We start from the raw sequence: 288,358 nt of genomic DNA, 5'->3' as shown, positions 1-288,358 counted from the left end.
TTTGGAATTGATTTTGAGTGGTACCTCACTCATCTATGCTAACCCCTTTTTAGGCCCTCCCTCGGGGGGGGGAAGGGTCTGGCGGGCCTTTTGCAGCAGAGAAAAAGTCTGTCGTTTGTGATACTGGTATAAGGATGCCAATGGGCATCCCATGGTGGTAAAATTAAGTGGTATCTCTCTCATCTAACCTGGGTCGATTTTTTAGCACGTTTCGGGGTCCCCCCGGTCTAGACGCAGCAGGGGGTACCCGGCAGACTCCCATTTTCATTGACTTCAAGTGACTCCCAAAACACTTAAATAGTCAGATATTGGTACCTAGCTCATCTAACCAAATGTCTCTGGGCTGCCTGTCTATAAGCTTTTCACGGTGCACAATCAAAAAGTACGCGAGATTTAATGAAATCATGTTTGTAAAATTATCTTCATAATTAAACCAAATCCTATCTATTTACACAAATTATTATCAATTTTGATGGTAACAGTATAATAAATATAATATATAAATAATTAATAATGTTAATAATAATGCACCCTACTAGCTAGTGAGGCCTAGATAGAGTGTGTAGAGGAGAAAGGAGCCGACCTAGACTTAGTTTGTTTTATTTGTGCATTTAATGTTCATTTTATGAAAGCATTAGAAGTTACACCGATAAAAGAGTATTAGTAGGCCTTGATAGGCCTAACTAGAGTCCTACTAGCTAGCTAGGTCCCTAGCTATATATATATCTTTTTTTTTACACCGCCAGCAAGCATTTGACAACCTGTCCACTGCATAAAGCAAAGTTTTGAGATAATCAACAAAACGTGTTATTGTTTTAGCTCTTCTCGTGTGTAGATAATTAATATGATTTTGATTTTCACACCTTTAGTAGTATATATAACTTATATGTACTCTTTATTGTGTAGAAAGTTTCTTTTTAATTATATCACTATAATATTAGGTATATCAGTTTTACTCTTCTTTTTTTGTCAATTATATAGAAAGAAAATCACAAAAGAGTAACTCAACTACATTTGTTGACATGAAAGAATAATTAACATAAATATTTTTTTTAAACATTTATATTAATTAATAATTATTAAGACTATAGGTAATATAATACTAAGTTCTATGTTGACTTTTTTAAATAAGTCATGTTCCTAGGCCAATTAATTCTACGTCAGTTTGCTCATGGAATGCATTTTTTCATTTGATTAGAGCAATTTGAAAAAGAATATTAAATGTTATTTAAATAATGATAATTATCATTATTTTTGGCTGGCACCGTATCTTTATGTATTGCTACCAATCAGATTCTCCACTTTTCCGTCACATTGTAGTGCGTACAAAGACTACTAAACATAAGTTAATTATTATGTGAAGCATATGAAATATGTTGCTTTTCGTGATTCTTGTATTTTTCGCGCCGCGGCTTTAGCCAGCAATGTCCCAAGAGGACATACTCATTAAGAAGCTTTATCATCGCGGTAGCTATAAAGGCCGACAGTTTTGGGGAATTTGTAAACTCGACTATAATTTATAGATCCCAGCCTCTGGACCCAAAAAACGTCTGGGAAAAGAGAGTCTATGAGGGTTCACGGTTGAACGATTTTGGATTCTCGTCCTTTGATTGGTTGACGCGAACCAACATACTTCTCACTTGTGTACCACCGTGAAGTCACGTTGTCTCTAGAGGCATGGAATAAACTCCATGCTAGAGGGTATCAAAGAACTTATAAGTTCTTTGAGGGTATTCAGTTGCATGCCTACATGTTGAGGTCACACACACAGCACATTAAAGTTCAAAATTTACCATTTTTAAATACCATTTTTTAATTAGTAGATTAATATTTATTGGCAAATATAACATTGTTGAAAGGTACACATGTCTTCTTTCAAATGCTGTTGAAAATTAGCAGAAATATCAATTATTCAATGAAATACAACCAGATTACTAACACCCACCAAGATGGGCATGGTGTGATTTATAATTAAATAGCTATGTTAGATTTTGTGTTTTTTTGCACGATTCCATGGTAACAAAAACATATTTTTTATAAATTATTAATATATCTGAAGAAAGAACAATTATTAATTTTAAAATGTCGAGCGGCGTTTTTGTAAGAAATATTTCTTGTTTATTTTAGTTTATTTTAATATTATTTGTGGAACTTGCTCTTGTCTTATTTCATTCATTATTTAACGGATTTTAAAACATGTATAAAAGAGATATATTAATTGAAATTTAATTCTAAATCTAATAATTGTATTTATGACTATTTTTGTAAGTGATGTGACGTCATGTTTGCATAGCAAAATATACCTTATGAGTTTTCACTGTTTTAAACATACAAGCGATAGGTACCCGTCATTTCAATTTCTAATTTGACCTGTATGCGGTAGTCCAATTTGAGTAAACTTTTGATATATGTTTTTTGAGACCTTATTTTATTGTAATACATAAAAAAAAAACTTTTCTTGCATTTTTTGAGGGGTTAGGCCCTATATTTTCATATTTTGACCCGACTAATAGGCTTAAATATGACAACAGGTTTAGTCTGTTTTTTGAAGAAATGCAATGACAAAATTCAATATTTATATTTTTTACGATTTATTCATATAATACACATATAATATACATATTCATATGTTCATGTACAAAATTCCTCTCCTTGGCCATTATGAGGTTACAAAAAAGGTTTTAAAAATGTATCTCAAAGAAAGGTTAATATTACCTTGGAAGTTGTTATAAGGGTAAAACCAAAAATGTCGTACGCATAGTCAAGCATTATTGCTTATTCACAAGAGGACAGAAAGTACGTGAGTCGATTTATGCCATATCTAGGGTCTTTTTGTCACCACGTTTTACTCATTAAAGTACCAAAAAACTTTTTGTCCGGAAATGTTTAATCTTCATTGGTTGTGTACAGTGAATTTTTTATCAGCATAGATTCTGGGTTTGAACTTCAAAATCGTATAACTTACTTCGTATATTACACCTACAATATGTTTTTAAATATTTGGAAATGCTTTGCAGCAATTTGCATAAATTAATATCAGTATGGTTTACCATTATCAAATTGGATTATTCCAGACAAATTTTGCTAGCCTTGACTTACACTATAAGTTCCATTTACACATTCTGGGTCAATTATAATTCACTGATCTACCCTTGTGGTAGCAGACAGGTGTAAATACGTCAAACACATTTCACATGCAATAAAATGTCTGCACTCCCAGTTATAAAACTAGGCCTATAATATAATCGATTATTAGCAAACGCTATATTAACATTACCACTGGTAACTTAAAATAGACAAATTTAGGATTATGATTATTTCAACCGCTCACAATATTAATGATAATGTTGCCTGATTGTTTCTTTTCTTTTGATTAAGGTTTCACACTTATTAAAAAGTAAGTATAGAAAGATCTTGTTTCCTAATTCATCTAAATTCTTTAAAGAAGTTAATTCACATTATTTGTTGTTTTATTTTGTCTTTCTTTGTTTTTGTTTAAGGCAGTAGACCTACTTAATAGGTTAATTTGAAATATATCAACAGGGCTTAAAATGTTTGGATTTGTTTCAATTATATAATTATATTATGTGTATAACATTTAATTTATGAACCTGAGTTACGTTTAAGCTATTAAAAAGTACACCACCACTATTAATAATTTAAAGAATAGCTTTGTAATTGTGATTTATTATAATAATTTATCGCACAGTGGTGGCGCTCTTTGAATCAATAAAACATCAATCTGAATTCTAAATGCGGATTGGGTATACAAATCACGCTTGGAGAGGATGATTAGGTATAAGTGTACCTAATTGTTCAACCTAACCCATGGCTGCATAAATAAATGTTATCCCACAGACGTCCCACGGAATATTAATATGGAGGAAGTGGAACAGTTGAACACACCTACAATAATTTAAACATTGAACGTTACCATTATTATTTCCAGACAATTCAAACAGCTGCACTCTGATGAAACGTGGACCATCTAAGTTAGGCAAATTGCACTGCCTTTGTCTATACACACCGAGCACACAAATTGCACTGCCTTTGTCTATACACACCGAGCACAACATTTTATACCATTAAAACAAAATGAATACTCTACTTTAATTGATCTGCAATATTGTCTAACAAGATATAGTTTAACCTTTTTATTATTGCATAGATGAATTAATGACTTGTGTTTTAAGTTAAGACGAACGCAATGAATGGGCAGTGACTTGCATCTAGTCCAGGTGCAGAATAGAGAGATGGGGTATCACTAAATCAAATACCATCCAATTACCACCCAGACTACGAATCAGGAATCGTTCAGAATAGAGTTTTCCACAAACCACGTAATATAACCACAAAATGAAATGAATATTCAGTTTTATTAAAATATACAATTCCCTTTATGCTAGCAAAACCAAAGTTACCAATTAATGATGGCTTTGCATTGTTAAAAGCATTTTACATTCAACCTAGTTTTAGAAACACATTAAGTAAATTTTATATTCATTAATGTTGTTTATATAGATTATGTCAAATATGTTGCATTGAACACGTATAACGTTACATTAATATATAAATCTATTTTATAAAAGTATGAAAATCTAATATATTACAGTACAGTACTTACAAATAAATATACATTTATACATTAACATTCTAACATAAATTATTCAAATGTCGTATCAAATTAAAAGTATTTATATATTCAAAGGTATACAATAGTAAGTATGTAAATCAATTATTGCTAAGTTTATTCAAGTTTTTTTTAGGACAACGTATATTATTTTTAATATGTTTCCAATGGTATGTATATTGTAATAATATCACATAATGTTTTTCATGTTTAATACATGCAATTTTGCAGTAAAAATATGCCGAATTTTTATTATTATTATTGATATAATTCTTATAGTATACCGGTAGTGAAAAAACAGTAGTTAATTATGTTATGTGCATCTGATTGCTATATCTCAAGTAGTCACGGTGATAGTACATCATTAAAAAATTTATTTCCAAAAGAAATATTAAGAAAGACGAAAGAAAACATGAACCTAAAGTCGCTAAAAAAATAAACATTGAGTACCAAACAAGGATTATACAGTTCGAAGAAAATTGCTACCAAGAATACCAGTGACACTTTATAGTAATAGTATTAAGATGAATATAATCAATAGAATAATTTCTGGAAATTATTAGAGTCAAAATGTTAACATTATAGAATTATCTAATCACTTTATAACTTAACTTATTTTAAATCTAAATGTAGGTAAATCGTGTATTAAGATTTAACATTTCTATGTTATTATCGCGGCAAATGTGATGACAAAGACCTACAATTGCTTCGTACGATGGTGGAGGTATATAGACACCTGAAGACATTGCAGAATCATATGACGGTGGTGTCTCTTCAGCATTAATGATATCGAAGTAGTTTGGAGGATGTTGTTGATCTCGTCGCTGAGGTAGACATCCAGAGAATGAGCAACGCACAGAGGCAACCACTCTCCTTGGACCTGTTATTTCGTCATCCGATTTCGCTTTCCTTTGTTTCATAAAAAATGACAGTGGGCAGCTTATCATTAGAAATAAAATTAGAGCTATTCCACCATAGACGTACGGAAAATCTGCAGATAATATTAAAATTACGTATATATTAGCATTGGTACGGAACAGATGATAAATTAAAGTAAACAACCATCGGTAATGTGTCGAGTTAGCAAGTACGACAATTACTTTACGTTTTATTTTGTACTTAGAGATCGTTTATTTATAAAGAAATGTTATTTGTTGACAGGAATTCGCCAAAATGTTAATAGAAAGCACATGCAGTGAAATGGCCAATCGCAATACTTTGTGAAACTGTGTAGACATATTAATGATGACTAAAATATGGATTCAACCCTTAGGTAAGAACCGAGTGAAGATGCATTTAAAAATAAAGCGAAGATCCGAACCCGAATAGTTGATTTTAGAAAACATCCCAGATTTCATAACATTTTTCTCTGTTTTAGATAAATGTAGCCCTATCTCTGAAATTATACATTTTTAGATTAATATATGATTGGTCAATATTTTAATAGGCCACTTTACGATTAATCATGATTGATTAACACTTTGGTACATAATAACCTTGAATTTCACAGGTATATATATTTTATTATTATAATCATAAAATTATAATCATTTCATTAAATGCTTTCTTAACAGGATTATGGCGTTTATGATGCAATACCATTTTAGTGTATGATGTGTTGACCAAAGTTATTCAATGTTCTTACCTGAATACGATTCATTATCAAAATCACTAAATGATTGTGGAACACCTAAACACAAGTTCCCTTCATCAGTCTTGCATGTACCTTCTTGACACTCATATTGTAAATCTACACAATCTATTGTAAAATAAAGTTAATTCATTTACCCACCTAGACCAACGGCATGTATATATTTTTGCATTAAGAAGATATTATGTAGGGCGTAATGTGATTGATAACATCACAAAGTATAATTTCATGTTCGCGTGATCTCGTTAAGGTTTCCATAGATTTTGTAAATTGAATAACACCATTATAATGTTGTAACCATAAAAATAGGCCTATAAAACAGAAAAAATGTCATAATTTCAAGGTAGAACTACATGAACATTAAAATGTTACTCTAGAGTCTCATAGTCAGGAAGGATATTAATTACTGACATTAATCACTTACCACATGATGTTTCGTCAGAATAATCTCCACAATCATCATTTCCATCACATATATTGGGATCTGGAACAGTTTGACCATTTTCGCACAATAAATGACCCACTGCAGCAACTAAAGTACAATAGAAAAAAAGACATTTTGTAATTGATTAAAACAGATTCTTATAGCTTCGTGATGGAAGGAACCTTAAAATAATGATGTAACTAACCGTTTAGCATTATAATTCTGAATTGCTTAATTTTACAAAATTCATGTAGTTTGTCATAAATATGAATTAAAGGCCAAGAGTTAATCAGTCAGTCAGTAAAGATTGAATGAATGAACGAACGAACGAATGAATAGTACCGTACACATCTATAAAAATGTTTCTTTTTATTAATTAATGTGAACACATATTTTCTTCTGATGTAAATTAGTGAATTATTTAAGAATCAATACCAACTTACATATTTCGTCAGAGTTGTCGGCACAGTTGTCATGTCCATCCATAATCAATAATTTATTGACACATACCCCATTGCCACATTGAAACTCTTCTTGTGTACTGCATTCACCTGAGGATTAGAAATGTTTGTCCTTCGTTGAAAACCGATATATATATAAGACATTAACAATTAAAACAATTTTGATTGTATAACAGTGAATGTATTTTCAGAAACATATTAAATGGGAACATAACATTAATGTGAAGATATAGCTAGGGCTTTTCACCATCAATATCTAATTTATGTTCAATGTCTATTGTTACATGTCTAACGGAGCACGGTTCACTGACTGCTCTTATTGCAATCAAAATAAACGAATATGGTAGGTAGTTTAGCAGGTTAAGTTAAAGATCAATGTATCATCGTTTTACAATGTGAAATATATCTGGTTGATGTTGCGCCCACATAATGTATGTCAAATCTGAATTTATCATCAATAGAACATTATTTTATGTATAAAATACAAATTTAACACAATATACGCCTCTACAATCTAAGACTTGAGCTGATAAATCGGAATATCCATTTTAAATGGAAAATGTTTGAATACTGGTAATAAATACAGTGAATTTATTTTAGATTCTGTACATTTCAAAAACTACGATATTAAAAAAAAATCTTAATTATCAAAAGAATAGATAGGGATCACTAGAAAAAGAAAATAAACCTTTTTGGATTTAAGTTAAAAGAAATCAGTAGTATTATTACCTGTAGAAATTGATGTTGCTAGAATTGCAAAACCTTTATTCTGAACATTAGCATCAGTACTAAAGAAAAATGTGATTATGTTTCGCGTTGACGTGTAAAGTATTCCTTGTTTGTTACCACATAATCCTGAGACCTCCGTCAAAGTCTTCGAGTTGACGTCTGCTCCATCGAATATTTCAACAAAATCGTTGCATTGACTGCCAGAACCAGATTCCAGTACCAATTCTTCAATTAGTAGACGCACCTGATGTCCACTAGGCACAATAATAGTTACTTTAGTGTTGATACCAGATGCGTAGAATGTGTCCTCTTGTGAATTGATAAGTAGTGATGATTTAGTTTGGTAATAAACATGACGATTTCCTATTTGATTGAGATACTTAGTACCTGAAAATCCACACAGACTGGTGTAAATAAATGAGGTAAAAATTGGTGGAAATAAATTAAATACACACATTTTATTTCAACTGACACTAGTAGTGATTGTCACAATAATGCATCTTTAAAAGTTTTAAAATGGTGTTCTTATTCGTGAATCATCTATGTATGGTATTTTGTGTTCTTATTGCATACAATAGGTTTCTAGTAAAGGTGCAGTCAAAACCCTTTTAGGTAACAGGAACTTGTTCCTCAGCTTGTATCTAGTTTTTTTATTTATATACATCTATTTTGGAGGAAATAATTAGGCCTATATTATATATTACTGTACAATTTAAAAATAATAATTTTAAATAGTTATTTAAAAAACACGTTTTTTTATATGTGGTGTATTTATATTAATCAATTTATTTTATTGAGAACCAGTCAGGGCTAACTATTCGACTAATATTGACCTCAATGTCAGCATTCCAATATTTGTATGGTAGACAGACCGTCGAGGGTAAACCACTTTGTCCCAGGATAGTAAGAAATATCGCTTACGATTACTAATTCTTTTATTGTGTGGAAAGTCTATAAATTGTGTTCACTTGTTGAAGTGCACCTGGGACCGCACATTCAATGTCGCATGCCAAGAGTACAAGAAATTCGAGTATTTTTATCGTAAATTGTCTGCAAGCTGCTGAGTAGCATGAATGAATACATGTGACAATGACATCCGCTTATTACAATCATTTAAATTTTCCTTTGAAATGAATCAATAATGTATCGTCAATTAACAGTTAATATATATGTGTATATAATTATTAGTAACATGCATTAGCTCTTTTTTTCCTTCAGAAAACGTTTCATAAAAAATAATCATGATTAATTTATACTATATTATTTGATTTCATGGTACAATACGAGCAAATAATTATATTAACTTAGTTATACATAATTTTACAGCTATTAAAATTCACTATTGAAAATGCAAAAATAAAACATGTTTTGACAAAATAATATTAATACATAATTATGCCTACCTTTAGAAGATACGAAGCTGATAAAGAAATATAACTGAATTAACATGAATATAGCAGATTGCTTTAAACATCTAGTATTCAACATGATTGTCTTCATCCTAGTAGACTGGTTACTGTAAGTGAACGAAGTTCTTTGTGAAGAGAAGTTTATTATTGTTATGAAAGTTCGTAGTAGATCCGTCTGGTTATTTGATTGGTTTAAACCGTTTTTAGAGGGCGCATCGAGAAGTACTACATCAATACTATTACATTACAGTTTATACCTCTAAATTACACTCTGTGCAGTGGTTTAAAAAAACCCTTAGACGTTTAGTAATTAAATTGTTAATTCGATTCAATACAATATATCTATTTAATCTTCTTTTCAAAAAGTACATCGGCATTATTAAAAGTATTATTAGATCCTAATATTAGGTAGTATAATGTAATAGTTTAATACTGTTAAAGTAGCCTACTGTTGTAAAAGTATGTATTATTTTAGTGTAATTAATAATAGTAAAGAATGATACTTGAGAAATCCAGCTACAGTACCGAGAACCGGATGAACTCTTTATCTGATGTACCGTATAATATAAGTAAATATTTCAAGACAATTTCTAGAATTAAGATTGATTAATTAATTCAGCTTTTAAGCTCAATATTTTTTATTATCTGTAAATACAAAATGATCAAACAATATACAGCACAAAGTATAATAATACTCCCCTTTCTAATCATAGGGAGAGTTTCTTTTGAAACAAAATTCACCCTAACTTTGTTTTAAATTCTCCTCTCCTTTTCTATGGAAGGAAATATCTATACATAGCCTATTACATAGGCCATAGTGGCTGCTTGGTGATTGTTTCGGGACGTTCGTTACATTCATAGGCTTAAAGATGTATTGTCCCCGTAAACAAATATTTTTTTTTACATTTTTGTTGTTGAATATGCCATTTTGTCACATAATAGTTATTGACTTCTACCAAAAATTGGATTGAAAAAAAATTTATTTACCTGAAAAAATGGAATTTAAAGCAAAAAATTGTCAAATTGGCTGCCAGCCAATGGAATTTTGGTTGAATTTAACCATTTATTTTCTCATTTTACAAGTGAAAACATTATTTTTTTCCGTTTTTTTCCTACATAAGTGATTCATTTTATTAAAACTACAAAATAACCTATTCAAGGCCTGATTTCATTAATCTTCATTTTTCATGTTTTTGGGGTAAAATACATCTTTAATGTTAGTAGCACAGCACTGCAAATTTCTTCTAGAAAATATATCTACTTTACTTTGATTTAATCATTCTGGATATGATTATGAACATATTATATTTGATAAATAGGTCGGAAGGTATGAAGATTTTAACGTGAACTGACTGTGTACCTCAATTTGCTAACTCATAAATATTAATCCACAATGTCGATAGTTGTTTTATACGGTGGATTTAGTTGGCCCACAAATTCGTAGAAACCAGCTCCTACATCGTTTACGATACCACGTGGTGTCGTAATAATTTTCTAGATTTATGGCTTAATATAACAGGTAGCCTACCGTATTTCAAATTATTAATTTATATACTTACAAATGCAATATAATATTTATATTAGTTAATATGTATCACCCCTTAGTTGTTCTGAAAATGAGGACTGATTTTCTGTTTTCCTAATAATTTAAATAAAGGGTATTTGAACTCCTATAATAATTATTCACTGTGTATAGGCCTATTGTATAAAACATTATTGAATGAAATAAATGCAGTCAATGGACCGTTATGTATAATCATTGTTTTTTCCCCTGGTAACATACAGAAAATATAATAAACTCGACTAAATGTATTATTTTGTTTGTATTTTTATCATTAGCAAAAAACTAATGTATTATCTAATCCATCTACCTCGATCAAATATATATAAAATAATATAATATAAACAATAATTAGGTTCAACATGAAATCAAGAAAACATACCTATCCGAAAAGACATTTATATTGAATAGAAAGAACATGTTCACTTAACTATGAGACAATAGGCGTTTTATAACTTTTAGCATGAGATTTATATTGGAATAGGACTCACGTATTAAAGAATCCCAAATCAGTAGTTAGTATAACCTACACTATTATATTAACTATTACACTGTACTAGTTCTGAGCGCATTCCATATATTAATGAATTAAATCGAGACCCTATGTGGTGTTCAGTTAACCCGAATCATAAGTCAGAAAGTGTATAAAAAAGACCGTTTTAACCCAGCCTACTTATTCAGATTAGACATTCAGTACATGTCTGAATGGAATATTTACATCACTATTTCATTTGATTCTTTATTCGTTTAGTGAGACTTTTCATTTCCACTGATGAAAAAAACCGTTTCAGTCCTTTACCAACCATAATCATCAAATCTAAATGTGTCGTTGCGTAGGCATATGCGGTGTTATGTAATGTTAACACATACAAATCATTTCATTCATATATACTTACTATTGGTAACAGTGCGATTCAAAATTACATCGATGATTTTACGATAACAATAACAAAGTAACAACAAAACAATATGGAATTAATACATAGAGTATTCAAAATTATATCACTTTAAAATGACGTCCGGTCCATATGTGCATCTATAAAAGTTTCTTTCTTTTAGAGTAGTAATAATATTAGTCTAAAACACGGAAGGGATGAAAGTTACATTCACAAGTATATAATTTTACAATTTCAAACAAATAAATAATGCTTTAATGAAATTGTAGTAGTGGAGCTGTAGCTTGGTGGTTAACGTGCTTACCTTCCAATCCTAAGGTTCAGGGTTCAATATACGGACCTAGTGCCAGGGTTGTAACTCACGACTCTTTCAACTTCACTCCAAAACTTCAAATGAGAGTTTATAAGCACCCCCGTAAGCACCATCAAGTATGTTTTTATTTTTGTATTAATTTCCAATTACAGGATGGATAAACTATTTTAAAATAGTTTATCAATCCTGTAATTGGCGAATCACTAGCTGTTTGATGCGAATCACTAGCTGTTTGATGCGAATCACTAGCTGTTTGATGCGAATCACTAGCTGTTTGATGCGAATCACTAGCTGTTTGATGCGAATCACTAGCTGTTTGATGCGAATCACTAGCTGTTTGATGACGTATAAAATAAAATGTATTTGTATAGTCCTACAGTAGAGCCCCTCATTTGTGACACCTTTATTAAATGTAATCTTTCCGGGGCAAGGACCAATGTTTTAGCACTTCGGCAAACGCCAATTTACGCGCGGGAAACAACTTCGGTTCTCTTTAATTTTATTTTTGAATAAATAAATCTCGTATAGTCCTATGCCTAAATAAATTATACGGTCATTGGTGACTGGCCTCAGTTCCTTTATCGTAGGAGTTTGGGTGTAGTAATACTGAATCTCAATTTGAAATGGATGTAAATGCAATGCAACGTATTGCCAAGGTGACGTGTATTGGAGTTAGCAGACTGTGTAATACTTGACCCATGCCATCAGCCTATTGAACGGACACGCCTTGACAACCGTTGAATAATTTGCTTCATTAACTTCAATACCCTATATTGATGGTTCAATTGTTTCATTGCTCTCCTGTCAATAAGATCCAATGCCCCAATTTATATCTTAAAATGCTGAATGACGTTAGCTTTGGACCAGATGTCTTTCTTTAGTTCAATAACCAACGTTGCTTTCAAAAATTGGAAGATATTCAAAATATATTATACAGTAACATGTAACCAAAAGTATAACGTTGATGTCACATACAAACAAAGACGTTGACCTTATTCCTATTTACTACGCATACGGTATCATTTATAAACCTAATGCAAATATTAGAGTAATAGTTGTAATTTTTTGAAATATAAAGGACATCTTTTTTTAATATTCAAATTGGAATTACACTTAACAGCCTTGACAATAATAATACAAATACAATACAACTGTATTAAGTCGCGTAACAACTGACTGTTTGATACAGAGATTTCTCCAGTTGCAACATATTTTACGCCAGTTTAGACAAATTGACGCCATAAAATGTTTGATTTAAAAATTAACCAATTCTATTTTGAATCCAAAGTTAATAAATAATACCAAACGATTGCCAACAAAATTGTTGTTGTACTGAATATGTTGTAAATGACGCAACCATCTTACCACCATCTGCGCATCCTAGAATCCTTTTCTAGAAATCACACTAAGGCAGCAGGACACATAAATCAAAATTGAATATCAACCATTGTAAACATCCTGATCTGAATTACAAAAACACGTCGTTAATAAACCACTTATATACTAACAAAAATATTTGTATGTAATAATAGTTGAAAAAGTAAACAAGACATAAACATCATTAGAATAATTTACAGAATGTTTTCACCTTCCGGTGTAAGAAAGATTAGTGGCCATACAAGTCATTGTAAGCCACAAACTTCATTCAAGCAAAGCTTCTTCTTGTTCAGCTTTATGAACTCTTTTATAGAAAAGAAAAATTAATTTGCAATTTGATTTGTCAATTAGGCATCACGTGTCATTTGGAGTTAGCCCATCTCATGGAAAAGTGGTATCTAATGTTTATATGAACGGGCTCCAATGCACGTTTAGCTTTCTGTAAACATTTTGAGATTTTTTGCCACGCGACGTTGTTGGCCTAGCATTCGTCAACGATTTACGATGAATAACTTGAATAAAAGTATAAAACAACTTTGAATGGAGAGAATATTTCATTTGTTCGGCTCCGCCTCATTAAATAGAACAGTCAGTTTTCTGAAATATTCTCACCATCGAATTCATTCATAAACATTAATTATTTGTATATTGTTTCACGCTTTCAAGAAACTCTTCATGGTCAGACTAAGGTTTACCGAAAGCTGAACGTCAATATTGTTAACCACACCCCATGGCACATTATGGCTGAAATTGTTTACGCGATTTTTAGGCAACGAGGTTATATTCTTAAAATGTTTATATCCTCATCTTAGACCCATTCATGGTGGGCCTAAAGCGATGAGTAGACTATACTGACTTAAATATTTCTCATTGACTTGAACCATCCGCCTCCAGAAAGGTTGGTGTCTGCCCTCCGAAAAAGTTATGATGTACAGTTATATAGATCTAATATTAATGGTTGAATGGCTGACCTGTATGTTGATAGTATAGAAAACAGTTTAAATAGCTGTTTAGGCCTACCATATTAGATAACATTTTTGTTAAAAGCTTATATCAGTATGATTTATATACAATTTACACAGTGCTACAAAACACATTGATTTACATATACACAATATTATTTTTAAAGCAGTTGCGTATTAAAGTTGGAATTTATTCTGACTAGTTAGGCCTCCACTGATTATGAGGGCGTTTGTTGTATGAGAGAATGTTAAATCTGTGATAATACCATATATGGCTCTGTGGTCTAGTGGTATGATACTCTCCCTGTAAGCGAGAGGGCAGGTTCGAATCCCGCCAGAGACATTTTTTTCATACAACTAAAAAATACGGAACTTTCGCCAATGAGCAATGCCGAACGCGATTATGAGATCATGTTTCGAATATGAGCTCTGTTTCTATAATTTGACAGTATGATATATACAATTTACCCAGTGCTAAGCAACACAATTGATTTATATATTGAAAGCCCCAGTGGTCTAATGGTTAGGACATATGCATATAAAGTTCTGTTCCAAAATTGTTTATATCTACCAAGCTATCTTCTTTGTTTTCTACTCTTACTCTCTCCACCCTCTATTCACTAGCCTCCTTTGCCTTATTTCTTTTATTCCAGTTCACTCAGGCAGCGCCTGTCTGCTTATTATTCTATATTGTAGTCCGGTGGCAGGAGGGGGGAATCACCACCCGAAAGGGGACAAATTGCCATCCAACTTGTCTAGACTAGAATTTTCCGTAGATTACGAATATGGAAGGTAATCGATCAGGATAGGAAGCGTTTTCGAGATATAAGGGGTCAAAGTTCAAAATTGACCAATTACAACAATGTATTATGTATATGTATTATAACAAATTTATTGAAGCACAATTTGGTCTTTTATTACATTTTTATGATTATAAGTGTCTATTCAATCACCTTCAATCAAATGTCAATATTGACCAATCATAGAACGTACCTATAAAACCAAATAAAAACTAATATAATTAATAAAAATTGGGTGTTTTCTCATCCTGTTAATCAATCATACGCAATGTAAAAGAGCGAATACATCATTTCATCAGTTGACATAAGGTAAATTTCATCACTTGACATAAGGTCAAAGGTCAACATTTTAATACGCGTATTAGTTAACAAATAAATGCAAAGCTGTCCAAACTATGCTATTGATGGTTTTACAAGTAATCAAATTATTTGATTAGTAAAGTTATGTTATTTCATTATAATACTGTATTTAATCAAATCAGACTTCGATCAGGATAGGAAGCGAATAGGAAGAGATAAGGGGTCAAAGTTCAAAATTTACCAATTATAACAATGTATTATATACATATGTATTATAACCAATTTATTAAAGTTCAATTTGGTCTTTTAATACATTTGTATGGTTATAGGTATTGTATGGTGTTATTCAGTCGCCTTATAAAACAAATACTTTGCAATTAAAGGTCAAATGTCAATATTGACCAATCACACAATTTGCATTTAAAACCTAATAAAAACTAACATTTAAGACAAAATGTTATGTTTTCTCATTCTGTTAAGACATTTATCAATCATACACAATCAAAAGAGCACATTTATCATTACACAAGTTGACATGGGTCAAAGGTCAACATTTGAACAAATGATATACTAAATAATGCAAAGTTATTCAAACTATGAGATCGATGTTCATAAATAAATGTAATCACGTTATTTGATCAGTGAAGTTATGGTATTTTTATATTTTTTCTAGTGCGCATTATTTTAAATGTATTAATATAATACTGTAAAATAAATAATATAATTAATATTATGACGATTAAAATGTTTAGTTATGATGTTAAAATGTTGCGCTGACCTTCAATGATTTGCCACTATACAGTTGCATTTATTAGGGCCACAATATTCGTTTTTGGAAAATAAACTATTCATCAGAACCAGAGAATACCAATTCGTACAGGATAGGGCATAGGCAGATCCAGGTGGCCAAACTCAATCCACAACTCACTACACAGACAGACCACAATTTTTATATAGTTTGGTCCATATAGGAAAGAGTTTCCTGTATACAAAGGATTCTAAAATAACCCATATGGATTTGTGCACCCTCAATCTTTAAATAATATTTATGGATTTGCCCAAATGAACCCAAGGGCCGATCCTTCATGGACCTTTCGGGGTTCTCTATGTGGGGCTACAAGAGACCCTATATTGGAAATAATGTATGTGGGGTGAAAATGTGGGTTCATAGAGATATAATAAATATCCCTGTGCACCCTCAATCATCCATAAGGAACATTTTATGGATTTGCCCAAATTAACCCAAGGGCCGGTCGTTCTCCATGGATGGACATTAAGCTCCATAATGGAAATATAAGGGGTGACACTGTGAGTTCATATAGACAGGCGTGGCCCATGAATTAAGCTGCCTGTGCACTCTCGATCCTTAAGAAAAATTTATGGATTTGCCAAAATTAACCCAAGGGCCGGTTCTCCATGGACATTAAGTCCCATAATGGAAATATAATGGGTGACACTGTAAGTTTATATAGACAGGCACAACCATGAAATAAAACTGCCTGTGCACTCTCGATCCTTAAGGAACACTTATGGATTTGCCCAAATTAACCCAAGGGCCGGTCCTCCATGGATGGACATTAAGCCCCATAATGGAAATATAATGGGTGACACTGTGGGTTTATAATAGACAGGCGGGGCCCATGGAATAAAGCTGCCTTGCACTCTCGATCCTTAAGGAACACTTATGGATTTGCCCAAATTAACCCAAGGGCCGGTCATCCATGGACATTAAGCCTCATAATGGAAATATAAGGGGTGACAATGTGGGTTTATATAGACAGGCACATGGAATAAAGCTGCCTGTTCACTCTCGATCCTTAAGGAACCGATTTGGATTTTGCCTAAAATGAAACAACAGCAGGTCATCTATTTAGACCCTTCTGTGGTTCTCTACTGTATGTTCAGTTCTACATTTGGCCCCTGTATCAGATCAATGCATTTGGATACATAAGTTACTGTAATAGAAATATATCGGGTAACTAAAACTGTAGGTTCCAATATTAAGCCATGGGAAAAGCCTGTCTGTGCAACCTCAATCCTTTTAAAAGGAACCCATATGGATTTGCCAAAATGAACCAAGGGTAACTTCTGAATTCTCTATGAGCCGTACATTCCGTTTATTGGAGATACATGGATACCTGATTGAAATTGCTCAAAAGAAAGACATTGTACTGTATAGTAATAGTATTATTCCCCTTCCACACCTCTTTGAATTAAATCCGCCCTGATAGGCTCTTATGTACAGGATTTTAATGCAATAATCACACTTGTATGTTTCAAACAGTATAATCTATTAGATTGAATAAAAATATCTATTATAAACAATTTGCCGTTAGAAATCTCTATGCCATGTCATTATTTAGATGAGAACAACAGGTCAAAGGTTAAAATTACAGAAAAATAGGTGTTTCAGTCACTTTTTGAAAAAAATGTTGCATTATGGCAAGTATAAACATATATATTGTGAACAATTTGACACCAAAATTGGCTCCTTACGACAAATATTTATTCATTTATGTTTTTATAACCTTATTCAATTATGTCAAAGGTTAATAACCACACTTCCGGTCATTTTCAAGCAATATCATCTGTTATACTGAATATAAATGTATATCTTGGGAACAATTTGCTCCTATTTTCAATTCTCTCCGACCTGCCGTTACTTAGATATAGCAAAAAGAGGTCAAAGGTTAAAATTGCTAACAATGGGGTTTCCGGTATATTTTTCAAAGAAAGTTCTGTTAGAGCTAATATAAACATATACATTGTAAACAATTTGACACCAAAATTATCTCACTACGTCCAGAATTTCCAGAGATATAGCATGTTTTTATATTGGTCAATTTTGAACTTTGACCCCTTATATCTCGAAAACGCTTCCTATCCTGATCGATTACCTTCCATATTCGTAATCTACGGAAAATTCTGGTCTAGAAAAGTTGGATGGCAATTTGTCCCCTTTCGGGTGGTGATATCTCCCCTCCTGCCACCGGACATTATCAAGAACGCTCACTTGCACTGATGAAGGGTTAGTGTTGCTCGAAAGCTCTGCTAACTTTTCTGGCAGTTTTACTTTATCCTTTTTTATTTAGCTTTTTGCTTAATTTTTTGATACCCACAGCATTGTCTCTTTTTCAGTAATTTGCTATTAGATTTATATAAAAAAATATAATTTAACTAAGCTAAGTACTTCTGTTGGGTTCATTTATTTGTTAAAATATTTGTATACAGTAATTTATAAACATCTGCAATTAGTTTTCTAAGACTTGTAAATATATCAGTTGTACCAGTAATTGAGAGCAAAACACTATTGGGTACACGATCATGCCAAGAAACAGCTAAGATTGAGCGCAGACAGCGAAAGTGAAAAAAGAGTTTAGTCTTTTTTCTGATGACGATACGTGGTCCAGGAATCCGAGCAATATAACAGGACACTTAGCACACATGCAATGTAGATGCGAGTCTTCAATTTGATGGCAATGTTATGGTTGTTCCATACACAAGCACGAAGTCTTCTAAAAATGGTACATATATAAGCTCAAAATCTAGTGAGTTAGTGTCACCGTAGAATATGTGAATTTCCTTACATGGGCTTACCATAAATTAAAATGTTAGATGGTTTTTCATCTGTGCCCTGAGCCAGGATTACTGTTTTCCCGATGTTGATCAACATTCCAAAATCCGAGAAGGAAAAGGAGCTGCAAGATGCCTGTAATTCAGATTGGGAGTGGGTAACAATAGCATCATCATCCGCATATAGGAGTTCATGCACAAAAAACTTTCTTAATCTTTGTCTTCGCACGGAGTCTAGACAGGTTAAACAAGAAATATTTCTTACAAAAAACGCTGATCGACATTTTAAAATTGATCATTGTTCTTTTTTTATCAGATATATTTATATAGATGACAAATTTTGTTTTTGTAAAAGCACAAGTTAACGGAGTACTTACTCGAACGTTTCGATCTCTATCAGAGATCCTTCTCAACTGACTGCGGAGTGTTAATGCAGCTTGGTCATTCTTGACGTCATCTGTTGATGACGTCATACGCCTCCGGTTGTATGTTGGAGGTTGTGCGGGGCTCGGCCAGGTGATGTGTCTATCAAATCATTGTACAAATGCGAGAGTTCGTGGGCTCCAGTGTCCCGGTTCATGGTCTTCTCTTTATTTCTCCTTATATGTAATGATTCTCTAATCTGTCTGTCTTTGCGTTTAGGCTCTTTGGTTAAGATGGTAGCCTCCCAGTTCGGTACATGATTGTGTTTTATGACATGTTCTGTAATGGCAGATTTGTGTATGATCGAAGATGTGGATGTTCTGGAGGCCCTAGTCATTACTCCCCCCGTGTTTGTTGTAACATCTTTTTTGTGATCATTAATTCGTGTTTGTAATGCCCTCCCTGTTTCCCCAATGTAAACCTCCAACATACAACCGGAGGCGTACGACGTCATCAACAGATGACGTCAAGAATGACCAAGCTGCATTAACACTCCGCAGTCAGTTGAGAAGGATCTCTGATAGAGATCGAAACGTTCGAGTAAGTACTCCGTTAACTTGTGCTTTTACAAAAACGAAATTTGTCATCTATACAAAATCGAAGCTAAATGAAATTCTTTCAAGATATATTTATGATTAATTATTAAAAAATGTCCTTTAATCGCAAAAATACATACAAATCAAAGATAGTTCTTTAATTATGAATCACATGCCCATTTAAAAATAGTGTATGTGTGTGTGTGTGACCTCAGCCTGTAGACATGCAACTGAATACCCTCTAGAGACAACGTGCAGTACAAGTGAGCAATTATTCCCAGTCTGTTGATTCGCGTCAACCAATTAAAGGGCGAGAATCCAAATCGTTCAACCGTGAGCCCTCATAGACTCTCGTTTCCCAGACGTTTTTTAGGTCCATCAGCTGGGATCTATAAATTATAGTCGAGTTTACAAAGTCGCAAAATTGTCGGCCTTAGATTCTATAACTGCTACTTGCTTTAGCTTCTGAATTAGTAGTCCTCATGGGACGTAGCTGGCTAGAGCAGCAGCGTGAAAAACACCTGTGCTTCGAGAGTGCAGCATATACCAGAATGTTCTTGAAAAGCATATTTGAGAAGAACAAAAAGGAAAATTTCGAAGAGCGTGGGTGCAAGGACACAGCTCTCTTTCACACCACGGCTGATATATTGCCTCAAATCTGGTGCCATTAAATTGAACTGTGGCTTTCATATCTTGGTGAAACCCAATCAATAATGAGAGTAAAATATCGGGACAGCTCAGATGTTTTAAAATAGAGACCAGATCTACTAAACTACCTACTGACTACTGTACTATTTTTTCACGACGTTGTTGTTAACAATTTTGGTAAAAATAATGCATATATATAACTTTAAAATCATTTCTGGTCATTTCTAGTCTTAACTGTACGTTCTATTGTCACGAACTCCTCTCACGTATGTTTCCGAGCGGTTGAAAATACTTTAGGAACTCCCTTGTGACTTAAAAGTATACACACAAAATCCACAAAGTTGTAAAATAACTCAAAACAAAGCTTTAATTTCAATCAACTTCAACTTTTAACAATCCAGTAAGCACTTTAAACAACAGCTTCACAATAACTTTACAATATAATATCCAACCTCTAATCCAACAACCTTACAATAGTTTACATCCCTTTATATACAAGATGCTCCTATCCTTCTAGATCATTCTTTATACTTCTCATTATTACATGATTACAGTTTCTATTAATAGTGCTTCTGGAATTTTCTTAATTGTTTTTATTAATTATACATGGTTTCTTAAATCAAACCACCTTATTCTATAATGTTCATGTAAATACTATGTTACTCTATATGTTAGGGAATGGTAATTTATTACATCTATTAAGGTTAATTATGAGAAAAACAATGCACTACCTAAGATAAGTAGATCGCGTCGAGAGTTCTCTAGTAGACGTTTCTAGACCTAGCTTAGTTGGGCTTAGGTTGGTAGGTCTAGCTGGTAAAGAGAGGTAGCGTACGAACATCGTACACTAGTTATAGGCCTAGCCTGGCGTTGTCGCGTTGCTTTAGTGTCAAATTCTTAATCAATGCGGCTACATGGTTGGTGATTGTTTTTGCAGCAGCTACCGCAGCAGCAGCGCGACGACAGTGAAACTATTTCCAGGGTTTTCCGTCACATCATGAATATTCATGTTTGGATTCAGGCCCTCTATAATTTCTGCCTTAACCTAATAGGAAAAAAAATGTGAAGCCTAAGCAGAAGTACGTGCAAGGATCTTACCGGCTATGTTAAGCAAAGAGATGCCCCTATAAGTATTGCAATCGTGACGGCTGCCCTTGTTTTTGTAGAGTGTATAATGTTGGAGTCCTGTCTTGTAGAATAAGCCTACACCTTGAATGCCCCACAAGTTTTAAATATTTCAAGAAGCTCAGTTGTCAGGACATCCCCACCTATTTTACCACCTCTGGTGGAATACCGTCAGGTCCAGGAGATTTGTTGTTGCTGAAGAAATGGTAAGTTTAGTCTTACAAGAGCATGGTCAGAGTTGCAGTCAGCAGACTTTAAGCTACGGCAATGGATTACTTCACATAGCTGATGACGTCTCACAATAACATGGTCGAGTTAATGCCAGCAGCGAGAACGAGGTTGTTTTGGTACAAAAAAGACCTTCAAAGTAGGTGTTGGCAACACAAAGACTGAGGTCAGCACATAATTCAAGAAGACGTTGCCCGTTCTCATTCATTCTACCAACTCAATGATGTCCAATCACATTACACCAAGAGTTATAATCAGGGCCAATTTTAGAGTTCAAATCGCCAATGAGTGCTAGTCACCAGATGGAGTTTGAGATTGGTTCCACGTTTGATTAAGCATTGTCTATTAATATTGGAGCATCAGATATTATGGTAATGTAACCATTTTTCAGACACATACGTATAGCCATGAAACGGGGTGATACTGCAATGGGTTGCTGAATGCAAGAAAGTAACTGGTTATGAACAGTAAAACCAACTCCATACTTAGGTCTCGTGGTATCAGAATAACCACACCAGTAAAGGGTGTAGTTTGCTTCCCGAATAGAGCCGTTTCCCGTAAGCCGTTCCCCTGCAACATTAATTCCAAGACGAGAGAGTTCATGGTCAACAACAACAGACTTTCTAGGTAAACTAGAGTTTCTATCAGACCGGATGCTCAAATCCCAGCATCATAAAACTAAACTAAAAGAAAAAGCAGCAGGGTGTCGACCCGGTCGAACCTTCCTTGCACGCGAACCTTGCCGAGTAACGAGTGACTCCCGAGTTACCAGTCGCTGAGAAATATTAATAATAATCTTGTCATAATAATTATTTGGACGCTGAGCGCCTAGGCATTGAAAAGGGCAGACACACACCTCTAGACCTCATATCAACCTGTTCCAACAGAAGGTATAAACGTGACAGTTTATTTACAGGGATACATAGGGTTGCCCCGTAAATTTGTGTGATAACCGCCAGCCGTTGTCTAAATGAGATCATCCGCCTGCCAATTTGCTTCCTGCAAAAAAATGTTCATCTATACACACCATTCGCCAAAAATATTGTTATAGGATTGTTTTGACAATGATAAATTGACAGCCAAAACGAAAACATTGCTGATTGAACAGGTCTTACAGACTACTGTTTGCATATATCACATATAGACACTCTCCTCCCAGACATGCTTAGGGATTTGCGCATGCCCAGTCCGAGTTTCCAAATACCAATTTTTTCAGCCGTAGTACTATAAACTTCCGCGTGATACAGTTTCCTAATTCTTCCAACTTCTTGAATATAACTGCCCAAAGGCACGGCGCGAAAACCTGTAACATCAAATTACTTTAAAGATTTGGTATACAAGTTGAAGACATTCTCATTGGAAGTAAGCCAAGCAAAACTATCCAGTTACGTAGGTTCATATACAATCTGTCACGTCCCTAGTGGAAATAATTGTCCTACTTTTATTTATTGGCAGGGTATTCTCGTCGCGTGATAAGATAATAAAGAACGGTTAAATACCTTAATCCTATGTAGTGCAAATGGTCGGACAATTATCAGATACTGTGGAATTAATTGTCACGGTTTTTTAGGCCTACTTTGTTCTGGAAAATGTCATGGGAAGTAGCATAAATGAAAGAAAGGATGTTTTAAAAAAGAACGAGTAAACGAGGAATAAAACACAACGTTTATATGATGACGTCACAATATCCTACAATAAAATTGTACATCAGTTTACATTAAAGCTCATATTTAATTTCGAAGAGCTATATAATAGTTTTAAAATTCTCCCTCAATGATGACCAAACGATTTGCTACATTTGACATTGACATACTTCATATTTTATATTCACAGTTGATGAGAAAATATTATACGTAATTCATGCATCACATAGGGGGTGAAGAACAAAGAGCAGGTGAAAATGGTAAAATTATACGGTATCGAGTGCTGCTCGCCGCGCGTCGCAAAAAAAAAAGCCTAACGCGTGCTCTAAATTTATTTGAGCATTATTTTCACCACTTAATACAAAAAAGACTAGTGTCAACTTTTATTTAGAAATGTTAGTTCGTTTAAATTTTTTTTTTAAATAAAACCGCGCGTAAGTTAAGCTGCGTGGCTCTGAAGTTAACGAAAAGATACACAACTTCAAATATACATCTATCCGCTGGACATGTTACCGATTACTACTTATACCGTTTTCATTCATTCATTCATTTTAGAGAACGCATGCGGGAAACGGGGATAACGATTTTGTACACTACACCATAATTTTGGATCAATAATTAAAGCATTTTATATCAAGTAATGATCGTGTCCTCAGATTTTACCTGAACTGAAGTAAGTAAACACTGTCTTTAATACCCTACTATTGGGTGTTCTAATTGAAAATACTTTGGATTTTCGTTAGCTTCAACCGCAATTATATCTGTCTCATCTGCATCAATGCCTTGTTCATCTTCAGGTCTCGAACTCACTTCAATGTCTTCGCCATTGTTTTCGTTTCTTTCTTTGTTAGCAGAATCAACGTTAGGCATATGTATACTTTCCGGATCCTCGTATAGCCTTGTACCCTGTTGGCTAACATTCACTACTGTAGGCGTAACTTCTGGAACCGTATGGTTTAGGTGAGGGATTGGGCTCGGTAAGGGGGGCAAGGTGTAGTTTCGAATTGATCTTTCATAATGAGGTCCTCTAAATTTGAATCTCTGATTAGAAGTACCTGAACTGGTCTCACCAAAGTAGCTTAAGGAACGTGTGTTTCTAATCACTGAATCATTTTTTTCCAATTTCCTGGAGAGAAATAATGCAAGCATAATTTTTTTTTATTTTAAGGCGATTTAAAACTGTTCATCTGTGAAGCTATCTTTAATTCCATGAATTGCGTGTCAATACTAAACTTAGATTCACATAAGGTTCAATAAGCTGGGGCAAAGTTAAATCTGGGGTTGGATAAATTATTTAACAGAAAATGTTAGGATTTCTGTATACAATGGCTTACCTCAAGTTCAGTACCTTTACGCCTTTATATCGCATAAAAATGGTGAGTACGAGCATAGCTAGCAGAGCAATTGCGATACCTAAAAATATACCACCGACCGTCACTGACTTCGAGGAAGTTCCTTTTGTAAACAAAAGAAGAAAGGAAACGAATTTTAATATTTTTTAACAACAACAAACATGATGCTTTTGAAAAGTAATTTCATTACGTATATTTTTCTTTTTCTTCTATAAGTTTAACTTTGTTGTATTCTAATATTACGGTTGTAGCATTTACATTTAAAATTACGGATGTATTGTCCCCTGTATTTTTGTTACATTTGTACAGTTGTTTAATATACCATTTTAACTTCACATGATATAATACTTATTCTCTTTGAATTGACCAAAAATGTGATCAAAAATATTATTTACTACCTGAAAAAAAACCTGTAACTTAAAGCAGATAGAAGCCCATTGTCTGTCAAACAATAGTTTTTTAGTTAAATGTAACCGTTTAATGTAAGTTCAGATTTTTTCAAACGGTTCAATATACTTTTCATTCCATGTTAGGTGAATTATTTAACGACCTTCGTAGTAATTATGAATATAAGTTACCCATGACATAATGTATTTGTACTTGAAGTCTAATCAAAGCCGTAAGCTAGTCTATCATGTATTCTATAAAGTAGGCCTATCTATACTGTTCTGGTATCAAAACGTGACAGTGATGATAATACGTGCCAATGTTTGAATTTAAGTTATGTATGGTACCACTTAGGCCTATAAAACATTTGTTAATCATAGTTCTGGTTAGTGGCAGGTTGCATACACTTACCACAATTAGGCCTACATAATCAAGGAAGAAAGGCCACAGTATATATAAGATAAAGGAAACGTTAGCTTAAAGGGGGATTCTGGGTTTAAAATTGCTTTTAAATATCGTTTATTTATTAAATAAAAAATATTATAACAATATAGACATGTCAGAATGAAGAAGTAATAACGAGAAATTAAAAAAATTAAATTTCATATACATTTTAGGGTAAATTCATGGAAAGTCTGTTTTTCAGCAGCTTAGGGAAGCTCATTAATATTCATGAGATATTCACAAAATCACGTCACCAGTGGATTCCAAACTCGCGACGTCATGTACGTTGTGTTTGTCAACTAATTTACATCTCTCTCCCCTGTCAAACGACGACCACCCGATCATTGTGAAATACATTTTTTGTAGATTTTCTAAGCTAGGCCTAAAGTGTAATAATAACAGTAGTAGCATATATTTATTTGACATTTAATGAAATACAAAATTTAGTACAGATACGGAGTCATAAATTATACTATTTTTATACCTCTATAGTACAGATCGTATTATCGGCTTCACGTACAATACTACTCTAGGCCTAGCCTAATAATAATATGGGCGAGAGCCATTCTGACTAGGGATTCCATGCCACGATGGCTACGTTAAAACAATGGGGCCCATGGGCCTAGCTAGCCTACTACTAGACGATTGGCCCATAAATAACAACACCCATCCTATCAACCAAACTCCTAAACAATCTAAACCTAAAACGTTCTACAAAATCGGCTGTAAATATTGAAGCAAAACAAGGTCCGATCGCCGTCCACACGTATGGTGTCCCGATCGTCTAAGTAGGCCTAAAATAAAATAGGCTTAGTTTACTCTCCAAAAAAGCGGATACTCATGCATCAAGCAAGTAGACCAGGTAGTAGGAAGGAGACCTAGCCGATCCGGCCCAGTTAAAAATTGAGCTAGCTAGTGTAGTAGACCCTATTATATGCGAATTGATACTACCAGGCCTTTTACTATAGGCTGCACTACACAAATATTTCAACTCTCTCATTCGAGCTATATTATCTATACCATTCCGGTAGGTCAAGTCAACCTTCAATCAAATACTGTACATCGTTCATGTTGTGATTATAGACGGGGTATACTAGACCCGACCAGTTTGGTATTGTTGTATCTGCTTATCACGTGACGATGCCAGGCATGGGCAGGGGAGAGAGCACGTGTATCGTCGTCTCGCTCGATCCTCAGCAGGAATGTACAGTATACGTTACGCTTCATTGATTTTGATTTTTCCCTAAGTCCGTGCGAAAATCGGCAAACGTAAAGTGCAAACATATCTAATTTTTCACTGTTTTGATGAATTTTCATAAAAAATTGACTTTATAAATGGGAAGACCGACTAAAATTACATCAGATAAGTATAATTTTACAAAAGTAATTGATATGGTTTATGATAACGAGTCGTCGGAAGATGGACCATTTCACGAATTTCCTATTTTGTAACCACAGTGTGATTTTGCCGTAGCTGCACTTGTAATCTGGCCTGATTTCACAGCCTTCGTTCTGCTTCACTGGGCGCTTATATAAATTGAAACTTTTACCGTTCAAGAGACAAACAAATATATTTTACATTTTTTACTATTCATTTTAAACCCGGAACCCCCCTTTAATAACAGTTTAATATGCATTTTATCAACGTTTGAGCTAGGCATATGTGCTTGGCATATTGACATGAGCAAAATGCGACTAAATGTAATAAATGGAATAAGATGCGTTTACCTTCATTTTGGCAATCTTTACAATTTTTACATTCGCCGGAAAATATGTCGCATTCACCTAACCCAGAACAGGTACAATCGAGCAAGCACATTGGACCATACTTTGCAGTTGGACAAGTACATATGCCGATGTCATCTGAACAGGACACTCCTGATGGACAGTCACACCTTAATTCACACTTAGAACCGTAAAAACCACTACGGCATCTTTCAGTACATCTGAAATATGTTAATGTTAACGAACATATTATTTAACAATATTAATACAGGTTTCAAGTCAGGTATTGATCATTTAAAATGTTTGATGCAGAATATTAATAAAACCTACCACGTAATAATACATTTTAAACTGTCATTTTCATTGAATTTAAGCATACATAAAACATTGAATGCTGTCAAATATATATTTTTTAGAAATAATGAAAAAAATGCAAAGAAACAAAGACGTCTCACCATAATGCTCTATCTACTGAAAACTTTAGAGGAGGGTTATTAAGCCGTGAAATGTGAAAAAAGTCACATTTGTGCAAACATTTTGCACTCAAATGTGCAAACAACCACATTTGTGCAAACATGGCACCCTCAAATGTGCAAATCTGTAGAAATTCATAATCCACTAATGTGCAAACATTACGCCGTTACATGTAAAAACTATCAGTTTTGACGATAAATGTGCAAAATAAATTCTACAAATGTGCATATCATTTTCTTCAACCAAAATCAGTTTAGTTAAAATTAAAGTCATAACCTAATTCTAAAGTATCCACATGTTTTTCTAACATAAAAATGAAATCATCTGTTTTGTTACAAAACAAAAACCACAACGATGTCCCAGGATGCAAGACACGTGGTAGCTGCTTGCTGTGATGCCAGTATACTTCCACACCATTGAAAATGAAGTGTCTTCTTATTTTAAATAAATGTAAAAAATATAATGAACTCAGTTCATTAGACTTTCTACATTATATTTAAAATGTGTTTGTGTCATGCTCGATTTGACGAATTTATGCAATTTGAAATTGCGATGATTTCTTTGCGCAATTTGAATCAAAATTACTTAATTATATCAGTGCAATGTATTTTCATTAGTTTTAAAACCAAAGCTCATATAAATCTGTTACGCATACATTTGTAAAAATAAAAGTAAAATATTAACAAGTTATTAAAATTGAGATTGAGCTAAAAAAGATTTACTTGCGCATTTTAAAATTACACATTTTCTTAATGTTGATTAAACTGATTTGTTAAAATAATTTACACATTTTTAGAATTTCATTTGCACGTTTAACATCAAACCCCGTGGATACTTTAGAAGGGTACTGCTTCGAAGAAACTGACTATATTCGGACCGAACACAGCCTATCAGAAAATAGTAATTTTACGTTAACCTAGTCAACGAAAGTTATCCTTGGATACCTGCCACTCGAAAACAATTTGCAAAGTAATTTTAATTATGTCAGAGTGGAGCATTTATGCATGAGACGTCGCAGAAATCTTCAGAATAATATATAACAATCGCTCATACCCTTCTTCGCATATGCATTGCCCAGTTATTGGTTCACATACTGCTCTTTCACCGCACTTACACCTCTGTTGACAACTACGTCCATATCGTCCGGACTGACAAGCACGACAAAGTAACCCCTCCCAACCCTCGTCACATGTTAGTAGACAAGTTGCATTCTGAACATCACTGCACTGGCTACATATGTTTCCATTCCATGTACCAGAGGCAACACAGATGTTCCCATTTATGTGACAATCGGTACAAGAAACTGAAGATATAAAAATAGTATACAATACAACTGAATAAAGAATATACATTTCTGTATATTATTGGTTTAAATGTGGAGCTTAGTGGAGCTGCAGCTTGGTGGTTAACATGCTTTCAATCCTAATGTCCATGGTTTAATCCTGACCTAGTACCAGGGTTTTAACTTACGACTCTTGCAACTCCACTCCCTAAGCCTCAAATGAGACTTCTGAGGTATGTTCAGACTCATGGCGTTACGGTGGAGTTATGTAAGTGGCGTACATATTTTTGTGTTTGGACCGAGCCGCGGATTAGCGTTAGGGAGCTGTTACGCCGCACCAGTGGCGTTAATAACCCTTACGCTAATCCAGTCATGCATCAGTGATTTTAACCTTAACCAATGAAAAGACACGACCACGATTAGCAGACAGCAACTACATACTTGTACCCTAGATACGACAGCGAAATAGCTATTTCAAATGTATTTTCTGGTTTTCAATTTTAAAGAACAGTAAAGTTGGCGTCAGTGATATGATACTTTTATAAAATAAATAAATTCCTTTTAAATTACTTTGAATATAAAAATGCAATTCTACAAGTAGTAAGAACAAATCAGTATATTTAAATGTAACATTATATAAATAAAAATAACAAAAAAAAACAATTTTACGATGTAAACTTCCATGCATTGTCATGAATGAATACATAATACAGAATACAGAAATTCATTGGTCCAAAAGGAAATTCATTTCGTTAACAAGCTCTCAAACAATTAATTAAAAATATATAAAAGTCATGAATACAAAAATACAAGATCTTATAAAAATACGAATAAACATCAAAAAGACAAAAATATAAAAAATATATCGTAACATATAAAATATATAAAAAAAATATATATATATTAGCAGTATTATATACAGATATACAGATTACATACAAATGACATATTCAATCTATCTTTTAATAGTTGCGTTATATAAATGGCAAGAATTGCATATAGTTCTATCTGTTTGACCTAATCAGAGTGTTTTAAACGCAAGGCATTAGAATGTTGATCGTTGTGTCTGAACATTTTGGCTTTTAACGCCACGGATTACCGTACGCCTTTCGTAGATAACGCTACCTTAACGCCGTGAGTGTGTAAGCATGATAAATTATAAAATAGCTTATCCATCCTGTAATTGTCGAATTACCCGCTGTTGGATACGTATGAAATAAAAAATAAATAAATAAATGAAAACATGAATACCGCCTATAAAATAAAATGCGTTTCTGAAATGTTGGTTTATAAACCAAGCATAATGTATATGGCCTAAAAATATCTCGCACAAATTGCAATGTTAAAAAAAAAAGTATTATAAATCACTGAAGACTCCATCTATTGTGATAATTGTATCAAAACATCACCATACTTACATGACGGCTCCTTGGCACACGGTAGTGGACATTTGCATGAACCGTCATCTGAACACACTAGACCGCTTGGACATTCACATCTTCCACGACACAAAGAATTATATGGATTTTGCCGACAGTTGATTGTGTTTCCATATCTAGAGTATAACAGTAAAAATTAATCCAAATTAGCCTTATCATTAGGTGATCATTTAGAATAAAATGACCACCTATTGTTATTGTATGAAATCTTTATTATTATTTTTTTTTTCTTTTTATTGTTTCTGTACACTATTTTGTTTATTTTCAAATAATATAACTTAATCCTAATTAGCTTTCCAGCGTGATCACTCATCCGTGACGTCAATTATACGCCATTTTGTGAAATCACATTATCAATCATATCTCCATAATTCATTATGACATATTAATGAAATTCACTACAGGTAAACTTCAGGTCAAGGGTAAAAATATTAGCAAATAAAAAGTTGCGCGTTTCAAGGTCATGCACATGAAATCATGCGTTAAAAATTTAAAACGCGCAAAATTAGGTTTTGATCAATTTAGAGCATGAATTAGGCCATTTGCGCGTTTCAAAAAATTACTGCGCAAAAATGCGTTTTTGTACGCACGATTCTTAAAATGCGTAAAAAATAAAATTTGATGTATAAATCACATTCTACTCACAATCCTTAGTACATTCACCAATTTTGAGTCCATTCCGACTTAAAATAACGCTATACGAGCACGTTAAAAATGACAAAATGCGCACACTAATTGTACAAAAGTGCTAAAAATGGTAAAAAATAAGGACTTTTTAAAATGAATATAACTCTTCAGAATGGCAGATGACCCCCAATTTTTTTAACTTATTATGGAAGCCAATAAGTTGTAGATACAAATGTATATACACATTAGACGTACAAAATGGTATGACGTCATCAAATGGCCACTTGAATTTAAAAATTAGGAATTTTTATCTTTTTGTGTGGGTTATCACATTCAATAGAGCGCATCTCCGTTATTTGAGCCCGATTTTCGCACAACTTTTAGTATGTGCTTGCTCAATTAATTATTCTTCTAATGAGTTGTCAACATTTTTATTTTGATGACGTCATCACGCGTAAAAACTTGAATAACCTAGGTCATGTAATTTCAGCTACACCATACATTTGAATATCTTATAGCTCTTCAGAATTAAAGGTGACCTTGAATATTATAACTTATTATGAAAGCTGATGAAATGTAGATATGAATTCATATTAAAATTAAGCCTATCGGATGTTGTGATGTTATCATAATGGCCAGTTGAAGTTAAAAAGTAGTTTTTAAATTTCTTTAGTCAAAGTTATACAAATTTCAAATTTTCTTCCAATCCTTATATTTATTTGCTCAATTCATTATCTTTCAAAATTGTCATATTTGAGTTTATTTTGATAATTCCATCATACCAAAAAATTAGAACATGATGTGTGTCCCGTAATTTCACCTATGCTACACTGTATATGGATATACAGTAACTGTACATATTGTATGACACAAATAGGTAGAACTCAGCACTATAAGCGTATGCATCATGTCGTAGGATGGCGTACATCAACTTTTAACGATCGTATGTTAACGTACATGCATGTTTAAAAAATGTTAATTTTATTAAAATGATAAAATGATCACCTATAATTCGTCAAAGTGTCGAATTAAATTCTAGTTATCAATTATTATTGTGATGTTTTTGATTAAAAGTAGGAAAGAATAAGAATATTTTCACTTGTGGAAAACAGTCTCAAATACCAGAAGGCGATATCTATTAAATTGGAACTGTACTCTGTACAGCCTACAGCCTACGTCATCCAAAACATGTGGGTGTTACTATGTTTATGCTATCAATTAACATTGCGTGATTCAATTATATATTGTAAGTACAGATGGTTATTATTTGAATTCACTTCCGGAGCCCGAGAGTGAATTTTCCGAAAACCATGATGGCATTCGCGTTAGTGCTATTATAAAATGATCATGAGAAAACCTTTACAGTAATCAATAACTTCATATGAATACAAACTATTTCAACTTCATCATATCTATAACTCTCAATTAGTACACATTCCTATGATCAACTATACCAACATTTGGTGTATGTTCATTACCCTTTTTCGCATTTTCCAGTGACGTGATCACAATTTTCGTTTGAATTGCATCGACAGCGTTGGTTACACTCGTTGCCGAAGAAACCTTCCTCGCATGGATATTGACAGAAGTTTCCCCACCAACCAGGTGCACATTCACATACTTCCAACATTGGCTTACATCTAGCACCATTACGACACGGACATACTAAAGAATATATAACTATGTTAATGGGGATGGAAAGGTGACATTAGTATAATTCAAAAAGTTCTTAGACAAGAGTCAGAATATAGTTCTATAAACAAATTGAAAAATTACTACTAATTTACTATGTTGTCCTTATTGTTATCAACACAATTAGGCTATGCCTATGATGTTTTATCATCTCTGACATCCTGTTTACGTTGACCTTTACTTACATTGCCTACAGTCCAAGTTCCGTCTTGAACACTCTTGTTTACATGTATTATATAAAGACCAACCAATTAATGAAGTAGCGTCATGTCTGAAAGAAATAATTTTTGTTAGTAGTAATTTATTTATACCTCAATTTGGACAAGATTTTGTAGGAATAAATATCCTTTGTATAATCCTTTTTAGATATTTATTATTTTAAAAAACAACACATTTTACACACTTACTAGATTTTCAAGGTATATAATATATTATTTTCTAAAAAAACAAATAAATGTTACTGTTTCAATGTGAATTAAATGTAGGCCTAGGCCTATCTTTTATTCAATGTGATTCAAATGACTGGAATCAATTTAGATGTTATATATAAAACAAATAATGAATGTTTTTTATTCGTGTAATGGTACAAAGGTTATATTTCACCCCATGTCACTCTTAACATTCATTATTTGTGTAATATTTTATAGTTGAAATTCAATGATGACAACGTTAAAATAAATGACAGTAACACATACAATAGATAATTGATTAACAAACATAATTATCAAACATTTTGGAATAAAATAGGGGATAGATGATGAGTGCGATGCGCTCTGTTGAATGTGGTGATCTATGAAGAAACAGAGAAAAATCATATTGGTTAATTCCGGTGGTTATGATGACGTTATAACCCCGGTTATAACATCCGATTGACCAAGCTGTTGTAATGAATTAATACTGTATCTACAACTCATCAGGTTAAATAATTAATTACAAACATTGGGGGCCACCTTCCATCCCGAGGAGCTGATAGATCCAAAACAGGCATTATATTTTGATACAAATTCGCAATAAATTCCAAGCGAACGGTTTTTAAATTCGTTAGGCGCGCCTATTATACATTTGAAGTTCATGGAAATGAATAGAATTGAACACAAAAGGTATGAAGAACAGAAATCAAGGTAAAAAACGGTCTTTCTACGTTACTTACGTGTAATGCGCGATAAAAAATGTGCGCAGAATTTTGAAATGCTCAAAATAACCAGAAGCGTGCAGAAAGTTGATTAGAAATTGATTTTTCGCATTTTTAACTTTAGAGTGCGCGTGCGCGCGTAATTTATTGTGCAACATGTCATTTGTAATATAGGAAGATGAACCTTGATAAAATGTGTACTTTTGTTAAGTTTTATTAAACATTTTTTTTTTTGGTTTTCAATTTATGATCAATCATAGCATTTAATAAAATCGTATTAAGTGCGAAAACCAATAAGTTCTACGTAGAAAATACTGTTTATAGGCTACTTACCTACAGAGCTCCCTAACAGTATCATTTGTAAGGTTTCTTAGCTGTTCGTAAATATCTGCCACCAATAGTCTCTCATTTAATACCTCTCCGTTACAAACGATTAATAACCAAACTATTATAGAAAATTGTCCTAAAACATGCATACCTGCTCTGCGTTTTTATACTGACGCAATTTGTTCTTGCAGAAAATATATACCATCAATGAATAATAAATAGTGTTGTTGCTTTGTTTCAATCGTCGCCTAGAAGTTGTGAACTATGGTATAATTAATAATCCACTTCCTTATTGAGCACGTAACATAGGACACTAGGGCAAAGGTGCAAGGAAATTGTCGCTTTTAAATGAGATTTACAACCTTACCTGTTTTGATATCCCATTCTAATAGTGCTTAATTCACATTTCATTTGATGTTATCTACAAATAAAGAATTTAATATTAACTGAATAGTCTTTTATCCGGTAACGTATTGAACATAATTATAAATCTCTGTCTACACAATCAAACTAGTTTGACAAACAAAAGTGAATGTGCTCAAATGGTAGTGATATGCTCAAATATGGTAGTGATATGACATCATCGTGTCCATATATGGGCACATCACATTGTTTTGTCACGTAAACTTTGATAGTGTAGACAGAGCTTAAAATACATTTCTTTTAAACTAACCTTACATAACTTACGTACACTCAAACTCTGTATAATGTACGGCCAACACGTTCATATCCCTGTTGGAACTTTGTCCCTTGCAACTTACCAACTGCTGTGGGTTCTGTTACTGTTTGTAACAACATTTTCACATTTGTATTCTCTCGTGTGGTTAACAACCACCTATTAATTTCTGAAAATCGTATATTTTTTTATGAATCAATACCATGTTTATGTTAAAAGGTGATACATTAAAATGTGATATCACTAATCACTTATTTTAAAAGATAAATGAATACAAATGTGATTTAAACAGTAGAACTGCTGACACACTCGTAATAACCAAGGTGTAATGATTACCTGTTAAATTTGTAATGCTGGTGAAATTCAATTGTATCACATAACAAGTCATTTTAGGTCACTGACCATTGACCCCTAAAAGGCTGACCGTTCCCCACCCCTCATCCGAGCTCACCCTTTTTGGTAAATGTTGACACTAATAACCTACCAGAATCAAGTGAAATTAACAGGTTAAACCTTATATCGGGATACTATTCGGCGGACGTGAAAATGAAGATGCACAACGAGAATATCTCCCCCACCCCCTATTAACTGGATTTCCCTACCCTATTATACTTTGATCTAGATAGACTCTTTTAGTAATTGGTTCGTAATCCTATTATTTATTCTTTTAAAAGGTTTTAAAAGAGTATTCTTTATTTCTAAAAAGTCTATATGAATTATGCAAATTATATCATTCGACCGGTAGGTAGGTGACGTAGAGAGCGGTGTGCTTATTTAGTGTATGGTCGAATAACTAACAGTTAAATATATATAATCTGTCAGTTTTTATTTGTGAATCTTGCAATTTTACCATTTTATAACTTCAATGCTTAGGCAAAGCAATGTGAAAACATTATTTCTCTATGGGCAAAGTAAACAATGTATTGCGTGAACTTTAACCAATCAAATTTAATAATTGAAAATTCCTTAGATAAATACTTTGATGCAAATTGAAAGAAGTTGTAAACACTTTGTTAAAAAAATATACATCAGTGCCTATAGAATCGAGTCTAGAAATTGATAAATACACTATTGCAATGGAACATGATATTCACACTATTGCATAAATGAACAATCAATTAAAACCTCAAAACTTTCAATTTAGATTTATTCACCGTATTATTCATACTAACTCTTTTCTACATAAGATATCAATTGTTGAATCACCAATTTGTTTGTTTGTCACATGTTTGTTGAATATAAAGTAATTGCTTGCTATTGTATGTGGAAAAATACAAGTTATTATCAAACAAATATTTAAAAGAAAGTTGTTACTACAAGTAACAAGCACACTATTAAATGTGTTAGGTAACCGCTGAAAAATACCTCGTTTTGTGCATTCAACACGACCACAAAGAACGTGAAGCTGCGAGTACGAGTTGGTATATATAACTTAAAGAGAGCAACAAGAGGACAATCATAAACAGAATTGAAAGAGTTGTATAAAAATACCATATCAAAAACAAATCTACTATTTTAAGAAATAAGAGAAACATTATAATTAGGAGTAAGGAATCTAATAAATATGTTCTGAACTTTAGAAATACGCTGAGATTGTGTACAAGAAATTGAATTATAAATGACTTAACAGTATTCTAGGTGGGGGCGCACGACTGAACGGGTACAGTGATGTTAATGCTCCACCATTGCTCATAAATCTCAAGTTCCTCCACAACAAACCAAGCATTCTATTTTCCTTAGATACAACATAATTAACATGCAAACAAAAATTTAACTTACTATCAATCAAAACTCCTAAATCCCTTTGAAAATTAATACAATCTTATTCCTGATCATTCAACTTATATTTGGTTACAATAGTCTTTGTCTTCAGGGTGATACACAAAGATTTACATTTTCTTATTTTTAAAGAAAGTTTCAATGTCTCAGCCCATCCCACCAGATAATTCAGATCCTCTTGCAGTAGAAGAGCGTCGTCAGTTGAAGAGATTACTGTAAACAACTTATGGTCATCAGCAAACATAAGTGATGGTGAAAACTTAAAAACAGAAGGAAGGTAATTATTTAATATACAAATGAAAAAGCAAGGGGCCAATGATTGACCCTGCGGAACCCCAGAAAGTACAGGAAGCCACTCAGAACAGTTTCCACTGATGACTATCCTCTGCTTTCTATCAGTCAAATAATCTGAACACTGTTTAAGAAGATTGCCTTTTAAACCAAACTTTGAAATCTTAAATACAAGTAAATAATGAGGGTCCGAGTCAAATGCAAATGCTCTAGAAAAATCAGCGTAGACGACATCACATTGCCTCTTGCTATTCAAAGCATTGTATGCTGTAGAAAAAAGCAATGCGAGGTTGGTCTGACACGATCTTCCAAGGATTAATCATGCTGAACCGAAGTAATAACTGAACTTAAATGTTTAAAAACCGCATCGGGAACAATTCGTTCAAACAATTTCGATAAAGTAGGCAACAGAGACACTATTACCTTTTTTGAGCCATTTTTGTGGATTTGTAAGAAATTGGCAAATTTCCATGACAGAGTTGATCGACCGCTGGACAATTTTGGAAAGAGGATATTAAAGTGGAGATGCGGCTGCTCTAAGAACAGTATTACTAATTTGATCATCCAATGGCTTTATAAATATTAACATTACCCAAGTGCTTATTCTACAGAATGCCGATCTACTAATAATTTTGACATATTATCAACTAAATAAAGGACAGAGTGATCATTAAAAAAGGAATGAAAAAAAACACCATTAAATAAAGATGCTTTGTCAGAGTCAGATTCAACAGAAATATTTCACCGTGACATAACTGAAGGATAATCATTGCGTTTACATTTTAACCAACTCCTTTTATTCGAACCGATTTGTTCTACAAGGGATTTATTATATTTTCTTTTATAATGGTTCTTAAATGAGCGTCGAGCAAAACTAAAATTACTTTTATTTGTAGATTTTTGTTGAAGCACCTTTCTTTCTCATACAATACTTTAGTATCTATTTATAAAAAATACATAGGTAGTTTCTTCTCTTCTCTTTCTAACTTTAGGAACAACGTCCTTGATAGCAGCAATAACCAAATCTAAAATCTTATCTAAACGTGTTACACTGTAAAAGGCCATAACTGTCCAAGAGAACGTCAATTAAATGTTCACCCATATAATTAGAAGGCGCTGAAGGATGATCTCAATTGGACTTCAGGCAGGTTAAACCCGCCTAAAATAAAAACCTTTAACCTTTTTTATAGAGTAAGATGGCAGATTCTGCGGAGGCAGTGAAACAACGAAGGACTCACTTCAATAGATGGACGGTTAAACAATCAGTAGGCTTTTACGGCGTGCAACCTCTATTCACATAAATTTGGATGGCTCCTTCTCCAACTTTTGCTAATTACCGGCCTGTCACTAACATTGCCTTTGTATCTAAAGTTATCGAGAAGGTAGTTTGTTCAATTTTAGTTAAATTTTTAAATCTAAATAATTTATTCGATCCTTACCAGTCAGCCTATAGAAAGGCACACCAGCACGGAATCTGCTGTAGGCTACTGAAAGTAAATAACAATATTTTGCAGGCCCTCGACAAGGAACACTGTACAGTGTCTGTATACCTGGACTTGTCCGCGGCCTTCGATACTATTGAACATTGTATCCTCATAAGTCGACTTTCAGACTTAGGTCTTTCTGGTACAGTGTTGGCATGGTTCAACTCTTACATAACATCGAGAAAACAGTCTGTTAGATTGGAATCAGCTATCTCCGATCCTGTTTCTATAGATTTTGGTGTCCCTCAAAGTGGGGCCAATTTTGTTCTTAATTTACATGCACCCTCTCGGTGATATCATTCACAAACATGCAATCAAGTATCACATTTACGCTGATGATACTCAACTGTATACTTCTTTCAATCCAGAGAATACCACTGACTTAATCCGCATCCTAGAAGCATGTATTGATGATGTACATTCGTGGCTGTCTTCCAACATGCTTCGCTGTAACACGGATAAGACTGAAGTCATTTACATAAACGTCATGCAAACATGCCCATAATTGAAACCATTCGTGTAGGAGACGCCTATATCATTCCATCGTCTGAGGTACGTAATGTCGGCGTAACATTTGACTCTGCTTTATTCATGAATAGGCATGTCACCAGTATTAGCCGAGCAGTCTCTTTTCAACTCCCGAACATCAGGGTAGTTAGACGTTTCTTAAACGTGGATGCTACATTAAAGCTAGTGCATGCCCTAGTAACATCCAGATTGTACTATTGTAATGCAGTTCTTTATGGATTGCCTCAAACATCTATTAGAAGACTTCAACTACTAGTGAATACTGCTGCCCGTCTCGTCACTCGGAAACCTAAATTTTAACATATCACCCCTTTTTTCCGTCGTCTCCATCGGCTCCCTGTTGAAAATCGTATTGTTTTCAAGGTTCTTTTATTTGTTTTCAAATCCATTCATCATGTGTCCCCATCGTATATTTCAGAGTTAATCAAGTTTCGCTCGGCGACCTGTACTCGTTCCCTCCGGTCAACGTCTGACATAACCATTCTTGACTATCCACGGTGTAGATTGAAGTCATGTGGGGATCGATCTTTCGTGGTCGCTGCTCCCAAATTGTGAAACTCTCTGCCTTTGGTGATTCGTGAGTCTCCGTCCATTTCGATCTTCAATGGTCACTTGAAGACTCACTTGTTTCGTTTAAATGTGTAAATTCATTATTTTTTCATATACATTTTATTCATTTTATTGTTTTTTAGGCAGGACAGTCAGATGCTCACATCACTATGACACTTGTGAATAAATAGTAGCTTGTCTTGACAAGTTAGTGAAACAGTGTGGTGATGTGTGATTCCGTTTTCGGACTTTTTTTCTCTTGTCTCGGTCAATTTATTCGGTTTTCTTAGGCTATTTCGTGGTTTATTTTACATCAACATTTTTATTTTCACACTTGTGCTAAACAGCACATAGAGACTATTTGTATTTTGCGCTATATAAATTTAAAACCATTAAACCAACCGATCAACTCGATGACGTTTGAGTTTGTTATTAACCAAACAGGCTGGTGAATTGCGCCACCACGATTCCCAAGATCTCTGTCACGGAATAGTGTGTAATTCGCAATTGATAACTCAGCGTCAAAAACATGACTATTCAACCAGATCTCTGTCAGTGCTACGATATCCAGATTCTTCTGAATTAATTGTGATATGAGCTCCGAGCTGTACACATCTAGCTTGTTTTTCAGACTGCGAAAATGTTGGCAATAGATGATGGTCCAGGATTGGGCTCAATATCACCATTTAATAACAAAATACAAAATGTGGTCACATGATTTATAAACGTGGTCTACAGTATTTGTTCCTTCTAAATAATAGTACATATCGGCTACCAAAACTGATAATGTTAATTCCCCTTGTAATAAAAATAATTATAACATAATAATAACACTTTAACGTTCTGATAGACAAACCATTCCAATAATATTATTGTATGGTAGAGAAATATAAATTTATTGAAAATGTACACATAAAACGCTGTAAATTTGTTCTGAACGTCCCACAGTCGTGTCCTTCAAATAAGGGTACATGTAACAAACTAGGTATAGAATTAACTACTATATTAAATATCGAAAATGATAAAGTTGTGCGACAGCACAATTTATTTCAATACGGTCAAAGTAGAGTGCTGCAAATAAAACTGTAAATAAGGTCAAAACAAAAAGAAAACAACCTAAAATATGCTGTTAAACCTTAGCCTATATTTGACTTTTTTTTAATACAGATAAAACTATAGGGTACTCCGAGAGTACAAAACCTCCGCCTAGCAACAAACAAAAGGTTGTTTATCTGGAAACTAAAAGATACTAATATAATATGTGGTAGATGTGGAGAGGTACGAGATGAGGAGCATATGTTTTTTACTTGTAAATTTATTCAAGGTTTTTGGACAAAAATAGAGATTGTTTTAAAAGGTACCAATCATATAAACATGTCTTTTCAAAATCTGGTAATTGGAACAAGAAATATTCTTACTGATTTTATATATACATTTGCTGCTTTCACGGTTTATAAACAAAAGATACTGGCTGATGTTACAAATCAAAGTTATTTTAATTCATGGAAATCTTTTAAACAAGGAATTCTATTCAGAATGGAATGTGATATAGTGTATAAAAGAGAGGAAAGCATAAAAAAAATGGGAAAAGGTAAAACATATTATTTTAGCAATGTAAAAATGTATAATTGTTAAACAATAACAGGCTAAAAACACGAGAAAATATTATTACGACACAATACTTAGTATTCTAGTATGGTTTCTACCTTACTAGTTTTATTTACTGGTGCTATATGAGTTACAGTATATTTTATTTTGTGATGTTGTAATGGCAATTGTGAACCTATATTATGTGATGTATACTTTTATATAACTTTTGTCTATTGTTTAAATGCTTTAACTTTTTATATATGTAAAATACTAAAAATAAGAAAAACAAAAAAAACTTTAAGCTGCAGAGATAGTTTTCTACTGAAACAAAATTGATATAGATTATTGTAACAATTGTAAAGAATGAAATAAAAGTGAGTGAATCTCACAAAAGACAAAAAAAAAAAAACCTCCGCCTACTGTAAAATTCCCCTACATAAAATGCCCCTGGAAAATATATATATTTTTTACATTTCTGGTTATTAGTTCTAAGTGTAAATAGGCTAACTGCACACTACAAAGTTGTAGTTGAGAGTTTGGTGTGATGGTTATATATCCAGCGTCTCACAGTTGAGATCGCTGGTTCAATTCCCGCTGAGGTTTTGTTTTCTTTTATTATTTTTTAATTTTTTTTTTCGTGGACCTTGATCTTTGACCCTGAAATTTGACATTCTGAAAAACCCTTCTATTTCATGTACCTTTGACTCTTCTTATTCATTGTTGTGACTTTTTGTTATTTGCAATTTAATTTCCAATCAACCGTTTTGATTGGTTCTTTAATCTGATTATGAACTTCCTCAGTGCATTGGGTTAAACCTTTATCTATAGTCGGATATTTCATATAGACTTTTAATGACATTTGAATTGATTAATTTATAAGGTATATTCGTAACTACAGATACTTTATTATTATAGAATTGTATCACCCACTCTGTTTTATTATAATAGATATGTATCTTTATGATGTAGCTTATATTGAACGTAGACTGCCGCTTACAAACAAATCAACCTCCATTAACCATATATGACTTTGTTTGCTAAGTGATTGTAATCGCAAACAATGAATGCGCTACACTTTATATTATTCTATTACAGTATAATAAAGAACAATTGTCCGTGGTATGGGATCGTAAGGATTATATTATCATTATTCTGTACACTTTAGGTAAATTCAATTACCTGTAGGCCCTATATGTTAATGCTATATGGATCTTGATAAAACACATCATATTGTAGGCCTGCATTTTTATTGTATCAAGTATGTCAAGTAGGTATTATTATTATTATTATTATACATTCTCTTTTGCCTATAGTTCTTTTGAAAACTATACCAGCATTGTTAATTAAGCTAAAATATGTAAAGGTGTGATTATTTTAGATGGACAATGTTCTTCAGGAGACTTTCAATGTAAGTCAGACGCACTCGAATGTATTTATTGGCATCAAGTTTGCGATAGAGTACAACACTGTCGAGATGGTTCAGATGAAGTTGAATGTGGTAAACATTGTTATAAACATACTATTATTATTCCGTTAATTATTAAGAAATACAATTTTGAAGTAATTATGAAAACAGTCCGAGGGACAGTGGACACATTGTGTCTTGGTGAAGATGGTGGACCGAATAGAGTTGACGTACACCAAAATAAACGGAACATTGCATGACTATACCCATATGACTTGTATTTATATTTGTTTTGTTGTTATAGGAATTGATCCATGGTTCTATGTGGTTGTCTGCATTGTAATCGGTACTCTCATCATTGGAGTAATAACATCGTACTGTGCCCACTTGTCATCTAAAAACCCAACTCATCAAAATCACAGGAGGAGACATCGCGACTCAAATCGTGTGCTCAGCGATCGATCACATGGAAACGTTCGATTTGTTCGTTCAACTTCAATAGTATACTTTAGCGATCAACCGCCATCATATGACGTAGCCGTTGCTATGGTATCAACCCCACCATGTTATGAAGATTTAAACTTTCCCATTTCTTATTTCTGAATATAAACACATCTCGTGGACTACAATAGAAAAATCGTGTTGGTCGTTATGTTTAAACATGATTATGAGTTATGAAAGTTGTAGTTAAAGTATTAGTTATTATTTCCTTATACATTCAACAGGTTACACCTACCATGACCTTACATTAACTAAATGTTTTTAATGAACTTACTTACACTAGAATAACATGCGAACTAACATATAACGTTATGTAAATAGGCTCTATTCGTTGTTCTTCGTAATGTCAATAAGTTAAAAATCAAGACAGGGGTGATGTCATTAGGGATTTCCTTCCTATCCTGGTTGTGGAGGCTTCTCATGTTGGCCACATTTGTCGGGAGAGCAGGATGAGGGAATTTTTACAATGAATGTGTCATGTAAAAAGTAAATGTATTATGAAAGATAGTACCATGTTCTGTGTGCAATATAATTTTATTCGTTCTGGCTATAGACTATGTGTACAACGAATCCGTCTCGCAAAATATCAAAATTCATTTTTACCCGAATCTTTCAATAGTACAACACGTAGTAGACTTTAAATTTAAAAAAATTTTATTTTTCGATGTAAAGTAATTTAGACGAAGTATCCTTTTTTTTTTTATAAATGTATTTATATAGGGTTAGTGCTACCACAGCTCTGCAATGTCTTCGTGGCTGTGTTTTGTTTTATTTTATTTGTATCTCCATTGAGATCCATCCACAGAATTTTTTCAGTACCTTTTTTCATTTGATTTATATATTATTTTAAACATGAATCAATAAACGGACAATTTATAGAATAATGTTATTGTTGATTTATAAGAGTCACTTAAAGATGAATTCGTGATACGCCTACAGACAATGGACAAAGGCCCAATGTGAAAGACGTAAAACAGCTTTATAATCAACCTTTTCGTCCAACTGTTCAGATTACTTTTGTGTCCAGCTTCCCATCTAACATTATAATCCATAGACATATTTGCCCAAAACATGAAATAGGTAAAAAAAAAAAACTACGAACCTCCTGTTTTATTCATTTGTTTGATTTTTATGACGTCACAAAAGCCTATTAAAATCTCGAGTTTTGTTATGTAAATAGAATAGCAATATTGAATAACTCGCCCTCTGTTGGTAGGCCCTATCTGTATTTTGTCCGTTACCTATTATTAATGCTTAATTTAAGTTATAGTAAAATTTACTATAATATCTTTTTTTTATATGTTGTATTATTAAAAAGTGAAAACAGAAGATACCTATTAAGTATTTATATTAAGCTATATCTACACTATCAAGCTTTATGTGACAAAAATGTGATGTGCCCATATGGACCATATTTAACTATTTATATTCAACTATTTTGATAGTGACGTGTAGACAGAACTTTAGAATTGTCAAAATAAACACATCGAGTCGTTTATAGTTTGAGAGAGGCGTTAAGAGGAGGGTCTATTCATGCCCTACATCTCATGGGATAGGTATACGTAAGAGGTGACAGGGTCATTTTTTAGTCGTTTATAGTTCGAGAGAGGCGTTAAGAGGAGGGTCTATTCATGCCCTACATCTCATGGGATAGGTATACGTAAGAGGTGACAGGGTCATTTTTTAGTCGTTTATAATTCGAGAGAGGCGTTAAGAGGAGGGTCTATTCATGCCCTACATCTCATGGGATAGGTATACGTAAGAGGTGACAGGGTCATTTTTTAGTCGTTTATAATTCGAGAGAGGCGTTAAGAGGAGGGTCTATTCATGCCCTACATCTCATGGGATAGGTATACGTAAGAGGTGACAGGGTCATTTTTTAGTGTGTAAAATAGAGGATAAAAAAAAATTATATTCATTTTATACCATAACTTTCTCTGGCTTGACATTTTTCATTGGTGAAACGTTGGCTTTGGGACTGGGGAAAAGTGGCCGCTTACGGGAGGTGCCCGCTTACGAGAGTTTGCCGATCGTAGTCCAAAATCACCTATGGCTATATGCACGATATTTTTTGGTGTTCTTAATGTAATGGGCCTCTAAATTCTCCAGCTAATTGTATTTGTTTATAATTAAAAAAACGTCAAATAGGCCTACTGGTATTATCTACAGTAGTATTTATTTCAACTTTCAAGTAATGGATATATAATATATGCAAGAATGATTAAAAATAATAAAACAACAAGATTTCGCACACAAGCTTCGAAAATAAAGCTAAAATAAAAGCACAATGAGTATCAAAATTGTATTTTTGTAGTCAAAAGTCAATACGAAATTTTCGGGTGGCCGCCGGAGGTAATTTACCATACACAAATATAGGCCTACAGGTAATGGGCCGCGGCCGCTTACGGGAGGTGGCCGCTTACGGGAGGTGGCCGCTTACGGGAGGTGGCCGCTTACAGAAGGTGGCCGCTCACAGAAGTTCAACTGTATTTTGTTTTTTTTTTTCACGCGGAAACCTCTAAACCCTAATTTTTTTGTTATACTTTATTTTATAGTTTGAATAGGGAACGTAGCTTCAAGGGGACAATTTTGTTGGGTGGGCCTACCATGGGTTCTACTATATTTTGATTTTATTTTCACGCTGCTGCTCTAGCCCGCTACGTCACACGAGATGACTCATTCATTAGATGAAATCAAGCAGCTTTATAGTACTACACTTTGACATTTTTGTTAAAATGGAAACTCCACTATAATTTATTGGTACCACCTGTTGAATCCAAAAACGGCTGAGAAAAGAGTCTAACGACAAATCCCAAAGCATTCTGGTATTTATGAGTCCCATGATATAATTCGCTGTCAGATAATCATTGAATTATTATCAAAACAGTCCATTGAAGTTTTTGTTTGTAATAGGATACTTGAAGTATCTAGGCGTGATGAAGTGACCCCCAGACTTGACCTTAGCAATAACAATAAGCGAGCAGCGTTTTTTGTAAGAAATATTCTTGTTTTAATTTGTAATTTGGTCCATTTTGTGCAAAATGAGTACGTTGAACAAATTTAAATTTAATTTACTTGAATTAGAATAAACAAAGAATATATTCCTTTATCATTATCTTCATAATAACAAAGACACATCTGCCATCTATTAATATTTGCTTTAATTATACTAATAATAACTGATAATATATTATTATTTACACAACATGCTTTCAGTGCAAATACTTCGTCTTGACGAACCAATCAGCGTTCACTTTTATAACGTAATTCATTGACGTCACCTTGAATTACCACAGAAGAATAAGGCCGAAACTATTTCTATGGAAGCAGAGTACTGCATTGTTTGATTTGTAAACATCTATGGTTAGTTTTATTCATCATAAACCTTTAACAATTCAAGCGTTCGATCATACAATTAGATCCTTCGGTAGAAGGAACAGACAGCCATTTATATAACAGTTATAAACATGGTATCTCGTTCTTTCATTGCGCTCTTCACGTTTCTTTTTTGCGTTATTAATTACTGTAAGTATTTTACTGTTTTTATTTATGCTGTATCATCATTCATTTATTTTAGTAATTGTTGTGTTTTCGTTTTTCATAAAACAAATATAGGCGTTTTTGTGTTAGTGTTGACTAGCTTGATGAAAGTTGTGAGATATTGTTCTCCAGGACGATGATCAAAGTTTTTCGTCTACAACATTGAATATTTATCAATAATATTTATTATATAAACTATAACGTAGATTGTTATAAAGACTGGTTTATAACCCAGAAGCAGAAGGACGACATCTATATAAAAATATACCATACTATGTATGTTTAAATTTGTAAAAAATATGCATGCAATAATAATAATAATAGTCTAGTAAAATGTATGTAAAACGGCTAATAATACAATTCTAAACTATGATAAATACATCACTATGAGGAAACGGTTTTTGAATGCGGCACACTGCACCATATCTCATAAGATGAGTCAACACATTTTTTGCAAAGTCTTTTGACCTAAACATCGTGACTTAACGACCAACAAGAATAAAAGATACATCAACTAATGGAGATGTTATCCTCTGTAAATTTAAGGAAGATAATATTATTGCTCTTTAAAAAGCGGGGGAAATCCCCGTGAAACTTTATTCGCTCTGTACTGTTAACACAACAGCTAATATTATAAAGAAATACAAAACGTCACATTTACTGAAAAGAGGATTTATTATATGCATTCTCGACACATATTCTCTAATGCATAGTAACAATAACATGTTATAAAGAGCGTTTCACGCTTTGCGAACATTTAATAATTCGTATTTTTACTTCCTCATCATCAAGGTAGGCCTACTGGACGGAATATGTATCAAAACTAAATTTCACAAATTCGTTTATAGCTACTCCACAATAAAAATTATTTAACAGATAGTTCTAATTATAGAAAGGTTTCAATAACTTTTAATAAATCATCGTTTCAGATATATTACAACTACAAACTGCTATGTTCGATTTACCAATTACATACATTGCGAATCTGGGGTTTAGAAGAAATGTAAGATTTGGATAGATATTTAAGAGTTATGGAACTAGGTTTCATTAACTTCTCCTTTCTTGGAACGTATGTTGTAGCACCGACACTTAACTTGTCTTTTGAAAAATCATTTTTACCTTAAGGTCGGGGAAGCTGTTATGAAGCTACATGCATGAATGAGGGTTACTGCGACACCTCTAAAAACCGATGTATCTGTCCATATGGGTTTGGAGGTGAACGATGTGAAACTAGTAAGTTTAAGGTGGTATTATTTTTTACTATTTGATCATAATATACACGAGGCATAAGATTCATACACTGATTGCATAAATTATAACAATACACTCGAGTAGGCATCAGGTAGTAAATTGTGGCCGTAGTCTATAAAACATGATAAACGTGCACCATTGTCCCGGCGGCGATTGTATAACGATTTAGATACCGAACAAACCGACTAATACTTTTTAGATAGAGTTATCTTTATGACAGCTGATGATAATTGTAATTATGTTGAGTACACTCAAAAGGTTTCTAAGCAAATTCCAAGTGCTGCAGTCCAACTCATATTAAACGAATATGAATTTGTATAGATCTCTTCTCCCTTGTTTAACTCCGAAAGGAAAAAATATATAAAAAAATCGCCATGTTAGTAAAAATAACGTTCACCGGTTTTGATATGTCCTCGATGAAACGCGCTGTTCTGCTACATCATAAAACATATCGGAGGTAAATGTTACATCGGATGTTGACACGTATTAATATAATGGTATATCAGAGGTGAGGGGTTAGTAGCACGGAGGTATGCGAGAGAATTAACTGATTACACGCGCACTTACCGCGGATGTAACTCGGATAATATGATTCGGATCAGCTTAAACGTGCGGAGGTAATTATAATGCGTGTACATGTCAACACATTAGACACAACCAAGTTCAAGATATTATGACGCGTACCAACCAACATCCCCCTCCCCTAACTTCAACTTCGCCATCCTAAGAACGGAAACCTTGACTAGTTAAACTTTCTTATTCCATTTTCCAATATCAACAACGGCAAAGGAGTTGATTAGTATAGAAAGTAAGGTATGAGAAAGGGGTTTATTTGTAAATATTAGCCTTATCCAAACGCAACAATTCCCAATACTTGGCCAATCACAAAAAAAAATATTTAGGTGGGACCTACCGAATGTAGGATTTACAAGTGTTAACATTATTCTATATTTTTCTTTTTTATAGATATGAGATATATGTTAGATGAATGCTCAACCACTTTTAATCTAGACACGGATGAAACATTTGTGATGAAATCACAATCCACAAAATATATGCCACCCTATGCAAAATGTAATGTCCAATTTTACTCCCCATTTGGATATCAGATTCTGGTGAATATAATCGAGTTTAGAATGCATAATAATTGTGACTTTAACTATTTAAATATCAACAATGAAGAAAAGCTTTGCGGTGGAGTTGAAAGTCAAAAGTCATATGTAGTACAAAATAGTTATGCATATTTGTACTTGGAACTGAACGGGGACCCTAAAGACGAACATCTAGGATTTATCATTTCAATATCTCTATTCTCCAGTAGTGGTAAGTAATAGTTGTTTGTGGCTGCTATTGTACGAGTGCACATTCCTAAATGACATTAAACAATGTTGCTGTCTCTTTCCACCAATATGTGAACCCTCCAACACAATCACCACCAACCACACTTAAGTCCATCTATCCTTTTTTTTTTAGACTATACACTGGTCAAATGTTTTATTGCCATTTCTTAAGTTATTGTATTGGCCTACAGCCCCTTTTCACTTCCATCCATACCACTATTAGATAACAAGAAAAATATTTGACGGTTTGACGCTCTTAAAAAACAAACATGAACAATATTTTAATGTTTTTTTTTATTTAGACGAATACCCATGGTATAGGCCTAATATATGTGACTTTCAATGTACTAATGGAGGTTGTATATCTTCTTTACTTTATAATAATGGATTCGATAACTGTGGAGATGGCAGCGATGAACCAAGTAAGCTTACATGCAAACTTAATTAAATAGAACAAATAGCACTTTTTTTATTATTGAGTACTGTACAGTTAGAAACAGAACAATGTATGTAAATAAATTGCTTTGACGTAATTGACATGGACTATACGCGAAACGTGTGTACTATACCGTCTCTATAGTATGCTATTATATTATCAAACAAGGCCATATAGATGGCTGCAGTCGCGTGCTTAGTGTTTACCGACCGACCGACCAACCTACCAACTGACCGAAATTACTGAACATGTTTAAAAATGTTGAAATGTTTAAAAACAGTTATATTTAATTTACACGTGCGTAGCATGTCATTTTTGACGTGCTCGTATAACGTAATTTCGAGTTGAAAAGTAAGTCAAGAAAAGCGAAATCGGGCAAAAAGAGTGCTCAATAACATTTAACGTGCAGTGCGCGCGCAAAAATATGCGCGCTCATGGCAATTTTGTAAACGCTTAAAATTTCCTGAAACGTACTCTTATTTCATCGAAAATAAATTTTGAAAATTTTAAGCGCGCGTACGCATGCGTTACATGCGCTACGCACGTAATTGTATTGCCATAGGATGATTTATGCCCTGAAATTTATGAGTACCAAATTTTATTTAATTGTGATTCATGGTTGTGAAGATATGATTACAAACGTGATTTCGTTAAATCGTGCGTAGACCGCGTAATTTTTTATTGCGCACCGTGAAAACATAACCACATCGATTCCTGGCCATAAGGAATATACTGTGAAAAATTGACTTAGGCCTAGCTAGATTAAACTGGATAAGGTCAGAAAGCGATAAAACGCATAGTGATACCGGACCGACAGACAGACCGACAGACCGTCAGACCGACAGACCGACAGACCGACCGACCGACATAGTGAACTATAGAGTCGCTTCCACACGACTAAAAACAAAACATATTCATACTACGCTCAAATTAGCTATGGTAACGATTGTAATGATGTTCACTAAATATAGACGTTCAAGATGCTTGATAATCTGTTACTTTTTTTACAGGTGAACTTTTTTGCAATAGCCAGGATTATTATTGTAGTAACCGGTGTATTCCTAAGGATTGGATTTGTGATTGTAATGCCGATTGTACGGATTCTACTGATGAATGGGGATGCGACTGTAAACCAGGTAAATATCGCATTTATTTATTTAAAAATAAATCTAAACAAATAGTAAAAATTGAGGTATTTAATGGTAGAAAAAAATCATCAAATTGATAATTAATAATAATTTTGAATACAAAGTACAATGCATACAATTATGAAACTGTCCATTAAAACCTGATTTATTTATCTACAATTGCTCTGCTTGTGTATCCAGCAATCTTGTGCATGCATTGCATCGTGACTTACACGCAGATTATTATTACATACTTTTTCCATACTTATTTATTAATAGTATTTTCAAAAACAATAGAACCTGTATAATAATGAGTAATAAAAAAACAATAATTAAATTGTTTTCACTTTCATACCTGTGTAACATGTATTTTCGTAAACTAGACTATTAGGCCTAATGATTGTCCTATTAGGCCTAATGATTGTCCTATTAGGCCTAATGATTGTCCTATTAGGCCTAATGATTGTCCTATTAGGCCTAATGATTGTCCTATTTTTATGGCATAACATAATATTAACAGTTAAGTTTCGCAGACGTTTTAAATACTACATCATTATTATAATGAAACATTAATTATACGGTATTATATAACACCTATATAAATTCCTGTCATTTGATTGGACGAATGTGGGTCACATGGCGTGCAATAGTACGCACTATTCAACGATCGTTAAATAGTACTTTTTGAAACATTTTTGTGTACGAAAAAAAAACGTCTAGATGTTATATAAAACAAATAATGAATGTTTTGTATTCGTGTAATGGTACAAATAATGGCACTTGGTGAATGATGAAAGGTTATATCAACTCGGCTTTGCCTCGTTGATATAACCTTTCATCATTCACCTCGTGCCATTATTTGTACCATTGCACTCATAAACATTCATTATTTGTATATTATGTGCTATATTAAACAGAAGAACAGTGTGATGACGATCATTTCTGGTGTTATTCAAAAAAGATGTGTTTACCAAACTCCATAAAATGTGATGGTTATTCCAATTGCTTAAACCCGTATGATGAAACAGAGTGCTTAACAACTACAGTACAGGATGGTATGATATTCTCTGTTACAACTTGTGATGCTCTGCTTGTAACTGCCGTATAATTCCTATTTTTAAATTATTGTTATTATAATAATTATGATTATATTTACAGTTGAAAAGTAATAGTTTCGTCATTTAATTCATTTAAAGACAAAGTTAATATCCTTGTTCCTCTGGTGTTTTTTTAATAAATAATGACATACGGTATGTGTTTTCTTTTTGTTAAAAAGAAAACATTATTGTGAAATATTATCTGTGTAAGAAAGTCAATTTAAAAAAAAAAAAATATTTTGGCAAAGTTCGAAAATGAGCAAAAATGTAATACAAAATCTATTTATTTATAGTAATTGACAATTGTAAAGGTGCATTTCGTTGCGATGTTTCCAATTGTATACCAAAGGAATTTGTTTGCGATAACTACAGTACAGCTAAAAACTACTGCAACGTTACCCACGTTCTAGCTTCGTGGCTACTTCGTGGCCACGCGTGGTACTTCGTGGCCACGCGTGGTACTTCGTGGCAACGCGTGGTACTTCGTGGCCACGCGTGGGAATTCGTAACCTCAATAAACAGTTCCTACGAAGTACCACGCGTTCTCACGAAGTACCATGCGTTACCACGCGTCACCACTCGTAGGCTTCGTAGCTCCGATAAACAATAACCGAACGAGTACCACGTTGGCCTACACCTACGAATTTTGTTTATAGATTTTCGTAAAACCACTAAACAATCCTAGGATGCAAAATGTTTGCGTCCAACAAGGTAATAATGCTGTAATTGCACTCATTTGGAAACGCAATCAAGAAACAATTCGTTTCGTAGAATCACAATCAAAATATAATGCCTTTCGTGGGAGCTCGTGGGAGCGCGTGGGAATGCGATCAAAGAACAATACCTCTACTAGAATCGCGATAAAAAAAACAATGGCCTTCGTGGGAGCGCGTGGGATCGCGTGGGATCACGATCAAAAGACAATACATCGTAGGTTCAACAATGCCCCACGCGTGGGCTACGAAAGGTTACGCGTGGGAACGAAGCAGTAATTATTAGCTGTACTTAAACATTAATTATACGGTATTATGTGCTATATTAAACAGAAGAACAGTGTGATGACGATCATTTCTGGTGTTATTCAAAAAAGATGTGTTTACCAAACTCCATAAAATGTGATGGTTATTCCAATTGCTTAAACCCGTATGATGAAACAGAGTGCTTAACAACTACAGTACAGGATGGTATGATATTCTCTGTTACAATTTGTGATGCTCTGCCTGTAACTGCCGTATAATTCCTATTTTTAAATTATAGTTATTATAATAATTATGATTATATTTACAGTTGAAAAGTAATAGTTTCGTCATTTAATTCATTTAAAGACAAAGTTAATATCCTTGTTCCTCTGGTGTTTTTCTAATAAATAATAACATACGGTATGTGTTTTCTTTTTGTTAAAAAGAAAACACATACCGTATGTCATTATTTATTAAAAAGAAAACATTATCGTGAAATATTATCTGTGTAAGAAAGTCAAAAAAAAAAAAAAAGAATATTTTGGCAAAGTTCGAAAATGAGCAAAAATGTAATACAAAATCTATTTATTTATAGTAATTGACAATTGTAAAGGTGCATTTCGTTGCGATGTTTCCAATTGTATACCAAAGGAATTTGTTTGCGATAACTACATTGACTGTTCCGATGAATCTGATGAGACTAATTGTCGTAAGTACATTATACTGAATGTTAAATCATTACTTTTAATTTTCTAATTGAATAGTCTAATTGAGTATTGAACATGATGATATAACACCGCAAAATGTGTTTTACAAAATAATATAGACTTTGGTTTGTATTCTTAACGCTCAACAATTATATTTTGTTCAGCGGTGAAAGAGTAGGCTATTTATTGTAATCAAAGAGTTTATAATTATATATCCATACAATAAAGCTTAAAACACTGAAAATGATACCGTATCGTAAACAAGGAGGGAGGTCTAACAATTGTGGTTACCACCATCTTGTTTTACTGCGACTCTTCTAATTTGCGGATGTTCTTCTGAAGACTTAAGTTGAATTTAATATTTTTTTCTATAGGTATGAGTAACGGTGTACTAATTGGAGTTGTGGTTGCAGTTATGTTGTCGATGGTATGTTTTGTTAGTGCCACATATTTGGTGGTATCGATTTTTGTGAAGAGACGCCGAACAAGAACGCGACGCAGTAATATTCGCACTGTCAGTGCCTACATTCCCCCTGAACCTCGTAACCTCTTTACCAACTGTGACATACCACCATCATACGACATTGCTGTCGGGATCAATGAAGATGACCTTGTTAAGCAGAGTCTTGATGAAAAAGTAGAAGTTAAAGCGTCAGAAGAAACAGAAAATGGGAATACGCACGATGATCGATCAGGCTATCAAGAATTTATTGACGATTCTCATGAACTGCCGCTCATAGATTCAGAATTCGAAATATCAAAGACAGACCCAACAAATAAAATTAAGGAATAGGCAACAGTCTTTCTCAACTAATTTTAACCGCTTTTATTCTGTTCAAAATAATTTATTTGTATGCGGCAGACCATATGCGTCTGTCTACAATTACTATACACACTTTCGGTTTGTCATAGTTTTAATTATCGCTAATAATGTTAGTTTCTGATATTATCATTGATTTATCTTTTACGGTGTATTGATATTACAATACTTGCATGGTAGTTCGTTTTTATTGAAAATGGAGTGATGTGCCTCTCAACACAGGTAGAGATAATCACTTAAGAAATTATGGAAGTAACGCCTACCACAACGATAAATCATAATCACGAAGGGTTTTAAGAAATAAACTATTTTCATAATATTCAGATTAAGATTATTAGGATTATTGGGTCAATGGTAAATTGTAATGCTTATTTCAAATTTAATGATTTTCTATTACATTTAATGATAGCAATAACTACTCAGTAAAATATTGATTTTAAAAAGAAAGAGTTAAACAGAAATCATAGTTAATGGTGTATATACTTTATGTTTTATGTAATATATACGATGTACACATTGTTTTTATAGTTTATTGTATAATTTTATATATTATTTGATGTGTTTTTATATTGGCCTAAATTTAAAAGGCGTACCTTGGTTACATAATGTTTTATAACAAAATGTATTATCAGGGAAGAGTTAAATCTTCCCTGGTATTATAAACAACTTTAATTTTGCATCATTGTTTTGTGGTTTAATTTAATCCTGAAAAGTCAATGGCTATACGTACACATGTATTGCTTGAACTGGTTACATGCTATTTTTGTTTATTTGCAAGGGAGGCTTGTTCATGAGACGTGTAATGAAAAACGGTCATATTAACAATTGTATGCGCTGAAAGTCGGAATGATATCTACTATAAAGCAGCCTGTTTTCCACTAGGCGAATGTGTTCGCGCTAATCGAAAGTGTCAGTTTATACGTATCTTTCCATCTTCCAAATTTCTTTTTTGTTATTTGATTTTTTTTGTTTCATTTTGCCAAATTGGCAATTTGAATTGTTTCTAACTTTACAAAGCGTACAGTTGCGCAACCAACCAGAGCTCAGCTAACGATCATAACGTCTTTCATGAGCTCTCATATGTGAATTGAAAATCTGCATCAGACACGCGATGGAAATGAAATCGGTAGCGCGATTTTCCCTACGAAACTTTGGATTCGCGCACCAATAAATGCGCCCAATAGGAAACAGGTCTGATGACATTATGAAAAATTCCGCTTGCACACAATGTTTAGACCATTCTGTTCATATCATGAAAGACAATAATATTACAACTTGGTTTCCACTAGGACGCGACGCAATGTGGTAGTACATCATCCGTAGTAGACCATTCAAACGCTTACTTATGATTGATCAACTTTAAGCTTTAAAATGTTTTCTCGACAAAGAATTCTGAATCCGCCTCTATATTATTACTTGATAGTAGTGAAAAAATGTTGGTAAGGGGTTGTTTTTTTTAATGGCCATGAATATAATTTGTTCTTGAAACTAGTATTTACAGAGAGAGTGGATACCGCATATTCAGGGAAAGAAATTCTAGAAAGTATTGATTCTTTGCGAAAAGAACTCCTGCACCTGAAAGATTTAACTAGTTGCGTATTAAACAAATTATATGAGTGTCCTCTAATTCTAGTTAAATTATGTTACTGCTCCCGTGACCGGGTGTTGTAGGATCACTTCGCAATCACCTGTTTCCTTCACAAGTCTCTGTTTATGTGCCATTATTTGTGCTTCTGAGTTCAATTTTCCAGTCCATTCGGTGATGTTATCTACCCATTTTGTCTTTGTCTGCCTCTTCTGAATCCTAAAGTGGTACCCTGGAAGATGGCTGTGGACAGATCATTGCTCTGGAGATATGGCCATAGCATTTCCATTTTCAGTGGTCATGAGATTTCAAACTGGCCTATTAGTCCATGGGATTTAGACTTTTAAATCAAACTAATTGCAAGTACATGTTTTTTTTTATGAAATGTCTTCTTTAGACCCTACCGAACACATTTTATCAACGTTAAGACATTTTTCGACAACAGGAAGTAGCCTAATTTGCATAATTAAAAATGGCGGCCATTTTTAATAACGTAGGCCTACTCTGTATCCTGGAAACCGCTAGTCACAGATACTTAATTATGGTGTCAAAATCGTTAGAATATTTATTTATTTATTGTAACATTTATTTATTTATTGTAGTAAATATAATATAAGGTTTTATATTCACTTTAATGAAAAGGTGCTATTTCTTAGTCACAGATACTTAATTATGGTGTCAAAATCGTTAGAATATTTATTTATTTATTGTAACATTTATTTATTTATTGTAGTAAATATAATATAAGGTTTTATATTCACTTTAATGAAAAGGTGCTATTTCTAACATTACTAACCTTGATTTATCATATCTCAGCAACCACTAATCGGAGATATACAAATTTAGGGCTTTTAAGCCCTAAATTTATGTTCAGAAACTACACAAGTTATATCTTCTAATTCTGACAAACAATTTGCGGATGTTCTTATGAGTTGATAATGTTTTTTCTACAGGTATGAGTAACGGTGTACTAATTGGAGTTATGGTTGCAGTTATGTTGTCGATGGTATGTTTTGTTGGTGCCACATAGTTGGTGGTATCGTATATTATTTGAAGAGACGCCGAACAAGAACGCGACGCAGTAATATTCGCACTGTCAGTTCCTGCATTCCCCCTGAACCTCGTAACCTCTTTACCAACTGTGATACCACCATCATACGACAGTGCTGAATCAGCATCAGAAATATATCGCTTTCTGCAGCATTGACGATGTGGTCTGATGTGATTCCTACAGTAAGATGGTTCTAGTATAAGTATCTCATTTCCAATGCCTGGATTTTTCGTTGTTCGGCTGTTAATATCCATACATTTTCAAACTTTTGCATTCCTCTTTTTTCATCTCATCCATTTTGTCTTTGTGAAAAGGGAGGATATTCTCTACCCGAACACGAACAAGAGTTTAAGTACGATTTTAATTACTTTTTATAGTCTTTTATTACCGTGTTTTATCTATATATTTTAATTAACATCTTCTTTAAAATGGTAAATGAAAGCAAATATGGTTTTATATTGAAATCAATCAAATCATTTTTTATGTAAATATGCCTGTATTTTAACTACTTTTAACACTGTAAGAATCGTATTAATATACAATAGAAAGGGAAAAATATGCATACAAATATTGAATTGTCACAAATGTACATAAATATATAATAGGCCTAGGCCTACATATAAAACAGAGAATGATAATAAAAGTGGGACGATCGCAAGAAAAAAAAACAACATAAAAAAAAAAAAATACAAAACAATAATAATAATAAACATAATAATTTTAAGCATAACAATAGCTTCATTTATATAATAATAATCTTTCATCTAAGTTCAACCAATTTAGACTTTGTATTGTAGAGCTTGAGTACTAGAGTTGGTTTGAGATTTGTGTGTTATAACTAGAATAAACGTTAATATAGGCTGTAGCAAATTTCATATAGCAATAATATTAAAACCAGGCAACTTCACTTCTAAATTTAATTAAAAAATTATAAAGATTGATTCATTGTATAAATAGATAATATACTATAGTACACAAATCGATATTGGTACAAATTGTGCAAATAGGTGGCGGTTTTGGCGTTTCATATATTTTATAGTCTAAAAGACTAAAATCGTCAACTCTCATCATACCAGGTCTGACGTGACCACAGGTGGTGTAGTAGCAAAGGGTAGGCCTATTTAGTTCTGGTGTGTTGCCTGGCCTAGCTAGGTTATTTGGTGTTGTAATCTTTTGTCAAAATACAATATTATTATGCGTAAATAAACTAAGCCGTGAATAAATTTTTAAATATAATAAATCCCCCGTATATTATTGGAGCGTTTAGATGATGATAGTACTAGCCTAAACCTAGGCCCTAGGCTAGGCATAGGTAGGCCTAGGCTAGGGCCTACTAGTACTAGTAGGCTAGGCCTAGTAGTAGTAGGGCTAGGCTAGGCCCTAACTACCTAGGCTAGACCTCCACTACACTTTACTGGTTGCCTATATTAGCCAGATAGGCGGCGCTAATGTACTTCGCATGCCGACCTACTTGTCCTCAACTCAACAGTATGTTTATTTGTATTGGCGGATATTAACCCCTTGTTATTGTCGGGATCTTTTTTTTTCTATTTTCTTCTTTCTTTCCACAAATTTTGTTGCACGCATATCTTTAATTTAATTCTGGCCAACGTATGATTATACTTATAGGCCTAGGCCTATAACTTTGTCATAAGAATTAAGATTGACCTGTAGCTGTAGATGTGCAAGAAACTTTGTTTTTAAATTTCGAGTCGCGCAGCGCAAGTTACGCACGATTTTATGAATTTCATTGATTGAACATAGATTAAAAACCGAAAGTAATTTTGTATTGACACTTTCTACTCGTTTCATGTCATTTTAAGCATTTCTTGTGCGCACGTAGCACAAACAACATTTTTTTTGCGTGGTTTATGTTTTTTCAGCCTTTTCTAGTAATTTTATCAACTTTTCAAACAATTTCGACTTAAAATCACGTCATACGAGCACGTCGAATTGCACAATTCGCGCGCGTTTTGATAAAAAAAGTTTTAAAATTTGTGAAAATTTTTTAAACAGTCATAGATTCTAAACTACGAGGTGAACTTTTTTTAAATTACATATTCTGGAAGTAGATGAGTTGTATCGAATCATGCATCAATATGGCTAACCGGACATTGTGACGTCATCGTATGGCCACTTTTTGTCTCATTCGTCATAGCTCATCACGTTTAATAGAGCGCATCTCCACTTATCCGTATTCCATTTTCCCCCATTTTTTTATATTGTCTAGGCAGGGAGTTGTAAAATAAATTATTTTAAAACTCCCTGGTCTAGGTCAATCAATTATCTTTTGCATGATTTACCATTTTTAAAATTGTTATGATGTCATCATGTGCAAAAGCGTCAATAACTTTGGTCACTTATTTTCACCTATTCTGCACTGTATGTAGTATGTATACAGATAGTGTATACTGTATATACTTAGGCGTGACACAAAATAGAGAGCACACTAAAATATTTTCAATGGCATAATCGTTTTTCTCTGTGCAATATTCTAACGTATGACGTGCACGTGGCTTTTACGCTGATAACCTAACTCGTCCGTAGTGACGAGTTCAAATCTAGTTTATGGTTGATGTAGTACAGGAATGAAAGCCTAACTCAATTTGGCGAAAAATTTAACATCAAGCACATACTTCATGAGTTAGTTAAGTGTAGAGGGTGCTATATACAATTTGTGTCTGGAGCATTGGCGACTAAAAATGTTAGGAGGTATAAAACATGTCAACAGATTTTATATTATATTTTTGTTCAATTTGCAATTTGTCACTGGCAAATGAAAAGGTATGTTGTTGAAATAACTGTATTCATAAATTTACATTTTTTTTTTTTTTGGGGCTTGGTTTCTGAAAATAGAATTGAACACATCATGCCAAGAACTCCAGCTAGAAAGCGTGTATCTAAACAAAAAGAAGAGTCAACAGTGAAGGTTCGTAAAGAAGGCATCAGAATCAAGCAAGAAAACACTGATGAAAACTATGACATCCTTCAAAAAAGTATCAGAGAAAAACTGTTTGACAATCAGCTACCCGAAACTCATGCATTTAAGGAACAAAAAAAGTATAGTAGTTCGATAGTTTTTGTGTTTTGATATTATATATATTATTATTATTTCCAAAAATTGTGGCATCACCTACAACGCAATAAGCTTTTTCAGAGACTCAATTAACAAAACAGACAAAGTAAGAAAAAATTATCACAGATATATTAATAAAGTCAAAATTTAAGCGGTCAAGCGGTACATTTCAATTGATGATTGTCAATATATTAACAAAAACATGGCCACTAAGTTTTTTTTTATAATAAATAATCACAATCTTTTTTAAACTATTAACAAAAATTGGGATGTTTAACATGTTTTTAGGTTTTATTTGCATTCAGATTAATTGCTTCCCTTATGTTTCATAATTGTTGGGATTGTGTTACACAAGCTTGTTGAAAATAAGCACTTTCTTCTTCTTCTTTCAGTGTGGGATACAGTAGTTCAAATTACACAGTAAAATCTCTATTCTTTTGTACACAAATGTTGTAAAGAAAGAGAGAGGCATTTTTAAAAAACTATAACAAATAAACGGTGTGGTAAAAACAGAATGACTAAATAATAATACTTAATACAGTATAAATTTTACATTTCTAGTATTTTTATTAACTTCAGAGTTTTATTTTCATGCTATGGCAAAAATTATCCACCGTATATTCCACCATCTTTTTTCACCTTCTAGGGAGTCACCGGACATGTTATTACATCAGGTTAAACTACTGAAAAAAGTCTTCCTGGTTTTTATAGCAGAATTTAGCAAAACTTTGTATTTAGACTATTTTAAGGGAAATTCATTTCCATCATTATTTCTATTACAAATATTTGATTTATGTACAATTAAACAGATATTATATTTACAATTCATGCCTATACCTTTTTTAAAGATGTTTTAATGTAATGCACTGTATAAGAATAAATGCATTCAATTAAATTAAATAATAGTTTTATTTTACTTCCTGAGGTACACTACTATTACCCCTCCCTTGAATGAAAGCAATAATAAACTCCCACAAATAAATGCTTTCCTCAAATAAAAACCCTCTACAACAATAAATATGATACTTACTTTTCAGACATTTATTAGAAATTTTAAAACGATGTGTCAAACTTGGTGAAAGTAATTCTGCTTTGCTAATTGGCCCAAGAGGTGCAGGCAAATCAATGGTAAAATCGTATTTCTATTTTTTTGTATTCCTATAAAAATTAATGACAACAAAAATTTATATTTGTTTGTATATGTTTGATTAGTATATTTAATGTTTAATGAATTATTCCTGCATTTGCCTGGTAAAACAGGCGATGACCTGGAAATTTTACATTCTTGATGATTTTTAAATATTTTATTGAATAAAGAATGAAGTTGTATACATATTTCAATAGAAAATGTTTTACTCATGGATGTAATTGTGCTTGGTGGAGATGTGCAGGGACATGCCACCCACCCACCCTTATTTCAAGGCCTAAGTTCTACTCAACATAATTTTAACTTACAGTACCGTACCAGGACCCACCTCAAAGTACTATTATTACTATATTTTCCCAGCTATCTTTAAATTTTTAATCATCCCACACCTACATCCTTATTACTTGGTCGCCATTGGTAAATAATGGGAAAATTGTTTCTCAGTTTTTGTGTTAATTTTTGTTTTCTTTTAGCTGATCAAGGATACTCTCAAAGAGGTACATGCGGCCATTGATGTTGGTAAGAATCTGTTACAAGTACATTTGAATGGTTTGTTACAAACAGATGATAGAATTGCACTAAAAGAGATCACAAGGCAGCTAAAGCTGGATAATGTAGTTGGTGATAAAGTCTTTGTAAGTTCGTTCTTCCAAAACAAAACTTGCTCTTGATTGTAACCGTGTATGACCTTCATCAACATCCTCCTTAGCGTCATTATTCTAATCTTCACCTATTAATAATAACCTATATAAATGTATTCGTCGGAATAATACAATCAAAGTCAAAGTAAGAAAGGATTGCCGGCCAGCCTTGTAAGGTGGGGAAGTGGGTAATTGTACGATATTCTTCGATTTGCACATAAAACCAAATAAATTATAATAAATAATGTTTTTTATTAATGACAATTTCAAACGATCGAAATCCTGTTTCTGCCAGTGGCAAATTCTAAGTGCCGGACGGGGCGACCAGCCTCGTGAGAACCCTGTAATGTGATGGTAATCATCTTATAAAGTCTATTTTATGATTTATTTGGGCCTGACTGTAGTTTTCTTTGCTAGATTTTTTCATCCCCAAAGTGTCATGATTTCAGTAAATAAAATAACACATTTTTTAATTTTGCATCTAGGGTTCGTTTTCTGAAAATCTTGCCTTTCTACTAGATGCCCTGAAAGCAGGTATGAATCCTAAACAACTTGACATTTTACTAATTAAAGTTACAGTTTGTAATAATTTAAATCTCCTGATGTTTGTTGCATATTCAGTACTGTATTACAATCTGTGTGAAATCACAGGAGCACATGTGCTCGTTGAGTTTTCCAAAAACCATAATTCCATAACAGACTAGGCCTACAACTTGACACACATTTTTTATGAAAATTATTCTAAAAATATAATAATAGTTTGTATGTTTGTACAATCTTTTAATAAAAAGATATTTTTCATAACCTGTTTGCTGCCACCTATAATTTACTTATTATTCTTCCCTAGACTCCTGGTCTGTAAAATTTATTTGAAGCAAGCAACCCAACGTGTATGAACATACACAAATTAGATCAATATTTTGTCGTTGCCATACCGTACATAACCAAAACCAGATAAAAATTGTATTTACCTGTCCCATTATTCTTCATCCATTTCTGCCTTTCTTAGTTGAAACAAATAGTATTGATATGAGATTCTGTGTCTATCCAAGTTTAATAGTCTCTACAAAAATTTTTAAAAAGTTAACTGAAACTAAAATATTTAACAGAAATTTACCAAGGTTATATACTATAATATTAGAGTGTCCAATATTGATCATTTGAAAATCCTAAACTTCAGAACCAAATAAGATAATAGGTAACATTTTAGCATATTATAGTATATCAAAATCTTTGGAGGTAGTGATTTAGTGGCATTCACCCACCACCACCTTCCAAAGACCCAGACCATGTGAAATGTGTTTCAGTTTTCTGAAGATATATTTAGGGCACTAATCAGATTTGGTATTATTATTCAATGAAAGAATAGATTTCACATGGAAAAAATGGTTGGGCCTTAACAACAAACAATTGTCCATTTGTGAAATGTACCATAACAATTTGTCACAACTAGCACGTTTTTTAGTTGATTAAAACGACCTAAAATGTTCCAAAAATATAACTAAACTACTTTTTATAATTATATTTAATTGTAGGCAGCAAGGAAAGCAAGCCTGTGTTGTTTTTACTTGATGAATTTGACCTGTTCGCCCATCATCATAACCAAACATTGTTATATAATCTATTTGACATTTGTCAATCAGCACAGACGCCTATTGTGGTTATTGGCTTGACTTGCAGACTGGTAAGGGGGATTTAAAGGTGGGCTTATATCTATACTCAACTATGTCCACATAAGTGCTGCAAGCAATTAAATGCAACTGAGCAAAGTAACAGACAGTTGAGTTATGTTGAGTTGAACACTTTTACAGAAAGGAAATAAACGAAAATGTGCAGTTTGGGTACCAGTAGAAATTAGTTTCATATGTCGACATTAGCACTCACACACTGGTTCACTTCAGTTCCGTCAGCTCAAAAGTTTGAATAAGATTTAGTTTCAGTCCGACAATCACATGCACTAAATCATAGATGTTGATTGTCGATGATAGAGGGCTCACTAACGGTGGTTGGTCATGTTTGTGATTTCGGAGTCTGGAGATCTTTTTACTATCATTATTAAAACATAACGCTATTTGATCTTTGATCATTATAGCTTGACTGATAGTCTTTCTGTTCTAAAGATTGTTGTGATTTTTAAGGATGGCTAGTGGAGGCTATGTTGGTGGTGGTAGGCAGACTGTAAGCTTAGGTCGGCGTTGGCCTCAATGGGGGATGATTCGGTACCTGATCTAGGCCTATGTGGTAGTTGTATTAAAGCTGTTGATAATCAATAAGTAACGTGTGGCATGTGTGGGTTTTGTTTTAAATTTTTTGTTCATATCAAGACATAGGCAAGTCATTATTTGATGTTATTTCATCTGGTGAACAGGGTCTTCATTGGTATTGTCGTACCTGTAATAAGTCTGCTTGTGGTTTTTTTAAAGCGTTGTCGACGATTGGTAAAACACAAGAAAATTTTCTCAAAGACATAAAATGTATTGATGAAACTATCACACGTAATTCAAATGATATTTCTGATCTTAAGTTAGTCTGACTCAATATAGTAAATCTGACTTTGAAAATAAAAAAAAAATGAGATAAAATCTCACAAAATTCTTTTTGGAGGTAACTTAACTGATAGAATGGAAGACATGTGTCTGATGACAAAGATAAGGCTGATTTGTTAAACACCTTTTTTAGTAGTGTATTTGTTGACGAAATTTTTTCAAACGTACCGACTGTTGATAACATTTCAGAGGATTTTTTATCTCAAGTTTACTTTCCTTGTGACGAAATCTTAATGATTTTATCTACGTTGAATATTACTAAAACAGTTGGACCTGGATTCATTTGCTATCCCCCTCCATATTATTTTTACAAAATTGTTTCAAGAAGGAGCCATCCCTAATGGTTGGAAACGGGCTACAGTGGTACCAATTTTTAAAAAAGAAGCAAAGTCTGACCCAAGCAACTATAGACCTGCGAGTTTAACTTCGGTAGTTGGTAAAATTATGGAAAGAATTATCAGGAAGGAATTATTGGATTTTCTTGAACATCACTCACTAATATTTGTCATGAACAATTTGGTTTCCGTCAGGGTCGTTCCCGTGCTTTACAATTATTTAATGTACTTGTTTTTCTTATTTTGATAATCAGGATTGTTTTGATTGTATCTATCTTGACTACAAGGAGGCTTTCGATAGTTGGCCTCAACATAGACTCCTTCTGAAAATAAGTGCATTGGGTATTAGAGGTCAACTTCTAAACTGGTCTGTTATTTCTTTCTCTGTATGCATGTTTGCAGATACTAACTAAGCAGTGTGAATGATGCTTAAGTTTTACAAGAAGATTTAGAGAGAGCATGTGACTGGTCTGACAAATGGCAATTACCTTTTAATGAGGGAAAGTGCAAAGTAATGCACTTTGGGAAGAAAAACAATAAACATCTGTACGCCATGCGTGGTTTCTTGTTGAATGAAGTTGATCATGAAAAAGACCTCTGTGTTACTCTTGACTCTAAACTTGTTTTTAATGTACATGTGGCAGATGTGGCAATGACAGCAAATCAGAAGTTGGCCATGGTATATCAAGCATTCAAGTTTTTAAATATGGATAGTTTTTTTCGTTTATATAAAGCTATTATTTATCCTACCCTGAATACTGTAACGTTGTTTTTAATTGTAAGGTGGATCTATCTATTACGTCCAGGAACTTATTTTTTCCATATACACCATATACCTTATTCATAAAATAATTCTCTGACCTACTCTGACATACAGAAGGCAAAGAGCTCATTTGATACAGATTTTAAAACTTTTACACGGTGTGGATAATAAATCTCTTTTCTTGAACTTGATGAAGATGTCAGAACACGTGGTCACTCTTTCAAATTAAAATGCAAGTTTTCATGCACAAATTGGATGAGAGACTTGTTTGGTCGAAAAGCATTGTATCTTCAAGATCAACAAATCAATTTAAGCCAGGTCTCGGAACAGGCATGTTCCAACCACCCTCTAAAATTTGCGCTGTATTCAAGATTTGATGTTTTCAAGAGGGGCTTATAGGCATAGCCTAGCCTCGACTTTGTATCCAGCAAATGCTGAACTCCGAAAACAAGTAAAGTATTAAAATATAAATACACATTTGAGTCTATTAAACAGTTGATTTTGGAGGTTTCTGTTATTCTGGCTTATTTACCCGGGTAAGTAGTTGTTCCATGGCCAGTTTAGCCATCAATAAAGTATATTTGTTGACAACTTTTAAACCAATCTAATTTTTTATCCAGATATATAACTATTTTTAGGTACAGTAAATGATAATGTAAAAGTCATTATGATTCTATATTTCAAACTTTATTTATTCAACTTTCTAATGTAAACCAAGTTTAAAATATAGAACTTTTTTGGGTTGTTTTATATTAACATACATCAAACTTATTTTTTAGGATGTTGTTGAACTTCTAGAAAAAAGGGTAAAGTCTCGTTTTTCTCACCGTCAAATACATGTTTTTAACACGCTAACCTTTGAAGAGTTTATGGACGTTGCTGAAACCAAATTACAGTTACCTAATGACTTTCAAGATAAATGTTTCATGAAGCAATGGAATAATAAAGTAAAGGTAATTTCCTTTTTTAATTTTTGGTGAATTTTAAATATTTACCCCTTAAACACCACATCTGACCCCCAAAAATAAGTTATAGCTTCCCATGCATGCCCTGGGGCACCACTGAACGAGTGTAACACACCAGGGTGTTAATCTCTGACAATGTAGTCTGACGGTCACCAAATTCTTTCAGCCCTCACACATTGCAGTGCCTTTTTAAAGTCTAATTTTATATTTGAATGAGAAATTTTTTTCAATAAAGCATGTTTCTTTTTTTACATAACTTTCTGTTCTCAATAATCGATGAAAGGGTAAATAAATTATCAAGGCAACCTCGATTTTTTTCACAATTTATAAGTTAAACTATTTATAATTTATTTCTTTTAAATGCTGATTTTTCCTGATTATTGCCATTGTGCTCTGGCTAATATTCATGACATCACATGCATCCTTTTCAAATGTTTGATTCACTAGGTATTCCTCATGTGTTTAACATTTTCCAGCAGAGAAAACCATTTTTTTTCACATATTAGCGTGACTAATTATAGTTATTGACCTGGGGCACATTTCACCTAAAAATATAACAGGTGGACTATGCATCATTTTTTTACCTAGAAAATGTACTTAAAGGGGAAATTCCCTTTATGCATTAAGAAACATATAACAAGCCATACAAACAGACAGCTGCTTGGTATTTTAGATATAGATAAAAGATAGTATTGTATGTTACACAACTTAGAATGCAACCATTACTTTTTTTTGGCTATTAAGGCCAATTTACACAGACGAGCAGTAACCTATGTTATTTCTTATGACCATTTACACCGAACACTGGAAATCCGCTCAAGATAAACATTTTGTGAAAATACTGCACGGTAATTGTGAATTCTGGCCAACCAACGACATTATTGTAATGACGTCATCTATCAACAACTTTTTAGCGCGAGTCCATCGAGTCAAAGCGGACAATAAATAGGAATGCTGTAGTAGGCCTAGCGTAAATAGGAAAAGCCACGCAGTTTTCCACTTACAATTACCACTTATCGTTACCGCTCATCTGTGTAAAATGGCCTTTAAAGTCTGTTTGTAACCCAATTTTTGCATGATAATTTTTGTAAAAATAGCCGGTATTCCATCATCATATTTGTTGTATTTATTTTTTTTATTTAATCACACTCTTGTTTATAAGACCAGCCAATTCTGGCTTATGAGTGAACAAATATATAAAAATAACAATTAAAATAGACACGGATAAAAACATCAAATAAAATAACAACTTTAAACAGTCTTATAACACCAAACCTCAACATCCCGAGCTGTTTATGAAGATATTGTACAGGTGAAAGTAAACCGCCCTGTTTCACACCAATTTCGACATCAAACCAGTTTTTCAATTGATCATTTACCCTGACACTGACAGCACACTTAACATTATCATATAACCTTTTAACCCACTTAAATAGATTTCCATGTATACCAATGCTTCCTAAGTTAAACCATAAACAGTCACGGTTTACACGATCAAATGCCTTCTTTGCATCAATAAATCATGCAAAGGTGTCTTTTTTTACATAACTTTCTGTTGTCAATAAGAATTATTGACTTATACAAAGCTCTATTACTTCCAGTGATTACCTACTGTTGTTCAATGTGGGCACCATTTGAGAAATCACATATTAATAGAATAGAAAGTATACACAGGAAAGCAACAAGGATAATAATGTTTAGAAAGGAAGGTTCCTGGGACACATCTTATTTTCATAGGTTGAAAGTGCTTGAATTATTATCTATTGATGACTTGTTTAAATTACATAGACTTTCATTAGGATTTAAGTTGTTGAAAGGTTTACTGCCCCCATTCTTTCAATGAGTATATTAAAACTAGTGAAAGATGTCTGGGTAGGCTTTTACGTTGGAATTCGAAAGGCAATACTTTTCCTAATTCTGTATTTGTTTCCTTTCCTAGACTATGGGAGCAAATACCAAATGACATAAAAGATTCACAAACAATTTCAATATTTAAGGCTGCTCTAACAAAACACTATATTTCATGTTATGTATAGTTTATTTGTATTTTTCTTGTATATGGTTTTATCTTAACTGTTTGTATTGTATGGAGTGAGTGCAGAATCTGTTTGGGCTTTAGCCTATTCTCATTCCTGGTTATTTTTACATTGATGACCAAATAAATATTATTATATTATTATTCATCGCTAAATGCTATTATCACCCAGTCTGGGTGATAATAGCATTTAGCCAGTATGCATGATTTAACATGTCTAGCTAGGCCTAGTCTCTAAGGTATTCATGTTTTTATACGAGTCGCATATGTTGCGTGTGTTGAGTTCTACACTCCCGTTGAAGTGCCAAATGAAAGATAATAAGTACCTTAACGCAACTGTTATGCAAATAAGTAGAATGTTGGCGTCATCTGTTACATGCTCCTGCGAAAACTCCTTTTTACTACAGTAGGTGCTCAGCAGGTTTGGTTGAACAGAAACCCTACCCTAATAGAATATTTGCCGTATATTCCTGGCACACAGTTCTTTGAGAAAGTGGCAGCTTTATTTTTCGATAGTTGTTATTTAACCAAAATATCATAAATTTGGGGTTTATTAGTATTATCGTGATACATTGAAACACATATGAATGTTGAAATTTACAAATTTTATTTTAGGTACATTTTATGAAATAAAGTTAAATATAAATGATTAAACTAGCTTTATGAGATAAATTAATTCATAAGAAAAAATCACCCAGTTACATATCAAATGTACAGTACTCCTGTATAGTGAAGTACATGTACCATGCTACAGACTATGGCATCAAATAAGTAGAGACTAATTTAGAGAGGATGTGCGTTCTCACCCTAGCTTATATTTCACTTATGAAAATATAAAAACAGACCCCAGCCAATTGACAAACCCTCCTTATATGCACAATGCTGCAATAATAATTTGCCAAAATTGTTGTTTACTCGTACTGAAACTGCATGTCCTGTTTAATCCGAGTTTCGTTCTCGGATAACCACTTTGAAATGGAGATTCAGTGTACACCTGGGCATCTTCCATGAGTTTTGGGCTACCCAGTTTTCTTGTTCAAATTCAGCCATGTTGACAATGGTACAGCAGGTATTAAGGTACAGCAAGTATTAAGGTGGTCCTTCTGTTTCTATTAATATTATTATTCACTTGCACCCACTCCCAGCTTTGTACATTAAGAACCCATTATATTTATGCATCTATACAATGTGTACATCAATGTGAAATAAAAGTGGGATGAGAAATAAAAGTTATGCATCTTTCCAAATTTTTACATTGATATTGTGGAAAAGACGAGATCTATCTGGAAATAAGATAATTACTGATAATTAAATTTCATATTTTCAACTAATGTTTGAATTTTTTTCTTTATAATTGTCATATTTAATAATTGACATAGATGGCATTTAAAAACACAACTATAATTGATGTTATTCAGAGGCACTATGATCTACACAAGGATATTCGCTCTCTTCACTTGGTATTGGTAAGCTTTCAAAATGATGAAATTTTATAAAACAATGAATGTTCCTTCTACTTGCTATTGATTTGAACTTAATTAAGCAACATCAATTTGTCACCACTGCTGCCCCTAAATGTACCATGCAACATTCATAAAATAAAATGTAAAGCTGTTCTTATGAATTCCTTTGTTACAAAACAGATAATTAAAAGCATTGAGTCCTGGGGGCTTACACAGATTCAATACCTCTGATTGAATATTGTGAAGATCAACCATCTTAACAAAGTTGAGTATGAATCAGTGGATTGTTTATTTCTACTTAGATTTATCCAATTTCAAAAGTGACAGCACTTAACCCACATTTATCAGCTGCTAACTTTGTAGAAGTTTCAAAACTACGATCATTAGATGCAAAGCCTGCTTTGCTACATGGTAAGTAAACTAAAACAAAATTATATTGATTGCCCATTTATTATAAACGCCCTGTTTGAGATAGTGGAAAGCTTTAGGGCCTATGATATCAAAGACGTTGGACCAAATTTTATCGATTCTAGGACCAGGTGACTTTGAATTATGTATCTATTTTTGTATGATCGTAGCAAACAAATTTTGATTTTCAGTGAATGATGGCTTGAAACAAATGGTCCTAGTTCATTGCAAATCGAAAGCTTCTTAGTAATACAGTAAAAAAAACATGTTTAAAATTGCAGTTTTTAGATTGTTAAGTTGGATTTTTGGTTTAAAAATAAGACTTCTTTGGTAAAACGCAATCAATATGGACAAAATCAACGACCCGCATAAATACCGAGCACTGCAGGTCAAAAATTTGTGGAAGTCCTATAGCAAACTTAAGCTAATTTTTGCATTTCATACTGTCGGTTTATACAAAAATTTAGTAACACATGATAATATGAACTTAACATTTATGTACATTTTTTTTTTCCAAATCAATCAAACTAAACTGAAAAGAAAACAGTGCCCTTTATCCTTTCTAGCAACTTATAGTCAATTTGTACACTAATCATTACTAATGGCTAATCCGGTCACGTATAAAGTATTCTAAACATTCTGTCATGTCTTTGTCATATTCTTGAAATTAGAGTACATTTCGGGTAATTTTAAGCGTTTCAAAAATTGCCATGACTGTGTAGGTGTTTGCACACATTATCACGCACTCTTTTTACCCAATTTGTGTTTTACAACTTTTTTTTGTAATTTCATTTTTATTTGACTCACTTTTCAACTTAAAATTATGTTATACGAGCACATCAAAAGTGACAGGCTACGCACGTGTAAATTAACAAAATGGTGAAAATGCGCTAAAGTTTTAATTTAATATAGTCAGAATGCTTGGGAACCCCTATTTTGCATTTCATTTTCGTAAAGTATATGTATCTCATGTATGATTTATTATGAAATTGAGAGAAAAAAAGTTGATTATGTCATCATTAATTGCATATTAAATGAAAACAATTTAATTTCGACAAACAATGTTTGAAATTTTCTTGGAACGAAATAACAAACTTAACAAACATTAACCTCCTTTTTTAAAATGTTCATATTAAAGTTAAAAGATACATTAACAGTGCATCATTTTTTTAAATCATAATAAAAAATTATGATTCATTGCAGTAATAATCTATCTACACCAAAGCATAGTAAATACACGGAGGAATCTATAGTCAGTTGTGTATGGTGGTCTGTGCTCGTGTCAAGGTACCGAGGTTGAGTCTCACCTTGGGAAACGAAACAAAATAAGTTTTTTTTTAATATCCGTATTGTTTATTCTATTTTATTTCTTATTGTATAGATTATACACGTGATTTATAATGAAAATCTAGAAAAAAAAGTAAATTAATTATGTCTTAATTGTCATTCCATCTTTCTTCTCTGAACTAGTCCTTCCCTTTTAAAAAATTCTAGCACCTAAAAAGTATTTAACTGATTCTGGAAAACTGTCTTCTTACAGGAGGGTAAACTTATATTACTACTACTTTACTTTATTCACATCATCATACATAAATAGTACAATACAATACAATGTATGTGTTTGTGAAAAGGAGCCAAAAAATAGCTTTCGCTAATCAAGGTTTGACTCCTGTCACAAAAAATAAATTAGTCATAATGCATACATTTTCATCTATCAACAATAATTCAATAAGAAAGAAACAGCAACTATATGAAAGAAATAACGTAAACAAGGGCTAACATTAATATTTTTGTAAAAGTAAACATTTAACTTCATTTATAAATTTAAATCTAGAAGAGGTACATTTTATAACTAAGGGTAAATTATTCCAAAGTTGAGCTCCATTAAAAGAAATTCTAAATTTACCAGCATCTGTGCGAGCTTTCGGAATTGCAAAATTATTATATAGGTGCCAAATTATTAATTTGTATTGATGTTTTTTTAATGTTTAAGATGTTTATATATTTATCTTGATGTTTTATACTTTATGTTGATTGATGAGATGCCAAATAAATGAAATGAAATATATTACTATTTTCACACATCAATTCATTCATTCAGAATCGGCAAAATTATTAATATTCCATTGCGAGTATTACAGGATAAACGTTAATGACCTAATTGTATGTAGCATGTTCCCTATGGAGATAATACACGGTTCACAAACAGTAATCATATTATCATTGCCATTATACCATTATTCACGTTTTTGAAAAGCAAAACACCCGTCTATAATTTGAACCATTTTGCCATCAACCCCATTCAATATCTGCCTATACATACCACCAGCAATTATAGCGACTTACAATTACATGTGGAAATATAAAAAGATTATTGAATGACTCTGATTAAAAATATAGCAATTAGACAGCTTGAAACCATACTGTATATATTGAAATAGTTTTTATTTATAATTACAATAATTGTTCTTATCTTACTCTTTTGTTCTATTAATTATATCATAATTTGCAAAGTTAATTAATTTGGTTTAAAAAAGTAACATTGTTTTCATAAAATAAAACAAATAAAAGTACATTCAATCACAAAAAAACGAGAACATTAATGAAGCGATGACAACAAACTCGTGATGAAAGAAGACAGCTGTGACCATGAAAACAAAATTAAATTCCACTAATGATATCATGTTATGACAAAATCCTTGCCATTCAAAGGTTTTATTTTATGTAAACACGACAGCCTAACTTTTTGTCACGTTAATTAAGTTTGTAAAAATAGTAATATGTTATGGATACCTAGTGGCAATAAATATTCCTTTAACTAATGAATGTGTCAAACACTGTACCTTGCCTCCTGAAAAATAAGGAAATTATTATGTCAGTCAGGTTTTTTTTGGGTTTTTTTGTATATTATAGTATATACTTGAATAATTGACTACTGGGTTAGTAAGAATATTTATATGATTACTCTACAAAAAATGTATGTAAAATTGTGTTTTGCAAAAAAAAGGCACAACATCATTATTTCTTTCAATTCAATCTCGTTTATTTTGACTAGTAATAAATAATCTAATATGTTTTACTCAGAATTGTAATATATATAGTTTTATCTTCTTTTTTTGATACTTCAAAAAAGACAATTATTGGACTTTCACTGAAAAGTGCATAGAGCTGTTTTACTGTAGCTCTATATGACATGTCAAAGATAATTTTGGCTTTGACTGACATCTAGCCAGCAATTTTCTTTTGTGATGTAGGACTACTATCATTCTTCGCAATTACAGAAATGATTTTAAATCTAAATAAATTCCTATAAAATTCTTTAAAAAAAAAAATTGTATAACCATTTACTTAAAATATTACTACAGTAAATAACTGTGAGACAATCCATACAAATTGTTTGTGCAGTGACCTAACACCTGTCTAATGAATTGTATAGTACAGTAGAACATTGTCATGTAATTAATTGGATGTGATAAGTGAAGTTGATGAAGCTGTTGACCTCTTTTTTAAATGTATCATTTCATGATATCATTCATAAAAATGTATATCTTCTGGTTCAACAGGAATAAAGGGTTTTCACACCTGTTCAGGCACGGTTCCTTAAAACATGTGATGTGCCCATGGACATGATGATGTAATATTTGGGCATATCATTACCATATTTGGACACAAACAATAGTTTGATAGTGTAGACAGAGCTTAAGCCTGAATCCCTTATATTTAAGATATCTTCCAGTCCATGATTTTCCACACAAAAAAACAGATTTCACAAAATTGAATAACAATCAGTATGCAGAATTAAATTAACTAAAAAACATTACCTAGTATACAGTGCGACAGTGAATCTGTACAATAAGGTAATGTCTTACTCTTCCAAAATTTGCAATAGGTTATCCAAGAAGACTACCACCAGAACAGAACCGTGGTCGGACAGAGCCTTGAGCATGTACCTATTTTATGGCTAAAATGATTTGCGGCACCAATAATTTCACTTTAATTATAAATAGGATTGTGTATTGCAAACTACCACTACTGTAATATGTAAATATGTGAACGTAATTTAGCCGTTGCACCATCCACAAAACTGGCTTGACTAAATTAAATTTAACATTTTGGTTAATGTCTAACTGTAATTGTATTTATGGATCCACTCCAGCCTACAGTAAGTATCTTAAGAATCTGGTTCATAAGCACAACTCTCTTCATAGTGGCCTGAGGTCTAATTCTGCCGATGTAAGGAGATTGATCATTCCACTGACTAGTTTTTGGTGACAGAACTTTTTCGGTCCAGTGGTGACGCCAGGACTTGGTTACCTAACAAAATCCTTAGATGGATGGAAATGGTACTGATCTCGCACATAAAATTCATGATAAATGGCACATCTAGTTGATCGGTACCAGTACCACTGGATGACCTCATTCAACTGTGTATGCAACAGGGTTTTCCCTCAATGTACATTTGTTTCATCCGCACAACCTAGACCTAGGAGTTTTAAATGTTAAAACATTTTATCCAAGTTGTTAGAACCACAAAATTATGAAAGTTGTATTTATATGTAAAATTGTAGTGGGAAACATTTAAATACTTTTGCTGGGTCAGTAAATGATGGTATAAATATATTAATACACGCATCGCAGAAAGAGCATGTGGCCGGAGCTGGCACTGTGATAATAAGTGGTGCACATGGATGATAGCTAACTAAAGCTTCAGCGCTATGACGTCATCTGTTGCTCTTGCTTGGCGATAGCCAACTTGTTTTGACTTAATAACTTTGCTTCTCTTTGTCCGTTTTCTTGTAATTTAAACTGTATGTGCTTAATTTATTTAGCACATTATTAACATGCCTAACTAGTTAGGCTAGCCTGCAACCCAGCAGAGAGGCCTACCCAGCCAGGTGTGCTAATATTTGGCATATTTTATAATAAACATTATATATATAACATTTGACATTTCTCTCAGAACTATGTTTTTCTTCAGCGTTGCATTGCGATACAGTCTCGAAAGCAACCATTCCCTTGTGGATGTCAAATGTTATATTTCACCTCCAAGCAGGCAATATTATTGGTCTCTCTGCACTCTACAATTTTACAAGATTTTAATTCAAATTATAAGTATTGTGGATGTATTTAAGAATATTACATGTTTTTTTTAAGCAGACTAAAGGTTATTACAGGTTTATTGGTAGCTGAGTAGTGTACAATGGGGTGTATGTTGTTATTGTCACAATATTTTTTTCTATATTCTTTCTTTCCACGAACTTTGTTCGCAGCGTATCTCTAATTCTGACCAACATAAGATTGTATAACTTTGTCAAAAGATTGACCTGTAGCTGTATGTGAAAAAAACTTTGTTATATGACTTTAGAGTCGCGCAGCGTAAGTTACGTGCAATTTTATGAATTTATGATATTTAACATAGCTCGATAACCATACAACAATTTAAATTGATACTTAGCAAAGTGTAAATTTATGTCCAAAAAAAAATGGCATGTTTCACAGAAAGTTACACTCGGTTTAAATTTTCACAATGCAAAAATCAATTTCTAATCAACTTTCTACGCGTTTCATGTCATTGTGAGCATATCAAAAATTCCATGTGCGAGCACGGTGCGCACTTAGTGTTAAAATCCAATTTTTTTGGGTGCTTTATGTTATGTTTCTAGCCTTTTCTAGTAATTTTACCAACTTTTAAACAATTTCGACTTAAAATTACGTCATACAAGCATATCAAATTGGACAATTTGCGCACGTTTTGATGAAAAAGTTAAAAAATTCAACAGTCATAGATTTTTAGTCGCGTGGACGCGACTCTATAGTTCACTATGTCGGTCGGTCGGTCTGTCTGTCGGTCCGGTATCACTATGCATTTTAGCGCGCGACTTATGGCTGTTGGCCTTGTTAAACTACGTGGTGAACTTTTTTTTAATTACATATTCTGGAATCATGAATCAATATGGTTAACCGGACATTGTGACGTCATCGTATGGCCACTCAAATATGAAATATAGGATCTTTTTGCCTATTAGCTCATCACATTTAGTAGAGAGCCCATCTCCACTTATCCGTATTCATTTCCCCCTATTTTTTTTATATTGTCTAGGTCAATCAATTATCTTTCGCATGATTTACCATATTTTAAATTGTGATGACGTCATCATGATCGAAAGTGTGAATTACTTGGTTCACTTATTTTCATCATTACAGTACATTTCAATATGTTATAACTCCTCAGAATGAAAAGTAATACTCATGATTAAAACTTTTTCTGGAAGCTGTTGAATTGTAGATACGAATTCATGTACAAATTTTGCGCATCGGATGTTGTGACGTCATCATATGGCCAGTTAAATTATAAAAGTTGTATTTTCATATTTTGCGTTATAGTTCATGACATTTAAAAGAGTGCGCATCTATATTCTACGTATCCACGTTTCTTCAACACGTTAATATTTTGTTGCTCAGATAATTCCCTTCCGAAATTGCTATCTACCTGCTTCATTTTGATGACATTATTTTTTTTTATATTTTGAAGGAGTATCCGTTCTACAGCTTTGCCTCATAATTGCAATGCGACATTTAATGGACATAACAGAAGGAGATCCATTCAATTTTGAAATGGTTTACAATGGTTGGTTTCTTTCTTAATTTGTCCCTAAATATTCTAAAATGCTAACCTTATGTAAAAATATGGTATTTTTTCCCTCTTCTAGTTAATGAAAAAATGAATTATCCCATTCCTAAGTTTGACCTTGCCTATTTAGTCATATTGAAATTTACATTTATATGTAGCGGTAACTGTAATACCACTGGTGTTTAAAAAATGAAGTAATTATACTCAATATAATTACTCAATTATACTGCTGATGTATTATAGTATACAAATAATGCACAAGTCAGAGTGTGTTAGTGGAGATGCGGTGCACTTGAGGGTATTTACAATGGTGTGACATACACGATGTGCAGCCGAGTGCATGTTGCACAACATTGTAAATAGCCGAGAGTGGTGCAGAGAAAACCTGGTTTTACATATAGTGTATAAAGAAACACCTTTACCTCGATGGTGAAGCTTACATAGTGTATTCTCACACTCGTTATTATCAAAGGCCTGAATCTGCCACCAGTATACACGGTTTACTGTAAATTTTGTTTGTATTTTTGTATAGAATATCAGAAGTTTGTACAGAAGAAGTCACATTCAATTCAATCCTATGACAAGGCAATTGTGCTCAAGGTAATGTTTGTAATCAAAGTGTTCCATTGAATAATTATACTTGTGAAGTAGAGATGTTTTAAACAATAATATAACAAATTGTAGGTTTATTAAGTAAAAGGATTCAGTAATTTTCATCATAAATAACTAGTGTTCGTTAATTGAAATAATATTTCATCATTAGTTATAAAAACCCAGAATGGAGTAGAAAAATTTGTGACAATAACAAACCCTGACACTGTAGGTCAAGATTGAATCTTGGATATTGAGATTGGAAGTCATGTTAACCACCAATCTACACCTTCATTTCTCAAGAATGTTAAAGATGTATTGTCCCTTTGACTAATTAAAAAAAAAATTTTTTTTTAATATTTCAAAAAAAAGTGGGTCATTTTGAAGTATCATAATAGTTATTAACTTTCACCAAAAATAAGTTGAACAAAAAAAAATTTAACCGAAATACGGACGTTTTTTTGTTCAAAAAATAACTTTTGAGTTCCAGTCAAAGTTTTTGATCAAAACATATCTCATAATGCAACGCGCTTGTTTGGCTACTCTGTATGCATAATCATAAAACTTCCTCGCGATCTGTGTGAAAACACCTTCTCAACCACGACGAGTTGTAAAAAATCCTAATTAGCATCATGCATAATGCATACTCATGGTTTGAAATCTTTGTTTACTTTCGCTCGTGACGATTTTCCAGACGAAATGTAATCAAATTAATTTACCTGTTAGTGTTAATTACGTAAACTTGTGAATAGTGTATTGTCCATTTGACTAATTAAAAAAAAATTTTTTTTTAATATTTCAAAAAAAAGTGGGTCATTTTGAAGTATCATAATAGTTATTCACCAAAATAAGTTGAACAAAAAAAAATTTAACCGAAATACGGACGTTTTTTTGTTCAGAAAATAACTTTGACTTCCTTACTTTCGCTCGTGACGATTTTCCAGACGAAATGTAATCAAATTAATTTACCTGTTAATTACGTAAACTTGTGAATAGTGTAATAACTTTAATATTACTTTGATATGGTCAATTTAAATTTAGAATATTTTTTTTTTCATTTTTTGTGTTTCAAGGGACAATACATCTTTAAAATATGTGTGTGGAAACCAGATGCATGCTATGCTATAATTAACTATATATATTGAAATTTGGGGGAAAATTGGCATGAATAGGTGAGATAAGCTTAAATGAATGTGACCAATTAAGATATAAAGAGAATAAAGTACACTTTTTTTTTTTAATTTAGATTGAATTATAACAATGTTATTACTAAAGAGATATTAAAAACAACTCCAGTGCAACACTTTTTTATGCTGCAAAATATTGGTAGTATATCACTCATACAATCAGTAAAACCAATGTCCTCTTTATAGTTGTTTGTAGAACTTGTAATCTAGTTTAGTTGTTGTACGCATGCGCAAGAGTTCAAATAAAAGAGTTATCGTCTGGAACTCGAGGAGTCGTCATGTTTGTTTTCGTCTTGAAGTATCTAGCCTAATATCACATGATATAAACATAAACATGGTGTCAGAAGTGGTCCGAAAACATTCTTAATACAGTCGATACTCCAACTAGGCCGCCGAGGTATAGTTGTAACAAGCTGAAACATTTTAATTAATAAACTTTCGTTTGGTGCCGATTCTGAAACACGGTGGAAATCAAGGCTAGTCCAGCCTAGAGAGTGGACGAACAATAAATAGATGTGCACGTGTGTGGTAGTAAAATCTAGAGCAACACAATCAAGACCAAAGGTATTGTACCCTTAGGAACAAGAAATACATTTAGGGTAATCTCTACACTAGGTTCTGAATTGGAAAATAGCCTAGGATAAACAGTGCTTAACTGACTGTTAATTATAATTGTGTGGTAGCGTCCTCGCGCTACGGCAACACAACACTCATTACACAACCGACCCTAGCTAGAACAGAATTAAAATGGCTACCGGTGGTGGTGTAAGGATGCCAACTATGAACTGGGAAGCTTCAAATAAAGCAGAAGCATTTTTAAACTTCAAAGATCGTATTACACTGTATATGGAAGATCAGGGAGTAACAGATGCAGCAAAGAAAGCTATAAAAATAACATTAGGGCTTGGTGATCATGGAATGGACAGACTACGGAATTCTGGTTTAAAGAAAGATCCAGATGAGATTTTTAAATATTTTGAAACTGATGTAGATGCAAAAGCATTCCGTAAGCTTCCGTGTACATAGATTAGAATTCAGTACCCTACTACAGAAACAATGTGAGCCTATAAACGACTACATATCTCGTTTAAGGGTAAAGGGTGCCAAATGTGAATTCAGTAATGATGAACTAAATGAGAGACTAATGGAAATGGTCATTCTATGTACACCATATGATGATTTTAGAAAGGAATTGCTTCCGAAGCCAATCAAACATCCGATAACAGAAGTGATAGAAAGAGGAAGAGAACATGAGGCAATCATGCAAAGCAAGATATCATTGAAAAGCGTGAACAATTCAATTGGTAAAAATGAAAATGTAAATGCTATGCAAGCTAAAGCTAAACATAAATTTGTTAGAAATAATGATAGCAAGATAGCTACTCACACACAAAATAATAAATTTGATTTTTGCTCTAGATATCATAAGAGAGGTCAGTGCTCTGCTTATGGTGTAAAAGGGATAATCACTTTGCTAGGTCAAAGGTGTGTAAAGGCAATAAGCCAAATGAGTCATCTAAAGACAAACCTAAATATAGAAAGAAACCAAAACATGTGAACATGGAGATACAGATGATTCATTGTTCCACATTGAAAGTGATAAATGTAATAAGATAACAATATCCTTATTGTGCAACTACATAAAACAAGTGTGCCAAATAGATACAGGAGCCACATGTAATGTAATATCCAAAGAAGATGCCAACAAATTAAAATTGCAAAATATCCAAAACAAATACTATGGTAAAATTATATAGTGGCAAGAGATTAAGTACATTAGGAGAATGTAAAATAAGGATTATGCATAAAGGTCAAAGGTTCAATACCAAATTTGTTGTCTTAGAAACCACTCAGGTACCACTCATTGGGTGTGATTTATCAATGAAAATGAAATTGTTAAAGGTCACAGATGATTGTGTGGTTGAAAATGTTAATATGATGTCATATAATGATATTTTACATAACTATGATGATATTTTTTCAGGACTAGGAAAACTTGCTGGTGTTTGTGAAATAAGAATTGACCCACAGGTTACCCCAGTAAAGCAACCAATCAGAAAACTGCCTATCCCTCTCCAAACAGAATTCAAGAAGAATTAAGCTTGATGGTATGGAGGCTAGAGGAATTATCGTTAAAGTCAGTGAACCTACTATCTGGCTAAACTCGTACCTGTTATCCAAAACCTTTAAACCAGGCTATAGTTAGACCAAATTATGCACTGCCAGTGTTAGATGATGTATTGCCAAAGTTGACAAATGCTAAAGTATTTTCAGTTTGCGATGCTAGTGAAGCCGTTTGGCAGATTGAATTAACAGAAGAAAGCAGTAAATTAACCACATTTGGTACAGAGTTTGGTCGCTACAGATATACTCGTCTTCCTTATGGACTTTGAACAGATGAAATGCAACGGCGAGCTCACGACATAACAGAACATTTAAATGGTGTTGAAGCTATAGCAGATGATTTTGTAATATATGGAAATGGTAAAACATATGAGGAAGCACTTCTTGATCATGAACAAAACTTGATTAAATTTTTTTTGGAGAAATGCAGGACCATGGGTTTAAAGTTAAATCGCAAAAAGGTTCAACTGCGAGTGAGAAATATCAAATACATGGGTCACATCATTGGGGATGAGGGGTTAAGACCTGATCCAGATAAAGTCAAATGTATTACAGAGATGCCTCCTCCTGAGGATAAACATGGTGTTCAAGTATTCATGGGTTGCGTTACGTATTTATCTAGGTTTCTGCCTAAGCTGTCCGAGGTCGCTGAACCTCTACGTAGGTTAACGGATAAAAATCACCATTTTGAATGGCTTTCTCACCATGAAGAAGCATTTCAGAAGCTGAAAAGATTGATAGTAGCTGCTCCTGTTTTAGCATATACAGTGTGATAGTAGCCAGTATTGTGTAGGTGCAACACTCCTACAAGAAGGAAAGCCAGTCTGTTTTGCGTCAAGAACCTTAACAAAAACAGAACAAAATTATGCTCAAATAGAGAAAGAGTGCTTGGCAATCGTATACGCATGTGAGAAATTTGAACATTATGTATTGGGACGACATATAACTGCAATCAGATCATAAACCTCTGATACCGATATTTCGAAAAGCTATAAATACAGCTCCAAAACGTCTGCAGAGAATGATGTTGAGACTGCTGAGGTACAAGATTAATGTCATTCATGTACCAGGCAAAGAAATGTTTGTAGCTGATCTATTGAGCAGAGCACCAGTTAATGAGAAACAAAGCAAAATCATGGAAGTGCTACAAAACATAAATCAAATAGATTTTGTTAATGTCAGTGAGAGTACACAGCTACAGCTTAAACAAGCTACGAAAGGTGATTCAGAGCTGACAGAAGTGATGCTGATGGTTCATACAGGATGGCCAGATGTAAAAGACAAGGTATCACCTCTGGTAAAACCATACTCAGATGAGCTGACTGTGCAGAATGGCATAATATTTAAAGGACAACAGGTAGTGATCCCAAAGATTCTACAACCATGGATGATTAAGAAAGTTCATTCTAGCCACCAGGGCATAGATGCCACACTAAGGAGAGCAAAAGACAGCTTGTTTTGGTTAGGTATGACATCTCAAATTAAGGATGCCGTACAGACATGTCAATCATGTAATGCGTTTTTGGACAAGCAGCAAAGTGAAACGCTTATGACGTGGCCGATACCGACAGAGAGATGGCAGATGGTTGGTCAAGACATTTTCACACTAAATAATCGAGATTACTTAGTTACTGTTGATTACTTCACAGATTATTTTGAAGTGGATGAAATTAAAAGTTTGAAATCATCAAACATAATTAAACACTCGAAAAGACACTTTGCACGATTTGGCATTCCATCTATTTTGGTTACAGATAATGCACAGACGTTTGTGTCTGATGAACGCAACAACTTCACCAAAGAATGGAACATTGATCATCGAACTAGTTCTCCATACCATAGCCAAAGTAATGGAAAAGCTGAGGCGACTGTGAAAATAGCCAAGAAGCTCATAAAGAAGGCTATAAAGGATAAAGGTGATATACAGCTAGCCATATTAAACTTGAGAAATACTCCCAGTAAAGATGGTAGCAGTCCAGTGCAAAAGTTGATGTCACGAAGAACAAAAACACTTCTACCTACAACAAAAGAATTGCTGAAACCACTGGTTGTTGACAACATTGTGGATAACATTGTACAGCGAAGAAAGATGGCAAAGTCACAGTATGATAAAACTGCTAAAGATTTGCCAGAGTTAGTAACTGGTCAGTCGGTCAGAGTACAACCCGACCAAAACCATCATGAATGGAGAAAAGCCATCACACAAGAGAAAATAGGTCCTCGCTCATATCTGGTGAAAACTACTGATGGATCACTCCTTCGCAGAAATCGTGTGTTCTTAAAAGCTACTAATGAAAGCATAGACGTAGGTGACATACCACCTAAAGCAACAAATGAAAACATAGATGTTAGTGACACTTCAGCTACAACACTTCCAAATAAACCGGCTCAATTGCCAACAAATAAACAAATCACACAGAATAACTCTGAGAGAGCAGTCCGTCCGAAACGAAACATTAAGAATGAACGCATGTAATTACAAACAATAAAACAAAGACAGGTTGTAATTTATGTTATTGAAAGTTTATTGTCAGTTCTTACCAGTTGTCATTAATATGTCTTTTTATCTTAGTTGTTATTTTAGTTAAAGTTGTAAAAAAGTTATTCTTAGCATTTAGAAAGTATATGACAGTTTTTAAAGAGAAGAGATGTTTGTAGAACTTGTAATCTAGTTTAGTTGTTGTGCGCATGCGCAAGAGTTCAAATAAAAGAGTTATCGTCTGGAACCCAAGGAGTCGTCATGTTTGTTTTCGTCTTGAAGAATCTAGCCTAATATCACATGATATAAACATAAACAATAGTGATAATCTTTTTAACATTTAAAAATAGCATAAAATAGGAAGGGTAGAGCATCCTGTACCAGCAAAACGTGCAAGAACTATATTTCTTTACAAATAGTTTTAATGTAAAGCAGAACCCTATTAAAAGTGTTTCCTTTAATTCTTGAAAAGGTCGCCTAAAATTAGGAATATGGAAAATATTACATTTCCTTAAAATATTATCAAATTTTATTGGTTTATTAATACTAACTACTTGTTCTGCAAAATCTGTCTAAAATATTTCGGAATAATTTGTCGTAGTCAGTTTATTCTTGGATATTGAAAGTGAAATATTTTTCACTTTTTTTATTGCTGAAATTAAGTGTAAAAATAAAGTTGAACATCGGAATCCCCATGCTATGTCAGTGAAAAACCAGCTAATAAGTAGCATGCCTATGTGAGGTGAAGTAATACCTACTGTATTGCTTGTGCATAGTCAATAGAGCATTCATCTTGGAGCCAAAAATATTTCACTATTTACTATGGTTACTTGGACAATCCAAGTATTTCCTCATATTTAGACTTACTTAATTCAAATAAGATAGATAAAGAAGAATTTATTATAACGAAACAATATCTAGCACACCGAAAAAATCATTAGAAATGGAAACTTTCGGTGTCAGTGGATGTCATACATATATTCCAAAATTGAATTTATGTTTTTAAATACACTATTCTCAACATGTAAGTTTAAATAAGCTAACTTTAAAATCAGCAAGTCAATTTAAACTTCAATTTGTAAAAAAAGGGTTATTCATTTATTTATTTGTTATTTTCACTTTCATCAAGATTAATGGTTACAAAGTTACAGGGAGTGTAACATCTGTAGATTTTAAATATATGAAAACAAGATTTTTATATCACATTTCCACCCAAGCATTGCTATTTTGTTTAATTATGTAATAACTCACTATAATAGCATGTGACTTTGATAATAAAATGTAAGTGTTGTTGCTGCCAGCAAAAATTGTTAGAAAGTTCAAGGAAACAAAGAGAACTCTCTAAACTAATGCTCACAAAGTCAAAGGTTGAACTCCTACAAAGAAGCTGTTGAATATTTTTAACTATCAAATTTTAACAAAAGTTCATTTTTATGCCCTGGGAAAATGTTTTAACAATGAATTGCTTACAATATTATTAGAGGTTTTGTTCATGTTTTTTGTTGTCTTTTACACTTACTATCAGCAATTTGTGTCAGTATGTAACAAGATGTGACATCAATACTTTTTGTTCATTACTGATTGCGATTGTAGCTACTACTTCATATTTTCAAAATAGATTCTTTTTGTATTTGATATGCAGTGACAGATCCAGGATTTCTTAACTGGTGTGTCTCCACTACACTGCAGTGATTAAACCAAGTTACGGTATTTTAATAATATTCCACCAAGCCTTAAGCTTATTTGTTTACCCTCTGCAATCCCTATGCTTATTTGTATGTGTTCCAACACCTGAAGTGCTGTTTTATTTTTCTTCACCAATTATCTGCTTAAATGTCCAAATCAAGAACTTAAGAAATGTTCAAAGAACTACTGGTATCATTTTATAAGTTTTTAGTTGGTGGTAATGTTATAAATCAAAGTCATGTATTTCTCTACTTGACCTAATGATACTGCCTATACTCATCCAGGTTTAAGCCCACCCACCTTTAACATGAATTTTTCCGATGATAGGTTAAAAATGTATGATCCTTTTCATTAAAGTTTAATTGCTGTAGCCAGTGTTTGTACCAAAATTTGTTTGGAAATGTGAGAGGGCATATATTGCATTTCTCAATATCAATACCCTTTTCACATCTGTATAAATTCTTAGAAATTGTAACAAGTTGTAACCAGGTTTGCGAACCGTGAGAAATTTCAGGAGAAAGCTTAATTTAATTTAATTTAGGTGGTCATAGAAAGTCCTGTATTAAGTACACACATTTCCATGTACAGGTGGTCATCAAAAATATATACAAAAATAGCTTACTGTATGTCCATACACAAAAACGACTTATGTAAATGTACAGGTGATAAAAATCTTATTGTTAAGACTTAATAGTAAACTTTAGAAACGAATGACATGACACTGCAATCATGCAAAGGACAATGGCAGTTTCATGGTGCTGCATGATTTCTGATTTCTTATATGCCAAATGTTACTCATTCAAACGCCTACATTTATCCCTCCTATCTAATCAATCCATTTGGTACTTCTGGTTTACCACCAGCTACGTCCTTTAAGCTACTGTATATTCAGACTGAGGTAACATTTTGATTTTTGCATAATTTCCTCATGCAAGTGGGTAATTATGTTATGTTTATTGTTTGTGTTTTGGCAAAAATCTACTTGCAGTATTTTTTACTTTGATTTTGATTTTACATTTTGTATGAAAATCTTAATACTGAACCAATATAGTGATTAAGAATACTTGACATAAGCATGTTTACCCGATTTAGCCTGATGCGAGGATGGTTACAGGAGGTTCTACCATGTTCATGTTCTACCTGTTCAATTGATTTTTATTTTAAAACTTTTATGTTTTTGTAGGCATTTGAACAACTTGTTGCCATAGAACTTGTTCACCCAGCAGATAACTCAACACGTACGCAGAAAGAATATCGACCAATGAACATTCTGCTAACAAAATCACAACTGGTAGAGGCATTGAATACTTATCAAGGTTGTCCAACTGAAATCAAGCATTGGGCATCTCATCCTGTGCTCTCTTGATGCTGCCAAATAACATGAATACAGCCACATTGACCAATGCTAACTGTATGACTGACGATGCATTATATGTAATTTATTCCTGTACCATATTAATACTAGATGATGCTACAGCAATTATAAGTCACAAAATTTATGTTATGCTGACTGAAGGAAGGGCTGTTTGGTTATGTTTTGTATCATACTGTAACTGGGCGAACATATTCAGGAATAAATCTGATTTGTCAGTAACTTGGCATAGGTCAAAATCATTTTGTATTGTAAATGCTGTACACTAATAATGTACCTTGTTGGTTCCACTAATCTTTTTCAAATCAGACTTCGGGAGTTGTGAACTCTGTAAGTAGCTGTTGTTGTTGTGTGTACTTTATAAAGTGTATAGCATCCTGGTGATCATGGTAAGCGCAGCACTGTGGTTTCCGTGGTTAAGTAGAAGGCCTACCTCGAATTTTCTCGGTTTCTGAGGATAATTATTAATTATAGTACATTTACATTATAAACTTCACTGTCTTAAAATAAATCAACATACATTTGGCATCCAGTCAAGCTACACTGATTCCCTGTGTTGTATCATATTTGTTTAGATATATATTGCTTCACAAGATGCATGTCCTCCATTTCTCATCAGTCTAAGCTAGTGCCATAGATTGTTTATACATTTATTTGCTTCAACCACCGTTATACCATTAATATTCTATATAATATTTTATTTATCATGTGTACTAACTTACTTTGTAAGTGAAATTATTAAATAAAACAACCAACCATTTTTGTTGCTGGTACTGTTCAAACTGTCCTGTATAAGTCTGTAATTCTTCGTACTGATATCTTGATGCACAGTACAGGATTCAGGCGCATCCTTATATATACCTTAATCAAAATCAAGTTTCAATCAACTACACACTATTCAATTCTGAATGATACATATTCATTGTATAGATTGTAGGCCTATATGAACTTTGTTATTATTTATACCATACAGATATTATAGGTCACTATAATAATATTGCTATGTATATAGGAACACATCAAAAATTAAATAAATTGATTAACATGGATACCATCTGCCAATTGGCAGGTCTATGACAATCATTTTCTTCCACTCTTCTCTATTTAATGCTTTGTCGTTTAGTTGGTAATATTTGTTTCAATTTTTAAGTCTATCCAGTAGCATTTTTCTCTTCCTTCCTCTACCTGCTTTTCCATCGTACATACCCTCCATCACTATTTTCAATAATCCTCCATTTGCGTTTCATTAGTTGTCTTTCTTCTCTTATTTCATTTAAAATGTCATCATTCCTTCGGTGTTCTGTGTATTGAATTTTTAGCATTTTTCTCCAACACCACATTTCAAATGCATCTATTCTGTTTATATCCTCCATGTTTTGCATCCGTATAATGCAACACTCTATACTAATGCTTTAACCATTTCCTTTCTTGTTTCAATACTTGCTTTACTTGTTAAGAATTTCCTGTTTCTTAGGAATTTCCTCTTTGCCATTCCTATTATCCTTAGAATCTCACTCTTACATCTGCCATCTGTTGTTATTTTTGTAGCAAAAGGAATCAACTTGTTCAATAATTTCCCCATCAACATATATTTCCATTTGTACATTTGCTCTTTTTGTAATGCACATTACTTTAGTTTTTCTGGTGTTTATCTTCATTCCATATTCTTTCCCTGCCTCATTAATTTTCGTTAATATTCTTTGAAGACCGACATTAGAGTTGTCCATCACAGCCTTATCAGCATCAGCAAACCGTACAGTTGAGATTCTGTGACCACCAACTTTTACTCCATCACTACAGTCTGAAAGTAGAAATTCTTCATAAATGTTGTAGAAGTTAGTTGATAGTATTCCTCCTTGTCTGACAACTTTACCATCTGTGCTGGTTCAGATAATTTCCCATCTATTATAATTGATGCAGATTGATTGATATACAGCTCCCATATTAACCGTCTGTCCCGATAGTCAACACCAATTCTATACAAGATGTCCATCAATTTGATCCAACTAATTCTGTCGAATGCTTTTTCATAATTCACAAAACATATATACAATTCGTTACCATATTCTAAGGATTTTTCTCCCATCACTCTCAGCACAGCAATCGCATCTCTGGTGCTTCTTCCTTTTACAAAACCAAATTAATCTATTCCAATATACTCTGCAAGTTTTGATGCCAATCTGTCATTTAATGCCTTAAGTACAGGCATGAATGTTAAATATAATATTTGGTTAATTGTACATAAATCAAATATTTGTAACAGAAATCAAGACGAAAAAACATGAATTTCCCTTAATATGGCCAAATACAAAATTTTGCAAAATTCTTCCATAAAAACCAGGAAGACCTTTTTTCAGTAGTTAGGTATAGTTAACCTAATGTAATAACATGTCTTGTGACTCCCTAGAAGGTGAAAAAAGATGGTGGATATACGGTGGATAATTTTTGCTATAGCATGAAAATAAAAATTTGAAGTTGAATAAAAATTCCAGAAATGTAATATTCAAGTTATATTACCTATAATTAGTCATCTGAAAAATTTTTTTACCACACTGTTTATTTTTCGTAGCTTTTTAAAATGCCTCTCTATTTACAAAATTTGTGTACAAAAGAATAGAGATTTTACTGTGTAATTTGAACTATCCCCCCACTGATAAGAAAGTGCTTATTTTCAACAAGCTCGTGTAACACAAATAAAATCCCAAAAATTATGAAACATAGGGGAAACTATAGATCGATAATTATTGGAATGTATGATCAATAGAAATGTTTTGCGCGCACCTGGCCTTTAAGTGTTATCTTAGATGTATGCGTTATGAGACTTATCGTTCGGTGTTCATCACATCGTTGGGTGTTTACTTTTTTCTCCAAGGGTATTACTACAGATTTAGTGAAATCCGCTGGCCATTTTCCTTGTGTGTAGATTTTGTTAGAGAGTTTGGTAAGTTCCAAGGTTGCTACTTCTCCTAATTGTTTTATCATCTCTGCAGGTATCCCATCTATGCCTTCAGCTTTTCTTTCATGTAGTCTTTTAATTCCTTTTGTAATTTCATCTTTTAAAAATATTGATCCCAGACTTTCTTCATTTACATTTTGTTCATCTTCAAGCGGACACACCGGGAATATTTAACATTGGGGTGGTTTCCCGTTGCCTTCCTCGCTGTATACTAGCAGCTGTCATTTAGTTTAAAGCTTGGACATCTCTAGATCGGTAACACAATGGCCATTTTACGCTATGTGTCATGCCCTTTGCTGTCATTTACAACAACACCTTTTCTGTCGGGGATTGGACCCTTAGCCTTTGGTTTTCCGTATCCTCTCCGCAAGGCACCGTAATTTATTTTCAGCCTACTTTACTATATTGTATCATTTCCAATAGTAATAATTCATTTAATGACCATCTTCTTCAACTAATTATTTGTTTTCACCTCAATCAATTGCGATCCAATGCAAATAATATATTACATCTTAAAATAATTCAACTCTGTATAATAATCACAATGGATCATAATTTAAAGTGAACATTGCTCTTTAAAATTTAGGTTTGTAAAAATAAATTGTTTCTGCTATACCAATACTTGCAAAATAATTATTGTGTCAATATTAACAAATTTCTGGTGCGATCCTGGCGTTGTCATCAAATAATATCAACATAATCTTACTTTTTTTTTTAATATTTTCATTTAAAAAGTTAGAATTTCTATTTTCTTTGCAGGCTTCTCGTGTAAGATATTACTCATTAACATGGATATTAATATTAATATAGAAGGTAAAAAACTTGAAAAAGTAAGTAACTGTAAACATTTAGGTGTCATTATCGATGAAAATTTAAAATGGCATTAACAATAGATCAAGTAAAAAATAAAGTAATATCAGGTCTTTACTATCTAAAAACATGCAGCAATATTTTCCCTCAAAGTATTCAATCATTAATGTACAAATCTATCATAGCCCACCATTTTGACTACTGCAATGTTGTATGGGTGTTTATAACCAAACCCTCAAATATAAACTCCAAGTACTCCAAAATAGAGCAGCCAAAATAATTACACATACATCTAGGTATGACTCTAGCTCACATGCGCTCAAAGATTTTAATTTGCCTAATTTAGACGAAAAACAATATTATAACGAAGCAGTCACAATGTATAAAATAATGAATAACTTAACACCATCCTACTTAAGAAACAGATTCTATGAACGCAAACAAACATATAATACTAGATCAAAAGATATTATAAGTTTACATAAGGCAAACACTGAGTACAAAAAGAAAAGTTTCTCGTATTCTGGCGCAAAGCTATGGAATAGTTTAAATGCTATAAACTCAAATTCAATTACAGCTCCTAATATACATATATTAAAAAAAATAATAAATGACTGAAGATAAGATATACTTGAAACTCTATGTTTTTCATGAAATCATTTTTTTGTATAGTTTTTTTAATCATTATGTACTGTAAATGATAAATTGTGTAAATAGTTTTGTAGTAAGTAACGGCCTTGTGAAAAACACCAATCTGGTGATCCAAGTGTTGCATCCGTTTTTAAATAAAGTTGTTATTAGTTTATTATATGTCTATACGTATTTCGTTTTTAAACCTACGAATATTTGAGTCCCTCACGCCTGTATTACCCACTAACGTAACAAAAATCAACCACTAATGTAACATTAACCACTAACCTAAAAAAAATCAACCACTAATTGATTGATTGATTGATTTTATTCGATGTTCATAAAAATAGTTTAAATATACAATGTACATATTTAAAAAGAATACCATGATAACCTATTAAGTCGACAAATAAAAATTAAACTTATTTCCAATGGGGTCCAATCCGTATTAACTGAAAAAGTATGTGGTTGGGCCTAGTACAAAGTATGATTAAGTTGGACGCAGTAAAAATGGAAAGAACAAGAAAATACCATCAAAAAACAATATAACAAAAATAACTTAATTAAACTGATATTCCAAGCTGTTCATTATTAAAATATTCTTTAAGTTTTATTTTGAAGGTTGCATTGTTTTGTATTAATTTAAATGAATAGGGGAGCCTGTTCCAGTCACGGATACCTAAAAAATAAAAAGTCGAATCATTAACGCCAGTAGCCTTAGGAGTGACAAAATTAAATGGTGTAGGCCTACCCCTGGTGAAATGGTTATAATGATCAGAAATTAACAAAAAGTTATCCTTAAGGAAAGAAGGCGTATTAAAATTATAGCGAATTTTGTGAACATAATTTAATCTTAAAAACTTATTTCTGAGGCTGACATTAAGAAACCCAAGATCGGAAAGCTCTTTGGCACCTACTATGTGAGACCTCAGACCAACATTTAAAATAAAACGTGCCATCCTGTTTTGGGCAGTTCGTAATTTATGTTTAAGATTCTTATTGACACCGCCGTACCATGCCGAGGCAGAATAGTCAAATATGTACATTGTATTAAAGCAGTGCTTAATAGTTTACGACATTTTTTATTCAAGCACGAACTTTGCCTATGTAAAAACTTTAACCTTGACTTAACTTTACTGAAACACTAGTTGCAATAATATCAGATGATACATATTGGTCTAAATTGCTTGATTGATTCTACGGCCCATTAATTCCACAGAAAACTCTTTAACTTTGTTAAGCTTCGCTTTTGCTACCAAAGATAATAATTTCGGTTTTGCCAAAATGTTAAGATAATTTGTTTTCAGTTAACCAGTCCTTGCACTTATCTAGGACAATACTTAATTTATGAGCGATTTTGGTGTCATCGTGATGAGAATACAGAATCGTAGAATCATCAGCATATAGCAATAATTGAACATCAGAATCAATACAAGAAGCAATATCATTTAAATAACAAAAAAAGAATAGGGCCCAAGATGCTACCTTGCGGTACGCCATGAGTAACTATAAAGGTTCAGTTCAGAGCAGGTAACATTCACACTGACAACTTGTGTAACGATAACGTAACAATAGGAGAAAAAACTCGTGTCATATTTTTTGTTTTGAAAGTTGGAAATCTAGGAATTGAGTTTCAGTCATGTTTGTCTGTTTGTTCGTCCGCTATCTTTAACTGGATAAATAATGGTGTTACATTTACCTAAAATGAATTTTTTGGCTAATATACTGACAACGTTTGTCTGTTTATCCTTCAATGTTTTATTTCTCAATCTTCTTCAGCTTAATCGACCACCTCTCATAAGTGACCACCTCTCCAACCAACGACTATCAACATCTCGTAAACCACCTCCCTAAACCATACATCGTAAGTGATCACCCTCATTAGAGACCACCTCCCTTAAGGGACAGCTTCTCATAATCAAACACCTCTCGTAACGACCACCTTTCGTAAAGCTTGGTTCCCACTAGAACTTAACGCAAGGATGTAAACGCAACGCAACCGTTTTAACCAATGACAAGCGAAGCGAATAAGCCATCGCTTGTGATTGGTCAATTCACTTGCGTTGCGTTACGTCCTTTTTTGCGTCGCCAGTGGGAACAACGCTTAAGCGATCATATCCTCTCATAACGGAAGCTTATCATAATCGACCACCTCTCGTAAGAGACCAGTGGTCATTTAAGAGAGATGACCGCTTACCAGAGGTGGTCAATTATGAGAAGGGGTCCCTTATAAGAAGTGAGTTTAGAAAAGGGGGGCACTTGCGAGAGGTGATCGATTATAATAAGACTTACTTACGAGAGGAGGTGATTCTTTACAGGAGGACGTGGTCCCGTACGAAAAGTGTATGTATTCACAAATTTAAACATAGGTTTGTAAAAAAACACAGGATTAAAACTGAACTTCAAAAAAGTCAAAGATTTCCAACTTACAAGAATTTTTTTTTAATAGTTCAAACATATCTCAACTTTTTCTACTGTTCTTACGTTAGTGGTTAAATTTGGTTACGTTAGTGGTTAATGAAGTTTGTTATATTAGTGGTTAAACAGTAATTGTTACGTTAGTGGTTTATGAAATTGTTCCATTATAGTGGTTGATTTTTGTTTCAACTTTACGATCCTGTTCGTTACATATTACAACTGCATTGCGGAAATATTAGAAATGCTTATGATAATGTTTGGGCGGGTTTTTTTTTGGAATGTTCGTATTTTGATACATTTACGAAATTTGCAAATACCTAGGTGAGAATTTTATTTTATAGCAATAATAAAAATGATTAGCTAACTTTGAGAGGGGCAAGATATCGATTTGTTTTCTATCCTTTTATTTTATTTCCGATTACATAAAAAGAAACTCCTTTTAAATCGCCTTTCAGCCTTTCAGCCCAAAGAGCTGAATTGTAATATAGTTACATCAAACGAACAACATAACACGGTTATGAAAACGACAGAAAAATACAATATGATTGCAGCAATAAATTAAGTGTAAAATGTTTGCAATCGTCAAATACAAAAGGGTCATAGATAATAATTCAGTCGTTATAAACACATAATAATTGTTTTCATCTTGTTGAACTTTTGATGTTGTGATACTTGATTTCGCACTATTTGAGGGGTTTAGTTTTGTATGCATCTTTATCCAATCAAACGTAATACATAATTGACACCAAGATATCAATATTAGCCATTCCCTGGAGCTAGCGTGTAATAGATGATTAATATCTCCTCATCGCCAGAGTGTATCACCTCTAACCTATGTTGTCAATATCAACTCTTTCAACGATTATCTTTTGATTGTTTTTTTTTAACAGTGTCACTTGTAAAGAGCCGCAACTTTAATTTTTTTAAAATGGTGAATTACTTTAGTAAACAATCGATTTCTGCCTTAGACCTATAAGACTAACATTGAAGGCCTTATACCTTATAATACTACAATACTTTATAAAAATCCAATGTTTGAACTGGACGGAATTTTATTTGAACGCTAAAGGAATTTAAGAATTATAAACGAACTAGTCACTAAAACAACTAGATTTGCTAACAGTTTAATTTCTGTCTATTTTAAACTTTTTATAACATTTTGTTTATATTTTTAATGCTGTCTTGATTCTTACACATTTTTATGCGATATTTTGACATAACTTTAAAAAGTTGAAGTTCAACGAAGTGGAGTATATTGAAAGCAAAGAAAAGTCGAAGAAGATAGAGCGCGCATGGATTTAAGTATTATTAAGCAGAGAAATCCTAGCATCATTTACACCTTTCCTCGATTCTTCTTGTATGCAAACTGATGTGGATCAAGAAGTGAATCCCATTGTTTCATAAAATGCGCACTGACAGCAATAGGTTTGAAGTCATTTTGAGAATTAGGCCTAATAGTAGTGATTATAGATGGAGGGGATAGGCCTAATATGCAGATCAAAGTGACCACTCTCTGGAATAACTGGAATAATCACAAAAAAATTTTCCTTGGTAAACTATATATTAAGACATCCTTACTTTTAATTCTAACATCGCCTAAACCATAATTATCGTAGTCGACAGATTTCGGATTTAGTCCATTCATAAATATAGTATTCTAAGATTTACCGAAAGATGGATTAAGAAGAATACCTATATTAATCATTATAAACTTGATGGTTATAATATGATAAACAAAAAACATAAAAGACAGAGAGGGAGGTGGAGTAAATATATACGTTAAAGAAAGTTTAAATTACGAACTGACTTGACTATAGATGCTAATATATCTGATTCACTCTTCATTGAAATCGCTAAAAAATCTAAAATATTGTGGTTGGTATTATTTACCACCCTCCTAACTCTCTGATTTTACTGATAAACTCGAAAAGGTCCTCCATAGAGTCAAAGAAAATAGACATTGCTTTATCCTAGGCGATTTCAACATTGATATTAGTAAAAATACAGCCAACACCAACTCATTTATTGATACTGTTGAATCTTCATCTTACTTTCCATTAATAAAAAAATCCAATCCGTCTAACTGAAACAACTGCAACACTTATAAATAATATTTTGACTAATTATAGAAATCTTTATCTTGAACCATTAAAGAAATCATTATCCCATTTATATTATTTTAGATGATCTCAATATGCCTTCACATAACACATCATCATCTACAACAATTAAAATCATAAATCAAACAACCATTAATGATCTTAATAATACAGTTTTGCAAATTAATTGGAATCCTATTTACGACTCAAATGACACTAATATGATAATATGTTCATTGAAAAAATCCAACATACGATTGAACGAACAATCCCACTAAAAAAAGAAGAAACTAGAAAGCCACTCCGAGGGTGCATACCTCCGCCTACTGTAAAATTCTCCTACATAAGATTTCTCCGGGAAAATATATAAATCCAAAGGCAAATTACTGAACAAATGAGAATGCTGTGGGTATCAGTGGCTGGATCTCAATGGAGATACAAAAAAAAGCGAAAAGCTAAATCAAAACGATAAAGTAAAACAGCCAGAAAAGTTAGCAGAGCTTTCGGGCAACACTAGCCCTTCATCAGTGCAAGTGAAAATATATATATTTGTATGATTTAGGCTAATTCCACTACAAGCATGTGTATGCGAGTTTGGTGTAATAATGTAACAAGCCTTTCAATTAAAAATAGCTTCAGTTGACTAACAATAGAACAGCAACGCGAAAATCAAACGAGTGAATTTGAAAAGAAATAGGGTTTTTAAACAAAGGTGCACATTAAATCAAATTATGTTTTTAAATTACAAATCACAAATTATAACTCTTGCCTCTTGTACAAAAAATGAAGTTTTTTGGACAAGTAGTTCTCGAGAAAATGCAATTTTAGTTTACTTGTTACTTTAAGACTGCTCGCCGGCTTTTGAAAAATTCTGTCCTATCATTTAACACTAGCAGGTATGAAAAGTATACTAAAAAGTGGTCCAGAATTGGGACCATGGTCCCAAATGGTTCCAAATTGACAACATATCTATCTGTATATTCATTTTGGTAAAGATCTTGAAATTACTTTTTGAGTAATCCTGCTAACAAACAAACAAACAAACAGACAAACAAACACACGCGATCGATTACATATACCTCTTTGGTGGAGGTAAACAACTATGGTATACACCAAGGCAGTATTCTTGGGTCATTTTTATTTATCATATAAATTTTTTATTTGTCTTGTGTGAGTTCACCTCACGTTTATTTAAATTCTCATTGGTGAATATATTATAATACATATAAGTACATTTGTGACAATTACAAGTAAGTGTTTAAAGTAGTTAAAAATACTGGTATATTTACATAAGATGCTTGAATTCAGTATTAACCATATTTGTTTTCATTTAAAATTTTAGATACGATTTTAATTAAAATTTAAAAATGAGAAATGGCAGTAAAATACATGATGATTAAAATTTTCTCGTTAAACTATCTTATTTGTGATCTTATTTGTGTTTGAGTAGAGAGGCTATAAACTCAGAGGAGGAAAAAGTAGTATCCTATTAACCAAGATAAAAGGGATGAAATGAAAAAAGAGGAATGCAAAAGTTTGAAAGTTAGATATTTAGAATAATAGCGTGCAATGATAACCGTAAGGTTAGAGTCCATACACTGTGCAAGTCCAAGATGCAATTTTGGCTCTGTGTGTATGTGAGACGCTTCATACCCGATGTCACCTTAGTAAACTACTACTTACAATTTGTATTTAAGATATAAAATATTGCAAATATAGAAAAAATATATATATTAGACAAATACAAATACATGCAGATAACATTGACATGTATACAATATAAATATTGCAAATATAGAACAAAAAATACCAATACATACAGATTATATTGAGATGCCATCAATTATATTGCATCACCAATGATTAAATGATTCATGTAGCGGGATATCATATACACATCCATGTATTTGAATAACTGTCATCGGTCATTAAGTATAACTGATGCCTAAAAACAGAGTTTACTTTAATATACATCCATTATAATAAGGTAAGGAAAAAAAAGGAATCAATAAAATAATTACATTCTTACCAACAAGTCTTTTTTTGATAGTTTTAATAGTTTATCTTTTAAATTATTCGTCCATTTCTTCTGAGCCTTATGTAAATTATGCATAAATTCAGTTGTTAATAAATGCTTTAATTCATAGCAAAATAATCTCTAAATTATTTTTGATTCCTGATTTTGTTTCTTTTCTTTTCTTATTACTAAACACGATTTATAAATGCAAAAAGTAAATATTGAAGTAAGTTCATTTACTGTTTTCGTTTCCGATCCTTTAACAATATTACGCCATGTTATATCAATCTTTTCTACAAAACAGTTCAAGATCAAAAACTTAAATACAATCCATATGGGTTTAATCTTATTACATGAAAATAACAAATGTTTTTCAATTTCAATATTACATCTTTCACATATGTCATTTATAGAAAGATTCCAAATTTTTAGCTTACTTTTACACGCAAGAATACGATGTAGTAGTTTGAAATTGAATTGGGCAACTTTTGTGATTTGTTGCATAGAAAACACCTTGTTAGCCTATACCATACGGTATCCTATTCAAAAGTGTAATTTTGAAATTCTGTCTCTCATTTTTTTTGTGCTAAAGGAGTTGATATTAAATTTTCCACAAATAAATTATAAAGTAGTTTTGCATTAGGTTGTTTTGTATGAAGCCAAAAGCAATCAGTGTTCGTTTGATTATTTCCATGTTCACCATTCAAAATAATTTCCTTCCACGATTGTGGTATGGCATTCATTAGTCCTATATATTCAATTAATCCATTTTGCTTCTGTGATAGTAATGGTAACACTTCATTCATTGGTAATAATTCTCCTTAATTATGTCATTCATTGTTCTAACGCCTTCATTTAGCCAAACTTTGAAATAGATTGACTTTCCATTTAACTGTATACATTTATTTTCCCACAATTGTTGGTTTTTAACGTCTTCAATGTTTTGTGGGTCAGACCAGTTAAAGTTATTTACTATAGCAATTAGCATTTCTGTATATAAAAAAACAGGCAATAGTTTCAGATCTGAATGATATTAACAGTATACTTAATAGGGTGCATAAAATAATTAGGTATACATTTCCATTTTCCTGGATCTGGGCTAAGGAGACGCTTAACCCAGTTTAACTTCAATGCTTTGACTTTTGCATTAAAATTAATCATATTTAAACCACCTTTATCTGTTTTTCTATTGAGTGTGGTTCTTTTAATCTTTTCTCGTCTACCACTCCACATAAAACTATGTATTGTCTTTCCCACCTTGGGCAAGATATATTTTGGTACGGTTATAATGCTAGCATTGTATATTAGTTTAGATATGGCTAGAGTTTTAATTATAATAATTTTTCCAAAGAACGTAAGATTTCTTCTCTTCCATAATCTTAAGATAATTTCTAAAAAATAATCTCATCGTCCCAGTTTTTTTTTCACATAATTTGTTATCGTATCCAACATAAATTCCTAGAAACTTTACAGGTTTCTTTGTCCATGTAATATTACATGGTTCTGTATATATTAATGATATTTTTAATTCTTCAAATATTGTTAACATCACTTTATTCGCTGATGATACAAATCTGTTTTTATCAAACTCCAATTTGAATACTCTTATTGATAATTGAACTCCAAAATTGCTTAGGTGCAATAAACTTTCTCTTAAATGGGATAGATATATAATAGGTCTATATTTTAAGGACTAAAAGAAGTAAAAATGTTAATATATCCATTATATGTGCTGATAAATCTATATCCCAAACAAATCACTAAAAGTTTTATAAGAGTTGTTTCAAAACTAATATTGACCTCGCTACTTAAAAAATGTCTAAATATGTTAGTTTACTTTTTAAAATTCGTCACTACCTTCCTTTAAGTGCCCTCCCTTCTTCTATCTATCTATAGGCCACTTATTCAACCTCTCATCAACTACTGTAACATTATTTTTCACTTCATATGCTTCTTACACTGACATCCATACGAGCTATAACTTGGTCTGAATATCATGCACCAACAAGTCCTTTCTTTCACATATTTTTTTTTAAATTTATTAAAAATTGATGATGATGATATTAATTACTAAATAGTCATCTTTATTAAGACTATAGTTTCTACTAGTCTGTTTCGAGCCCTTGTGCCTGGAACAATTTATATATAAAATGTATCATGTATTCCAAAAATTATGTAAGTCGAATCTATTTAATAAGTATGCCTTAAGATCTGCCAATACTACTGTAACCTTTTCATATGTAGGCCTACATTTTAACTTAATTTTTTTTTAAATTGTATTTACTGTTTTATGTTAGGTCATCAACCACGTACAAGCTTTAGCTTTTTGCTGATGGCCTTGTAATCTTTTAGTGTATTTTATTCTTTTCTTTTTAATGATATTTTTCTTTGATGAATAATGTTAATGAAATGAAAAAGTTTACAGTGTAAAATACCATAACACTATAATAAAAGCACAAAAGGTAATTTTGGTTCATTAGACATTTAAATCAAGGAGCCTTTTATCGACCTTGATTTAAAAACATTCAACAATTAAACAATTAATACTAGAGTAAAATTAATACCGCTAGGCATACTCAAGCTACTATTAGGAAGATGTTGTCGATGTTTTCCTACTATAATACACACAAATTTTATCTAAACAATTTGTCTAGTTCGGCGTGCCATATTGATAAATATTCGTTATAAACGCAGTCAGTCGATCTGGAAGCAGCAGTCGTGTCGTCGGTGAAAAAAGAAACGTTATTGGCCTGGAATGTGTACAACACTCTCGACAAGAGTAGTAGGCCTAGTAGACTATGTTTGGTGTTTTATTTAATTATGAAGACAGATCAGGTAGGTTTGTGGCTATTTGTGGTAGCCTAGCCCATGCTAATACATCAATTGTTGTTACCCAGCAGGTCGAATAGGCTAGGCCTAGCCGCCTGCCATTGCCATCGGCATCATGCATGATAGAAGAAGGAGGCCTAGAGGAGGGGCCTAGGCCTAATAATACAATAATACAGTAGCTACCTAGGCCTCTACTACTAGCCTAGCCTAGACTATTAGCTAGGCTAGCTAGGGTAGACTATTGGCCTAGTAGTAGTAGCCTAGGCTAGGCCTGCTAGAGGTAGGCATGATGCTCTTTCGCGCCGCTCTTTTTTCTGTAGGAGCTAGGCAAGTGGCGGAACGGCTAACAAATATAGTCTGACCAACATAAAAACTAATTAATATTTATTATTATGAATAAAATAATCGCTGTGGCTAAAGATACGGTACCGTATCCCAACTTCCGTTTGCTAAAGTAAAGGTACAGTAAAATTGCATTACGTCATTATCAGTCAGGCAGTGGGGTGGTGGTACTGTACATGTGTGACGTCATCGTGTAAGGACTTTGGATTTGTTTTCATATCATGATCAACCGCTTATTAACATTTTCTTTATGCTTCATTTATCGCTATTATTGCCATCGTGTGTGACAAAAACTAAATGTAGCCTATGTTTGTTATTATTGGAAAGCCAAAACATGTTGATTTTAATTCTAGAATACAGAAAACTGTTTCAGAAGAGGCCTACTATATATAACCTAGCCTCATTATTGCTCTATTACTACAGCATCGCTGTTGTCGCCCGTTATTAAACTTCTGGATTTAACATTGCTAGGTCTAGGCCTGGGGCTGAGTCACAGAATCAGAACCGGAAGTTAGAATACGGTACCGTATATTTAGCCATAAAATAATAGAAATAGGCCCAGATAAGCCTGAGTGAAAATAGGCATACAGTACTGTAGGCCTCCTATGTAGGCTAGGTAAAGAGTAAGACTATTTATATTATGTTTCCTAACTAGAAGACTAGGCCTAGCCTATCTTACTCTCTTCGTTCGGTATTTACTGTAGCTACAAACTCAAATTTGTACTCGCCTATGATATTGGTCCTTTTTGTCTGCCTTTGCAAAGGTAGTGGGACAATTTGGCCCTGAGACTATTCGGCCCAGGACAATTTGAGCCTGGGACTAGTATTAGCCCCAGACAATTCGGCCCGAGGACTATTCGGCCCAGGAAAATTTGACCCTGGGACTAGTATTAGCCCCAGAAAATTCGGCCCGAAAACTATTTGCATAAACTTGCGTATGTATTATGTATGTATATTCATTTTAGCAATCATTGGTTTTTGTCTAAAGTGAAACGTTTCGGCCCAAGAGAGGGCCGAATTGTCCTACCAAATCATCCTGGGCCGAATCGTACCGGATTATCAACTGTACTTGATTACACATTAAAAGTATTACTGTAACTTACAGTGTAAGCAACATCCTCCTTTAAATTTATAAAAGTACAATATTCAAATAATAGGATGAGAGCATATCTACACTGCACAAAAATACGATTTATGAGGAAAGAGCCCAAGTTCAGGCAGAGTTGTGGAAGGATCTCTTTAACAGGCAGATATCTTCTTTTTTTTTTTGCCAATTCCATATTCCAAATAAACCAAAATAAATTCATTGTCAAAATGTTACTGTACAAACTGACTCAGCTTACATTTGGTTATTTAAATGATTTAGATGAAGTTATAGTAACTGATAAAGTGACATGTTTGTTACAAATTGAAACCATACGACAGAACCAACAAAATCATAAAATGTTTTACAGAATTTCATTTCATTTACTTATTTGACCAACAAACTATAATGTAAAATAAGGGGACTTGGTCAGGGACTGGTAAAGTAAACAAGATTAAAGTCAGTCTATAACCTTAAGAGTAAGCAGTCTCATGATCTTAACTACAGTATATAGTATTAAATTTATAATTTTAATAGACGTGTTTTATTATTTAAATTTGGCATTTCCTAAGGGAGAGGACTGAATAGGTAAAGAAAATAGATTAAGAATCTTATTATTATAAATAATTACTAACAAAGAGTTTAATTCTGGACCTCAATAGAAGCACTTAATTCAAAGAACCTGAAGTGTACTTGAAAACTAAAAGATTTTTACTAAACCGGAAGTGCATTTTGAAATCACAATACAATAATAAAGATTCTTTTACTTTACATTATCTAGTGTCCGGTAAAATTGTATATACAAATAAAAAACTACAACATTCCATATCATTTTTGTACAACAACAAAATATTTTAATTTGTAAATTACCTATGCTTATGGAATAATGCGTCCAGTATAAAAAATATAACAAGACAAGACTACTGTATAACTAGAAAGCCACTCAGAGAGTGCATACCTCCGCCTACTGTATAATTCTCCTACATAAGATTTCTCCGGGGAAAAAAAATATATATTGTGTGTGTGTCTTAATGCTGTGTGTGATTTAGGCTAATTTCACTACAAGCTTGTGTGCGAGTTGGGTGTAAAGGTTATGTAACCAGCCTTTCAACTAACTAATAGTTTCAGTGGACTAATAATAAAACAGGAACGCCAAAAACAAACGAGTAAATTTGAAAAGAAATCTTTTTTTTTTAAACTACTCGTATCAACCTGTACATTATTAATCAAATTATGTTGTAAAATTACAAATCACAAATTATAACTCTTGCCTCTGTACTAATATGAAGTTTTTTGGACAAGTAGTTCTCGAGAAAATGCAATTTCATTTTATTGTTACTTTAAGACTGCTCGCCGGCTTTTGAAAATTCTGTCATATTTTAATACTAGCAGGTCTGAAAATAATACTAAAAAGTGGTTCAGTATTTGGACCGTGGTCCGGATTGCCTCCGAAATTTAATGTGCTTGACTAGATATCTATCTGTATTTTCATTTTGGTAAAGCTCTTGCAATAACCTTTTGAGTAATCCTGTAAACAAACCGACAAACAACGAAACAGACACATGCCGATTGATTACATACTTTCTTGGTGGAGGTAAAAAACCATAAAATTAATCTCTCCCTCTTATACTACCGTAAATGGTAATTTTGAGATAGGATTCTTTTTTAGATTACTTTTGCAAACTGAAGAGGTTTCTTTTAGAAATAAAATTTGTGAATTGCTAACAGTATAATAATTTTTTAGACAATTTTACATATTTGTCCAAGAAAGCAAAAGACAACATTCAAATAGAGAAGCCCAGTAGGCATCATTTTGAGATGGGCTTAGAGATTACTTTTGCAAATCACAGGAGTGTGCTTCTTTTCGATGTTTTTTTTTATGGTAGTACTATATAATATAAGTATTTTGGTAGATATTGTACACTAAATAAAGTCAACATACATTTAATATCAATACAGAAAAATTATTTATGTAATTATATGTCATAAAATCAGTTTTTCCCACTCTCCAACAAGCACAAAATACTCATAAAAGCTATGTGAAATTTAATTAATTCCTTTATTAAATTGCTCCTATAAAACAAAGTATGAAAGTACTTTTTATTTTTTATAGATTAACTGAAGATCATCTTCATTTGCATTATATAATATGTTTTCAACTATAAAAGGGTAAGTAACCATTAGCAGCAATATTGTATTTAGTTACCCCTTTTACACTGCTGGGATAAAATAAACCTGTTTTGTTTTTATGTCATAATGGACATGAATTATTGGTAATATGTACTAACAGTAACACTAAACTTCTTTCATTAACTAGATTGATCAACCACTTCTATGTTTCCATGATGAGTATAAACACAACCAAGATGATCATTACCATTTTTTTACTTGGTAAAGTTTGTTTTCATTTAATTTATTTTATTTCATACTGTAAAGTCACATTTTGAGATATTTTGTTGTTGGTAGAATAAGTTACTTATTAAGAGACTCGCAAAAGACTATTCTGTTTGTCTGTGTTTTAATACCCACTTGAGTGGGAGTTGGATGGAGTCAACTAAATCATACTTTTCACTTTATTTGGAAGAATTGTTTTGTTTGGTATATTATTACAATGATATCCTTAATTTGTAATGTAAATAAAATTTAACTATTAATTACTAACTTACAAACAATGAAACAAAGTTAATAATTAAGTGACAATAATCAGTGACATTATTATTTTAGTAACATGATTTGATGTGTTTTTTTTTTCTAATGATACCTTGCTATGAGCATAGTCTATGATTACTTAGGATAAAATAAGCAAACAAACTTTATCAATAGAACCTTGAATCAACAAGCCTTGTATTTTCTATAATATCAACATTTGTAAATACAGTATATCAAGGTAATAAAAATGTCACATTTTGTTGGCTTTTTACCCAACAGTTTTATATTATAAACCTTAAAATAAGTAAAGCAAATTGTGTACAGGACACAACATGTCTATAGTCTTCCTTGCCATTCATTACATGATATGTTCAATAATTTAAATTCAAACAAATAATGTTAATCGGCTAGCCAACCATAATCTACACTACTGTACATCCTAAATTTAATCCTTAACTTTTTAATTCAAGTTTCTGTTATTACTGTACATCATATTTTGTCATATTTTCATATTTTGTAATAACCTCTGACTGCAAATATTCTGAGCTGTTGTGTTGTGCAATCAGCTTCTTTTATATTTAAATGTAATAGAGTCTGAACTGTTTTTTGTGATAAAGTCTTTTGATCATTCATTTTTGTAAATTAATGATTTAATTTTATTTAAAAAATTCTACTTTTTATGGATTAAATCTAAGTTGGTGCTAAATAATGCTGTTCGCTCCTGACCACCCATACTGTAGACTCCACTTCATCAGTGAGTTGATTGGTTGATCATTAATGCTTCCATCTGTTGATTGGTTGATCATTCATGCTTCCATCAGATTTAGATACTCTTCCAAACATTATAGTAATTGGTTTCATTAGCATGGAGCTTCTTATAATATCTTTGTTGTCAATTGGTTGGTCGGTCATTCCCTTTATTTTTTTCGGCTCCCGCGTTAGAATGCTTTAATTTGTTTGTTTTATTTTAAAGACTATTGATTTTTTACTAACAATACTTTTAGCTTCAAATGTTCAAATAAATGAATTCTTCAAGTTTTATTTTTATTTTAAGTAACTTTATAAAAGTGGTACTACAGTACTGTAGATCTTAAAAACAGCACTTTATCTCATTTCATGGATTTTGTGGCACTCCCACATAAAGTTGTAAATGACATTATCACAGGTTTGTGTAATGTATTGCAAAATTTATATCTTCAAAAACATATTTCATAGGATAGGTTTCAAAAGTTAGCTATGGGCAAACAATGTGACCTTTATGCAATATGGGTAAACATATAGTAAACTGAACCGAACCAGCGCCTCAAGCTTCACAAGCCAAGTCTACAGGTCTTCATCTTCACATCTAGTTAAAAACATATTGATGCTCTCTTTACTGTTCAATTAATTAGACTACCCTGGAAAAATGTTGTAAAGTAGTTTTAAATATGTATGTTTGGCAGTAATTGTAAAAAGCACAATAAAAGTAATATAAAATAATAATTATAATAATAAATTTAGATATCATAAATAGGTAATACTAAAAGAACAAAAATCTTGAAAAAAAACCAATTTTTTTAAAAGGTTAGCGTATTTTAAATTCATTTAATATTTTGTTATATTTATAATTACTTATCAGGAACCCATCTGCTGATTGATGTTATTACAGTCGAGGCGTTAAGTTGTCATTGTTCAAAAGGCAAAGAAAATTGTCACAACAGCACAGAAGTATGCAAACCTGATGATGAATTGGGTACAGCTCATTGTTATACACTATGGAACCAATCGTCTGGTCAAATTAGTTTGCAGGGATGTTGGAGTGAGGCAACCAAGGATAAATGCACAGATACTGACTATTGTATTAGTCGACAGGTGGAGCCAAAAATTGAGGTCTTCATATTTTGCTGTTGCTCACGAGACCACTGTAATAGCAACTTTTCACATATTCCAGATCCTAAGCCCACCACAACTTCATATTATTATCCAAATGGTAATTTTTCATATTTTATTTAAAGTTTAAAATGTTATGGATTTATGGTCATTAGGTATAATTTACAATACATGTTAATTTTCTGTTATACAGCTATGATGCTACCTTATACTGTACATTTTTTTAGTACAAAATATACTTTTTGAACGAAAAATTTAAATATTGAGTCATGAGAATTTAGATCACTTTTCACATATTTTTTTTTTTATTACTGTAGGCCTATATCAATCTACTAGTATTAAAGTATGTTTTCAATTTGCTTGGAGTTACCAAATTCAAACATTTTACAGGAAAAAAAACTTACACACACTCCGCATGAGAAAAATGCTTAAATAATTTCCTACTAATGATTGTTTTAAAATTTGTTTGTTAGCTATTACCACCATTATTAATTTATATTATTAGCTCAACCCAACTCTCCCAAATTCAATGTCGAATGGAAACATGCTTATGGTTTCGTGACAGAACTCAACTCAACTGGTGAACACTCCAGGCAACTGACAGAAACTTAACATAACATAAAGTTAAACAAAATATGTCAAAGAATAGTGCAGTTGAGATAGTTGCTTTCATTTGAACATAACTGAACCATCATGAATTATTGACGACTAAAAGTACTTGTGATATATTCAATTTTTGACAAAATCTAGATCTTTTCAGTTCTGTTCAGTTGCTTGAAAGTCGACAAAGTTTGAGTTGAGGTCTTTGTCAACCTAAGTACACCTTTATGTTACCTTTCTTTTTTTATGAAGTTTTAGTAAACAAAAGGGAACATTTCTATAGTTAAATAACTTTGTTCGAATTATGTTTAAAAGATAATCCCACACCAACCACTGGAAGTCAGAAAAAGATGTTACTGCTAACGATGATGTACTCATTGGTGCCTTTAGCTGCTATTACATTATTCTTAGTGATCGCCTACTGGATGTGTAGACGTCATAACATTGAGTCATACCAATTTGAAATGAAGAATGAGCCATTGCTGATTCATACGCCATCTCCAGGTTCACTATCAACAAACTTAAAACTAATTGAAATCAAAGCAAGGGGGAGGTTTGGTGCAGTCTGGAAAGCTGAAACCTCAGATGTAAGCAATAAATATGTTGCTGTTAAAGTTTTTCCGATTCAAGACAAACTCTCATGGCAGACTGAACAAGAAATATACAATGTCCCTCACATGAATCACCCAAACCTACTTCATTTTATCAGTTCAGAAATGCGAGATAAAGGCCTAAACCAAGAATTGTGGCTAATCACGGAGTTCCATCCTCATGGTTCTATTTATGATTATTTGAAAGCTAACACCGTGACCTGGGCAGAGATGTGTAAAATTGCAGAGTCAATGGCACATGGCCTGGCATTCCTTCATGAAGATATTCTTCCAACGACTTCAGCAGGAAAACCTGCTATAGCTCATCGAGATTTTAAGAGTAAAAATATCTTGCTGAAGAATGACATGACTGCATGTATTGCTGATTTTGGCCTGGCTGTCAAATTTGAGTTTGGAAAGAACCCTTGCGATTCTCAAAATCAGGTATAGTTATATTTCTTTTGGGTTTTTATTTAAAATGTATACATTATTTTTGATAAGCTTGGGAGTATCAAGAGTATTGCCGCCAAGAGATGTTCGAAAATAACACAAAATAATAAAATAGAATAGAAAAGGAAAATATTTCAAAATTTTGAACTAAATTTATTTTTTGGATGCTACATTCTATAAAGTATTTATAATGATGATGTAAATTTGTTGCTCTCAAATAATAATTTTTTTTAAATTTTGTTTATTGTTTGTTTGGTATTATTCATGTTTATTGTTTCCATAAAACATGCATAATGAGGAAAGCTATTAAAATAAGCTTGACATAAACCAAAACTACCTTCTCGTAATTTGCATTACATTGTGTATGATCACGATGCAAATACACAATACCATTAACACTTTGACTGCCAGAGGTTTTTCCAGTTAGAAACTGCCACCGCCAGCGTTTATAGCCCAATTCGATGTTTTTATTAAAGCTGATTGAAACTATGTATGTGATCTGATTTACATGTAATTTAGACTAAAATAATCATAAAGATTTTAGCTTTACAATGGTACCAAGAACGATCGCAAATCGCAATATATAAGTTGTAATAGTAAAATGAAAGTAACGCACTTTTTGAGTTTTTCTTAGTTTCGCGCAAGAAAGTCGAGATATTCGCGATTTTGTGCAAGACATCACAATATGAAAATATCGCCCGGTGAGATCAACAAACAACGAAAAAGTTACTTACACGGCACCGGTAGGCCTATAAAAACAAGTTATCACTATCGAAAAATGTATTACATTTTATAAATCATAAATCTTACATCAATGTTTTGCCAAAATCCACATAGTAAAGACACCAGGCCTAGTTAACTAGGCCTAAAGTTGGTCCGGAACCGTTTTACGACTAGGCCTAGGCTATAGCCTAGTACTACTAGCCTAGCTAGTAAACTGATGATAATATTCATACCATTTCTAAACAAGTTTGTGGCGTGAAACTCTGCCACTTACAGTGAAACACCAAAACAATTAGGGTATACATACAATAATAAGACTTCTTATTGAAAATTCATCCATTATTTTTTATTCAGATAACAAACAAACATGCCAATCCACATAAACCTTTGTAATGCTTCGGCGGCATAGCTAGCGCGCGACCGTTACACAATGCGCCAAACCATCGTTGTACGCGCTACTGTGATGCGCGGTGTATGTTATTTCGACAGGTACCATTTTGACAATCGTTCGTAACCAGATTAGTTACTTTCAAAAGGTAAAATATTCACGGTCCAGACCGAATTTAGTGTCCATATTTATAGTATATACCAATAATTTACCTACCTACCGGATTTCGTAAAAAAACGCGAAAAACGAAGATCTTCGTGTTTGGCAGTCAAGCGTTGTGTTTCCAAAAACGAAGATCTTCGTGTTTGGCAGTCAAAGTGTTAATAGTATACATTGACATATTCAAGGCATTATGAGTTGATTACATCGTTTTGTTTTGACTTTCTGCCGTTTTGCATTTAATATTAAATGAAATTTAATAATTTGAAAAAAATGAAAAGTTGGGAATTAAAAAAACACATTTTAAATGGCTATGACAAAGTTTGTAAATAGTTGAAGTGAGTTTAAACAGCCTAACATAATATATCCAAAGGTATTTTTACAATACTGTACATATTCAAAATTTCATCTTTATGTCTAGTCATCCTTCTTAAAGAAAATTTCTTCTTGTATCCCTGTTATTATTCAATACCATTCAAAGTCAATGTTGATATGAAATGAAACACATTATTGGATTTTTCCATTACTTTTGAAAATTTATTGATGTAATTATTAAGGAAACTTTTAAAAAGCAAAATTACAATTAGGTGCTTTCTAGCACAACTTTTTACAAAAAAATGCTGCGTTTGTCATGGTTGTAATTTTTAATTAAAGAGATTTACAACACAATACTTAATCTAAAAGCAAGTTGTGGAAAATGATATAATTACAAGGTTGTTTTACATTTTTAATTTTAATCAATACCTCTTTGTTCATCTAACAATTCAGTACAAGTATATGATTTATCTTGCGTTTTCTAATTTATTCTAAACCTCACATAACAGACAGGAAATTTTCTTTGCACGATATTAACTCCATATATCATCTATTTTGTGACATATGATTGAAATATTGTATCGATAGATGCTGGTACTCAAGATGTTACTTTATATTACATTTTATGGGTGATATTCATTTATTACATTCCCTTTGTTCTTATACAACCATAACAACCATAGGTTTTTATATACTTCTGTGGGCCTTTGTTATTGGAAACATATTTGTAAATTGGTATGGTATCTTGCAGAAAACCATATTTTTGTACTGTATGATGTTAACTTTGTTGTCCTGTTGGAATTGGTGTCACTTTGTATCCTCATTATGATACTTTGAATTTTTCTTGAAACTTGTTGAACAATTTAAAGCTAACTACACATTAAACAAGGCCAACAGCCATAAATCGCGTGCTCTCAGAAAAATATGAACTTTCAAAAAGTAATGTACATCAAAAGGTACAGAAAAGCAATAAAACGCATAGTGATACCGGACCGACAGACAGACCGACCGACCGACATAGTGAACTATTGAGTCGCGACTAAAAACTAATCCATACAGTATACTATGCACAATGCTGTAGTGCTTGCTTTGTAAAAATGTTGACAAAGATCCTGTTCCTAAAATCTAAAATTTTGCATACGCCTTGTAACATTTATGTTGGAAATTTAGTTGAAATGAGGCTTGTGGTTGTGACTGAATGCCACATTATTTTAATTTACATTTGGGCCTTGGTTAGTTAATAGACCAGCCCAACTTTTAACTCTTTATCAAAAAATATTACATTCTATGAATACAAACATTCCTAACATGATTACAAAAACATAATAACAATAAATATACAAATACAACAGTAAGAGTTCGCAACAATGATTTAAGTCTTTGTAACATTTACAGTATGTATAGGAATTAGTTGAAATTATAGTGCTGTATAATACATCAAAAATAAATCATACAGTAAAGTACAATTGAAACTTACAGTAATGACAGCGATAATCATGATATGATTATACATAGCTAAATATTCTACTATTTACATAATATCCAGTATTAGTAATAGTATCTTTATTGTGATGAGGATCACATTTTCAATAACAACATTTTGAAAATCCCAGTAGCTGTAAATCATAAACAGGATAACCCAACAGATTTAAATATTTATCTTCAATTTGTAAGCATAGTGCAAGGTATAAAGAAAGGGCAACAAATCTGGTTTAATCAGCGCTCGTTACTAAGTCACTCAGCAATTCTTGCTCATAAATCTATTTAATTCCCCCAAAATATTATTGATTGTGCAACTGAGTAACACCATACATGCAAGAAGCTGCAAGATTGGGATACGGATTGTGAACATTCTCTTGGATGATTGCAGTTTAAAGTATATTTAGGAGTACATTTATTGTGTCTAGGGGAATATCCATTTTACTTGTATCATCAACTACCTTATGACTGCATAATCCCATGAGGATCTGCATGCAAAATTTAGCGAAAAAGATGGGAAAGTTTTGTATCTGAATTTATCTGAATTAGTGGGCTGGTGGGAGATGTGTGTTCAGGAAAACATTTCTTTACCCAAATTCGTTAAAGGTTTTTAATTTCTTTACCCAATTGTTAAAGGTTTTTAATTTCTTTACCCAATTGTGAAAGGTTTTTAATTTCTTTACCCAATTGTTAAAGGTTTTTAATTTCTTTACCCAATTGTTAAAGGTTTTTAATTTCTTTACCCAATTGTTAAAGGTTTTTAATTTCTTTACCCAATTGTTAAAGGTTTTTAATTTCTTTACCCAATTGTTAAAGGTTTTTAATTTCTTTACCCAAATTCGTTAAAGGTTTTTAATTTCTTTACCCAATTGTTAAAGGTTTTTAATTTCTTTACCAAATTTGAAAAACTATAAATATTAATTGGTTAAAGACCCATTCCTACAATTTTGACGTTTTGTAAAAATAATGCATACACATTAAACAAGGTCATTCCTTGCCTTAAAATATGTAGGTTTTATGGTAAATTATGATAAAAAGAGAAAAACAATGCACTACCTACTGTAAGTAGCTCGCATCGAATGTCCTCTCGTGGAAGGCCTCTTAGGCCTACAGTAGCCTAGCTAGGTTTAGTTTTGTAGGCCTAGCTGGTATAACACCAGTACCATACAAACATTGTACGCTAGAATAGGCCTAGTCTGACATTGTCTAGTTGCTGCATAGATGTCTTTCTGTTTTTGCCAGATTTCATTTATACAATGGCGAAAACCCTGTATTTCGCTGAAAAGTTACGATTCTTCCATTTGTTTTGCCTACAAAATGTAGGTGTTGATGCCGCGGAGTACAAACCTAGTTTTTCTAGGTGGTAGGTATTACAGTAATCATAAAAGGAGCACATTGTATGTAGGCTTTATGGCTATTGATTTTCTCTTGGTCAGGTAATTTGGAATGGCTAATTGAATTGTATTATAAAAAGTTTTAAATTTGTTAACAGAAAGGTATCTATATTCTCTAACAAATGAGCTATGCACAGTATCGGTATTCCCAACCATTTTATAGAGTCTGCATGTCATGTAAGTCATAAAATGTAAGTGTAATAAATAAATAACGACGATTGTGGGTCATGTGGCTTGCAATAGTATGTACTATCATTTTTGACCATTTTTTCATGTACAAAAAAAATCTGAAGATTCTGTGAACAACCTCATGTAAGCAATAACAACATACATTCTAATAATCGGGACGCAAATAACATTTTTTGGAGAGATACGTACTAATTTAGACCAAAAAAAGTATTTGAATTAGCTTTAGATCGTTTGTATGGTTTTTATTAATTAATGGAAACAACTCTACAAGAAGTTTTAAATCTTTGGAAAAAACAGAATTGGCCTAGATCAGTTGCGTAATGGTATCGCTGCCTTTCTAGCCTAAGCGCTTTAGCCTAGCTAGGCTTAGGATTGGTCATTAACATAATTACACTACAGTAGGTATTTTTATAAATCCAAATATATTTAATATACTATAAAAAATCAAATATATTCTGTAGTATAATTGTTGTGCAAAGTAAATAGGCCTATGAACAAAAACAAATAAATGTTACTGTTTCAATGTGAATCAAATGTAGGCCTACCTTTTATTCATTTTAATATAAGTGACATCTATTTAGATGTTAACAAAAATAATGAATGTTTCCATTCGTGGAATGGTTTCATCATTCACCTCATGACATTATTTGTACCATTCCAATCATAAACTATGTAATGTTTGATAATACATTGTATGTGAAAACTACGGCATTTATAAAGATTCATGGATAAAAACTATTTAACAGCTGAAACAAAGTATGGATTAGCTTTTATTATTAAATAGTGACTCATGTATTATACATTTTATCTCTTCAGGTTGGTACAAGACGATACATGGCCCCAGAGATTTTAGAAGGGGCAGTAAGTTTTCATCGTGATGCATTCTTGAGAATTGACATGTATGCCTGTGGATTGGTCCTGTGGGAGCTGGCTACTAGATGTCCTATTGATGGTAAATTTTCAATTAAAACTAAACTATTTTTATACAATAGAGAATTAATTTTGAATCTGCAGGGAATCTTTAATTTCATGCCTATGATTGTTAATAAACAAATCATCATGTATTTATGACTAATATCTTTTGCATTCTAATTCTTAGGGATTGTTGATGAATACATGCTACCGCTTGAAGAGGAAGTTGGCTTGGCACCTTCTTTAGAGGACATGCAGGAAATAGTGGTTGAGAAAAAATTGCGTCCCACTTTTAGGGAGCATTGGCTGAAACATCAGGTACAATTTTTGTAACAATCTTTTCATGTACATTTTAATTCTCAACATTCAGTTTTAAGACCATTTAAAACATGATTTATACATAGCCTAATTTAACTACTACCTTAATAAATAATATTATACAAATCATGAATGTTTATGAGTTGAATGGTAATAATATTTCAAGAGTTAAAAGATTGACTGCTCTATGTACCAAGGCGGAGATGAATAGGCCGGGAATGTGATAATTAAATTAACCAATCAAATGTCAAGAATACAATCAGTTGTGTTGTAATATACAAATAACTGTTTAATAGTGAGAATATTTCATGTGCTGAAAAACTGTTCTAGAATTTTAGAATTAAAACAGTTAATCTTTTAGAACACACCTACTGTGAATTATTTCAGTAAGAGGCCAACTTGTAACTATTTTCTGTCTTTGCAATTTACAAAAAATCATGACAACAATTTTTTTTATTTAGTTTTTCCAACGATTCCATTTTTATTTTACATTGATAATTAAAGACATTTTTTAACATAATAGTGCTTTCAAGATTTACATGAATTATATGATAAAATAACAAATTAAAATACATGGCAAAGCTAATAATAATATTTAGTTAACGTTCAAATATCCTTTAGCTGTCAAACTTGATTAAATAAAAGAATATTTAAAGTGATTGTTGATTATTAATAGTTGATCATTGATAAATGTTGTATTTTTGAAAATGACTGGCAGTGGCAAGCAGTTGATCTATGGTAATATCCCTAAAAAAATGTTTTTTTAGGGGATGCAAACATATTGTGCAACAATTGAAGAGTGTTGGGATCATGATGCCGAGGCGAGATTATCAGCCGGATGTGTAGAAGCAAGGATATCACAACTCAGTCGTACAATTAACACAAGTTCAGTTGGCATCATGATAGATGAACTGCCTACCAAGGAATCCAGCATATGAACATTATATTATGAATATTGCAGATTTGGAAAGATTTGTATTTTAAAGTAACTCATTTGTAAGACTTGAATTAATCATTCAGCTTATGGAAAAGTATACAGCTTATAAACTCTTGACTCTACATACGCCATACATTAAACTGCCCTGAATTTCGGTTAGAGTAAAAACATGCATTAGACTGAAAACATTGATAAAGGAAAAAATCAGAAAATAAAACTAGTTCCCTCTTTTTAATTTAAGGTTTTATGGTCCATATTTTATGAGTAAATTTTATATGTTATAGTTCATATGGGATTTTAATATTGATCTAAATTGTTATGTGTGGATAGTTTGGAATACATAAAACAAGTTCTTTTTTGAGTGATATTATTATTGCCAGAATTAATTGAAAATTTTTAAACTGCATGATCAATTATTTTATTTTAGTTTTTCTGTTGAAACGCAAATGCAATGAAGGACGTACCCCATTGACTATAAATAGCATACTATGCCATATCATATTTTGTAAATAAAATAAAATATAAATGGAACACACTAATTTTAAATTGTGTTGGTTCCAAATTCGGCTCTATTAAATGATATACAAAAAGTTATTTAATGAGGTAGCTGCCAATGGAAGATCCAGCAGTTTGTAGATTGGTATTTTTTTATTTAACAAATGTGAAACTCCAACTTCTTCACCTTACCCTCAAGTGTAGCCTCAATTAGTAGTGTTATTGTTATTATTGATCATGACTTCATTATATTAGTTTTGTTTGAAAATTATTTTCATCAAAGACAGTAAAAAGAATGGTTATCCTATAGTTCTAGGAAGAAATTTATCTCTTGTTTTCTGTAGGAAAATGTATATTTATCTTAGGTAGTATAAAGGGCCTTTAATCATCCGACAGGTGTGTTCTGTGTTCAAGAAAATAAATAACTTGTAAACTTTGTCACTTTTTCCCATAAAAAGAAAATTAAAATTGTGATTTTGCTACGAATTCAACTTATGCATTTGTATTAATGCCATAAAACTAGCATCCATATTGAAATTGGTAAAAGTAATTTTAGGGATGCATTGTAATGCAAGAGTAACAGTTTGTTAAATTCTCACAATTGCAATGTACTGTAAATATTAAATAAGATGATGACCAAGTGCTATCTAAGTCGGGGTACCTTAGTAAAAATATTTTGAAAATTATTATTATTGAACAGTTGTTTACATAACCTAACACGTAACGATCACCAATTACTGATAAATTAAAAAACACAAGAAAGGTATGCAAAAGATTATCAATCTAGAAAATATTTATCTGTCAGTGTGAACTAGTTAAAGCATATTGAGGGAATGCTTGAGGCTGTGAATTATCATCAAATTGTATACAGGGCGGTGCAGGGGTTGCCGTAGTTACCCAGGTAATTAATACCCTTTATTTTGTATTGTTTCTTGTCTATGATGGGTTTTATGGTGAAATCCAAAGTAAAAATCGCAGATTGCTGGCTCCCTTTAACACAATCAAGGCTTCACCAGTTGAAAATGTCACCCCCTTCAGCCAGTGAACCACCTTCGGGTAATTTGATTCGGCTGGATGGAAAAATCCTGGTAAAATATTGTTGAAATAAATAATGTTATCTTGATTTTATACCAGTATCACATGACTATGCTTTAAAATAATATGAAAAGATTAATAATGTTCCCTAACGTTTATATTAATTATCTTACTATACCATAGAGGAATTAGTCTAATTCCTCCATGACTGTAAATAGTAATCACTTAGGCTTCCTATTTTTCATAACCTATGTGTTTACGTTTCCAATAAAGGTAATTCTGGTATCTGGCAATTATAAGTAAAGTCAAGAATTTGTTTATTGCTCAGTTAGATTAAGAACATCGTGATATTGAAAGTTTTAAAATGTGATTGTATATGGTATGACTTCTCGGGAAAAATACAATTTATTTATTTTTGTATAAAGGGAACATTATTGGATAATTTTGCTTCTTGAATTATATAACACATGGTATTCATACATAGATGTTGTACTACTAAAGTGGCAAGTGTTTTAAACTGGGATCTATATGTTATGCCAATATAGATTTTTTTATATTATATAAGATTATCGTAGTAATGGGTTTTAGACAAACTTATTTAATATGGCAATCGGTGTTATTTCAAATTCTTTTTTTTTTAAAGGAATTTGAATAAGACAGACAAAATGTCAAGTGTTGCTTTAACCTTTTCTTGTGTTTATGTAAGTGAACTGCTCTATCATTGTAAGTTACCCACCAGCTGTGTGCATTAGAATTACAAGATATGGGGTCAAGAATGAAATTGTATGGGGGCGAGAAGAAATATATAATATACCTATTTATGTATTAGTAGGCCTAAAGTAATGAATGGCCATTTTAAAAACAGGATATTCAGACAGATTGCTGTAGCGCAAAGTATTGATTATATTGTAATCGTTTCTACAGTACCCTTTTAGGCCTACGCAATGTATTTGTTTGACCTTTCTATTTATAAAAATAAGTAATGTTACTAAAATAGTAATTTAAAAAAATGTAATATAAAAAGAATCATTTTTAAGTCATTATACAGATAGTTAAAGGTTGATTTAATGATTGTGGATTCATTTCGGCCAATACATGTATTTATGTTACCATTAATATTTTTTTTTTTAGATTTCGATTACATTTTTACTATAATTTAAGAATAGTTTTCTTTTCTACTACGATTTTGTTTATATTAATTGCAGTAAGTGTAATAAGTTTTTTTAAGTTATTTTCTTTCTAAAAAATAATTTTAATTTGATTGGAATAGTGTATTTTTTAAATGCCTGGAACGCGCAGGAGCCTTTAATTTTCGAATCAATTATGTTTCGATTTTTCCATCTTTTGCCTGTGAGTACTAATAATGTTGATCCAATAGACAAGTCCAGATTTCGGCCCGGCGGTGGACAGTTAAACAAATCGTGAAAGAATAGTGTGTATAGATGCAGTAGGCACACGTAAAACAGTCCTCTTGGGGGTTGGTTTAACTATTAACATATTGCCCCTCATTTTGTTCGATGAAGTATCCCCCTAGGAATCTGAATAGTAGGGGTGTCCCAAAATAGGGTGTTCGGCCGTGAAATGTGCAAAATGTCCCATTTTGTGCAAACAACCACATTTTTGCAAACATTTTGCCCTCAAATGTGTAAATATCCACATTTGTGCAAACACTGCATCTTTAAATGTGCAAATCTGTACAAATTCATAACCCACTAATGTGTGCAAACATCACGCCGTTAAATGTAAAAACAATGTGGAAACGAAATTCTACAAAATGTGCAAATATTTTTTTTTCGACCAAAATCAGTTTAGGCATAGTTAAAATTAAAATAAATTCTAACTATCGATGGGTTTTTCTAACATAATGTTTTCGATATAAATAGCCACTGACGTATTTTATTGTACAGTAGTAATACAGAATGAAATTTTGCGTTTCAAAAATCCGACACTTATCCGGCGATGCAGGACTGACACGCGCTCGCTGCTTGCTCACCACGGATGATTTTGTTTTGTAGTATTCCATGTTGTGTTCTGTATTCCATGAATATCCTTGAATTACTATTTATTTTCTACCTCAATGATTAGGGCCTACCTGGATGATGTAATATCACTATAGTTGATTGGCATAATACAATATAAAAAATAACTTATTATATTTATGAAAAGATTGAACGAATTTATAAACGATTAAAATACTGTATTAACACTAATGATATTAGGCGATGTAAATTATTTCAATTTTATGAATTTTATGACTTTGTGGTCATTTTAGTTTTAAGGATCGGTTTCATTAGCTCGATCGAACCATACCGTGGTACTGTGAATGTTTATGCATAATTAATGAAAGCTATATACTGTTTCTGGTTAGTATAGTAATTATTTAAAACATATTTAATTCTATATCATAAATATTTTAGTGCTTGTATTAGTGAAACAAATTTGGTCCAATTCATCAAGTGAGTATTCTTTTAAATCGGTTAAATTCGATTTGGTTTCACTTTCTTGTGTACATATTTATTTTGCTAATTAAAACTAGTTTGTAATGTTCTTATGGCAGTGTATCCATTTAATGTGACATATTTTGGCTTTCGCCCTATCTACATTGTACAATGACGAGCAAATCGTACAGTATTGTATGGTAATTGTGATATATAAATAAGACCTTTTGATATAATAGAGATATGATTGGATACCGGGGTTTATTTTAGAATCCATTATTTAGCAGATATTGCTATTTTAAGATTTATAAGACGACAAAATAGATGAATCATTCAATGTGCTTATGGCTGCTTTTTTAAGTTACTGTCACTAATAAATATTGGCCCATTCATTATTAAATATTATAGTATTGCGGATATCTTTGTTTTGTATATGCGTCTTGAATTCGAAATCTTAGGCCTTGCATATTAATCTTTTTTAGTTATAATTTATGAATAGCATATGCCTCAACTTCTGAATCTGTATTATTCGTGATTAGCACTAACCACGTGGGTGAAAAGGCTGTCTTCTTGTAGATGGATCCAACTACAGAGAAACAACCCCTCTCCTCAAGCAGAGTATGGGTGGGGGGTTGCGAACATTGTAAATACGAAACCCCTCATATAGTCATACATCTCACCCCAGTCTAGAATTTGAGATCATTTGTTTTTCGAAAAGGTCAATTGTGGTATGATGATGATGTATATGTGACTACAATAATTTTAATACACTAAATAATAGTAAAACGCACATATACCAAATAAATAACGTGAGTAGGAACTTTACCTTGCTCTGTTAAAATGTACTCGAATGTTTGTTTGCTTGTAGTCAAGGAGCTGTCTTTTTATTGAATTATAGTTGCTATGGACACACGCGTATGGAATTATATTATTATAATAGGCACAAGAAGGAAGCGTCTAAGAATTCAGAAGTGCGTACCTAGAGATTGTATACTACTTAACTATACTTAACTGTAAACTGTTGCTAAGTAAAGGTCCTATTCTATAACTTTATCCCAAGTGTATTTCAAACGTTCTTTTTCTGCCTTGTTTGTATATACTTTGCATGGGCAAGTATAATAAAAGCGCACTCTCAAAAGTACTTTGACAAATTATTAAAATAAAAACAAGTTGTATAAAGAATAGAATTCAAAACTACTGTATTTACAGCCATTGATTTTGTTATACAATATCCCTTCACTTTGAAATATATGTAGACTAAAAAAAATGAAAGCAATACTAGATATGGAAATTTATACTTTACTTTTGACTGTTCAGACTTGGCGAAAATAAAAGACGCTAAAGAAAAATTGTGCTGTGAATGATGCGCGCAAACACTAACGAAAGTATAAAATGCCAAACTATTATTTTGGGTGTTGTTCGTGTATTAATTATTATTTGATACATATAGATAATATAAACAAGCTTAACATAAATCGATTGAAAAACACATTGTTGTGGAAAAACGAATTGTTAAGTTGTTTTCATGTTCAATAATATTATATACAATCGTGTTGTTTGTGTGCGTTCATTTTGATTCATTTACATTTTTATTGGTGTTGTAGGTGATTGGCTTCGGAGGAGATTAGTAAAATTAATATATAGATTAAGGCCAGGCTGTTTATATTATTTTAGTAGGCCTACAATAATTACCAATTATAATATTATGTCTTCAGTATGTCCATTAGCTATGATGGAAGAATGATTGTATGCACACCCATCAAACCACCCACCATCAATGGTGGTAAAAATAATAATGATCATCATCATCATTCGGGTCGTTTTGCGAGTCCAGGTTGAATAGACGCAGCAGCTCTGTTAGCAAGTTAGTAGGTTTATTTTACGTAGCACCCTCTCACTGAAACAAGAGTTATTTTGGCAGGTAAAACCAAATTCACCAATTTCTTACTTAAGCGTGGTTCCCACTAGAACGAAACGCAACGACGTATCGACGCAAAGTGATGTATTTCCCCTGTATTGCATATAATCACAATTGGGAAATCAAACCTGCGATGTTTGCAGCACTGTTGCGTCCGTCGATTCCCAATCTTGTGATTACGCATACATCACTCTGGATGGCGGATGATGTTCAAATGTAGTAGTAGAACACAGTAACAGTAAAGAAGTGTATATAATTATGTTCACACAGGAATGAATGTCTGAGCTGTAGGCCTAATGAGACAATCCAAGAGACCGATACATAGCTGGACTTTGCTAAATGTGTAAATGAATAGGTGTGATATTGGTTAATGATTAAAAAATATGTATATCTATCTATCTCTATTTCCCAAAACGCCTTGCTGAGGATAATTCAAATACTGTAAAACTTTTGTAGTATAATTTTACATTTCGATAGCCTACACAACCCCGAGCTCTCAAGCAAAAATGACATCACAAACCAAAAAGACTTTTTCCTAGGGAATTTTTGAAATGTAGTTTAGAACCTTCCGGGTACAATTGCGATCATTTTGATACCCTATATGTATGGTTACGTGCAGAAACAGAAATTTGTATAACGAACAAACATCGAAAGTGGGCCATTTTGACCACATTTTGGTCCATAACTTGGATCCTAGATGGCGGATGATGTTGAAATGTAGTTTAGAACCTTCCCGGTACAATTACGGTCATTTTGGTACCCCATATATAAGGTTACGTGCAGTAACAAAAATGTGTATAACGAACAAACAAACAAACAGACAAACAGACGTACAAACTCTCTCACTTATAACAACGCCATATAGATGGCTGCAGTCGCGTGCTCATTAGTGTTTACCGACCGACCGACCAACCTACCAACTGACCGAAATTACTGAAGATGTTTAAAAATGTTGAAATGTTTAAAAACATTTATATTTTTTTAATTTACACGTGCGTAGCCTGTCACTTTTGACGTGCTCGTATAACTTAATTTCGAGTTTAAAAGTAAGTCAAGAAAACAGAAATCGGGCAAAAAGAGTGCGCAATCATTTAACGCGCACGCACTCATGGCAATTTTGTAAACGCTTAAAATTGCCTGAAATGTACTCTTATTTCATCGAAAATAAATTTTGAAAATGTTAAGCGCGCGTACGTATGCATTATATGCGCTACGCACGTAATTGTATTGCCATGTGATTATTTATGCCCTGAAATTTATGAGTACCAAATTTTATTTTATTGTGATTCATGGTTGTGAAGATATGATTACAAACGTGATTTCGTTAAATCTTGCGTAGACCGCGTACTTTTTTATTGCGCACCGTGAAAACATAACCACATCGCTTCCTGGCGCCCGGCCCATAAGGAATATACTGTGAAAAATTGACTTAGCTAGATTAAACTGATATCAAGATAAGGTCAGAAAGCGATAAAACGCATAGTGATACCGGACCGACAGACATAGTGAACTATAGAGTCGCGTCCACGCGACTAATAATAGATGTGTTCCGATCTTATACACGTTAGTTAAAATGTACACCTTGATGCTTAAACCAACCCAACCTACATAAGTGTAGAAAACTCAAAACCATAACAGATTTATTGAGTGTCAGTATGTTTTTATCTAAATTTGCATTGTATTAATATTCATCCCGGGGATGCGGAAACCTCATCAGCGCCAAAGTGCGAACATACAGTTTTAATTAAGTCCTCATCCTTAACCGCTAAACAGATGAAAAGCTATAAAACTATATAATTAATAATAATAGGCCTATATGTATTTGAGTTATAAGAAGAGTTTTTTTCCCCTCTAAATAACACCCGTTTGGGCGATGTTTGAACCCCTGTAATCTTCTCATTCTGGGGTGTTATGACGCGTGAGATTATAATTATTATTCCATTATTCAACGAATTATAACTCAGAGAAAGAACTCAGCCCGTAGGCATACATTCATTTTTCTCCTTAAGCTCTGTCAACACTATCATACTTTTATGTGAGAACAAAATTTCATGTTCCCATATGGACATGATAATGTCATATCCATCACTACCGTTAGGGCATCGCCACCGTATTTGGGCACATCATACTTTTTTTGTCAAACTAGTTTTATAGTGTAGACAAAGCTTTTTAGGATAGATGATTATATTATTTATTGTTTCTAGACCTACATTAAATTATTGATTAATGTAGAAGAAAGGACAATAATAATAATAATTAATTAATCAATCATTAACATTAGCAAGGTGCATTTTTTTTAAAATAGTAGGGCCTAGGCCCAAATTCCGAATGATATAGTTATTAGTATACAATCTAAACGACATACAAAAGTCCCTCTTTTTTGAAAAATCAAAAATAACAGGGGATCGGAGCAACCAAAGAGGAGCCGGCCGAGATCACACGTACACGGCGTGTAATCTAATAAATGCAAATTGTAGTGGAATAACGTTAAGAATGATAACACTGTAATGTGTAGTAATAGTCATAAAAATACTATACAACAAAGCATGAGATGCGATAAAAAAAAAAATAGCACGGTCTAATATATGCGTGAATGGCGCGCCATAGAAATATTTTGTGGCCGAAAGCAAAGAATATATATTCTTTGCCGAAACTGTATATACTTAAATAAAAAATATACCAAGAAATATATATTGAAATTAAAGAGTATTTTTTTTTTACAAAAGAAATGTTCGTATGTTAATACACTGTGCTCCAATGGATCCAATTTGGCGCCAGTGGAGCACAGGGAAATAGTCACATACAAAAACATCAAGAAAAAATACTTCTGGATTTCAACAATATTTCAAACTTGGTATATAAGTTCAATATCGGTTACTCCATCCGTAATGCAAAAGAAAAATAAGTTTCAAGCCACATCAGTGATTTTAGTAATTTTCGTTCGTTTAAAATGTATATTTATGATAGAACATAGAATTCCAACACATTTTTTAAACTTTAAATTTTGATCGTCATAAAATAATTGTCCACACGTTTGAAATTTGATAGTATACGTTCAATAGGTTACTACACGTTCAATATGTTACTACATAATTCATATTTTTAACATATGTCTTTTTTTTAATCGCTAAAGTTTAAAAAAAATGTGTTGGAATTGTAAGTTCTTTCATAAGTATTTATTTAATTTAAGTTGCTCAATTTACAGGGAAAAAATCGAATTCCTAACCGTTTCTGTTGTTGTCAAAATCATTATTACAGTTTAACATAATATGTGTCGGAATTATTGTATGTTTTTTCATAAGTATTATCTTAAGCGAACGCAAGTTATTAAAATCACTGATGTGGCTTGAAACTATTTTTTCTTTTGGTTTACGGATGGAGTAACCGATATTGAACATATATACCAAGTTTGAAATATTTTTTAATTCCAGAAGTATTTTTTCTCGATGTTTTTGTATGTGACTATTTCCCTGTGCTCCCATTGGTGCCAAATTGGGTCCACTTGAGCACAGTGTATTAACATACGAAAATATATTAACATTTAGTGACTTTTTTCTATTTTATATCACTGTGTGCTCACGGGCGCGCGCGCCAAATTGGGTCCACGTAAGCACAGTGTATTAACACATAATACGAAAAGATATATTAAAATTCAGTGACTTATTTCTATTTTATACAGTGCTCCCCTGGCTCCAAATCGGGTCCACTTGAGCATAGTGTAGGCCTATATATTAAATACGAAAATATATTAAAATTCAGTGACTTTTTCCATTTTATATCACTGTGCTCCACTGGCGCCAAATTGGGTCCACTTGAGCACAGTGTATTAACATACGAAAATATATTAACATTCAATGACTTATTTCTATTTTATATCACTGTGCTCTCCTGGCGCCAAATTGGGTCCACTTGAGCACAGTGTATTAACATACGAAAAGATATTAAAATTCAGTGACTTTTTTCTATTTTATATCACTGTGCTCCACTGGCTCCAAATTGGGTCCACTTGAGCACAGTGTATTAACATACGAAAAGATATTAAAATTTAGTGACTTATTTCTATTTTATATCACTGTGCTCCACTGACTCCAAATTGGGTCCACTTGAGCACAGTGTATTAACATACGATAAGATATTAAAATTCAGTGACTTATTTCTATTTTATATCACTGTGCTCCACTAGCTCCAAATTGGGTCCAGTTGAGCACAGTGTATTAACATACGAAAAGATATTAAAATTCAGTGACTTATTTCTATTTTTTTATCACTGTGCTCCACTGGCTCCAAATTGGGTCCACTTCTTGAGCACAGTGTATTAACATACTGTAATATAGTGTTGTGTTGTTGAGGTACTAATGAAAGACTCTTACTCGCTTAACTGTCGTAACACATATATTGTTTATTCAGTATAATACTTCAGTACGATAATGATTCGGTACAATATACTATTAGGATAAGGATACAGGGGATCAGTGATGCTGTCGGTGAGGTGTGAAGTGTGTTAGTCTGCTTCTGGAGAAGTGGCTGTAAGGTGTAGATGTTCTTCTGAAGAAGTGACTGTGAGGTGTGTCTGGGCCCTTCTGAAACTTGTGAGTATATTGGCCCTCGGTTCATTTGCATATGTCACTACGTAATCTGTGAGGGTAACGATTGGTCCTAAGTTGATCCAGGGGTGTTTAAGTGGGAGTGATTGATCTTATCTGGGGAGGTTACAATGATGAATTGGCCCTGTCGAATCTCTGCTAAAAACTGTCAATATCTAATTTTTTTACGATGGGAACAGTCACAAAGTTAAGCTTTAGGGATTCGATTATAAACTAAATGGTCATTAAAACATCTGGACAAACTCTCCTCTGGACTTTCTGGGTCAAGTTTGTGAACTTATTTGAATTCCAATACAAAGGTCGATTTCTTAAATATAAAAGTATATCGTTATATTACAATACGAAAAGATATTAACATTCAGTGACTTATTTCTATTTTATATCACTGTGCTCCCCTGGCTCCAAATTGGGTCCACTTGAGCACAGTGTATTAACATACGAAAATATATTAACATTCAATGACTTATTTCTATTTTATATCACTGTGCTCTCCTGGCGCCAAATTGGGTCCACTTGAGCACAGTGTATTAACAAACGAAAAGATATTAAAATTCAGTGACTTTTTTCTATTTTATATCACTGTGCTCCACTGGCTCCAAATTGGGTCCACTTGAGCACAGTGTATTAACATACGAAAAGATATTAAAATTTAGTGACTTATTTCTATTTTATATCACTGTGCTCCACTGGCTCCAAATTGGGTCCACTTGAGCACAGTTTATTAACATACGATAAGATATTAAAATTCAGTGACTTATTTCTATTTTATATCACTGTGCTCCCCTAGCTCCAAATTGGGTTGGGTCCACTTGAGCACAGGGTATTAACATACGAAAAGATATTAAAATTCAGTGACTTATTTCTATTTTATATCACTGTGCTCCACTGGTTCCATATTGGGTCCACTTCTTGAGCACAGTGTATTAACATACGAAAAGATATTAAAATTCAGTGACTTATTTCTATTTTATATCACTGTGCTCCACTAGCTCCAAATTGGGTCCAGTTGAGCACAGTGTATTAACATACGAAAAGATATTAAAATTCAGTGACTTATTTCTATTTTTTTTATCACTGTGCTCCACTGGCTCCAAATTGGGTCCACTTCTTGAGCACAGTGTATTAACATACGAAAAGATATTAACATTCAGTGACTTATTTCTATTTTATATCACTGTGCTCCCCTGGCTCCAAATTGGGTCCACTTGAGCACAGTGTATTAACATACGAAAATATATTAACATTCAATGACTTATTTCTATTTTATATCACTGTGCTCTCCTGGCGCCAAATTGGGTCCACTTGAGCACAGTGTATTAACAAACGAAAAGATATTAAAATTCAGTGGCTTTTTTCTATTTTATATCACTGTGCTCCACTGGCTCCAAATTAGGTCCACTTGAGCACAGTGTATTAACATACGAAAAGATATTAAAATTTAGTGACTTATTTCTATTTTATATCACTGTGCTCCACTGGCTCCAAATTGGGTCCACTTGAGCACAGTTTATTAACATACGATAAGATAGTAAAATTCAGTGACTTATTTCTATTTTATATCACTGTGCTCCCCTAGCTCCAAATTGGGTTGGGTCCACTTGAGCACAGGGTATTAACATACGAAAAGATATTAAAATTCAGTGACTTATTTCTATTTTTTTATCACTGTGCTCCACTGGCTCCAAATTGGGTCCACTTCTTGAGCACAGTGTATTAACATACGAAAAGATATTAACATTCAGTGACTTATTTCTATTTTATATCACTGTGCTCCCCTAGCTCCAAATTGGGTCCACTTGAGCACAGTGTAATAACATACGAAAAGATATTAAAATTCAGTGACTTTATTTCTATTTTATATCACTGTGCTCCCCTGGCTCCAAATTGGGTCCACTTGAGCACAGTGTATTAACATACGAAAAGATATTAAAATTCAGTGACTTATTTCTATTTTATATCACTGTGCTCCACTGGCTCCAAATTGGGTCCACTTGAGCACAGTTTATTAACATACGATAAGATATTAAAATTCAGTGACTTATTTCTATTTTATATCACTGTGCTCCCCTAGCTCCAAATTGGGTTGGGTCCACTTGAGCACAGGGTATTAACATACGAAAAGATATTAAAATTCAGTGACTTATTTCTATTTTATATCACTGTGCTCCACTGGTTCCATATTGGGTCCACTTCTTGAGCACAGTGTATTAACATACGAAAAGATATTAAAATTCAGTGACTTATTTCTATTTTATATCACTGTGCTCCACTAGCTCCAAATTGGGTCCAGTTGAGCACAGTGTATTAACATACGAAAAGATATTAAAATTCAGTGACTTATTTCTATTTTTTTTATCACTGTGCTCCACTGGCTCCAAATTGGGTCCACTTCTTGAGCACAGTGTATTAACATACGAAAAGATATTAACATTCAGTGACTTATTTCTATTTTATATCACTGTGCTCCCCTGGCTCCAAATTGGGTCCACTTGAGCACAGTGTATTAACATACGAAAATATATTAACATTCAATGACTTATTTCTATTTTATATCACTGTGCTCTCCTGGCGCCAAATTGGGTCCACTTGAGCACAGTGTATTAACAAACGAAAAGATATTAAAATTCAGTGGCTTTTTTCTATTTTATATCACTGTGCTCCACTGGCTCCAAATTAGGTCCACTTGAGCACAGTGTATTAACATACGAAAAGATATTAAAATTTAGTGACTTATTTCTATTTTATATCACTGTGCTCCACTGGCTCCAAATTGGGTCCACTTGAGCACAGTTTATTAACATACGATAAGATAGTAAAATTCAGTGACTTATTTCTATTTTATATCACTGTGCTCCCCTAGCTCCAAATTGGGTTGGGTCCACTTGAGCACAGGGTATTAACATACGAAAAGATATTAAAATTCAGTGACTTATTTCTATTTTTTTATCACTGTGCTCCACTGGCTCCAAATTGGGTCCACTTCTTGAGCACAGTGTATTAACATACGAAAAGATATTAACATTCAGTGACTTATTTCTATTTTATATCACTGTGCTCCCCTAGCTCCAAATTGGGTCCACTTGAGCACAGTGTAATAACATACGAAAAGATATTAAAATTCAGTGACTTTATTTCTATTTTATATCACTGTGCTCCCCTGGCTCCAAATTGGGTCCACTTGAGCACAGTGTATTAACATACGAAAAGATATTAAAATTCAGTGACTTATTTCTATTTCATATCACTGTGCTCCACTGGCGACAAATTAGGTCCACTTGAGCACAGTGTATTAACATACGAAAATATATTAACATTCAGTGACTTCTTTCTATTTTATATCACTGTGCTCTCCTGGCGCCAAATTGGGTCCACTTGAGCACAGTGTATTAACATACGAAAAGATATTAAAATTCAGTGACTTATTTCTATTTTATATCACTGTGCTCCCCTGGCTCCAAATTGGGTCCACTTGAGCACAGTGTATTAACATACGAAAAGATATTAAAATTCAGTGACTTATTTCTATTTTATATCACTGTGCTCCTCACTGGCGCCAAATTGTGTCCACTTGAGCACAGTGTATTAACATACGAAAAGAATATTAAAATTAGTGACTTATTTCTATTTTATATCACTGTGCTCCACTGGCTCCAAATTGGGTCCACTGGAGCACAGTGTATTAACATACGAAAAGATATTAAAATTCAGTGACTTATTTCTATTTTATATCACTGTGCTCCTCACTGGCGCAAAATTGTGTCCACTTGAGCACAGTGTATTAACATACGAAAAGAACATTAAAATTAGTGACTATTATTTCTATTTTATATCACTGCGCTCCACTAGTGCTAAATTTGGTCCACTGGAGCAGCTACCGTAGTACTATTTCTATTTCGTAAGTAAAAAAAGGCATAAATGGCGCTCCGTAGAAGTAGAGCATGCTCGATCGTCGAAATGACGCTCTGAATATACCTCGTTCTTCATCAGTGGCCGAAACGGTCATATGATATGCCAGAGAGCTGAGAGGAGGGACGCGAAAGTTGTTTTCCCTCATTAGTCTCATCAACATTTTTTTAATTTAATACAAAGGTAACGTTATTTCAAAATATAATTATTTATCTTAGCACAACCCGAAGTTTATTACATCACGAACATCTGACTTTGCTATCTCCGCCCTTATTCTAAACTTGGCCTAACTAGGCCTAGGCCTAGGCCTAGCTAGGCTAGCCTAGGAGGCCTACCTAGCTAGGCCTGGCTAAGCCTAGCCTAGGAGGCCCACCTAGTAGTAGTAGTAACTAGCCTAGACCTCCTAGGCCTAGGATGAACCGTAACTAGCCTAGGCCCTAGCTAGGCTAAGAAAATGTATTATTTGTCATCCGTCGGAGCAGGCCCTGCCCTGTCCTGACGGATGCTAGTCAAGTCGCCCCATCGCAAAGTCGCCCCATCACAAAGTCGCCCCATCGCAAAGTCGCCCCAACGCAAAGTCGCCCCTCCCATCGCAAAGTCGCCCTATCGCAAAGTCGCCCCAAAACGTTAAAAAATAGTTTACAAGTGCGTAAAATGTCGCAATGATACACAAAATAACACGGAACGTGTAGGCATAAAAGGGGAAGCCCCGCCATGTAGTCTCAGGTCACACGATCGGCACGCACCCCCATCATCAGATGATGATAACGTGCTAGCTTACCAGAGGGAAACCCCCGTAATTACTCCGCCGTTGTCGCACTACCGTTTTCCCATCAGAAGATGGGAAAACCCCGCCGGAGTTTTACGATGATATCAGTCGCGTTCAAAATCGGTCACGTTTAATTTTGGTTGCGATAAAATGATGTTATATGATCTAGATTATTTTTACTTTGGTCGAGGAATATTTATTATTATTATTATTAGGCCTATATTAATAATTGATTTTTGTTTTTATTTTACAGGTCAGTATGATGAGAAAGATGTGTGCCTTAAAAAAATGACAATTTGTAAACATAGTTTAAGATTATAGTATTATCCAGCATAATGTCATTTAACAGTACATAATTATTTAAATGTGAAATATTTTATAGGAAACGTAGGCTGCGTCTGTGTCTTTTATTTTATATGCAACAAATTACGTAAAACAATTTATTTATAAACATTCAGTTTACTAGTATTATATACATAGTATTACAATGAACATTGATTGTAAGCCTGGAAAGGCAATCCCATCATTATATCCATTATACAATTGCATCATATCACCACTATATGTCGTAAATGATGATGTGCGTGTGTGTATTCGTCGTACGTCCGTGTACGTATTATTCCGTGCCTCTTCACTGTCTTGTTTAATTTAAAATTAAATAAACACCCGATATGAGGATATTTATTAGGCATGATAATTAGAATGTTCTATAACCAAAAGGGTTGAAAAAAATTTCTTCAGTAAAATGATCATTGTGCTGTTAAATAAAAGGCGACTCGCCATCTGAAACATTCTCTGAAACCAATCGGAGCTGCGCCTTCTGGTATCTGTTTCCTCACAGCTGCTACGTCTTTCTGCTGACCGTCGGGGATTCCCCTTTTTAAAAAACACGCACACGATACTGTACGATGGTTTTCCCATGGTCAAAATGTAGCGCTTTAAATTTTACTAAAATACTTGCATGTAAAACAATCATATCGGCGATGAAATCTTTTTTTTTTTTTTTTTTCTTCATTTTGAAAAGTCATTATAAAATTAAGACACATAACTTGTCAATAAATGCAAAATGATCAATAAGTAGCCTATAACACTGTTATTGTTTTAACTACTGTAAATCTATACGAAGGCCTACTACACATTTATACATTTATTATATTATCCTAAAAAATGAGCTGGTATCCACGCGTAGGTTGAAGAAATTTCTGGTAACTAATTTTAAAATTATATTAAATTAACATTTTCGAAACTATAAATTAGGGATAATCTTTTTAGAACTTTCAAACAAGGGACTATTTTTTTAATGATTTTCAAAAAGCACATCACTCCATTACAACCTGTAAAATAAAAATTAAAACACAAATTATGTATATAATTATAATAGCATAAACATTATAATGTAGGCCTATACGACATTTAGTGCGACCAAAGTAACAACGCAATTGATATCAAACGCAACCAATATGATTAAAACAGCGTACTACTAGCGGCGGCACTTCATAATCATACCGAAATAAAACCGTGGGCGACTTTGCGATGGGGCGACTTTGCGTTGGGGCGACTTTGCGTTGGGACGACTTTGCGATGGGGCAACTGTGCCGGGGCGACTTTGCGATGGGGCGACTTTGTATGGGGCGACTTGACTGAATCCCGCCCTGACTGACTGACAGATGACAATGATGATGACAAATAAGAAATATAATATATACAAGCAGGTCCTAGGCCTACCCGTCCAACAATGGACAGGAACCATGTTATTCTTCTTATAAATATTGATTGTAATGGTAATGTTCGCGAATCAAAAAGGGATCCAGTCAAGTCGGCCCATCGGAAAGTCGCCCCATCACTTAGTCGCCCCATCGAAAAGTCGCCCCAACGCAAACGCCCGTATTCTTAAACCGGACTTTAGTCGTAGTTCGAAGTTCGACTTGAAAAAGTCGTAGTTCGAGCTATTACTTCAAATTCGATTAAAAAACGAAGTAGTCAAAGTTTGCAGTTCGACTTAATGAAGTCGAGCTTTTAGTCGAGTTGCACACGTCTGGGTAACAAAGGCTATACATTGGCCAATGACAAGAGAGTATTTGAGGAGCAGACGAAATTTTGCGCATTGATATCACTTTCCATTTTCTTACAACACTTTTTACGCATCAGGACTATACATGAAAAATAATTTTAATCGTTAATTATTAGAACAAGATCAGTATTAATTTAACAGTGAAGTACTTTTGATTAACAACAAACAAAATCTTCAAAATATATTTAGGAACCATGGCGGTACGGTAACTTTTATATTTTCTAGGCCCCCAACAAAGTATGATCGCGACGAACCACGCACTTCATTGCGTGACAAGAAAGCGCTAGGCTCACTAAACATTCATCGCGTGGTGAATTTCCGCATCTGCCATTGTCGCTATGGCGTGACGTAGTTGAAGTCGGACTTGCGCGAAGAAAATTATGTAATTTGTATACAGTTGTAAATAAAGATGATTTTCATTATTATAACATATACCAATGTATATTTAATTAAGCTAATATAAAAATAGATATTTCATTCTTCAATATCTCGCCAATATAACAACTCAATGACTGTTACGTTTTTCATAAACATCGTTTAAAAACCATTTAGTCGACCATTTAGCCTGCCCCCTCCACGACTAAAAAAATCGATCAGAATCCGTCTCGATTTAGTCGAGGTTGGCCTGAATTAGTCGGCGATTTAGTTGAAGTTCGGTTTATGAATTAAAATGACGTCATTTTTTTAGTTTTAGCTCGAACTACGACTAAAGTCCGGTTTAAGAATACGGGCGAAAGTCTCCTCATCGCAAAGTCGCTTACGGTGTTATTTCGGTATGAAGCGCTGCCGCTAGTAGTACGCTGTTTTAATCATATCGGTTGCGTTTGATAATGATATAATTTATAATGTTTATCCTATTATATACATAATTTGTGTTTTAATTTGTATTTTACAGGTTTTATTGGAGTAATGTGCTTTTTTGAAAATCATTTAAAAAAATAGTTCCTTGTTTGAAGGTTCTAAAAAGATTATCCCTGATTTATAGTTTTGAAAATGTTAATTTAATATGATTTTAGAATTAGTTACCAGATCTTTCTTCAACCTACAAGTGAATACCAGCTCATTTTTTAGGATAATATATAAGTGTATATATGTGTAGTAGGCCGTTGTATAGATTATTTAAAACAAACAGCATTGTAAAATGTAAGACAATGAGTGTGAGGCTTATTAATCATTTTGCATTTATTGACAAGTTATATGTCTTTTGTTATTTAATTTTACGACTTTAAAATGAAGAAATACATTTTTTTTTTTTGCCGGGGGTTTTCCATATTTTAAGGCCATAATCATAATTTTGCGTATAGTTTTGGTATTTCCGTGTAGTTAGTATCTCCCTATTTATCTTTATATGTTTGTAATATTAGGCTGAATTTCCAAAGTAATTATGGACTTGAGTATCTTTCTGCAAATTTTCTATCATTATTTTCTTTCTTCTATTTTGGAGTGTGGTTTAAACAGCACTATTGTACAGTTGATAGTGGATAAAATGAATATTGGAAATTTTGGTTTTAAATGCTGAATTATTTAGTATTTAATTCAAAATAGTTAAATTTAACATTTTGCTCAATATATTTATAGCAGCAGCTTCATATTTTTAAATTATTAATTGATAATAATTAATTTGCATTATTGATTATAGTAATATTAGAATTTATTACAGTACCGGAAGTACCTTCATAGTTATTTTAACTGAAAAAAAATGTAATTTAAAGCAACAAATACTTAAATTGTCTGTCAGACAATGGTTTTTGGGTTTCTTTTCTCTTTTTTTATGTGAATAAATATAATTTTTTTGTTTCAGAAGTGAATACTCAATTTCTGTCACTTTAGTTAATTCTATTGCTAAGGTCAAGTCTGGGGGTCACTTAATCACTTTAGATATTTCAAGTGTGAAGTAAATGGACTGTTTCGATAATAATTCAGTGAATATCTGACAGTGAATATACCAGAAATGCTTTGGGATTTGTAATTTTAGCATGACATGTCCTAATAGACTCTTTTCCCAGATGTTTTTTTGGTCTACTGTAGCAGCTTGAATCAATAAATTATAGTGGAGTTTCCATTTTCGCAAAATTGTTGTCCTTAGAACTATAACTGCTGCTTGCTTTAGCTTCTGATTGAGTAGTCCTAATGGGACGTAGCGGGTTAGAGCAGCAGCGTGAAAAATGTATATTAACAATCGTTTGTTTGGTTTAAATTGAGACGTTTCTAGGGGCCGCATCATCCCGTAGCTCATAAAATGTCTCATTGCTGAATTAATTTTCCTGAATTAAAATCAGGAAAGATCTGGTAGTATTTTCGCTGAAAAGTTACGGTTTCTACATTGCCTTCACAGTATCGCGCCAAAAGTGGGTGCATAAATTAACAAAAGCAAACAAAAATATCAATCCATGCACAATGCATGCTGGTATTTAGTGGACTGCTTAAATTACTTTATTCAATTTTTTTTCTCATATAACCAGTTTAAAGATTGAAAAATGTTCGCAATACATAGGCCCATATATTTAATTTTACATACAAATGTAGTGAATTAGATCGTAGGGATAAAATGTCTTTATGCTATGTAAAATATATTTTTGTTTTATTATTTCATTTTTTATTATTGATTAGATTTTTAAATACCAACCATTCAATTAATATCCAATATCAAAGACTACTTGCTTAACACAGCCACCACGTTGTCAATTTTTAAATATAGTGATGTGTATTGAGGGCGCTATTTATATTGTAATAAATTGTTGGTGCATTGTTGAAGATAATAAAAGCATATTTTCTTTACAGTGACTTATGGTTCATAGAAGAGCAATCCATGTACTCTGGGCTGTCAGTGGTGTGGTTGTTGCTAAGACGATGAGCAGCCATCATGCAGATGTGGATACTGTTAAATCCCGGGCCACATACATGCGCTCTCCAGACCATGTGATAGATCAAGTTTCAGATCCAAATCTGCAACTTAAATCCGTCCAAATATTCTTCCGCCATGGTGCTAGGACACCTGTCAGGACAATACCAAATATACAACAGGTTTGTTAGAATTAAATGTTTTATTTTTTTCACAAAAATAATTTAAATAATTGTAATTTTGGTGTTTTGCTTATTGTTTGTGTTTATTTATTTTTTTTATTAGTATGTACAGCTGTACAGTATTATTTGATGTGTGTGTAAAATTTAATAAAACAAACAAACAAACCTACATTATTTAACCCCTATTATATAACACCTAAATAAATTGATTTATTATCATTTGATTGGACAATTGTGGGTCACATGGTGTGCAATAGTACGCACTATTAAACGATCGTTTAATAGTATTTTTTTTTGCGTTTGGAAATTTTTTTTTTATTCTAATGCTTTTGAAATACAACATCGCCACCTATTTTGTACTTTCGTCGCCAATGTTATTGTTATGACTGATTTAGCGATTCTAGAAGTACATTTTTGGAGAGATGTTATACACTAATTTAGATCAAAAAGGCATTTAAATTAACTTGAGATCGTTTTTAGAATTTAGGAATTGTTGGAAAAAAAAAATTGGCCTAGATGAGTTCCAGTTGCCTTTGTAGACAATATTATTTTGTCTAAATCATGTGCAAATGCATCTCTTTACATCAGTCTATTCACCTCTCGTAAACGACCAAAGGGGACATCTCGTATTAGTGACCACCTCTCAAAAACAGACCACCTCTCGTCAGATAGAGAGAGAGAGGTTGTTGTCCCTTAAAAGAGGGTGGTTACTTACGAGAGGTGTGGTTGTTAAGAGAAGTTGTTGCTAAGAGGTGGTCGATTATGAGAAGAGGTCCCTTAACAGAGATGGTGGTTGTTCAATAGAGGTGTTAAGAGAGGTGTGGTCAATAAGAGAGGTGATCCCTAAACAGAGATGGTGGTCGTTCAATGGCTGCGTTTAGTCAGTCATTTACGAGATAAGTAAAAAGATGCATTTGTACATGATTTAGACATAGGTTTATAACATATAAACATTTTCTACATTAGCTGGCGATAGTAATTATATAAGCTGGGAGGCAATTTTTCGATACTACATTAGCTGTTGACTATTCTACATTCTGGTGTTGATTTTTATTTACTACCTAAGCTGTTGGTGTTTCTCCATTAGCTGGTGGTTTTACTACATTAGCGGTGGATTGTTTTACATTAGCAGTTGTATTGACATTAGCTGGCATTTTCTATGTGCATTACAATATGTTTTTATTTTAGGCTGACTGGGATGAGAAGACATTATTTGAAGGTGCTCAAGATACTTATATTGACTATGATCTATGCAACTTAAAGGGTGGTCCAAGACCTGAAGCCCATGTAGAGTCTACTTACAGAAAAGTACGGCTATCTGTAAGTATCTTGACTGATTATCAACTTTAATGTTTTTACCAAGCAATATATTCAATGACTTGCAGGGAGAGGTCCAGCATGTTGAGAAAGGGATTTCCTAAGAAAAGTTCCCTTTTTCTGGGTTACTCACCTTACCACTTAATTTATTAAACATTTATTTGATAATGTTAATAAAATATATTTAGACACAGATCCCCATTGCAGCTTTTGGTTCAATTTAATTCAATTCAATAAACTTTATTGTCAAACTCATGAATGGCTTGAAACTTTGGCTGAAAGTACACACATTAAAATTGTCTAAAAACATAGTTGCACAAACAGTAAAAAATCACAAAAAAACTGAGAACAAGATGTTATATAAAATAGTTAAAAGAGGACATAAAAAGTACAAATCGAGTTAAAAATACAGCTAAAATACTTACTGGCTGGTTGTCAATTAAAAATTTCACCATTACCCAAATGAGCTTAGGTGGTTGGTTGATCCTAGTTAAACCCTAGTCGGGATAATAACAGTTTCAACAGCTGTTGTCGGATATGGTCTGGAAGAAGGCCCAGTATAAATATAGGAATAAAAGAGTTTCATACATAGTGTTCACTATCCATATGATCTCTTTCTGGATAGATGAAATGCAATAAAAACCAAGGGGAAAGTAGGATGTGTAATCAGGGCTCGAAATTTTTTTTTTTCGACCAGCAAAATTTACCTAGTAAAATCAGCAGCATAACTAGCAATCACAATTTTGTTTGTGTAAAATAGTTAAATTCTACAAAAAAATGAATTAAATAAAAATGAAAAATAGTTTTTAATGCCAAAAAAAATGCAATAATTTTTTTTTCGACTACAAACTTTGCTAGTTGTAAAAAATGTTCCTAGTAAAGTCAGCAGCATAACTAGCAATCACAATTTTTTGTGTAAAATAGTTAAATTAAATTCTACAAAAAACTAAATTAAATAAAAATAAAAAATAGTTTTTAAATTTAATGCAAAAATTATATAATTGGGTTTGGAATTTTAAAAGTTCATACAATTGAAACTGGACCCCCCAAAAACATGAAAAAGGAAGATTAATGCAATTTGTATGTATATTATTGTAATCACTAAATTGTTCAGGAGGACATCTTTATTTACCATGAGAAGTAAGATATGCTTAAATTACTAAGAACAATGAATTGTTAATTGCAGAATCTGATCGGTCCTGTTTCTTGTTTTTGGTATCATGAAATATGAAATAAATAAAATTTTCATAAAAAAAAAAAAATTTAGGTGTAGGCCTAGTAGTACTACCTTTTTTACTCAACAGTCATTGATCACGCCTTTTTAGCCAAATTTTAAAAACATTAATTTGTTTTAAAAAAGATTAAGACATGTTTCGGCTCACTTTTTTTAGGTCAAAAAATTAAAGTTTTAACATTTTAATTTTTAAGCAGATCAAAATTGACTGTATGTATAAAATGTTATTGCCAATGACAAAACTGAGTTTTATTGTTTATATCCAGACGTAATTAAAACATTAAATTTATTGCCACTAACTAATTGCCCTAACTAATCCGTCCAAGCTACGAACCTATTAAACCCTTCGACCACTGTGTAGGCAAAATATTTTTTTTGTTAAATTCCTAAATTGATATATATATATTCTATAATCACGTGACTGATGATGTAATCCTCACCGACGTACTAAATGCACATGATTGCCTTTACTTATATCGGTGGCATGTATATGAAACAATTGGTTCCTATAGCCGTTGTCAACATAACGATCGGCGGCTAGTGTGGCTAAGCTAAAAGTACGCATTTTTTCAAATTTTTCAACTAGCTAGCAAACATTTGCTGGTTTTGAGATTTTCAACTAGCAATGAAGAATCTACTAGCAAAATGCTTGTTTGCTAGCATGAATTCACTAAATAATTTATCATGTTAAATCTACACCTGTATAATAACTAGTATAGAGTGAATTTATTTCAAATATTGCAATGTCTTCAATTTTTATTTTCGTTTTAAACTACAATATTATTTTTTGAAGGGTGGATCTTTTAAAGGCCAGTTGACAGCTCGTGGTATGAATCAAATGTGTAATCTAGGTATGAGCTATAGAAAGCATTATGTAGATAAAATTGGCTACCTACCTCTGGACTTTAATTCATCTGACATTTAGTAAGTTTTTGTATTATTATTTTTGCTTTTCTGGGATATTAAGGGATATATAATATCATGTTGCTCTGGCAAATTTTTTTACCAATAATAATTAATTATTTCAATATTGTTTTTGTTTGCTTTGTAGTTTTTCACTTGATTACTTATTGACTGTTTATAGAGTACTTGCTGTAGTTTCTTTCTAAAACATATACTAGTACCTACACACATGATAAGGGACAAAAAACCACACGTAAAACAAACATACACCAACACATAGAACCAATCTAGGCCTACTATTCTGTAATAAATGACTAAAAAAATGATGTCATCGGTTATTTTACGCATGTGTAAAATCCAGGCAATGTAAGCGAATGGTACTAATGTTAATTATTTGAAATGTTTGAATCTTGTGAATTTATTCAGTACATGTACAGAATATACAGATATTCTGTACTGATTCATTTTCATTATTCAGTTTACAATTCTGTATATTATATAAAAATAATTACTTACTATTATTTTATTTAGTTTTCGATCAACAAATATTGCTCGAACAATTGCATCTCTTCGATGTGTTATTGCAGGTCTTTATGGAACATCTTTAAAAAAGCAAGACGCAGGTAAAATTCTATTTTGTGATTTATTCATTGTCAGAATCACTGCTTTGATATTCGCTGCATCCAGGGTCAGTCACAGTCTCAGACTCAGTTGTGCACAAATCACTGACACAGCTTGCCTTTGCTACACCTTGCTAACTCAACTTGGGTTGGATAGGTATGGTTGCAAGTTTAATAGTTTATGATCGTGTACGAATTGATCTGATACAAGCTAGATTGATAAATGGAAACAAGTTATAGCTTACACTTTCAAAATACAATATTAAAACTAGAAAGCCACTCCGAGAGTGCATACCTCCGCCACATACTGTAAAATTCTCCTACATAAGATTTCTCCGAGAAAAAAAAAAATATGTATTTGTGTGTGTCTTAATGCTGTTTGTGATTTAGGCTAATTTCACTACAAGCATGTGTATGGATGCGAGTTTGGTGTAATGGTTATGTAACAAGCCTTTCAATTAACAGTAGCTTCAGTCAAATAACAATAGAACAGCAACGCGAAAATGAAACGAGTGAATTTGAAAAGAAATAGGTTTTTTAAACTACTCTAATCAAAAAACGTGCACATTAAATCAAATTGTGTTTTAAAATTACAAATCACAAATTATAACTCTAGCCTCTTGTACAAAAATGAAGTTTTTTGGACAAGTAGTTCTCGAGAAAATGCAATTTCAGTTTACTTGTTACTTTAATACTGCTCGCCGGCTTTTTAAAAATTCTGTCCTATCTTTTAACAATAGCAGGTCTGAAAAGTATACTAAAAAGTGGTACAGAATTGGGACCATGATCCTAAATGGTCCCAAAATTAAATGGAATTAAATTAATGGAATGGTCCTTGACCACATATCTATCTGTATATTCATTTTGGTAAAGATCTTGTAATTACTTTTTGAGTAATCCTGCTAACAAACAAACATACATACATACAAACAAACAAACACACGCTACCGATTACATATACCTCCTTGGCGGAGGTAAATAATAGTATATGAATTTGTTTCTTTCCTAATTCATGTTTTTGTTTACATCTATCTAGACCATGTGAAAATCTATGTCAGTGATAGTGAATCTGAAATACTTTATCCAAATTGGCATAGTTGTGAAGCAGTAAGCATATTTGTCAAAGGTGTTTTTAAAAACACTGATTTAATTCCGGGTGTACGTCATGTTCGTCGTCAGCTTCAGGAATTGATTGATGTTCACGAAGACCATCACCATCTGGATATGGTTAGCATTCGTGATAACCTCATTGCTAGATTGGTAAGTTTTTGATGAACTGACGGATTAAAAGAAACGCTGTTTGCAGTTATTTGTAGTTTAATTGACTGATGTGTGTGTACTATTTCTGTTAATTATTTTATTAAACCAACAAACATAATGTACATTTGAAAAAGATATCAGTTAATGGTAAAGTGAACTGGGCATCTCAAGTCTCATGACAATCGACATATAATATATTTGAACATATATAATTTATGTGAAAACCTGAACAAATTAAGTTTACGATATAAATAAAAAATGTACTTTACATTAACCATTGTGAAATAAGTTATAACTTATTTCTCCATGCATTAACACATGACTTATTTACAGTTGCATATTTAAACTAATCTATGTTGCAGGCACATGGTTTGTCATATCCGACCTATTTTGAACCACTTCTGGATATGATTGAGCGCCATGCTGTTGATATTACAATGTTTACAATGATAGCACACAAGGACAATCATGAAAAGCATCAGCATCTTTTTCCACTGATGGTTGGACCAATTCTAAACATCATTTTTGAAAATATTGTTAATGCAATAGAAAAGAAAGGGTATGTACATATGTAAATGTGGTAAATTTTTCGCACTACAGATTTTGCACTTCTTAATTCTGTACTGTACTGGCACAAACCTAAATCCACAAAAATATCCATAAAGATTAAAATAATAAAAAAAATAAGTAAATAAATAATATTATGATATATATCACAGTACAAAGAGGTTCTCGGCAACATTGAACATCAGTGTATTGCTGATAACTCCAAATATATCAACAACAGAACTCTATTCTGTATTTTTGCTCCTCAAGTTGGTTGAAAGAAAATATTTAAAAACCAAATCATTAAAAATTGCACAGTCATTAAGTGGGTGGCAAAGAGTGTGTTCTAATTGTAATTGTATTCTAATGTGTCCATTTAACCAGTTCCTTTAAATGTGTACTTCTGCTGCCTATAACATTGTGATAATTTATTCATATAATATTTCCCAATAGATACAGCCTTGGGATTATAATAATTCCATCTTCCAAATTAAAAAAAAAACATAAAAAGCTGTTATGAGTTTTTAAAAAATGCCTGGTATGGAATTTAAGTTTTAAAAAATATTGCCAAGACTTACATAATTAATATTTTTAGTTTAAACACCATTAAAATATGAATCAAAGAAGAAGAAATACAGAAAAAAGAAATATCAGTCATTTCAATCCACTATGTAAATTCACTGTTCAGGTCCTAGTAAATACAAAGTGCTTAAAACAATAGATTTAACATTTTTTTTCATCTTTAGATCACCAAAGCTGTATATGTATTCAGGACATGATACAACTCTAATGCCATTGTTGGCTGCTTTAAAGATTGACGTTGATCACTGGCCACCATGGTCAGCAGACCTTATTCTTGAATTGTATGAAAACAAGAACAACCAGCACTTTATACGTGTACTGTACATGGGCAAGGTTTGCAATGTTCAGAATGTTTTGTCTTATCCAAAGGAGTTTCCTTTGCATAAATTTACCATATTACTGCTAGCATTTTTTGGTTCCTAAAGGCAAAAAAATGCTTTGGCGACACATTTTCCTCAATGGCATATAACACACTTATTTACAGTAGATGCTGATTTTTTAATAGTGTCCTATTGTGTGACAAATAAGAATAGTATTTACAGATCTTTTAAAACAACAAACTACAAGTACAGCTCAAAACCCAACCTACTTGAATTCCATAATGTTGTTAGTGAATAATGTTTAGTGATTATCTGCTTCTTCTTTTGTTTACCTACTTCAGGAGCAGAAAGTGTGTGAAAGTCAGGATGTTCTTATTCCTTATGATAAATTTAAAAAGTGTCTTCAGCAATTTTCGCTTAAACCAAGTGATTATGCCAAAAATTGTTCAAATCCAGTGCAATAAACATCTACGAGATAATGTATAAGGTAGGCTTATGTTAAACATTTATTCTTTCTTTTTTAATTTATTTTTTTGCATAATTATTGGTGGTCGATCGCGTGTGTTTGTTGGTTAGTTAGCAGGATTACTCAAGTAGTTATTGCCCAATTTGTAAAGGATTTTAAAGGATGTTTCTGTTTTGCGAAAACAAGACATCTTCGATCACTGACAAACAATGCTAAAATTTTTATATAAAAAAATATTCTCAGCAGGAATTGAACCTTGAATCATTCAAATACTTTTCTATTTACACCAATTCCAATATTACTTGTGCAAATTAATAGTATTTGATTAATGCCTTAAATTTAAATAATTTTATAAACTGAGAGTGTGAATGACTACATTTTACTACACTAGCAAACTTTAGTTCAGGCGCCTTCTAACACGTTTCTATTGTATTACGACAAACGTTGTAGAGATGCCGTTGTCAGACTGTTTGAGGGAACATGCGTTTATTTACACCCGATAAACAACATTGCACTATTTTGTGATAACGTAAAGATTTGATAAAACTGCCGAGTGTAGTAGAGTGCATAACAAAAGTTTAACAGGCAGCAAATGCTGTTGTGTGGAAATAAAACTCTGATGTAGTCGAGACTGAAATACATGTGGTATTATTACACACAGTACCTATTCCCACAGTACCTCATCAAGCGAGCGGTAGTAAACAATGTTGTGAAAACGGCCAATATTAAAGTCGAGCGTGAAAACACATGGTTTTTTTCTTGTCTTCCCTTCACACAGCTCAAGTTCTAAACAAGAACGAAATAATACTGTACTGTGTCGATTCTATGATTCTTAATAGCAAATAAGAAGAAATTACATTGAAACACTGTACTTTTAAAATTGTTTTCTTTCAGTTTTCAGACATTATTTTTTGGCTTTTATATGAAATCGTAACAACGATAAATAGTGATATTAACACTATCATGATATTAAATATGAATATATGATTTAGGTAAAGGTAAAGTCGAAACCTAAGCTAATGCTAACGGCCGTGGTGCCCATCTCCATTTCCTTAGCGTTTGGGCCAGACTCCACTACGTGTGTATGTTTGTGGGGGGTACGCCACTCCTCCCGCACAAACGAGTCTGATTTACCTTCCCAGTACTTTTTACATACCGGTACCCATTTCTATCACCTGGGTGGGGAGGAACAATGTGGATAAAGAATCTTGCTCAAGGACTCAACACTGCAGTGACCGAGCCGGGGCTTGAACCGACAACCTCTTGATTGCAAGTCCAATGCTCTAACCACTGCGCCACAGTGCTCCAATCATATATGATTTAGTGATACTTATAAGCCTGTTGTTTGATGCGGGTTTCAAATTTCGAATTGATTCGTGTTAAGTTTAAATACAGTAGCAAAATAGAGGGTAATACAAAGCGACAATTTACTGCCACTCGCAATCAATTAGGCCTAGCATCAAGTAAATTACGTTTGTTTTTACAATTTGCTCATTTTTTTGGTGAACTGTCAATCATTAAAACTATGAAATTGGGCTACAAACTCAAACCTGTAAATTTTATTTTGCTTTAAAATCTACGAAAACTTTTTTTTTGCTTCATATTATTATGGCCTAGGTCTAATATATAATAATAATATTTGGGCATATCACTACTACATTTGTAAAAATAGACGCAATGTCCCCTGGAACCACGGTATGTGGCGTTGTACACGAGTATAGCTTTAACGGGACCTTTCGTAGCGGAATATCAGGAAATGAAAATGCCGCAGATATGTATGTTGTAGCCAACATTTTGACATTGTATTGCATGGAACGCCTTACAATGGTTTCAAGAGGGTTGGAAATTCCTTCAACAAACACTACATGTAGCAATTCATTCATTCATTCATCTTTTATTTCGGGAAAAAAAAATTCTCCATAGTTCAGTAACAAATTAGTGTACATTATTGCAAATATAACAAATACATATATATAAAAAAAACCTACGCTACATAGTCACATGTGGTTAGAACAATAGATTCATCCATCTACTATGTAGATTGGATGAAGGAAAAGAAAATTCATGAATACATTTTATGACAATATTGTCTGACCTCCCTAATCTGCACAACATGCCAAACACCACCTTACGTTGTAGTTCGTAGAACGAGCAGATGTGGTTTTCTACAAACATGGTGCTGGCACTGCATGACCTAGGTTTATTAAGGAGCAGGCGCAAGGCATTGTTGAAGCACACCTTTAGTGCTTCCATAGATTTTACATTAAAATTTGCCCACAGAGAAGCACAGTATAAGTTACTACAATAAGTTTTAAACAAAAAACACTTTATGTTGTTAGAGCATTTTGAGAAAGTTCTACGTAGTGTATTAGCTCTAATGCACAATGACCTGTACTGACGTTTGATATCCGTATCATCTTTCAAATCGGGTGTCAAAGTGTGACCCAAGTAATTAAAAACTCTAACAAAGTCAAGTTCCGACTCAAATAAGTTTAAAGTGGGAAGCTTTGACAATTTCCTGACTGTAGGACAGAATAACATACATACAGATTTTTCACAATATATCATGCGTTAATGAGTATTTTTCACCCATATGAATTAGATGTTGTAATGCGGAGGCAGATGGTGCAATAAGTATCATATCATCCGCGTAACTAAGGTTGTTTAGTTTTATACCGTGTAATTCGCATCCATTGCGAGACATACTGAGATTGACAATTAAATCATCCATATAAATGTACCCGGTCATTTTGCTAACACCTTCATCTTTTAATTATTGTGCAGCGGCACAACATCAAATGTACAGGTAGACAAGTTTGTTAAAATTTGCTAGTGTAGACTAATTGCCGAAGTTAGGCTGTCCACCTTTTTGACAAACATGTTTATAACATTAAAATAAAGGTTAATACTGTTCTACGAACAATCACTATAATTGTTTATAACAGTCTTCAAGTTTCGGGCGGGCATTATGACGGATGAACAGAATGACGATTAATAGCTAAGCAAACATTTTCTTACAGGAAATATAAAGATATTTAACCAAACTTTACCTGGAACTATGGGATAACCATTTTCTGTAAGCTGTCTTCAATGAAAATAACTTAATGATAAGAAATAATTTTAAAATCCAATCAAATGACATTGTCAATAAGAACAATAAAATGGTTGTATCCTCGCAATATTATTGCTTTTATTAATCATGACATCATCTGATTGGACTATTATTTTCATCAAAAACAGCAAAATTCTAAGAAAACTTGTTTCTTTTCATTATCGCCCTAGTATAATGGATGTATATAGTATAGTATACATGCTTCTTTAAACTTTTTCAAAGTTGGGAGTTTTCAAACAAGTTTGTTTAGAAAGCATTCTCTTCTTGGGCAACACAAGTTTCAGATACAGTTATAGTTGATGTAGGTAAAAGGTAAAGTTGAAACCGAAGCTTATTTTCAAACGGTCCATCTGTATTTCGTGTTTGCACCAGACGCCATTGTATTGTGCATGTTAGAAGGTGGTACTCTCTTACATTACAAGTGAGTCTGATTTACCATCCTAGTACAGTAATTTTTTACCTGAGTGAAGAGGAACAAGTCAGAAGAGTCTTCTGAAGGATTTAACACTGCAGTGCTTTAACCACTGGATCATATTTGAATTTGATTTTCTTTATTTCTTTTCATAGTGCCCCACAGTTGATGTGTTGTTCCAAATTTTGGGCAATTAGCTCCATTTTTTTAGATTTGCATCTAGACTATGAATATGTACAATCAAGTGCATCTTATCTGGTTCCAAACCTTGTTTACAAGTTTGAAGACTTTAACATGATGAAGTGAGCCCTCATATTTTTAATAAGGGAAGAGATTGAATATCATCATTTCCTGCAATTTAAAAATAATTGCAAAATTGTATAACGTTGTACGATTGATCAATATAGAATTCTCACTAAAATTGGGTGAATGACAATATTTAAATTTAACACAATAATAGTGAAATAATGGTTTTAGTTTGTTTAGTTGTATGACCTTTTCTCCACTTTTTGCAAACTTTGGATACATATTTGGCATGGCTAGAAACATTCATCAGTAATACTATTAAGAAACATTCTGAATTACTCTATAACCAACTGTTATGGTTTTACAGTAATTCTTGTGCATGTTTTAGCATTAATATGAAACACTAGTATTGAGTTTATTAAAATTTATACTACAGAATGACAAATTATGTTCCTATTGTAACCGTTTGATCATTAACCTTAATGATTATGTAATTACATTATTTGTTTCGTAGCAACTGAGATTACAGTATGTTGGCCTAGAATCTTTTTTTGGGCCATGTCTGGCTGTGCATGATATAATGATGTGTTGCTTAATATACATTTAATCACTGATGCTGAATTGATGTTTTATTTTCAAGTTTTAAACGCAGTCAAGCGATCGATTTTCGTGATCTGGATTTTTAAATATAAATGAGATTTTTTTAATAGCAAACTATTGCCTTTGTTGGTGGCGTTATTTACTGTATATTAACACAAATTTTTTTTAAATTTCAATGGTTTTTGATATTTTTCAATTTTTTTGGGGAGTTTGTAATCTTATTTGCTACTTTTGTAATTAAATTTTAGTCTAGTTTTTATTTTATCAATGGCCACAGCGTTTTACTCACTGAGTCGATCAGTCGATGTGGTTGGCCGGCTGCCGACCTAAACACTGTTGTTTTTTTTTGGCAGCTCGGCATGGTATTTGTAGATCCGCCCATTGTGGTACACAACAGAGGAGGTTGTGTAGTTGAAACAGTGATATAGCCTATGTATGGCCCATCAAGAAACATTAGTGTGTCAAATGTGAGCATGTACCAATCAAGATTTTGGAGGAGATACATAAAATTATGCGACCAATTTAGTAGCATTATTGGATAATTAAACAATACTAATTGCTGAAGAATCTTTATCTTTACATTTCTAAATCATAGAAATACCCAAGATCAGATGGAGACAACGCTCATGATGTAGTAGTGGTCTACAGATCACAAGTAGCTATCATTTTCGTCCTACTTGGTGAGATGTACCATATTAGTCCTTCAGGGGTTTGAGGTGTCTGTGGGACTTTAAACAGCAGCAAATTAGCAGTAGACATGTAATATGTAGATTATAATTGTTCATTCTAACTTGGTTTTATGCGCTACATCCAATGTTTAATACAGCGCAAATTTGTTTTGACATCCATATTGAATGTTTCATATCAACTGTTTTACTTTGTTCGTTTTACCCAAATACTCTCAACCTCTACATTGAATTCATACATGCTGCATCTACAGTATATGACTATTAAACCAACCAGATGACATGAACATATCAATATAGAATAGGCTATGTTATCAAGATGTTACTCACAAACTTGAACTACTAAGACAATAAATCACCAACTGAAATATCAACTTGATATATTTATGTGATTACCTAATTATCTATACCATCAATCATGTATCATTCGTTAACATTTCACATGCAATTGTTTGCATGCTTGAACTCAATTACATCTTCTTTTTTTTTTAAATGACAAAGCAACATTCTTCTTTAAACTGACTTACCACCCAAAGTGAAAGTAAAATGTTATACAATAACGATAATGCAAATAGTGTTTCATCTTTAAATGAAATTATTTGTTCCATTGCACAATAAAAAATAATGATACACCCACTATTAATGAGAGGCTAGACCAAGTGTGTGAACATTTGTTTCACTGTTTGAGGGGAAATGTATTTAAATTAATTAGTTTATTAAAAGTATAAAACAGTTACACAAGTTCTCATATCGCCACACATATCAATTGCAGAAATATGTAATCACATTGTCAGGGCAGTCATGTCATCACATGAAAATTAACGCAATAGTGATGCAAGTTGAAAGACAACACTGATAAAAAGTCGAAAAGCATTAAATTCCTCTTGACTCTATTTGAGAGGATAGAGTCTACTATGCATAAATATCAAATCTCTCAAGTTGGTAAATATGCCAAGGCCTAAATCATGCAAAAACACAGCCCTCAAATTTTTGACGCAGAGTAAAACAATTATAGATGGTGGACACTATAGGTTGATTTTCGAATGCCATCAGTCAACAGCCTAACCTCATGTTGTGTGTGGTTGTTGCTCAATTGTAACTAGAATGATTGCGCTTATAACGAAATGCAATGGCCATATAACAAAATTCAACAGCCATATACCGAAATGTCATGATTGTGGTTTCAATAGAGTATTTATTGAATATCATGTAACCCACCTACTCAGGTGTATCACCATATAGGTGCAGTTGACATAATGTTTTATGTCAAGCCATACCTCACACTAAACAGTAAATAATGTTGTACTGCATACGATTTTAAACATAGAATGATGAACATAAAGAGGGAACAGTATTTTCTTCAAATTTTCTAAAATTGGTAGAAATGAACCAGAAAATTGTGAATGATTAGATGTTTGCAAACCAGTTGTTAAAGTAGTTGAGGCAATGATTTTGGTCTCAAGAGATACAGATAGACAGTGATTGGCAGTGTTACATCCCAAGTTGATACTAGTCATTTCACATCAAAGGCTAAACCTATGTTTGATGTTAGCCGACAAACATTAAATAACTAAGGTGGAACGAATGATTACTAATTATACAAGATTCTATGCTATTGGTTTCTAAGTTCTCTATTGAGATTTCTCAAAATTGAATAAGGTTGATATATGTACAATTGGGTATGATTAGCCAAGTTCAGATGGTTGGCTGGTTGTTAAACTAAAATTAGGAAGGATCTATTGAAACTAGATTCTGTACAAGCACTTCTCTTTTTAGAACTTTCTCAAATCTTTCTTTAATCATTTCATATACTTTGATATAATTATAAAGCAAATGATCAATTAAAACCTAGAACTTAAATGTGTGAAGTAATTGGCAAAGACAGTATCCCCAGGGACACACTGCATGGTCACAGACTATGGGCTGGTGAAAGGTTTCTGGATCTAAAATTAACTGTACTCCATAATTTAAGGTTTCAGGCGATAATTAATAAGAGCCATCCTTCACCACATATTATATTGGCTACTTTTGCTGTACATGTTATATTCTTTAATTAAATGCAAATGGATTGTTATTGTCAATGAACCTTAATTCTGAGTCAAATTATGGAAATTTTTTTTATCCGAGAGTGGAAATCCTGTGATGCTATTTAAACCAATTATGTTAACATCTTTGCATATGCTATGTAAATATTATATTTTATGTTACATTTATTCACTAAACTTCTAATTATTTTGAAAGAAGAAAAGTAATTTAGAAGACAAATTTATTTTATTTTATTTATTATTTCATATTTCAATTTGATATAAAGCAATACATAATTTCCTATATCCTAAGTAAGCCTCTGTAACCTGTTGCTGGTTCATCAGGTTAACATCACCCTAATAAAAGAATTAATTTACTGTTGCATGCAATAGCAAAATTTAGTTATAGGTCACAGACAATAAGGTAGTACATTTAGTACTTAATATTAAATAACTTGTTTGATATTCAGAGAATTTTCAAACTTCAAACATTCATGAAAAAGTAAAACCCTCAATTAACTGTCATCATTCGTAATTGAAAATATTTGCAAATTTCTGAGATAATATGCAATGTATTCGCTGCTTCTTAAGACCAGTAAACAAATTCTGATATTTTATGTTGTACAAATATGTCGATAGCAGCACATTCAAATTAGTTGAAAGTACAGTCAGCCCTGTGGTATACCCACAGCGAACAAACTTCATGTTTCTACCTCCACGTCTTGTTGCATTCTCGCTAGCTATAAAGCAAGTGGCACACCATCCACAATTTCCTGATCGTCCATGACCAAATCATATGTTAATGTACAGGTGAACTGTTGCATTTGGAAATTAAATCTTGTCAAGCATTTAAGAAACCTCTGGGAAATTAGAAAAATTATTCTTGCATTCCTAGTTATAGTTTTGATTTTCTACAAGTTGTGTGATTGGATGTTAATTACGTTAATGACTTAATTTGTTCATTGAAGATTTATAACTACCTGTGTTGTGGACTACTTTTGATGATGTGTTCTTTGTAAATTTTAATTGGTCATACTTTAGCTGGTATGTGCATTCATGTATCTTTGTTAATTATTACATCTGTCGTGCGAATCTTGGTTTTCAAAGCATGGCATAGCAATCTGATCCATGTCTTTTTTCATGTGCATAGTTATTAGGATGTATTGTAATTTGGTCTTAGCCCATTTACATACTTTCTAGGTATGACTGCTGTTTATTTTAATAGTAATTGTTATGTTTTCAAAGTTTATATGGGAGTTACATTTATCCTCGCCTAAAGGACCCTCACCCATTGTGGTTTATCCCTTCTCCTTTCTAGATTTGTTATTTTAGCCAACTTTCCAGAATGTTTCTATAGTCACAGCACCATGATCATGCATATAAATCTTGTTTGGATGTGAATATTTTTGTTCTGCTCTTATATAATTACATAAATAATTTATTTGCTAGTTTCTGCATGGAGGAATTAGACTCACAAAGTTAATACTAAGATCATTACAATAACATGCTTTGGCAAATTAGGATTGTACAAAGCAGTATGGACAACTTGTTGCCACTTGTTAAGTTCCCTGTATTTTCAGCAAATAATAATACAGTTAGAGCTCCACTGATTCTTTTTGTATCTTGTTGCAAATGTGTATTTATGTGTATCTGATCATCGCTGATTTTTGTTTTGGCAACAGCAATTACTTGAATTGTTTGTTCAGCTAAATAAATCTAAGTTGGTAAAGTTTCTTTATTAGAATACCAATATTATGACTATATTGTAAATGCTATTTAAAATATTTGTCCTCATGTTCAACGGATGAAAACTGATTCAGATTAGCCAACCCTACTACAAACCCACAGCAGCTAGTTTACCAAGATGAGCATGCCAAGAGATGATACCATAGTATTTTTAAATAGTGTAGTGTACAGTAAGTTCTTTAATGTTTACATAGGATCAATGTCTAGGCATATGGCATAGACAGACTTGAACCCATACCTCTCATCTAGTCCAATCTATTACCATACCACATCACCTTCTAAAGGTCTATACAGCACCTGAAATTCCCAGATGGCCCAACATTGCTTAACTGAGACAAAAGCTCACAGTTACCAACAGTGAAGACAAGGAAGGATCATGTGCCAACATTTTTATTGATGTTTTATGTGACACTAATATCACAAATTGTAGCATTGGTTGTAACTATAAATGGAGTGCGATATAATAACTTCAGTTTAAGGCAGATGACATGACCCTATTAGCACCTGCTCTTACTGGATTGCAACAGCAAGTTGATATCTGTGAATCTTATGGTATAAACCATGATATTTGTTTCAATCCTAAGAAATCGATGTGTTTGGTCTTCTCACCTGCTGCCAAGAAAATGGAGATAATTTATTCACACACCATTTATTAGGCCGATAGACATAGCACTTTTCTCACTATTAGTATAATCAATTTATACAATGGCTATTTTAATTATCAAATGAAATAGATACTACCTTGGATGCAAGTCACAGTGTTATGCTTTTTATGCAAGATCTTACTTATCATAATTAGCAAGAAGTTGTGGTAATTAAGAATTAAGCATCTGAATCTTGTCCAATGAAAGCCATGCAGCTATCTCATTCACAAATTAGTACATTAATGTCATGAATGTTTGAAATAAAATCAAGCAAAAGTACGTTCTTCCTCTTTAGTTACCAACAGCACAATGAATATGACTTTGCCAAATACCAATTTGACCCAACCAGTCAAGATTTTGAAACATTCAAGTTGAGAACTAACAAATATTTAATTTAATAAGTGATTTTAAGTACTTGAGGGTGAGCTCGCTTTGCTCGCTTCCCCTCTAGGAGGTGTAGATGATGGTTCTCGGAATGATAATGACTTGGGTAAAAAGGTTTTAGAAGGACGTTCTGGCTTGGAGGTTTTCTGTCGGTTACCATTATTGAAATGCTTGATATTCGTAAAACTAAACGTGTCTTACTGTAGATGATTAATAACATTTTAAAGTATAGTGTTTATTGTTTGGTAGGGCCCTTGTAGGGGAGGCGGAGTTCATTTGAGGGAGATTCTTAATCGAAGGAAACATTTAATTCTCTTACAAATAGTATATTTTGTGTCATAAATATAGTACAAAATGCGATTATTATTCTAAGTGATGTTTTATTGGGAAGGCGTTTATTCAAATCATAATTCAAATCTACTGTACATGCTAATATTATGATCGGTTAAATTCAAATTTTTTTCAAAATGTCTATATTCCCTTTCCCAACATTTCTGAAACAATGTTTAAAAAGCAATATATCAATATATTATATTAAACAATTTATAATTTACTTGGCCTTGATGACTCTTGGTCTGACAGTGCTGTAGTCAATCACTTCCAATTGACTATTTATATTGTTTCTGCCAACTTATTAAATAAGGGGAAAAGACATAAAATGGTTCCAATTTGGCTAGAAATTTTGCATTCTCTTGAGAGCGGTGTTTTCTGAATAGACATTAGTTATTTACTACATTTGATTTAAGATTATTACTTGAAATTTCAATTGACATAGTTGGTGTCTAAATCAAGTAAAAATAGCTGAGGCTCTTTACTGAGTATAATGTTATAATAAATTATGAGTGGATATGAAACTTGAATTTGTTTTCATTGTTGAGACATGATAGAAGTTAATAAAAATGATCAAATATAATGTAGGATATTGGTGTACACCTTACGTGCGTACGTTGCGTTATTTTTGCTTTACAACAAAATATATATAAGTATTCAAATGGGCATTTGTTACAATATAGTAGAGGCTTATGAGAATCCTGTGATCCACATAATTTTCAGCCTTTGTTTTTCAATATATGTACTTTCAGTAAGTGTACTGATTTTGTGATGTTTATTTTCATAAAAGAGCAAACAAAATAGGAGCACAAACAATAAAGTTATATGAATGGATATTTTCATTGCAAGCTACAAAAAAATATGAGTAAAGTAATATATATTCAGTAAATGAACCATTATTTCAAATTCATGAAGATATATAGATTTTGGTGTTGAACTAAATCTGACTTTTAAAGTTTGCCTTTGGCAAATCATAAATTAGGATTTGCTTAGCCTGGCATAAAATGTGTGTACTCCGCCCAACATGCTTTCTGAATTTAGAGAATTATCCATGGAATTGAAAACTATCAATGCTTTAAATGAGTGTATAACTCTTGGGGCCTGATGGTAATATACAAAATTCCACACTTGTCAAAACAACTTTAGTTGAATTATGTTATATTTTGAGCTAATTTAAATTTAAAAGTATAGATGGTTTGTCATATTTAATTGACATGAAAGTTAAATTATTATATGAAGAGGTATATTTATCCTTAACAACTAGGTGTAGTAACAGATATCAAGTATATAAATAAGTTATTATACAATTTTAAATTTATTTCTTCATCTTAATTTCTCATTTGTGGGCCTGGTCAGACTTAAGGATTTATGCTTTCATGTGGTACATATCATACAACTCCATAGGTCTAAACCAGGAAAAGAGTAGTGAAACATACGACACTGATCCTCTGTTCATTACGACAGCATAAGGTACAAGATTAGTGTACAATGTTTATGATAGGAAAGTCACGCATAAACTGCTTGCGATAAAAAAGCAAACTCTATGGATCTGAATATATACCATTTGTCATTTATTTGGTCCCTTGATCCTAGAACTAAATTTCTGTCTACACTATCAAACTAATTCGACAAAAAAGTGTGATGTTCCCAAATAAGGTAGTAATATGCCCAAATATGTTACTGATAATGATATCATGTCCATATATGGGCACATAACATTTTTTTGTCACATAAAGTTTGATAGTGTAGACAAAGCTTTAGTTCATTTTGAACTTCTCATAGTCATTCTTCTAAATTGGTTTATTGTTGCACGTTAATGGCAGATCAATCGAATCATCAAAACATTAAATCTGCAACTTTGTTTTTGGTATTCACACCTTTTAAAAAGCTTCTTTATCAATTTTATCTATCTTGTAAAATCTTGTGTAAGTCTGCAATATTAAATCACTCACTTTTTTTTAAATTCAAGTATGGGTAACTTCAAAGCTCAGACACTAGATTTTTTATTTTTGTGCGCCTTTTCTAAATAATCCTTTTTTCTGGTAAAACGGAATACAAAAACTTGATCACATGTTTATTTTCAAATGTTAGAATTATGACACAGGATGACATTTAAATTTTAAGTAAATTTTATTTTAGATAAATTGGTCACACACGTGTCACATTTGTTTAAATTTATTATTTTGTTAATTCTCTGGTAGTGTTCTCAATGTATTGAGTATACAGTACAACTCTACTTCACAGTAGTAATACAATAATATACATGAAATTAAGTGGATAACACTAATAATATACAACAATAAATCCCATTGCCTAATGTGGTTATTTAATAAAATAACATAATTTTGTGGTTTTCAGTGACTGACTAGGCTTACTTGTATGATGTCTTTATTATTTGTATATGTTATGTTAATCTTATTAATTATAATAAGTCCAAGAGCTTTGCTATTAGCAAAAAAAATAATATTCAAGGCTTACCACAATATTATGTAATATGTCTACTTTTTTGTAATGAGCAGTGCAAGGTCTTTGTGGACGTTTTAATGGAGTGGATATCATTTTACATATAACATATCAAGTTATACCTCATGATAATATTGCTGCATATTCATTGATGCATTGTTCAAACATATTATTCCTTTGGGAAATTCAAATGAATTTACTTTGTTGATTTAGGATTTGAACCAATCCAATTGTTCTTGATTAATGAGTCAATTGTGGTTCAACTCACACAAGCCAAAATGCATTGTTATCTGAGTGTTCAAAAACTGATCTGCACCATTCTGGATTATACCTAATTAAGCCACAGAATAAAGAAACATGATTGTTTTGTTTTTATACTAGTTTGTTTGCTTTCTTGTACAGTAAGTAAGTTGTGTAATAAGCATGAATGAATTAATATGAATAACTACTATAAATCCAAGACTTATGGATCCCTGTTTTGCTTTTTGCAAAACATCACCACCTACCTATACTATACTTCCACTATTTATATAGCTAGATTATTTATTGTTCAAAGACAAAGACAAATAAATAATATCCCATATAATAAAGCCTGCTTCTGCTGCCACGAAATAATCTATTTTCCAGTAGAAATAGGACAAGTTCAAAATAATTGGTTTAAAAAAGTACACAGTTTCAATGGCAAATAATTTAGTATTGCTGTACACCTTTTAGCCTCAACACAGAATAGCAATTATTTATTTATTTTATTTATTTATTTATTTATTACCATATTTACTGATGGTAGCCTATCCAGTTCCTAATAGAACTGATCATTCAGAAAAAAAAAATAAATAAACTAGACATGAAACTCGTCACTTTGACGAGTTAGTTATCCGCACGACAGATGCCACGTGCACGTCATACGTTAAAAACTATAATAAGAGGTGGTCCTGTATTTTCGCCTTGTAGCCTATTATAATTATACAGTACACTGTGTATAAAAGGAGACATTAATTCTACATGATACAGAGGGCGGCAAACAACAATTTGCTCACATCAGAGACTATGCTGGTGTACATTGTACTACTGTATTATTATAATATGACATATTAACTGAATTATGGGACCTGCCTTTAATTCAAATATTTAACATGATGACGTCATAAAAAAAACAACACAACGATAGCAATTTCTGAAGAAAATTATCTTAGCAACAACATATTAACGTGTAGAAGAAATTTGAATACGTAAAATGTTGGTGCGCGCACATTTAAATGTGATGAATTATTACGCAAAATATGAAAATACGACTCTTTTTATTCAACTGGCAATATGATGACGTCACAACATCCGATTGGCAAAATGTTTACATGAATTCGTATCTACAATCCTATAGCTTCCAGAAAACGTTTTAATCGTGATTATCACATTTTATTCTTACGAGCTATTACAGATTAAAATTTACTGTAAAGATGAAATTAATGACCCACGTAATTAAAATTTTTAGGCATGATGACGTTATAAAAATTAAAATATTTTTATCTCATGCTAAAGAAAGTTGATTAACCTAGACAATATATAAATATAGGAGAAAAATGAATACAGATAAGCGTGATGCGCTCCATTGAATGTGATGAGCAATAACGAAACAGACAAAAATCCTATATTTTACATTCGTGTGGCCATACGATTACGTCACAATGTTTTTTTGGCCTTATCGATGCATGATCCGAAATCTGCAACTCATCAACTTCTAGATTTTGTAATAAAAATAAACGGTTCACGGTTTACTTTAGAAACTATGACTGTTTAAAAAAAGACATTATTTTGATGATTTTTTAAGCTTTTTCATAAAAAACGCGCACAAATTGTCTAATTCAACGTGTTCGTATGGCGTTATTTAAACTGGAAAAGTTCTAAATTGTTTTCAAAATTACTAGGAAAGGCTTGAAAAATATAATTCAAGAGAAAAAAATATGTTTTTATCGCTACGTGCGCACCGCGTGCGTAAAAAATCGCGCGCCCGTGGGAATTTTTGACATGCTCAAAATGACATGAAACGCGTAAAAAGTTGATTAGAAATTAATTTTGCGCATTTTGAAATTTTAAATGCGCGTGCGCGCGTAACTTCTTGTGAAACATGCCATTTTTAATCCGTAGAAAGTTTGCCCCTGATATGACTTAAATTTTGTCAAAGTGTCAATACTAAATGACTTTTGGTTTTTAATCTATGATCAATCATTGAAATTCATAAAATTGCGCGTAAGTCACGTTGCGCAACTATGACGTCATTCAAAAATAGGAGGTGCACAACTTCACGTAAATGCCCATATGTTGTCACAGTTATGAAATGTTATGTTTACACATTTTAGAGAAACGCGACTCACAAAAAGGAAGGAAGGAAAGAAGAATAATACAGAAAAAAAATGTTGATCTCGTACAATAACAAGGAGTTATCCGCTTGGTATACCAAGCGGATAACTAATAAATAAATAAATAAAATTCATATAAAAGTTAAAATCGTTGACAGATAAAAATATATATATATATATATATATATATACATAGTACAAACAATATTAACTGGAAATAAATTGTTTAAGTTCACGTTTAAAGGAAATAACATTTTCAGATTGTCGAATGATTTTAGGAATCATATTAAAATACATAGGCGCTTTATAACTGAAACATTGTTTAAAAATCTCTAAAGAAGGTCGAGGAATAATATAATTACAATTAGAGATGGATCTGGTAGTAGGTCGACCTCTGGGCTGAGTCCTGGTTAACATGCGACTGATGTAATCCGGAACGGTATTGATGGAAGCCCGATAGGCGAGACAACCAAGTTGAAACTGATAACGTTGAGAAACGGATGAGATAGAAATGGTGTTATCAATAAGGTGGGATGGGGTATGAGGGTGAACTTTCAAGATAACTCTTTTAGCTCTATTTTGAAGTTTCTGGACTTTAGCAACGAGTGGTGCTCGTGAGCCCCAGAGAGAACAACAATAGTCAATATGAGGTAAGACAAGAGCATTGTATAACATAAGAGATGTAGCTTGGTGGAAAAATTTTCGAGTTCGGGCGAGGATGGAGATAGAGGAACTTAATTTGTTGCACAACTTATCAACGTGCGGAATAAAAGTAAGATGATGGTCAAGAATGATGCCAAGATGCTTATGTTGGGTGACCTGTTTGATAGGTAAGTTGCTAATAGAAACATTTATAGGCCCGAGTAAAGAAAGCCTTTGTGGCGTTCCAATTACCATCACTTCAGTTTTTTTAGTATTGAGCGCTAGACTATTAGCTAGAAGCCAAGTGGAGATTTTATCCAAGTCAAAATTAAGATTGGTTACAATATCGTCTACCTTATCGCTAGAATTGTAAATTATGGTATCATCAGCAAACATATCCATTGAAGAGTACGATAAACAATTGGGGAGATCATTTATGTATATGAAGAATAACAGTGGCCCAAGGTTGGATCCTTGAGGTATACCAGCGTTGACATTAATAGATGAAGATATAGTTGATTTATAACAGACATGTTGCTGACGTCCAGTAAGATAGGATGTAAACCATTTCACAGCCGATTCGGAAAAACCATAAAAGGGAAGTTTACGTAACAGAATTTCGTAGTTTACAAGATCGAAAGCTTTCCTTAGATCAATAAAAACTGAACCAATGATTTTACCTTCATTTATACTGTGGATCCAGCTGTCATGAGTTTTAGTAATAGCAGTGAGTGTAGAGTAAGTGGGACGAAATCCAGATTGGTTAGGGCAGAGAAGATTATTTGAAGAAAGATATTCCAGTAATTGCATCCGACGGCCTTCTCAATCACCTTAGACATGATAGGTAATACAGATATAGGTCTGTAGTTATCCGGTAGATGTTTGTTACCGGATTTAAAGATGGGAGTAATCTTACCAATTTTCCACGAGAGAGGGAAGCTTTGACTGGAGATGGAAGTATTAATAATCTGTGTGAGGAAAGGTGCGATGATGGGGGCTGCCGCCCGAACGAGCTTGGTTGAACTATGGTCCCAGATAAACCATTTTTAGTTTGATTACCCTGCTCTCTCTATGCATTGAAAGCAGACTTTTTGATGCTAAAATCATGTGATAATCAATGGTAGGCCTCCATGCCCTATTCCTAGAGTAGGCCTACCAACAGCAAACAATGTTGTTTAAATACTATGGGACCTTTCTTGGATGGAAATCCCATAGTGTCGAGAGTGACAACATAATATTGTTATCAACACAAGTTAATTATAATTAGCCACGTTCACATAAGATTTTATCGTGCTTTTGTATCGTGATATTGAATATCACGTTAGCAGGAAGAGCGTTCACATAGAATTTAACATCGTGATATAAGTATGCTAATGAGGTGCACTGATGCGTGAAAGGCCAAACACACACATGTTCGGAGCACACGTGGGAAGGTATTGTTGATTTGTTTTTGTATTGTGGGCCTCTATGTAGTAGCTATAGCCAGCAGGCCTAAGATAACTAAGAATAGTAACTAATAGGCTGTGTCCATGGTTCTCTTGCGGATATTTCATGTCAAAAAGTAAGCCTGGTGAGCGTCGTATGGTCGTGCATGCCTTTGTGTTTGATCGAGTGGGTTGGGCGGTCTAGGCTAGCTTTCGAAATAGTCCTGGCTGTTTCACATTAATTTATTGTTTGTTCTCTAGATTTCATTCTTTAATCGTCTAACTTGATGTATGATATCCAAAAGGATATAGTGGGTTAAACCTAAGCAATTTATATCAAAGGAAAAACAACTTGTTAAAGCTAGCGGTCAACGAAATGAAAACAACAACAACAACTTCTTCCGGTAGGTGGCTGATGACGCAGTAAATAACCAAGCGCTGATTGGTTGAATTTCGTCTCTGCATATAACGGTGTCTAATATATCATGATAACTTCGTAAGATAACCATGATAATTAACAGGCTCTCCGAGAGTATGTTAGCTGAAATTAACGTGATAAACAAGATCAGGTTAACGACTTCCTGCAGGTTCACATAGAACATCATGATTAACGAAACTCACGATAATTTCTGAATGTGAACCTAGCTATTGATAAAAGCTATGGTGATCCGCATTAAATAGATATGTACAAACAAATAAGAACCATACTTTTTAGAATGTCATTCCATATTTATAAGCAGAGCATGTTCAGTCAATTATATATAACAGCTATCAGCAATAAACCTAAACATAATTTCGGACAGTTTCTTTTCACCTTCCACCGCAGGTTAAGTATGATTCGTTGTACTCATTCTATGGCCAGACACAATACGGTCATCTTATACCATCTCTATTTTTACCATATGAAACTAAGGGAAACTGCATTCAGTGCCCCAGTCTAATAATCTCCATAGTTAAATAAGCACCTTAGACGTGCCGCACTCAAACATTCACAAACTTAAGTGCTTGTTTCGTCGTTGACACCAACATTAGAAACAAGAAAAGCAGTCTAATAAAACTTGACTACCTACTTTTACTAATAACTAGAAAGTAAGAATTGCTTAAGGGAACATTGTAATAAGCACAAGATGGATGAACGCATGTCACTTTTACTTATGTGTCTAGCAAGTTCACATATAATTCAACATAAATTAAGGTTTAACAACTACATACATTCATTTACATTTCAGTTTTGCTCACTAATTATACTACTTATATTTAAATGAGATTGTATTATTATAATTATGAGATTCATTAAGCTAGTCACTATGTATTAGTGTTTGTTGTCATTGTTTGTATCTATGATAATTTATTTGCATTGTTCTAATAATAGTCATGTGTAAAATTAAAATAACTTTTCATATTTAAGTTATTTCTTACAATACATTGTTATTTTCAAGGTTCTGATTTTAAAAATGTCATAAAGGGTTTTAAATTATTAGTCATCTTTTTCAATTATATATTTTTACTATTATACAAAGGACATTTCAAGAAATACATTACCTATAGCTATTAACTTGAGTTTGAAATTTGTTTTTTTATTTATCATGTCCTTGGAGATGTAGCCTAGTTATCATTATCTTCGTTTTTAACTTCTGAATAAAAAAAAGACAATGAGAATTTTTGTAGTGGATAAAATGAATCTTAACTATGATTTACAAGTATGGACTAAAATGAAGAAAATAACAATGAATTGTGTAATCGTAGTGCATTTGTTATCTAGCAATTTAAAGGCAAACACTTTTAGTAGGTTGGGATTTTATTGTAACATTTACTTGTTTTTTTGTGTAGCTTTACAGGCAGGGAATACTGTATATCGTTTACATACAGCCACCAATGAAATTAACTGTTAACGATTTTAAAAGACAGATATCTACCTAAGCCATAGCTATCAACCTAACACCAAAATGAACCTAAAAAAATTATTTGTTCCCACTCAGCAAAAGTTGTGTGTCCGATTTCATTGGCAGTCATAAAGGTAGCATTGATGGTTACTGTGTAATGAAGTCACACCTTAGTCAAGTGTTGTGCTATTTTTTTTCTGAGGAAAGATCCACCGAAATATTAAGGGCGGAGATTCCTTTATAACATATCGCATTACAGTTCACACAAAATTTTACATAACATTGTGATCAAAACTTTGACTGCACATACAAAAAGAGTCCTTAGCCCACCATAGTTGGGACTGAGATAAAAGAACACATTGTCGCATCACAGTTCACCGGATTTTACATTACATCATGATCAAAACTTTAGCCACACAAAATAAAATAAAATCGTTAGAATTACCCAAAATGCAATTGGTCCTTGCGGTTAATTCAAACATTACTGCAGTGTTGTTTACTAAAGGTCAGCAGCTGTCAAATCAAATAACCATTATTTGTGTTGCAGCTAAAAGTTGCCCACAAATAACAAATTGAATGGTAGTTTTTAACCGTTACTTTGCGCTGCCATTTAACCGGTTACTAAAAAAATAGTCCTGTTTCTGCTACCAAGAAATTGGGGTTAATTTATTCACACCATTTTTAACCGGTTATTTTATAAACATATTTAATAATATTTCACTGTTTCTTGTAATTAATTTCTCAAGCCACCCCACAGCCCTTCAAAAATGGAGTTTGTACAGTACAGTACAAATTTGGTTAAAACTTGAAATACTTGTACGCCCATGAAATTCAATTATAGAAACGTACGTGTAACAAAGAGAATTTTTAATTCCCTCAATGAAAACAACTAAAATACAATGTGTGTCAAAAACACTTTTCAATCATAATCATGTGTTATCACAATAAGATTTATAACCTAGACTTTGTAAAGTTTACAGATGAAATAACATTGGAATCTTAGCATTAGCAGACAAAGGCAGTGATTCAGACGCTGTTCAATCAATCAGTATTAATTAATGCAATGGATTTAACATTGCCAGTTGCAAATACACATTTTCTCAACTGTGTAAATATCATGACCACTTTAAATTTTCTATTGCATCTGCATCTTTTTGTTGGAGATTTTAAGAATCTGATATTGGCAATCAAAACATATTTAGATAATAATGAGTAATTGATTCATTTATATTAGTTCCCATGTTAGCAGTTAGATAACTCTAACTTAGTGATCAGCTTTATCAATTCCCATGTCATTTGTTCAATTTTACTGATATGATAGTCCTACTACTGAATACTGGTAAGAGTGGAAATGCGGTCCTCAAAAATTACACGTAATACAGATATTATTCAAGTAGGAATAAGTATACAGTTTTTCATTAAATAAATAATTGTATTAGTATTACTATTCATAAATAACTTTATAATCACTAAGTTGTATTTTTTCCTTGGCTCAAGTATGGAAGAGTGTAGAATACAAATGTTGCTACTTGACAGTATACATTTTAGTGCAATATTAGAATAAACCAGATTTCAATGATAAATATAATTAAGTTAAAAACACCCATTCAATTTGGTGTTGGGACACCATTTAGCTGGTTATCGCTGAGCAATTTTTAGCTGCAACACAAAATATCGGTTATTTGATTGACAGCTGCTGAACTTGAGTAACGTTTGAATTAACTGCCAGGACTAATTGAATTTTGGGTAATTATAACAATTTTTGTCAACGACCCATGCATTTAAACGGTAATTTTTTAGCAAAAATTAAGCAGAAATGCAGTCAATATAAAAATTACATTTTTGAAATATTCTATTTATTCGGCGCTATGCAGTAGAAACAGACCCCATGTAGAAAAGAAGAGAAAAGTACTATTGAAATACCGTTATAGTATACAGATATTGCCTGCTTTCCCCTCGAGAAATTATACTATGCTCTCGAGAATTATATTTCCCTCACCTGGCGCTGGATTTTATATGTTTAATGACAGGGACACGATAATCACTCAAAAATTACTCAGTAATATCATCGTACTCGAGGAAATACACGATTTACGATCCTCGCAGCAGTAGTCATGTGATGCAGAGAGCTCCAGTGAGTGATGCCCGCCCTCATAAGGGCGGATGTATACATACTAAATAAGACTTGATTTAATAGATATTATACATGTCACATTAAATAGAATTATGATAATAGTTTTTGCAATTGTAAACTATTTTATAATACATATTTATTAACAAACTAGTGTACATTCACTTTTACAGACAATTATTTACTAACATGCTAAGTTAGTTCACAAAAAAGGCCTAACACAGCAACACCAAAAATCAATGAATCGTTACTCAGCACGGCCTATTCTTTACCATTGCCGTGTACTACTCTACGCCCGGTAAATTAAGTATTGTTTTTATGATATAAATTAGTATAAAATACATGTTATTAATAGGAAAAAATGTTAAATGTTATTAACATTTATTTGTTTTACCAGAAACAAGTTAAATATAGGAATATTATTAAACAATCCTTCGTGAAAACGCGTAAACACCAACACGCCCGGTCACGCTATCGTAGCGCCCGGTTGATAAAGCAAACTGTTTATACAGCAGTTTTTACTAAATAAATTGCATAAAACGAACAATTAAATATCCAAATAGTATTTAACATGATGTTGGCATGTAGTTGATAACATTTTTTATCATGAAAAATACTACCGGTGGTCTAGCCTTTGATTATTGAAACCGTCACAAAAAGTTGTATACATCCCAGATACATCCACACTTATGGCGGCGCCCTACCACATGGACAATATTACTGTTACAGGGAAAATCGCGGAATACTCATTCTTGTGATATATATTCTTTGATGAAACCGAGACCAGACGACAGGTGGCGCTGTTGTATTTCACAGTACAGAGCCATATCATAGGGTAATTTGTGTACTAGATTTTTTTTCATCCGCGAAACGTTTTTTTTTTCATACACAAATGTTTAAAAGAAAACGAAACTGAGGCCAGACGACAGGTGGCGCTGTTGTATTTCACAGTACAGAGCCATATCATAGGATAATTTGTGTACTAGATTTTTTTTCATCCGCGAGACGTTTTTTTTTTCATCCGTGAGACGTTTTTTTTTTTTGTACACAAAAATGTTTCAAAAAGTACTATTAAACGATCGTTTAATAGTGCGTAATATTGCACGCCATGTGACCCACAATCGTCCAATCAAATGACAGGAATTTATTTAGGTGTTATATAAAATAAACTATATAAAAAGAGCATGGTGATTAATGGACATCCCTACAATAGACTATACCATTTTCAGAACCTTTCTCTGTCACATGATGTCGGAAGCAGGAAAAAACATGCAAAGCATTAGGTCTCTATCTGTGTCTTTAACCTACAGTATGTTTTCCGGATACTTTCATTGGCAAGTATAGAGTTACATAGCAAGTTGCATTATCTTTATACACCAGATAAATGAATTTTCTACCTTGCATTTAACGTTTTAATTCAAAAATGTATTTACCAAGGTCATTGACAGGTCACCTCATCTTTGCGCATGTAATCCGTGACTCATGTAAGTAGGTTTTTTTCTTAATCCCAGAACAACTTTACTGCATATACACTTCTTACAAGTAATGTTGAGTAAAGATTTTAAAGGAGGGTCATTTATAGTGGTAGTTATTAACAGTCTTAAGTGGACTTGGTTTTATTAAATTGAAATCCTTTGAGATTATATCCAAAATGAAAAATGTTCCTCATTCAAACATCATTTATCTTTGTTTATTTTTGCAAGTTAATCCTGAATGCTCTTTAATAGAATTTTATTTTTCTATGTTGTTTAAGGACACTCAAATAGATCTTTTTATTTGGATTTATTTATGTAGGCCTAAATTCTGTGAAAGCATTTACATTTTATATTGACATACCTGTATTTATTTTGAATACTGTGAGAAGAATTTTGTTTAATAAATATATTTAGAGGCACATAACAAATTCTAAACCGCCCGGTGTTATACTGAATATTAATTAATTTAGAACAATAAAGATGAGGAAATCTGTGAGGATAAGATAGTACACGTGCAATAAGCATAATGAGACTGATCAGAAAGGTTTGGGTTTTTTTGTTAAATTGCAATTTGATTTTTAATTTTAATTACATCAAGAAAATAATATAAAAACAATATAAACATTTTTGGATTTTGATATGTTACACAAAAAAGCCACTTAAAAATTTGTCCTTTTGGAGAAATAAATTTTACACAAGCATGAATCTATTAGTTGAATTTTGACTTAAAGCAATTTTAGTTTGACATTTACATTTTAATGCACTTAGGTCTTAAAACATTTACAGTAGCAAAGCGTTCTACATGGTGGGGTTGACTGTACACTTTTTATTTCTTTTTTTTATTCACCTTGTTATGGTCATATTATATGGCTATAACAAATAATATTTTTTACATGTTTCTCGTGAAATGAATGGATGGACCACCCTCGTAAAATATTGTTGAAATAAATAAATAAATAAACCTCAAGAAAAATCAGCTTTGTAAAATCGTGTGACAGCATTTATCATACTCTATTTTTGCCTAGTGTTATAAATTTATAATGTTTGAAGCAGGTGAGGATAAATTATGACTAACATGCAGGTGGTATGTGTGTGTTTGTAGAAACTTGTTGGATTTTTCAGTAAATTGGAAATGTTATTTCTATGAAATACCAATAATAAACCATTGGAAGTACAACACAAGAGATGCACGAAATGTATAAAACAATTTGCCATTAATACATAATTTGGAAAACATGCAAAGTACTATTAAATGTTTTTCACGTTCTATTTTGGGTTTTTTTTACATAGAAGTTAACAAATATTGTATGCCACATAGTTAAATGGCCATACAGTAGATAAGATGAATTGTATGATTGTTTTATTGTCAATTCATTTGGTCATTACTCAATCAATGATTAGTTTCTTGAAATGAGAATAAAATAGGGCACTATCATTAAAAGGTTACTGTATTGGCCTTGCATCTTCTAATGAAGCATTTTATAATTACTATTTAAACATGCAATGATGTTTATAATGTTATGATTTCCTGAATAAAAAATCTATGGCAGAATGAACATTTAAAGTATCCATGTCACTTCTTCTTTTGTATGGCAAACTACTGTAGCAAACAAACCGTGATTATGAAGATTATCAATAGTTCAATAGCATGAGCCTGTTTATAACCTATTTCTTCCTTCCTTACAGTAGCATAATTTTTCTTCCTATCTCAAACATTTACAAATCTGGTTTGCTAAAGATCACCAATACCCTGGCTTAGAAAGATTAAAAAATCTCTACAGACCTGATCTGTTGAAGATCGCTATACCTGCAATACTCTAGGATGGGACAAATTGAAAATTGTCTACAGATCTGGTCTGCCAGATCCAAATACCCTGCATAGAAAGATCCAAACATTTCTACATATCTGGTTGGCCAGATCCAAATACCCTAGCATAGAAAGATCCACACATTTCTACAGATCTGGTCTGCTAGATCCCAATACCCTAGCATAGAAAGATCCAAACATTTCTACATATCTGGTTGGCCAGATCCCAATACCCTAGCATAGAAAGATCCAAACATTTCTACATATCTGGTTGGCCAGATCCCAATACCCTAGCATAAAAGATCCAAACATTTCTACATATCTGGTTGGCCAGATCCAAATAACCTAGCATAGAAAGATCCAAGCATTTCTACAGATCTGGTCTGCCAGATCCCAATACCCTAGCATAGAAAGATCCAAACATTTCTACAGATCTGATCTGCCAGATCCAAATAACCTAGCATAGAAAGATCCAAGCATTTCTACAGATCTGGTCTGCCAGATCCAAATACCTTAGCATAGAAAGATCCAAACATTTCTACAGATCTGGTCTGCCAGATCCAAATACCTTAGCATAGAAAGATCTAAACATTTCTACAGATCTGGTGATCCCAATACCCTAGCATAAAAGGATCTAAACATTTCTACAGATCTGGTCTGCTAGATCCCAATACCCTAGCATAGAAAGATACAAACATTTCTACAGATCTGGTCTGCCAGATCCCAATACCTTAGCATACAATGATCCTAACATTTCTACAGATCTGGTCTGCTAGATCCCAATACCCTAGCATAGAAAGATACAAACATTTCTACAGATCTGGTCTGCCAGATCCCAATACCTTAGCATACAATGATCCTAACATTTCTACAGATCTGGTCTGCTAGATCCCAATACCTTAGCATAGAAAGATCCAAAAATTTCTACAGATCTGGTCTGCCAGATCCCAATACCCTAGCATAGAAAGATACAAACATTTCTACATGTTAAATTTCATTACCGTAGTACTAGTAATATATTGCTTATGTATAGTGACATCAACTGATTATGGTGTACTATATTATAAGAACAGACTAAATCATTATTACTTTGACGTGGATTGCTACTATAATCCAAGCTTCTATTATGATGATTATACGTTAATGTATTGCTACTTTTACCTTTTATTTCCTCGTAAATTTACTCGTGAGCAAATCAAACAACTATAAATGCATCGCTTTTTTACAATTATTTTTATTTCTATATTATACTTTGGTTGAATTTATGATTTATTATTGATTTTTAAATACTAGTTTTCTATGACAGTCATTGGTACTAATAACAGGTTATAACATGTGTGGCACTCTAATAGCATATGTGATATAGTGTGTTGTTGGCTTGTCCCACTTTTATTTCATCTATATTCACATAATTCTATCAATATACCTCACGCTAAACATAGCCTTTTCTTTACTATCATCTCAGGGTTTAGTTATATATTTAGTTATATGTAGTTGTAGTGTAAAATACATCTAAATTTTAAATCCTTTTAAATCTTCTATCAATTGAACTTTATGCACCATCATATTATACTGTACCAGGGTGACGATTATTATGCTAGGATTATTGAAGATTGGTTGATGTATAGGAATTGCTATGTAACAGATTATCTAAAGAATAATGCCCTTTATATGATTTATTCTGTACTATGCTAGGTCATTAACTAATTTTTAAAACCCTTTAGTGCTTGCAATTTACTATATTGCTATTTAATAACTTTGAATTAGGTAGCAACATTTCTGTTAGATATACAGTGATTGAGAAAGGTAGCGTCAATGACAATGTGGAATATATAATCCAATCAAGGCTCACCTGTACATATGAGCTTAAAAAACCTTTCAATGCTTAATTGTTGTATATTAATGTAGTATTATACAATTAACAGGATTCAATACGTTGATGGCTAAAAGATTATTTATTATTGATATATGTATATCTAAATTTAGTGATGATAACTTTTTTGGGGTTAATACTTGTGTTCATTAGCATGGGATGTTGTAAAATGTGTGCAATCCAAGTGACGTAATCTGACTACCAATCCATCTACTACAGTGTAGATGCATTTTTTTTTGTTAATATCAATATTCCAAAGTTCACAGTTTCCAAAATCAAAAAAATAGATGCTTTAGGTTTAAAGATTGAAAAATCAATCAAATATAACTGAATGTGGTTCATTCTAAAACAATCTTTGGAGACATCTTCTGGCACATATCCCCTTTAGTTTTTGATGGTGATCCTATATAACATTTATATAAAGCAGTAAACTTTCTCAGAAACTCTATTTTTAGGGGTTTTTTTTCCCTATATAATTTGCAGTGTAACATTCAAAACAAATTAGTGACATTGGACACACCATGGTGGAAAAAATAATTTATTTTTTCCTCCATGGACACACACAAATTCTTATCACACAACTGTTATCCCCTGGCAACATTGACGTGTTGTAAAAGATTGTCAAACTAGGATTTTTATTGTATTGATGTAGTTATTATATAATATTCTTCTATTTTATTTTTTATTTATTTCTGATGCTGCACATATTAAATACTTTGTTAACCTTATCTTTCTTTATTGAATCTGATGTATAGATATTATATGCTCTGACTAATATAAAATTAACATTACCAAACAAATAATACATCAACCACTGACTTTAATACAGACTTTTAATGTGTTATATACCTTAACAAACATATGTTTTATATGATGTTGGGTAGGTAAACCACTAGTGTACTGTTAGGTGTAAACATACCTATGACTCAGCGTGTTTGCTACTGTTTGTCTCTACGTTTGTAATGGATGGACAATAATGGCAAACAGTTGGTGCGGTATTAAAGAGAGACCATGCCACAGATAGAATTACTGTTGAAAACACATCATCTTTGTCTAGGATACAAGTCTGGAGCCATATCCAACGAATGGTTATAATAGATCAGGTTGAATGTATACTGGCTGAACAAGAAAGAAAATGGGTTTTGTTCTCCAATGAGTTCATGTGTCTATGACCTAATTTTGCTTTTGTCTTTAGAAATTTGATCTTGTGATTGGTGAATTTGGTTGCTGTCTGCTCATAAATTAAATTAAGTTCTTTATTCATAATCTTAAAATTATTGTGAGAACATTGCATGCCACATGTTCAAAAAATAGAAATCTACTGAATTCAATTAATTAGAAGCAATTTCATGGTGATAATTGTTTTGTTGACAGTAGTTTGTGTTGATCTGTGCATGATTTTGTGAATGAAGATGAAAACTGTGTTTAAAAGGATAAGTTCAACAATTCAAATAAAAATAATCATTTTTAAAGCACTAACATTTTGTCACTTTTCGTGTTGTTGAAATACAAAATAAGTCAATAGCAATATACATTATGAATTAATTACTGGTTTTGTTTTTTACGAATTTCCCATTATTGCTTAGTGAAGTGTAACATTGTTAATTACAATAGCCTAATTGTCATTTTTCTACATGGCACCTTTTCTGTTTACACAGAAGTTGCATTATTAGTATAAAATAGTACAGTTTATTAGTTCATGTCTACAGCTTAATTGGCTTTTGTAATTTAGCCAGGTCATCTAGGACACTCTTTTACTTTAATTAGCAGCTAATGAATTTTTGATTATTTTCTAATATTGTAGTTCTTTAGATATTGCTAAAGAAAATGCTACAACCCTGTTACTAGATTAAGTTTCACAGAATTCATTGTTTTTTATATAACGTATCAACATGTTTTAAAGTCTGTTTTTGTGAAAGTTCTGCTCTGTTAAAAGTGTTGTTTTCCAAAAATATAAAATAAATTGAATTTGAGGTTACAACTCTCAATACCTAGAATGAAGGCGATGCATACCAGTACTGTAGTATCGGAAAATTAGGTTCACATTGTAGTTAAATTTTTTTAATGGGTATTATAGATATTATATTCTTTTACTTCTGTAATTTAGTGAAAAAATAATCTGCATTGATGAACCAGCGAAAGCTTGAGGAAAAAAATGTCATCAAAAAGAAAATGTCTTAATACTTCTGTAAATTGTTAAAGTACAGTAAAAATGTTAAAACCACTGAAATTGTTGTATTTAAAACAGCAATGTTCCTCCAAAGATCATGAATGTAAAGCTAAATAAATTATATTTTACAAAATCACCTACTTTAACCTCCATGGCATTGGAAAATAAAAATAATATTATTTTGCATTTCTGCTAAAAATTGCATAGTGGTTAAATAGCGTTTTAACATGTACTCAATTGGGTGTTTTTAATTGGGAATGTCATTTGTTATGTTTTATGAAATTCATTGATTCTGTTTCTACTGACAAGAATTTGCAGTGTTTTTTCAAAACACTGTTTATCCACTTGTTTGCGCACTGTAGAAACTGGCTCAACGGAAAACAAATTTGAGTGATTTTATCATCTTATAATTATTATTTTATTAGAACCATCATTGTTGGCTTTCTATTGTGCAATCTAAATTTAAGATTGTATCTATTCTAATGTGAACATTGTGGAGTAGGTTGACTCACTTGTTATTTTGAACAATGAATCATAGCGTGTTCACAACATACTAGTATTGTTTAAAGCTGCCAAGGAGATGCAATGAGTTTAGTCAACTGAAAGAATCGTCTCTAGTAGAATGCAGCAATTCCAGGCTTGCAATATTTCCGATTGATTAATTAAAGGATTTAGTTTACTAGTCTCATCTCAAGTCTGCTCTAATGGTAGGCAGATTTTGCAATGAGCCAATCAAGCTGTGTGGCTACACTTGTATTTAGCTTTTGTCAAGTTTTCAAGATTACTAACAATTTTCAAAGATATCCATCAGTATATTCTATTCCCATGGTGCTGGTAATAAATAAGTGTATTTAGACCTTCATTTCTGTCACAAGTGGAAAAAATAATCTTGAGATTAATTTTTTTGTTTTTAATCCAAATAACCGGTAAGATGAAAGAAAATGAATTTAGTAGGCATGAAATTAACTAGAAAATTAGTGATACATTTTATTATATTTTAACCAATTATTATTTCTTTATTTCTTTCAGTTTGGCTGCTGTTACCTCCACATCAACTGACAAGGAAACATGGACAGGTTTAAACAACGTGGATTTTTTTTCTAAATATTCACAATCTATATTGTTAGTATAGTTTTGGACCAAAGTATCTAGTCAATCCAAATAAACTACTTTTATTATAATTGCAAATATTTTGATGTAGTTATACAGGTAGCTTATAGGAGTTTATAGGAATGTGTTTATTGCTTTGGTTTGGTGTAGTAAGCTTTTGCTAATGGTGCTAGTATGCCTATGTAACACAAATACAAAAATAGATGCCAAAGGTAATAACCAGTATCTGCAATAAATATCTTTAAAACAGAAATATCACTATTTTCAATTGAATTTCATGTTACTATTTTAGCTTAGTGGAATCTCACTGAAATAATTATTAATAGTACTTTTTAGCAATATTCATGACTATTCAGAATAACTATTTTGTGATTATAAAAGATTATCTAATAGTGATGCCCATTACTAAACCAAAAAAACTGAAGATAAAAATATCAAAATCTATCACCCCTGAGTTGTTAAACAATCAAATACTAGATCTAAAACTTGGGATAATTTTGAAGGAAATAAATTAACTAATTTAGATTTTGAATAATAACATATCTGATATAAACCATTTTATGAATGGTTATATCAATGTTAATGTCTGATATCAAATTGTGCTAGACAACATTCATTAACGAAATTCAAATAATATCACCATATATGTAATAAATAAAATTGATATCACTCAGTGGTAAAGTTATTACAATTGTTGATACAAGTAATAAAAAGCTGTGTACAAAATACAATGGTGATGGTAATTACTGTAGTGGGTAGATGGTAGCACATTCAATGGTGAGGTTCAGTGATCATCTATGGTCTATCACGCATGTACTATACACAAATGTTTAGTAAATTGAATCATGGACCTAGCTAAGTAATTTATAGGTCAATGGTTCAATTCATGTTCTAATTTAAAATAACTATTTTTCGATATATAAAACAAATCATATTACAGTATTTATTATCTCAGATGTATTAATCATATTTATATATTAAATCATGTTTCACATCCAATATTTAATTTTTTTTAATAATTGTTATTATATGAATCATGACTGAAATATTGCCAATGTGCGTTTTTATAAAATTAAAAACAAAACTTTTTTAAAAATTACAAACTAAGCTCTAGAAAATAGATAGACATTGATAGTACAGTAACATTTAAAATTGTTTATTTGTGTGAATGTAATAAAGCTACCGTCATATACAATAAAAAGTATATATTCATAATGTGCACCTGTATTGAGATAATAACTTGTTTAAACATTATTATATTGTTTTAGCTTAAATTTAGCTAAGGATGTTAGAATGAACACACAGAAAAATTGTACCAACAGTTCTATATAGATTATGATTATTATCTATACTGTAAATGATTACATTGCTGGATGAAATAAGTGGCACAATCAGATATAACACCCAACACTCAATGCCACTGTGGTTATAAAAACATGTTTACATTGGAATTAAGTTAATCAAAGAATGATTAAAATTGGCAAAACAGTAAATTATAAACCACCTGAAATCCATTCGAGTCGCTGTCATATAAATGCCTCACAAACTTTTATAAGCACCGCTGTACTTATTTGATAATTTACAGGAATTTAATACGATATAAAATTGTCTGATTTATGGAGGGCCTTATGCCATGTAGCCATGCATGGGATGCTGCGCTTCCATACTCTTTATTACCTGTTCATTGCACATATCATTCCACATACTGCACTAGTGACGTCACTCTTTTATGTACAATAAATTATTATTACTAATATAACAGCTATTTATATTTAATGAATGTTCAATTATAGATGTAAGAACTAATTGTGAATTATCACTATCGGATGTGTGTACTTAATTTAACTAGTACCTTCTCCAGTTACTTATCACTCTAACCTCTCCCAAATTGTGCTTACTAATCACATGCAGTAAAAGTATGCAGTGTACTAAAATGTTTCTGTTTATAAAATACTTATACTCTTCCCTTCCAAAATTATTTAACAAAAATACAATGATTAGTTGTAAGCCTAGGCTACACTAGCGCTCGTTTGTATAGATGACCTAAAAGTTTGCCAGTATTGACTAACTAAGCTTGCTGTCCGCGAATAAAATAAGTTATTTGTAGTTCATGATGCTACAGATGTACAAAACAGTAGTGTCAAACACCATACACAAACGGTAGCAAACTCACAGTTTGCAAACAAAAAATGTGTAAGTTTTGCTGCTGTAAAATCTGATCTTAATTATCATAAAAATGTTAACCTTGTGTATAAGATAACACCCAACTTAGAAAAGTAAATCTACAGTAAGTCTTACACAAGATAATATAATAAAGGCAAAATCTATATCTTTATGTAAAATCATAGAGATATCTCTATGGTAAAATTATGCTTATACAGTACTTGAACAACTTATTTTTCAGCAAACTATCTGTTATGGATTATAAAAATTTTGAACTTTAGAAATTAATAACCATATTCACCTAGTTTCTGCAATATTAACTATGTATATCATTGTAAAATTACCCGATTTGTATTGTATACCTCAGGTGTTTGTGCATTGTACTTGTACTTTTTTGTAAATCACTAGAAATTCTAATTGAAAATTTGCATTATTACAGATTATGGAATATTCAAACTTAGTACTATTCATTATCTTATTGGTGCTACCAAATGATGCTCCATATTTTATTTAGAGTAGAAAACATGAAAATATATCCTTGATTTTGTTCATTTGTTGTATTATGAATAATGTAATGTTTGTAATATCGTGTGTTTAAAATTATTATGTATAATATACATAAGTAAATGTAGAATTAACTATTTTATTTAAGTTTACACTCATTGAAGTATGAAATTTGTTTTGTCTGTAATGTGTGTTTATTTTACTGTAGTTTCTTATAGTATTTTTTGTTACATTGCATTTGAAACCAACTCTAAAACTTGTGTTTATTATAACTTAATTGTCTATATTGTTGCCTACTATAGGTAAATCAGCACTTTTGTCCGTACAGTTTTTGAACAATTGTCAAGTAAAACATTCCTTGTTTTTGTATTGTATATTCAAGTTTATCTTAAAGTAGTATTTTAATCACTTATCAGTATTAATTATCTTTCACTTATAATGCTATAATTGGTATATTGGTATTTTTTAAATAGTTGTATTAGCTGTATATTTATATACTGTAAGTGTTGAATTATTTAATTGTTTTGCATTGCCATAAGAAAGTACAGTTAGTAATATGCAAAATACAGTTTACTGGTATTTTAAATAAACCTATCCTTACATTATTTAAATTGATCAAACACAACCTAATTATTAGCAATAACTATTCATTGTATTCAACACTTGGATAATTTGTACTACCATTGTTTTGTTTTCTGTTGACATTACTACACATTCTGTAAGTGGGCAAATAGAAATTGATAATAGATCTCATCTTACTCAGAAATTTATGATAGTAAATACTGTTAAAATACTTTCGCAATACAGTAGAAATAGGAAGACGTTTATTAACCAAAGGTGCTTGGAGATTTGTAGTAAATTATAGTTAGTGGCTTAGTATATTATTGTATGAAGAACATGACACATTGCAGTAAGGCCCATGAAAGGCCTATGTTTGTTTTTTAATTTTGAGCAAATATTAATAATAGAAGATCAAAGTAATGTTTATATGGTGATTTATTTCCTTTATTCTAGAAATATATTTGTACAAAGGCAGCGATAATGAAAAACACTTTAGTATTTCTTCGACATACAAACCTTTGAACAACAATACTACAAACAATACAGGTATATATACCTGTTGGTTCCGTGAGACATAATTTTGACTGAAGTTGAGAACATTCTGTTATTTTCATCCATGTAAATCGCCATACACTTTCAAATATGCAGCACGTCATGTACATGCCTTTGAATAATTTTGAAAATTGTTGACGACGGTAGCTTGCGTTATGATCAAAATATAAAACGGGAAAATTGAAGGAAAAAAATGTATTGTTAAGTATAGGCCTACTGTACCAATATGATGATTGTAATTAGCGATATATGTTTTGACAGATTCATATTCACCGATGGCCGGATTGGAATAATAATAATAAAGTTACCCCGAGACTTCCTCTTCTGAGTTAACAAGACAAAAAGAACTTATTTTATTGTGTATCACTTTCATACGTTGTAAATCGTTATAGAACTTAATTAAACGGTATACTCTGCTTTACGCCCTCAGACGTTAATAGTCTTGTGTTTCATAATAATAATAATAATATTTATTTATTAATAATATTTATTGAAGCTACACCTTTACAACGGTGGTACACGTTCATACATGGTGCGTTCTTAAAAATAAATATATAAACAAACAGATACAAAATCAATACAATAAACAGATACCAAAATTAATTAACCCACCGACACGATTACTGTCGTAGTCGATCAGAACAAATTACAACAATTAAATAGTACCTGTATAACTAATAATTGATAGTAATAGTTTATCAGCAACAGGCAGAACAGAGAATTTATGTCATGAAAATAATACTTTATAGGCATTAAACTACAGATAACTATAAAGAATCGCGTTTTACACCTCTGTGGAGGTTTAATTGTCTTAAGCTTTTTAATTTTAATGTCAAAATAGTTACTGTATATTATTAAGTTAACTGAAAATTAGCCAAAAAATATGCATTTGTAGTCTATATAGTTGACGAGAAGAACGTTTAAACTTGATACGATTCTCGCCTGTGATAACTCATCCAGAGGTTCTTGAAACGGAAAAGGGTTCATAGGATCTACAGTATATAGGCCTATGATAAAACGAACTGGGTTAAAGACTCGCCAAAGATGTTCGTGCCAAGGTTAGGGGATAAGAGAGAAATGCCGAGTTTTCCAAGCCAGTACTACGTTTTTCCCCCTAAAAGGAGGAAGTGCTAAGAGTAAGTAACAGTGAAGAAAATATAGAGGCTTAAACCTGGATAAAATTGTCCTGATGTCAAGGTTTACGAGCCAAATAATCTATTATTCTATGGTATCCTTGTAAAGGGCACTTCAAGTAGAGGGATTTCTTTCGATCCCCCACGAAACTTACCTTGCTCGGACGTCTTAAATTTACTAAGATGAACATGCGTTCGTCGAGAACCATGCGCACAGTCTCTGTACAAATTACGCGCACGTATTCTATCCTGCAGGTGGTTAAATTTAACAATACGACTAGAGTCGTGGCACATAACATGAATCACTTGTCTTATTATTTTGTTCATTTTGTTTTTCATTTCCGATCCTAATTGATTTAAGTCGAGACGGACGCTGATACACGCATTGAATGCTCGAATAAACTGTAGAAATTATCAATTGTAGTATTACCTATGTAGTCCTAATCGATGCGCATAATGGCCGTGTGGTCTGGCGCCAAATATATCCTGTAAATACACCACCGACGTCTCTGATGGCTAGGGCAGAAAATTACAATTACAAATTGCCTATTTGTGGTCGTATATAACTATTAAACATTCTGCTAAATATATTTCTGTTCCGCGTCCAAGAAAATTAATGATAAACATCAGTTAGTCGACGTATCCGTTTAGAAGTCTAGTTGGTATAATGTAAGCTATGGTATTTTAGCTGCTTTAAATTTTTCCAATTTTACTATTATTATTTTTATGATCACGCAATCCAACGCAAATAGAATATTAATCGGTATCCCTGTAATATAGGGGCTAATAAAAATAGAAGCGTGTTCAAGATCATTTGAAATTTCCAAATAAAAAAAAGTGAATCTGTGTAATGGTTAAACGTTACGGTATTTAGTAGGCCTGTGTACAGTTAAGTGCAATCAAAATAATAGCAGTTATCTGAATTATTATCAATAAACTGTACCAACAAACATGACGGATTCCATGCAATGTCACATAAGGGACAGTTAGGGATCGAACGTGTTCTATATATGCCATTTATAAATCGCTTGTATCATTTATAAATTTATCGTTGACGAAAGACATAATCTTGCAAGCATTATAACTATCCCCATACACAGTCTTACATAAAACTATCAATCTTATTTGCAATATTGCAAAACATAATGCTTTAAGTCATAATTAAGTAAAGTATCGTACTGTTATTCCGATAATTATCTAATATTTTATATAATCTAATAGAAACCCCGATAAAGTATATATATTGATAATAATTTATGTGGTCGTACTAATATTATTGTACTTTTTTTGTTTTCACACGATCAAATACTTGGTATATTACTATAGTACGTAACATAAATATACAGTAGTAATTTAACTCGGAGAAAACTTGAACGCAAAAGCTTAATTTTGGTTCCTAGTTTTCACTTTTATTTGCATTATGCTTTAATTTGGTGATTTGTTTTAACCTCTTGGCTATTAAAGTATAGTTAAATATACGGCTGCCATTTGTAAAGGTATTGACGTATCGAGAATACTCGGCGCCACATAATAAAATACTGACTGCGCTGTAGAAAAATCATTCATTTAGATCCACATCAGAATAGTTCTAATTGTTCTGATTGGTCAAATGAATTGACTACATAATAAGAATGAAGCCAAATAAGGTATACATGACACGGGGTCATATGAAACTTCATCCGTGAATACACGACGAGTGCAGTGCAGACAGTTCTGTTGGAGGTCGTTACCAATCGGAGTACTGTCTGTGTACATGCTTACATTGTGTCAAGTCAATAACTGAGATTTTCATAGGATTTTTGGAACAGTTTTATATTATATATGACTTTTATGTGGACCTAAGTGATATTATTACGATGGCTCGTGGAATTTTGTTCCATCGTTGGATAGTACATACTCAGTTTATTTTGCTGGGGATGCTGAGTTTTGTTCCTCAAGTACATAGCCGTAAGTAACATTAGGCCTATTTATAGTAGTTTATCAATACCATTTGTTTGTTGTTTGAATGGATGTTGGAATTAAAGCGCCGAAATTTATATATTATATAAGCGAAAACCTCAAAGTTCGCCTGATGTCTGGGTTTAATCAATGCTAATTTATTTATATTAAAAGTAAGCCCCTTACTATAGTACATTTTGTCGAGATAATTTCTTGCTAGAACGTCTTTGGGAGACTTCAATGTTATTACTGTGAGACCAATACTATTTACAGTATATGGAAACCACTCCAAGGTTTGTAGGCACGTCAGAGAGTTTCAGTCTAAGTTAGGATTATACCAGATTTTCTTGCCTTATAAACATCCCAACACAAAACCACACCTGCCAATAAAATACAAACTATTCTAATGATTTATCGGTACCATTTTCTTAGTTTCTACCACCTAAATATATGATATGCATACACAGCTTCCTCCTCGCTCGGTCTATTTACCTGTGCACCAACAATTGCTTTTCATGTCATGTATTCTTGCTATTCTTGATTATTTACTCAGAAACATACTGTAGTACTATGAGGAGTACTTTACTTTTATAATCACTGTAAAGGCAGCCAGACAATACAACAATAGTTAGAATTGAATAGCATTATTGTAAAACTCAAGCAGGTTTTGTGTCTTTTAAATGTTGACTCTGACACCTGTGTATTAAAACACAGTGACATCTACTGTATATTACCAGTTTTATATATAGGAAATGCACTTTTAATCATATGAACAACAGCATTACATATCTTATTTTATCAGCTACTATTATAATTGCTCAAAAAAATATTTAAAAAACTCTTATATTTATTTTGATTGAACTACAGTTATGTACAGTAATTAAAGCCAGCTAGCCTCCATTATAGTATAGAGGGTTCTGTACTTGCTATAATAAATTTCCGTAATATAAAATTACAGAAAAATTAACTCGTTTTTTATCACACTTCAAACATTGGTATCACGTATACCATATGCAATTTAGGCTGAATCATAATTTTTCATACATTTTAGTATTGCTACGTCTGTACATACTCTGTACTTGGGCCAAATTTCCATTGTAATGTTATCTAAAATTTATTTTTTCTTTACTGGATTACCTCTTCAGTACAAATACTATTTTCCCAGAGGGCCCAGTACATACTGTATCTAACAAATACTATATATAAATCCAAAGGCAAATTACTGAAAAAAATGACAATGCTGTGGGTATCAGTGGCTGGATCTCAATGGAGATACAAAAATAAAAAGCAAAAAGCTAAATCAAAACGATAAAGTAAACAGCCAGAAAAGTTAGCAGAGCTTTCGGGCAACACTAGCCCTTCATCAGTGCAATACTATATACTGTATATATATATATATATATATATATCCATAATGGAACAAGAACTCTATGAATTGGCAACTTGTCAACTAATGCCTAAGTTATTTATTTATATAAAACTGTTATTCTGATAGGGAAATTAAATTTAAATCAAACAATCTCCATATTTATGATTATTTAAGTCAAGCTAAATTGTATACATATTTTTTTTATTCATAGTATATAGAAAATAGCACAATTTTCTGCATACTTGAAGAATTTTATGTATTGTAAAATTTAATCAGTACTTTGCGTATTGAATGTCAAATTGCAAAGTAGTGATGATTGCATTGACTTTCTACAGTGTGACGATAAGAGTTCTAATGACAACTCATTATGCAACTGCTAACCCAAATTTCATAAAGCTCTTACGGAAATTGAAATTCTGATATTAATGCTACAGTTAATATAGACAGAACTTGTCAAAAATTATTTAAATGATCCTATGAAAGAGAGTGGGTAAGGGTTGTTGGATAAGTAAAGTATAGGTGTTAACTTGTAGTTTAGTTTGTGTATACCTCCATGGTTTGTGTGTGTGAAGATTATTGTACGGTTTAATTGCCAGCCTTCAATGAATCCAGGTTTAGTATTTTTTAGATTTAGGTTGGTTTTCCATGACTGGTTTTAACCTAAAATATATGAACTCACAATTGTATGAATTATTCCAGATTAGTATAAAGATAAATTTATGTATAATTGATAAAGCTTGAACAGCAACAAATATTTTAAATATCTTATTCCCACGATTCACATTTAATAAATTTTGAGTTGAGTAGTACCACTAATTAAAGAGAAAGGAAACAATTCTGAACATTATGTGATCACACCGCGCACTTTAATTATTGTTTTTGAAGAATATGTAACAAATGTCATTTAGGATTTCTTCTGTGATTCATCTACTTTTGATCAATTATGATTGGCCAAAACAGAAACATTTTCAGCGAAAATACTGGATTTTCCCTGATCTGTATTAACAGATATAACAGATTCTGCTAAAAACAGAAAGACAATTAAATTAACTAGACAACGTCAGGCTAGGCCTATAGCTAGCATGCGATGGCCGTATGTTACTCCTGTTTTCTAGCTAGGCCTACAAAATGTCCATAAGAGATGACATTCGACATGAGCTACTTACAGTAGTAGTAGTATTGTTTCTCTCTTTTTCTCATAATTTACCATAAAACAAGTGATATAGTATTACTGTATCCATTATTGACTTTAACAACGTAAAAAAATTGTAGGGAATGGGTCTTTAACCTGTATCCCAGACGGATAGGTTTTAAGGCTGGAGTACTAAAGTGTATATAGCTGATTATTTGGTTCATATTCACAGTAATGAAAGGTTTTCCGTACTATTTTAGGATTAGTAGTGTGGGATAACCCCTTTTGGTCAACTGAGTGAATATTTACAAAATCAAATGCAGTATGTAGGAGTTTGGTCTTAACATGGATAATAGATGGCACACCTCTGGGTTTTAAACCATTGTTTGGTAAACTAAAGTGAAATATGTCAAGGATTTTAGAAGAATTGTACATTTTGAATACAAATATATCTGTGGTTTTTTCTGTGTACTGTATAACAAGGCAAGTGGGCACTGTATAAATGCATTACAGTTTTATAGTCAAATTTGTCATCCTTTATTTCAAGTATGTTAATTGTTATACAGTTTTAGTTGTAATGGATTATAATGTAGTTATCGTCATGTCATATAGTATTGCTAATTTGGTTTAAAAATTAAAGATATATTTTTTTTTCATTCATAATCTTCAGTTATGACATAAGGGACTACCGTATGTAGTATTTAGATGATATTAAATTACTGTATGAGGGCCTGTTTCTGCTGCATCTCCTCAATACGGTATAAAATACGGTATAAATTTTATACCGTATTTTTTAGTAACCCATTTCTTCTGGAAACTGTACTAACTGTACATCTTAGGTGATCGTGTTAAAATTCATCTTTTTTACCCAACCTGCCTTTCGATCCCCCAAAATGGGGACAAGTTATTCCTTCCTTGCCCGAATTAGAATTTGTTATCTTTGGCGATGTTGTAGCTTCTGCTTGTTATTAGTATTAGGGACTTTACGAAACATGACGAGAAGTCACAGGACGGTGGAGCTTTAACAAAATGGACGAAGCTTAGCGTGAATTTCTGTCTTCTTTAACTTTTTAAAAACGATAAAATTGCCATTTTCCTATTTACGGAGAACGACTAGAAATAATGTATAACCTTAAATATACAGTTCAAATTACACTTTTTTTTAATTTTCAAAACTCTAAATAGTATTGGAACTTTTAATTTATTTGTTTAATGAAAGCTAGGAAGGCTAGGCCTATGCTGTATCGCCAAAGTCAAGCGATTTAGTAGGGCCCCGTGCCACGAGACAGGGTAGGGATCAAAGAGAGATACTGCCACTCGTCGTCTTTGCGCAGGGTAAGTAACTAATAAAACCGCTATGTCGACTGTTTATGATTTTACACTCTAGCGCACACAGGATCTTCGTCGTCCTCCCCTAACAGTCGTGTTTTGCAAAGTCCCTATTGACTTGTTTCAAAAACAAGTTCACACACCCCATACTCTTACAATTTTTGTATGTTTTGTTTGGACTCCATCCATGAAATAAAATATGAAATACAAATTATGATAATTTATGCTATATTAAAATCAGTGTACCATCCGTCTCGAGGGCTATTACGATAAACTAACATTATAATTCACATACTAGGGAAGACCATATGGATTTTTTAAATAAAACACAATAAAATAATTTTATAATATATTGTTTTATTAATATTTAAAAAATTTTAAATATAATATACCATTGTTCTTTGCAATATTTTGATCATCTGGTATATCGTAAGTAAAAGCTTGTAATGCAGATTTCTTGCTAGATATCATGATATCTCTCATAATAATCTTTGATTTACATCCTCCATACACTATGGCAATTTAAATACATACTTCACTATAGTAAATTATTACAAGTAGAATTTCTCTTTAAACCTTTTTGTTCTTTTATATACGGTTCACTTGTTATTTCAATTTCAATTACTTGAAAACATTTTCTGATTCATTCATCTGTACAAATTATGAGGAAGAGATGTGGAACGAAAGCTAATAACATTGTTATGAATACTATTATTATGAAATATGAAAATTATGAAATTGCTGATATTTAAACAAAGTATTAGAAATTGAGTAGAAGCTGTAAATTGGATTAGAATTGAAAAAGGTTTGTGTCATCAACCATTAGATTCAGTCCAATATGATTAGTAAGTTAGCAGGCTAAACCCACTTTAGAGAACATAATTAACTCCAACCCAGATTGGAATTAAATTAGAAAATCCCCAAATCATTCTGGATACCAGATGTTTTCAATTTGGCATTACTGTAGGCCTATGCCAGGATCTGTTGAGTTGTGTGTGTTTTTTGTCATTTTTTAAGGGAAATTTCATGAAGGTCTATTATGTTATTAATAAATGATGGCTGTGCATAATAATGTATGAGTTAAATGATTATAATCGTCATCATTTACGGTTTATAAAGTTTTTATGTTGACTAGTGTGCATGCAAAATGTGTATATTCAACAAGGGAATTTAAACTTTGACATGGTTTAAAATTATACTTCATGCTACATGAGGATGACAGCAAGAGTGCAACCATTGCTACACCTAAAGTACCGTTGTCTTATTTTGTCTTTCCTGTATAAGGTTTTATACTATGCTAAATTTTAATTACAACAATAGATGATTTTCATTTACATATTTTAAGGCAATTGTGTAGCTTAAACTGCAATGGAAAAACATCAACAGTAATATTTGAATACTACACAGCTCTGCCATTGGCCAGATACCATTGCTCTTTGATGAACAACATTAGTAAATTATCTCCACATTCTGTTTCAAATTGTGCATACTATAATATGGAACAACCATTCTAATTATGGAAAATGTACACGTCATAAGTTGATTATCGTTGTGCAGAATACTAGGTGTCATGTTCATAGTATCCCATAAATTCACATAAAAATACATGATGTTGCCATTAACAGGGTTGTAAGCAAGAAAGCACTAGTAAACAATCAGATTTAAATGCAATTTGACAGCGCTTCATAATTGCTTAGATTTTATATATACATAGAACTATTAAAAACTTTAGTAAGAATTTGTGACTGTTATATTCTCAATCATTATGTCTTTAATTATAGTAAAATCTTTCTTTATGAGTAACACTTATACTAAAATGATGATAGTGCTAACCCAAAACTAACCTCATAAACCCCAAGATAGCTACTCGCTCAGTTCTGAATGTGTTTTAAGCCAATTTCAGCCAAATGCCGCATATTGAATACTGTAGGTAAACCGCTGGTTTTGTTTGATTCATATTGAAACAAGTTTGTATAGGTAAATTTACCTTTAACATAGGACATTATGTAAAAAAGGTACTGATTAAATTTAGGCTTGGCTTTGGTGGTTAAAGTGGTATACTCTATAAAGCGAGTTTTTTTCACTAAAATTAACTGTGGAGAGCAGGAACATTTATAGTTTATCATACCCAGTACCGTTTTGATATTATGATCATTCAGGCATTACGTCACATAATTCCACTTGGGCCTATGGGTATGTATACAGTTACTCTATTTCTAACAAATGTTTTAATCTTCTACCAACTAAATCCGAAGTACAGTAATAGTCATGTCTTGGGACCATTCTACATACTTCCTTCATCATGGTTCTATGAATGGATAAACTGTGGAGAGCAGGATCACTCCCGGGATCACTATGCATATCATATATGTGGAGTGTATAAACCATTTTGATCATTGAACATAGACAAAATATTTGCCATATTGAAATTATTAATGGCAATATTAATACCATCGTTAACCGCAAAATTGAAATCTTTAGTATTCTGCTGTATAAAAGTTTATGTTTGGCAAACATGAACCCTACCTGATGCACTGAACTCAAATGCAACAATAGACAACATTCTCTCATGTGAAAATATGATTATGTTTCAAGCAAAGCACTTTAAAGTTTATGTGTTGAAAGTTCAGATGAGCAAGAATACACACAGGTGATAATGTGTATTTAATGTCTTTATTAAATGGCACTACTACAGTAAATGTATTTTAAAGGTAATTCAGAACTTTTACATGAGCAAGTGTTGTGCATTAAATTGTGAGCGATTTATTAGGTAGCATTTAATTCAAACCAATTCCAACAGTGTAACATGTAATACTTTCTATTAATTAACAACTGAATTCAGTTCAAATTTATGGTTGTTTTTGCCATATTTGTGTGTGTGTGTTATAATTAATTAATGGAAATATTTTATTTTTAATAAAGTATAAACCCCAAAAAATAATCTGTGAACATACATAGCGCCAAATAAACAGTTTACTTCAAAATAGATTTAAATTGCTGTGACGTCACAGGTGCATCGCAAAATTTACATAATGAGTTTTCTGGCAAATCGCGAAAATTTCTAGTAAATACACTTTGTTAATAAATCGTAAAAATGTAAATGTTGATTTTGTTATTGTTTTTTTTGCTTAAATATAGTTTACAGTACTGTATCTGAGAAGAACAGAGTATTGAAAAGGTAGAATGTTTTTATGAAAGCCTGACTATCCCATTAAATTCCATGAAACTATTCTTCCCAATCATATTTTTCTTTGATGTTTAGAACTTCCTCTTGTCATTACTGCATACACATGGGTGTTATTAGGTATGTTCATCAGATGACAGGTAATTGTGACTTTGTCATTGACAACTAGTGGAACTAATTTTAACACTCCAAATTTCTTTTTAGATAATCCACCTCCTACCAAGTACATGTTGTGGGTGGAGAGAGACACGTAGATAAAGTGTGCTGCTCAAGGATATAAGCAATATGGCTAGAATACAATTATGTACAAAGTGTGAACATAGAGTTATTATTATTTGGTATCAATTAAACATCAACAATGCTTTAGATGAACACTTTATAGTTAAATATAGTATTAGAGTGAGTGAAGTAGGCTTTGGCTTATTCCCACTATGTAATTCAACCGTTTTGACTATAAGTTGCTTGTGATAATTACAATAGTGGAGAAATCAGAGAAGTTTTGCACATTGATTGATATAATAATAAATAATTATCTAAAATACAAAACTATGACATTCTTTGTTGTTTGTCTTGATAAATATCATACAGTACATAAATCCAAAGGCAAATTACTGAAGAAAAAAAGTGCTGCAGGGTTAGTCAGTGGCTGGATCTCAATAGAGATATATAAATAATGTAAGCAAAAAGCAAATTCAAAACGATATTAAAAGTAAAACAGCCAGAAAACATTGAGCTAAACATGATTGTATCTTTTTTATAAATGAGTCTCAATAAAATGTGCAGTATATATATATATATTAAAGTATACAGTAAATACAATTTGGATTAAAATATCTTTTTATTATTTTAAAAAGCACATAAAAATAGAATACTTTTTTGCAAGACTTTTGTAATTTCCTTTTAAAGGATTGATAGTGGTATTAAGCAATATTAAAATGACAGAAATATGTTATTTTTGGCTAAAGCTATTAACCTTATTTGATCCACAGTATGTGTATACTTAGTTGAAATTTAACGGTGACAGAAGTATTAAAAAGTTGAAACCTAGCTCAGCATGTACCATGCCATGCATCTCTTTCACTTCATTAAACAGACCAAAGTACAATTGCTTCCAATGTTAAGATAACTTGAAATGTTTCTCCGTCACGCTAGGGGTTGTTAGCATTTCTAGATATTTTACATTGATGAAAACTGAATTGAATTCTGTGGTTTTAATAAGTCTCATTTTATTAAAGGCATGTCTGAATATAGCCACAGGCTATTAGTTCTTACCTAGTATTACTGTACCATAATTTTTCATTTTGATTTGAGTTTGTTGATTATTTTGTCAATGTTAATTTTCTACATAATGTAGACATAGAGTAAATAATGCTATTACAAGCCTTGTCTTTTAAGGCGAGCGAGTGCGATCACTTGCCTAACACTCTCCTGCCCTTGAGGAGTGCGATTTACAACCCCCTTAAATTTGGCAAACTTCTACGCACCAAAATACAAACAGCACATCTACAGCATCCCTGAATGTACAGTATTGAGGAGTGCAATTTGTAGCACACCTATAATTTTCAAAAGACAAGGCCTGCTATTATTGGCGACATTATAAGATGTGTGAAAAAAGGGAATTCAATCATGTTTGGAAATCTACTCGATAGGTATCTTCATATAAAACATTAAATAAATGAAATGTTTCTTTCTCTTTATTAGCATTAAGTTCAAATGAAAAAGGTTTTGTCTTTCTTGTGCTCTAGGCCCTTTAGCTTTTGGTCAATATTTTCTTTGTGTTGTCTTTGTTTAAAAAATTAAGCTTTTCTTTTACCAATATAATGTTACAAAGCAGATATGAGATCAGTTATTCAAACTATATGCCAACCATCTGCTATGTGAATTTGAGCCAATGGAAACTACTCTAAACTTATTTCGATGAGTTATTTACCGTATGCAAAAAAATTACATTAGTATAGGAAGAACATGAAATAGATGATAAGCGATATCGTAGTCCACAGTTTCTTTCAGCTTTCAGGCTGGTGATGAGAAAATTTAAAAGGGTGCAACATACCTATACTTTAACCAAGGACCACAAACAATAGCATGTAATTGTAAGGTAATGACATGATTACCTTCCCCTTTGATGACGAATTGGATGCAATTCTTGGGATCGCGCTATGCGAAAAAAGTAAACCTGACCTTGATCCAATCGCACTTCCGCCTAACGAACTGCATTGTGGTATTATGTTTATTGGAGTAAAATTTGAGCTGCAACCCGATCTTTATTTATAAACGACTGCCGAAACCAGTTTCTAAAAAGAAAAACCCTGGTAAATACTGCTAATCCCCATGGTTTTCTGTGTTCACACATTGTAAAAACTCATACTCAAACAAGGCTTGTAAAGACTACAATTATTATTTAAACAAGATTTTACTGACCATTTTTATATTTGTTTTCATGCATTCCTTAAATAACTTTTAATTAATAACAACTTTTTAGATAAATTTGAAACAAAATGGGTAAAGACAGCTTCAGCAATACTGTAGAGTACAACTACGGTACAAGTCAATTTAATCTAGAACCAGGGCAGTTCAGTGCATCTTAAGCTCTGTCTACACTATCAAACTAGTTTGACAAAAAAGAGTGCCCACATATTGTAGTGGTATGACATCGTTTCCATATACGGGCCAATCACATTTTCAAGTAAAGTTTGGTAGTGTAGACAGAGCATTTTGTCTTGTTTCTGCTTAAAAAAAACTGGTTATTACCGTGTGAATACAATAACCGGTTAAATTGCAACCTGAAAATAACAGTTAAAAACTCCCAATCGATTCTGTTTTATAATGTCATTTAACCACTTATGGTGGTAACACAAACGGTTATTTGATTGACAGTCACTTGAATAACAATTGAATTGACCGTCAAAGCCCATTGCATTTTGGGTAATAATAATAAGATATATAGAGCGCACATATCAACAAAGTGCTCAAGGCGCAAGAGTGCTAACGATTGCTAATGATTTTAGTTCTGCAGAAATGCAGTTGATATAAAAATAATATTTAACTTTTTGTTGACAAAAACAGTTTATTTGGCGCTATGCAGCAGAAACAGACCAATAAACAAAATATAGATAGTTTATTTGTTAATTTTGTTATGAACTGCAAGTACATTTGAAATTTGACAACTGTATGGCCACAAAAGCGCTGTTGAACAATTTGAATGCAGTATATCTAAAATTCTTTATAAACAATAACCTATTGTATGTTCCATACTGTATCTTATTTGTTTATTGTTTATGTTTATTCAAGCTTTTATTTAAAATTCTGTCTTATCTCAATATCTTGGTTTTATAGTTACTGTATTTGTTTAATATACCATAAAAACTTCAAATAACATTTTACTTTGAAACTCTAGTAGCAAAGAAAATATACAACAAAAATATACAAATAATACTGCGAAAAGTGTTGGGATATGATAATATATTGTAGTCATCAAATTTAAATCCGAAGGCAAATTACTGAAAAAATGACAATGCTGTGGGTATCAGTGGCTGGATCTCAATGGAGATACAAAAAAAAAAGCGAAAAGCTAAATCAAAATGATAAGTAAAACAGCCAGAAAAGTTAGCAGTCATAGTATAAGAGCTGGCAAGTGCTGCCTGGGTGGACAGGAATAAAAGAAATCATCATAAATTAATTATTAAATTATTTGTGCGATAGATTAAGAAATAATTATTTAAAATAATTTAAATTTAAAATACTTGTCACTAGGAATAAGGGCCTTGTAATAATTTACATTATAATTCCATAATATTAAATGCTAAAATTCAACTTTTGTTTCTATTTTAATATTATAGACTTGTGCCTGCATATGTTGAATTCCAGAAATTCTTGTAGCTCAGGGGTATCATGTGCAGGTCTTCAAAAACTTTATCAAAATAGAAGTGAAATAATTGCAATTGGCAAGGGATTATTTTAGAATGATGAATACACTGAAATAGGGAGACTTGTGCCCATGAACCAGTCCTGCATACCACATACAGGACTGTCTTAAAAGTGAACAAGGCAATAGTTGCAATGGTTCCAGTTGAGTTCCATTTGTGAATTCAAGCCATCTTTTTACACCAATGATATCATGAATCAACAATAATTATTAGACTAGTAGACACCATAGACCAACTGTCACTTAAACAGCACTGTGCAAGTCGTAATTTTAGTAGACTTGTTGGTGATGATATTGCAAAATGATCTTCTTATGTTTATTTTTTTATTAGCCCATTTCCAGTGAAGATACTTTGGAAAGAATAGTAGACACAACAAGAATCTATTCAATACATACTTAAGCCTCATTCGCACTGGACTTAATCCAATCAAACTAACTGAAACATTTCAGTGCGTATGTTTACTCCATTAAACTTACCCTTTCCAGAGTAAAATATGTCCAGGAAGACTGACCGAATCAGATTAACTGGCCTAAAAAGTCAAGTGCCAGTCAGTTACACTTACCGTTTTTAGTAGCCTATAATAGGTATCTAGATTCGGGTGACATTTTAATCGATAAACTACAATAACGCAGATGCAAATGTTTATTTAATAAGAAAAAAAGACACAAATTTTTGTAAAATTACAATGCACATTGGTTTTTTTATGAAAAGAATACGCTTTTTTATAGATGTGACTGTACATTATGCCTACAACTAAATTTGTGTATTTAAAAGTTGATTTAAAAAAAAATAAAAAACATCTTTTTTAGTGTCTGTATTGTGCAATCCCACTAAATAATGAGTGTAATGTCTTGTTTGTAGCATTTACTCGACTGGCTGCGGTATTGTTGGAAACATGTTTTTATCTGTTTCAACTAATTACCAATTGAAAGTCATATTTTGTTTCGCATATTAATCCGTAATCCATAATAATAAATTTTGACTCCTGCTTCTTGGATCTGCAACATGTGTTTTAGTGCAAGCTGGCACATTCTATTTTGCTGTATATAGTACATCCAAACTCTTGAAGTATACCTATTGAGTTAAACCAGTTGAAGTAGTTCAATTTTCTAAACCTTCCCCACATCTTGAAGGTTTCACACATTGCCATCCCTCAGTAATCAACTAGAAAAATCAATTTAATTTTTACATAAAGTGAGACTATAATCATAAATAACCAATAGTTATAAATCATAACTTCTTTGTGTGTTAAATCTGAAATTACTAATTTAATAAAATTGATAATTCAATTCAATTAAGCTGAGTCATCAAGATTTTCTGTAATGAAAATGAAGTCTTCAGTACAATCCCTTTAAATACATTTTCTTATTTCTGAAATGTAGGTCTATTTTACCACTACCTTATATGGCCTACAAATTAAATAGTATACAGTATAAAATCTGATATTTTTTAAATACTGTATAATACTGTATATATATATATATATATATATATATATATATATAAACATATATATCTTTACATGGTATAATTTTGGGAGCAGCATTGAAAAAAATCAGCTCATAAAACATATACCATATAATACTGTACAGTTTGTGAAAAAAAAAGAAGAATTTTACTAGCCAAAAAGTACTTTAAACAGAAACAGTACTTATTCTAGAAATTGTTGTACATGCAATTTTATTATTCACAGCTTGTCTCTACTCATTAAAATCAAATTTTATATAAATTATAAAATAGCACCTTTTAAACTTAACCTGTTTAAAGTGAAATTTCATGGCAGAATGGATATTAAATGCTTTTTGGGTGAGCCTACATTTCAATAAACTAGCCTGTAATCATACCTCTAAACTGTCGTACTAGCAGTATTAACTTGAATACGGTACGGTTTAATTCTGTGGTAGGAGGATAAGTTCAATGTCCACTTTGATGTTACTTGAGAATAGGGTTTATCGCAAATAGCTTGAATTTACAAGGAACATCATTTCACAATACATGATGGGAAGGGTTTGAGAGCAAACGTCACCACGCATACGTACAAACAACAAATCATGTATGTACGCGTCGTGACGTTTGCTCCCAAACCCTTCCCATCATGCGTCTCGCACGCTATTTGCGATAAACCAAATCCCTCTTACTATTTCTATAGTTTAAAATTTAAATTCTGTACTTCTTGTGACTTGAATAAATAGAACCAGCTCTATAACAATATATTAATGTCAAGTTGGTGATATGAATTCATTGTCATTATAAGATGTTTGGTTTCACAAGTGCAGTGAATATTGTAAAGAGTAATGACCTTGGTTCATTCTTACAACTAAGATCAACAACCTCATTTGTAAATACTGTTTATGATTTGACTCCAATGTAGGTTTACACACCAGATACTCCTAAAGTATTACCAGAATTAATGCTATTGTAGTCAACCATCTGGCATGCTACTATCAAAATACTTAGTATGAAAGTCAGAAATTATTTTATACAGCAAACACTGTGTTTGACACCACAACAAGGCTGAGGCGGTCAACTCACTACTTAAGTTAAATTGATTCTAAATGCCCCCATCTATTAAACCTGTGTGTAATGTGTAAATACTTGGGGCTATGATTACCTGGATGAACCATCTCAAATATCTTCAAGACCTCCATTGATAAAAGGTGTGACTGTCTAGGAATTCCTGTCTTTTGTAGCAAATCTGTTTGCTATGGCTTCTGGCAAACATTTTATACAATAAAAATTATATTGATCTGGTGTTGATTTCTATATACCCACTTGCAACATGTTACTGAGTTTAAAATGTTAACATTTTATATATTTAAATTATTACAAATGTATGTAATTCTTTCATTCAAGGTTCAAGATTCAAGAAATTTTATTTGTCCATAAAAATTGAAATTCACTTTGCTTGGTAGATTAAAACAACAATATTGCAACAATTTAAAAACGTGCAGTATTATAACAGATTAAAAATACAAGATAAAAAGTTAAAAATACTGTTAAAAATGTAAAACTATTAAAAATTGCATTAACGTCTTACATTAGAATTAAAAATATGAATGTTATTTACAACGAAGGATTTTCTAGTTCTACAAAGATTGTGTGAAACATCAGTTCCATTTATTAATTCATTAGCATATGTAAATTGTGCATTGTGTTGCTGTGATGTACAAGTACATTGTGTTGCTGTGATGTACAAGTACATTGTGTTGCTGTGATGTACAAGTACATTGTGTTGCTGTGAGACACAAATACAACAATTAAAAGCAATACAAAGTAAAATGCTTTTGATAAAACAAAATACGAAGTTACAGAAGTCACATGTAATCATATAACACAGTATTTTAATGAACAGTGCCCTAAAATATTGTTCCTAAAGGATTATAACAGGATTGTGATAAATTGCACATATAATTGTTTACATTTTTCCTGGTTAGTTTCTACTCTAAATCATGTTTCTTCATTACAGTCGCCTATTATTTGTTCCATATTGGATGTTATCACTACCATCATTGTTGATATTGAAATAAATATTATTAAATTATTATTATTGTCCAATAAGCATTACACTGGGAATTTCTCTGATGGATAAACAAAAAATCATTATTTACATATTATTATAATATTATTATTATAAATATTTAGAAGCTAGCACAAAATACTATTAAAAAAATCATATTTTACTTAAACCTAATTTTCACTAGATAATTTGTGAGATGCATCTTTAGATACAAGTAGGATTGAACTTTCTTGGTAAATGTTACCAAAATAAATTTAGTGCGAGTGAGACTAGACATATGGTATTTATGACAATACAATAGCAAGAACTATAATTGCACTTGCATTATTAAATTATGATTACCTACAGATAAAAAAAAAATTGCCATCACACCTGTGACTGCTGTTCATAACCATGTAACTCACAAAATCCAATTCACATAACAACACAATGCAGCAAAATGTTACATTGAAATCTACCGTTTTCGCACGCTAGTTTCTTGCTGTATAATGTAAAAAACTCATTAGAAAGAAATGCGCATACAGTATGTATGGATACCGCTGTTACATTGTTTCATCAATGTGATCTTCACAAGTCTTACTTGGGCCTATGAAGATTACTGACCTGTTCTAAATTTGTAATGTAACACGTCACGGAAATGCTAACTAAAAGTAACAATTCTTTTTATTATGATATAGTTTCTAATCCTAAACATAGACCTGTTTTCTAATTATAGTTTTATTAAAATAAAAAACTAAATTTAGTTAGAATAGGTTGTGATGATGAGAATAGACAGAGAATAGAATGTTTTGCCATTCAAATTTATCCCTCACCCTTTAGTTCATCCAACCTCATATTTTCAATGAGGCTATATTAATGCAAACCTTAAACTTGCTGGAAACTGCCAAAAATGAAATTCAATTGATAGCCAAAGGCAAGATAGGCAAATAATTGATGAGGTTTAGCCACATTAGCAATCATATCAACCCACTGCTGTCTCGTAATAGCCCTATTCATCTTGCATATCATCTTATTACCGTGGAATGATCCATTGCGAGCATGTTTATTCATCTTTTGAGATGACTGTTACAACGCCTCGGGTAAGACGACAGGAAGTCGAGTGAGCTAGCAGCAGGATCACATTGGCTGTCGTATTTATCATACGCAACCTAGAGGGACAGACACTATGAATAGAATCCTCTTGTAGGATGCGATGCCCCTACACTTTAGATAACCTGAATGGTAAATTCGATTCCTTCTGAAGTTGCAGTCAGAATAAAATATTATCCATAATTTCCATGCAATTTAACTGTAAAATAGAAATAGTCTAGAATGTCAAACACTCCTTTGTTGCTATCACATTACTGGTAAATCATGAATAAAAATACATACATTTAATCTAAAATTAGTTTTCCTCCCATGTTACATTTTTACTTTGTCATTAAGCTCGTATATATAAATATAGTCATGACCATTCTAATGGATTTAGCAGTTGCATATTCATATTGTAATCTTTAAATGTATTCCCTATTATATTAGTCCATCTGTGTCTTTTCCTCTTATCTATCTATTTTTCTCTTCTTAAAACAATGTTATACAAAGTACTACAGTAGCTGTAATTGCAATGTTTGGTTAGGTTCAAATCGAAGAGAATAGCGCACTTCTATTCCCTATATCATTCTTTAGCTGTTCATGATATAACATACATGTACTATATTTTAAAGATTCAATCTTATCCACAACATATCATATTATCATAGAGTAAATTTGCTCACATCAAATGGCAGTAACCGATTAATTCTACATATTGAAGAAATTACTGAAGTACTGTAGTGTAATACCAAATAAGCATTGATGGGGTAGGGTGTGTGTAACCACAAAATTGTGCCAAGAGCGTTGTCGCAATTGATATGATCTGCGCAAAATGACTATCTTGATGGTATTCATAAAATATGTAAATGAAATGTGAAAAGTGAAGCTGCATAAAATGAGAATGAATGAAAAGATAAGAAAAGGGGATTTTTTAACTTATAATATCTTCTTCTCTGTTAAAAAGCCTACAGTTATTGCATCAAGCAAGTTGTTACCATGGTGATATTATTAATAGTTGAAAATAATATTGTTTACTTTTATGTATCAATGTTTATTCAAGATATAGCTTTCCTTATTAAAAAAAAAGAAACATGTAACCTTAATAGAACTTGTATCATTAAATTGCATAAAGAATGTTTTATTTATCCTAGCTTACTGGTAGTCTAAATTCCTTTATCATCATATTTCAAGCACTAGAGACAACATCAATTCCAAAAGTCTGCCTATTTTGGCTTTATATTGTATTGCAATGCAATACAAATGTGTATCATTAAATTGTTAATCCTTTATATACCTATTTTATTATTTATTCTATACTTAATATTTCATAATTTCCGGTGTGTCTAGTATGATTAATAATTGGTATTGTTTTAAAATGATTGGCAGATTTCTGTAAAAGTTGATCATCAATTATCGCATATGATATCTATTCAAAATTTTCCATTTGATTAACTCGGTCAGGAGATAAATTTAAGCGTTCAATGTACTCATTCTACGGATGAGCTGAAAATAATGATTCTGTCGTTTTGAGTTTGGTAACAGCTTGGTTTGACCATGTAGAAAATTATCAATTATGAAAAAATGATTTGATACAGATATTCTGGAATTGGAAACAAAACCTAATTGAACACTGTACTGATACCCATAAATCACCAATTTATTATTGAACTGTTAATAAACTTTAACAAAATTTAACATTTCATATAATTATGATTATTATAATAATAATAATGCAATCCCAGTATAATCCCACCCTCTAAATTCGCCAAAAATGTGTACTCAAACTCCCTGAGACTACGGTCATGGTAATATTATTGAATTATGTTACAAATACAGTGGCATTCATGGAAGGATGCCTGTTGAATGTCTGAACAGAAATTTGGGGTATTATTCAAGTTTAACAATAGAATCCTTTTTTTCATTTTTCATGCACAACTAAATTATCACCTCTTCTCTCCTCCCCATCCACTGTATTTTTGTTACAATCGCAATGGAGTGAGTAAATTTTCAAAAGGTAATCAAATATGTTTTCCTTCTCTCTTTTATAACACTAGGAAATATACTTGGCAGTAGGAAAGAATTCAATTCTTTATACATAAATATTGACTACTATAGCAGTATACTCAAGTCACACAATAAAGAAAGATATCTTTTGTGTTATATAAGCTTAGCCAACTGCTCTTGTATACTGTTAAGTGTACTGTAGAGGATATGATGGTTTTTAGTGAATGAGTTATCACCTGTTCTTTACCAAATCTCAGGTGGCTATGCTAACAAAATTGTAATGGAGCTGCAACTGTTCAAGCAGATAATACATCTTATTTTTACTGCATTTATGACTTATAAAAAGAATAACAGCAATCACATGCCATTGTCATTAAACATACTATATCAGATTTTTTTCATTATCTTATATTCATTAATTTATATCCAGACTTATTTTAATGTAATATTGTTTTTCCATCAGCATCTTAGTTTGTTAAGTAACATAACACATCAATGGATTTTCCAGGTTATTGATATTTTTCATGGTTTTGTTTAAATGATTTGTGTGTCATGTTTATAAAATCTATTATCACTCTGATTGATTATAAATGATTGCTGTGCAAAGCAATCGGTGTCATTTGAAATTAAATATAATAATAAATATAAATCAGTTAGCTATCGTAAAAAGACTGCACTATCTATTTTGATAGGTGAAATGTAAAAAAATACATTGTAGAGTATTACTATTGTATAGTATTGAATTAATGTTATTCAAAATAGAGTAATTTTTGTATCTAAATTCAATATAATGAACTAATTTGTTTTGGTGAATAAATCGGTCTGTTTTGTTTTGGCATTATTCTTATTGGCACCAATAAGAATAGGAGTAGAGGCGTCATAGTGTGCAATTTGTATGATCAATTACACGACTGCATAGTAAAGAATGAATGAGTATCTTTAATGGGAGATCTCTTGCATGAAATGCATATACAATGTCACACCTTTCCATAGTTTTTGGTTAGTCTCAAACAAAAGTAAAATAAAATAGGGTTGCTTAATATAAGCATGTCAATATGGGATCAAAGTAGACCTTGTCACTATAGATCATAATTTTAAACTCTGCCTGGTGGATTTTATATCTTAATAAGTGCATCAAATTGCAATATTAAACCTAATGATTTCCTTGTAAATACCATAATATGAAACATCCTTCGATTGTTAATATTTGTTTATGCCTCGACGTCAGTAGTGGTACTAGTTTTGGTAGCAAACATTGAGCAGAAAATAGGTTTTGTTGTTTATATGAAAATAACCTAAAAATAAAGTAAAACTTTTTGTTCATGGTAATCTACTACATTGGAAAACCTTGAGCAAAACTGAAAATATAATGTTTATATGTTGATCTAGTCTACTTTAGTCAATGCCAATTTCAACAAATTAATTGTGTATCTGAGCTTTTTCTTGGAGCAGACAGGGATTAAGGGACTATATACACTATAATCACACTCATAAAAAATATCAGATAAGATATAGTGAAGGTTGTTGACCATTTTACTTTTCTTTTCATAATTTATCTCCCGAACAAAGACATTATTTATTAATCACTTAATCTATATACTGATTGCAATATGTGATGACAATGATAATTGATGGCAAATTTGTTTATTAAATTGAGTAGCATCAGTACACTCTATCAATGAAGGTGAACAGCAATTCTTACAATACTATCATACAAACTATTAATTTAATGCCAATAGATGCTATTGAATAGAATGCTAACAGCGGTATCTCTACATTATTTTTATAACTGGAAGCATTTCAATCTACTATTTTAGTTGATACGAGAAATAAAAGTGAAAAATGTAAAAAAAAAAGTTATACAGTATCTTAAATTTTTTTAATTGTTCTTTATTTATTAAAAATAAAGTAATAGGTATAGCTAATAGGTACAACTACATATGGTGGTAGTGATTTTTACCAATAAGGATGGGATTTACTTACAGCGGGCAACTTACATGATTAGAATCGACTTACTATTTTTCACACTTTTAACCATTAAAAGACGCACAAAATTATCACAATACGTCAATATAGTATTTATACTGTATTTACATAAAATGTAGTGTGTGACCTTAAATTAGTAAAAAAACGTAGGTTTAGTCTTTAAACAAGTGCATGTGAATTATCCAGTGAGTGAGTGGCCGAGCGGTTAAGACAGTGGAACCGTAATTACGTAGCCATAACATCGGCAGGGGTTCGAGGCTTACTCACTCCATGGTTCTGGGGGTAGAACGAGTCTTCTCGGATAAGGACTATAAACCGTAGGTCCAGTGTACACATCTAGCTTGTGTGCACTTTAAAGAACCTAGTACATCTTTCGAGACGAGTAGGGGGTTACCCCCGGTGTATTAGTACATCACAGCCACTGATCACCAACTGGGCCCTCTGGGAGACCAGTCTTTGACTGAAGAGGTTACCCAGTATAAATATATATTTCAATCTATCTTAAATTGTTTGATTGAGATAGCAAATGTTTTTAATTGAACAAGAATCAGTTTTCAGACAATCTTGAAAGTAAAGTATTCTAAAAAAATTGGCTCAAAGTAAAGCACAACAATATTATCTCTTAGACAATTTTGAAGTCATCAATAAGGTGATTAAATTACCGTTAATGCTTTGTATCAACATATAACTTCCGATATCTTATACTCCATTGACCATCATAAGCAAGACCTAGTCTACTTGGCTCCATACCAAATACAAATTATGAAAATTGATCACTAATTTATAATTTGGAAATAGATATGTAAGTAAAGTATTACATTTTTGGCGGAAAACTGTTGTCCGTGATAATAAATGAGAGATTAGTATAAAAGAAATATCTATTCTAACATTATCTTAGATGAGCTTTTAGCTGTTAAATTACAAATTCAGAAGTATGGTCAGTTTATGCGAGGACAAGGTCATTGTTGGATACATAATTTAGTATTTCTTATGTATTAGTATTCAACATTTGTATATAAGTGTGTCTATGTATTATTTACCTGTTCCCACTATTTTTCAGTTGAGACAAAGCTGTAAAAGTTCTTTGTGAGAATTTTCGCTTTGCCAAAATGTATTTCACCTAAATGTATTTAGGCGTCTTTACTTCCATAAGATCAACACATCATATTTCATGTTAGAATGGCGATCACCAGCTTCATACCGGGTATTTTACCCATTATTATTAGAACCCTTTTTTACCAATTGTTTGAAATGTCTACTGTACTGCCAAGTAATCTGAGTAATTTTGTTCGCAGCAGAAACAGGGACCTGAAAAATAAGAAAAAATATTGTATTTTCTTGTGAAATGCATGGATTGATAATCCAATTATTGGAAGTATAGCATAGGGACTACGTAATGGGAAAATGAAAAAGGCCAATTGATGCACTTCATTTGTTGAAGAGATAAATTGTGCCATTTAAAGTTTAAATCCCAAATTACTATGAACTTTTGTGTAGTTTACCAGATGTTATTAAGGATTGCTTATTTATTGTATTGTTTTACAGTCCCGCATAGACAGGCATTCGATTCCTATATAATAAACAGTAGGCCTAGTAACAGTATTGTGTATTAAAGGAAAGAATATATGCTTGCAAAAAGGTTTCCTTAATGTAATTTGTCATATTTTCTATAGGAAATTAGGTTGCTAGGTTTGTCTACATGAAAATAACCAAGTGCATCATGGATATAAAAACAATGTTTGCGCCTTTATAGAAACACTGCATTTGCCTCCATACGTGATTTTTCCTTATATTTCAAAACGCCCTAGATTTAGGTAATTATGGGCGTTAAAGGATTTGTTTACCAAATTCAAGCGCATGTCCTCCTTCTGAATGAAACAAGAAGCGGTAGCCTAAAGTCACGTTTTATTAGTATGAAGCATCACACACAAGTATCTTATCAAACAACCTTAGCCATTAAGGCAAGATTAACTCAACTTGCTTGTTAATGCAAGAATAGATATTGAACACTTTTTTTATCTCTCATATTGATCACATGCTAATTATCATGCAATCTATTTTTGTTATTTTAACTATACGTTATGCAGGAACATGTACACTCACTTTCATATTTAAGGTGTAATGCCAAGGATTGTTAATTTTGAATTCGCCGTCCCAATATATATGTGGCAGTCCATTCACAGAATATACGTCATACAGATCCGATTTTCTACAAAACATTTATGTTTGGATATGGAATTGTTTTTCATTAGAAAAAAAATCATGACCGAGACAGAGAATTTGAATTCAGTGACCATATTCATCATTTAAACTTAGGCTAGGAACCATTTAAATATGCTTAACATTCTAAATTCTCTCTCATTCTCTCTAAATGAATACCAATTTAATAAATGGAAATCCTTAGATACATATTGACTTGAAACTCTTTATATTTAAAGACCCTGAAATAGTAGGTGAGCATCTTACCAGCAAGAAGTCCACTACAGTATACAGTATAATATACAGTATCATTTTATTGATTTCATGGAATATAATTAAATTCATTATGCATTTTTATTCAGAAATAGTACAGTATTAAGGCTTAACATTTGGGTTTTTTGCCCAAGCAAAATAACAGTTAGAGCTAGTTAGGCACATTTTCACTAATCCTAGTCCAAATGGTAACACTTGGGACGAGTGAATATCAAACTATATTATTAGTTATATTTGCACGAATGTACAGGCATAGATGAACTTAATAATAATCAATTAATTAATTCATTGTTAAACAGTAAAGGTGTGGACATTTGTGAGAATGAGAAAAAGCCTCCCCAACCTTAAATTATGAAAGTTTTCTGCTTTTTATCATTTCTTCTGTCTACTAAAGATACAAGATACAAGATAACTTTATTGTCAAATAGTTTGAAATTGGTTTTTCTCATGAAAACTTAATGTAAAAATAGAATAAAATCAGTAAAATGTTAAAACACAAAGTAAAATACACAGTATGGTAAAAATATACAGATAAAAATGCATATAGAGGATTTACAAAATACAAAAATTAATAAGAGGATAAATAGTAATCATCTAATACACAGATGAAACTTACAAATCAAATTTGCAATGGTTTTGTTTCAATTAATTAACTTTGATAGTAAATCAATTCTGGTGTTATTTTATCCAGTGAATGTTACTATAGACCCTGTGATTCTCAGAGGGCTTGCACATGTTGATGATGATAGATATATCTGTCTTATGTGCTATATTCATTGTGTTATTGCACTTTCTTATTTCTATTTATGTATTTTTGTTAAAAATTAGAATATTAAAATGTCAAAAGCAAATGCTCAATAGAAAATCATTTGAATTTCTCATTTTAACCTAAAATAATATATTGTTTATTAATTGATTTTATGGTAGGTTAACACTATCACTGCAATATCAGTATATCAATGAATTTTGGGTACTTTTTACACAAACTCTGTTTTGAAAAGTTTTGGTTTCATTAAGGTATTTATACTGGTCCTCAAGCTTAATTGGAAACTGAGGAAATTTAAATTATAGGCCCTCTAAGGACACATGGCAGCCAGCAGTGGAGCTTCTACCATATAATCACACCGAAAATCCCCTACTCTTTTGAAATATAGACGTGTACCAAGTTCTTTAACATGCACTATTTGTACACGGAACCAACAAAGGATGAAGCAATGAGAGTAAAGCATCTTGCCTAAAAGGATACAATTAGTATGGTACAGATAAGCTTCCCATGCCTATCACATGTTAGTCCGATATTATCAGTCTCCCACTCAGAATGCAACCAGACGTTGCCAAATATGAATAAGAGCGTTGCACAAGTGATTTCATTTTTTCAATTTATTTGTGGTTAGAAATGTTGTGGGTCATTGCAATTTCTATTAATATTAATATTAACAGTAATAAATCTACATGTGACAGCCTATAAAAGCCTTTTGCTTGATCATTATTCTGTAAAAAAAGAGATAATAATTTCTTGAAAATAGATAATTTTGTTATCATGCCCTTTCATTAGACCTTGATACCTCCAAACATCGTCACCATTCTTAGTATTTATATCCGTGACTTTTTCGCCTTTCCTTAAGATTCATTCAAGAGAATGGCTCCTTGATCGGTCATGTACAACGGTGCGTATTATATTAAGGGATTATGATGATTTATGAGTTCAAAAGGTTATTATCAGCTTTATCAACAACATTTATATAACATCTTGCATATGGGATGTATATGAAATTTATTATTCAAAATACTGCATTTTATTATTTTTGTATTTTTCATATCAGCCTGAAGATAATTATTATATCATGTTGTTAAAATAAAATAATATGAACTTAAGCCAAGTAATATTTGTTATGGTATGGTGTATAGTAAAATGAGTAAATCAAAGATGCTGAGGTTCTTATTAGAATGCCTATTTTGACCTCTGGATTCAGCCCGTTTGGACTTGTTGAATACTGATTATCAATTTATTAGATCTATCTTTTCTAATTTTGTTAAAATTTAAAAGGTTTCTACATGTAAATTTCTATTTTTTATGTTCATAATAATTTGTTAACATATTTATCACAGCATGATGAAGCATTGAGAATTTTGAAATGACATGCCGCTTTATCTCACGTCAATGGCTAAATATAGATTGCCAGTAAATCTGTTTGGCTTTAATTTCTGGAAACTTAATAAATGAGAATAAACTATTACCCTAGTTCATAATTAATATAAAATATACAGAAGGTACAATACATAACCTAAATTTGTTTATAATTTATTTATATATCAATTTATTTAACTTTCGTATATTGTTGTTGTACATTTGAACAGACGCTTTTAGAACAGCGGCACACGTTTTATGACGGTGCGTTCATAAGTTTAAAGAAAAAGAAAAGGAAATGAATTATACAATAGTTAATTAACAAATTAAAGTATGAAAATAAACTTTAAGATCAACGAATACAGTAAACACAAATAGCAATTTAAAAAGATTTACAGAGATGTACACCAGTCTTTCTCTGTACAGCTGACCATAAAAGACGTTATATAAATCCATGTAATATGAAGAAATTTTGTTAAAAATGTTTTAACTTTCCTGAATTTATTAAAGAACCTGTTTTAAGTCCAATTTAATTTTATTACTTTATATGATATTTAAACATTTTATGGCAACATAAATTAGGAGGTTTTGAAAAAATGACCTCACTTTGACCTCACTTTGCACCAATGTACATACTAACATAAGACCTTGTCATGTATCAGTTGATTTACAGCTCATTTAAATGTGTTATTTTTTAAATTATGAGTTTCACAGTTTTCCTACATTAAGGCCCTGTTCAGACCCATGGCGTTAGACCGTTTTAGCGTACGACGCTAAAAGAATGTGTGTCTGAACAGTTGGGGATTAGCGTACAACGCGTTGTACAACGATTGTAGCGTTGTAGTGGAAAACGGTTGATAGTACCGTTTTAGCGTACGACGCTACTGTAAGTCAACGTTGTATCCAATCAGAACGTTTCCTGTTATGACGCGAAACAAGGTTTGACCTAGGCTGACATCTTGTATCGTCAATGTGTGAGATGGATTTCAATAACAAAAAGGCCAGAATAAATAAGGCCTAACTACACTACAAATACAACTGTTACAAAGGCTACAAACTATTATCAACTGATTACCATTATATTTTCTAACAAATGACATAAATACATGCACCTTGTATTTAAACATAGGGACTATGATCCCATCCGCTTTTAGGCCTAGCTAGGCCTAGGGCCATTCACGCATTTCATTCAAGCTAAAAACTAGCGTGGGACATCAAGTCACTCATTCATACAAGGCAGACTAGACTGGACAAGTTTAATGCTGAAAACCCCCTAACTCCTAAAAAAATCAGTAAACAAACAAGGGGAGCTGTGTCCCTTTTATTAGCAAGTTAAGGGTTATTTTACACCGACTGGACCAAAGAATATATATCTTTGACTGGACTGGATAGCATAATAATTTTTTTCTTCATCATTACGAGGCCTGCTTTATTTTCGTAACACAAGAGCCTGGGGAAAATGTTTTTTACTACAAAATAAAAACAATAGAAACAGAAATTTGGCTTTACTATATTTTTCTTAAATAAATGCTGAGGTATGTTTTATTTACGGCAAATTTTGTCATAATTGTAGGGCTGAGATCTAGGCCTATATACAGTGGAAATAATGATGAAAACACGTGGGTAAGAGCACATAAATATGCAACTACTAGAAACAACCTGGATGACGTACTTCCGTTGTAACGATAATCGTACGCTATGGGTCTGAACACCTCGTTTTTTTCTCTGCGGTTTGTAACGTGACCTTGATAGTAACGTTGTACGCTAAAACGGTCTAACGCCATGGGTCTGAACAGGGCCTAAGTTATGTGAAAATGTAAGTTCTCTGTAAAAGAAATACATTATTACTATAAATAACTAAACATAATTAAACCATGTCTTAGTGGCACAAAAATGTATAACTGTGAGCTATCAGTATTTCTTGATTGTACAGTAAGTCTCATAGTTACAGTAGTTCCTTTTCATATGAGGTAATCCCTACTCTTTCTGAATGATGCACAAGTTTCTTTTAAATGCACACGTGTACGCTGGACTTGTTTGAAGTCCATATCTGCGAAAACTTGCCGAGGAGTGAACATGGCTTTCCTCATAGCAGTAGGAAATCTCATATTGTAAATTCATGATGATAAGGGCTGTTTTAATATTTTAAAATTGTCATTGACAAAGGAATAAGTTATTTTCAACAGTAATTTGCCTTTGGATTTGTTATCATGTTTTATTATAAGTAATATAAAAATATTTATATGGAACATAAACAGTGGCCTTGTTTGTGTATATTGTATGTGTATTCATCATTTTGTTAATGATCTTTCCTTAATGCATTTTGACTCCATGGTAACCAGCATTGTGCCAAATTCAATTCTTGAAGGAAATGTGCACCTTTTGTTGTCTTTTCTTCACAATTTAATAGCTTATCTAACAAATTTAATGAAATGTGCTTTTAAGTTGAGGAATGGTATTCTGTTAAATAGACCATGATGAATATTCATTTACCTGTTGTAGTATTGTAAATGAATGGGTTTTCAATGCTTAAATTACAGATTAGGCATATTGTTTTGGTCTAAGAAATAAAAAAAAAAGATATTTAATAATAATATTTTTCTAATAAACAGCTAATTTTGGTAAATATGAACTAATACTATTACTTATATTTTTCAATATTTTGTGCTATTTTTATTCTTATGTTCAATATTATTGTTAAAGATTTTAAAAGCATTCTCCTGGCAGACTCCTTGTTAATTATTTTATGATAAATAAGTTTGAATATTTAATGACAATTTTAAACATAAGGATATGTGTGGTACATCAGGCTTACTATTAGAAGTGTAGGTTTTACTCCGTGGGATTAGAGGTATTGTGATTTGGCGGCCGTAAATCATGGTTTTTTTTCTTATTAAAAAATATCATAATAAGCATGATACTAAAGCTGTATTATACTCAACTAATAAATTGCCAAATATGTGACACATTTTACAACAGACTAAAGAATTTATAGCATGAATTGAGATCTTGAATAGCAAAAAGAAACATTTTAACAGTGGTTAGAACATTGCAAAGCTATAAATATACGTAACTTAAACCTTGAAAGCCATAGCAAGGGTACTTTTATAACTTGGAAAGCTCTCATGCTCACGTAATATACACTTCTATGTTTCTAGATTACTCAATATATAGATGAATGCTAGTAACAGCACATTGGCCTTCTAAAGATAAAATATGATGATAATACTGTAGTAAATTATACATGTTGTCCTAGTTTCAAAGTGATCAAAAGCTTTACAATATTTTTTTTCCCAAGTATGGTAGCATATTCTGCAATAATCATGTTGAAGCACACTATATAAACACTATTGTTTTCTCTCCTTCAGTTATAACACATTGTATTTTTATAACACAACTTTTGATTAGCATAATTTCATAATGTGACATTGATAATTATTATTTAATTCATGGAAAAGATGTATTTAAAATGACTATTGTTTTATGCAAGAAGCAGATATGTGACAATATGAAAAAAACACCTGTAGAGTGTTATTTGCAGTCAAAATCAGAAAGCTGTGTTTTTTTATAAATGGCCTAGCTATTGATATCCAATTGAAGATGAAAAATGACATATTTTGTGTTGATGTCTGAAAACGGAATAATAAAGTATATTCATGAAATAAATGTTATTTTTGATATTATTGACTTTCCATTAATTTCGATCGCAAAGAACCATTCTGAAACCGGTTTCCGTGGAGCAATTTTTGATGCGGTCTAAATTTGACCCCAATTTTGATTGCGGTCAACTCGCAGTCAAACCTGCACGATAGGACCTAGGCCTAATTAATATTTGGTGGAGAAGAAAGATGGGGGGGGGGGGCAGCCGGAAGTCGGAAGAATAAGAATATTGTAAAGCATGTGAAAGCTAGACGAGTTCAACTTGACAATATCAGAGTGTTCGACGTACCTATACTTTACCACAATAATGTTTCAGGTAATAATGACAGGATTACCTGCCCCTTCTATAACGAAATGGATGCAATTCTTGGGGATCTCGCTATGCAATAAAAGGTAAACGTGACCTCGATCCAATCGCACTTCCTTCTAACGAACTGCATTGTGGTATATAATGATTATTATTCATTCACCGGTTTTATTGGAGTAAAAATTGAGCTGCAACGCGATCTTCAGTTATAAACAACTGCCGAAACCGGTTTCCAAAAAACATTCTTTTTTTATTTTTCAATAGAAACGGGCCATAAGAATTGGATTTAATATGAGCAAAACTACCATCATAATATTTAAATATAATATTTTACAATGATATTTCAAGATCTGCTTCAGGTCAATATATTCAAATGTTATACTTAACATATGAAAGATAAAATTTTATGCAAGATCCTAATGTAAGTCAAGTAATAATGGTATATAAATGTTATACTATACATACAATTTGAATTTATAGTTGTGTTGGGTTTTGACCTTTCGTTCAAAGATGATCAAAACAGTTTGAATTGTGTGCATGGAATAGTATGCTTGCGGAATTCTTTGCAAGTTACATAATTTAATTTTTTGACATAAACATGATACGAATGTCAACCGTCAATTTCTTGATGATTTCTAAGAAAACGCATTATGACTACATGCCTTTAAGGCCATGTGTCTGCAGTTAAACAACAATGTTCATAGCGTCTGTCATAATGTACAAAATAGATTTATCATTTCATTAATATGTAAAATACTTAATTATAATTCAACAATATTTATCATCATAAGAGCAAACTAGAAAATGTTTTCAGGCTAAGACCAAAGTCATAGTTTGATTAGGAATGAAATCAATAAGAATGGGAATGCCATTCATAATGATTGTTTCACAGCAGATGTTTATAATTTGTGAATGTCAACAGAGACTTCTTGATATCATATAGATTCTATACGAAAGTACATTACCTTCCAGAATTCATAATATTCCACTCAACCAATCAATGCAGACAATGGCGATTAATATCCACATTCAGTGTTTATTGTGGCTTCAAGCAACAACAAGGCACATTTAAAATTCAGATACTCGGTAGCATTTTCTTTTAAAATGTAAATTCATACTAACCGTGATATCTAAAGGTCATCTCTATTTGAAAATCTCTTTCTAGCATGCTGTACCGGTATTTATGAGAAAATTCCTCCTACACATTACAGTCGGTATTATCATCATTAAGAACATTAGTTACTTAAGCCTTCTCTTTGATACGCCGTTGGTATTGTTACAAATGTATTTACAACTTGTTTTAAATGTTGCAATTCCATGTAAATGCATTCTGGAATTTTGTTACAGTTGACGGGATTGTAAAGAAATTCTCTTGAATTTCAGCAGCGTTAAAAACTTCACTTTGATCACAACGATGCCGAAATTTTAGCATTAATGCAAAATGCATGAATATATATCAAAAAGATATGGAAAACCATTAAATATGCTTTTTATGCAATCAAAGCGAACATAATTATGGTAGGATAATTTGTGTTGCATATGATATCAAGGTTTATGAAGAACTAGTTTTTACTGCAAAAAGAAATAAGAATAGTAGATATTGTTTTATACTTTACAGATTTCCAATTAAAGGCCACTTTCTGTGACCCCCTAGTATGCAACAGATCTCATCACTAAACCACTGGGCTGGTTAAAGTTAAAAAGTAGTGCATTTATTTTTCCTCATCTGGTTTGTGAATAGCAAATGTATAAAATATTGATTTTTAAATGCTTACACTATTAATCAAATATGGTATTTACAGCAGGAATATTAATATTATACTAAAATATGTAAATACATTAACATATTCAGATTTAATTGTAATCTTTATAATCCATTGTATATAATAATTATAAAACTAATGCCCATATGTACAAATGTTTTTGTAAAGCTTGGTTCCCACTAGAATGTAACGCAAGGACGTAAACGCAACACAAGCGTTTTAACCAATGACAAGCGAAGTTATAGACAGTTAGCAATCACAAGCGAATAAGCCATCGCTTGTGATTGGTCAAGGTTGCGTCGCTAGTGGGAACCACGCTTAAGTAAAATTGATTTTGAAAGGATTTAATTTGCAATTTTCTTGCTGCTTGTCACCATAGTAAACAGAAATTGGAAAACGAGGGTATTTATCGAAAACACTCATTTGAGGATTTCAAATTTCTAAGGCTTAGTTTTTTCAATCTGCATCTACCTAATGTGCAATAATTGAAAATATAGGCTTAGTGCAACTGCTGTATAGAATTGGAGCAATCATTGAAAGCGTTACAACGCTCACATTAACCAGATTTTCCAATAATGAATATTGGAATTCTGGATAGTTTCAATTACCAGACTTATATTTTTGGTAATGATTTTTTAAAATGTGAATAGGAAGTATGATTTAAATGATTGTCGAAGCAAATTCATCAATATTGATTAGTATTGATTACTATAGCCTCAAGTCTTCACACAGAAACCTCATTAGCTTTCTGAAATTCGGTTTGCATTTTATTTTTTTATCATAATTATGGTGCATTATTATATACTTTTAATCTTAGTTATGGTTCACTTTTGAAATCTTCTCAGTACAGGTGAGTTCATTTTGACACGCCATGCATATGGATGTGTGCAATAGCAAAATTGTGTATAAGGAACAATCATCAAATGCTCTCTCTTAGGCCTATAGTATAGATTTAGGAACAATCATCAAATGCTCTCTCTTAGGCCTATAGTATAGATTTAGGAACAATCATCAAATGCTCTCTCTTAGGCCTATAGTATAGATTTAGGAACAATCATCAAATGCTCTCTCTTAGGCCTATAGTATAGATTTAGGAACAATCATCAAATGCCCTCTCTTAGGCCTATAGTATAGATTTAGAATTTGAACCAGGGTTTTACCCAGGTTTGAACAAGAATTTAATCCAGATTATTTTACCAAGATAGATTTGAACCATTATTTTGGATTTGAAATAGGATATTAAATGGATTTGTTTTATTTTTCACCTTTATTCAGTATTTTATTGTATACAGTACAATGTATAATATATTAATTTCAAGATTGTTCTTAAATATACAGTAATAAGAATATTTATTTAGTCACCAATGAATAAACATAATAGGCAAGTATTAAAATAAAACATTATATCTATAAGAAATAAAACAATATACAAATACCGTCAGTACATTAATAAACTACATCAAAATAAAAAAAAAACATTAAACATTATTATCACTTTCAACCAGTGTGTCCATTGGGTGTGTTGAAGTTATATTGTGTCTGTATTCTCACATTTAGTATCACATGCACTTTATTGTACAGTGCATTTGCTATAGTTATAGTTATTTTATTTTACAACAACGATACCATACATGTATTAAGTTTACAAAAAGTGCATTTATGTGAAACAATATCTGCATGAAATCCCTTGGCAACCTTTCTTAAGCCACAGGTCCGAAGATACACAGTAAATATTAATGTAATTGTAAGGGATAAACAAGGAATACCCGAAGCACAAATTAAACGTTAGCTTTAGTCACAATATCCCTAGTAAAGTACTTGATTAAGCATGGCGCCATGGTCACTAATAACTCATCCTAGTTCGTCGGGTGATATGATTAATGTCAATGCATTGGATAAGTTTTTTCGTCTGATGATGAAACAGGTAGACGTGTGAAAAGGACCAATATCTTCTGGGAGTATTAGCCGCGGCCTATGTTTGAAGTTGATGTTAAAAATAACATGCATTTGTGATCATAGAGGCGTAAAACCTAGCTTTGATTTCCATTGATTAGCAATATGAATATTACTGAAATGTTAAACAGCTTTTAATGCAATTCGATGGCATTCATTGGTGCTTCACTACCTCATAATGAAATATATATTTGATTTTCATTGACAATCATCATTCTGTAAGTTGATTAGACAAATTGTTGGATATTTTGACACAGCGATACCTTTATTAGTTAATCGTGTCAATATCGAGAAACCCAGTTTTAGAAATATTACAATACAGCTAAACATTTTATCATAAAGATTTACAATAATAATAATAAATGTTTATGAGTTGAATGGTGAGAATATTTCATGAGTTTATTGGCTGTTCTATTTAATGAGGAGAACCCAAATATTATTATTTTTTTTTTATAACACACCTTACTGTTCTAAAGTAAGCTTTTATTAAATTAATTAAATCATTCTGGAATCATAGTGATGTACTTACTCCTTCTATGCCTAACCGTCCTACTAAATGCTATGTTTATCCTCAACAAATGTTATTGTACTGAAATCTTTTATTACACAGTGTATAAAAATGGTTGATACATCATTCTTGTATTATTGAACATTAAATAGGGGAAAAACTAATCAGAAAATAACAGAGAAGTTAAAAACTGCTGGCTTTCATTAATACTGTATTTATTCAAATAAATTACCTCTTTGAATAAATTCCTCCTCAAATATCGCCTTCTTGAATAAACTTCCCCCTAGAATAAACCCCCACCTCCTCTGGAAAAATAGAAAATGATTTTCTCTTCCTTACTGCAAGTAAAACTTATATATTAATTAATAAAATAATTTATTCATTCTAATAATTGATTTTCTTTCATATTATTCCATTTAGAATCTCAAATATTGCAAACTTTATTCTTTACGGTTGAACCAATGGATGTGACAGTTAAACGTGGTGAGACATTTACTATGAATTGTTCTTTAAATCAAGTTGATGCAGACTACTTTTGGCTAAAAGATGAACAGGCAATAAGTTTCTATGATCCTTTTAAAACAATTCTACCAAGTGGTTCATTACAAGTAACAGTACCAGCTGTACAACAAGCAATAGACACTACCTCAGGCAGCTACCAATGTCAAGCAACGGTTAATGAAAACTCTATTGTAAGCAGAGTTGGAAATGTACAAATTGCAAGTAAGTACCATATGTATATAGCATTAAGCAAGTCAAGTGGCAGATAAGATATGATCACTGCAAACCATGGCACAGGTTCTAGGAACTCCTCAACCATACACTAGTTCTGGTGATAAAACAAGTCTTCTTGGATAAAGTTAAAAGAATTAAGTTTTCAGGGCCAAAATATTGGAACAACCCAAATACATAACCGAATCGCCAACAATAAAACATTTCTCATTTAAGCTAAAAAGGCATCTATTATCCACATACAATCACTGAATCCTAATAATATTCAAATTTCATTGATATTTTCAATCGGTTTCATTTTGTTTACTTTGGTTTTTTCTTGATTAAATTGTACTTTATTTTTCTATTTTTTGGCAGCCCTTCACAAGTTTTTCGCTTTTTAGGTTTCGCTGCTCTTATTTATAATTTTTTCACAATCACAAACGTCTGTACATAGAAAAGAGAAATATAAATGTTCTGAAATGAAATCCAGTTTTGGAAAGAGTAGGGGTTATCATTACCATTACATATTCTGGTCCATATCACTGTGTTAGATCACCAGGTGCAGTGTTAAATCAGAGATCTAATCTGGTATCCATCCACACAAGGATGCTTCCACTGACTACATTGAGACTTAATTGAGAAATATATATAATAATTAGTTTGTACACTTAGTATAGTTGTCATCTAGTTTAGCTAGGTATCAAAGTTAGGAGTGAATTCATTAATTGGTTTGTTACGATTCTTGGGTGTTTCACTTCCTAATAGTAATACCTTTATAGAGGAATTAAAAATGGACAAAAAATCCTTTTGTGACATGATAAGAACCCTACAAATACTGATTGATTGTCTGTTTTTTGAAGATTTCCTATGTATTATTCAAAAACATTATATTAATTGAATTATATTTTTGCAATGTAATACATATTGCGGTTCAATTAAAAAGCCAGAGATAACTTGCTGCGGGGGAACAATCGTATGTGTTTGCCTTATCTGGTCTTTTATGTCACACCACACATGCATCCTGTAAAAATCCCGGTACCTTTTATGGTGTGACTGTAGAACTATTATTTGTATGACTGCATATAAGTAGATTTCATTTGTCATCAGCATGTATGTGCTACTGCCAGTGTTATCATTGCAAAACTGTCAATATATTTAATTACTGTTATTGGCTTTCACTTGCTTATTGAACTTAAAGGCTGACGTACTTCAGCTTGCTTATCACTGCCATTTGATGATGGACGACACTAATCAAATCAATTTCAGAAATATAGTGTTTATATAAATTTTAAGAAAATACCAACAGTCCAAATCTGTGTGTGGATTGTCAAGTATAAATTACTTGTGATGCGTAAACTTCAAAATATATAATTCATCTGTAGATAGGTAGATATATATACCGTATATGACCCAAGTATAATCATGCTCAAGTATAATCCCACTCCCGAATTAAGGCTAAATTCAGATACCAGACCCTAATTTTTGCCAAATGTACAGTATTACTCAGTTGTATACTGACTGATTATAAATTTCTTGAAATTTTTCTAGTGTTTTATAAACTGAGCAGCCTTGCCTAGATAGAATTAATGTGACCATCAGCTATCACGTTACATCAAAAGGGTGAGGCAATGACAAAACTATGTCACCCAAGAATACAAAATAATAAATATACAGCATAGACAGGAGTAATCTGATATGCTAGTCCGATTTGTTTACAAACAATCAACGGATCATGTATTTCGATTTTTTTTTGTAGTTCTTCATATAAAATTTTAAAAACACAAATAAATCAACTTTTTATTTATTTATTTAATGTACATTTTGTTGAAATTGAAATTTCTTTTTTACTTTTTTTTTATTTAGCCTAAATCTTGGTTTAAGTTATTACAAAAAAAATGAAGATAAACAATTATTAACATTAATTGGTGTATATATATCACAAAACTTTAATGACTTGGTGACAAATATATAGATATTTGAAAATGAAAATTGTCTTATGTTTCAGAATTATTGATGTAATACACTTTGGTATGAATGCAATAGTAACTATATACTTGATTGACGTATCATTATGCAATGCTTTTCAAAATATATTGATGTATTCGAGCACTTATGCATGATGATCATATTGTTTTCTTCATTTTATTTATTAATTTATATAAGCATATGTATTCTACCAATTTAACACCAGTTACTTTATAAGGATTTGTCTCTCTCTTTCTTGTGTTATAGACAAAATCTTTATTAAAATCATTCTGTTATTATCAAATGTGATCTCAGTAGTAAGGAGAAACATTTGAATAATTGTGTTGATCGAACCCTAGACCTCTCAACCGTAGTACACGTACAGAAATATAATAATAATATTACTTACATAGTAAATATTTTGAACTACTTGACACAAAAAGAAGAGGCATATCCTAAAAGGGGTCTAGGCCCGTTGCCACCTGGCATTTTACCAGGCCCTTTTTCATTCGGTATTTTGCCACCTTGCCATAAGCTACCCAGTCATTTTGCCACCATAGGCCTTTGGTCACCTAGACCTTTTTCCACCTACAAAATTTCCTACCCGGCCAATTGCCACATGATCTGAGAGTGGCAAAAAGGCGGGTGGCAAAAGGCTGGGTGGGTGGCAACAGGCCGTGTGCCAAAAGGACAGGTGCTGGAATCCCCTAAAAGTAACCAAAAGAATTAAGATGAATGGAGATGATGTAGAATAACCTATTTTATGGCCTTATCATTTTGAAGCTCCAAAGAGAGCTTGTAGCAACAAAACTCACAGGAGAACAAGTGAAAAAGGCATCTGAATACATATTCATAATAATAATAATAATAATAAAATATATAATAACATATAAAAGAAAAATTATCATGTATTTTTAATTTACTATAACAGTACTGTACTGTAGGTACTTTGTATACAATTCGATGGATATACATAATACATAGCGGTAAGCCGGAATTGTAAATATCTGTAGTGTTAAAGAAAAAGGGATTTAAAAAATCTGCTGTACCAAAACTATTTGAGTCATTGTAAACCACACCAATGTTTGTGTGAAGCTATTTTTCGAAATACATAGAAAACATTTTAGATTGAAGCTTCTGAAATTGAAAATTACAATTAACAGCTAAATATCGGATCTCGTGGGATTATGAATCATTTGTATTTTAAAAATTGCTGGGCTAGAGAGACCGGTAACTGAAAAATCTATTGGCTTTACTGGCTTAGTTGGTGTTATCGTTTTAAATGTCACCCAAAGTTATTTACCTAGATTGTGCAACATGAACAAAATTATGATTCTTGTTACAGAATTAAAGCATTGTGCAAAGCATTTGCTAAGTTGAATGCTTTATTTTAGATGTTAATTATAAGGGATTTGTTTTTGAATTATAATGGATGTTGTGAAAGCAAACTGTCAATCGAAGATTGTGCATTTAATGACAATAAAATCCTTTTATAGTTTACAGAGTAGAGTAATCATCATCAATTAAAATCTCATGATAAACTGTACTGTTTGTTGTATGATGGATGTATTTTTATTACTGACCTTACTTTCTGTAAACATTTTTAAGATAATAAAAAAGTAATATGGTTAAGGTATTTTCTTAATTTTTTTTAATTATAAAAATGTAAAAATCTTGAAGTTGAGATTCAAGCTTATGATATCTGCTTTTGTTAAGGCAAGCAATAAAACTGGCCCACAATTTTGTTTTTCACACAAGATATTGTATAATAGTATATTTTATGTATCAAATTATGAGCAGCTATTTTTACAAGCAATTATTTAGGCCTCTTAAATCACTATTTAATGCATTCAATGTATTAAATGTCATTGGCATGCATTAGAATATTCTACCTACATTCATATCATCATTAATTTATTAATTGGTTTAAAATACAAATACAGCTTTCAAATATACTAAACCTCTATTTCATAAATAAATGAATATTCATGTAATATTTGTTTGTTTTTTTTGAGAATTTTAAAATCTAAAAAATAGTAATGGTTAAAGAAGAAAAATGTTTCATCAAATGTTATAGCTTTTACCATATAAAAAATACCAATGTTCACAATTTTGGTGATGATACAGGAAAATGACCCTTGACATGAAGCATACATGTGTCAAGTTTTATTAAAAAATATCTATTGGTTTCTAATTTATAGTCAATCTAAGAATTTCAGAAAATAGCACATAATTACGCTATGTAGCCATATTTTCATTAAACCAAAGTCAGGTGCACAACTACATATATACGTGCACCTACTGGCCTAGTTACAGCTAAATAGCTTTCGCCGTTTTAGAGATCTGCCACCAGATCAGATCAGAAAAAAATTAATTTTTGACAATAACAATAAGCTACGCTCTACAGAGAGCGATAGCCTAAGAAGAACAAAGATTTATACAATAACAATAGGTGATCATTTTATTCTATGATCACCTAAATAGTAATAGTACATACCCACTATGCAAAAAATATGATTAGGACTTAATTTATTGTAAACCCTGATAACAATAGTTATGATTCAAATCATTGACCAAAAACGCAAACGCAAAAACTTTTATTTTTATGACTCATCACTGTCCACTGACATTCTGTGCATGCTCATATCTTTTTGAGCATGTGCAGAATTAGTGCAGAATTAGTGCAGAATTAATACAGAATAGGAGGACGTTGAACTAGGGCCACCACAGGCTTGTCCTAAGGTATAGCCCTCACCGCTGCCGCAATGGCTTGCAAGATCGCCGGAGACAACTCAGTAGGGTCCGGGATCACAGAGGGCTCAGTAGGAATAGGCGCGGCGCCGAAAATAGCATCATTCACGAGAGGAGTGGGAGCCACAGGCTCTCCCTCGCAGAGCTACCACTGGAGCCGCCTCAGGCGCGGTCTCCTCCGAAGCATTTTCAGAAGTACATCCCGCAGGCCGTGGTAACGACGCAAATTTTGCTGGCGTCCAGCATACACAAACATTGCAAGGATCATCTTGGTTACACATACGACAGTTAATGCATCGCATGTGGCGATCCCACTTCACGGTCGAACGCGGCCCACTGCACTAAACGCACTCTTGTTTTGGCATATTGGCGGGCAAAACACCTGTCTAACAAACACACAGATACCGTCTAGCAGACAGCCTAATAACCTAGCGTAAGTCTTTGTTATGGTGATACGTCTGACTGGTTCTATTGTTGCCTACACAATCTGCCGGTGAACTTCCGGTGAAGAAATATTTCTGACTCGTGCTTAGACGAGTCAACGGTTTTTAACGTATCAAGTCAAAAAAAACGATAAATATATCGGTATTTCTGCCTTGTTTACAAGTAAACAAAGGCAACGTATTGCAACGTATCTAAATTCTTTATAAATAAAGAGCAACATAGCCTCGGCTAGCTTGACTGACTTCCTTAAAATTAGAGAAATATTCTCTTCAAAACTTTGTGTCTTGTCGATATGACGATACGAAAAGAAATGATGGCGGTATTACGTGGGAGTGGTTGCACGAGAGGGTGCTATAGCGAACTGTCCCATTTATCATGGAGATGAGCTACCACAAAATTCTTCTTTTCGTAATTGTTATGCACTTCGTGGAAAATGGCTAATGTCGGGTTTATCCAGGTAAGCGGCACTCATAGTATACCAACACCATTTCTGGTTTGTGTAATTTTCATCAAGTTTCTATCTCATAGACAGAAATTTTAGTCAAAGCTATGTACAGATGTTTAACTTATATACAAGCAAATAATATATAAAAGCTGTATTTGATTAGCGAGTAAATGCTATATGTTACCATAGTAATAAGATCATCAGCTGGTACTCTTTCAACATGCACTCACAGCTTTGATGCTCTTCATCTCGTATGTAAAGTAATTATACAAAGACCTTACGAACTTGTAAGTTAATTAAAACAGCCAGGTGATTTTCTTGTTGTAGCATTTACAAAAAGCGTTGAAGTAAATGTTAGTTTATCAATTTCAGAGTATAAGTTAACATAGAATATCGATACTAGCCTTTAGATTGCAACAATATATGCCTTCGTGTACATAAGGATTAACCGCATGCTGTATTGAATTTCAGACCTATAGGAAGCAAGCAAGTCTCAACGATTACCTTTATTACCTACATCTACTACATAAAAATAGATAGGAAATAGATTGAGATAGCTGATAGTATCCATTGCAATGTACATATCCACTTTTGCTGTATTGAAAATAAACCCAATTAACTTCTCAATTACCTCAATTATTCCTGTTTCTTTATTGCTACTGTTGACACATATTATTATCACATCAACATACTGTAACCTCTGGTTCATTAGATTTTCATAAATCTATTTTTATATAATGTCCATTTGTTTGCAGAAATTAGTTACAGTATTACCAGCACTAGGATTAAAAGGCAGTACAAAGCCACAATACAGAATGCATACCAGTGATAAGAATGTTTTCTGACATTATAAAATTTAAGATAGACAATGAGTCCGCCTAATAAGGGTGTCCCCTGAATAGGGGTTCGGAACCGTCTTAAAATACATTGCCCGCTGTTGGAAAGTGTCCCCAACAGGGATGTCTCAAAGGAGGGTTTCAGCTATATAAAACAGAAATAATGCTCCAAATTATTCATATATAAATATGAATGATTTTAGCAGTAGGAAATTGATTTTGTGAAAGTACATATTTGAGATGGCAAGTGAGCCTGTGGGTAAGCATTGATTTTGATAGTAGATGATGTACTATATTGATTATCATTGCTTTATTATGGCAAAGTGCAATGTTCATTCATGCTGATTTTCACAATTTAGTTTAAAACCAACACATTTAATTATTACTATATGTTACTGTATATGAGGCCTCCTGTATACAATGATATATTTATAGTAGATTTGCCATCCGACATTAACAATGGTCATGGTTTGGCCATGTACAAGCCTATTTGTAATAGTGCGGCAGCTTCTCACAGGAAAAAACACCCTTTCTTAATTTATTATTTTGAGATTGTTCACAGAGAGTTACTGGTATTATGATAATTCAAACCAATTGGTATTCTTCCTGATCCAAAACATGCAACAACAAAAACATCTGATAGTGTGTGTATACATTTAACATTTACAGACTGTTATACTTTTGTACTAGGCCACTTTTGGTTTAACTAAAGTGTTAATGACAAATTTTCCCCAATTGTCATTGGTATAAACTTAGAGAGCACCTAGCATACCCAGACTATAGATGACAATGCCAAAGATTTGTTAAAATAGCACCCTCTATATTTGAATGTATTTAAACAAAAATATCACATCCCCTCTATGATTGACTAGACTTTTATAAAGTCTCTAAATATCCAAGTTTGGACATTTAAAGTGAAACATAATTTTAATTAAATTTAGTTGAGTTATTGTTAAGTGACAAGGAATCAAATAATATTTAAAAATTCTAATGTTAAAGTAATTTTTACAAAAAGGATGAATGGAATTTTCTAGGTTAAGAAGCTGACATAAAGCAAGATAGATAAGTTTCAAATAGATTAGTTGAACCTGCAGGAGCCTAATTATATAGAGTGATACTATAATATAAATGTAAGTAGGATAATGTTTATATATAGAGGACATGACAACTATCAAATGCTTATTATAAATACACATACCATGCAATTCAATACATATAATAGTTCATAATTCTCAAGACATCATATTATGTTACATGGTTGCAGAATACCCACATCTCTTGCGGCTCAATTTCGACATTGTTTCGTCAAACGTACTACATGCTACTGTTGAATTTCATAATCAATAGGTGGATTAATTAGGGTGAGGTTCAATGTTTATTAAAGAGAATGTAGGCCTACTACAATACCTTGTTGTGATTTATCTAGAGCCTAAATTCTACATTCTAGATGCTACAAAGTGACGTTAAACTATGTAGTGGCTTATACTTACTGAAAAGGGGTTAAGTAGAGAGCTACACAAGACATCTTAGATTTTTTCAGCTCTTAAAATGAATCAAACAGTATGTTAAGGCTTAATATTAGGGTCACAAAATCCATTTCCATCTTTAATTAGTCTGGGTTCCAAAAAAGATATATGCAAATGAAAAACCATGGATCTCTAACCAACTAAGGAAACTGTTACAAGATAAGCGTATAGCGCATAGAGGAAAAGATACTCCTAAAGTCAAGGAAATTCAAAAGGAAATAAACAAGTGTATAAAAAATAGTAAACTGAAATACAAAAAAACACTAGAAAATAAATTTAAAGACAAAAATCCTAAAGCAGCATGGAAAGCAATTAAAACACTAACCGGCTACAAAGAAACCATATTGCGTGTACATGGAAGTGAGAACTTCGCTAATGACTTAAACAACTTTTTCTGTCGTTTTGAATCCGAGATATTAGTTACCAAAAATGAAAATGAAGACACAGAAATCCGCGAAAATGAGACTTCATTAGTAAACAATGCAGTCATAAATGTAGTTGATGTGCGTAATGTATTCGCCAAAGTAAAGCCTGGTAAAAGTACTGGCCCTGGTGGAATTGGAAATCGTGTTATTAAATACTGCAACCAAGAGTTGGCACCGATATATACCAAACTTTTTAATGAGAGTTTAGCAAGTGGTACAGTGCCCAATCAATGGAAAACGGCCTGTATCTCACCTATTCCTAAGATAAAAAATCCCAAGGAACTTAATGACTATAGGCCAATAGCTATCACATCCAATGTTGGTAAGTGCCTAGAAAAGATTGTACTTAGGCAGTTGCTTGATCAGACCAAATTGTTTCTCGATCCTCTCCAATTTGCCTATCAGAGTAATAGAAGTGTTGAAGATGCTGTGCTCTTCCACTTACATAATATTTACCAACATTTAGATGTGCCTAAATCATATGTAAGATGTTTGTATATAGATTTTTCTAGTGCTTTTAATACCGTTGAACCTGGTTCATTAGTACGCAAACTTAAAGAAATGAACGTAAACGACACATTGACTTCATGGATATATAATTTCTTAACAAAAAGGTTCCAGTATGTTAAACTAAACGGTATTTTATCTGATAAAAGAACTGTTAGCATTGGCACGCCACAAGGGTCTGTTATCTCCCCAATGTTGTTTTCACTGTTCACCAGCAGTTTCAGAGCCAATTCAAATGAATGTTGTATAGTAAAATATGCAGATGACACAGTCATCACTGGATACATTACTGGCAATGATGAAACAAGCTATAGACAACTAGGATGTGATTTTTATCACTGGTGCTGCAATAACAACCTGAAACTAAACATAAAGAAAACAAAAGAAATGCAAATTGATTTTAGGAAAATTAAAGAACCCTTAGAACCTCTGATTATAAATGAAAATGAGATTGAAGTAGTAAATGAGTACAAATATCTGGGTTGTATAATTGACAATAAGCTAAATTGGATAAATAATGTAAATAAAGCCACATGCAAAGCCAACCAAAGGATGTTTATTTTAAGAAAAATGAAGTACCTACAAATTGACAAAACTATACTTAAATTGTTTTATAACTCTGTAATTCTCAGTGTAATACTTTTTTGTAATGTTTGTTTTTATGGTAATACAATGCAAAAAGATAAAATTAAACTTAATCGAATAGGAAATAGAGCAATTAGACTAGTAGGAGAGCACTTATCTGATGTTGAATCCTTGTATAAAGAAAATGTGTTAAAAAAAGTAAAAAGTATCATTGATGATGAAACACATCCTCTTCACAAACAATTTGCTCTCATGAATTCTGGCATAAGACTACGTGCACTTAATACCAAAACAAAACGGTTTAGGTGCTCGTTTGTACCTAATGCTATACACTTATATAACTCCAGAGTACAAAGGTAAAATGTAACCGATAATTTTTATCTAATTTTAACAATTTTTAGCCTCTTAACTTTTTGTGTGTGTTCTTGTAAATTGTATTTTATATTTTTGTATTTTGCCAGTTTTCAAATCACATTTCTGTTTTTTAAATGGACAATAAAGTATATATGACTATGACTATGACTATGACAAGTGTCTGTAGTCACATTAGATTCACTTTGTGGCTGCAATGACAATTCCATCAATCATTAGTTTGTTTAATTAGCATGAGGTCTAGTATGCAAAAATTAAAGAACTACATTCGGATCAGACACTCATTATTTTTACATAATCACAACCACTATATTTTAGATATTACAGTTGTTTGTTGGCTTAATATATTTACATGTTAATGTATTTTTAAATCAGTTTATTTTACATCTTTAATTAGTCTGGGTTCCAAATGGAGTTTTGTCTTAATATTAGTAAAAAGATAAATATTTTGGCACATATGGCGTTTCATATGTATATTACTTGAGCTTCGATACTCCGCCTGGGCACACACGTACAAGTCACATGGTTTGACACCAAGAATTCTTGGTTCATATGATTATCCAGTTGACTCGTACGCAGTTTTAATATTCATATTTCAGAATTTCAGAGACTGATCAACAACTATGATGATGCGCATGCGCTATGTTACGTTTAGACGTACATTGATGACAGTTTCTGAAGGCTAGAAATTATTTTATATGCCTAGTAGTCTGGTAAACATTTGATAAGATTTTTCTCAAGAATATGAAATCTCATCTCCCAGGCTAGCTTCTCCGCAAATCAAACATTGAATGGTTCATTTATTATGCGTAGATAATTTGATTTAATTCCCACCCAGACCCTGTCCTGTGTGGTGGTGTAGCTCTGTTGTGTGCCGGTGGAGGTACTTTATTGAAGTTTTATTTGGCACGAGTTGAGTAGGCCTACGAAGGAGGCCTAGGCCAGGACTAGACAATTAATAAAAATAACAACTTGGCAACACGATTTTATATTTCAACAGTTATTCAGTCTCGTTCATACTTAAATAGCACTAAATAAATTAAAAAAGAAGACAAAGAATACAGACTTGGGACAAGTCTAATCTTTAATATACACTGACATTTTTATGATGGAATAATAGTTATGTCATGTTATATGTTATTTACTTACATACAGATAGTGTGTTTGATTTACTACTATATCTCACTAAACATTTTATGGTGTACTAAGCCACTACATAAAGTTAGATGAATAAAATTCATTTATTTAGTAATTACATTCTCAAGCATAATAGTCTTTTTCTATATTTTCATATTTTGTGTTTTTCAAACCTGTCAACATTGTTAAACACTATGTTTGGCTAAATGTGACTGAAAATGTTCACATGGTTCCAAATAGTGACCTAATTTCAAATACATTGATGACTCGTACTCTTGAAATGATAAATAATTTAGATGGGTGCAATCCATTTACACTCCCGTTTTCTCCAGAATTTTGCTTTGTAAATGTTTTTTTTGTCAGAAACAATGATGATTTATATTTATTTTTTCATTTAATTTTCCTTTATTACTTTTTATAAATATATTAAATGTTGGAAATAATCATCTCAACATCTAATAATATCTAGACTTTATTATTGCAATATTAGTTATAGGCTTTTATTGCAGTAGGTAAGAAGAAATCATTTGTGACTGGTCTAATAATGTGTAGGAAGTGAGTCATTTACTACAAATATTGATATTGATTTGAGGATGGAAAGGATGCCACAAGATATTACATTATTTACTAGTACGACTACTAGTAGTGTTATTTATGCCAGATTTATTGAAGTATTAACTTTTGTTAGTTAGTTTTAGTAAATTGTTTGGTTGATATATTGTCATCTTCAGTATCTTATCTATTACACCCTAAAATTACTAGTTAAAACACACAGGGCCAGCTTACTGTATCATACTATAAGGCACTGCTAAGTAAAAGCTTTATTTTAGAAAAAGAAACAGGATAGTTTGAATTACTGTAGAATATGTACTAACACATTTTGTTTTTAAGTTGACGTACCAAGTGACTTTTATGTTGTTTTTATATGGTTTTTAGTCTGTTTTTGAGATGTTTTTTAGGTGACTATAAAAAAAAACCATGATTATATGAGGGAATAGCAAAGTAACTAATTATGATTATCTGCAGTTAATCTATTGTATTTCTAGCACACAACTTAACCATTGGAAAGCACACCACCCTTAACCCATTGAGGTAGGCCAAATGTAGTTTTCAACATGTAGGCCTACTTTTATTCTAATATGTATTAAACTTTAACATAAATCACAACATGTATTTTGAACTGAATGGAAAAGTCAAATCCATTATGAATATTTTTCCCTAAGGGAACTACCATATAAATATAATATAGTAATTGCTAGTATAGATAATAACATAATGCCACCTATTACAGGGTGCTCTTGCTTAGTAGCGTAGATTAATTCATTATAGTACAGTTAATGTCAGGTTTTACTTCATTTTTAATATATTAATGTTTAATAATATATTTGTTTATAATAATTACTATATTCAAAACAAGCATATTCATCAAGTAATTGATACCTTATAAGAAAATTAATTATTATTCTTTTTCTTATTTAAAAATCACGCCTATAGCTTTGCTGTTTATATCAGTCAAAGCATTCAAACTGGTTTGTATAAACAAGATTAGCTTGCCTTACATGTACTGTATACCATACATGTCTGAATTTTAAGATCATATTTAATTATAATTATAAACTGATAAGGAAAGTTTGTTTGTGCTCTACTATGGCATAGTAGTCGTTTGTGATCATGTTCAAACATATTCAGAGGCTGATTGGGAGAACGCTAACATCTAATTTAATGTCACATAATAGTTATTCACTCTGACCAAAAAAAAGATAACAAATTATTCACCTAAAACAGTAATTTAAATTAAAATAAAACATTCTTTTGTTTATTCATTTTTTTCTACAGAAGTGATTAATTAGTGATTTATTAGCAGGGCCTATAAAATTAGGGCACCAACACCTCATGCTTCCTTTCCTAAAATAGATAATTTATATGCCTATTTTATTGAGATATTAAAATGAATAAAAACTTGGTTCTAAAAGTATACATACCACAATTGGTATATTGACTGGTTTATCACATAGAAACTACATGAAATTTATTGATATTATGCCAACTGTATAAATTTGGGCTATTGAATTTTCATTTACAAATATGCTGACAGCATTACGACAGTGTTAGTTGACACTTTGCAATGCACAAAAGTACACTAAACCTCCCTTAATGTAATGTTATATTGTTTTATTATATGCAACTGAATATTAAGTAATCAGAGCTTTTGTCTTAATCTGTCAACAGATATTATAAATTATTCAAACAATTCATGTTATTGTTCATTTGCACCAATCAATAATCATATGAGAAGAATATATCATATATTTCACTGTTAATAGTTTGGTTAACATAAATAAAGAAATTTGCCTGGACATATGGAAAATGACCGTTCTAACACAACAAAACCACAAGGAAATTTAGGTAGGTGCCCCAAAGTGAACTGTCTCGGTTTCAGTCCATGGCTTAGAAGCAGGTCGAGTACAAATAGTTTTCACTTCATCTAAAAGATAATAATAATAATAATAATAATAAAACTGAAATTAGAAATTTTGTAACAAACTAATAACTACTATTAAAAACTACTAAATCAAAGAAGAATAACTAATAAAGAAGTTGTTCGTGTAAAGGAGGAAACAAGACGTGGCATGGTAACTTTTACCATTTAACTTATAAATTCATGTAGTACTACAGACCATACATTTACAATAACATAATAAATTGATTTTTTATATTTTTTTAATGAGTTATTTGTAAACAATATTATGTTGCCAATCTTGTTTGCTAAACATTAGATATATATGAACAAAATTATAATGTACACTGCATAGTTATTTGTATATCATTGTTTATTCATAAACATGTGCCCAGGCTAAACAAAAAGTGCTTGGCTAGGTATGGAGGATTCTAAATAATTCCTCCATGGAATAGGTGACCCACTGCTACTTTTTCAGATGCAAATGTTGGCAGTAATAAGTATCATTCCAGACTAATTTCTGGAACCATATTCATTTCCACCCATTCACGTGACATGTTATACAGGGTATTTAATAACAATGTATTTCTTGTGAATTTTCTCTACAACTTTACATTCCTGAAAATTATTTCCTTTTGTTTTCACTCCACTATTTAATTTCAGTAACTTACTAAAGAATGTAGTGATTCATTCATTTACTATCTATTTTATTTGCTTGGTTTACTATACCACAGTTATGTCTAGCTAATTTTGAAAAATGAGAATGGAAAAAAATGGACAATGATAAACAGTATTGATCTGTAGGTGTGTACATATTTTATGTTATTGTTGTGGTTTTGTAATAATTCCAGGACTGACCTAGATTTTGCAGTATTAATTCATTTTACCTAGTCTTCAGAATTTAAGGGATTTTAGCCAAGCCTTTGCGTGCCATACATCTATTTACACTTTAAATACTTTCATTACAATTGTTAACAAGATTAATTATCAGCTAGTGGAGTTTGTTTACATGTGACACCCTTTATTTCAATTGTCACAAGCATTCCATTATTTTAAAAATCAGTGGGGTTTCTGCTTTCTGTTGTTTGACAGTTTCTTTACATGGTAGGTGCTATCCAGAAAATACATTAAACGTTGCGTCTCATATATTTACATAGTAAATTCTATGGATTGATAAAAGCATACAAATATTTTAGATTTAAATACCAATAAGGATTATAATTTACACAGGGTATCATTATAAATGCAACTTTGGTGCTCTCACAAATATCAATGTATTTTCCCCCTTTATTGTTCCAAAAGCCATCGTCTAAAGACATTTATTTCTTAAGCCGCAAAAACACTCTAAGAAATAGAATTAGATCATAAGGACTTTATGTTTTTGTTAAGAAGCACTCAGAAATAAATCATAAGGACCTATATCTTACACTAATCCTTAAAGCACAACAATGGATGACAGAATTTATATTGTTATTATTAATTGAATTAAAATGTGAATAATGTCTAAATTCTAACCCTAACCCTACAGTATAAAGCTTGTGCTTATGTTTTTGAGGATTGGTAAAATGTGTATCTTGCATATTATACAGAGGACCCTTAACTTAATTGCTGAAAATCAAAATAGGCATAATCATCAAAAAAATCATTTAATTTTAAATAGTCTTGAATTTATTTGTTTTTACCTATATAAAATAATAACTATACTAAAATTGTGTAATTCAACTTCAGTATAATAATTCCATATTCTTTGTTAATCTTTCAATCAAATAAATGATGAAGGAATATAATATCATTTTATAATATTAATATTACATTTATAATTTTTAGGTTTAACCATGAGTGGAAGCTCACAAGACCTGTATACAGATGTTGGAGATACTGTTATATTGCAATGTGACGTTACAAGTCATCCTAAACCATTCATTAGGTAAGGTGCTTCTTGAAAGAAAAAAAAAGATATTAATAATGAGCCTTGTCAGTGGATGTTTCAACATGATTGACTGATTCATATTATGGCCTAGTAAGCCTATAGTGTTGTGAGAGACGTTCATGAATTCTAAAAGATGATCAAACAATCAAAGATAATTTAAAACTAGAATTAAGCCAAAATTCAAAGTAACATGTTACGTGTTAAAATATATGAGCAGTGAATTGGCTACATGCTATAATTATGCCCTGAAGTTTGTGTGTAAAGTGCTGAATTTGGTCTGTAAATGGTACTGTTAAGCAGGTAGGTGACGTAGGTGACTCGCTTTATTCAAATCAATGATGACAGCATCAAAATGAAAAATGAAGATAAAAATGGATTGTCTCGCCAAGGAAATGCTTTTGTTTGAATATGAGAAAAACGATTGATTTTACTTCCTTTATAAAAATGAATTAAACTTAAAACTTTGTTTGCTAAAAGCATGCATAACAGAATGTCACCTTACGATCATTAGAGAAACCTCACCATTATAGAAAAAAGGAACATTACTATCATTATAGAGGAATATTATCATTATAGAAAAACTCATCATGACATTACAGAAAAATCTCATCATCATTATAGAGGAATATACCTATCAGTATTATAGAAGAATATACCTTACATCATTTCCATAATTACCATAGGAAATCCTCACCAGAATCAACATGGAGGAGTCGTCGATACTGGATCATCACTATCATGATAGAGGAACACCATTAGGGAATCCTCACTATTGTTGTTAGACCACTATCTTTTTGTGGTACATAAGTTAATGATGTAGCTCACTACATCTTCGCGAACTGAACACTCCTTAAAAAACATTCATTTTGTAGGTGGATAAAAAGTGGGACTGTAGTGGATCCAGAGCAAAGTGATGCATTTGCAAGGTTTGCTGTGCTACCAAGTGGTAACCTTGAAATTAGAGATGTACATGAATCTGACTCTGGTGTCTACCGATGCCAAGCAGAGAACAGAATGGCTGGCATCTCTGAGACAAGTCCTGATATTACCCTCACTGTCAATGGTAAGTTCACTATTCACTATATTTTATTTTGTTTAGAATGTGAAAGGAAAACAACAAGCAAGTATTCTTTGATGTTTCTAATGACTTTTTTAAATCTTATAGATGAAGGGCTTCCACCAGTAGAGGAGCTCTCCTTCATTGTATCCCCTCCACAGAATGTGTTTGTAAACCTCGGCGAAAGCATTGTGCTAGAGGTTGCTGTAGATGGTCCAGCAACATTTACATGGTTTAAGAAAAATGAAGAGTTGGTACTGCAGTAAGTTGTATTATTAGTAAAGTAGTAGTGGAAAGGGATTTATCCACATACAAAAGTAATACAGTAGAACCCTATTAAGGGACACCTTTTTGGCCCTACTACAATTCCCTTAATAGAATTAAATAACAGTTGGCCATAGTGTTAAATATATATTTCCCCATTTTGTTTCACAGGAAAGTTCCCTCAATATGGTTTTCTCTGAATATGGAGTTATTATCATATAATATATATAATTAACTGTCAAGTTAAAGCATGCACACAAAAAAGCCAGTACCTCCGAAAAGTGTTTTGTAGAAGCCCTTTTCCACAAAAACAAATTGATTGTCTCCTAAAAAACAATGGTGCCAAAGGAGGTCTTTTTCTGTATATGTTTTCAATTTTCTTTATGAATTTCATATCATATTAAGCCAGATGTTTTGTACAATGTTTTTGTGTGTATGTGTACAGCATTGACTATGCTTTCTGAATCTCCACTCTTGTATTTAATAGTTTTATCTGTTTATCCATTTTCAATTCAGGTTTGACAACCACTATTCATTAGTTGGCCAAGGGAATCTTCGCATTGAAAATGCTGATGAACTTGACACAGGATTATATCGAGTTCGTGCAAGTAATAATTTAGGAAATGTAGAGAAAGAAATTCAAGTTACTGTCAGAGGTATGCAATTGTTAACAATACACAGTATACAGTTGAGTATGGAACGCCGTTTGGGTACCCTCATCTCCTTTCCACGCTGCCTTTACAGAGAATCCTAACAGACCTGGGTTTAGAAATATGTATTCCACTATTTCAGGTCTGTTAGGATTCTATGTAAAGGATCCATATTGATATTGATATTATGATATTTATATTATTCAAAACATTTAATTCAAAACATTCAATTCATAGTTGAGTGTAAGAATGAGTATTTAGTTTTATTTTAAATATAAATACAGTTCTGGAGACACTAACAAGAAGCTAACATAAAATATGTAATTTAAAAAAAATATTGTGAAAATGAGTAATTAATAAATGAAATTCCTGGTAGATTATTTGATACTAAGTACTTGAATTTGCCTATGTTGGTATCTTAGGGTAGACATTTTAAATACAATATTTTTGTTTTTAAATAACATATTACAAATTATTGAAAAAATAGATTAATTGTGCTACTTGCTACAATATTGTACTGTATAGAAAGTATAATATCAAACAGATAAAACATACAATTGATGTCTTTAAACTATGCCATCCAGTGACACACTTTTAAATATAATGGTAACCTAACAAGAATTACATGCCATAGGAAATAGTTAATCAAGAAATTGTTTGAATGATGAAATGCTCTGTGTCATTTTACATTATACTCAATGTGTAACATTCTAGATGCAGTAATAGATACTACACCAAAAAAACATGTTCTTGTCATGGAGTAGTTGATTTGCTATAAAATATAGCAACGTAAATGTAGAAATAAACACACTGTAATTGATGAAATGGACAGGAGACTAGAAGAGGTTGACACAGCATGTTAGAGTGTGTTTGTGTTAAGAGAGTAAGTTGATGTTACACAAAGAGATAATGCAACATCAGATATAACAGCTGATGGATGACTCAGTCTTGTGTAAAAGTTTTGATCAATAAAAATACACTGAATATAAATATCTTTTGACATTTATGTTGACTACAACATGAAACCCACTATTTCTGAGCACATATATTTTATTCAAATAATGTGTAATCTAGATTTTTATAGAAAACAATTGTACAATGAATCAATTAGTTAGAACAACTGTAACACTAATAGCACCTGAGAGTATAAATCTGGTATAGTGGTTTTTATATACTTGGCGTCACAATGCTAGTGATGGATTCTGTAAAATGTATTTCATTCTGTTTTAATTCCTCACTGTCAGTTCCGCCACGCTTTGTGAAGCGGCCTGTCTCAACGTATGCTAGGCAAGGGATGAATGCTCAATTCGAATGTAGCTGGTACAGTGTTCCACGTCCGACCGCTGTGACTTGGCTCGTGGATGGTGACCCAATTCCAAAGGAGAATGCTTTCAGGATTGAACGGAATGGTGAAGTTGGAGAGACGTTACGCATCATTGGTGTTAAGCAGTCAGACAGTAAATACTATCAATGTATTGTGTCAAATGAGGTGGGAAACATCAATGCAATTGCTCAACTAATTGTTCTTCCACCAGGTAAGCTTTCTTTTATACCTGCAAAAAATAAAGTACAGTAGTGTAAAAAGAGAGGTAGTGATGATGTATATGAAGGAGGGTTTGGTATTTATGTCACTAATGATAAAATGAGAAAATCATGGTCCAAGCATTTAATTTAAATATTTATAATATTCCAAAACAGTGTTGTGATGACCAATATAGGAGCTGACACAATTTAGAACACAGTGGAGCATGACCATACAAACAAAGTACATATGAACAATATATTTCAACAAATCTATGACATCCCTTTCTTCCGCCCCCACTGTCTTTGGTTTTTTTTCCTGTTCTAACTAGGTAATCAACCAACCAAGCTCAATAATTTCATTGAAATTTAAATGACCTTATAATTTAGAACAACACCCTGGTTAAAAGGGATAATTATATCAGTTTAAGAGAACTCAATTTCCATACTGTATATCCTGAGGACATTATAATAGTTTTGCAAATCACTGTCAAATAATTCAATTATCTAATCAAATACAATAGTTTATTGAATTGTTCATCATTATTTAATTTGTTACTTTAAAGTTATATTACTTTAATTAATAATTAAAATAAAAAAAGTATTTCCTAAAAACAAGTGTACCAAGTTCTGTAAAATGCACTGTATACACACAGGACCAACGGCTTTATATTCCATCCAAAGAGAAAGAATAATTATGATATAAACGAATGAGCCTTACAACATTTTTATTGAAAGAAAATCTGAGTATATAATAACAAAAGATTGATTCTAAATCTTGACTTAGACATTTTACAATTTTTACATTAAGAACTACATCATAGTAATTTATAATATTGAGTCTAAAAGGCAAATTTCGAAAAATTGATCTTTGGAAATTGTTTAAAATTCGTTGTCGATCATCTTGTAAGCTTTTGTAGTAATTGGCACATTTATTCTTTATTGATCTGTGTTTTGTGTTCAACCTGCAGCCATCAACCATTGCACTAAAAGCTTTCATTTTAATAAAAATGATTGAGTTGCTTATAACAAAATTCTACTTTACAATAATGTTTTCCAAGGTCTGTCACATCCAAACATTACACAAATTTTCCTCTCTGTGTCATAATTGTAGTAATTTACATTATTTATAATGAATTAAAATGATTAAACATAAACTCTTGAAATATTTAGCCATGAATTGTAGTATAAACAAAAATATTTCTTACAAAAAATGCTACTCAACTTTTTGAAGGAGCAGTTTTAATTACTGTTTTTCCTTCATTAAACGATGTTTTTTAAAAATTGATATTCTATTAAACAATTTAAGAAATAATGATGTATTTTTTTATTTTATTATTTTCACCTGTTTGATCTATTGCCTATTATATTTGGTTTGTTTTTTCTATGAATTGTGTATAGCAGAAATTGAAGAAATAAATTTAAAAAAAATGTACAGTAAAAATTTGTGTAAAGTTAAATATAGTCTGAAATGCTCTATTTAATCATAACGCAGGGTCTATCAAGTATTAAATATACAACTGTTTTGAGGATGTATATTTTAACTGGATTCAGTTTTCTTTCTGTCAATCAATTAATTAAATCCGCAATCAAACAACTTTTATTTCAGAACAAAAGTCTGTAGCCGTGGCCTACTGATGTACAGAACAAAAATATAATCTTAAACTAAACTATAGTACTGTTCATATTCCGGGGTAGTGGCATTACTCCCTAAAGGTTGTACCCAATAAACAACATTTCTAATTACCTAGAACCTTCACTTACAGCCGCCAATAAACATGGGCTTCTTAATCAAACAATTCATCATCTATACACGCCAGGGAAGCACGCCATTTGCATACATCTCATAAACTCTTTTCTCCCAGACATGCTTCACTGGTTTCCAAATACCCATTTTTTAAGCCGTAGTAAATAATAAGCTACTGCATGGTAACTGTTTCCTAATGATTAAAGGCGCAGCGCGAAAATAAGATCATGGTACTGTATAGTAATCACAAAGACTCATTATTGCCAAATATACTGTATAATGAAATTTATTTTTACCATATTTTAAAAGGAATTTTATAACAATGACGTAGTGAATACTGTGTTAATACATATTTGACACATTATTCAAATTTATATAGCCCAAAGCACTATAATGAATAAATAAGGTTGAAAGAGAAAATTGATAGAAATACAAAGAACTAAAAAGCTGTGTTTAATTGACTCACAAATGTAAATTTAAATATGATTTTAAGAGGGTTTATAATAGTACTAATCTCAGTAAAGCTTCACAAAAGAAACATTTAAATTTCTCATTTGTTTTTACTTCCTGACAATACGTTAGCTTGTATCTCTTTTACTTTCCCCCTAACTTAGATTCAGGTCAGATTCAGCAAAACAATTATTTGAAACTACAATTTCATGGAAAAAAATACACCATGACATATATTACTGACCAGTAAAAGACACTAAATGAAATCTACAACTCCAAATAATCTATCATAGAACATTCAACAGATCTGCTTGTGTATCCATTATAAGCTATCAAGAATTATTAGATATAATACTACTCTTGAAATTCTTTCTACCTGAAGTTCATGCTTAGTTCAGATTCATTTCTAAATATCATAGTATAATTGTCATGAAATAAAATCAATAAAATTCTTTTGCATTTAATTTCAAATTAATTATTATTTATTTATTATTATTATTTTATATTTATTAGTATTATTTACCTTTCCTAATAGAAGATTGTCTTTTTCAAAATTAATTTCCTTGTTATGAAATTCTTTTCAATGCCATAGGCCTGATTAAAACTGATAATATACAAACTCAGACACCTTGGGCTAGCCAAACATGTCTGGATTTTTCTGGAAAGTATGTTTTCAGCATGCATTTTTATGGGTTCAAAACCTTTAACATATTGCTTACTAGGTAAGATGTTTTACTCTTGGATGAGCTGCTGCTTCTATGTACATAAAGTATGTGCACAACAGAGAACTTTACACAATTTAAAAACAATTCTCGGGATATGCTTATCATGTTAGGCACTGCATGGCCCTTAGAAGAAATATTCTGACATTTACTCAAATGAGGACAAATAGCATTACATTTACAATAACACTATAGTATGAAAGAATTTGGGCCATAAGAAAACATATGTACCGTAATAATAAGACAAATGTGGTGCCATTGAAATTGTTGATAGAGCTGCTGCATATTATGCTTTGTTGGTGAATTGTATATTTACTATATTTTGCATTGTTTATTGAAAGGTTTCTTTAATTTATTAATAAATTGTTCACACATTTGTATTTTAAATCTATCTGATTTCTGTTTAATGTTCTTAACCTTGGCAAATTATAATAATTTGCCTCCTAATATCTTCTAAAATATCTATCTTCTTATATCTATTTTTATCTCAGTTATTATTTCCTCTTTTAAATGTATATATGTCACCATTGTATGTGTTCTTCTTACTCAATTTTCCCAAATATCTATTTCTTAATTTTATTAATCTGATGATGATTAATTTCTCAATATTCATTTATGTCAATTAGTTATACCATCATCATGTAGAATATGAGAATTGGTCCCTGGAGCTCCCAGTGTTTTGCCAGTGTTGTATATTGTGTGCAGTAGTTGTTTGGTAGATATTGCATGTTGTGAAGTACATACAAACAAGCATGATTTCAATATATATAATATATTTTTTTAATTGATATGCTTTATCTCATCTAATGTACTTATTGAGAATTGGTTCACACAATCCATGTATACTTAATATTGCCCTGTAAATGTTTAATAGTTACAAAAACAAAATATACATAAAAAAAACAAATATACTTTTATTTTTTTTAAATATCAAATAAAAATTCATTATTTGTTGTTAAAATTTAACAGTAACACATTTATTTAATTTTGATAAATGATTTAAAATTCCTAATATACAAATGTCCAGCATTTGTTTGATAATAGGATTTAGCCAAGTTGCCTGACTAAAGATATCGCTGTTTAAGAGTCTGCTTTGATAGGCCTATCCTTATTTTCATATATTGCGACACAGATATCAAAACCATGTCTTATACCCATAAGCTTGTTATGCATTACATACATTTTTAATTGAATGTACAGTAAATGGAACCTTAATCAGCAATTCAATCAAATTTGTATTGGCCACTAATTACTGCTAATGAAACTTAAACTTGATTACATAGTTATAAACTTGCATGATTGAATGTTAAATTAAGTTAAAATGAATTAATAATTTAGTGCATGTAGTACTGACGCATGAAGGCTTAACAGTGATTTATTTTCAAGCAAACAAACCATATATAGTCAACCACCTCAATAAGGTTTACACTTATCCTTGTCCATTTTCATTTTACACATTAAAGCTTGCAAGTTGAACATGTCAAGAATAGATTATAATACATTGCTTTACTACATTTTCGTTGAAAAATACTAGTTACAAAATTCTGCCATCTCATCTCTTACAATGCTTTCCTTGCGAAATTCAGCCATCTTATCGTTAGCAAATTGTAATTTCACACTGCTTTCCTTGCAAATATTGAGGACAATTTTTTTGTTCAATACCTTAATATGAGAAACAAACAATATTTGCTAACAAGCGTAATTTAGTGTTACATCCATAAAACAACTCAAGTAGTTTATTCACGGCCAACAACACTTGTATGTATAACATCTTTCTGACATCACTCAACTTCTACAAATTGACTTACATCAATTATCCTCATTAAGGTAAACATGTATGGTCTTTAACAATTAATCAATATTTATTTAACTGTAGTAAGACATGAAGGCTATCTTTCGAATTTTGCTGTTCTTATTTCTTAAAATTCAGTTATTCATTCTTTTATTTCAGATATAATATCAATAGAAAAAAAACATATTCTATACATTTATTTTTATGTCTACAGAAAAACATTGTAATTTTTATTTTTTAAATTGTTTTAGGCTAGGAAATCTATTAAAAAAACAGCCCAAATTGCAAACAGAGATTATTCTTTTTTAAATGGTCACATATGATTAGGAGATCAATGGGATAGGATGAGTGAAGAGTGATGCTCAAATTTTGATCTCCCCATCATATGTGACCATTTAAAAAAAAAATCTCTGTTTACAATTTTTTCACTCAAAATGCTAGATTGCCTAGCCTATTTGTACTCATAGCTATTCTGAAATGCTTGATTTACTGTAACTACAAAGTCACATTAATACTGACAATGATGTAACATTATTTTTTACAATAATTCATAACATATCATAATGCATGTCATGTTGTATATTTTGTGTTTGCATGAATTAGCTGCTTTTTGCATGTTGTCATTATGTTTTTTTCTTTGCACCCCTGCATGATTACAGGTGTACCAATTCCATCCCTCCCACCAGTTGTTAACCCTGTTACATCAAGACAGAATATTCTGACTGATTCACCCATAAATGTAGGCCCTACAGCAGCCCCAGATGCCCCTGTTCCTGGTGTACCAGAACTGGTCGTCGAGACATTAGTATCAACAAGAGAGATTTCACTTGGATGGCGTTCACCACGAAACCCAAATGGTATCATTCTGACATATAGTGTAATGATTGGAGAACCTGGAAAAGACAGGTACGTACAAATAAAGATGACTAACATGATGGTAATCTTTCAATAAGCCTAAGAGCATCTTACAATAGTTCTTAAATCGGTTCATATCAGATGTACTCTAGAATGTTTCCGAACATGAATCTCTGAACATTTTAACACCACCAATATAAAACCAAATGCATCATGGAAGCAAACTATTTCTTAAATCAACCACAGCATCCGAAATTAACTGGTCAAAGAACTTTCAAATGGAAAATAATCTAGCTACCTGGACTTGCCCAAAATGTCTGATTTATGTAATTTCTTAATTAAATGTTTAATATTATTACTGTAAAGTCTTGAGTCCATTTACAATATTCAAGGGGGCTACATGTAGTACACATGGTTATATTGTCGTGGTACGTGAGACCATGCCCGGATTAATTTGGAAGTTTTCTCCCCGGGTATCAAGCGTGCGAGGCTTGGCTCAAATGAATGCAATATCAAGACCAAAAGAAAGACAACAAGTTGTTGATTGCCGTTACCATACCATTTATTGTGTACGAATCAACGTCACTCAGAAAATAAAGAGAACAAAGAAAGGAAAACCCTGAAAATATACAAACAAGCGTTACATAATTTCAATAACAGTCAGTTTATAACTTCACTTTACCACTGTATTACCACTATACTTAAACACACTGTGTACAAACTGGTTATTAAGGACAATACAATCAATTAAACGTCATTACAAATGATTAATACCTGAATCAACTTGAATGATGTATTTACTAACTAAGAACGAAAGATCGTACAGCAATCAACCATTTCTCTATAAATTGAAGTAAAGATTTGAGAACATTATTTGCTTTATTTAAGTTGTATGCATGCAATTTATTATAATAAATTAACAGGCAATGATCCGTCTATCATGTAATATAATTCTTTTTACTACTTACAATGGTAACTTCAACAACGGCTTAATAATATATATATACACAACACGGTAACAAAAATCACATCTTCCTGTGTTTGCAACAAAAGCTTTTCTGACGCGCAGACAGAAAAACCAGGTAGTTAACCAAAACATCACCTATATGCAAATGCGCCAAACACAATGCTCGCAAAACAGCTAGCAGCAAGACACTTATATGCAAATATGCAGAACGCACACGAACAACAACTGATCCATGACAATATAAACACCTATATTACAACCAAAATAACAGAAATAATATCAGGTTGGTCCCAGTGAATTGTCGCCATTCAATAAGATTCCTCTAGAAACTAGTGACATTTCCATTAATTAATTTTACTGGGATTTATATTGTTGAATTGAATGCCATCTGAATTATGTCACTGAATTCACTGTCCTGGTAAATAAGATTCCACTATATGCTGCAATCCCAATTAGAGATTTTGTTGTTTTACTGTAGCAGTAAATTCACGGAAATTATCAAATTGAAAAATAAAAAAAAAATGTTTTTATACTCTGTAACACTTAATTATGTATATTGCATTCAGACCAAGAATTATCAATACTACTGCTCCAGCATTAACTTCTGCCACCATTAAAGATCTGATCCCTGACACGGAATATGAATACTCTGTGTGTGCATGGAATAGCTATGGACGAGGAGAGTGCACAACCATGGCGACTGTTAGAACACAACCTGAATGTAAGTAATTGGTCTTAACGGAATGTAATGATTAGATATCAAATTCTGCCATGGAAACAGAAAAAGATACTGAATTTGTTGATTATTTGTAGTTTGAGTTAATTACAAAAGGAAAGAGGAGAGAAGGAGAGGGTGGTGGGTGAGCCTATCGCCCGTATTCTTAAACCGGACTTTAGTCGTAGTTCGAAGTTCGACTTGAAAAAGTCGTAGTTCGAGCTATTACTTCAAATTCGATTCAAAAACGAAGTAGTCGAAGTTTGCAGTTCGACTTAATGAAGTCGAGCTTTTAGTCGAGTTGCACACGTCTGGGTAACAAAGGCTATACATTGGCCAATGACAAGAGAGTATTTGAGGAGCAGACGAAATTTTGCGCATTAATATCACTTTCCATTTCTTACAACACTTTTTACGCATCAGGACTATATACATGAAAAATAATTTTAATCGTTAATTATTAGAACAATATCAGTATTAATTTAACAGTGAAGTATATTTGATTAACAACAAATAAAATCTTCAAAATATATTTAGGAACCATGGCGGTACGGTAACTTTTATATTTTCTAGGCCCCCAACAAAGTATAATCGCTACGAACCATGCACTTCATAGCGTGACAAGAAAGCGCTAGGCCCCCTAAACATTCCATCGCGTGGTGAATTGCCGCATCTCCCATTGTCGCTATGGCGTGACGTAGCTCAAGTCGGACTTGCGCGAAGAAAATAATGTAATTTGTATACAGTTGTAAATAAAGATGATTTTCATTATTATAACTTATACCAATGTATATTTAATTAAGCTAATATAAATATAGATATTTAATTCTTCAATATCTGGCCAATATAACAACTCAATGACTGTTACGTTTTTTATAAACATCGTTTAAAAACCATTTAGTCGACCATTTAGCCTGCCCCCTCCAGGACTAAAAAAATCGATCAAAATCCGTCTCGCTTTAGTCGAGGTTGGCCTGATTTAGTCGGTGATTTAGTTGAAGTTCGGTTTATGAATTAAAATGACGTCATTTTTTTAGTTTTAGCTCGAACTACGACTAAAGTCCGGTTTAAGAATACGGGCGTAAGTGTTTAACAAGCTTCTTTGAGAAGGTTTCTTGTATTGGTGAGAGGACCTCATACAACCAGTTCTATCCCCTCTTTCACAACATTCTGGATTTTTCTCTTGTCATGTAATTTTTATATATTTTGCAGTATTACCACCATCAGAACCACTCGAGCTAGTTGCCAATATACTATCATCAACTAGTGCTCAATTATCATGGTTAAGTCCAGAAGTTGGTATTGACACTGTCAAAAAATACAACATATACTTCCGTCCAACGGAGAGCTTAGAAACACCAAGCGTACAGGAAACAACAAACACTGTAGAACTAACCTATAATATTTTAGGATTAATGCCAAATACAGACTACACATTCTACATTCGAGCTGTAAATGTGCATGGAGAAGGGTTACCATCAGCTGAGGTAACAGGGCAAACATATTCTGACGGTACGTTAACACAGACAAGCATTTGTCTATGATTTTAAGAATTATTTTTTGTTTTATTTTTTTATCATAGTAAATACGCTATTTTATTCATTTTCCATGATATACAGAAGGTAATACTAAATAATAAAGTACATAGAAAATTTGTGCACAGTTTTAAATTTAGGTATTATTATAACATGGTTAATATGTTAAATAATATTTCAATTGTTTGTTAATAATATTCTTATTATATTGGAAGAAATAAGGTAAATTTAGTTTTATTATTGTATCTTTATATTAAAGTTCCAAGTGAGGCACCCTCTAGAATCACAATTCAAGCTATTAGTGACAATGATGCAATATCACCAAGTGAGTTGATGGTGTTTTGGGTGCCACCACCACCCGAATCCACTAACGGTGAAATCACAGGTTATCGTCTACGTTATCGCAAAGTTGTTTCTGGAGGATCGAACAGTGTAACGGTTACGTATGGAATTTCCCAACACAGGCTTAGTGGTAAGTTTTTTATGATTATGCTAAAAGTGAACTAGATGTTACACTTTTTGTAATAAAAAATAATAATTATAGAAATTGCTATTTATATATTCTGGACAGCAATGTGACCTCCTGTCACGCTTCATTCATTGTCAGATCCGAAAGGTCATTGTTTGTTAACAAAGCATTGTATTGGCCAACATTTACTTTAGTCTTAGAACCCGTTTGGACGGAACAAATTTACACGTGTATAGGTCGCGTGTGTGTATATTTTGAGATAAACTTGCTGTTTCAAAAATCCACCTCATGAGGTGGATTTTTCAATTACACCTTAAACCGCAAGCTGATTAACCGCAAGATAAGGAGCAATTTGACCTTAATAGTGTAAAGAGATGAAATATGACCTTTACACGTGTAAATTGTTCATCGTCCGAACGATCACTGATTACACATGTAAAGTTACGCATGTAACTGATTTTACGTCCAAACACAGCCTTTGAAGAGCCCTGCTTCATCAAAACTATGTTATGCTATACACTATAGGCCATAGATATGCCTGCTTTCTAGTAGTAATATTTAAAATGAACGTGATTTGCTAGGAGAGCAAGTAATAGGCATGAAACTCTTTAGTGTCACCTTTATAGGGGTATCCCCTGAATAAGGATTGGCTGATTTGATTTGATTTGATTTATTTCGGCATCAGTACATAAAATATCACAGACATACAATTAAAATTGACAAATATAAAAATACCAATATAAAACAAGGATGCCAAGGATAACTCATAAAAGTCCTCTACGGACTTGTTTCCAATGAGGTCCTTTGAAAGAACAGCAAAAAAGACAAACAAAGCAACATAAAAAAAAAGACAAAAAACAGCAAAAAGGACAATCGAAAAAAGAAGAAGCGCAAATTAAATAGTTTCTAGAGCTAGTGAACGTTCCTGTAGATACTTTTTAACTTTACTTTTAAAACAACAAACAGTTTGTGATTCCTTAATGTTAATTGGTAAATTATTCCATTCTTTAATAGCATTGTAAAAAAAGGTCACATGTGCCATTGGCTTGATAGTTGGGATTCTAAAATTAAAATTGCATCCCCTAGTATTGTAATTATGACTGTCTGAAATTCTAATAAAACGATTGCATAAATAAGGTGGACAACAATGATTATATATTTTTAAAACATGACAGGCTCTAAGAAATTCGACACGGTCTTGGACTTTTAACATACCAACGTCGTTTAGCTGAGATTGACCAACATGAGATCGGGGACCTAACTTTTTTATAAAACGAACCATTTTGTTTTGAGTCGTTTGTAATTTTGATTTTAAATTTTTATTTACCGTAGAAGACCATGAGCAAACCGAATAATCGAACATCGGTTGGATTAAAGCAAAACTAAGAATTTTGCGACAATGTGAATTAAGAAATGATGATTGTCGGTACAGAAATTTCAGTCTGCCGTTTGCTTTGTTTATAACAGAGCGGGCAATGACGTCACCTGATACATTTTGGTCAATCTCAATACCTAGATATTTGATAGATTTTGATCCATTTATAGTCGTTCCAAAGCAATCAATATAGAATTCGTTTACTTTGCTTAATCTACGTTTAGAACCAAACAGGATGCATTCGGTCTTACCCATATGAAGCGAAAGTTGATTGTCGATCAGCCAATTATTGCATGATACGAGATTGTTTTGGAGTTTAGATTGGATTGCGATTGGATCTTTATGGGAGTAAAAAATTGCACAATCGTCAGCGTACAAAACAACTTTACAATCACTTTCGATACTAGATGGTAGGTCATTCACGTAAATAAGAAACAAGAGAGGACCCAAAAGGCTACCCTGGGGGACTCCACATCCAATCTCAATAGAGTTTGATTTGGTACCTTTAATATCGACAATCTGATTTCGCCCAGACAGGTACGCTTGAAACCAACCGATAGACCGGCATCCTAGATACTTAAGTTTTTTACACAAAATATCATGATTGACCGAGTCAAAGGCCTTTTGGACATCGAGTAAAACCATACCCGTAAATAAACCATTTGACATTTGAACTCTAAGGTGATCTCTAAGATGGATAAGACATGTGTCGGTAGAAAATGATCTACGAAAACCGGATTGATGATCGTAGATAAGTTGATTCCTTTCAAGGTAATCGGAAACTTGTATATATACCACCTTCTCCAGAATTTTCGAAACTGAGGAGAGAATGCTTATAGGTCTGTAATTGTTAGCCTCAGTTCTGGAATTCTTTTTATGAAGGGGCGTGACTTTTGCGAGTTTAAAATCCGAGGGAATACGTTCGTATTTAATGGAGAGGTTAATTATATGTGTTATTGGTGTTTTAATATTAGGAGCTCCGTCTCTAAGAAATTTTGCAGGAATCTGATCAAGGCCTACACTTTTAGATGGGTTGAGATTTCTCAATTCCTCTTCGATAAGGCTCTCGTCAATTTCTTCGAGAGAAAAACCAGAAACATGTTTGATTTTGCTATTATAGTAATTTTTAAAGGCATTCGAACCCACACTAAAAAGGTTACTGGGAGAAGGCAATTTCTTCATTATATCGGAAGCAATATTTGCGAAGTATTTATTGAAATAATTTGAAACTTCGCTTTCATTATGGCAAAGATTCCCATTAACATCTAACGAAACAGTGCTACCCTTTTGTGGCTTATTTTTATATCCCAAATCTTTAAGGCATTTCCAGAGTTTATTGGGATTATTTTTGTTAACTTCTACCTTATTTAAAAAACATTCAGATTTTGCTTTCTTTATGTCCTTTTGTATGCGATTACGTAACTTACGAAATGCATCGTAAAGGTCTGGCCTATTTGGGTTATTCTTGAACTTATTTAATATCGAGTCTCTTTCTTTTATGGCACTTAATATTTCCGGTGTCATCCACTCTTCAGATTTTTGTTTTAGGCGCACCTGTTTGAGAGGAGCCATTCTGTTTATAAGAGACAAAAATATTTTTTTTAAAGAGCACCAGGCAAAGTCCACATCTGATGAATCGAGAACAGGCGACCAATCAGATTGTGTCAATTGCTCATTAAAAATATTAACATCGTAGTTCTTAAGTGAACGAATTTTGATAGTTTTATGTTGGTTAAATTTATATTTTAAAGATTTACGAGTACAAAACGTTAGGCTGTGGTCACTAATGCCTACATGGATGACACCCGATTGCAAAATCTTTTGCGAATGGTTACATATGATAATATCTAAAACTGTTGATGTATACTTAGTAATTCGAGTTGGTTCCTTTATCAGATGGGTAAAGCTAAAAGTTTCAAGAGTTGTTTCTAACATTTTGTATATTGATGCAGATTCATTTTTCAAATTAATATTGAAGTCACCAAGGACAATAACTTCGACATCTGGTCGAATAGCAGCCAATATATTTTCAAACGAGTCAATAAATAGCTTATATGATTGACTTGGTGGACGATAAATTGATCCAACAACAATAGGACGCGTCCTCGGAAGCAAAATTTCCATCCAAATTGATTCAATACTTTCAGAATCCAGGTCCCGGCGTTCGCGTATAGATAGTCTTTCCTTGACAAAAAAACAAACACCTCCTCCAGACCGATTTCGATCTCGACGGAAAACGTTGTATCCTTCAATGTTGAGCTCCGCATCAGGAACAGTATTATCCAATATAGTTTCACATATAGAGATAACGGCTGCATTGGTTTTTATTGCGAGTAGGCGGAGTTCAGACATCTTTGGCAGTATTGACCTTACGTTAAGATGAATGAAGTGAAGGCCCTTTTCTTTAAAAACATTGAAGTCTTCCTCCACATTGAGATGGATTCCGGGTCCCAGGTTTGGAGAAATATCACCACATTTAAGCAAGATAGCAAAGAGTAAGCCTTTCCCTCTAAGATCAAAAGTCCGGTGTATGTGGGACGTATTCTTCCTTGTTTGATAATTTCCGGAACTGTAAATATAGGCAGGCGATACAAAAATGACACTTGTTGCAGCGACCGCAAAGTTAGCGTTGGAATGTTTGCACCTGGTAAAAATGGCTGATATGTCGTATCTCTCTTCGGCGGTTGCGTTAAAAAATTGGTCAACAAGTTGAAAATGCTTCACATTGTTAATCAAAAGAACAAGCACTGATGCATGGATAATAAAGGAAGCCATACTAAAAGTCATATTGGAAGGTTATCTGTATGCCGTATCTGACCAGCAAAAAGATCGCGTTGCTCGAAAAATAGCTCGTGTTGAGCTCGTCTGTATCCGTCCACGTTACAAAATACAATTGTAAGCGTATCCACAATTCAATCAAATGGAATTCCAAGAATTCAGCAACCCAATGGTATATAAAATACCGATACAGTTAATGTTAAAAGTGAAAATAGAAACATCAAAAAACGATTCATCCGATAAAATAACAGAAAAGTTATCCACCAAAAGGCTTCGTCGAAAAATGTTAATCTTTGGTTATGTACATTTTTTCCTGGTTTCAGGTGTGAGAAGTCAAATACGCTTACCTTGCTGAAACCGTAGACTAATAAAGCGTTGATTATCCACCAAATGGCTTCGTTGTGTAGTTGAAGTACTACGATGCGAAGAGAAAAACGCAATTAAAAGGCCATTAATCCACCAATTGGTTTCGTTGTTTTACTTAGGCTTAGGGAGTGCCCCTGAGCCACCAATGCGAAGTGGTTAAAAATTCTGTTTGCCCCGGTATAGCCTAGACTGCTCGGGTACTTTTGAGGCCTAGAGAGAGGTCCGAGTAAACACAACCGCTCACGACGAAGTATTGCGAGAGTAGGCTGTAGTGTTAAAACATTATTTCCCCGTTAGTTTCTGATTACTGGCTGCAACATTATGGGAGTATGTTTGTTGAGTTATGTTTGATCCAAAAATGACTGTGGTAATAATGTGAAGCGCTTAGAAACTTTGTGCATTAGCGCTATATAAGACCGTATTATTATTAAAAGGTGTCCTAAAGAAGGTGTAAATTTCTATATTTTCACTATATTACAAAGTTTTTAATTTCCATAGACTTGGATGATGACACTGAATATGAAGTAAAAATACTAGCAGTGAACAATAATGGGACAGGCCCATGGTCCAATTGGGTTACTGGTAGAACATTACCTACCAATGTGGTAACTGATGCCCCTGATGGTGAGTACCAATATAAAACATTAGCCTACTATTTACAATATTTAACTACACAAAGTGTAAATAAAATATTGTTGACCAATTTTGGTTTAGACAAATTTATTACTTAGATTCTCTCATTGTTATCATTATTTATTTTCCAAATATTTTCTGAGCTGTTTCTTTAGCTATACAAATTAGTAATAATAAATATCCCAGAAAAAAAATGTAACTTCATTGGTGGAGGTATTTACACATTATATATCATATTTTTTAGTTATAGTCACATTTAAAAGTGGTTTTATGTCATAAATATATAACAAATTATACTAATTTTCTATTCAAATATAGTATGATTGAAATGAACGAATTAAATAAATGCTAAATAACATACATATTCATTTTTAATTAAATTATCTTTTTTTTAAATTTATTTAAATGTATACAATCGGTAAATAAATAATTTAATATATTTATAAAACAATATATTTATTATGAAGGAAAATGTAATTTACTATTTCTTTCTTAAATTTATATTAATTTTCCCAGTGCTTAAACATCGTTCATAATATTCACTCATCATATTCTGAATTGCTTCTTGTAAGCTCTACACAAGTGCTTATACTTGCTAAGGGTTTTCCATTTGCATCACCTATGCATAGCATCACGTCTTTATTTCACATGGGCTTTAGGTTAAATATTTCAACTTGTTCAATATCATTCAAATTTTAAATATTCAATCTTCGAAACATGTTGCTTTATAAATTATAAATTATAATCATGATGTTTGAATGAGATAAGTTGCTATATATGGGTATAACTCATGACCTAAGATGAGAGGTGTTAGGAATATTAATAATAGATTGGTTGCATATTCAAATATATCAAGATATGTTTGCAAAACTAATACAATTTAAATCTAAATTATTTATTATGATCATTTGCTCTGTCCATATTGCAATTATTGACATCATTACAGACAAATAGGATACCATCTTTTATAGATAAAGATTATAAGCTTTTAATGAATGTACACTATTTCTCTACCTTGTATAATGAAAACACTGTTAAATTTTGTTCTGTTTTATTCTAAATGTATTTGTATGTCCTTTTAAATAACAAAATAATAATACCGTAAGGAACATATATAACTTTTTTTCAAGAGTACAAATGTCGTAGGTTACAATGTGTTTGTTATAATATCATTCTTTAATAATACATTTTTGCACTAATCTTTTCTAACTACTAACATAATGTTTTGTTCTCCTTTTTTCATTTTCTACTATCGTTCACACAACTGCACTGTAGAGTCTCGTGTTCCCCCTGAACCGAGTTCACTAGTATGCTATAAATATCCAAATCGTATTGAGGTATGGTGGTCGCCCCCATTAGACAAAAGCATCAAAGTAGACGGTTATATACTAGGGTTCGGTCCACGAATTCCTGATGTTGTTATAGAGAGACTTGGTGCAGATAGGCGGCATTTTATAATTGAAAATCTAGAGCCGGCAACTCAGTACATAATCAAACTACGGGCAGTCAATAAAGCTGGTGAAGGAAAATCAAAGTATGAGATAGTTGACCGGCTTTTTGAGTCAAGTAAGTGTCAACGTAATGTATGCATTCGCATGTATTATTCGTTGGTTTGATAATGATGTGCATGTTATGTCATTGCACGTACGTCATCTCTTTTTCGCATGTTCTAGTTGTGCATTGTCCATCGCATGTGCTACTTTTGTATTTTGTTGCTAATAGTCGGATCTAGTTCTCATTCATTATCCACTGCATCTTGGAGTTTTTAAATGTTGCCAGTATGTCAAAGGTTATACCTAAGTTTTATTTATTGACACACTATAGCTTTTGCATGTTTTTTTGCATGTAATCATAAAATGGTTTAATTAATTACAAAAAATCAATTCAAGGGTTGATTTTAAACATTCAAATTTTAGTTAAAATCATTAATATGAAATATTTATTACTGTATTAGAAAATATACTTGCTTTATGAATATAATGTTACTATAATCTTTTTTTAATGGTTGAATAATAATAAATTTAATTTACATTTTATATAGCTTGAATACCATTTAAAGTTTGATAAGTTGAACAATCTATTTTAAACTATCATAAATCATGTTTTTGATTTAATTTATTTTGAAAAACATTATGAAAAAATACTACTGACAGAGAATTTAAAGCTTGATTTTATTAGATTTCCATTGGTATTTACTACTATTAATTATTACTAAATTGATCAAAGTGGTTTCCTTACAATTTGTTGCTGATGGTTATTGCATTGTTGCTATAGAACTAGATTATGCATAAACTTTATAAAATTAGTTTAATTTTATTAATATTTTGATACAATATTTTACAATTATGTGAAAAATTTTAAACAATTGTTTTACCTTATCAAATGTCTTTCCTGCTGACATATAATAACTCGTTTTTTAAAACCAACTTTGAATATATATTAATTTAGATTGGATATTCAAACAAATTTAAAACAAAATAATTGTCTTATATCTTTGTCAAACTAATAAAAAAATACGTTTAAAAATTGAATTAGTCTGGCTACTGCAAGTTTTATTTTCCATATCATTGTGCATGATTAACACATTGAAACAAAAGTAGGCCTATTCACACTACCCAGCTACCCAAACTTATTCACAGCTTGTTATATAACTTTATTTATAAAAGAGTGTGTAAATGTAAACTAAAAGCTTTATTGTACGTTATACTTGCTTTGTCTGTGCTTCAAAATTCAATTGGTTTTTATTCATGTGTAATTATTAGCATCCAAATGGTTTATTAAGAAAGCATGGATTCTCTTGTGACTACATTCAATGCATATCTTGCATGTTTAGCATGTTGCATTATTATCTTTATACTGTCATACTAGCATGTTTTGCATGTTTAAGCCAATATCAGTTGTAATATATGTTTTTATTATATACTTATTATGAAGAATTTAATATATTTAATTCTTTCTTCTCTCTTTAATGCTTAATTGAATGTATTTAAATTGATACATCAAGTAATAATAGTTTAAAGGAACTTACCACATCACAAAGCAAAATTTAAATTGTTTAAATAATGTAATACTTGTTTTGTATGTCACAGATTTTAATATTAAATTTTCACACAATAATTTAGTAAACAAGTATTTTAAATGAACACACAGTTTTATCAGGTTTTAGTTACCTCATATACATTTTACAACTGACATAAATCAAATTGTACATTAGATATTGTTTTTTCTTAATTTCTGCTAAATGTTAGGTTAAATCAAGCAATTTCAATATTTTTCCTAACTTTATTAATAATTAAATTAACATAATTACAAGCATGCTTAATAAATACAATACAATTTTTATTTATTTATACTATACTATTCTAATTTACCAAAAAAATATTTTTAATTGCATTTTTTTATATCTACCCAAACCTTAATTTTTAATTAAAAGTTTTATAATTTTTGACACTTTTTAATTTATGAACTGCACATTATCATTTAAATGCCTTTTGTTAATTAAAAATTAATTGATTTCTATTTTTAAGATATAATGTTATAATTTTCAGTCCATATTTGTTTCACCTTAAGTTTGAATTGCATCTTTAGCCCTTGCCTACCACCCTCAGCTCACCCTCAGCTCACCCTCTTCATCCTCATATTAAGACATTTCCATCATTACTATCATCAACAATTTCTCCTCCTATCTCTGGATTCTGACCTCCAACTCATGTGCCTGACTGTGACTGGCTTTCTAATGTTGATGGACTTAATATTCTGTGTGTATGTATCTGTTATACATGTTGAAAGTAACCTGTAGAATTTGAATACTTATTTTTCTTAGATGTTCTATATATTTGTTTATGAGTATTTATTATTTATTTTGAATGTTTTTTGAATGATATTTTTCAATGTGTTAGTAGTGTTTCTGTGACAATTTGTTTAATGTTTTTAATTGTCTAAATTTTGGAATGTGTCTAAAAAAAAGAGCAGTGCATTTGATGACATAAACCTATTTAATTTTTCAATCCTGTATTATTTTAACAAAGCACTTTAAGATCCTAATCTTTTTGCTGAGATCAACAAAATGGATTGAAATCCTGCCAATGAGATGCTTCCTATCCTTGTGGTTTTAATCACATATATGAATGGAAATTAACTATTTGGTGAAGAAATTATTTTTTATTCATTTGTGTTTCTTTGGAAGCTAAACAGCTTACAGTAATATTGTCTTCTTTCTTGTTGCTTAGCAACAGTCAGTACCTCTGGGGTCCAAGAATCGAGTGACATTGCAGATACATGTAAGACCGGTTGGCATGTTGCCAAGTATTACCTGTTTTTGTTTATTCCTTACTATTCATTGTTTTGAGGAGTCTGTTGAACATTATTATATTTTGTTTACTATTATCTTCATTGGAACATTAATTCTCTTGTTTGTGTTATATGGATTTATCTGTTTTGTTTTAATTTATTTGTGATTTGTATAGTGATGTTGTCGTGAGTAACGTGTATATTATAATAGGCTTGTAGTTTAGTTAGCATTGCGAAAGTGTGTTTGTATTAATTATTTAGTTCATTCAGGATTATTTTTGTTTTTCTGAATAAGAAACTTTTAGTTACAAATCTAAATAAATCGGTAGTAGCTATAAATAATTTTATTTTTATTCATTTAGTATCTTAAGTAACTCTTGATTTTTAATGCTGATATTAGATAAGATGTTTTTATATCTACTATTTCTTTTAATTAATTTTCTTTCTGGTTTCTAACACACACTAAGTGCGGTGGTTTGTTTTTAATAACTTATTTTTCCTTGTTTGAGCACATAATCTTTAATAACCTCCCTTAATCTTGCACATTTTAGCTAATATGGTACAAGCCATTGGGCTATAATAGGTTCAGCACATCATCCCATCACTCTTTTCCATAGCTTTGCCTCATCCATAGTTCTATAACTGGTGTGAACTTATCCGACAGCTCTGTCCCGCTTGGATTTCCTAACTTGCTTGTCATATCTCTTGGCTCTGAGATTTGCAGCATTCACATGCTTTTCATAGTCAATTGTGGTTTTTATCTTTTCCTTGTTCCTGTATCTTCTCATCAGCTTGTATGTGTTACAATTGGCTCCAGTCCCTTCCCAAAAATGCCACCTTCTTTCCACGTTGCTGCGACAATGGAGATTTTAAAGCTCTACAATGCTATGACCAAAATGACTGTTGGTGTTTCGATGCGAAAGGAAAGGAGGTTGCAGGCTCGCGTGGTTCGTGGACAAAAACAGAGGAGGATTGTAATAGACCTGAAGCTTGTCTTGTATCCAGAACTGTAGATTGTGGTGTTCCAAATAAACGTGAGTCATTTTCATCAGAATGGGCATGGAGTAAATGTTTACGGCATACTTGTTTAATGCCTAGCTCAGAAACAAAAATGCACGCCTTGAAATGTTGAACCTAGAGAAATTCTTTTTATTTATTTTTTTAATGCATTTTTTAGCTCAAGTTCTTTATTTTACACTTTTTATTATTGATTATTATAGATGAAGATTTTTTATTTGTGTAGATTAGATTGTTTTAGTGTTATTATTAAGCCTACAGTAGAACCCTTATTAATGGGACACGTCCTTCAGGACCCAACAAAGTGTCCCCTAGATATAAATGTCTCACAGCAAGTGACACGTCCTTCAGGACCCAACAAAGTGTCCCCTAGATATAAATGTCTCACAGGAAGTGTTCTACTGTATTTAAATATTTGTAGTTACCCATAAAACCCTTTCATTTATAAAATTAAAGGAAACCCAATTATATAAATCATTTCTTAAAAACATTTTTTTAACTTATTGAAACTGTAACAATTCTGATCTTTATTAAAATACACATCCAAATATCCCTAGGACGCATGTTTTTGTCACATTCTCTTCGTTAACGCATGGATTATAGGCACCTTTCCCAATTTTTTTTATTTTTTTAATAAATTTTTTTAGAAGGTTTGACAACATGTTTTAGTTAAATGTTCACCAATCATTTAATACTAAATAATCATTTTCAATTTTTATTTTACTTTTCAAAACGTGCACTTTTATTAGTATTTATTCATTTTTTATATCTTTTACACCAAAATCCCTAGATTTTAGAACTGCATGTCTTACTGTACTACGTTGAATATTGATATTTTACTTTGTCATAAGATAAGTTTTGTTCATTTGGAATACTATAGGCTTACAACGGCGTATACATATTGTATATGCCACCACAAATAGATGCTATTAGCCTTTTTTCTGGTAGAGTGTTATTATTATTTAGCATTTTTCAGTGACCAAGTAAAATTAAACACCCAACACAACGCTGGCAGAAACAAGGACATTTTTTTTAAGATAAGAAAACAAATATTAGAAAATATAAAGGGTAAAGTAGAGACATTTTTTCTGACCTGAGAATAAGAAAGGTAGCCTAAATCGCCATATTAGGAATGTAATTTTCTGAGTAAATCAACAATATTGTTAAATTTAGTTAGTTTCCCTGGCAGCTGAAAATTAATGCGTCAACATTAAAAATGATTATTCTTTTTTAAGCGTCACCAATCTGTGTTCATTCAGATGGCCCCAACCATGGTTGGGACTGAGGTGGAAATAGATTAGGTTAAAACAATTAATGGTACACTCCCAAAAAGCATTTACATGTCCATATTCCTAAAATTTACACACCCCAGCCCCAACCATAGTGCGTGCCGCATGCTTATTTTTAATTATCAATTTTATCCCAACCAGTCGGAATACTTTTAATAAGTACGATTTTAGGTCATTTACATGTCTACTATTCCTAAAATGTTCTCATTTTAGTCCAAACCATGGTTGCGCTTTGGTGGAGAGTAGATTAATTAAAAACATTACACACTCCCAAAAAAACATTTATATATTTCAAACTCGTTCCACCGGCCCTGCAACATCAGGATGCTACCGTTTCAAACATTCACATGATCACAACACACCATTACCTAACTCGGTTTCACTTCCAGTGTTTATGGGTACTATAACATCCATTAAGGTACCACTGAGACAATCCGTTTTGTTTTATTAAAAATTAAAAATTAAGCTGCAAAGTGATCATCATTACTACCAGAACCAGATTTTCAAAAGGAACCTGCTCTTTTTGGAGTTTTCAGTAGAAACATGCTCTTGGAGTTTGCCCATGATTCCAATAAGTAAGCAAATATAGTAAAAGCTAACACTTTCAACGGCCAACAATCCTTTATTCTCTTGCCTAAAGATTATTGTGTGTGAAAAATAGATTAATTTAGCAAGGTATATCTGTGTATTTAATCTAGTTTTAGGAATTTTAGTTATTAGTATTTTCAGGTATTTTCAGGTGTTCTAACAATAATACTGAGGGTTGACATTCAATCAATATTTCCTTCAACATATTAGATTCTATTACTTATTTTAACTGGCTTATTCTGTTGATATTACAGTATTAGATAAGTAAGGTAATTGTAACTGTATTTTGTTGTTTTGTCTCTTCTTATTTCAATTTTAAATCATTGTTTGTCATGTATGTGTAAATTGTATCCAATAATATTCTATTTATGTCTTTTATATTTCTTCACCATTCTACAGCATATCAAAAAACATCAATGACAGAATACAGTATTCTATTCTTTTAAAAATACTTGCTGCCCCCAATTTTATTTAACCTAAACCACATTACCAAACAATGCATTAATTTCAGTTGTAATTTCAAATTGCTTTATCATTATTTTGTTTGGTATTATATTATGTTTACATCAAGATTTTACATACTTTTCAACTTGGGTTTTTACATCCAGTAGGCCATTGCTTATTTTATATATCATTTAATGATAATAAACCTTTTTTGTAAACTGCATGTTAATAACTAATTTATTTCATTCTAATAAATTACATGTAATTATAGTAGAGCGAAACAAAAACAATTACAAATTTAGATTCTAACTTCATTGTTTAAACATTGATTTATGAAATTTATTTATATTGTCACACAAATTTAAATACCATACTAAAGAACTTGACTAGATATTTGTATAATTTATGTGATAATAACGTTTATCATGATTATTCTGTAACTATAGCAACAGATACGCCTATATTGACCCCTCCACTAAAAGTAGAGGCTCAAGCAATTTCAGATTCAATTATAATGGTGAAATGGAATGGTGAAAGTAGCTACAAGTACACACTCAGATATAAAGCAAACTTCTCATCTTCACGGTAAGTATGATAATATCTTTCTGTTTTCAAATGGTCATGTTCAATGGCATAGAGTGGGGTTATATAGTTGTAACCTAAGATCCTTGGCTACCAATTGCAGGACTTGCGCATGTTTTGAATGGTCAGGTTAAAATAAGAATAAACAACATTTGAAAACTATAACAGTTATACAATAAACATCAACATTAATGTCATCACCTTCATTGTATCATCATTGTCATCACTTTAATCATACCATCACTGTCTTCACCTTCATTGTATCATCATTGTCATCACCTTCATTGTATCTTCATTGTCATCACCTTCATTTTATCATCATTGTCATCACCTTTATTGTATCATCATTGTTGACACCTTTATCATATCATTGTCATTCAATTCATTGTATCATCATTATAATCAACTTCATCATATCATCATTGTCATCACCTTCATTGTATCATCATTGTCATCCCATTTATCATATCATCATTGTCATCAACTTCGTCATGTCATCACCTTTATTGTATCATTGTTATTACCTTCATCATATCCTCATTGTCATCCCCTTCATCGTATCATCATTGTCATCATCTTCATCGTATCAACATTTTATCACCTTCATCGTATCATTGTCATCACCTTTATCATATCATTGTCATCACCTTTCATATCATCATTATCCTCACCTTTATTGTATCATCATTGTCATCACCTTCATCGTATCAACATTATATCACCTTTATCATATCATTGTCATCACCTTCATCACATCATTGTCATCACCTTCGTCACCTCATCATTGTCATCACCTTCATCATCTCATCATTGTCATCACCTTCATCATATTATTGTCATTATCTTCATCATTGTCATCACCTTCATCATATCATATTTTTCATCACCTTCATTGTATCCTCATTGTTACACCTTCATCGTATAATCATTTTCAATACCTTTATTGTATCATCATTGTTATCACCTTGATTGTATCATCATTGTCATCACTTTCATTGTATCCTTATTGTTACACCTTCATCGTATCATCATAGTCATCACTTTCATCATATCATCATTGTTATCTCCTTCATCAAAGCATTCTCATTACCTTCATCGTCTCATTATTTTTGTCATTTCTATTATTGTGATCATCATCATTAAATGTTCATAATTGCCATCATTAATATTTGATATTCATATTTTGATATTTGTCATTTGTTTTCTTTTATTAGTTACATGTTCATTAATACATCATCCTTTTCTCAACAAGTTGTTAATCTTAAACCATTCACTACATATATATTCGATGTGAAAGCAAGTGATGGCAGGATATCAAGTGAATTTAGTATAGAGACTTCAGCCAAGACCAAAGATGCATGTAAGTCAGTTTCTAATGTACATACAAATTAATTGATGTCATTTGTTTGTGGAAGGTGAGTGACAGTGTACATTCATTCTATCTAGCTTCATTTCATTACATTACACTTTCTTTGTAGTACTTACCAATCCTATATTTCTGGTAACTAAATCATCTGGTAGAAGAATAGAAAAAATACAAACCATAAGATGAATACTGTATTTGCATATGTAAAATCCTAAACGGGTGTTCTATGACTGATGTTAGCACAGGAGGCTGAGGTTAGCCAGTCCTAAATGTTGCTCTATAAGACTCATGTTAGAAAATCCTAAAGGGTCTTCTATGACTGATGTTAGCCAGGGGTCAACTACCCTCTTAGGACAACTACCCGCTAGGGCAATTACCCCCTAAAGACAACTACCCTCTAGGACAACTAACCCCTAGGACAACTGCTCCCTAGGACAATTACCCCCTAGGACAACTACCCTCTAGCTACCTACTAGGACAACTACCCCCTAGGAAAACTGCCCCATGTAGGCCTACAACTACCCCTTAGGACAACTACAGCTTTGGCAAACTACGATTGGTAACCAAATTTATTTAACAAGCTGCTTCTTTTGGTGCCAATTGTATTGTAAATCAAATTGTGTGTGAGGAGGGGACTACATGTACGACACTATAAATTTTACAATATTTGACATGAAATTATTAAAATATCCTACTGTCTTATATCGACGTATAAGATTTGTAGTCTATTTTGTAATAACTGTAATATTTATTTTTTTTAAACTTCTAGGACAAATAATGAAAATGATTTCCTCAATTGGCACAGTTAGCTATGTTTCATAACAGAAAGACTAAGAAATTATATTTTAAATCTAAAGTAAAATTAGGAGGTTTTTTTGATGTAAAATACGAATTGGAAAAAAAAATTAAATAAGTAGAAATGTTAAAGTTAGACATAAACTCATCATGGGTATAATTATTCTTTAGGCTCTAAAAACGTTTATTGTACTTGTAAATTCTTCTCTTTTAATAAAAAGTTCTTCTATGAAGTAGTAACAGCCAAACCAATACAGTATTCCATAAACTGGACTTTTTTTTTTATATGATTTTCGACTGACTGGTGCAGCTAGGTAAACTGTATGTTCCTAGATTTCTATACAGCATCTTCATGTCACGCAAGAATAACATAAGCCCACCCTTTTATTTTTTAAGATTGGAATATGTTTTACGATAAGTTGGAGCATTATTGATTCTCGTTTAATGTCAAATAACTGCTGACGAACAGTGGTGGCGCCAGCGGGGGGCGCTACGGGGGCTCTAGCCCCCTCGTCGGGGAGCCTAGCCCCTCCGTCGGGGAACACGGGTACTTTTTGTCGGGGAATATAATATACAGTAAAAAACGTTCGCGTTCACTTCATATAGCTTCAGCGCCTAGAAAACCACGACGTTCCATTGACCGTGAGAGTACGTCAGAGGGCTATTATGCACTTTTATGCATTCATTATTGCCAGAGATCTAACTACTAAACAATAGCTAGTACGCACTTGTTTGGCGGTATCCCTTTGTACGAATCGTTCACCGTTGGGTCGAGACGCGTGATATCATGTTCCATCCAGGGACCAACATGTGTAATGTAGTTATTTTCCAGGCGAAGTTTACCGACGGTTACCGAAGGGAACACGGGTACTTTTTGTCGGGGAATATAATATACAGTAAAAAACGTTCGCGTTCACTTGGTAGCTTCAGCGCCTAGAAAACCGCGACGTTTCATTGACATTGAGAGTACGTCAGAGTGCTATTATGCAATTTATATGCATTCATTATTGCCAGCGATCTAACTTACTACTAAACATTAGCTAGGTACGCACTTGTCTGGCGGTATCTCTTTGTACGAATCGTTCAACGTTGGGTCGAGACGCGTGATATCAAGTTCCATCCAGGGACCAAAATGTGTACTGTAGTTATTTTCCAGGCGAAGTTTACCGACGGTTACGTCGTGTACTGTGTCGACGTACGCTATACACTACAGCAAAAACGAATTATGTTAATTGTTCGTATGTTCACCAATTTTTTAATTTACAAGTAACCTTCTGTACCGTGGGGCACCTAAAATAAATATTTCATCCATTACTAAACAAAAAAACATGCCATTTTCGCTTAGCCAACATCTTATTATAGCTAAGTTATTACATTTTCAATGTCCTGTGTATGTCATGAATTTCTCACCACCCGGAAGTCCAGATGGTACGCAGGCATACACTTGGGAGCATTATGCATTATAAAAAATGGAAAAAATGGCTACCCTAAATCTGATTAAAATGACCTCAAATGACGCTAGAACGCGTTGCTTCCGGGGGCTTCGCCCCCTGGACCCCCACCGGTGGCCCTTGGCGGCCCCCTGGCACCCAGCCTTGTGATGCTCGCATAGCCCCCTCGTTGGGGAATGTAGCCCCCGCGTCGGGAAGATCCTGGCGCCACCCCTGCTGACGAATACACATATTCAAAAGGGGTTAGTTGTCGCTGAGGTTAGCCAGTCCTAAATGTTGCTTTATGACTCATTTTGAGAAGTCCTAAAGTTTGATTGATGTTAAAACATTTATATAGGCCAGATGTATTATATGTAACTTGAGATATTCAAAATTTAAGTTTTAATGGAAATTGAATTGCATTAGCATTATTTATCTGTTAAAATTCACATTATTGACAAGTGTTCTAAATGATTGGTTCTCAGTTTATGTGTTGATACATTATTTGACTTACTAAATTTGATAAGTTGGCAAACTAGACCAGTTTATCTGTTAAATAATTTGAGGTGACTGTTAAAGCACAGTGTAATAGCATGGTTGCTAATGTGAAATCAGCGTGAATGATATTAATTCATTAAAGTGTTACTATAGCAAAGTAATTGTAATGGTGATAAAACAATTTATTAAACTAGTTCAATTAATTAATCAATATTGAGTATGTGCCTTAACCTTCTTATAAGTAAATTCATTCAAGATTAAATCGACTAAATATTCATAAAATTACACTAAAAGGTTTGTTGTAATACATATACACACCACACATCACAAAACAACCAGTGTTAGTTTAACTTTAAGTGTTTATGAACAAATCCACTATCAAATCTACTATCCACACAAGAATATATTAAAAATGTAAATTTCTATCCAGAAACCACCACTGTTTATCAAATATACAGTAGTAGTGTTCAATGTTATGAGAGTAAGTGAAGTGCCGCTGAGCTTATAGAAATATGCGCTGTATAAGTATTAATGTTAAAATGGTGTTGAAGTAGATAGTCCATTGCATAATATGGTTCTACTACAAGGCTGTTGGTATCACTTTTGCTCTTTATTTTAGTACCAACGTCACCGCCTACAGACATCAAAGTTGTGCTTGATGCCAATTCATCGTCAATAGTTTACCTCAATTGGATGCCTCCTACAGAACCTAATGGCTATATAACAGGTACTGTTTTTCATTGTTTTCCTTTACTGTAGGTAACTTTAATGTCATATTAATCATTCACTTTGACCCAAAATTGGATAGAAAACCAAATAATGTATTGTTCAAAGTATATTTAAATAAAGAAAATACTTTGATGTTTACCTTTTTTTTCAAACACCACCAACTTTGGAAACAAAACCAGGCTTAGGTTTAGCCATAATAAATATACTGTAATGTGTGAATGGCCATGGTTTCAATCCTGACCTGTGCCAGGGTTGTAGCTTATGACTCTTTCAACTCCACTTTAAAAGCCTCAAATAAGACTATAAGCACAATAAAATAAAAAAATAAAATAATTATAAAATAGTTTATCCATTCTGTAATTGACGAGCTGCTTGAAGAAAAAAATTAAACTAATATATAAATATGTATATACTTATAAATATAGTCAAAGACGCTAGTTATGTAACTAGCGTCTTTGACTATTTATCTTTATTCTGCTTTGCTCAGCATCGAGCACTTTCCTACATGACATGATTCAAGCTTACAACATATTAAATATGTGAGTGTATATTTTTTTAGGCTATAAAGTGTACTATTCTACTAATAATGAATTACGGCTAAGTCGGTGGACAAAAATGTCTGTTGATGGCAATGAGATTACCACCTCAATCCGTGGATTGGACTGCAATACTCAGTACTACTTTATGATTCTAGCAGAAAATAGGAAAGGAGATGGTCCACTGTCTCTTGAGATTAGTGAAACAACCCCAGGTTTGTAATTTAAAATGTTTTAAATCATTTAAATTTTTTTGTTTTAAAAAAAATATTGAAAACATTGCTTTTCACCTACCTGATTCATATGATAAATTCAAGTTCATCCAATGTACCTCAACCGCTACCAACTCCACCAAAAATCAATAACAAAAGAAATATAACGTTAATCAGTCCGGGCCTACCTTTCTTTCGCTTAGTCTGAAAAAAAAATCCAGATGAAAGTTAAAGTAAATTAAAATTGATTCAGTACAAATATCTTGCTGCTGTTGATAATAAATCAAATACAGCAAATATAAATATAGCCTGACATTTGGTATAAAAAAATTGTCTTTTTTTTAACGTGAATTAATCATTTTAGTAAAACCTCCCTTTTTTAAACATTTCTATTTCTAATCACAAGAGTTTTTATATTATGAAATAACAAATGTATTTTTAATGCAAACATTATTTTTTTTTTTTTTTTGTATTTAATAATATTTTGTGCAATTCATTTGGGTTTTTTTTAAGCTTGCTATGTGCCGTCTAAGACTGATGTTATATTTGTTTCAACTAACAAACAAACAACAATTCCATCAACAGGTACTGGAGGTAAGTATTATTTAATTTGTTTAAAGATCATTATTCTAAAAAATTACCTTACCACCTCTATTTAATAAATAGCACCTCTATTTAATAAATAGCACAAGATAGATCAGGAAGTACATTTACTAAAAATAATAACATACATGCATATGTGAGTTTTTGTTTCATCGGTAGCAAACAAGTAAAATTAAGTTAAGGTATATTCTATCAATTTTATATTTATGTGGCCTTCACATTTGATTGTAATAGTAACCTAATCTTTTATTTAATTGCAATCAGGTAATCTGGATGTCATATTTTTTTTTTTTTTTATTACAATTTTTTAGCTGAGACCGTAGCTATCAAAGCAACTTTATTGCCTATTGTAGAAGAAGCAACAATTCCACGCTGGTTATGGTTCTTAATTATTGGCATAGCCTTCCTGATATTGCTATTGGCAATTCTCCTAATACTCTGCATTGCATGTGGATGCTGCGTGTGTTGTGCTGATCTGTGCCCGTGCTTTGCAGCATGCGGCGCAGGATGTCGATCTTGCTGGGCTGCTTGTTGTCCATGTTGTTGTTTTGTAGAAGATAAAGGAATGACAAAAGTTATGTAAGTAAAACCATGTATCTTAAATCCCTATTTAGAAATTACAATGACATAACAAAGTTTCCAATACCCTTTTATGCACCAGCAGTATTTTGAGCTCTGTCTACACCATCAAACTAGTTTGACAAAAATAGTATGATGTGCCCAAATATGGCAGGGATATGCCCAAATATGGTAGTGATATGCCCAAATATGGTAGTGAAATGACAACATCGTGTCCATATATGTGCACATCACATTTTTTTGTCACATAAAGTTTGATAGCGTAGACAGAGCTTTTGAAATACATTTTACAATTATCAAATGCTTGATTTCAGGGACAGTAGAGCCCATATAAATAGGACACCGTCAAGACCAACTGTAAATACTTAAAACACCTACCTACTCATAACATATCCCCATAATGAGTGGTATCCAAACACCTACCTACTCATAACATATCCCCATAATGAGTGGTATCCAAACACCTACCTACTCATAACATATCCCCATAATGAGTGGTATCCAAACACCTACCTACTCATAACATATCCCCATAATGAGTGGTATCCAAACACCTACCTACTCATAACATATCCCCATAATGAGTGGTATCCAAACACCTACCTACTCATAACATATCCCCATAATGAGTGGTATCCAAACACCTACCTACTCATAACATATCCCCATAATGAGTGGTATCCAAACACCACCTACTCATAACATATCCCCATAATGAGTGGTATCCAAACACCTACCTACTCATAACATATCCCCATATGAGTGGTATCCAAACACCTACCTACTCATAACATATCCCCATAATGAGTGGTATCCAAACACTACCTACTCATAACATATCCCCATAATGAGTGGTATCCAAACACCACCTACTCATAACATATCCCCATAATGAGTGGTATCCAAACACCTACCTACTCATAACATATCCCCATAATGAGTGGTATCCAAACACCTACCTACTCATAACATATCCCCATAATGAGTGGTATCCAAACACCTACCTACTCATAACATATCCCCATAATGAGTGGTATCCAAACACCACCTACTCATAACATATCCCCATAATGAGTGGTATCCAAACACCTACCTACTCATAACATATCCCCATAATGAGTGGTATCCAAACACTACCTACTCATAACATATCCCCATAATGAGTGGTATCCAAACACTACCTACTCATAACATATCCCCATAATGAGTGGTATCCAAACACCTACCTACTCATAACATATCCCCATAATGAGTGGTATCCAAACACCTACCTACTCATAACATATCCCCATAATGAGTGGTATCCAAACACCTACCTACTCATAACATATCCCCATAATGAGTGGTATCCAAACACCTACCTACTCATAACATATCCCCATAATGAGTGGTATTCAAACATAGGGGTTTTACTGTATGGAACTTTCATGGTGAATAGGAATGTATATAAACTTATATACAGTAGTTATTTTTTGCCAATCTAGAATTTTTATATTTTATTATGATATTGACAAATAAAGCAATTCAGTATTCAGTATATTTATGATACAAAAGGCTAATGTTATGATAACAAGATTCCTTCTGCATGCTGAAAAAAAAATCCTACTTACAAAATTACACACACATTTTTGATAAATTATGTATCTTCGCCAATGATTGCCAATATTTGTTTTTTAAACTTTGATGACATTTTTGTTTATTAGGTACAATAAGCCGCCGAATGGAGGTGATGGTCCAGACGTTGTCTTCAACATCCGCAACAAGCCTCTAGGAGAAATGTTGCCATTACGAGGTGATACAGGTAATACTAAAATTTAAGTCAACATTCTATAGTTAACTAGTAGACCTCTCTGTAACCTGATTGTGAAACATTCATATTTTGAAAAACTGAATACCTAAAGGAAAATAAAAAGGTGTCTTACCTCAAACTATATGCACATTTTGTTGATGTGGTTTAAGAGGAGATAGAGTAAAACATTCTGGGTTAGTATGTTATTATAATATAGATGTATGTATTTTAATGTCATAGTTGATTGCAATGTCACTAATAATGATTAGATATAGATATTATTTTACCAATGTGAACTGAAAAATGAATTATTTAAAATTGAGCAGAACTGTAACAAAACTTGATCTGGACACTCAATACAATTTTAATTTAAAAGAGATGTATTAGATGAGATCTCTTGGGATACCCTTAAGGTGACACTTTCCTATGAAATGAATGAGTACAGTATAACCCCTATTAAGGACACCTTTTGGGTGCCAAAAAAGTGTCCCCTAGGTGTCTCCCCTAAATAGTGGTTGGCCACAGTGTTAAAACATATATTGTTCCTCGTTTATTTCACAGTATTTCCTTAATAGGAGTGTCCCAAAGGAGGGGTTCTAGTGTGTATATGTTTTAACACTTTGCCTGTAATCCTGTAAAATTGAGTACTTCCAAAAAGAAACAACCCTTATTCAGCCTCACAGGAACATATTGCAATTTGTAGCTTGTATGTAAAATACTTTTTGAATGACCATTGTATACAATGAATATAAATTACTTTTTTCAAAGACGATAAATTAAACTTTTTTGCTTTTAGAATATCCGCAGTAAAATGAACGTGATATATTACAAATAAATATGAAATTAAAGTTTTGTTATATTCAAGTGCTTTTGCGGGAGATCAAAGCATTCTATCAATCCTCTATCATAATCGTAAAATACAGCTCATTTATTAAATACCTTCTATTCAGGTAATCATAAACTAAATCCAACATTATTTTTTTCTTCAATTCTTCTATCAGAAATTGATGAATCTGCATTTATAGCATCTGAAACTAAAGGTAAGTCAAATATAAATATTTGACCCTTTTTTTTTCACAATCATTTGTTTCACTATTTTTAAAGGTACTGTAACAGTATTTGTATTTTACGAACATTCTAAAAATAGAATGTGTATAGTACTGTTCAGGTAGAATATAGACAAACTGAAGATAACGTAAACAATTTGAATTTTTACTTTTATACAAATGTGGCCATGATCTTTTGCAACCACTATAGTATTAGCATTATATTTGTTGCTGTTATCGGTATATACCACGGAGTCCCTGGTTATCCTATCAAATTTACTTTCAAGTTTATTCACCTTACTAAAAATGTTGTCAAATATGATCTGCTTGCTTCACTGGTAAACGCTCAGTTGAGTCATTGACGTATACAACCAAAAATGTCTTTGAACAGTACTATACCATGTAAAAACAAAGATTTGTACAATTGTTTTATGTGTCCTTGCATGCATATTGTTCGTTGATAGGTTAGCCTACTAGTTCTTGTTAACTATGTATTTTTGTTCTAGTAGATTTCATTGTGCATGTTAGAAAACTAATGATAACTTTAATAGGAAATTTCCTATTAAATATGATGACTTATCATTTTCAAATGTATCATAAAACTTTCCCTAGAGATACAGTTTAGGATTTGTTTCACAATTTAAATGTTAAGATTAAAACAAGTGCTTGTTAAAAATAGCTTTTTTACAAATTGTATGAGGGAGACATTTAATATGAGTTCTTAATTTATTTGGCTGTTAAAGTCATGATCACTTTTAACATATGATCATATTATTAGTATTCAACTCTGTTTCATACCATAATTTATATATTATAAGTTAAAAGGTTTAGGTTTAAAATGTGGTGAATATTGAATTTGTCTAACTGCACAAATTATTTTACAATATTATTATGGGAATATTACTGGAATTATAATTTGCACTGAGGTACAGAAATATATATTAAGGGGTGAATTAGATAAAAATGGGTAACTAATAATATATCCTAACCAGGTGCACTGGAGTCTGCTTACAGTGGTATGCTGCTAAATGGAGGTATTAAATGCAGTAAACCTAGCAGTGTTACAAGTGATCAAGCCACATTAAGCTCAGGTAGGATTAACATGCACGCAAGCCTCTTGCTTAAATCATGGTCTTGCTTGTACAGGGGTAAACGCTCACAATAAACAGTTCGTCAAGGGCAAGTGACTTAATAATAATAATAAAAGTATGTGAGCCTGCCTCAGCAATATGGCCACCTGATCCTATATTATCTTTCATGTTGGCCTTTGTTACTAAGCTCATCAACATCTTCATACTGGTCTGTAATTCCTATGCTCATCAACATCGCTCATGTTGGTCTTTGATTCCTAACTCATCGACATTTTCATGTTGGTCTGTGATTCCTAAGCTGATCATCATCTTTCATGTTGGTTTTTGATTCCTAAGCTCATCAATATCTTTCGCACAGTTCTTTGATCCTTAAGCTCATCAACATCTTTAATGTTGGTCTTTGATTCCTAAGCTCATCAAAATCTTTCTTGTTGGTCTTTGACTCCTAAGCTCATCAACATCTTTAATGTTGGTCTTAGAATCCAAGCTTATCAACATCTTTCATACAGTTCTATGATCCTTAAGCTCATCAACATCTTTAATGTTGGTATTTGATTCTAAGCTCATCAAAATCTTTCATGTTGGTCTTTGATTCCTAAGCTCATCAACATATTTCATGTTGTTCTTTGATTCCTAAGCTCATCAATACTTTCATGTTGGTCTTTGATTCTAAGCTCATCAACATCTTGCATGTTGGCCTTTGTTCCTAAGCTCATCAACATCTTTAATGTTGTTCTTTGATCCTTAAGCTCATCAACATCTTTAATGTTGGTCTTTGATTCTAAGCTCATCAACATCTTTCTTACAGTCTTTGATCCTTAAGCTCATCAACATCTTTAATGTTGGTCTTTGATTGCTAAGCTCATCAACATCTTTAATGTTGGTCTTTGACTCGAAGCTCATCAACATCTTTCATACAGTTCTTTGATCCTTAAGCTCATCAACATCTTTAATGTTGGTATTTGATTCTAAGCTCATCAACATCTTTTATGTTGGTCTTTGACTCGAAGCTCATCAACATTTCATCTTTGATTTCTAATACTCATCAACATCTTTCATACCAGTCTTTGATTTCTAATACTCATCAACATCTTTCATACTAGTCTTTGATTTCTAATAATCATCAACATCTTTCATACCAGTCTTTGATTTATAATCTTTACCAACAGTGGTCTTTGATTACAACCTCATCAAAATTTGTCATACTGTTCTCGGATTACAACTTTTTTCAGACTGGTCTTTCAATCATGCTTTATTTTTTATTTCATAAATAAATTTTTATTTAATAAATAAAAATAATACATAACCAAAAAATATAAAAAACATCTTTGAATAGTTCTTAAAAGCATGTAGACTATGTCATGAGTTTCTGTCATGTTATTTCTTTAATTTTGCATGTATTGTATAATTAGTGACACGGCTTTCATGAAATTTAATAATTAGTCATTTCATTTATTTACCTATTGTTGATAGAAAAAGGTAATAAGTATGCAGGATCAACATCGTCATATGTATCATCATCATATTACAGTTCATCGATGGAGTCAGGTATTCACAAATACAACATAAGCAACATGAATATTCATGTTGTTACACTGTTATGAATATTTATTTCATAAGTGAACTGTGCCCCTTGCTTTGTGTTGGTATTCTGCAAATTAAACCAATAACCGTAACTGTTGAACCTTAGATTTACATCAACTAAAATATTATTCCTGTGTTATTATTCTGTGTTTAATTGCTTTATTAACTTTTTCACCGTTTATTATTTAATTATATAGATAATATACTAATAATACAGTTTTTATTTAATTAAGAAATAAAAAATAAATAAAAAGAAAGTGTTTTTTTTAGTAATGTCAAGTTCTTATACACATATTCCATTTAAAACCAAAGTATAACATCAAATTGTCAATGCATATATCATTGAGACAAAATGTGCATGTTTTGCTTCCATGAATTGTACATTTGCCATTTTTGCTTTACAGTACAGTATTTAAATCATGTTGATATGAATTCATTCAAAGTATTTTATTCATATTTGATATTTGAGCATTTTATTCATTTCATCAATCAGATGTGCATTGTGCAAGCACACTTAGAATAGAAGACAAAGATGCACGCACCAAGATTTCAGGTATAAAGGAAAAAGTGCCCATAATCAGTGTATTCATCATGTATCATCTGCTATCCCATAAATCAATGTTTTGGACACTTCTTGTTTCTATAAAAAATTTTGCATTATGTTTTTTTTTAAGCCTGAAATCTTATTTATGCAAATAGTATGAGCTGCCATTGTTATTGTATATAATGTAGGAAAAAAAGCATAATTATTTCAACAATAAATAAATGTGTTATATCTGTTACTAAACAATTGAGCATTTTAAAACTAAATTTTAAAGTTTAATTTTAGGGCTACCACACAATATTTTAATCACAGTAGCATCAAGAAACAAATAGTGTGTTTTCTCACCAGACTTAGTTACAGTCTTGCTGGGATCAACAAAAAGGACATTTTACTCCTAAATTTTTTCGATCTAAATGAATTATTTCAAGAAAAAATGAGGAACCTTTAGATTTGTAGGTCCAATCCATTGGCTGGTTAGACTATTATATACAAATACTGAGGAGTTATTTCAAGATGTTTAGACCTACACAGTTTTAAGATGAATTCTTGTCTTAAGATATTACGTTTTTTTACCCTAGAAAAGAAATGCAGGACATGACAGATTTAGACAGCTATAAAATGTCTTCCTTTAGCATAAACATCCAAATCTCCCTTTTTTTGTTTAAATAAAATTAAAAAAATATAGGTTAATTGTAATCTAAAGTACAATGCCACAAACTAAAAAAACTAAAAACAAAAAACCTAAATTCTTTTGCAGGTTTCTTCTTAAAACATACTAAAATTGAAAACAGCAATAATAAAATAAAATTAACCTAGGTAAAGTGTATAATAAGTTCATGGATGTATAATTTAGGCCTTTTGACAACAACTTTATTATCAACTAAAACCTTTTGGCATACATTGTATTATTTCAACTTTATAGACCTTCGCTTGTCAGCATGTATTGTTTGCATCTAATAATGTGTACAATGTTGTTGTTTACTAACTACACCTTTTGCACAATTATTTTACTTCATATTTTGATATTCTTATTGATCTTAGAGGACCTACTTGCATATACTTTTCACAGGGACATATTTGTAGTTACTTTGTCTAGGAACCCACTTTAATTTGGCCAGGACCATACTTGCAGCAAATTTTCCCATGGAACTACTCCATGTACTTTTTTCCAGAGACTTGTAGTAGTTACTTTTCCCAGGGTCCCACATTAATTTTGCCAGGGTCATACTTGCAGCTAAATTTTCCAGAGACCTATTTCAGATACTTTCCCAGGGACCAATTGCCTAAAAGAATAATACAGTACTTGTATTGTAGCTATCTTTATGGTTTCATCTGCCTTTTTCTGCTCAAAAACAAGTGCCCATATAGGATTCCAATTTCATTTATTAACCATATTTAGCCTCAATTTTAATATTAAAGTTGACCAAAGGAAGGTTTATAATGATATTTATATGTGTAATCTAACAGAATTAAATGCTGGTGCCAGTATATGTATGTTCATTATATTTTGCATGCTATTAGAGTCATAAAATTCTATTGTATACCTTTTTGCTAATGAATTTTGATTTATGTATACTCTGTTAAATGTTATTACTGACATGTTTACATCTTTATTGATTTTTTTTTACTGTATTCAGAATATTTTATAGTCCTATTTTCTTTCAATTTATTTTTGTCTAACATTTATCTTTTTTCTCCAATCAGGATATCATGGTTTTTATTTATTTATTATTTAAAATTAGTACAAAAGATTTTTTAGGAATATAGAAACAAACTGAGAGAAATATAATTCACTAGAGATATTCACTAAAATACATACTTTTAACATAAGAAATTGTCAATTAGATTTGTTTAGACCATCATCAGTAGAGATTGTAAAGATCTTTGTTGGCATTGTTTTTAGTGAGGAACATAGTGTCCTAATAATGCTTATGACTTCATTATTAAGCATAAACAAAATATACAGAATCTAGTATAATAGTGTGAATTTAGACTAATATAGGTTGTTCATTATTTATTTCTGTTGATAATTTTCATTAACGCATCATTCATTTGTTCCTTTTTCTATTTTAGATGGTCACATGAGAGGTGGTGCAGGCCATACAGGTACATGGTCAAGTTCTCATGGTAAATATCTATTTTCAAAAACTTTGGGAAAGAGCATGTATAATTTAAAGTATTTTGTAAAATTTTTTTATTATATTTTTATTTCTCATAATTTAGTAATACAATTTCATTTCTTTTTTAAAAGAAAATTAAACTAATTTTGTATGTATATGAATTGTTAGTTAGTATTTTTTAAATAAAAAATAGTGTATAAGAAAATGAGATGTTAGTATTTTATACAATTAGTAGTGCTATAGTGTTGCTTGGCATCTGTTTCATTGATTTTGTTTGTTGCATGCCATAAGTAGTTTGTCTGTTTTCCAGCTACTTTTATTTTTTAATTTTATTTATATTTATTAATAACTGTGTGAATTTAATTGATTTATTGCATTGTATATAGATTATTAGAAATGTTGATAGAAACTTCAATATTTTAATTTGTAGTCAACTATTTATGCTATATCCTGAGTTGATATGCATGTTTTGTTTGTAGTAGCTATAGTTACAATTTGCTTTTCTTTTCTTCTTTGATAATTTTCCACATCTTTAGGCTACTGGTCTGCATACCCACGCTCTACTGCTAATTATCGGTGCACATCTCCTAGCTTTCCATCTCCCTACCCTGTGTGTTATCCCCCTTCTTCTGGTTACGGTAGTTTGAATGAACCAAGAGTTCACTCGATTAGCTCGGAGCATGGTGACATGGAAACAGGTACACTAATCCACCTACTAACATACTTACAAACACCTTTTTTTATTTTTATACAACTTTAAATGCGACATTGTATGTATGTATAACACACAGACTTTGTTATTATATGTTTGAGTATGTGTTCTAATACTGACACAAAAAAAATGAAATTATGGAATGGAATGTGTACTTTTTTCAAATTGTTGCAAATACACATATTGGCACATTTTAAAGCATATTTTTACATTTATTTAATATTATTTTTTGATGGATCGATTTCCAATATAGATTTGCGAGTTTGCACAATTCCCCCTTTTTTTCCATTTTCAGACTAGAAGCGAAAGTAAATACGCCTAGCTTAGCTGATGGCACTTGTTTCACCTTTTGTGAAAAAACATATAATACATATTCTTGGAAAATATTGACATAAGCATTTTGAATGGAGGTTATTGAGAGGTGCGTGTGCTGTAATTATGTTGTGTGTGTATGTTTCGTATGTTGTGTGTAGTGTGAAGGTAAACAGATGAAAAGGAAGAAGGATTTTTTTTATATAATAACTTATTTATTTGGCCACATCCAGATGACTATAAGTATACATAAATACCAAATAAACAGGATTGAACAATTCTTGGACATGAAATTAAAGGTTTTTTTCGTGAATTCAATGAAAATTATTATTAATAATTAATTCAATTATGGAATGTTGATGTGAGAGCAACCTAACCAATACTGTGCCCTACTGACGATATACCCTATATTTGTTAATACCACAAGTATATTGGATTAGTTTAAATAGTGTTTATAATTCTACATAATTACTCTCAATTAATATGTTTAGGAACCGTTGTGTTTGCTTTTAGTACAAATTAACAAAATATGCATGCCATACTGCTTTAAATGATGCACTCTCTCAAGGGAGATCAATCATCATTGGATAAATTGACCTAATTTGACCATCATTTTACTGGAATTAATAATCAAAGGATATGTTTTAGTTTACTAGGTTTATACTTTTTTTTGTGTAACATAAAGCTTTGAATTTCCAGTACATTTCAGAAACATTCTTGTATATTATTGCTGAATATTAGTGTTTTTGTTGCTTCAATATTTGCACATATTTATCTATTCATTTAAATGTAAAGCCTTATACACACTGAACTTATTGCTTTATTGGTCAAACTAACTAAATAGGTGATCATTTGTTTCCACTAGTACTATTAATGACTTTCTGCAAACCAAATTTGGCCCAAAAGTGCATTTCATATGGCCCTTAAAAAAGGTTAATGTCTTCACCCCCTTCATGACCCCCTAAGTTTGAAAGTCCTCATGGTCCCCTAAGTTTGAGAGCCCTCGTGACCCAACCTGTAATGCTACACTCTATCTGAATTGTAAATTGCAGTCAGGCTCTCTGAAAAAAAACTGTGAACCCCTGGTATCAGGCCTTGAATACAATATCATACGACTTCCAGAGATCCCAGCAAGAAGCATTTTATTGAAAGTGTTCAAAATGTATAATTATTAATGCTTATTGCATGATGTTACATGCTATATTTAATTTTTGTTGCATGATAATTTATGTTTTATTAAATTTTTGTTGCATGATACATTTTTTATTTAATATTTGTTGCATGATGGTAAATGTTCTTTAATGTTGCTTACTTGCATGTATGTGATTTTTTTCTGTATTTTGCATGTAGCAACCACAAATCAATTCACTTCATCGCATATTTCAAATGGGTCAGCAAAAACCGAGTTTGTACCATTACAAGCTTTGAGTGGTACAATTATAGACGTGAGTGATCAGTTGTCCAATCAAACATCGGTTGACGGACAATCGACCAATCAATCAGTTTCAGTGCCGTTAGGAGGTATTACTTCATACACCACATCTGAATCAGCAAATGGTGCGTTCACTGTCGCGTATGAGGAATCCACTACTCATCATTCCGTAGAACGAACAGTTCCGATGTCTGATGGTAGCCATGTGAAGACCACTTCCAGCCATAAGTCGTTTGAAAAGTCATACGCAACATCTGATCGAAATAATGACGACACCATTCAGTCAATTATAGCAAGTGGATTTAACAACCAGCCTCTTGCCATTGAGGTTCCCAACTCACCTGGGTTGGCTACACCTCAATTGGCTCTACCAGGTAAAATATGAAACAGGAAAATGGAAGACTAATCATTACTACTAAAAGTGGTTACTAACTCTATCAATCAGAATATCTTTCACAACACAACTACCTGTATAATATTATGAACTAAATTACTCAGTAAGGATTACATTGCCTTTAAATCCATCTAATGCTCAACCAATCAAAATGTAGTGGTACTCTAATTATTATCAATACCACACATCTGACTAAATTACTAAATTAGCTCCCAATGCAAAATTACTTTGCAGTGGTTCAAATTATCACTTTAATTATTGCTTGAAATATGTTTTTAGTCATACTAATAATACAAATAATATTAATATTAATTATCAATTCGAACAATAGCATTAGAAATAAAGGATTACTTTTGCAGGCTATGTTAGGCCTACCTCCATCTTCCAACATCTGGGACATTCAAAATTAAATTGACTTTCTTACTCAATATTCTAAAAAACACTCATCAGAAAGTGTTATTAAAGGTGTAATAATGTAAACCTTCACTTAACCTAAAAGTATATGGTTAGGCCTACTAATTCAGTTTCACTATCAAGTTAAATGAAGGAAAGTGTTTCAAACCTTAGTTTATGCAATTACCATATTTGATTGCTTGTGTTTACAGGAGTCCAACATTCAAAATAGTATGATTAAATTTAAATATTGTATGATTTAATTCATGCAGTGGTAATTTGGTAATCTTTTCTATAGTAATCCACAAATAATTTATTGATACACATTATAATTTTTGGCCAAATTTCTACCTAAATGTGACAATAATAGTAACATTTTCATGATGATAAACATTCTGCCTATAAATTGAAGAAGAAAATCTACTTGTTTAATTATGTAAAAATACTGATGGTTGTTGATTACAGCGCCATCATATGGCACGATTGATAGTACAAGCAATGCTCCTGGCTCAACAATTATTCAATCCATTCAAGATATCCCAAGCACCCTTGGACAAATGGACCCACCGAATATAACTGCAGTACCAATCATTCATATTGGCACAACTGACAGGCAACAAACCACCCATCTCAATAGCCGGCTTGGAGTAGGCCGTTCAATGGGAGATCTGAGTATGAAATCTCATGGAAGCTCATTTCGTGATGGACGGAGAGTGAACCTGAGCAAAGCAAGAAGTTTTGCTCATATTGCCGGACCTACTTCAAGGTATCGTCCTGTAGCAAGCTCCAATTTCACCAATGCTAATACAGCAACGTTACTGAGTGATATTCGTTCTGGAAATTCAAGTTTTGCAACAATGCCTGCTGGCCGTGTGTCGCAAAATCCCCCTTACAGCCCTCTAAATGGCAGCGTCCATGGGAATGGACATGTAAAAACAGGAGACACGCAGACAGACACGTTATCTGGTATCCATGAAAGCCTGCATGCTTTGACGTCTCATCTGTATGCTGATGATCGAATACCTGCTGCTCAGCGCTCAGGTCCTATCCCAATCCCTGCAAGGCACGTGACTAGTGATTATGAACATAGTCAATCTATGCCAGTTGGGTATCATTCATTGCATTCACAAAGTATGTATTATATTTAATGCATTTTTTTATATAATTAATCAACCATTCATTCATTTAATCATTTATTCATAACCATTATTTGCATATATAATGTACTGTATATGTCTGTTATTTGCATATTGTGACACTTGCATACCTATATGTATTTGCATGTAATTGTGTGCATGTTTTTATTGTATAGTATTATATTTGCATGTCTTTGTAATATTTGCATGATTTGTATTTTTATTTTTCTAACTAAAGGCGTAGGTCACTCCGGAGATCATTTTATGAGTTCTTATCGGAGGTCAGAGAGTAATGAACCTACTACAGGATTTTCATATTCATCAAATAATAACAATTCATGTGGAGTTAATTTATTGGATGAGCCTGTTGATCTGCCAGGTAAATTTGCATATTTGCAAATGATAGTGGTGGCGGTTGTGGGTCATTTGAAAGATTTTAAAAAGTTGTTGTGATGTACAGTAAAATTAAATTTAGCTTGGTACCAAAATAAAGATACTTGCTGTTAGTACTACTGAAACACACCTACTAATACAAACAAGATGTGATTTAAATAATGATTTGATTTGTGATTGTTAGATTGTAAACAATTCTACTCTACTACATGTCTGCTTCATTTCTAATATTCAATCTTTTTCTCCAATCTTAATTCTTAACATTCTTCATTATTTTTTTTATTTCTACTGCTGTTTTTTTCTATTCTTAGTCTCTGTGCTGGAAAGCATTCCAACCTTTACAACTTTTACTGTAGCTACAGAAATCGTCCCTCGAAAACGTACCTTATCAAATTCCCACAGATGGAAAAAAGACTGGCGTTTACGGCGGTCAATTTCACTGGATCAGCATAGTTTCTTTATAGAACATGAGTATAATGAAATAGGTACATTTTCAATTGGAGTGAATGAGGGGAAAAGCTTTTGCATGATGTGACATAAACTCAAATTGAGAAAAGATTTTTTTTGCATGATGGGACATTTATTAGTACACTTGATAAAAGAGTTCTTGCTTTGTGGGTTATAAACTTGGTAGGAATGATCTTGCATTACGATTTATAAGATGAGTTCTTGTATATGCTTGATGAGAAAGTTGTCACATTAGAGGATATAAAAGGAATGGAAAAGCTCTTGCATTAAGGGATAAAAACATGAGTTTGCATTGAATGCGATACCTACCCTTGATGAGAATGTTCTTGCATTTAATCGGATAAAAAGAGGATGGAAAAGCTCTTGCATATGGAATATAAACCCTAATCGTAAAGACTGGTTGTTCCCTTGGCATGCTCACTGGAGATAATCCACTATTCCCTTCTATCTGGATGACCAAGCTTGTATCCTTTGGGATCTGGTCTTTCCATCTAGCCTGGCTGCCTACGCTTGCTGAAATCCTGTTTATAGTCTTGGTATGGTAGTCTGTGTCTTGGCATTCTAAACTGGCGAAACCATTTGCCTTTTGGACACACATTGCACTATGATGCTGGTCATGCCAAGTTGCCGTCTAATTTCATCATTCCTGATTTTTTTAATGGGGTATACACTTTGTGAGAAAGCTCTTGCATTATGAGATATCAACTTGGGGAAAGGAAATCTAAGCCATGTTGTTGGTATGAGCAATTTCAATATAGAATATTTGAATTGGGAAAGCATTTGTTTTTTTGCTATTAGATTATCCCATTGATCTAAATTAAAAACACATTGGTCTGCCATTTTAATTAATGTTAACTCAATGCGATGCCCAAGTGGCACATTCATCTGTATAAACATCCTAAAGGAACTTTAACTCAATCAAATTTCTAATTGAGTGCAATTCATCATGAGAATATATAATGAATTACTGATCTATGCTACTTGTCTGTAAACGAATTGCATTAGATCACATAGTGTAACTGCATGTATTAACATTAATATTTATGACAGGATGCGACAGACACATAAAATCAATCAAATTGAAAAGCCAACAATATTACAGTTAATGTACCAATATATCAAATAATAATAAGTGGAAAATATGTTATTTGTTGCAGTCTTTTAATGAACTATTGACATATTAAAATTGACCTAAAGTGAGCGAGTCAGATATACATGTTCTTCCTATGATTTTTCTAAGAGGCTGGTTTATGTTTATAAATGTAATGAGGCAGTACATATATGCTCACTAGGTACTTAAAATATATAAATTTTGAAAGCATTCCATTTTCATCACTATTTTGGATGGTTTTTATAATCATTTCACTGGTTGCTATTCGTATTGCTACATTTCTATGGGTCAATCAAGAATACACAAATCTGAAAGATTGAATTGTCTCACATACGATTGGATTGGCAATGCCCCACACAATGTAGCGATTCTGTGGGGATAATGACAGCTTTCGTGCTTTTCGGTTATAATAATATACATAAAAACTAATTTGTTATACAATCAAACTCTCTCAAAAACTGGACTCCCTTAATTTTTTAACAATTTTGTCTGAACTTCTTTCTTGCTATTCAAATTGAATTCTCAAAACTAGACATAACCAACAAATCTAGTCATTTTAGGCAGCCCAATTACATATACATTAGTACTATAATTCTTTATTATTGTTTGCATAAAAAAAAAACATTTAACATTCATATTTGAAAAATACTGTGCATACTTGATTGAAACTGATTATTATGATAGGATAAAAAGAATACCAGTTGCATGGATCAATGCCAACAGTTATCTTTGTTTAATTTTAAATACTTAATTTTTATTTTACACAGTATTGATTGATTGATTTTTTTCTTCAATATATTCAGGTTATCAAAGTGAATCAAATTTGTCACAAGATGAGAACAACATTCACCAGCCTCCAACTCCACATGTTTCAACTCATCCACTTTCTAGTTTTAGTGTACCCGGTCCACCACCCCACTATGGTACACTGCCAAAATCACCACCTGCCCAGCCTAGAGGTAACTCACCTTGTATAATTACTTGCATATACACTGCTTCCTTTGCATTGTTCACCCCAGTGAATTTCTGTGTGTCATGAACCATGTGTTTTTTATATTCATTGTGTATAAAAGGGTATTCCGTATTAATGTAATTATACATTTCATAAAAATGCTGAACGTTTTAAAATGTTTAAAAGTAGTTTCAGCTGCTGCTTTTATGGATTTTTCTAAAAGTTTCTCCAACTTTCTTAAGTCCTTGAATGACAGTGTTTACGGTGATGTTGTGAATAATGTTTCCGAACTTTCGACAAAATAGTAGTAGTAGTAGTAATAGTAGTTTTCGTTGTTGCAATGCAGGTACAATGTTTGGCAACATTTCTGTGTCAATCAAAGACTTATGAAAAGTTTGAAAAAAAATCTGTAAAAGCAGCAGCTGACTTAAACTGCTCAACAATGTTAATGTAATAATTACAAAGCAATATCATAAACCTTTGCAAACACAGAGCCTCAAAGTTTTATTATTATTTTAAATTTTTGCATTTTTCTCCTTGATGTATTTTAAATTATTCAATTTTGTACTGTCATTTCTTTTTTTTAATAAACCAGAGTAGTAAAAAATTTTAAAAAATAAAATTATATATTCAAAATGGAAAAAAAAAAAATAAATGTATATATTAGCCAGATATATAATATACAATTTGGTTATACTACACTGGTCCAGTTAACAATAAATGTTTCACTATTTTCTATTTTTTTACTTTTATGTACGATATAAAAAAAAGTGAAATAATATGATACTTTTTTTTTACAGTAAAAATAAGTGCACCAAGCTATAGCTTATTGAAACGGCAACAACCTGCTGTAAATCGTAATAGATCACATCCACTTCCAGTTGTTACACCTAGAGCTCCTGATGTTACATATAGATCTGCAGAAGCTACTAGCCCTGAGGTAAATCTTTGGACAAAAGTAGCATGTTATTTAATCATCAGTTTTAAACCACATTATTTCTTACACTTAAGTGGTGTTCCTTAAATATGGGTTAAGTAAACATATTTCCCCTCATTCATTTTACAGGAAAGTTTCCCCTTATAGTGTCCCATACCTTGAATAGTGTCCAAAGAAGGGTTCTAGAGCAGAAGTAGACCAATATTAGTAATCAGTAGGTCTATATGATTTTATAATATTTTTGTTCTGTTTTAGTCGGGGACAGCAAGAACATTTAGCACAGAAGATTTGAATGCTGAAATGTTGAATCTTGAAGGACTCATGAAAGACTTGAATGCCATTACACAGTCTGACGATATTGATTGTTAGTGAGCCCTCTACATACTGTACATTGTATCTGAAAGGAAGTGAAACACATTAATAAAAGCAGCACGCTGTAAATGTCAATCAGCTTATGAGATACATAAAGTAGGCCTGCTGAAAATGCACAACTGGCTTATTGAAACATGTGCTATTGCTTCCAAAAACAAGAGGAGAGTTGATGCCTCTCATGGTTGGAATGGTGCAAGGCATTGTTGTTATTGTTTATTAATATTTTCAATTTATATTGTGAATTTATTTAATCAGATTCCACTGTAAGAAGAATAGAGGTTTCATTTGAAAGTGTATCAATTAATTATAACAGTGTTGGAAGGCGGCTTATCTGCCAATGTGGTTCCATGGCCATTGTCTTTCCAATGTGAAAACTCTCAAATGTACACATTTTGATACACATAAATAAGCCCAGCTAGTAGGCTAATATAAGTAGTACCTTGTGCTGGAAATAAAATATAAATTGGCTACAGTGTTCGAGGTGAAGATATCAAATACCAAAATCAGCACAGAAAAGGTAAATAACAAATCAATTAACGAAATGCATCATACCATGACAGTTACTTGTAGATAACCTTTGAAGAATTTATTTTTGAGGTATCCTAGTAAATTGATGCAAACAGTGACAGTCTTCAGTTTCACAAACTAGGCCTACAGATATGCCAGTGGGCCTAGGCCTACAGATATGCCAGTGGGCCTAGGCCTACAGATATGCCAGTGGGCCTAGGCCTACAGATATGCCGCCAGTGGGCCCAGTTTTCTAGCCCACTTTATATAGACATTTCAAAAAGCTGATTAAAAAGTTATTGATAATTAATTAGATTTGGTTAATTTTCTCATGCAAATTAATTTTTCTGAATCAAAATGTGTATGCTGTGTATATGAATTTTTGGGTATATACTTCAAACACTGTATTGTCGTTACATTTTAAAAATATTTATTATGTTGTGTTTGTATATTTGATGTGTGTACATTAATACACACACACACATTTATTTTATATACATTTTATCATATCTTTACGTTTTATACATTATAGGAACCAAAAATGATTAGAAATCTGTAAACAATATTTATTTTCATTATTTTTAAGAGGTTGACTGTTTGGTGAAATGACAAATAACATGTAGATATGAAATAAAATATTATAATGTAAATATTCATATATTAGGTAGATTAAGAGGTGATTTAAAATTAATTTTAGCTGTTCTTTATTACCCGCCAAAATATGTCAATTGTCAGCCGGAATTAATTTAGACATTTTTCTCTTAATGACAGTAAAGTGCTGTCAATTGGAGGAAATGGTGAATTTGCCAAAAAATATATACTAAAGCCTAGAATTAATGAATGACTTCCTAAACTACAGAGCTTTGGTTATTGTTGTAATGGTTAATAGAAGGTCACAGTAACATTATTTACCAAAATTTACTAAAAATATATTTATAACAGAAAAGTCATAAAAAGAAACTTTATAATGCAAACAATTTTTAATAATTTGTTAAAATTAGATCAATCCTTTCCAATATCACTTTAGTATTTTTGTTACGATTACAAACAAGTTTTTCTGTCCGCCAACAATTTTTGTCAGTGAACAATTTATAAACATTCATTGATATAATAAAATTTGGAATTTAACAGTACTGGGGAAGGAAACTTGAATATTAAAATAAAAATGAATTGAATTATACATTAAAATCAAATTCCACCCACCTTGGTAAAAAAGATATATACAATTTAAGATACTGTATGTATATATGTAATTTTTATATAAGACAAATAATTGCAAACATTTTCTAATTGTTATAATTTTAAAATAGCTAAAAAAAGAAAAAATTGTATTATAATGGTATTGCTATTACATTTGCTATGTCAACTAACAATCAATATGAATGATATTTCATTTTTAAATTTTGTATATGAACCAACTATTTTACGTTAAAAAATTATGGGTTTTCTAGAATTTTAATTTGACTGTAAATTTAAAACATTTATATTTGTTTTTTAACTGTTTACAATGTTATTTCATACTTTTTCAGATATATAATCTAAATATTTTGTTGGTATAAAATAAAACATACTTAATATAATTAATCGTGATTACAGATAGATTTTTATAATTAATTAAATTCAGAGCAACCTATCGTTAATTACCGTACGACCGCCTTTTCATATTTCAATTTGATTTAAACTAGCTTTATGGACCATTTTAAATATGGCCCAGCAAAATTGGAATTATTTGTCATATAGGTGTAGATATTAGGTAAGGGGCACTAATATAATTCAAATGTTTCAATCATCATATACAAATAAAAGGGAGACCAAAAGTATCTCAATCACTAAAAGAATTTAGATGTACTTAGTAATATTTCCATGTGTTTAGATTTAATTAATTACTTAATTACTATATCACTCTTTCATGTGTTAAACATAGGCCTATGTTCCAATTTTTTAAATTCCAAATTATAAAACGCATAATTATACCAGGGGCTTTCTAGGTTTTATAATGAAAAAAAATGTAAGCAATGCTATAATAAATTTTTGCGATATTCAAATAATTATTATGGTGTAAATAGATTTTCGTATTAGTATATTGGTCAAAACACAGTTGTTCTTCTTGCACCCCGTTAATGATTGCTACTTGCTTTGTCTATGTGTTGTTTATCAATGTCTTCTTAATGGTCGCTATCCAAAATCTGTTATGTATATTTTAAAAGATGGGTAAAATAAAACAATTTTGATACAGAATACTAAAGCATTAGTTGTCGTAGTTATTATCATGTCTACACTACCAAACAAACACAAACTGACATAACAATTCATTAACCAGTAAACACATTCAACTACTAATAAAAAATGTTAATTTTGACTTTCCATCATTTTTGTGGAAACTTTCGACTTTTATTTGTTAAACTTCTCCATTATTTTCCTTTGTTTGTCATCCTTCAATTCTCTATTTTTCAAATTCCATTCTTAAAATAATCATTGTTACTTAAGGGTTTTAAACTTTTTTTAAAGATTTCCTGTATACTTTGGTCTGTCTGCCCATCCATCCTTCAATTGATTAAGTTTATATAAATATTCAGGCCTTTTGAAAATTATAGGTGTGCTACAAATTGCACTCCTCAATACATTCAGGGATACTGTAGGTAAACTAACAACAAACACTTTTTTTTTTTACCAAAATATTTATTTGCCATAAAAATAAATGTACAGTATTGTTTTAATACATTTTTTTGTAAAAAATCTATAAATAATTATTATCCAAATATTGCACATTTTGAATTGAGTTAATTAAAAGATATTCAGTCAGTGTAAAATAATAATATTGATTATTGTATTGAACATAATGCATTATATACTGGATTAAATTCTATCAGAAATAAGGTTGGATAGAAGAGAGATGAGATCACCAATCGGTGGTCGAGTTTTCTTGCATCTCACGGCCAACTCGTTTAGTTGCTGCCAGTGGCATGCCTCAGCTACTTCACACATAACAAAGCAGAGGGCGAAGATGTCGCTTGATGTTACTTCAGCAGCAGTTGGTTCCACAAGTGGTGATGTTATTCCACCCATGTCAATAATCTTGCCCATCCATTCTTCACTTTCATGTGAAAGTAGAATGTTTTCTGCTTTTATATCGTTATGTACTATGTTGTTCTGGTGGAGGAATTTCACACCATCTGAGACAGTCAATAAGATGTTAAGAATTGACCTCTTGTCCATGTTAGCGAATTTTTTGCTTATAGCTGTTCTAAGCGTAAGAGATAAACTGTCAACTCCAATAAATGAAGAGACAATTTTTGATATGGTGTTATTATCATCTCTTACTACGCCAAACATGAACGGAAATGATGGGTGAGCCGAACATAGTTGCATTGTGCGAGCCTCTAGGTTTATGCTATCTGCACTGCCATCTAAGATGGTTTTGACAGCAACCAATGAGTTGGTCAGATTGTATCTCATTAGAGACACTTCTCCAAAAGCGCCTTGACCAATGACCACTGGTGTTTTCGTTTCGTTGACTGGTTTTAGATCCTTCTGGTTTATCAAGTTTACGGTTGGCAGAAGACTCAGCAATACATCTGTCTTGTTTTTTCCTTGATTTGAATCTGCTTGGGCGGGTAGCTGAATTCTATATTTTTTTGTGTAAAGAATTAAATAATTTACTATTGTGTTTACAGAAATTTCAGTTAATATATTGCCTGCTTATCTAAGTTATTACAATATAAAACTATCTGTTAATGAGGAGACTCTTTTATTTATAACACTTGAGCCATGCAATAGCATTCTCATCAGTCTTAAAAAGAATCCCATGGGTTTAATTTTAGTGATATAAGATACTCCTACCTTTGAACCAATTCCATAACCTTATTCTCTTTATTCTTTAAAAGTTTGTTCAGATTTTCTAATTCTCTTTCTTTTTGATTGCAATCAAGACATCTAAAAAATTGATAATATCTGAATAATTAATTTGAATTACAGTAGCTTGAAATTATTGAGAAATTATTTTTATTCTAGTTTCCTTTGCATGTTATCTATATATTTTTTTTTTCAAAATTAGTTATCATAAATATAATTTTTAAATTCAATATTGGACAAACATAACTACCTTGATTATCATTGTGAGGACCTACACTTACCTTTGTTTTCTTGCACTATTTGTGCGTTGGTTACTTTTCAACATCTTTTTAGCTTCATTGAGTTGCTCTTTTGCTTCCTTATATTTACTTTCATATCTGTTGGAATTACATTTTAATAAGTTATAAGATTTTTACTTGAAGAAAAAATGTGCATGTAACAACATGTAATTGTAATTTCAAAGTATTTTGAGAAAAAGGTGTCAAGCACATTTTTGTATATTATAATGATTATTATTGAATGTTGTTGATAATGACTGTGATAAAAAAAAAATAATGAAATTGTTGGTGTTGAAGATAATCATGACGATAAATAGGGACAATAAAGTTATAATAATGATATGATCAATAAATACCTTTGATTGAATGGTATCAATTGATTTAGCTAACAAATTATTTTCATGCTGAATGTGGTGAATTATCACAACATGGGGTTAACTTTGTCAATATAAACATTATACTTACTTAGTGTTTGTAGCATTAAGTAATTCTGTTCTTTTTTTCAAAACTTTCTTCAACTGCTCATTTTTTTTATTTAACTCTTCTACAAGCTCTTCAATTTCTTTCTTCTCTTTGCTCTGTTGGCAATATTTCTCATTCAGACTGAATTGGCAAGTTAGCATAATGTTAGATGTGTTGAAAATTGCATTAGCATAGTAGATAGTTACTGTAGCTCCTAGTATTAAAAGTTATACACTTTTCAATATTTACTTAGCATTTACAGCTTCTAGACATTCCAACTCTTTTTGTAAATCTTTCTTTTCACTGGACAGTTTCTTTACTTCTTCATCTTTTTCCATCATTCTGGAATTATAATAAATATGTTTAAATGTGTTAGAAATGTATCAAATAACAAAAAGGGTTAACCTAATAAATAACTGTAAAAGTTTTTACTATATAAAATTTCCAATACTTACTTGGCATTTACAGCATCTAACTCTTTCTGTACTTCTTTCTTTGCACTTGACACTTTCTTTATTTCATCATCTTTGTTTGTAGAATGTTCCATCATTCTGAAATTATAATAACAATTTTGGATGTGTTGCCATATTATCTTAGCTTAATAAATGGTTATTGTAACTACATTATTTACCTCCGCCAAGGAGGTATATGTAATCGGTAGCGTGTGTTTGTTTGTTTGTTTGTTTGTTTGTTAGCAGGATTACTCAAAAAGTAATTACAAGATCTTTACCAAAATGAATAGACATATAGATATGTGGTCAAGGACCATTCCATTAAATTTTGGGACCATTTGGGACCACAGTCCCAATTCTGGACCACTTTTTAGTATACTTTTTTAGACCTACTAGTGTTAAAAGATAGGACAGAATTTTTCAAAAGCCGGCGAGCAGTCTTAAAGTAACAAGTAAACTGAAATTGCATTTTCTCAAGAACTACTTGTCCAAAAAACTTCATTTTTGAACAAGAGGCAAGAGTTATAATTTGTGATTTGTAATTTTAAAACATAATTTGATTCAATGTGCACGTTTTTTGATGCGAGTAGTTTAAAAAACCTATTTCTTTTCAAATTCACTCGTTTGATTTTCGCGTTGCTGTTCTATTGTTAGTCGACTGAAGCTATTGTTATTTGAAAGGCTTGTTACATAACCATTACACCAAACTCGCGCATACACATGCTTGTAATGAAATTAGCCTAAATCACAAATAGCATTAAGACACACACAAATATATATATATATTTTTTTTTACCGGAGAAATCTTATGTAGGAGAATTTTACAGTAGGCGGAGGTATGCCCTCTCGGAGTGGCTTTCTAGTTATTAAAATGTTTTACAACTTACTTGACATTTACAGCTTCCAACTCTTTCTGTAGTTTTTTCTTTTCATTTGACATCTTTTTTATTTCCTCATCTTTGTTTTTAAACTTTTCCGTCATTCTAAAAAATAAAAATCTTTGAAGTGTTGAACAATTACCAAATCAAAAATATAGGGTTAAGTTGATAAATAACAGTGTAGCTCTATTACTATTCAAATTTGTTACAAAAATAAACTTGTCCATACTTACTTGGCATTTACAGCTTCTAACTCTTTCTGTACTTCTTTCTTTTCACTTGAAACTTTCTTTATTTCATCATCTTTGTTTTTAAACTCTTCCATCATTCTGAAATTATAATAAAAATGTTTAAATGTGTTGAAAAATTATAAAATAACAAATAGGGTTAGCCCAATAAATAACTGTAAAAGTTGTTACTATATAAAATGTTCAATACTTACTTGGCATTTACAGCATCTAACTCTTTCTGTACTTCTTTCTTTGCACTTGACACTTTCTTTATTTCATCATCTTTGTTTGTAGAATGTTCCATCATTCTGAAATTATAATAACAATTTTGGATGTGTTGCCACATTATCTTAGCTTAATAAATGGTTATTGTAACTACATTGCTATTCAAATGTTTTACAACTTACTTGACATTTACAGCTTCCAACTCTTTCTGTAGTTTTTTCTTTTCATTTGACATCTTTTTTATTTCCTCATCTTTGTTTTTGAACTTTTCCGTCATTCTAAAAAATAAAAATGTTTGAAGTGTTGAAAAATTACCAAATCAAAAATATAGGGTTAAATTGATAAATAACAGTGTAGCTGTATTACTATTCAAATTTGTTACAAAAATAAACTTGTCCATACTTACTTGGCATTTACAGCTTCTAACTCTTTCTGTACTTCTTTCTTTTCACTTGAAACTTTCTTTATTTCATCATCTTTATTTTTAAACTCTTCCATCATTCTGAAATTATAATAAAAATGCTTAAATGTGTTGTTATACAATAACAAATAGGGTTAGCCCAATAAATAACTGTAAAAGTTGTTACTATATAAAATGTTCAATACTTACTTGGCATTTACAGCTTTTAACTCTTTCTGTAAATCTATCTTTTCGTTAGACACTTTCTTTATTTCATCATCTTTGTTTGTAGAATGTTCCATCATTCTGAAATTAAAATAACAATTTTGGATGTGTTGCCATATTATCTTAGCTTAATAAATGGTTATTGTAACTACATTAGAATTACATAGTTACAAAAATAAACATGTCAATAATATTTACTTGACATTTACAGCTTCCAACTCTTTCTGTAAATCTTTCTTTTCATTAGAAACTTTCTTTATTTCATCATCTTTGTTTTTAAACTCTTCCATCATTCTGAAATTATAATAAAAATGTTTAAATGTGTTGAAAAATTATCAATTAATAACAAATAGGGTTAGCCCAATAAATAACTGTAAAAGTTTTTACTATATAAAATGTCCAATACTTACTTGGCATTTACAGCATCTAACTCTTTCTGTACTTCTTTCTTTGCACTTGACACTTTCTTTATTTCATCATCTTTGTTTGTAGAATGTTCCATCATTCTGAAATTATAATAACAATTTTGTTATGTTGTTATATTATCAAAATAAATAAGGTGATCTTAATAAATGGTTACTGTAGCTCCATTAGAATTACATAGTTACAAAAATAAACATGTCAATAATATTTACTTGGCATTTACAGCTTTTAACTCTTTCTGTAAATGTATCTTTTCATTACACACTTTCTTTATTTCCTTATCTTTGTTTGTAAGTGCGTTCATCATTCTGAAATTAACAAATTAAGATAAAAGTGTTGGATATTGTTAAAATATTTTTTTTAAATGGTAAGAATCCATTAAATAAAGTTAAAAACAAAACTTACTGTTTGTTTGTAGCATAGATTGATGCCTTCTTCTCATTCAATACTTTCTTCAGCTCTCCATTTCTTTTCTTAAATTCTTTTAATAGCCTTTCACTTGCTTTTTTTCTATAAAAGTAATAATAATAATAATATAAAAAAATCATGTATATAATGCACTTGTCAATTGTATGACCCACTATACGACCCCCGGGAGAGGTGCGTCATGGGTGCGTCATTTACAAATAATTACTGTCGCAGGGGTGCGTCAAAAAACCTAGATGGTACGTCACATCAATGAACAAGGTGTGTAAATGTCCGTCACTTTACCACCCATCATATCATAAACAACATGGTCACAGTGCGTCAAAATGGGTGCGTCATGGTCACCTAAAGGTAAGTCACATTTTTGACGCACCGGTGCGTCATGGTATTCAAAGGTATGACGCACATCGGACAAATGACGCACCTCTCCCGGGGGTCGTATAGTGGGTCATACAATTGACAAGTGCATAACAATTACAATTTGATGATACTGTATATAAAATAAGAACACAACATTGTATATAAATTATAATTGTTTGTTCCTTTCTGTTTTTATCTTTTTCATACTTTTCTTTCAACATCTTTGCTTCCTCTTCAATAGCTTCCTTATCATTTCTCTCATGATCCAAAGTAGCTTCAACTTGACAAAGGAATGTACCCATAATCTGAAATTGAATTAATATTTCAAAGATAAAATGAAATGTTGTCGAAACAAAGTTAATAGGTATAGGATAATATATTGATGACAATAATGTGAAACTTTAGGAGTTTTTGCCCACCTTGTTGCCTTTCATTGTCCGCATAAATACCAAATCACCCGGATCAACAATATTTCTTTTTGATGCCGAAAGTGGATCGGCATCTGGTTGGAAAGATCCTGTTACTGGCTTCTTCCTCAACAAATTCATTCCTGTTGTATTCAGTTGCGGATCAAAGCTACAGTAACAAATAGAATGAATCCAGACTTTGTTTTATTTTAAATTACATGGGCTTCTATTACTAGGCTAGGCCTAGTACTACGTAGTAAAGTAAGTGGCCTAGGCTAGATGTATCTACAGCTAACGAAATTAAGTAGGCCTAGGCCTAACCCTTTAATTGGACCTAGGCCTAGGGCCTATAGCCTAGCTAGGCCTACTGCAAACTGGGTCAAGAAAGGCATGTGGGTGAGGAAGGGCATAATTGCTACTTTTAGGTAGGCCTACCTCTAGGCCCTAGCCTGGGCCTACGTTGGCCTACATTTTTACAAAGTCTACTGGGCCTAACCATAACTAGCCATAGGCCTAGGTATAGGCTAGATAGGAAGAGACAGGACAGGCTAGGAGGGGAGGATCAGAACAGAGGGGTCCGGAGAGAGGGCCGGTTCACCCTCTCTCTCAGCCTCTTACTTTAAAAGAAAAACTTACCGTCGTGAACGGCGCAAAAAGGGTAGTAGATTGATGCTAGTATAACTCATAATGCAATCTTTAGACAACGTATAAATACAAAATATTGATACGTGAAGGTGAATTCTGCGTCGTATTTGAACCAGGAAAAAAAACCCAATTCTGACGACACGTACTCTGCTGATGATGAGGAGCTTCGTTTCGGTGCCTTTTATACATTTTAGTGTGCGTGCCACACTTTACGTCATAATAACAATATCGCGTGTCCGGAATTTTTATGTTCTAAAATACGCGCTGCAGGCAACGTCATAAAGTCATTGTTACACTTTAAAAAACTATATTGATTCTTATTAATCAATTAATTCAACAGATTCTCTAGTATTAGTATATATATATATATATATATATATTAGTATAACTCATTTCTTTATTTCTAGTAAATATTAATATTGTAATCAATTATTGAGGCATGTTATTAAACTGAATGTCGTGCTATTGGAGTTTTCTGGTGAACGAGGAGGAGGTGAAACAGCAGGAGACATGCGCGCAGTACGAAATTGTTGCCACGAGACATAAAAAGACAAAATCTTAAAAATAAGCAACCCATTTTAAAACTTAGTCGTATTGATGGTCTGAGTAATATTGTTTTGTCTTTAGCTGCCAAACCTCTTTCTTTCCCTTGTAAAATTTTATTTGAAAGATGTATTTCTGAGAAACGTTTTCCGATAAAATGGAAGCAAGCTAGCGTGTGCCCTATCTTTAAAGCTGGTTCTAAATCTGATGTACGCAATTATAGACCGGTTTCATTGTTGCCAACTATTTCTAAAGTATTTGAAAAAAAAAATTTCACGACCAAATGTTTAAACATATATCACCAGTTATTAGTGACCATCAGCACGGATTTTACCCAGGGTGGTCTTGTGAAATCAATTTGTCTGTTCTGTTGTCACATGCGTATTTTGATAAGATCTTGTATTTTTGTATTCATGACTTTTTATATATTTATAATTAATTATTTGAGAGCTTGTCAACGAAACGAATTTCCTTTTGAACCAATACATTTCTGTATTCTGTATGATGCAATAAATGCAAAAGGTAAATGCGAAGTTGTATATACAGATATGGCTAAAGCCTTTGACAGGGTCTCCCATAAGTTGCTCTTGTTCAAACTTCAACAATTTGGTCTAAATCACGATTTAATTTGATTTTTACAAGTTATTTATCGGACAGGGTTCATAGAATCACTTTTGGTATAACGCGTCTGAATGGCTTCCAGTTTTATCTGGCGTACCTCAGGGGTCTATTTTGGAGCCTCTTTTTTTTATTATGTTTATTAACGATTTTTCCTTTGTTCCTCGTCATTCTAATGTTCTTATGTTTGCTGACGATATTAAATTATTTAAGTCTATACAAACCTTAAATGATATGTTGTTGTTACAAGAAGAGGTTGACAGACTCATTCACTTGGAATATGTCAGTCAATGCCTCTAAATGCAAATCAATGTTTTTTACTCTTAAGACCCATCTATTTTGACTTTTATATTAAGAATATCTTATTTGAAAGAGTGTCTGTTCACAAAGACCTTGGTATTTTTTAGATAGTTCATTAACCTTTTGTAAACATATTGATTTTATAGTCTCTAAATGCAATAGACTTTGGGGTTTTCTTTGGAGACATTGCAGACATATTAACGATAAAAAGGCATTAGTTATTTTATACAAATCTTTAGTTAGGTCGAATCTTAATTTCTGCAGTGTTATTTTCAACTTTATTTCTCAGTCTTCTAGATTACAAAGTGTACAGAAC

General features: G+C 32.1%; 9 protein-coding genes across 22 annotated transcripts; 5 read left to right on the top strand and 4 right to left on the bottom strand.

The window, feature by feature from the left end:
• Positions 1–4,747: 4,747 nt before the first annotated feature.
• LOC140039758 (uncharacterized) lies at positions 4,748–9,386 on the bottom strand. Its single transcript, XM_072085368.1, has 6 exons — positions 9,299–9,386; positions 7,896–8,282; positions 7,149–7,256; positions 6,706–6,813; positions 6,276–6,389; positions 4,748–5,621 (listed from the first exon to the last, which is right to left on the bottom strand). Exons 1-6 carry the CDS (start codon positions 9,381–9,383, stop codon positions 5,254–5,256), a joined length of 1,170 nt encoding a protein of 389 aa, XP_071941469.1. The 5' UTR covers positions 9,384–9,386; the 3' UTR covers positions 4,748–5,253.
• Positions 9,387–21,062: 11,676 nt separating this feature from the next.
• On the bottom strand, positions 21,063–35,368 carry LOC140039341 (uncharacterized). The gene is made up of 9 exons (XM_072084945.1): positions 35,332–35,368; positions 34,577–34,688; positions 33,297–33,382; positions 32,898–33,084; positions 30,772–30,908; positions 29,125–29,374; positions 27,601–27,818; positions 25,024–25,144; positions 21,063–24,815 (listed from the first exon to the last, which is right to left on the bottom strand). The coding sequence occupies exons 1-9, from the start codon at positions 35,366–35,368 to the stop codon at positions 24,380–24,382; spliced, it is 1,584 nt and encodes a 527-aa protein (XP_071941046.1). The 3' UTR covers positions 21,063–24,379.
• Positions 35,369–46,780: 11,412 nt separating this feature from the next.
• Positions 46,781–55,327, top strand: LOC140040697 (uncharacterized). Its single transcript, XM_072086825.1, has 9 exons — positions 46,781–46,898; positions 48,039–48,146; positions 49,131–49,487; positions 49,807–49,926; positions 50,951–51,076; positions 51,985–52,122; positions 53,211–53,348; positions 53,719–53,832; positions 54,205–55,327. The coding sequence occupies exons 1-9, from the start codon at positions 46,841–46,843 to the stop codon at positions 54,621–54,623; spliced, it is 1,578 nt and encodes a 525-aa protein (XP_071942926.1). The 5' UTR covers positions 46,781–46,840; the 3' UTR covers positions 54,624–55,327.
• A 3,001-nt stretch (positions 55,328–58,328) lies between these two features.
• Positions 58,329–87,815, top strand: LOC140040696 (origin recognition complex subunit 4-like). 3 transcript variants are annotated; one of them, XM_072086824.1, is made up of 12 exons: positions 58,329–58,397; positions 60,143–60,346; positions 61,400–61,490; positions 61,983–62,144; positions 62,636–62,684; positions 63,686–63,834; positions 66,574–66,747; positions 70,174–70,260; positions 70,560–70,668; positions 77,198–77,293; positions 77,829–77,896; positions 82,953–83,085. In XM_072086824.1, the coding sequence occupies exons 2-12, from the start codon at positions 60,156–60,158 to the stop codon at positions 83,070–83,072; spliced, it is 1,296 nt and encodes a 431-aa protein (XP_071942925.1). In that variant the 5' UTR covers positions 58,329–58,397; positions 60,143–60,155; the 3' UTR covers positions 83,073–83,085. The 3 variants fall into 3 exon arrangements, with proteins under 3 accessions (XP_071942925.1, XP_071942923.1, XP_071942924.1); XM_072086822.1 differs by lacking the exon at positions 82,953–83,085 and adding an exon at positions 86,547–87,815 and having other exon boundaries at positions 58,330–58,397; XM_072086823.1 differs by lacking the exons at positions 58,329–58,397; positions 82,953–83,085 and adding exons at positions 58,405–58,484; positions 86,547–87,815.
• A 16,254-nt stretch (positions 87,816–104,069) lies between these two features.
• Positions 104,070–119,983, top strand: LOC140040698 (activin receptor type-2B-like). Its single transcript, XM_072086826.1, has 7 exons — positions 104,070–104,089; positions 104,238–104,311; positions 106,188–106,538; positions 107,354–108,072; positions 113,542–113,677; positions 113,825–113,955; positions 114,723–119,983. Exons 1-7 carry the CDS (start codon positions 104,070–104,072, stop codon positions 114,891–114,893), a joined length of 1,602 nt encoding a protein of 533 aa, XP_071942927.1. The 3' UTR covers positions 114,894–119,983.
• Positions 119,984–129,399: 9,416 nt separating this feature from the next.
• LOC140040695 (lysophosphatidic acid phosphatase type 6-like) lies at positions 129,400–175,570 on the top strand. 2 transcript variants are annotated; one of them, XM_072086820.1, is made up of 10 exons: positions 129,400–129,471; positions 134,910–135,152; positions 136,341–136,472; positions 138,497–138,627; positions 139,138–139,229; positions 140,263–140,486; positions 140,849–141,045; positions 141,779–141,947; positions 142,276–142,421; positions 171,836–175,570. In XM_072086820.1, the coding sequence occupies exons 2-9, from the start codon at positions 134,916–134,918 to the stop codon at positions 142,396–142,398; spliced, it is 1,305 nt and encodes a 434-aa protein (XP_071942921.1). In that variant the 5' UTR covers positions 129,400–129,471; positions 134,910–134,915; the 3' UTR covers positions 142,399–142,421; positions 171,836–175,570. The 2 variants fall into 2 exon arrangements, with proteins under 2 accessions (XP_071942921.1, XP_071942922.1); XM_072086821.1 differs by lacking the exon at positions 129,400–129,471 and having other exon boundaries at positions 134,705–135,152.
• A 2,978-nt stretch (positions 175,571–178,548) lies between these two features.
• On the top strand, positions 178,549–279,681 carry LOC140040690 (neogenin-like). 11 transcript variants are annotated; one of them, XM_072086805.1, is made up of 31 exons: positions 178,549–178,776; positions 211,497–211,799; positions 227,069–227,168; positions 228,044–228,234; positions 228,337–228,490; positions 229,009–229,148; positions 230,387–230,677; positions 236,034–236,280; positions 237,763–237,917; positions 239,124–239,423; positions 239,706–239,918; positions 244,933–245,058; positions 246,343–246,633; positions 250,149–250,391; positions 253,142–253,280; positions 254,492–254,637; positions 257,986–258,093; positions 258,655–258,846; positions 259,357–259,437; positions 259,758–260,025; positions 261,729–261,826; positions 262,816–262,854; positions 263,853–263,951; positions 265,425–265,499; positions 268,153–268,206; positions 270,574–271,029; positions 271,908–272,573; positions 272,817–272,957; positions 275,354–275,509; positions 276,303–276,442; positions 276,695–279,681. In XM_072086805.1, exons 1-31 carry the CDS (start codon positions 178,686–178,688, stop codon positions 276,806–276,808), a joined length of 5,817 nt encoding a protein of 1,938 aa, XP_071942906.1. In that variant the 5' UTR covers positions 178,549–178,685; the 3' UTR covers positions 276,809–279,681. The 11 variants fall into 11 exon arrangements, with proteins under 11 accessions (XP_071942906.1, XP_071942908.1, XP_071942910.1 ...); XM_072086807.1 differs by having other exon boundaries at positions 236,118–236,280; positions 276,695–279,680; XM_072086809.1 differs by lacking the exon at positions 250,149–250,391 and adding an exon at positions 249,297–249,347 and having other exon boundaries at positions 276,695–279,680.
• A 337-nt stretch (positions 279,682–280,018) lies between these two features.
• LOC140039757 (uncharacterized) lies at positions 280,019–284,194 on the bottom strand. Its single transcript, XM_072085367.1, has 11 exons — positions 284,102–284,194; positions 283,878–283,973; positions 283,683–283,778; positions 283,474–283,569; positions 283,250–283,345; positions 282,366–282,461; positions 282,160–282,252; positions 281,914–282,051; positions 281,452–281,547; positions 281,159–281,251; positions 280,019–280,943 (listed from the first exon to the last, which is right to left on the bottom strand). The coding sequence occupies exons 1-11, from the start codon at positions 284,191–284,193 to the stop codon at positions 280,175–280,177; spliced, it is 1,761 nt and encodes a 586-aa protein (XP_071941468.1). The 5' UTR covers position 284,194; the 3' UTR covers positions 280,019–280,174.
• A 511-nt stretch (positions 284,195–284,705) lies between these two features.
• Positions 284,706–286,738, bottom strand: LOC140039756 (uncharacterized). Its single transcript, XM_072085366.1, has 6 exons — positions 286,573–286,738; positions 285,949–286,105; positions 285,737–285,834; positions 285,149–285,253; positions 284,956–285,051; positions 284,706–284,826 (listed from the first exon to the last, which is right to left on the bottom strand). Exons 1-6 carry the CDS (start codon positions 286,620–286,622, stop codon positions 284,727–284,729), a joined length of 606 nt encoding a protein of 201 aa, XP_071941467.1. The 5' UTR covers positions 286,623–286,738; the 3' UTR covers positions 284,706–284,726.
• Between the last annotated feature and the right edge of the window lie 1,620 nt (positions 286,739–288,358).

This window comes from Antedon mediterranea, chromosome 2, assembly GCF_964355755.1.
Source record: "Antedon mediterranea chromosome 2, ecAntMedi1.1, whole genome shotgun sequence".
Classification (NCBI taxonomy): domain Eukaryota; kingdom Metazoa; phylum Echinodermata; class Crinoidea; order Comatulida; family Antedonidae; genus Antedon; species Antedon mediterranea.
The sequence above is the reverse complement of the archived record's forward strand: the minus strand, read 5'-3'. Positions and strand labels throughout refer to the sequence as shown.

Excerpts from the sequence above, each read along its gene's own strand:
- LOC140039758 (XM_072085368.1), bottom strand. The coding sequence starts at position 9,383 with ATGTTGAATACTAGATGTTTAAAGCAATCTGCTATATTCATGTTAATT. Across the intron at positions 8,283-9,298 it reads CAGCTTCGTATCTTCTAAAG|GTACTAAGTATCTCAATCAA; the intron begins GTAGGCATAATT and ends GTGGATTTTCAG. Across the intron at positions 6,814-7,148 it reads CGACAACTCTGACGAAATAT|TTGCTGCAGTGGGTCATTTA; the intron begins GTAAGTTGGTAT and ends ATTGTACTTTAG.
- LOC140039341 (XM_072084945.1), bottom strand. The coding sequence starts at position 35,368 with ATGTTGTTACAAACAGTAACAGAACCCACAGCAGTTG. Across the intron at positions 34,689-35,331 it reads AACAGAACCCACAGCAGTTG|TTTGGTTATTAATCGTTTGT; the intron begins GTAAGTTGCAAG and ends TTTCTATAATAG. Across the intron at positions 24,816-25,023 it reads GTAAAGGTACTGAACTTGAG|GAAATTGGAAAAAAATGATT; the intron begins GTAAGCCATTGT and ends ATTTCTCTCCAG.
- LOC140040697 (XM_072086825.1), top strand. The coding sequence starts at position 46,841 with ATGGTATCTCGTTCTTTCATTGCGCTCTTCACGTTTCTTTTTTGCGTT. Across the intron at positions 46,899-48,038 it reads TTTTTGCGTTATTAATTACT|GTCGGGGAAGCTGTTATGAA; the intron begins GTAAGTATTTTA and ends TTTTACCTTAAG. Across the intron at positions 51,077-51,984 it reads GGGATGCGACTGTAAACCAG|AAGAACAGTGTGATGACGAT; the intron begins GTAAATATCGCA and ends TATATTAAACAG.
- LOC140040696 (XM_072086822.1), top strand. The coding sequence starts at position 60,156 with ATGCCAAGAACTCCAGCTAGAAAGCGTGTATCTAAACAAAAAGAAGAG. Across the intron at positions 62,685-63,685 it reads ACTAGATGCCCTGAAAGCAG|GCAGCAAGGAAAGCAAGCCT; the intron begins GTATGAATCCTA and ends ATTTAATTGTAG. Across the intron at positions 63,835-66,573 it reads TTGGCTTGACTTGCAGACTG|GATGTTGTTGAACTTCTAGA; the intron begins GTAAGGGGGATT and ends CTTATTTTTTAG.
- LOC140040698 (XM_072086826.1), top strand. The coding sequence starts at position 104,070 with ATGTTTTCAACTATAAAAGG. Across the intron at positions 104,090-104,237 it reads ATGTTTTCAACTATAAAAGG|ATTGATCAACCACTTCTATG; the intron begins GTAAGTAACCAT and ends TTCATTAACTAG. Across the intron at positions 104,312-106,187 it reads CATTACCATTTTTTTACTTG|GAACCCATCTGCTGATTGAT; the intron begins GTAAAGTTTGTT and ends ATTACTTATCAG.
- LOC140040695 (XM_072086820.1), top strand. The coding sequence starts at position 134,916 with ATGGTTCATAGAAGAGCAATCCATGTACTCTGGGCTGTCAGTGGTGTG. Across the intron at positions 139,230-140,262 it reads TTTAAAAAAGCAAGACGCAG|ACCATGTGAAAATCTATGTC; the intron begins GTAAAATTCTAT and ends ACATCTATCTAG. Across the intron at positions 140,487-140,848 it reads ATAACCTCATTGCTAGATTG|GCACATGGTTTGTCATATCC; the intron begins GTAAGTTTTTGA and ends TCTATGTTGCAG.
- LOC140040690 (XM_072086805.1), top strand. The coding sequence starts at position 178,686 with ATGGCTCGTGGAATTTTGTTCCATCGTTGGATAGTACATACTCAGTTT. Across the intron at positions 228,491-229,008 it reads AATGAAGAGTTGGTACTGCA|GTTTGACAACCACTATTCAT; the intron begins GTAAGTTGTATT and ends TTTTCAATTCAG. Across the intron at positions 239,919-244,932 it reads TTCCCAACACAGGCTTAGTG|ACTTGGATGATGACACTGAA; the intron begins GTAAGTTTTTTA and ends TAATTTCCATAG.
- LOC140039757 (XM_072085367.1), bottom strand. The coding sequence starts at position 284,193 with ATGGAAGAGTTTAAAAATAAAGATGATGAAATAAAGAAAGTTTCAAGT. Across the intron at positions 283,974-284,101 it reads TTAGAAGCTGTAAATGCCAA|AATGACGGAAAAGTTCAAAA; the intron begins GTAAGTATGGAC and ends TTTATTTTTTAG. Across the intron at positions 282,052-282,159 it reads CTAGAAGCTGTAAATGCTAA|TCTGAATGAGAAATATTGCC; the intron begins GTAAATATTGAA and ends TTGCCAATTCAG.
- LOC140039756 (XM_072085366.1), bottom strand. The coding sequence starts at position 286,622 with ATGAGTTATACTAGCATCAATCTACTACCCTTTTTGCGCCGTTCACGA. Across the intron at positions 285,254-285,736 it reads GCAAAGATGTTGAAAGAAAA|AAAAAAAGCAAGTGAAAGGC; the intron begins GTATGAAAAAGA and ends TTACTTTTATAG. Across the intron at positions 285,052-285,148 it reads ATCTATGCTACAAACAAACA|AATGATGAACGCACTTACAA; the intron begins GTAAGTTTTGTT and ends TGTTAATTTCAG.